The following is a 214,781-nucleotide window of genomic DNA, read 5'->3' as shown; positions in this document are numbered from 1 at the left end:
TAAGTAGTACAAGATTTGGAAGATGTAGCTTGGAAATGAGAATAATTTCTACATTTTGAATAATCGGACATACAGTAGTTACGAATCGTGATCAAATTCGCCAGATTTGTCTCAAACTGAGTTATTGCTTCGATTTATTGATAGTGCCGTATTTCTAACATTGAAACACCAAAGAATATTGAGGATATACGGTCAATGAAAAAATGTTTGTATCGTATGTCACTAAGCATTCGACATAATTCAGGGGTATTGATGAAAACACCCGCTTTAATTCGAAACAGCATATAGTTTGAATGCTTGTATTTCAACAATACAGATGTTCAAATATATGGTGATTTTGGATGACTCAAATGTTATATCTAATCTTGATCTGACGTATGGTACAAGCATTTTGTTTATTTAGTTCTTCCAAGAATTATGGTTCAGAAACAATTATGAATTCTGAGTCGGGCAGCCCACAACGTGAGATATTCACTTTGTCAATTCACAGACTACTAAGCCCACTTCGCACTATAAGTACTCAGGTCGTAATTTTTTTTATTTCCCAAATAGATTATTTAAGAAGTTTGTAGAGGAATTAGTTTCGACAACGAAAGGCAAAGAGCCCATATGACATTGAAAAAGATCCGAACTCGATGACATCCCCACTACATGGATCAATAACAGATGGTAACTCGAGACTTTTGTTATTTCTAGTCTCAGAGCTTAGCCGACATCTAATATAGAGGGAATCACCCCTTCGAATAGTGACCATCCTTAACACCAAAGCAAAAAAAGTGATATTTTCGCTTGATCCAAATGTGACTAATATAGGTGGCTATCTACCAAACCAAACTGATAAACCGGGGGCACCAGTATAGTATCCGTCAAAAGATCGCCACGCAAGTCATGAAAAGCTAACAGAAAGCGGAGTATTTGTGTCTTCTTGATCTCGAGTGAGAGAAGGCAAACAAACACCAGAAGAAAGAACAAAGGGGAGTATAAACCTGCAAAAGAGACTAGATCTTTAGGATACCTCAGAGGTCTGATGCCCTCCACGTTTAAAGAAGATATATATCTATAAAGGGTAAAAATGCATCAAAAATGAAATATTTTGCTAAAATATTTTACAATACTTGCTAGACAATTTCAAAGTTCTACTGGTAGTGTATTTTTTCCTTTTTAAATTTTATTGCTATTTGTGTATTTTCATGCCATTAAAATAGAATGTCAAATGGACAAAACTGAGTAATTTATCTTTTTATATTCTGACGAAATTTGTTCTAACTTGGCGCGGACTGAATGGCCCAGTGGTAGAATGCTATGAACTGAAAGTGATAGTTCGCAAATTCGTATCCGACAGCAGGCAAGTTGCCTAAAAATAGTTTTGTTATTGATTTACTTTGTTATTTCTCGTTTGTTCTAGAATGTTCTTATAATTGCAGTATCTTTCTAAATCTGGAAGATTCGAGTCATTTCGTCTTGTGGTCAAAAACACATGTAAGGTTTAGTTCCTTGAATAAAGTTTCGAGTTAAGATTAACGAGTATTATCTTTGACGTTACTTAACACATGGTTTACCAACGCTAACATATCTACGCGACAATATAATAATGGTGTCGTAGGAGCTTCTCACGAGTGTGTACTGTGTAATGAAAAGTAAAGCCTGAATGATTGATTGATTGATTGAGTTTTATGGCGCAAGAAAGTAAAGCCTGAAAAGACAGCTAGCCGTGCATTGCTTTTCAGGCTTTTGAGAGATTCTTCTTTAAACAACAAGAGAAATTTTATTTAAAAGTTTCATAATTTTGAAGAAGATTCTTGAATTATCACTGAACATGAAGGTATTATCACTATTATTATGTGAAGTTAAACCTCTTTTTTTTCTTATTTTTTACATTATGCACAGATTAGTGATTCATACTTCTCATTCAATTAAAATACTTTATTTCTTTCATAAAAAGTACAAAAATATCTATTTTGATCATGTACAAACAAAATAAAAATAACAGTCTCTTAATACATAATCTCACTATCTTCAAAAGATAACGTTTGACGCAGAGTTTTTAATACTGCAGATAAGGCACACTGTGAATACCAGGACACCAAGCTGTAAAGAAAACATCAAAAAATTAAACAGGTGAATTCAGCAGCAAATATTGCAGACTACGCACGCTGTCAAAACCAGGACACCAAGCTGCAAAGGAAAATATCAAAAAATTAAACAGTTTAATTCGACGGCAAGCAAGAATGAATCAAAGAATTCCATTAAGCAATGATTCAGAAGGGCCATTAAGAGAGATTCAGAAGGGCTTAGACAAAATATGAAAGATAGGTTAGCAATTTACATAACGGAAAACGAGGTCTCAAATGCAATGAAAATACAATAGAGAATTCTTGGCTAATAAATGAAGTAAACGGAAATGACACATCAGAAAAAGTGCACAACGCAGCAATAAGGGAACATGATTATCCTTATTCTCGGTAATGCGATCGATATTTGAAAAAAAAGTCGTTAGTATCAAAAATAAAATACTAACGACTAAACATGTTTTGTCCCATTTTTTTATACTATTTCACAACTTCAATACCTGAATAAAATAATTACAAATTTCAAATCCAACATATATATTACGGTTAATGTAATTAATAGGTTATTATTAATAACAACCGGTAAAAATGAGTAATCGATTTTTCACATTTTGACCGGTAATTATTAATAATAACCAGTCAATGCAAAAAATCGCTTAATAACATCGGTTATTAATAATTACCAATTATTAATAACTGATTCATTTCACTGACCATAACATATTTTTATATATTACTGTGGAAAAACTCTCTCCTTGCCCTCTTTATCAATCATTCCATTTTATTCTTTTCCCCTTCCCCAATACCACCTAGTTCAGAACATTCGGTCATTGCTTCATTTGCGACTACATCACTAGTAACCTTTCTTAGAAAGTCATCAAGACTACCGGCTGTTTGAAATGTTTCATTCCATTGATAAATGGTCTCGATTCCTGGAGGATTAACAAAAAAAGCCGATTTGGTTTCATGGAATCGCAGTTTTTTTTTTCTCATTTTTGTTACAAATTCTTTGATTCTTTTCTTACCTTTGTAAATTCATTGTATTCATTATTCGACGATTAAAAGAAGGATCTAAGAGCATGGCCATACAGTGTTAAGATCTTACTTACTGACGTTTTATAATCAGGGAAAGGCATTATATTCACCTTCTACATGTAAGAGTGAAAGATTAAATTATGGGATTTGAAACACGGGTTGTGTATCTCACACTGACTAAAGTTAGACTCCACTGGCGACCAATTTGTTTACCCAGAATTGATTGAATGAACTCTTACTATTAATATGAAGTGCATTTTTTTTTAAAAAAAAGTTTTACTTAGTTATTTTATAAGTCAGTAAACGAAAAACATGAATTTAATTGAATAAATTAAAACAAATTATAATGTTTGCTACTTAAAAGGTGCATATACTACAAAATAAAAGCGGAGATTAAAATCCTACTTCAGATTTAATGTTAAAAAAGAAATACTTTCTTAAACTTACCATTGATAAAAGCACGCGATTGAATGTTTTGATGGATGCATTAAGATTTCATAACTTTACAAATTGTGTATCATCTTAAAATATTATTAAAAGTAAGGAAAACATTGTACCGAAATGATATTATAAAATATTTTTTTTGAGTTTTAAGACGGTTCATTAGTTTAGTTATATCAACGTCCCGTTTTAAAAGCAACACTAGGGATATTTTGGGACGGACCTCGTCATTTTGAACCCCAGTCAGATGACGAAGACGACAACTGAACTGATTTCCTCTCTCAAAACTTCCAAACCACACCACACCAGTGGGAGGACGTTTGGCCCAGACGTATTTAACGTGCACCAGTTCTTCGGTGGAATTGGGTCTCGAATCTGAAATCCTCTGCTTCCGAAACCGAGTCTTCACCAGCAAGCCATCGCGGACCTTTAAGATGGTGCAAGAATTATTTTTGTCAGATGATATCTTGATAGATATGGTCATTAATTTCCTTAAACGAGTGAGTCATAGCAATTTCTCATTCGGAAATGGTTGAGCATATTTTCCAAGTTCGATTAGGCTTTATTTGAAGCCTAGTTTTTGATTTCTTTTGCATCTGATTTTCACTGTGCGAATAAAGTTTTTGTTGAGTTCTATTCTGTACATTTCAAATAATACTTTAAGGGTCCACTAATTAACAAAACATTAAACTAAATGTAGTTGTAAAAAAAAGTCCAATGAAGCAGTCTGAAACATTCGTATAGTGATTTGTTTCTATTTGATTGTTGCCATTCGACAATAAATAATAAGGGCGATTTTTGTGTCACGTACGTAAGAGTTATAATGTAATTCATTTCAGTTTTTTATAAAATGAAATAATTTTTGAAATGTTTTTGAATTTTAGCAAAAATATATTCTTTATTACTTTTATCTTTAAAAAATCAACATAAATGATTAATCTTTCAATTTTAAGAATTTTTCAATCGAACGAATGGTTTTACGACATTACTCAGAAGTTCCAAAAATCCAACTGATAAGAAAAGGCTAAAATAGTGTCTGCTTGAAAAGATTTCCTAGACAAGATGAGTTTATCTAAACTATAAATTAGAAACAGAAATAACTTCTAAATAAATTGCAACACATTTCTGCAATGACATGGCATAAAACTGTTTAACATTTCATATTTTTCTTTTAATATACTTCCCAAACCGTCATATTCAATTACAGTTCATATTTTAAATTTAATGATATTTATATGCTGGAAACTGTTCAAATATTATGATATTCATGCTACAAAAAACGTTCAAAATTCTCTGCATCACAGACCTCTGAACCTAGAATTACTAAATCTGACGCGTAGTTACTTCTTAAGTACTAGATACTGAAAAATAAAGGACTTTTCAAAATTCTGATTGGATTTTTTAATAAAAATTAGCAGAAATATTAACCTTATTCTCGGTAAATATGATATATATTATTTCACAAAATCTATTGTTACACCATTTTAAGCCAAAAATTGCTTATTCAGCGATATAATTTTATTTCTTACATTTTTTCTTTAATTTTAATGCATTAAAAATATTTTTAGTATATTTTATAACACCATGTTTAATTGCTTTAGTCTCTGAATTCATTTTCAAACACGTTACGGTTAAATTACATTTTTCTTTGTTTTAATGTACATTTTCGCTGTTATATAATTAAGAACAATACTTAAATATAAAAAAAAAGATATAGCTATTATCTGACGATTTGGCGGACCATCTTTGATTTTTCATAAGCAAGACTTGCATTTGCTGAGACGCAGAATGTATGAAATGTGGAGTGGCCACAGAGAAATAGCACGATTGTAGTAAATACAGTTACTTAAATCCCCCCCCCACTTCTTATTGTGGAGCATTATTGGTGAAGGAAGGAAATTAATCAAATCTTGTAAACTTTGGTTCACGTCCATCTTCTAACTCCTTCTGATACGTGCACCCCCCATAGTACTTGATATGATCCTCTGGATGGGGGGGGGGGCTCAACATCGTGTGTGAACATCGATACATATGCAAGTAGATGTTAATAATTATACAAAAGAGGAAGGTTAATCAATTATTGAGATATTGATTAAATATAAATGACATTAGAAAGTATGAATATGGAAAGATAAATTTAATTTTAAAATTTGCATGTATGATTTCATCTCAATTTACTCAGTAATAAATTTGTTTTCAGGTTTTCATCTCAAACTTCACTTCTTTTGCAGCTGTTTGATTGGAATTGGGCATCATTTGATCGAACTCGAGAAAATTTTAAATAATCTTATTTTACCAAATAAAATTATATGCCCAAAATTATTCTCATGGCTGATTCAAAGAAAAGGTTCCATTTCAAACATCTCTTTAAAAATAATATTCAATATCAATCTTTCCTTAGTTTTAGCATTGCATAATCTTTTTCTATAAATACAATTAATAATGCATTGTTCTGTACAAGAGTTAATGTTACTTTGGTAAATATCAGAATAGATCCTCCATTTTTAGGAATTCAATGTTCTGATATTATATTCGAAGTTTTAATGTTGTAGCATTTAATTGAAATCCGAAATGAATTGCTGTGTATAGTGGGATGTATTTTAATGTGAAAAAATATTTGTTTAATGTTTCTTTGAGAAGAGTGTGGCTTTTCTAAAATCAACATAAGTAATCGAATTTTTAAATGTGTAACAAGCACAATACTATCAATATTGACTTCATAAATATGGTTATATAGTGTTCATTTGATCTCAATATATAGTCACATATAAACTTTTTAAGATTCTCTTTTTTTAACCCTGCTTTGTATATTTTTTACCTCTGAAAATATCTCACTTTGAAAATATTAACCAATAAATTCCTTATCCATGTTCTCTGCAATATTAAAAATTAACAGTCGAAAGTTCGTAATACTCAAAAATAATTTCAGTTAAAAGTTGTAAGTTAATTTAAACTCATTTGCATTTCTATTATATAGTAAATTGCAAAAATGACTCAAAAATTTGGAATCACGATTATTTATTTTTTTTAAATCCAAGAATATTATCTCATAATACCCGTATTTCGATGGCATGCAGAAAAAATGTGAAAAAAAGAATGTTTGAATACCTTGCGTTAGAAAGGCTGCTGATATTCATTAACGTAATTATATAGAAGCCATGTAGGTGGAATATCTGAATTGTAGGAGGATTGTTACTGTTTATTTTTGTGTTGTCTCGTTTCAGAATATCGCTTTGTAATATAGTTGATTACATAATATTCTGAAAAACTTTTATATTCAACAGTTTTTTTTTTCGTATTCACTTACTTGTAACAATAAAACAGCTACTGCTACCCCACCAACGAGGGCAGCTTTGCCTTTTAAGAAATCAATAACGGCAGCATAGCATCCCTGAAAACAGATGAAAATTAATTAACAAGAAAAGTATTATGAAAACAAAATAGTAATATTATATTATATATATATATATATATATATAAACTTTTATAATCATTACTTAATGAAATAATGAAAAAGAGAGGTCAGTATTTTTTTTACTTCATTTTCTGCAGAGAAATCGATATTTGAATTGGTTTTAAATTATTTTCGAAGGAGTCTATGAAAAACCATATTTTAAATACTACTAGACAAAAATCACAAGACATCAATTGTTTTAATTGAATTTCTGACTTCAAATTTCAATGAAATTATAATTTTGTGATTAATTAAAATTTCTTACAAAAAATAAAAGACAACAATCTATATTCTTCCCTATTTCCACTATGAGATATCTGTGTATCAAATCGCACTTGTAATTCAATATAAGGATTTTCTTATTATAAATATTGAAACCCGGTGGCGTACCAGGTCCGCGGTTCGATCCTCGGGCTGGGCGAGATCGATTCCGCCTTTCATGCTTTCAGTGAGTCTATAAACTCGGGACCAAGCATGCTTGAGAACTAAACACTGGGGGGTCCACGTTAAGCTGGCCACCTAACCCGGACATACGCCATGCACCCCAGGGCCCTCGGTCAAGAAAGCAGATATGAGCACTGTAGGCCTTGGCCCACATGGGCTGTCGTGTCACTGAGTTTAGTTTATTAAAAATATTCTCTTAAGGATTTTATTCCATATTACTAGGAAACTATAGGATCATTCAATGATATGAATAATTTTCGTTAATTAATAATTTTCGTTTTAACTAATTTACCACCAAATTGTTTTCACATTATTTTATGTCCCCAGGTCATGTCATATTCTTTCATATATTTGTGTGTGTGTGTGTGTGTGTGTGTGTGTGTGTGTGTGTGTGTGTGTGTGTGTGTGTGTGTGTGTGTGTGTGTGTGTGTGTGTGTGTGTGTGTGTGTGTGTGTGTGTGTGTGTAAATTCACTATCAAATACATCTACTTGAATGCAAATAAAGTTTAATGAAACAAATCCAATAATTCAGAATTAAGTTCTGAACATATACAAACGCATTGTCATTACAAGTGCTTAAAATTTCAAAATTCTAGTATAAGAGGCTCCCAAACAGTGGATATCTAATCAATCTTTGGTTGGTCACGAGAGAATCTTAAATGAATATTATCTAGCCAAAATTTGAAAAAATGTGTTGCAAATTGTGGCTTAAATTGTGGCAAGCTCAATGCTTTCACCAAGCTATGTGGTAGTAACAGAAAAAAAAAATTTAGCTCAACACGCAAATAAGCGACTCGTTTTGAATGACAAGAAACAAAGAAAATGTTTTTACAATCTGCTGATAACATATAAAAAGAATCCTATTTTGTACCCTACACATCAGTTGGATCACCAGTTGTTCCAATATGTGACTTAAGATTATACACAATACTTCAGACCAAGCCCATCAAATCAGAAATTTTTTCTCTGTGAAATTTGAATTCAGCTTTCATACGCGCTCATTTCAAAGTGGTACATTTTTGTTCGCGTAAGTATTTATTATATTTTGCAACGAAAGATTTTTCCCTTTACAAAATGCTTTTTTGGACCTATAAAACGTCTTTCTGAATGACAGCGCGCTCTGTACTTCTTCAAAATGCAATTGAGTGAGAATGAAGTGAATCGCGAAGGATTCGTATTCTAAAAAGTGGCTCAGAAAGTTTAAAAGTGTGGGAATCGCTGCTCTAGTATATCAGGGAGTAAGCTGGAGGAAAAAAGGTTAGGAGAGGTCTCCTTAAAACTTTCTAATAAAGATGTCATCCCCTTCCCCAACCCTCACAACTCACTGTGGACCTTGGGTAAGGCAAGGAATGCCTTACAAGGCATTGGCGTACAATAGTTACGAAAAATTAATCTTTGGCTTGAATTTAGCATTTTTACAAAATCTATCGTATTCTTCTGACATGAAGTTAATGGTATGCGAAAGCAAATTTTTACGTTAGACCCGCTTTCTTCAACCGATTGTGACAAAAACTTGATACAGAATTACAATTGAAATCGCAAAACCACATACCAAATTTGATACATTTAATTCATGGCGTTATTGAGTTACCGCGTTTACGTGTTTCTTAAAGAACAGTTCGACAGAGTATAAACCATTTATTCGATTTGGCTGAAAATTTGACAGGTATCTGCAATGTAAATGTTAAATCAGTGTACTGAATTTTATTTACCTAGCTCTCTTCCTTTTGTTGTAAATGTGTTAACTTATTTTCGAACACTCAGACAGACAGAGCTTAAAAATGAATAGCAATCAACACATTTGATGTAAAGACTATGTACCAAATTTCGTTAGTCTGGCTCAAAGCGTTCTTGAGTTATCTTTGTCACAGACAGACAACAGTTAAAACAATTTAAGCTAAATGAAAGTGTTTTTAAAAAAAATCATACCTTTGAGTAGGGAGTTGCGGAACCTTTGGGCGTGCATGAGCCCGGGATTGGCTTAGGATGCAAAGGATCAAGACTGTAATCTCCGGGTCCATCAACACCGCAACACGCAAGCTGTTTCCATTGTTAGGTAAATAAGTAACAAAATAAAATTAGTATATGAAAATAAAGAGAATTAAGTATGAATAAATAAAATTAACAAACGAACTGATAACTCAAATAACTAGCAGGAATGGTCACACCAAAAAGTCTCATATATTCCCAAATAAGGATGCCTCATTCCGCATGAGAATTTTGAGCTCTCAACAAGGCAGTGAAAGCTATTTGCAAGCAAAAAGGCAGAGTGCTCAGAATTTTTTTCTTCAGAGTTCCATACATGAGAGTTTCGCACTTCATAGCATAGCGTTTAAAATTTACTATACATTACAATGAATATATTTGTTACTGATTTTAATGAATAGAGAGCTATAGAAATTTTGGAATTCGTTCAGCTTAAGACTGAAAACATTGGCATCAAGATTATTGTATAAAATATAATGGAAACTCTTTTGCATAATTAATATACTGGGATTCTAAACCGTGGCAATATTAAATTGTAGCATATGAATTTTATAAAAGATGCTTATTAGTATTTTTAATTATATTTATTTATACTGCTATTTTATTCTTCACTTTTATTGTATGATCCATTTTATAATTATATATATATATTCGTTTCTCTTATTCTTTTATTGTTGTCATTATTATTTTATTACTTCAAATTATTTTGTTAAAATTTTCATTATTATTTACATTTTTTGTTCTTAAACCTTGCTATTTCTTTTAAGTTTCGTGCTTTTTATATTTTATAAATACTGTTACAACTGTATATTTCATAATTTCTAAATCCTCCGATATTTCATGCAACTTATTTAATTGTGTTTTATAGCTACTTTTAGAAGTTATACGATATATCGAGGATGAAATCCGCTGCAATATCTGCACGATTTGTTTGTAAACTATCCGCTTGGACTGTGCAAATTTCTCTATCTTGGATAGCAATGAAATTCGAGTATGTACTTTAGATGCTTGTTTCCTACAGATTGGATCTAACATTTTGCAAAAAAAGATCCTTACAATTTTGGTAGCAAAATCACTCACCAAATTTTGTTTATAAAGCCGTTGCGCTCTTGAGTCATCGGGATTACATGCATGCGAATATACTGACAGAGAGATGACCAATCCTTCAACAGATTTTGTTCAAAATCTGATGCATTTTGAACATTTATTATTTAAAGCATAAATGCTAAAATTGGGTAAGAAATTTAATCTGTCTGGCTATTTTTAATTGGCGTCGTTATTTTGAGTTTGGACAGACAAATTTATTTTACATCAATTTCATTCAACATTTGACAGAAATCTACAAATTTGGTGTAACAACCACATGCTAAATTTAATTGATCTTATTTAAAGCATAAAGCATTATGTTCACAGGCAGCATTACTTTTTTTTGGACCCGAGGAGATCTAAAATGTGGAAATTCATCCACTTTAAAATGAAATAAAATGGCAAGTCTTTTTTTTTTAATTCGATTCTTTTCATTCCCAATTTTTAATTAAGAATTGCCGATTTCTAAGAGAATTTTGTCCTGGAGTCATTAAAATGTTTTACAAAATTTATTTAGAAAAAGAGTTTTTAATTTAACACTTATATTCTATTTTACTGTGGTCATTTATATAATATTATTGTCACATCTCATAAACAAGAGCGTATGTGGAGAAACATTAAGATGTCATTGGCTTTAAAAACATGAAAGACACACACAAAAAAATCAGTTTAAAACGTATGAGTTTACTGTGCATTAAATCCGAAGTTAGATGCATCATAATTATTAGTTTAAAGGTTCAAAATCCAATTGAAATAAAAAAAACATTTTTGTAAATACCAATACTTAAATATAATCAAAAATGCGCTAAGGGCTGTAAATAGATAAACATATTGAATAAAAAAAAATTTTTACCCTAGATTGAATTAAATCAATGAAAAGTTGTTTGTTTTTATCTTCAGTTATGTGCTGTAGAGCATCTTTGGCTTTCAGTTTGATGTCTTCTTGCATCTGGAAAAGAGAATAAAATATGCTTAAAAATAAAATGAAAAGACAAAAATAAACCAAGTTTTATTGATATCTTCTGAATGAAGTGTTTGCAGAAATAAAATAAATATAAATGGAATTTTAAATTTATCTCTAGTTCTTAAATTTATCACTCATTTTTTAAATTTAACTCTGATATGCGGAAGATTTGATTACCTTAATGAATGGTAGATAGCGCATGGAATTCATTTATATTGGATAAGCAAACTTTTGTAAGTAATGTCACTTGAATTTTTATTTCAAAATTTTCAATTCCAAATCGTGGAAAAAATTATACAGATCAACACACTCTATTAAAGATAATAAAAAAGTGCTTATGGTACTCAAAAAAGATTGAAGTCATAGTTCAGTTTAGTTATAGTAACGTCCTGTTGCAAAGCAACACTAGGGCTATTTTGGGACGGACCTCGTCATTTTGAAACGTGGTCAGATAACGAGGACGACACCTGAGCTGAAATTAATCTATCTGTAGAGAATTATTATTATTATTATAAAATCTTTCATTTTTCAATTCTTTGATGGGAATTCAGGTCATTTAATGCTTTGGTTTTTATTTTTTAACACGGCTTGTTGAAAGAGATCGTTTTAATGGTAGCCCATTGTCCACTCTGCGATAGATCTGCCTGAACAAGGTACCTTATTAACACAAAGTATCCAATAGCATTACTGTCAATTTCATTCAAATTCAAACATTACTATCAGATTCAAGTGATACTTTCCGCTAAAATTAATGTCTGCTAATGGGTTTTAGAATCTGGTTTCTTTGTCGCAACTCAAATAATTACAAACACATGCAGTATCAACGAAGAAAACCGGGAGGGTGATGAGATTTTCTTGATAGAATGAGAGTGTCCAGCTTTGTTTGTAGTTTTCGAAGAGGGTGACAGCAGAGTGTAAGATTTGAGAGTGGATTGTGGGAAATTTTTTTCTATTACTATCACAATAGTATTTTCCAGGCATTTGAAGAAAATGAATGATGAGTGAAGAGATGAAATGAATTTCTACAATTTCTAGGGAATAGGTTCCATGCTCTCATATTTCATGAGAGGAAACAAAAGGCAGCAGGAGTCACGGAAAGGGCGTCGAAGAATTCTCAAGTCTCTTGAGACACAATGGCATATATTTGATAGAGAGGGAACTGAAGGTAGAAAAAAAAAATTATCAGCTGTAAAATGTGTTATGATCAGAGTATGCCATTTCAGCTATGCGTTTTTTAAGGTGAAAAAAAAACATTTTTTTTTTTAAATTTAGTGGCCTTTGGAGGATTAAAACTTGTTTTTCATGGTGTTGTTTAAAATATAAAGATGTTGCATCAACAATTTCTCAATGATATTTAAAATTTTCTTTTTAAAAAAAAATATTCTATATAATACCAAATACGAAGCCACAAATGCCCTATAAATATAAAATGCTTAAATTTCAACAGTATTTTCGCGGCATTCTGAGTTTTAAAAAACAATATCGTAAAGACATCCTGAAATACAAATACTTTATTCCAACAAAGTTTAAGAATCGTTTCTGAGAAAAAGTAAAGTTGTAATTAAAAGATGAAATTTATTAAATAACATTAAATGTGCGTTTTTGTTTTAAAAAAACTGGGTATACTTACATTTTGACTAGCGACAGATGTCCATACAAGCGCTATTACAGCGATTTCCAGAATTATGATAATGATCATAATGATAGAAAACTGAAATCAAAATAGAGCACTTTGAAACAAAGTATGATCAAATACATATTCATATGAAAATTAAAAATAATATTCTGGTCATAAAAATATAAAGTAGAAAATGAAAAAAAAAATATTTAAATGATGTGTCTACAGCTGTTTCACAAATATTAGCTACTCCTATGTAAAAATAAATGAGGCTGGTCTTCAAAATTTGCGTAAATGTAAACTAATTCACATTAGTTGATTAGTGAATCGAATTCATTTCATTGAATACTTGAATGGAAATGAAGAATTCAATGTAAATAAATGATGGCAATTGATTTTAAATTTGATGAAAAATATAAATTTTAATTATAAAGAGATTGTTTTGCATGAAATTTCTTAATGACTATCTAGTTACCTAACTTTCAAAAAGGTAACTAAATAGGCATAGATCCAAACTCACATAAAATTTTCAATGTAATTCGGAGTAACAAAATATTGAGAAACCTCTGCTTACAATATTTATTTATACATTTCAACACTAAAAGAATGAATTAGAAATATACTAAAAGTATATTAGTAATTAAACAATTTTTATATTTATTATAATTTTTATTGCCACTTGAAAATGAATTTGCTTTGCGTAAATTTCCTTTTTTATTTTAAATTCTGTCGCTAGATGGCAGCACGTCCTGAATTTAAGAATCCTAAAGTTATTGTAGGTTAGTTTGAAAACAACAGTAGCAGGAATTCAAATGAAAACAATAAAAGGAAAGTTGAAGAGCATATGACTGATTCGTCACTTTAAATACTACGTCACTATAAATAAAAATTGCATATTTTCCAACATAATTCTCACTTCATACTTGTTTGTGTTGTGACATTTGAATAAAATGAGTCTTCAGATTCTTGATAATAACGAATGACTTAGACATTATGAAATCCGTAATCTTTACTTCAAGAAACTTTTAATCTCAAACCATTCATTCATTCACCAATCAATAAAAAATATTACTTTTTATTGAATTAATATATTGAATGATATAGCAGTGACTTGGCGAAATGGTGTCACTGCTGCAGCACTTTTTTTTTCTCTCATATAATTAATGAAATTCTGTATTTAAAAACACATAATAAGCGAAAGGAATTGTCTTATCCATATAATTATTTTTTTCTGCCATATTGTATCAAAAAGTAAACTTTTTTTTAAAATAAAAATACAATCAAATCGGTTATGTGAATTTCCTGTCAGCTGTTAAATATATTGAATTTTAGAAATTATGCTAATTTTTATTAACTGCCAAAAAAACGGCATTTCTTTTTAAAGTCAGCTTTCTTCCAGAAAATTTAACAATCTGTGAAAGATAATTTACAAAGATTAATGTTAGAAAATAATACATACTAATTTCTAATCAATCTACACTCTAAAAATAATTTTCTAATCATTCGAACTCCGGCTACATTGTTACTTCAGACTTGCGCGGGAATTGATTTTTCTGCAGCATCACAACGCCGAGTCGACAAATTCCTTTATAAAGTTACATAAGCTTAGAATATTTTCTCATGGTCACCCCTTCCTACTCTCTATCTTCCCGTTAGCTTTCGTCATGGCGTGCACATCACGACAAAAAAAATGGATTATTATATTGAAAAAAATGACGAGAATAAAAAATGTTAAAAAACTCAAGACTGCTTCTTCAAATTATGTTATATTATATATATATATAATCCTTTAAGCATTCAGCTTTTATATTCTAAATTTCAATTTCCTAAAATCTCTAAATTAGGTGATCGATTTTTTCTTTTTTTTCGTGTATAGTCACCAGCAAAGAAATCCAGCAAAGAGCTTTCATAACTGCCTAAATCAGAGAGAGAAATTTTGGATTTATTATCTGATGCGATGTTAGAGTTATCTTCTATTATTTGTCACTCATTGTTAATAATTCTAATTTTATTTTTAACTACAGATTCAAAAAAAACACTACTTGTGGCATGCAAATACTTTTTTTTATAACAGAAAAGAAATAAAACCTATCTAGGAACATTTTATTGCAATTCTACCCGTATTGACTACGGGAGTCATCTGTTAGATATATTGCAAACTAAAAAGAAAAAAAAAACGAACAAAGTTATTACATCATAGAAGTTAAATAATTTCTTTTTAATTTTTGTCCATTTCCTTTTGTTAGTTTCCTTCAATCATAACATATTTTATAATGTATATTTTAGTTTACTTATTGTCTTTTGCCTTTTTAACACTGCCAAACAAAAGATCTGTTATCTTAGAGTTGTTTAAGCAAGGAAAACGACAGTATGAAGTCGTTCATTTGTTTAATGTGCCTCGGCAAACAGTGTCTGATACAATCTATCGTTTCAAAGATGATGGCAATGATTGTTAAAGTCCATGAAGTGAAAAAAAACCTATGGTGAATACTTTTAATAGACGTAAGATTATCAAAAAGCGAGTTCAATAAAATTCGAGAGTTTCCATGAGAAAAATCGTTCGTGAATTGGGAATAAGAGACCGATCAGTGTAACAAGTGGCAAAAACAAAGCTTGAACTGAAGCCTTACAAGTTCCAAAAAGATTAGCTTCTTACTGAATAAAAGACAGTCATGCGGGTCAAAAAATGTCGAAAACTTTTGAAACGGGCCGCATGGCAGCGCTGTGAGAGATTCTTTTTCATTAATGAGTACTATCGGATCTAGTCTATAGACGCTCCAAGCACTTCAGCAATTGTTGAACATCGAAAAAAATTCGAAGTCGGTCATGGGCTGGGGCAGAATTTGCGCAAGGGCAAAACACCTCTGTTTTTGTGGATGAGGGAGTTAAAATAAATCAAAAAGTATATCAGCGAGACATTCTAGTAGCTGTTGTATTTCCGTGGGCCAAAATGCACTTCGGTAATGAAAAGTAGGAGTTTCAACAAGATTCCGCACCACCTCACAAGACTAAAAAGACAGAAGGGTGGTGCAAGGCGCATTTTCCGGACGTGATATCATCTGGAGAGTGGGCACAATACTCGCCGAATCTCAATCCTATGATTACAGTTTATGATCCATTTTGGTGTCTAGGGCTTTCCTTAAACGACATAGAAGTTTGGACTCTCTAAAGCAATGGCTTCGGAAAGATTAAAAGTAGAAGACTTGCGGCCCATTGCTGAAAATTTCAATAAGCATTTGCGCCCCTGCATCACTGTAAAAGGTGGCCACTTTGCAAAAAATTAAAATTTATTAGTAAAAGTCTACTATTATTATTATTTGCTATATTTTGTTAATTTGTTTATTTTTAGTCAAATTATATAAAAAATTATTTTGTTCGGGGTTTTCTGCCGAAACCTGTATTTAAGTTATTGCATTTTTATCGCTTCTATAGGTTTCTAAAAATACAGATGGACAGACGGTCATCTCCTTGATGGATTTGGCTCAGGTATCTACATCATATGTGTTAAATTTGTGTAACGAATTTTACCTATCTAGATCTCTTCATTTTGTATTTAAAATGTGACTTATATTCGAACAACTGGACAGACTTCCTCTCAACATATTTTGCGCAAGCTGAAAATGGTTTTGAGTTATCTTTGCCTCAGACAGAGACATATTTAATGCCAAAATTATGTTTTCTGAAATCCAAGATCCCTGAAACATATAGATTCGTCCAAATCGCTTCTAATTTTTCGACTTTACTATACTTTCTTTATACTTAGCATAGGAGAAAGTAAAAAACATATTCCGAGCGGCATTCAGGCAAACCAGGTAAGTACCACGTCTAACAACTGAAGGCATTCTGGAATGCATTAAATATGAACCCTTTTCCTCTCCAAGAATATAACCGAGATTTTGCATACCTACAGCCCTTTGTTTACTCTGAGCTGCGCACATACACTTAGAAATTGCAATTCTGATTTCTATTCTTAAATAATGAGAATTTTCTGCGATTTTTTTTTGGTGCTTTAATTGGATTTAAGTTTATATGTGCCCATAAAAATGATCTTATTTAATAGGATTTGCATTCTATTATTACATTATAAAAAAAGTTACCACAAAGAAGGAGTTTTATATAGCAATTTAAATACGATTATTTAAGAATGGAATTTAAATAGATAAAATTTTATCATATTATTGTTAAAAATTGAATATTTAGAAGTATGTATGAATTCGTCATAAGTAAAAATTTCATTAAATATGTTTCATATTGTTTCGCTTCTTTTTGTACTAATTTCTAATGGAATCCATTTAAGCTCAAAAAACGAACATATATGGTTCATCGCTCATTTAAAGACAGAATCCATTGCCCAGATTTTCATTTCCTTTCTTTGCGGTTTGAAATTATTTTATACTTTTGCTATTTTCTTTGGTATTAATATTTCAAACTTTTGTATTAGAATTTTATAAAAGAGTGAGTTTTCATTAATTTTTTTGTCTAGTTAAGTTAATACCATCTTATATTTATAGTAACATCCTTTAAATTTATAAATACTTTTATATTATGTTTTTAATTAAAATATATCGATGTTTTTTACTTTCTCGTATGCAAAGTATAGAGAAAATATTATAATTTTCAAAAAATTCAAACTCGAGATTTTTTTACGAGTTTCCATATTTTAAACTTCCCCGAGATCGGAAAACAAATTTTTAGAAGATATTGATCCGTTTGTGGCAGTAACTAAAAAAAAAATGCTTTCAGCTAGACTGGTGAAATTTAGTATATGGTCTTAATACTAAATTTGAATATTTCTAATAAATTTTGAGCAAAATATTCAGAGGCTGTCTGCCCTACTGCTCGAATGTAAATGAGCATGATAACTATAGAACAAAGAGAACTAGATGAATGAAATGCGACGCAAAAATTTACTATTTATAGTGCTGAGATCTACAAAAGTTTGAGCCAAATCCAGCAATGGGCTGATAGTACCTTCAGATGCATGTAACTTAAAAACTCAACAACTTAAATGTATCAAATTTTACATGTGATTTTGCGACTGCAATTGTTACCCTGTACCAAATTTTGGTTTCATTCGGTTGGGAAAAACGCATCTAAAGCATCATTCGGTCTTCAGATACTGCTAATCGCATGTCAGGGATTAATCGCCAAGAAACTCGCCAAGGATCATACGATAGATTCAGCAAAAATATTATAGATTAATATTTCGTGACTATTGTGCACCAATGCTATGCATGACGCTCTCTGCCTTACTTAAAGTCCTCAATTTTGATGTTCGAAAGCTTTGGAAAGACCAAAGATGCGAGAAAGTTTTGCAGAGACCGAAATATGCGAGAAAGCTTTGTAGAGATCACTCTTGCTGGTTAATTTATAATATGTTTGTTATTTAAAGTTATTGATCTTTAACTATACTGGATGAATTACTAGCTCCAACAAAACGCATTGCGGTTATCTATTGTTTATAGCTATAGAACTATATAGGGCGATTCAGAATTCTGCCAACTAAGTGCTGTGAAAATAGAAAAGTACAAAATATACTAGAGTTGCTTGAAAATTCATAACTGGAAAAATCCCTCAGAATGATCCACGCTATATGAAGAAGCAGAAATTACAAGCTAGTAACAGGTTAAAGTAAATTTTTAGTGGAGGGGGGGGGTAGTTTAGTATAGTTTAGTTACATTATTGTCCCGTTTTAAAGCGACACTAGGACTATTGTGGGACGGACCTCGTCATTTTGAACCGCTGACAGATGACGAGTACTACACCTGAGCTGTCCCCCTCTCTCCAAACTTCCACACCACACCAACTCAAGGACGCTTGGTCCTGACGAATTTAGTATGCACCAGACCCTCTTGCACGATAGTTCTTCGGTGGAATCAGGTATCGAACTGAAACTCTTTCTGAAGCCGAGATCTTATCAACAGGCCACCGCAGCATTTTAATGGGGGGAGACAGTTATCTGCGTTAATCCATTGCTGAAAGAATGAATGGTCAGTATTCCAAAATTGTAAATTAATGAGTAAATGTTTAGTCATTTTTGACTGATATTCTTAAAGGAAAATTCGAAGAACATCAGACTGCCGAGAAGCTTCAAATATATATTTCCATCTCGCATCATTGGTAGCAACATTCTTCGGATTGGAAATCGGACACCTGTTCCATCATCCTGAATCTTCAAAATGATTAAATCAAAAAGTAACCATATTTGCACATAAAGTTTGAAATAAATCATTATGTTTTTAGAACTTGATTTCTTTTTATGGTTAGTCGAAGCTGAATAAAAAGGAAACCCGGATCTCGTTTCGTATTTTTAATTTAACGCTACCTCTATTCCTCTATACATTACCGATAATCGGACCATGTATCTAAATCAGATGACTCCTTTCTTTGCTATCTCTTAACTACAGTAGAAAAAAAGATAATTTAATTAGGTACTGATTCAGTACAATTAGATAAATATGATCCACATGGCAATGAACGTCTTCATTGCAAACTGACATTAATTCTCGCATCAATTTTATAATCAAAAATACGAATCAGGAGCTCCACTGCTTCGATGCAAAAACTTACGATAACGAGCATCCAGATTTTGGACGCAATGGCTCCCCAGCAGCCGCAGAAGCCGATGACCATGACGACCACTCCGACGATGATGAGGATGGTGGTGGCTGTATCGAACTGCTTGATGTCCAGATTCTCCTGGATTTTGTAGAAGTCTTTGTCTACTTTCAGCCAGATGCCCACAGCTGTGATACCGGCTCCGAGGAGCTGAAAAAAAAATACAGGGAAACTTCTAAGAATAATGTTTAAAAGAATAGGAGAAGAATAAATTATATTCGGAATATAAATTAGTATCTTGTTAATCATTTGTTGTTGTTGTTGTTTCTTATGGCACTTGCCACTGACAAGCCCGCTGTTACGAAGACAGCGATTTAAGCCTGAGGGGAACGTCTCTTATTTTTTATAGCAGCGCCAACTAGGGCCAAGAGTACGACTTTGCTACTCACGCATCACTCATTCGCTTGCACAACCCCTTTTTACAGGAGGGCACATTCACACATCTCACAGATAGAACAACAGAAGAACAACCTTGCCCAAACCGGGACTCGAACTCGGGACGCCCAGATCACGGGGAAGACGCGCTACCCCTATGCCAGGACGCCGGCTAATCATTTGCTTAACACGTTAAACACCATGTCGATATTGATTTTCTTTTCCGTTTGGCCCCGTGGTCTCCAATGATGTTCTAACTCTTTAGATTCATATTACACACAAGATGTTTACCGTGTTTCAATGAAATCTATTAAAATGTTACGATAGGCCAGGATAGCCTGGATGGTAGGGCATTGGATTCGTATCCCTTGGGTTGCGAGTTCGAACCCCGTCGGCCGAAGATTCTCCGCGTGTGTGGTGGATGACGCACGTATAAATCTGTCTTGGTCACAAAGCGCTCCATGTCGAGAGTAATACCACTGGTGGTACTGGATCAGGGGTGATCGTTCTCTGATTCAGGTCTAAATGACGATCTGTGGATGAGTGAATGAAATGCGTGAATGAAGTCCGTCCCGTAAAAAGGGTTGTGACGTGTGTGTAGTTAAGTCGTTCTCTTGGCCCTAGATGGCGCTACAGAAAAAACAAGAGACGTACTCTAGGCTTAAACCACAAATGACTTCTTAAACTCAGTGGGCTTGTCTAGACAAGAGCCATTAGAAACAACAACAAAATGTTATAAGAAAAATTTAAGCGCACTTATTAATTTATTAATAAAATGTATTTTTTTGGTTTTATATCGTATTTTATAGTGTTAATCACCGGTGACTGTCGCAGTCTCTGATGCAAATTTAACGTCTATCACGTGACCTGAAAGGAAAATTCAATGCCCATCACCGATGGTTGACGTGTTAAGCACTGTTGTGGTTACCGTAGGGTTACTGTAACTTTTAGTCTGTCACTGAATAGTGATGGTTTCTGTATAATTCACCCATTTTAAATAGTTTTTAATCGTTTCATAATCAATAATTATCATTATACTTTTAATTTGATAAAGGCGATTTGATTAAAGAAATTTTAATTAAGTATTACTCGTTTTTAATTTTAATAAGGAATTTAAATTTCCTCCATTATTAAGTACTCGTACATGAAGAGAAAGTACAGTGACAATAAAAAAAAAATTGAATTCGAGATTTTAAAAAATTCTCACGTTTCAGACTTCTTAGTCCTTAACACCTTAATTAAGAAATATGTGAGAAAATTTTTCTCCTGATGATTTCCGCTGTGTTCCTGAAAGTCAATCATGAGGATTTAGATAGATTTTCGTATTCACATAAATACAACAGAAAAACATAATGTCTTAAAGAATTAAATGAAATTTCTTCAGTCTTGTTACTGAAACTGTGCGTCCGCGTCAAATTTGAGTTTCAATCAATTGAAAAGACATCTAAAACACAAATTCTTTACTATACTACGAAGCATAAAATTCTCAGATGCATGATACTAAAAATAAAAATCTGAGCACTTGTGATGTTAACTGTCTTACCCAAGTTATATTAGTTTAGTTACCCGAATTTATGTGAGGGGATAAAAATCTTTATTAGAAACTATGCAACAAAGTTTCGGAGTGATCACTTTTGCTGGCTTTTTTCCCAACTTTTTCAAGTTTATTTCTTAAAAATTGTTATTTAATTTCAAAAGGTGTATATAATCACAAAAAAATTTGTACCACTCCTTTTTATTACAATTATTTATTTATCACAAGAAATTTAGGTGTTCATCTATAAGTATGCATATTTTCATATAAGATTATTAATGGAACGAAAAATTACATTTAAAAATTTCTTAAAATTCAATCCATATTCTGCTAAATCAATTCATAAAACTATCTGCAGTTTTGATTTCTCAGCGTATGAAAAATATTTCCAACTTTAGCTTTCTTTGTGTGTAGATACCATTTTTTTTATATATTCTATTTTGATAGTAATTTAATAATTGAACATGATAATATATCATATAGACATCGGAGTTTCAAAGGATTTTTTTTCGACTTTAAAAAATAAAATAAAGCACCTTTTGATACCTTGATATAAAACTACATAACTGAAAAGAAGTTTAATCGAATTTTTGATAAAAATCTTTGATTATTGAAAATTTAGGGCTATTAATGCAAATTGTTTTATAGAAATAATTTTAAAGTTTTTAAAGATAGTATATTACTTTACTATGTGAAAACAATAATTATTTTAAAATGAATCCTTTTTCAAAAAAAAAAATATATCTTTATTGCACTATGCTATATTATATTTCTTATTTTATACGATGCAATGAAGCAAACTTAGTAAATTATATTAACGTCCCGTTTTAAAGCAACGTTAGGGCTATTTTGGAATGGACCTCGTCATTTTGAACCGCGGTCAGAAGACTAGGAAGACACCAGAGCTGACATCCCCCCTCTCCAAACTTCCACACCACACCAGAGGGAGGACGTCCGGTCCCGACTGATTTAACGTGCACCAGACCCGCTTATATGGCGGTTCTTCAGTGGAATCGGGTCTCGAGCCTGAGACCCTCCGGTCTTACCACCAGATCGCCGCCGCAATCAAGCAGGCATTTAATTCAAAAAATTTCCATGCTGTTTTCTTGCGAGTATTAGATATAACATTTTACATAGAATTATGTTCATTTAATGTTTCTTCTCTGATGCAATGATAAATAAGTAAGTTAGATTTTTTTTAAAATAGAATTATAGCATCTGTATAGAAAGGGGGGATAGCTTCTATACGATCCTTAAATTAACTCCGAACAATTTTTCTACTAAAGATTCATCCATTGTGAATTGTTTCAAAGTCATTTTACAGGTATCGCAGCCAAATATTCCAAGGAACTGATCTTTGCTCTCAGTGTTTTTTCTTTTTTTCATTAACTCTTTTGCCAATATCATATTAATCTAGTTTTGGAGCTGGAAACCCTCCTTTATCGGAACAATCCCTTATTGTTTCAGATTTCACTTGATTTGATTTTTCTAAGATAATAAACTGTCACCTGAAGTACATTTATCTTCCTTTACATATTTCCTGCTGTGATGCTTTGAAGTGCATTTTGAAATAAACATTTTCTGCAGCATTTGATTATTATTATTTTTTTTTTATAATTCCCCAACATTCCTCCGGTTGTAATTTGCTCGTAATAATTCAGTAGGAGGAAAAAACACTTTCATACTTGGTAAAAATTTCTTACGAACAGGTAGAATATTCCTCCGCGAAGGAAAAAAAAATTCGTTTTTTCTTTTTCACATATCTTTATCATTTTACTAGTGACCTTTGGCAAACAGCCGATCCGTCAGGGATATTGGTTACGTAGCGAATTGAGATGCGCGAGGATAGAACCTGGGACCTTGTGGTTCGCAGCCCAGTAACATGCCCACGATACAAAAGCAATGGCTCGGGTAGCGTAGCTGTTAACTGGCTTATAAGCTTTCACCACAGTAACATTTAATTTCTTTTAAATCGCTTAGATATAAGTTCATGGAAGAGAATAAGGCTATATTATCTTAATTGTCTTACACATATTTCGTTCACTGAGTACATGATTCTTTCTATCAATACATCTGATTGATTCATTGCTTTGAAATACTTCAAGAAATTATGCAATATCGAAAAAAATAAATAAATGTTCAAAAAATTTTAATTTTTTATTTTGTTTTTATATAATAGGATTAAGCATTTTTGCCCTTGGGCATTCAATAACTCATAAATGAACCTATAATCTCCATTTGAAAAGTGAAGAGAATAATATTTTAAATATTATTTTACGGTGATTCATTCTGTTTATTACGGATTGATAATTAAAAATAATTTTTAAATAGAGGTTTTGACAGAGAAATTGATTCTGTTTCTATAAAATATGCAATGGGATCTCGTTTAATGAAAACAATTCATTCCCCAATATTACTCGCTAAACGAAACAATTTTTTTCATAGGAATCCGAACAATGCGTTCCATTCTGAAAAAAATACTCAAGCAAATGTAAAATACTGTAATTTATTATTTATAATGCGCGCTTATTATAAATAAATTATCTGAAGACATTTGTCTTTCGCTACGCTTCAAACGCTTTCTACGCTTCTAATTGCTGCTTTGCCAGGGCGATATTTCTCAATATAAGATGGAAATAATTTTCCATGCTCTCAGAGTTTTCCTTACTTCACTGGAAAGTTGGTGTTCTGCTGAGTTTTATTTCTTTCTTCCCTGACCAGTTCTTTTAACCAACCAGCTCATCGATGTTTCTGCTATCCTCCTCTAGCCGCAAATCTTGGTCAGAGACAAAATCTCGTCTATTAACCCTTTCTAGGGCAGGGGAAATATGCTTCCCACAAAATTTATCAATCTTTGTATGAAATTATGTAGGTTTGCATCAGTTATGACAAATTTCTTAGAAAGACAGAAACTTAGATGCTTCAATTCTTTATCTTACACAAAATGATGTGTCTGGATTTGTTTCTTAATTATTAATTAACCAAATTAATTAAGGAATCAAATTAAATATATCTAATTGTTGCAGCTTCACGCCGATAGATGGGTATCTCTCGAGTACAAAGTTCCTGTTAATTCCTTTTTGTATCAGAACGGAGAGTGTAAGAACGATTCTGTGAGCGAGACGAGGTATCCAACTGTGAGAGGTGTCCTAATCTGTAATAGTCTGCATGAAGTGGCACAAAAAACGTGTCCGAAAATAAAATGGTGTTCACCAGAAAGAAATGAGTAATTATTTGTAGAGAATTACACTAATAATCTAAATGAATTCCTTTTCTTATTCTAATTTCAAGCCTAAAAATATTTTAACATAATATGACTAGAAAAAAATGGCCTTTACAGGGTTAAGGTTCTACGGTCATTTTATTCAAACTCCTCGGAGTCTCGTTTGGTCATATAGCCAAAACTTCTATGTAGATAAGTGCACGATAAATCCGTCGGGGCCAAACGTCCTCCCGCTGGTGTGGTGCAGAAATTTGAAGAGGGAGGTGCCAGCTCATGTGTCGTCTTCGTCATCTGATCGCAGCTCACAATTACGAGGTCCGTCGTAAAATAGCACTAGTGTTGCTTTAAAACAGAAAGTTAATATAACTAAATCTAAACTTCTATGTAGATAACACAGCAAACAAGGATGCAACACTAAGAATACAGGCCAATGCTGCATGTGACGTTACGGTATCACTTCGTCCTTCATTCTGCGAAATATCGCTCGTCAAAGGAGTATTTTTTTTTTTCTTTATGCCAACACTCGTTGTGCTCATTAAGCGATGTTTGGCTGTATCTCTCTTTCTGACCACCGCAGAATTTATCTATTCTCGCCTTGCTTCATTTATAAGAAGCACAGTCATCATACAATAGATCGCATACATTGTGGAAGGTATCATCCGCCCTTTCTTTCAGAAACTTTACAGTACAGTAGGAAAAAAAATGTATGTTTCAGAACTATGCAAAAGGGAATAATCCTTTACAAAATTAAAAACAAAAAAATTAAATCTTGGAAATAGAGTCAACACTATATTACTCAACAGAATATGCTCAATTGTTATGAGAATGTTAAGAGCATTACGAACAAGCTTAACAAACCACCTTCGCAGACAGAATAATTCATGAAGAAGACAATGCGCATTCATATTTCTCAAAAAGGAATGGTATTTCATAAAATAAAAATATTTTTGTCCGATGCATACTAAGTGTCGATAACCAAAGTGAAAGAAGCCACAATTCTCGCCACTGAGTTAGGCAATATATTTTATAAATATTGAATGATAATTATTTGACAAATACAGATAACTAGTAAATGGCAACCAAAACCTTTTTTTCTTTTTAACCTAATTTGAGCTTCAAAGAAAGCAAGTTTCGTATTCCTGTGAAAACTTTTCTCTGTTTAGCAAAAATTGCGTATTGTTGGGAAGTTTTTATATAAATCAATGGCAACTATTTAGGGCCGCTGTGCTTAGATGGTCACAAAGAAGTCGATTAAAACCAGCGGCAGTGGTTCCCAAAAATTTCTCGCAAATTCTCCAATAAAAGTGGTATACCCGAGAAAGTTTTGCATGGAATTGGCTTACAATATTTGCAAAATATTAATCTTCGGCGTGAATTTAACTTTTTTACTGAATAAATAATGTAAACCTTGGCGAGGGTTTTTTTTTTTTTTTTTGGTGTGCAGTTAATTGCATCAAAAAAAATCGAATTTGGGTTTTTTTCAGATTTTTCCGAACTAAAAGAAAGAAAAACCTGAGACAGAACTACAATTTAGTCACAAAAACAAATTTGATATATTTAATACGATATCAAATATTTGATATGTATATGATATTTGATTTTGATACGTTCATTACATTTTTGAATTATCACGTTGCTTGTTTCAGAAAGAGCAAATTGAGAGACATTCAACCCCATGTTGGATTTGGTTCGAACCTGGATGGGTAATTACAACATAAATGTTAAACGTGTGTCCCTAATTTTATCCACTGGAAATGCAGCATTTTTGCTTAAAATAAATATTATTTGTACAAACACAGATCCCGCACAATCACTAGTCATAATGAACCATAACATCCGTATAAGTTATTTTGTTAACTAAAATAAAAAAAAAACTTAACAAAAATGGATCATGAACATGTTAGTTAAAAAATTGCTAAACTGATCAGTCTGATTCAAGAACGGAGCTCATAATGCTTATTATTTAATGCCTCAAAATTCTTAAATCCACCATGTTCTCAAAAGTCTTATTATAAAAGAAGGAAATTCATTCTGTGGTCACAATATATTTATAGATTTAATCTTATCAATATTCTTAAGATTGGTATGAATAAATTTATAAAAGTGTTTATTCAAAAATAATAAAACAATTTTTAGTTAATGTCTCAAAAAGAACTATTTTCTGCTTTTTCGTCTTTAATTAATAATTCGCTATTGCATATATTACAGACTTAATAAATCAAATGGACTATCTGGTGGCATCACTCATGCGGAATCAAGGCATAATTATATTAATCATTTAGTTGATAAATAAATTCTGAAAATATAGAAATAGAATGTTATTGCGAAAAATATATGGATAAGAAATTTTAAAACTATGTGGAAACAGAAAAAAAAAATGAAAAAAAAATTACAAAATTACTTAGTTACTAGTAGTAACAAGTCAAATTCAATGAAAAATATCTAAAATTGACCTCAAAAATATTAAGCGACTGCGGATTTAAAAAATTATACTCTTTTGAAATTTTTACATCATTAATATCATACGATCCATTGATTCTACTAAAGTTCTAAGAATCTAAGAGAATAACATGTTCAGTTACATTAATGTCTCGTTTTAAAGCAAAAATAGGGATATTTTGGAATGGATCTGGATGTATTTTGAACCGCTTTCAGATGACGCGGACGACACCTGAACAGAACTATAAAGAATAGCTTTAAAATAATTAAAACGAAATCGGAAATAGCTAATTAAATAAACAGTCTCTTTACAACAACTATAACTAGCGGGAGAAGTCTCCAAAAAAACTTTTTCACATAAACCTCAAACCCACAAAGAACGCTTTTCATTCCACTGACGTACAAAAATGACGAAATATTAATCTTTCGCATGAATTCAACCTTTTCACGGAAACTACAGTTTGATGCTTGACGGGTTTTTTGGCGATTAATCACAGGCATAAAGTTAATAGTATCCGAAAAACGATTTTGTGTTTTAGATGCACTTTTTCTTACCGATTGAAAGAAAGTTTTTCACACACAGAGCTACCGCTTTAGTTACAAAATTATACATCAAAATTTCATATATTTAAGTATTGGCTTTTTGAGTAGTCGAGTTGAAACTGAAAGTACCGACTGATAGACGGTCTACCATTAGTTGGATTTCACTCAAATTTTGTTAGTTTTCACACTATAAATGTTAAATTTGAGCACCAAATTTCATCCATCTAGCTCTCATCATTTTGTAATTGTCGTGTTTACTTATATTACAGCCGAGCAGATAGACTTTCTCTGATCGGAATTTGCTCAATATTTGATAGACAACTACATTTTCAGTGTAAAACCATATACCAAATTTCATCCGCCTAACTGAAAGAGTTTATGAGTTTTTGTTTTTTTTTATCACAGACAGACATAATGCCAAAAATGTGTTTTTCGAACATAGAGAGGTCTGAATGGTAGACATTTGTCAAAAACTCCAGTTAGAATTCTTTGACGGTTACAGCACTTTTTCCATATTTTGTATATGAAAAAATGAAAATATATTATGTGTGAATTGTTAAATTAATCTTTCTAACAATAATTTTTCGTCATTGATACTATAAGGATATTTGATGCTATTTATCTTTATTAAGTTTACATTAATTTAATTATATATTATGTTTTTGGAGCGTCTTGCTAATTCATTTACAAATTTTTAATTACATACTTAATTGTTAAATACTTATTATATATAAGGGGGAAAACCAGGATAGTGTTTGCGTCTTTCTGGTCAACAACCCATGAACAACCTTGAAATAAACAAACGAAGTGGCTAAAACATCCGCTCGACTACATCAGCGAAAAGCACATGGCCAGCGGAGGATTCATTTTGCAATGCCGTGTGAATGGTAATTTTCTTGGAATGAGTAAGGCTGCATATTCATTTCAAGGTCATTTCCAGCTTAAATCCAGAGCTCTTCACAGTGAAACCGTTTCCCATTTGCATGAAACATTTGCTTCCCCATTCTTTAGGGATTCGTCATTTTATTTCGAGAGCCCTGACGAAACATTTATCTAGAATAATGTTAGTAAAGGCAAACAAATAATCCATATCGCTTGCGTAAGATAAGCAGTAAAAATCGTGAAAAGAAATAAAACAAAATGTCATTTATTGCTTTGAAGTTACTACATGCGAAAATGAATCATTTTTTCAAAGAAATTAATCCCTAATTTTTATTAACAATTTTTTTTTTATCACCATGATCAAATATCCTGCTTTAGATCACGATTCGTAAGTAAATAAAAAAAAAGGCAATGTAGGCGAAGATGATACCTCTTCAAAAATTTAATAGCTTATAAATACATTTTAGTTTTCTGGGAGCTGGACTCATTTGGCTTGTTTGCACTTTTATTAGAAAACTGGATATTTAATTATATTCTTTCCGAAAACCCACCATAAAAAATTCATCAAAAATATATCAGTTCTGTTGCAGTTTCGTACTTATCCTGTTAGTTTAGATTCGAACAGACGGGAAAACTTCCTGTGAATGGAGTTATCTCAAAATCGGATGGAAATCTATCATTTTGTGTGAATAACTTATACCAAATTTCATCCGCCTAGCTTTTGAGTTATCTTTGTCACAAACATATTGCTAAAGTGTTATCTGATCTCAGGGAGGTGCAAAACTTGGAGATTCACTCAAATCTCGAGTTCGAACTCTTTGCCGACTCAATTCTATAAACTTCGTATACGAGAAAAGTAAATAAACATGCTTGCAATGGTATCTTCGTATCTGTGTGCCTAAGGAACAAGCGACAGCAATGGGACATGGGAACTCAAAAAAGTAGAGTTTAGTTTAGTTACATTAGTAGAGTTTAGTATAATTATGTTAACGTCCCATTTTTAAAGCAACGCTAGGGCTATTTTGGGACGGACTTCGTCATTTTGAACTGCGGTCAGATAACAAAGACGACATCTGAGCTGGTGCCTCCTTTCTCCAAACATCCACGCCACACCAGCGGCAGGGCGTTTGGCACCGACGGATTTAACGTGAACGAGGTTCGCTTACACGAAGGTTCTTCGGCGGAATCGGGTCTCGAAGCTGACACACTTCGTTTCCGAAGCCAAGACCTTACCATCAGACCACCGCAGCCCTCACCAAAGTAGAGAGCAAGATGCCTTAAATTTGACATGCTGTCTGTTCAATAAAAATGACATATATTAAATTTCTCCGTAAACCTATAAAAAAAGTTCTTGTCTTAAAAACCATCAAATTTTTATTTATCTCACTAAAGAAATAATTATAAAAATCACCTTATTAAAAATTACTTCAACGTACCCGTTCCCATTAATTTTAAGATTCGTCTAATAAAAAGGTTTAGTGGTTTTTAATAATGTACAAATTATAATATCATGAATTAAAAATAATTTAAAACTTGTTCAAAGAAAAAAAAATAGCATAACAATCAGATTGAGACAATTGAATACATAGCTTTTTTTTATCGTAACAATGTTTACAGGCTTGCATTCTATATGCAAATTGCACCGAGTGACGTACATGATTAAAAAATTAGATTTTCAAAAACCTATTAAAATTGACACATAGTTACTGCTTGGATAGTAAACATTCACTAAGGTAGGCTTTCCAAACGTTTTAATTAGCTTTATTTAAGGATAAATCAGCATTTTTATGTTTTCGTCTATAGTTTTGGTACATACTTTTGTCAAAAATGATTTTTACTCACCTTTAAAATAATAAAAAAATTATTTTCCCCAGTTTTTTTTCCATGCTGTGTTTTCATCCAATTTGAATAAATTTATGAAAAATTTCTTTGACTCCTCCGTATACAGTGGCAAATCTGTTCACGCATCGAATTGTTGAATTTTTAATTTTAAACCAGCAATTAAATAAAAGCATAAAATAATTTAAAATTAAAAAAACTCTTAAAAACGCTTCAAAATCTCAAATCTTATATTATTATATGAATTAAAATAATAATAAATATCCCAAATAGGATATGTCCTTTAATTAGGAAGTGAATTCGTAGGTCAAAGGAATTAAGGACTACACATCCGCCATTCATCGACATTAAACCTATTTCTGCATTTCTTTTCATAGCTTTAAATTAGGACCGATTTGTTAAAAATAAAGTAAAAATATACGAATCAAGCCTTTGTTGTTATGTTTCGGACTAGAAGATCGACTCCCCATGTCATTTTTTTAATTTTCAAAATCGTACAAAATTTGTGTTTTTGAACCATACATTTCGAAATTAAATCGTAAAAGTATTTATAGTTAAAAAGAATATTTAGGAAAAGCAATTTCGAGTCTCTTGAACTTTTGTCGATGCCAATTCAAAATGTACTGTGAACATGTGAAAAATTGGGAAACAATAAAAGTAGCATCCTATTATCGAAAAAACCAAAGAAATATGAAAAAAAAAATCGAAGTAAAAAAACGTTCCGGTCATTCTCACATTTCATTTTCTAAGAAAATTCTGAGAATTGAATCTGAATGAGACAAATTTTTTTGTACTTTTTCTGAATGATTTTTACATCAGACACTGAGAAATGTTGATTAAGTAATCGTGAGAAAAACACTTTTACTAAGATCTATTTAAATTAATTTTAAAATAGTAATGATTTGTGTATGTTCAGTAGTAGTCAGAAGATCAGAAAAGCAATCTTTCAATTTTAAACTAAAATATGACTTCATGAATCCGTTTATTATCATTACTCACGTGTGTAGATAAAAATGTAGCCTCTTATTTACTTAGGAAAATATTTTAATGTTTTTGTTTAGTACCATATTTGCTTCAACAATTAATATTGCTTATGCATTTTATTAAATACACTATTGAATAGAAAACATTATAAACAACGAATTAATAGCAAAACATGTCAATAATCATACATAATAATAGAAATTCTTATCAAAACAATAAAGTATCCCTTTAGCTATTGTTTTAAAACCTCCGCATTTTATAAATGCAACAATAATATTTCTGTTATCAGAAAAGTTTATAAAAGATTACAGATCTTCGTCGTCATTTTCTGCGCGGGTTCGCAAAAGCTACTATTAGTCATGGAATGCACAATGGGCATAATTGAAAAACAAATGGGACGATAAATCTTGCAACAATTAGAGAAAAATTTACAAGCTCTCCGAACAAAGAAGTTGGAATCGATTCTGGAAGTCTGCTTGAAAAGCTCGAAATGAATAGCATCCTTTGTTCTCGATTCAATAGAAAATTGCATTGAATATATAAACCGATTATATTTCAAAAACTGTTTCATACATCACATCCACGGTTTTTTTCCTAATTTCTTGTGAAAGAAATTCATGCAGAGAAAATATTATAATCTTCACAAAATTCGACTTCAGTATTCTGAATGAAAGATTTGGATGAAATTCAACATTTTAGTTCTGTCCGATTTCGGTTTGGTTTAGTTATATTAATGTCCTTTTTTGAAGCAAATATTATATCTATGTCCTGTTATTTTGGGATGAACCTCGTCATTTTGAACCACGGTCAGATGACGAGGACGATACCTGAGCTGGCACCGCCCTCTCCAAACTTCCACACCACACCAGATTAAGGACATTTGGCCCTGACGGATTTAACGTGCATCAGACCAGCTTAAAAGACGGTTCGGTGGAATAGGGTGTCGTACCTGAAGCCCTCCGGTTCCAAAGCCGAGACCTTATCACCAGGCTAACGCTGCCTTAGTCCGATGGATGAAATTTGGCATGTGATATTTACACATAGCTCTGTATGGCGTTTCAGACCCAATATTTCAAATATAATTTCTGCCTATTTAAGCGATATAGACTAGGATACTAAACAAAGAAAAATTATGTTCAAATAATAATAACAATTGTATTTCTGGCTACAATTGTTTTTATCTACTCCATATATATGCAAGAGTAGGCAAAACGCAACTTTACTTCATATAATTTTTATATATAATCCTTAAAGAAGGTTTGTAAATAATAGCTCATTTAAGTATTTCGGATAAGTGACTGTTTTAGTTCCACATTTGACGACATTAAATAAAAAATACTGGGATACAGAAGCATATATTTACTACCTGGAAGCAACTGACAGATTTAATAAAACAGAGAAATAAGTTCAAATTTCGGCAAAAAAATAGAATTAAATATTTAATTCTGTTTCGAAAAATAGAATTAATTATTTTTATTCAAACTAACTTTGAAAAATGGTTCCAAAATCAAAGAAAAATGAAATTGACTTTACTGAGATACTATTTCTAAAATTTTAAGATGGTATTAAAATTTATTCTCTATTTCTTAGTTATGGAAGGAAAACTCAGAATCTTTTTTACCCCTTTTACATCCATTTTAGAAGTGCGTATGAACTTTTTAATGGCGCAGGTCATTTTTCCAGGTGCTAAGAAACATGCGTGCCAAAATTGTTCGAATCGGCCGAAGGGTATGGAACTGCATAAGATTTAAACGAACATGCATTCAGTTTTATGCAGAGAGATTTGACATGTTCGAAATATTTAACATGGAAGGAAATATGGTACTCAATTTTAATTAGTGTATCTATTTTTCCTCAAGACTTCATATTAGAGGTTCTTAATTTTTATCTTTATTTACATGCAGATGCCCTTTCTAATTGAGCCAGTAAAAATATTAAATACATATAATTGTCCGAATTTTATGATATTAAAAGTACTTTAAGCAATTGAGGAAACCAAGGATAATAGAGTACCGCAATTAAACGGACTAGATAATTTTTTTTTAATCTTCAGACATTAAAAAAATCTTTAATATTGAAACTAAGTTGAACTAGAGGGAATGGTCTCCTAAAACTCGTTCATATATTTTTAATAAAGTTTTTATATCCACCACAATGCATAAAATTAAGGACCTTGGTCAAATCCAAAAACATCACAAATGCTCCGATTTAAGATTATTAATTTTTTTAGAGGATTTTTTCGAATGATTGAAACAAAATTTGGACATGGAATTAAATTTTAATAAAAAATCGCATCTTAAATTTTATTTATTTAAATTATTACATTTTTCATTTATCGTATTTGCATACATACGAATACACAGACCGACGAACAGACAACCCTTTGAAGGATTTGATTCAAAATTTTATATTGAATTACACTTTTGATGCTAAACGTATATACCAAATTTCATCCGTCAACCTTATTTGGTTGTATTGATTTTGAGTTCACTTATACTCGGACAGCAGGACAGACACTTTCTGAGAATGCATTTCGTTCAAAATTTGAAAGAAATCTGCAAGTTTAGTGTGAAGACCACATTCGTAATTCCATCCGGAAACAAGCCTACATTCAATAATTTGCAATTAAGTTATTATAATTTAATTATTATGTTATTGTTATTTATTTATTTATTTATTTAAAATTATTGTTATATTAATTTTTTTTTAAAATTATGGTGTTCATAGAAGGCGTAATTTCAAGAATATGCTTTTCAGGCTCAACTCTGAAAAAGATTTTGATGAAGAAGGCTATTATAAGTTAGGTCTCATAAAATATTTCATTGAAAATTTTAACGAGTATTAAGGTTGGAGAACCGGTTGGTCGCCAAAGGCGGCTAGTTCAAAATATAATGCTGAAATATATTAATGTAATTGGTTCAACTGTCATTGTTACTTGTATTGAAAATACTCGATTTATGAAATTATAATTTAAATTCATCAAAATAAAAGAAATTAAAAAGTAATCTAAATTTTTTATGTGGACCAAATATAAAGACAAAACTAATTTAGAAAATATCTTTAAAACAAATGGAGTATTGCTGAATCTTAAATAGTATAAATCTTAAATATGATGAATCATCGTCACTTATTTCAACAATTTAAGTTCTAATAATTGTATTGAAGCAAATTTGAAAATTTTAAGTTTGGGTTAGTTTTATTGTAAAACAGATATTATAAAATGGAAGGCATGGATAAAAATGGAAGGCAGATGTAGTTACAACAAAGTATGTGAAACCAAAAGAAATACATCTGCCTAAAAAGTGAAAGTTGAGATATGCCAAAAATTTTAAATTCGAGACCTAAGATTCTTAAATAAACTAAAAAATAAATTAAAATTGAATTGATAAACATTTTTTGACTGTTTTGAAAGCAAGACTATCAAATGGGTTCGGATTTAAATATTTCATTTAGAATCATATTTTCCGTTCGAATGTTGCCATTGTTAACAATCTTTACAAGTTCCAGTGTTTCCATTTAAATTAGTGTAAATAAAAAATAAATATTTGCTAATTGCACTAAACTATTTAATATTACAGGCATAGACATTGTTAAATTAAGAAAATGCTATTTAAATTTCATTTAAATATTTGTAGGCTTCACTGTGAAGGTTTGTTATATATTCAGATAAATCGAAATTGTATAAATTATATTTATAGATATAATATTGCCGAAATAGCATCTCAAAAAAAAAGAAAAAAATGGTCATAATGTGTGTGAAATTAATCCAAATTCTGGAAAATAGCAAAAAAGACACAAAAGTAAATGATATTTCAAGAGGACATTCTTGATAAGTTTATAAGATTTTATATGCATCCATATATTCAAAAAAATGTCACTTTGGAATTAACATTTTTTTTATTTTGAATTTATAGCCATTTGCTAAAAATACAAAATAAAAAATGTCAGTTTTTCAATTGTTTCATTAATACATTTCTTATTACTTTAAATTTTTATATAAATATTCTCAATAATATTGTTAACAACATTTAGTACGAAATAAATTCAATTGAAAGAGAAAAAATAATATTTTAGAGCAAATGTTTTGATACTTAATTTTGGAGTTAACAATTTTTAGACAGAAAATAAACCATTTGAATTATTTATCATCCACATTATCAAAAGGCAGTATTTACAAATATTCAAATGAGTTTAAATTCTTTTTGTAGATGCACTTTTTGTTATATCGGTATCTCCACTATTAGAATAATTCTCATTCAGCTTAGCACCGTTTTCCCCCTTCGAGGTTGACAGCTGATGTGCTTCGTTGCATCCAAATTGCAAGTAGAAGCAAGGAGGTGGCGCAATGCTTCGCCAGTTAAGTAGCCCACTGAGAAACATAAATAGGACATTGCTACAAAGCAGGTGCCGTCGAACATTACCGTCGTTTAATTTTTATTCTTACATTCTCTCTATAAATCCAATAAAAATTGATTTTTTTTCATCTGTAGGTATATAATGGAAGGTGTATGTACACTTCGCGTTACTTACCCATATCAACAGGTGGGTGATAATCATAGAATTCTTGAGGCACGTCATTGAGGCTGCTGTGTTTTCAGGTTTGTAAACAAACTCTGGCCTAGGTGGGAATGAAATTAACTTCTTTCTTTTCTTCACGCTTGCGTACTCAGGCGGTGGTTGCGTTTCGACGTTGTCGACGCCGTAATCTCGCTTCGGCGGTACTGGAGGGTTATCATCAGTGGCGCTTGATTCGCCACTGCCGTTTTTGTTCGGAGATGATTCGTTATCTTTCGATAATTTCTGCCTCATCTCAATATCTGTGACATTATCGTCCTTATGCTCCATTGTCTACTGAGTGAAAGATATTTTTTCGATCGTGCGTTTGGTGGCTCACGATAAACCAAAGATTAAAAAAAGAAAAGGCTAAAAATTTTCGATAAGACACAAAATGTTAAATCAAATATAAAGGTAAAATCGATAGCACTAGCAGCAACTATAACTGTAGGAAGTTTATTAGGGGTGTAAAGTTCGTGCATGTTTATCAGCGGGTTGCCCAGGTAACGTTGATAAACATATTTGTGTTGGTAGACTTGACAAGCGAATTTCTACAAGAAATGTGCTGATAATGCTGCCTTAACCGCTCTCGCTTTTTGAAAAGTTTAAATTTGCTAGCTTATTGGCCAACTCTATTTGCATTTACTCATTTTTTTACGTTTAGAAAATGTTTATCTTCTTTTTCTCCCTAAAATATTGCGGACAAAATACGAATGGGATTCTGATTACATTTTTGATTGTGTTTGTTGAATTCGAAGGAATAGGAAACCAACTATTGAAGATATGAGTATGAAATAAATTGTGAAAATTCAATGTGTTCATAAAACTTATTTGAAATTTAGAATAGTTTTAAATTTGTAAATATTGAGTAAGAAGAGAATCAATAAAAACAGGATTTAAAAGTTTGATATTTATAGTTTTTCCCCCATTTTTTAGAAATTTTATTTTTGCAAATGTAATTCAAATGTTGCTCATCCTTTTTAATCATTGCTATTTCAGGATTCTATTAAAAGAGAAAGTGCAAAACCAATTTGCTGAAATTTTTTATACTATCTAATTCCTGTGTGCTTGTCTTTTTTATTTTTTTTTAATGTGCACATTTGTTATCAAAATCATCGGGAGTTGTCTACCTAAAACTTACTCTCTAATAAAGATGTTAAGGAATGGCATTGGCATACAATAGTTATGAAATATTAACGTGAATTTGGCGTGAATTTAGCATTTTTATTGAATACACGAGTGTTCTTTGGCAAGGTGTTTTGGCGGTTAATCACTGGAATGAGGTTAATAGGATTCGGATTCTAATTTAGGCGCGATTTCACAACCGATTGAAGCCAAAATTTGATACAGAACTATACTCTAGTTAAAAATTCATGCACCAAATTTGATATATTTAAGACACTTGCCTTTTTGGGTGATCTCTTTTATATTTTTCTGAAAGTACAGGTCCAGGTATGGTCGGTTTCATGTTGGATTTGTCACAAAATTTGAGTGTCTTATCCGCGTACCGAAATTTATCCATTTAGATCGCTTCGATTTGTAGTTATCGTGTTAACGTATATTCAGACAATCAGACAAGCAGACCTCCTTTGAACGGAGTTTCTTCAGAATGTGATAGAAATCTACAAATTTGATGTAAAGACCATGTACCAAATTTCATCTCTCTAGCTCAAAGCTTTTTTTAGTTATCTTTGTTAAAGACAGACAGGCAGACGGACAAACAGATATAACACCAAAAATGTATTTTTCGAACTTCGGGTGGTGGAGATCATTAAAATCTTGAATTTGAATCTTTTTGGTGATTACAATACTTTCTCTGTACTTCATACAAGAAAAAGTATAAATGATGCAAGAGGCTGCCATTATCTTTCCTTTTTTTTTTCTTTCAAAAGAAATGTTTATGACTTGGCCGATCAACACGAAAGACAAAGATTTTTTTTTTTATATATACATACTTTGGAATAAAATAATCTTAAAAGTGTCTCTTTAACTTGAATCATGTTTGATGGTGTTCCTTTCTTTCCTACTTGTTTATTTTATTTTTATTTTCTCATTGTTTCTCTATTATTTTAGATGAAAGATTTACAAGGATTTTTCAACTTTTGCCAACTGGAATTCATGACAAACGATGTTTTGATGAACAGTCTGCGTTCCAAATAAAACATTTTAACAGAAACAAAGGCAGATTCAGATATTTTGTTGACCTAGGAGTATTGTTTCAAAAATGTCGCAATTTACAGATAACATTCATTCTTTTAGGGGCAAATGAACCCTTTCACATATATTTATTCTAATTCACAATCGAATTACAGAATTTTTTTATTTTAAATCTGCTGTTAAGCGAAAGTCTTAAGTAATTTAAAATGCAAAAATTACTTAAAAGAGCTTCAACATTTCAAATCTCCTCATATTGTTATAGGAATTAAAATAATAATAAATGTTCCAAATAGAATGTGGCATCTAATTAGAAAGTTCAGTAAATTGAGAAAGTTCTATAAATTAAAAGAGGTTGATTTAAAATAGCGAATGAAAATGGCTTCTTTGAAAATCTCTTTCAACCATTATGCATTCATTTATCTCAACAAAAAATAAAGATGAAAGTGTGTGAGTCCGTCTGTGTGTATTTGGGATTCTATAGACGAGACCGTTTTACTTTAGAAATACTAAACTTGGCACATATATGTATTTGTAAGAGTGGAACATGTGTACTTTGGGACGAATTTTTTTTTAAAATGAAATAATAATTTTAATTTATTAAAAAAATAAGCGATTTTTCTTGATTATTCAGGAAATGTTACTGCAAAAAATTTGGTCATCTTAAAACTCAAAAAATTATATTTTCAATAATATCAATTTCTACGCTGTATAATTTTCTTTTCATTTTTAACCAAATTTTAACAAAATATTTTAAGCACTATATTACCTTGTTAAAGTGAAACTGAAATCAATTTAATACTGATACTAATATTTTATTCAGAATTTTTTTTTCCATTGTTGATGATCAAGATTTGAAGATTCGACTTGTTTTCTTTGTTTGAATAGGTTACAGTGTAAGCCATATTTTTAATAAAATCTTTAAAATGTTATGGTATTTACAAATAAGCTTTCAAAATAAAGCAATGAAAATTTTTAAAAGTGTATCTATTTTTAAATGCCGCTGCCGTTTCACGTGATTTAATTGAAAATATAATAATGTAAATAGAATATTTGGGAAATGCATATCATACGTAACAGAACGTTAAAAAACATTTTGCTACTTTAGTTATAAAGACCAAGTTACACAAAATATTTAATTGAAATTTTTGGAAATCACTATTCCTGGTGAATTAATGAGTCACTACAGGCGGCTAGTTTCGAACAAAATATAATAACTTTTTTTATTTTTTAACAGGCGTTACTTGCAGAGAAAATTTGATGCGCACACCATCAGACTTATCTTCATATTCAAACAAGTACATTGTTGACTTCTGCCAATCTCAATTTTTAATACATATTTTGTGTAGTAAGGCTTTAAGTATTTTATGTTTTCCCGAAACTTTGTGACATCCCCTGATAATAAAAGAGAAATAAATTTTCTCCACCCCTAGTATAAGATTTTTTTTAGTTAAAAACAAGTGACGGAGGAGTGCGGGAAGCTGACGTTCGGAAACGGAATGAAGAACGATAGCTGACCTCTGGGAACCAATGACAAAAGAGGGCGCCTAAAATTGAAAGTGTCATTTATTTAAGCTGTAAATAACTAAGTGTACATAGAAAATATTATTTTAATCAAGAGAATGTTAATAAAAGAAGATCTATATAAACCCGTAAAATCATTGACTAGAATAGATTTAAATATCAACATCTCCAAAGTGTTACAACCTATAGCTATTAAAAATTATTTTTACGAAAAAAATGAAAATTCGCTAGAAATAAAAATGATGGATAATGAACTGATTATTAAAACATATTTAAATTATTCAATCAACTAACCGAGATGCACATGCACGTCATTCAAATCGGACAGGACACCAACAGTCCCTGTAGCGCAGTGGATAGCGCGTTGGACTTCTAAACCAAAGGTCCCGGGTTCGAATCCCGGCAGGGATGATGGATGTGGGCTCTTTCTAAAACTCATTCCTTGTACCTTAGTTTACTTTTCAGCAGTAGATAAATAGGGGAGATTTATAGTGGCGTGGTTGCGGGAACTCCATAAGTGAGTGTCGTTATTCTTTGAAGAATATCTACGCCAGAGCTTGCTCAGTCTTTTCAAATGGGGATCCCTATTTCATTAGGAAAAACTCCTTGAGTTTTCAAAATTTATCATAAGAGTTTAAACCAGCAGGAGTGGCCTCTCCAGACTCCCGTATACAAGGCCTTGGTATAGACCTTGAGTAAAGATGTACTCAGATTTTCATTTTCAAGGTCCTGCAAAAATATGCGCTTCTTAGAACAATAAAGGAAGTTAAGTATGCCTTTTGAATACTTTTTTTTTGAAAAATACGAATCTGCATTCTACATGATAGAACTATGTACCAAGCTTAGTCAATCTAGCTACTACCAAAATCTACCGTACTAATCTACCTACTAGTCAAAATACTACCGTATTCATTTACCATGCTGCAGACAGACTTCCTCTGAATGGATTTCATTCAAAATTTGATAGAAATTATAAACTTTCATCAAAGATCATATATAAAATTTCATTTTAGCTTAAGGTTTTTTTAGTTATTGTTGTTGACAGATAGATAGAGCGACAGACAGAAAGATAAAATTCCAAAAAAAGTTCCAGTTTTTCAAACTCATAATGTCGAAACTAAGTTTCATCAAAATCTGAAGTCAGGATTTTTTGAATACTTCCTCTCAATATACTTTATATGCCAGAAAGTGGAAAAGAAACACGGACTAATAATAAATAATTCCATTTCATTATTATTTCATAAATAACTTTATTTATTTTTCTATTTTAATTATCTTTGCAAATTCTATTTTTTAAATAAAAATTATGTTAAAAATGATAGTTTAGTAACAATCTCATTGAAGCAATTTTATTTCAATAATGTTTTAAATCAAACAAAATAATTATGCTAAAGTATTTTTATTTTAAAAAAACATAGAGTGATAAATGTAAAAGAAGAAAGTTCAGTAAAAACTTAGTGAGATTCATTTTAATTAGTATTTTTATGTTCCTATTGACAAGGAGAACTCGAAATTTAAGGAACCCTACTGTACGCTATAACATTAAGCGCTGTGTTTCTTTAAGAATATCTTTAGAGATATAGAAATTTTCAAAGAAAAGATGAATTTATAAATTATATATATTTATTTACAGTTTTCCAATATCTATTATTCAATCACCAATAAATTCTGATTGATTCAAATATAATAAAGTTACTCTTGTTTCAACATCAAAATTTTCCTTTGTCAATGTTTTTGATGAAATTGTCTTTCTAATTTATACAATGAATTATTTCTGAGAGTAATTTTAAGTTAAAAATAAAGAAAAAAAACCTTTTTAACTCCTATCCTTATATACTTTTTAGCAATTGGTTGTAAAAAGATCGTTTTTCCTTTATCCTATATATGTAATTTTATCTCTCTTTCCTAGATTTATTGCTTTATGCCTTCTATGTTTGATAGATATGGCGGAAAAAAAATTCTTACTTTTCTTTTACAACAACAAGTTTGAACAAACTTATGACATTATCAGCACCGGTATAAAACGGTAATCTAGTATAATACATTGACTCATTTAAACATTAATTAACGTAAATATTTCTTATATTCTTTACATAATAAACCAGCAATTATTTTGCAATTACAATACAATAACATTTATAGATAAATAAATCAATCAAAGGATAAATTCTGCTTTGGCATATTCAGATCCTTATTTGGTTACATACTCACTCAATCTCTATTCTAAGCCTCTCTCAGTTTTTTTAGCATGAAACAAAAAATGGACATGAAAATGAAAGAAATATTTAGAGAAAATTATAAAAATCGAAATGGAAATTTTATAATACACGATTCCAATACATTTCTAATAGTTTTTTCGTAGACGATTATTTGAAATCCTAAACTTTCTCATTCCTAACATCAATTGAATCCAGGCACTTCACTCAAAAGTAATAGGAATCTGGTCTTAAGGCACAATGCTAAGAATAGGAATGAATTCTGCGCATGTGCAAGTTCTTGACACTTTAAATTTCTATTAAATGTATAGATATTTTGAAAAAAATTTATTTCCTATGCTTAAGATTTGAAAAAATTCATTGTAACTGTTAAACTAGTAGGAAAAAATACAAGAAAAATACATAAAAGCCATTCCTTGCTTTCGAATCTCAAACTGAAGTCCTGCAAAAAGCTTCAAAACAACCTGTCGTTCATTCCCTCATGACAAACATATATCCACCGAGAAAGGGATCTAAGATTCTTAATATTATTAACCATTCATTATTTCAAAAACAATAGGAATCTGGTCCAAAAGCACAGTGCTAAGAATACGAATGAATTCTGCGCATGTGCAAGATATTGATACTTAATTAAATACTTCTATTAAAGGCAGATATTCTGAAGAAAATATTTTATTTTTGATGCACAAGAATTGCAAAATTAATTGAAACTGTTAAATTAGTACGGAGAATAGCATTAAAAAAATAGAAAAAAGATATATTAAAAGTTCATTGCTTTAGTGACTCGAACTGAAGTCGAGCAAATATTTGCGAAATAACCTAGCGATTAATCCATCAGGTCACACTTACATCCAACCAAAGCGAAGTAAGATTCTTAATATGGTTAACTATTCAAAGTTCCAAAAATAATGGGAATCTAAGATTAGGAAAGATATCTTCGCATATGCAAGATCATGACACTTAAAATTTCTGTTAAATTTGTAGATATTTTGAAGAAAGAATTTTATTTTTGCTGCATAAGATATAGAAAAATGAATTGTAACTGTTGATCTACTACGGAGATTAATATTAAAAATAAAAAAAAGAAAAGAAAAACATATAAAAACATTCCTCGCTTTCTAGACTCGAAATTCAGCAAGAAAATGCAAAACAACCTATCCCTATCCTTCAATCCATCAGGCCACACTTACAACCACTGCGAGAGGGGTCAAAGATCCTTAATATTCTTAACCTTTCATAGTTTCAGAAATTAAGGGAGTCTGGTCTATAAGCAGAATGCTAAGAACAGAAATGAATTCTGCGCATGTGCAAGGTCTTGACACTAAAAATTTCTATTAAATGTATAGATATTTTGAAGAAAAATTTTATTTTTGATGCATCAGAGTTGGAAAAACTTATTGTAATTGTTGAACTAGTACGGAAATTAATATTCAAAATGAAAAAAATTAAAGAAAAATATGTAAATCGATTCCTCACTTTCGAGACACGAATTAAAGTCCAGCAGAAAGCAGCGAAATAACCTGCCGTTCGATCATTCAAACAACACTTGCTTCACCGCCACAGAGGTCTAAGTTTCATATTATTTTTAATAATTCATAGCTTCAAATATAATGGAAATCTGGTTCAAAAAAACAATGATAGTATTAGGAATAAATTCTGCACATGTATAAGGTCTTGACATTTAAAATTATTATTATTAAATTTAACACCTTAAGATTAATTATTATTAAATGCTAAGGTGTTTTGAAGAAAAATTTTATTTTTAATGTATAAAATATGGTAAAATTCATTCAAATTCTTTTCTGGAAAATGTTATTGAAAATAAACAAAGAAGAAGAAGAAAATAAATAAAACTCTCCGTTGCTTTCGAGACTCGAACTGAAGTCGAGCAAAAAACTACAAAACAATTTAACGTGAAATCCACCATGCCAAATATTCATCTGCTGCAAGAGGGTCTAAGAATTTTATTATTTTTAATTCACTGCACATGCAATAATGGGAATCTCGTCGAAAAGCACAATGCTGAAATTAAGAAAGAATTCGGCGTATGCGCAATATATTCTAAATTAAAATTATCAAATTTGTAGATATTTTGAAGAAAGAATTTTATTTATGATTCATAAGATTTGGAAAATTCACTGATGGGATCCAACTAGTATGGAAAATAATATTCAAATTAAAAAAAAATAAAAGAAAACATATTAAAACTCATCTACCATTTCAAAATCAAATTGAAGTCAATGAATTAGCTGCGAAACAACTTACCTTTCAATCCATCAGGCCACACTCACATATACCGCCAGAGGTGTCTAAGATTCTAAATATTATTTACCATTCATAATTCCAAGAATGATGAGAATCTGGTCTAAAAGCACTATGCTAAGAATAGGAATCAATTCTGCGCATGTGCGAGGTCCGAACACCTAAAATTTCTATTAAATTCATAGGTATTGTGAAATGTTTTTTTTATTTTTGATGCATAAGAGAAGGAAAAACTCATTGTAACTGTTGAACTAGTATAGAGAATATTAATAAAAATAAAAAAAGAGGAAAAATATATGAAACACTATTTCGCGTCCCAGATTCGAACTGAAGTCCATCAAAACTCTCATGAAGAACCTATCGTTCAACCAATCAGACCAAATTACATCTGCCAACAGAGGAGTCTAAGATTCCATATATTATTAGCCATTCATAGTTTTTAAAAATAATGAGAATCTGATCTAAAAGCACAATGCTGAGACTAGGAATGTGTTCTGCGCATATGCGAGGTCCCGAGATCTGAATTTTTTTTTTAATGTATAGATATTTTGAAGAAAAATTTTATTTTTGATGCATAAGAGTTGAAAAAACTTATTGTAACTGTTGAACTAGAGTGGAGAATATTAATAAAAATTTAAAAAAATGAAGAAAAATATATAAAACACTCCTTCGCTTCCCAGATTCGAACTGAAGTCCATCAAAAATCTCCCAAACAACCTTTCATTCAACCCATTAGGACAAACTTACATTTATCACCAGAGGGATCTAAGATTCTAAATATTATTAACCATTCAAAGTTCCAAAAATAATTAGAATCTTGTCTAAAAGCACAATGCTAAGAATAGAAATGAATTCTGCGCATGTGCGAAGTCCGGACACCTAAAATTTCTCTTAAATTTTTTGATATTGTAAAGAAAAAATTTATTTTTGATGCATAAGAGTTGGAAAAACTTATTGTAACTTTTTAATTAATTATATGGAGAATAATATTTAAATTTAAAAGAATTAGAAGAAAAATGCATAAGACACTTTCTCACTTTCGAGACTCGATGGGTTCGAGCCTATCGTTCAATCCATCAAGCCAAACTTGCATTCACCGATAGAGGAGTCTGAGATTCTTAATATTATTCTCCTTTCATGGTTTCAAAAATAATAAGAATCTGGTAAGAAAGCATAATTCTAAGAATAGGAATGAATTCTGAGCATGTGCAATTTTCCAGCACTAAAAACTTCTTTGAAATTTATAGATATTTTGTGGAAGTCGTGCTTGGGCAAACTTCATCTCAAGGTCCGTTTAGGAATTTAATTTATATATTGAACAGACTATAAATTTGAATTTAAAAGTATCCAGAGTTTTCTAAAGGAAATTTAAATTTTGAATTGCCTCTAATAGATTATCTTTTTTCTAAATATTAATTAGAACATTCTAACAATGCTAGTTTATTTATAAATTCAAGTTTTTATTATTATGAATTTTTTGATCCTGTCTTTGGCCTCGTAATCCTTTATTTCACAGCTTGGAAACTACTGAGTTTTAGGTTGCTTTTTTTAGTACAATGTACATTTAGAAAATTAAAAGCGAAACGATCATACACATTTTGAAATCGATAGTAAAAATCAACATTCATAAATATGGCCTGCCTTTGGCAACCAGGTTGCTCGCCCAAATTATTGACTTCTTAGGCTCTTAAATAATTAATACGAAATTCATTAAAAATATTTATCCTTTTATTTAATGAGTTTGAAAAAAGTGAATTCAAATTAATTAATTTACTGCAAATTAAAAAGTGTGTACATTTACAAAATAATAGCAGGGGTAAAAATCTTACTGCAGAATTCACGATAGCTACAAAAACACGAGATTGAATGAGTTTGAGATTTTGATGGATGGGTTTAAATTCCACCATAATATAAAAAAGTTGTTGTCATAGATCGTGTATCTAATTGAATTTAAGAAATATTATTAAAATTAGTAAGTGGAATTGGTTTTATTAGAAAGAAATTATTTGAGATAAGATAATAAAAAGACTATTTTTGTAAGATAATAATTTGGGAAAAAAAATTAACATCAAATTTCATAATCAAATATTTAACAGTGATTATCCATCCGACGGCAGTTAAGCCTACTTTTGTACCCAATTAAACTTGTTTAAAGCCTGGCTGTTGATTTCGTTTATGCCTTCTTTCCTCTGACTCAATACACTTTTTGGTGACACGGCGATTCCTCTCCAGAAAATTTCTGATAATATTTTGTAGCTCTATTCGAAGCATTCAATTCATTAATCATAGCTGTAGAAACATTCAATGAAGCAGTTTTAAGTTCATACCATGCATTGTTTAGAATTAAATGTTGCCATTCGAAATTAAGAACGATTTCTGAGTCACATACGTTAGCTTTATATATATATATATATATATATATATATATATATATATACACAGAGAGAGTGAGAAATTTTTATGCATACCCATAATCATTTCAGAATTAATTTCGGCTATTAAGTTTAGCTTTATATTATTATTTATTAAATTTTTAGCCGACGTAAACGTGACATTGTAAAGTGACAGCGTAAGGAATGCAAAATAAAATCATAGTAAATATTCAAAACAAAAAGCATTCTTTAAAACACTTATTGATTTACGATGTTGAAAGAAGTAATTAAGATTAAGACAAAGATTAAACGATTGACAATAATTAAAAGCATTACTAAAGACAAAAATTTTGCTTATTTATTGTATATAGTGACACCTTGAAGTGGATGTGCTTGTGAGTATGTGCGACTGATTGAACAAATGTATTTATAACTTGAAGCCTCAACTACTACCTGCTTCTGCCTAAAAACGCAGAGTATGAAAGAAATCTTTTACACATATTTATTGTGGTTTTGATGAAAAGCTTGATAGCGTTTGAAAAAAATAACAGTTTTTTAAATAACAGTGGGGAAAAAAACGGGACTACGTATTTCTTTTCTTTTAGATAAGCAGTTACGAAAAGAATTTGGTTTGGAATATTAAGAAGACTTTTGAATAGTCATTATTGCCATAGATATTTTCTTCCCATTTTTAATGTTCCGATATTAATTGCTGATTTAAATCTCGTCATGCCTAAAAATCAAAACACGATTTTAGAAAGATTTTGAACCAACTAAAAATCAAATGCTTTAAAAGCTAAGGAGGGTTGGTGTGAAATCTATCTGAATAAGAATAATAATTATAAAAACTCTGACTATCAAAATTGAAGGTGGCTGTTACCACTAGTTATAACTAGACTGATGCCTGCTAGTTAATTGTGGAATGAAAAACTTTCAACTTCCGCTAACAATCATTACTCAGAAAAACGTTTTCCAGTAAAGAGACAATAATTTTTTTAACTACATGCCATATCCCTCGGAGGGGGGGGGGCACCTCGTAATAGAGGATGAGAAGCCGCTGGTAAGGTTGTTGGTTCTTACCAATCCCGAGGGTATACGAAAGGGTAGGGGTGGTTACCTCCAATCGATGGCGGGGCGTACTTCCTTAGGGAAGGGCTGTGCAGTGGTCGGTGATGCCCTTTAGGACTCGACTACAGTTCCCTACTACAGTCATTCAAGTTTTTCCGCGTGCTTTTGGGCGGTTCGGAGTAGTCAGTCTGTGATTAACTACATGCCATAGGTGAACTGTTGGTTTAGTCCATAGTGGTTAACGACTATAAAGATGAAAATGGCATCTTTGGCGATTTTCCTGGCAATGAATCGATGGTTAAAATAAATAGGTCATCCTTGACAGTTTGGTTTTGGGGATTAAATACTAGCATGCGGTTAATACGCTAGTACTATTTTTTGAGGGAAAAAAAAGCCTTCGAAAATGAACAAAAGTTTTTATCAAAATAAATAAGTAAATATTTCAGTTTAGTTAGATTTGATATTAATAATTAAAATTTAATGTATATGTGATATTTAACGCAAGAGAAATGTTAAGATTCAGCACAAAATATTAATCATTTTGATATACAGATTTTTTCATATCTGAAATTTAAATCTTGCGGTGAGATGATTCAATTCAAATAAATTAATAAATGAAGTAAATGAATAAACGTTTTCGGATGTTTATAACTTTATCAGCCGGATAAGTGAAATTTATATTAAAAAGCATCCTAAAATAATTGTGAAAATAACTTTTTGTTGGAAATGTTTTTGTTTTTTTAATTTGTCATTATTTTCATTTTAGTTTTTTAACAATTATTCGGCAAATATTAAGTTTCATATTCCAAAAAACAATAGAAACACCTAACATTGTTTGTAGGAATAACTGCCAAATATATAAGAAAAATGAAATTTATTACATTTAAATGACTATTACTTAAAATTGCCCATAAATTTAAAGCATTTAAAAAGAGAGAAAGATAAACTAAATTCAATTGATGTATATATATTTTTATTTCAAACAAGAAGTAAATAACAAAATAAATTCCTTTTCAATGACATACATCATTTTGCCTAAAAGTTCAAACTCTGTAAATACTTGCATGTTAACTATAATGAATGAAGACCTTTCACATATATAGGATTTTAAAACATTTAAAGATATTATATGCTTATAACGCAATGAATATAAAATTATCAATAGATAAATTTATTTGAAGAACATGATGTATTTCATAACTCAATGTTTTATAAAGTTTGTTAGTAAAAGTATAGCATTTTATTAAAATAAGCAAAAAAACATTCTTGTTTAAAAATCTGTTTATATGCAAAATCGGTATTTGATAAAATATAAAAACTTCATTAAAAGTATTATTAATTTTTAAATAGAAACATAGATGCATGTAGAGAGCATATATATGTATATCACGTTAATTATTTTATACATTTTTAATAAATTTATTAGGAAATAAGACATTAATTATCTCAAGCACAAAAGAAAGTTCTTACACAGAAATTTATTTCATAACTAAAAAATGAAAAACGGTTTTCTCTAAAAACATTTGTTTAACTAAAATATAACTCTCAAACAGTTACACACTCTTTCGTCTCAGCGTGACTTCTTTGAAAAGCGGGTCATATATCTAATCACTGAAATTCGTCTTTTCTTGAAATGCTACGTCTTAGATGAAATAACGCGATTCTGCTTCCAAGCTTTTGATGAGGCATCCTGAAGCCAAGAGAGCAAGGAGCTGAATGAGAAGAATCGGCAAAGCTATGCCTCCCACAATACCAGCTTTGCTACGAAGATATGCCAACATTTTTGAAGAACAGCCCTGCAAAGTAAAAGAATAATAATTACGTTAAATATTTATTTATACAAAATTATTTATTTACAAACTTGTTCTTTTTATTATTTATTTAAACAAAAAGAATCCTTTAATAAAGAGAAGACATTATAGAAGAAAAAAGTTACAAAATAAATTTATTTTGTTTTAGCTTATAAAGGAATGCTTAAGGTAGAATGCTGGAAATTTTAACAGAATATGGATCATATTTGTATATATTTCACAGCCATCATTAAAAATGCTGGGTTTTGATTCATTAGCGCGTTGTATTTGTAAAGCGAAAAATTTTAGTTTTTAAAATGAGTAAACTGGTATTCTTTTAATACTTCCGCAATGAAGACATCCAATAAATACAACTACGAGAGTTTTGTGTTTTATTTGTATTTTGTGAAATCGTATTTATTTTGTATTTTATTTGTATTTTGTGAAATCGTATTTATTTTGTATTTTATTTGTATTTTGTAAAATCGTATTTATTTTGTATTTTATTTGTATTTTGTGAAATCGTATTTAATTTGTATTTTGTGAAATCGTATTTATTTTGTATTTTATTTGTATTTTGTGAAATCGTATTTATTTTGTATTTTATTTGCATTTTGTGAAATCGTATTTATTTTGTATTTTATTTGCATTTTGTGAAATCGTATTTATTTTGCATTTTATTTGTATTTTGTGAAATCGTATTTATTTTGTATTTTATTTGCATTTTGTGAAATCGTATTTATTTTGCATTTTATTTGTATTTTGTGAAATCGTATTTAATTTGTATTTTGTGAAATCGTATCTATTTTGTATTTTATTTGCATTTTGTGAAATCGTATTTCCAACGAATTCTTGTAATCAACTGATACACACGAATAGGAACAATCACCAAAAACGAGAGGATATATTATGGTAATTTCAAAAGGAATAGTTTCAATGAAGAGATTAACAGAAAATGTTAAGCGCAATTAAACAATAAGTATTTTGCTCTGAAGATATTAGAAAGAAAAAAAACTTATGGAATTAAGTTTTAACATTTTAGTTTGCAAAAATGAAAAAAAAAAAAAAATGTTAGGAGTTTCGGCAATTGAGTAATAAAATAATTTACTTTCATTTCCAAATCTATATTATCTTCCATACTATTATTGACTATATGTATACCATTAATTTGAATTAATCATTTGACTTGACATCTAGATATACAGTTATTTAATAGGGAATCGAATTTGACTTTGTCTGATAACCATAGCTCATGTATAATTGCAATAGCTGAGTAGAGTATAAATAATTGTTCTTAATATGCGTCATCAATACTATTTCTAGTAATAATTTTTGTGCTCGCATTCGTATCATAGTGGTTGTCAATAGTGGAGATATAATATAATGGTGTAGTCTAATATGGAAAATAGATTCATCTTCTAATAAAAGTTTTTAAAATAATACTTCTTACCAAAATTATTCTTCTGTTAGTTTCATCTATTTCAATAACCATTGTAAACTAATAATCCTTGCGTTCTACCTACCTATCACAGCCGATGGTTTTGCGCTTAGCATGCAAAAATATTTTTTATATTTGCATCATTTATCATATAAAGCAGACGCACCGTGTAACTAAAAAAAGTCACAGAGTAATTAATACGCACGAGCTGCCTTTGGCGACCACTCGCTTCACCGGAAATATTAATTGTGTTTAATTTAAAACAAATTTCTTCAGCATAACTTTATTTAATGATTCCCACAATAAAAAAATTTGAAGAATGAAATTACTATTGACTTTAAAATTGACTTTATTTATTTTATCATGTTGCCACTATTTAGTCAATTCATTTTTAATTACCTGCTGTCTTTTGCGGTGATGTCGCTTTCTAATTCCACATGCAAACTGTGTACAAAATATTTAAATATATTAAAAAACAAAAAATAAGGAAAGATGGCGCTAGATGCACTTATATATTTTAATTCCATTGATCGACAAAAGATAGATTTGTTAATGCGGACAGTATTCACTACTATTTTTTTTTACGAATCCACAAATTGTTATGTTTTGTTCCATATAATTTGCCATCTAATGCTCTAATCTTCCATTCTCATCTCCAATTATTTCGATTCAAAATGTGTTATTCTAAGAAAATTTTGTTGGCCTTTGCTATAGCAAAATTTCATAACAAAAATATAGAGTAATAATTATCTCTCAATGACAAAAGCTTTGCACGTTCATTTCACAAACTATTTCCATTAAAAGAATCAGGAATGAAATACTGTTTGGAATCGGTAATAGTGCTTTCTTGAAACATTGATATCATCGCTGAAGCAAGAGATTTACAGATATTTTAATGAATGCCAAATACCACCATCTTAGCCTCAAACTTAGCAACTATTTGGCAACGTTGGCGACAAAAATGAAAATTCCCGAAAATACAAGAATTATAGCGATATTTACATTAGACGTCGAAATATTAAGATCCTTCTAAAAATTATATACGTTGCCACTCAAACTATATAATAGGAGGCGCCAATTATTTGTTTGGAATGTTGATTGTGGTTTGAGATCTCTATCTTTCTGCTTTGAGCCTTATTGCTGCATTCGAATCAGCGATTGTTTTTTTTGTGTGTGTGTGTGTGCTTGCTTTTTGAGTTTCTATGAGTGCTTTTCTTTCGTAAAAGCTTCAGGTGTATTTCTGAAAAATGTAATCCATACACTTTTCATTGTTCAGTGTCATAGATTTCTTTTTTCTCAAAACACTAGATAATTTTCATAACAACATAATAAAATAAAATATCTATTCTTTATTTTTAATTAGCTAGGTAACATATCTTAAAATATCCACATTGTTTCTTCAGATTATTGCCGTTTTCCTGATTGTGACAATGACATTGGTGTGAATAATATGGAAGATTGAACAGTTTCGCAGTCATGATGCGCAGAATCTATCTCAGTGCTGTCTTTCCTCATAGAGTATTTGTAGAAGTTGCAAATAATGGTGCATCTGCTTCTACTAATAATATAGATGAATGCGCATGTTTGTGAATTCGTGTTTTGGTGCTAGATATTTTATCTGCATTTCCAAATACGACATAAATGTGGTAATATGCAATTTTGAGTGATTAAATTTTTTTAATTAATTAAAAATTAAGTGAAATTTCCATCATACCTTCAGCAATATTATGGCAGAAAAGTGAATTTTACATTATTTCACAATGTAAAAAATTGTCTTTGGAATATTTTGGCGATTTTCTTAAAATATTTCTTTTTCTAATTTTCACAATTGATTAAATTATCACTATGAAATTCAAACCGATTTCATTATTTTATCAAATACTTAATCGCGTTATTTTCTCCAATGGTGATTGCTAAAGAAGAAGGATTTATCTAACATCTGTGTCATTTGCAGAACGGATAAAAAAGTAAGGCTATAATATCGCGAAAATTAGAAGATATTTACGTTTTAAGTAGAGCTATGACATCATGGGACTGGTTTCCATTAGAAAGGTCCATGTACACAATGAACAGAACATATGTAAGGCAATTAAAATAACATGGCTTTAATGTCTGCTAATTTTACGGAATCATGGGCAAACATGGTTATATTTAAAAGATTTAAATGAAATTACATAGAACCAATATTCCCAGGTGGTCGTCAAAGACGACTAATTTTAAGAATGGGAAATATTTAATAATACTTACTGCAGGGAAAACATTTCCAGTATTTTCGTCTTTACACGAATTGGGGAGATAATCTCCTTTGTAGTCCAACTGGCTTGTAGAGCCGCAGCATTCCAGCTAAATGAAGCAAGAAAATGTCATTTTGTATTTTAAAAAAAAAAACCCAAATAAACAGACTGTTTAGAATCTCTTTAAAATATCGTTAGCCCTATTTAGTGCATGTAAAATTTATGAATGCTATCTCATTAAATTCCTTGCAAAAGGTATACAATTTTTTACTGCTTTTTTACGGCCTCTTTACACTATTTTTTACTTTTCTGTTTGAATTGCAATATTTAGATGGAATATTGTCCTCGAGAATATACAATAAGCAAAATTTTACAATTCTAATATACTCGGAAATGGATTCAGAATTCCCTAGAAAATATCTTGCAAAAATGAAATGTCTAGATGAAAGTGTATAAAAGCAAAGAAATAAAGAATAAGCAAGCACCATCTATATAAATTAAACTCATGATTACACAATTTCAGGTACTAGTTATTTCCTAAGTAATTTATAAATAAATTAACAAATTAAGAAATCTTCCGTCCTGGGATTGCTATACATACATGACTCTGAACGAAATCCACGAATTTTCTGGAAGAATCATCGGCGTATCTTGCATCTATTTGCTCCTGGATTTGTTTTTCCAATTCCTTCGTGATCTAATAAGATAAAAACATACGATAATATCTTTGTGGCAAACAACAACAGAAAAAATACACAAAACATCAAGAAGAAAAATGTGTGAAAAAAATTCAGCAAAAAGAATCATAAAAAATCAATATGCGAGTAACATAAAATAAGAAAAGGATCACGCAAAAATCATATCAGGCCGAGCTGGTATTGCATGTAAGCAAGTATATCAGACATTATTTGCGCAGTGTGGTATTTAGGTTGGCTACATTTTTTACCTTCGAAAGTATCGTAATTGGTGACGTTTATCTAAAATGATTTCAAGAGCTGTATCTTTGAGAAAAAGAGCAGTTTTTTTTTTTTCCAGCAAGATCAAATTATTAGTGATAGTTATTTTGAAATGACGATTAGAATACTATTAAACATATAGTTAATTTAATTTAATTTAGTTACATTAACCTCCTGTTTTAAAGCAACACTGGGGCTATTTTGGGACGGACCTCGTAATTCTGAACCGTTACCGACAAAAACGACACCTGCGCTGGCGCCCCCTCTCCAAACATCCATACCATACCAGGGGGAGGACGTTTGAGTCTGACGGATTTAAAGCGCACCAGACCCGCTTAGACGACAGTGGAATCTGGGCTCGAACCTGAAACTCTCCAATTCCCAAGCAATGACCTTACTGCCAGTCCTCCGAGGCCAAATATATACTTAAAGTGATGGGATATAAATAGAACCTTATTCAGTCTTAATCAAATCCAAACGGACATCAAACCAGGTAATCACAAAGCATCTCCACCTGATACCTCAGTGTAATTGTACTTCAAATCAACCAACCAAACAGTCGATTGACTTCTTTGCTTTTAAACATTCTGGATCATCACATAATAGCGTAATCTCCTCAAGGAAATCTACTTTGATCCATCCATTCGTCAGCAGGTCCTCCAACTCCATTGCCAAAATATTTAAAGCAAAAAGATGTGGCGAGTAAAAAGTTTTTTTTTTTGTTTGTTTTTGTATTGGGTTGATGAAAAGTTCCTAACAAGTTTCAAGGAACTACCCACAGAAATGATTGTTGTAATTGGAATTCGAAAATAATAAAAAAAAATTAGGATTAATACGAAATTATAATTATTGATATGATTAATACGAAATATAAACAGTAAGAGAGATAAATTAAAATTGCAGTTGTAGCTCTTTGTCAAACTTTGGTTTTAACTGACTGAAAAAAAGACGTCTTAAATGCATCCTCGGTTTTCCTCTTCATACCATGAAGCACAAATCTCGTATGTGGGTGAAAATAAAACTCTGAGCACTCTTGGCACTCAAAGCCTGGGCCAAGGCTCATAATTTTAAGCTGTGAAGGGAAAGGTATAATAATATTATTAGAGAATATGGGAGTAAGTTTCGGGAAGAAAAATCCAATTTTTGATTTGTCGATTATTTTTCTAATGATTTTTTTTTTCAGTCAAAGACTCGAAAAAAACTTTTGTTTCGCTTCTTGTTTGTTTTGAAATATTCTATAATTTGTATGAACAATGTATTCATAGTTTCTGCACATTATGGTGGTACATACTTTGATTGCTTATATTTTTTTAAAAGATTTACAGGAATTTACACATTTATGAATGATGCATATTTACCGTTTTACTGTAAGGAGCACTCCACATGATGACTAAAGCTGCCAGTTGAACAAGGAAAACAATGGCAAACACAGCCATGTACTGAAAAAAGAAATTGTGCAACAAATAAATGATATGAAAACATTGAAATGTAGCTTATTATTTGCCTTTCGTGTTATTGATATTGATTCATTTGGTAATTATTTGATATTTACTGTGGAACATACCAAGAATTACTGGCTGTACAATCTATTCAATTTCTAACCTAATTTCTTTTAATTAATGATCCATCTTGATTTCTCTTTTTATGTAAAGATAGTACAAAACAGATAATGGAATTTATCCATTGTTGGATTGCAGAAAAATATACTTCAGATTACTTCAAATAATCATTTAATAGAAAAACTTTTTTTCTACTGTAGCAGAGAAGCAGTGAAAGAAATTTTCTGTAAAAAAAATACATTGTATATACATACTCTAATTGCGGAATGATTTCAGATGGAATTATTTGATTCTCATTTCTTAAAACATATTGTTTAGTTTAAGTTGATTTAAACTTATAACTTCATATATATGTATTACCGTTTTCCTACTACGTTAGTATCATCGCTAGGAAGAGAAATTTACATGAATTCTCAAAGCGTGTATTGCCACGACTCTTGCTTGATAATCGAACCATCTATTTAATGACCCGTTCTATCTCCTAAATATAGAAGAGAAGCCGTCATCCAATTAGATAAAAGTTTCCATACTATTAGATAATAGATGTGGGTCACAGATGAGCCGCGCAGCATTCAACATGTTAATGGACGCTGCATGGATGCCATATCAATGAACCAGTGATCCTAGCGATAATTAGCAACTTGATGATGAGTGAAATGAATTTAGTAACAAAAATGGAAGTTTTGAAAATTGCAAGAATTCTGACTTCATCTGCATTAGTGGTGAAATCAAACCAATAGTTGATGCATGAAAGCTGGGTCTTTAATTCGTCTTATTATTTTAAATATGCAGATATCAAACATCACTGAAAAAATTAAAATTTGTCAAAAGTAGAGTGTTGAATCTGTCTAAGTGAAACTGAAAGGTTATTGACACACTATTGACTTCAACAGCACAAAAAAAGAGAGATTTTAACGCAACATTTATAACCAGCGACAACCACAGTAAAAACTCCATGCAGTGTTTTTAACGTTCCGACGGTCTATAAAGACAAGAGAAAAGAATTAAATGAATTCATTGTCAAATGTCATGTAAATCCATGCTTACTTTATAGCATAATCGTCATGAACAATCAGGAATTTGTCACCTCAATGGACCATTTTTCATACCATTTTCGAAAAATGCTACTGCCATTGGTGGGACTCCTTATTAATTTGGAATCATTACTTTTACATTACAGCTAGTTCTTTGGGAAGAAATGAAAATAACTCGGCTTTAAGTTACTTTCTCTTTGAAGGAGGATAAGCGCGCAAGACAACAGAAAATCTGGTTGTTCGAAAGAAATAGAAGTTGCTGGAATAATAGGCAACGTATCGAAAGTTATCCGACCAATATATCAAAATTGCGAAGGAAAGTGAATACTTGAGCATTTCTGTTTCATATTCTTTCCTTAAAAGGAAATTCTAAGAACTTCCAGACTATTGAAGAATTTCGAAGGAGCATTAAGGCCCACCTCACACCACTGGCGGTACTTTGAAGAGGATATATGAAACTTGGTGCACCGATATGACAAATGCCTGAATCTTCACAGCGGTAATGTTGAAAAATAACCATAACCGTACATGACGTTTAGTAATAAATTCTTATTCTCTTCCCTGGTCATTTTTTATGGTTCATTTGACAAGGGGAGGGCATGGGTTTAAAAACTGAATTCGGAAGGAAATTTAGTATAACTGTATACTCTTAGGATATTTCTTTATTAAAATATCAAAGAGCAATAACCAATAAGTTCCGAGAAAAAGAGTCTTAAAACTTTTTGCATAGCTGATATACTAGTAACGTGTCTCCGCGCTCAGCAGCCCACAGGTATGGCTGTCATGACTGTTGGCTGGAAGACCAGCGTTCGATCCTCAGCACGCAGTTTTTCTTTATTTCCTTTTAATTTCCCCCAAAATTATTTAAATTAAATAAAAAAATTAAATAATTTTAATTAATTATATATAAAATATAATTAATATATAAAATATAATTAATATATAAAGGAAAATCAACACTTTCACGATCACGACTCAAGCCTAGAATTCGTACCAACTTTCTAATTTCATGTGCCTTTTTTGTTATCAATTACAGTAGAAAAAAGGATCAACTAATTAAGAAGTAGGCGTGAATCACAAGCAATTCACGTGGCAACGTGTTAAGGAAGTACTTACAGTGATGAGCAGCCATCGTCTCTCAGTGGCTGCACCGAAGCACCCCAGAAAGCCGACGACGAACACGATGAAGGAGGCGATGATGAACATGACACACACAGCTTCGAAGTTGTCTACTCTCAGGGTGTTCTCGTACTGCCAGAACTCCGGGTCCGCTCGGATCCAGATGGAGATGGACAGCAGGACGAGGCCCAGCAGCTGCGAATAGAATTTTTTTTTAAAAAATCAATAACTTGTCGCATTTTAAATTTCTTTTACGGAAATGAATTAAAAAAATTAAATAATTTCGGCAATTATTGATTACAGGAACCATGAAACTAAGCGCGAAGAGAGCAAAAAGTGCCACTTTTTCGGGGCGACGATGAATACGACGATAATTTTGCACTGCTTTGTTCTCTTATTGTTTGAAGCACTTGCTATTTGTAAATTTTGCAAACAGCTGTCTTAGCTGAAGAAAATATTTCAAAATACAAAACTGATACATAATTCAATTCACATTAGAAAAGATTCATCGTTCAGTTTTGATCAATAATGTTCATGCCACAGTTCATTTGCAAAACCACTATTATCTCGGCATTAAAAAAAATGTTATTCTTTTTTTATATTGCTTCCTGTATCAGTTCAGAGATACACTGCGTAAGTTTTTTTTTTCAGTTGTTAATTAAATAATTTCTTTACGAAATATAGTTAATTTTAAATAAGATAATAATTCGATTGCAAATACATCACAAAAAAAATCAATGCATTTCTTAAAAGTATTGAATGCGTCAATAAATTATTTTTCTTTCCAAAGAATAACTATATAGTCTTGCAAAGTCACGGTAGATTAAAATTATGCACTGGATGCATCTGTAAAACTCGGCTCGAAATTTTAATGCAATAAAAAGGCCATAAAGTATAGGTGGCGCCTTTGTTGCATGTCGTTTTCTGAACGCTTGTATTGCATTTTAATGTGTTGAATTACAAATAAATTGTTCGTTTGTTTCTTATGGCACTTGCCACTGACAAGCCCGCTGTTACGAAGACAGCGATTTAAACCTGAGGGGGAACGTCTCTTATTTTTTATAGCAGCGCCAACTAGGGCCAAGAGTACGACTTTGCCACTCACGCATCATTCATTCGCTTGCACAACCCCTTTTTACAGGAGGGCACATTCACACATCTCACAGATAGAACAACAGAAGAACAACCATGCCCAAACCGGGACTCGAACCCGGGACGCCCAGATCACGGGGAAGACGCGCTACCCCTATGCCAGGACGCCGGCACAAATAAATAAAGCATTTATTACATCTGAAAATTATGATGTAAGAAAAAAAAATATGCTTCATAGTAAAGAATTTATTATTTCATATTATATATCTATATATATTTACTATTTTATTTTTTAAATGTAACATTTCCAAACTAATATTATTCACATTAATATAATTTCAGCAAAATAAAAAAATAAGAACGTTAGGTTTTCTCAAGACATGGTTTAATTTCTTGAAAACTTTTTATGCATGAGTTTAGTAACTTCCAATAATTATAAATAGTTTTGTTTTGTTTTCAGAATAAAAGTGTTTGGAATTACAAACAGCAAATCGAAAGCAAAATATTTCTACATAATTTTTCGTTGAAGAATTTAGTCTTCTTTATATATGTACAGGACATTCTGATAAAAAAAGAACTTGAGATATCTGATTTGATAACCGTAATGTGTAACTAAAGCATCAATATTCACAATTTTTTTTAAGGAAAAAAAAATCCCAAATATTAAAATAGGATTAATGAAAATAGATTCAGAATTTCGAATCTCATAGTATGAAAAGTCAATATTCATTTTTTTTTTTCGAAATTGTTCTTTAGAAATATTTGCTTAAATTAAAATTAGGATAGGTGTACCTCAATGATATGGCCGTTGGAAGGAGATAGGAAAAATCTAACATTGTTTTCAAATGTATGAAATTTTAGATTGGTTAGAGTTATGAATATTAGTCCTTGATGTAAACGTTAGCTTATCCTTCAAAGTAGGAGAAACTAATTATATTATAAAATCATATTCTTATCTTTTAAACTACAATTAACATGTTTGTGGCATTGATTTGAGTAAAAAAATTTCCAGATTCTTTTTTTTTTTCTTCTTTTTTTTTCAGTTTACTAAAATGCAGCAAAAAGTGATGCGCGATGTGTTCGATGTTTCTAAATTTTTATGATTTTAAAGTTTTAGGTCTTCAGAAATAAACGAGTGAAAAATTTCACAAAAGAAATGTAATATTTTCAACTCATTTCTACTTTTTCAGATATTTCGTATAATAATCCAAATTTTACTGAATTTCCCTGAGATTGAAAAACACATTTTTAGAAAATGTCTACTTGTCTGTCTATAACTCATAAACGATTTCGGATTGCTGGGTGTAATCTGGAAAACGCTTTTTACATTAAATGTGTAGATTTCTATTAAATTTTAAGCAAAATCCATTCAGAGGAAGTCTGTCTATCCGGCTGTTAGAATATAAGTTAACGCGAGAACTAATCAATGAGGAGAACTATATGGATAAAATTCGGTACACAAATTTAACATTTATAGTGTAGAAACTATACAAGTTTGAGTCAAATCCAATACGGGGTTGACCATCTATCTGCCTGTATATTCAGAAGCATGCAAAAGCAATAACTCATAAATGCAAAGACTTGGATATATCAAATATGGTATGTGATTCTGAGACTAAAATTGTAGCTCTGTGTCAGATTTTTGTTTCAATCTGTTGGGGCACCGATGTCAGGGATTAGTCGCCAAAAATCACGCGATAGGATCACCAAAAATGCTAAATCCTCGCCAAAGATTACTATTTCCTAATTATGGTAGACCAATGCCATACAATGCGCTCTCTCCCTTCTTGTACGAGAAATTTGTGGAGGACCACACCCGCGGGTGAAATGAAACATATGGAATAAAAATGAAACATATGGCAAAAGTAAAAAATTAAATTTCGAGAAAGCTTTAATCTCCAAGTTTCGGATCACTTTGAGTCGTAAAATGAAACAATTTCAATCTTCGTTGTCATTTGTGTAAACATTTTTTATATTTAATAATACATATTTTTTTTTCTTTTCAATTTTATTGGCTCATGAAACATGTTTCAGGAGAAAATATGGTGTTCATCTCAACAGAAATTCAATGCGCAAATGCTGAAACGAATAGCCTTAGATTAGGTTAAAAATCCGGGTTTTAGTTTAGTTAGTTTAGTTTAGTTATATGAACGTTCCATTTTAAAGCAATGCCAAGGCTATTTTGAGACGGACTTCGTCATCTTGAACCACGATTAAATGATGAGTTCGACACCTGAGCTGGCACCCCCTTCTCAAAACTTCCGCTCCACACCCGCTGGAGGACGGAAATTCCTGATTTAGAATAAAAACTGTGTGAAACCATGAATTAGGACAAATAGGGCATTGAAATGTTGTTAAAATTGATTTTCTTTCACTTTTTAACGTTTGTAATCAAAAATAATTTTTAAAAGTTTCTTGACTTGAAGGTTTTATTTATATTTTCTAAATAATATGAATTGAATTCCTTTTTAACTGTCATTACTTAATGCCTTTTTTTTATTTTGTATAATTTTACTAAAAGAAAGAAATGTATATATTAAAGCATTCCCCCCCCCCATTCAAAACAGCGTTAAAAATGAGAAGGATTTTAAGAGGCCTGATTTAAAAAAACTGCACTCAAACTATTTTAGTCCTTTGTACTTTCTTCCTCATTTTTACGTGCCTATCACCAAGTGTCTTTCTTGGAAATGAATCATATCTGGAAATATTCGTGTTTGTCTATTCCTGATAAAGAGAACTTGAAACGCGTGCTTATCGCAGGCAAAATGAGGTGCAAAAGATTACAGCGTCCTCATCTGTTTCTGATTCGATGGTTTCGTTAGGTTTCAGAAGTATTGGTTCCAAATGTGAAACATATCTTATCTGTTTCTTTTTCGAAAATGGCAACTTCCTTTATGCCTTTCATTATAATGTCCATACTACTGTCTGGATTTTTAAAAAATACAGAATTATTGAGGAATATTTGATATTATAGTAACAAATTTTTAGTATATTTATAATAAATTATTACTTAAAAGAAATAGTTTTAAAGTCATGCTTTTATCTGTGGACTAAAAAGTGGAATTTACTTTATTTTAATTATTTTCTACATTTTAACCGTTCAATTTATTATTCATTATTATATAAAATATGAATTATAAAAAAAAAATTTTCCGCTTTGATAAAACCACGTGTATGGAATCAAAAAAATATGATTAAACTAAATGATCAGTTGATAATTAAGTCACAAAAACACCAAAATATTGCATTGTCACAGAGAATACGCACGTGCGAAGTTTCAGAATTTAAGTACATAAGAAAGTGAAGTTGACCAAACAATAGAATACAGAATATCATCTTTAAAAGAATAAAAGAAACAAAATTAAATAAAACAGTAAACATAAATCTTTATACAATAATATGACTTTTCCATATTCCGCACATATTTAAAATAGTGTGAATTCCAAAAAATTCCGTTTTGAGATTCTAAAGAAATCAAGATTTTAAGGCCTCATAGGACACGAAGAAAATATTTTTAGAATGTATCCACTGGATTTTGGCCTTATATTATACGCATATTTATTTATTGTATTTATTTATCTGTGAGTTTTCATTTCATCTATGGAAAACATTAAATATGTTTGAAAACGTTAAATTTATAATGTAAATTATTGTGAATGAAATTAAAAGATGGTAAAGTGGAAAGGTCAAAATGGCATTCAAACTGGCATCTCATAACATTTTTTTTAATGATAGTTCAAAATTTAAAAGCAGTAGTAAAATAAAAAGTAAGAAAGGTCGTCTTCATTGGAAAAGAAAATTTTGGATACTTTGAGGAAATATTTGTCGATTTCATTTTGGAAAATTGGGCTATGATTTATGACAGTTCCGTTATAAGTTATATCCTACTCTGAATATCAAATGGAAATATCTTTCTCTCGATTCAAACTTATCTAATGAAATTTTAACCAGCAGAACTACACTTCTCTCAATTGAAATTTCTCTATAGAAATTTCAAGTAGTTAAAACTCTGTGTTCAAACTTATATATAGAAATTTTAACCAAGGATATTATTTTTCTCTCAATTCGAAACTTGTCTATAGATATTTTAAGCCACCGAAGTACTCTTCTCTCGACTCAAATGTCATCTGATTATTTTCTTTATTAAATAAATGAAAAGAAACAATTTAAAGGATCATCGTAATAAATAACATTTTATTAGAATTTAAAAAAATAAATGTGATAGTAAAAATCTCTTTTTCTTTATCATTAGCAGTATTTATTAATTATTTTTTATTACTTGCATTCTTTTTATTAATGATATTTTTCGATCATAAAGAAGGATTTTTTTTTTGCATACATAGTTCTTAAATATTTCTTTACATAGATAAACAAACATAATTTAAATAATCTTCTTAATAAAACGCATTGCATTAAATATTTTTAAACAAAATGATAAACAAAATTCTCTTTGTTCATCTTTGACCATTATTATTATTTTTCAATTGTTGATCATTTTTCCCTTACAGCGGAATATTTTTGTAGCTAAAATGGATATCGGCAGGAAAAGTCTTTAAAAATCATTTGGAAAGATTTCAGACTTTTATTCTTACCAATCTGTTTATTTTATTTACTTTATTATATATTTTATTTAATGGCAAAATATATTTTGAAAAACAACTAAATTTCAAGAGCTGATATCACTGAAAAACAAATTCAATTTATGTTTTTTGATTCTTGATCTAATAAATTGAATTGAGAGAAAATGATAAAATGAAGCATTATAAACTTGCAAATAAACTATACGTATTTTACAGCCACACCCTATATTCTTTAAACATACTTTTCTACCGCACCAAATGAATCCCCCTTCAAAGCCGTTTCTCCAGTGAAAAAAAGCCATCAAAATTTCAAGAAGAATGAAAGCCTCTTTTCTCTGAAGAGTTTAATTAGCCTTCAAGGATCATTGAGAAAACTTTAATTTTTATATTTTATTTGCTGCAACGTTACTTTATGCTTTGAAAGAGTGACTCGTTTATAGTAAGAGAGGCATTCGTTTATTTGATTCTTTTTATTTAATTTTAAAAGTAAAAGAATTACTGTATTGAAATTCTATCTTTCTCTATTCTTGGTAATAATTTATATAAATTTTATTCAAGCGATATTTGAGAACAAAATTTTATAATAGCCATCATCATTGAAAAGGTTTCAACTAACTTTATTTATTAATATTTGTATTTATTATTATATTTATTATATGTTATTATATATTATTATAGTATATTATATATTATTATATTATATTATATATTATTCATATTTATGATTTTATTTTCATTTATATTTAAACTGTGCTTTTTTATTTATATATATATATATATATATATATATATATATATATATATATATATATATATATATATATATATATATATATATATATATATATATATATATATATATATATATTTAGTGATGCAATCGTTTTTCATAATAAAATTTGACTATCTGAAATTCAAGATTAAATTTTCTCATAAGTGCGCATGATATTTTTAATTAGATGATTTATCTCTAGGTTTTTAAGTTAAAAATTGTTAATTTAGACGGTATAATCCACCATTTCTAATAGTTTTAGCACAGTTTTGAATTTTTAAAAGTAAGTAAGTGTAATTACAATTTTAATAAAATCCCCTTAAAATTGCGATGAATGTTAAATCGTTTTAGGTGTGGAATTCCTTGTAAATAAGGAGACAGTATTTAATTCATATATAACTATAGAATTTATTTATTTTTTGTTAGAAAATACGCTTTCAATTTCTTAAGAAAGAAATTCTCATTAAGTGAAAAAAAAATCTAGATAACATTATTTTTTGGAGGTTGATTATATAAGCAGTGTAAGTAGTGCAGTTCTTTCTAATCTTAGCAAAGGTATATTCATATATTTTTCGGGAAATTTAAAAACCGCCACTAAGTTGGTAAGAAGAAACCCTTTCCTTGGAAACAGTGTTCCTTTATCAAAATTATTTTTATTTGTAAAATGTTATAATAGAAAAAGAGAATAAACTATTCTTTGAAAGGTTTCATAATGGTTCGATTGTTTTCAGTAAAGCTCCTTTTTAAAATGGATAGAGGTGAGCTTTTTCTTTTTTGATTTAGTTATTTTTTTAACAACCTCAGCATTCAATTTTATCTAATAATTTTTCAGTCTCATAAATGAGTTGTTATAATATTAAAGTGAATTTTTATTAATATGTAAAAGTGGAGAAAGGGGGAAGGATCTGAGAAACAGACTTTTGTTCTGCAGTAATTACGAATGAGCTGTCACTGATTTCAAGTTTTTCCTAGAGATCAATGATTTAAATACTTCATTCATTTTGCTTATTAGAAATTAAATTTAAATTAAAAAAAGCAGAATCAAAGTGTAAATTTATATTGTTACATCTAAAATTATTACGTCAAAAAACGTATTTAAAATTATAATGGCATAAAAATACCTTTCCTTTCGTACTCGGCCCGCATTTCCATGTTTATTATTGGAAATTTATTTCAAAAATAAGTGTTATAATGCTTTAAGTTGTCAACCTGTTAGTTGAAATGTCTCATACTTCCAGAGAAAGTGTCTATTACTTCATAAATATTTTTTCAATACTTTAAAATTAATCAGATGTACGCATTAATACATAATTATTTATTTCTTATCTTTCAACCGTTATAAATAAAATTATTTGTATAAAATTATTTATTATAAAATACTATTTGAGGAAATATCTTTTCAATATTTTTTCCAATCGTTTAGATTGTCTCTTAGATTGGCGGTATATTAGGACACCAAACTGTTAGAAATGCACGTTAAATAACCTGTAAAAGATTTAAAGATGAAAGGCCTAGATTATAATAAAAACCTGTTTTAATTATTAATTACCTGTTTTAATTAATTTATCAGAAAACGAAGTTTCGATGAATGAGCGTTTATCCTATTTTGTTGCAATTAATTGATCTCGTAATATTATGGTCAATTCATTACAATAATCTATATCTAAACTATTAATAATAATGATGAATGTGTGAATCAGTGTGTATATGAAAGAGTCAATTGATTAAAATAATCTATATTTACTAACACTGAAGATGAATGTGTGTGTGTGTGTGTGTGTGTGGCACTGTACAAACCAGACTGTCTGTCCTGTAGCTACCATATTTGGCACATATATGAACTTTAAAGGGCGGAAATGTGTTCCTCGAAGCGTTGTTTTTTTTAAATTTTTAATAAAAAATTAAGCTACATTTTGGATTTTTCCTGCAATAACTTCCGAAAATAATACAATCATACGTATCTTAAGATTCAAAAAATTATATTTTCAATTATACCAGGTTTTACTACATAATTTTTCTTTCTATTCATAATTAATTTTTTTAAATATTTTAAATGGGTTTTGTAGCCGTATATTTCATTGTTGAAGTGAAATTCAAACCGTTTGCAGATTTTTTACAAATATTTCCTATTGGATTTTTTTCCATGTTAAGCTAATAAGCCATGTTTTTTTTTTAACAAATAAAGTTTAATTTCAAAATGGTGAGACATTTTTTAAAGTTTTAAATTTTTAATTTTTTAGTTAAAAATTTTTATAATTTTTTTAAATATTGCTTTTTTTTTCTGTGATATAATTGAATGCATAAAGATGTAGACAGCAATTAAGTAGATATGAGATTACGAATATAAGTGTTTTTAAAATTATATATATATATATATCCCAGCGAATCAATTAGTCGCCAAGGCGGCTAGTGTATAATAGAGTAAACATCGGAGTTGATATGTATATGTTTTCTTCATTTTCATTCATTCATTCATTGAACTGTTATACAATAAATGCGAACTAAGAGCTAAATAGCTGCTATTTTCTTCACGTTTTATTCCATTGCCCTATAAAAAAATTATGGTAAACTAAATATCAGCGTTTTCTTTCAGTGCACAGATAAATTTAGCTCTTTAATGACTCTGTGTATCAATCACATACAAGAAGAAAATGCAAACAGACTATACCAAACACTGAACAAGATAAAGAAGCTTTTCTTACCGCCAAAAACAGGTTAAACCCTAGAAGCAAATACTTCAGGTGATGGGATTTAATGAGGGGATCGCTTTGTCCCGCGATCATTTCCGGGTAAGAGGCATCCTTGGTCTTTACGGGGATCTTCTGCAACTCCATCTCCTCACCTTCGGGGGTCTTCAACCTCTTCTTCTCAGCCTCGGCTTCAGTCTCATCCTCAGAGGCTGGGTTTTCTGGGTCGTCCTTGGATCCGTAACCCATATCCAAACAGTTTAATTTCTTTACTTTAGAAAAAAATTTACAATGTCCACGCTCTGCCCAATCTTAATATCCGTTGACTTCCGTTAAAGAGCCGGTAAACGTTTGATGTTGGTTCTGCTGCCGCTAGAAAGGAAAAGGCTCAGAGTTCATCTGCAGATACGGTGTAAGGCGTCGCCCTCCTCTCTCTGTCGATGCCAGGTAGAGGTGGAAAATACATTTTTTAGCCGTCTTATCAGAGCTGATGATAAGCGAATAAGGTAAAAACACTTGTTTCGAGAGTTCTTCCGTTAAACTTTATTCTTTGTGGGAATTACTCACTGAGTGCATGCTTGCTCAGGTCTTCAATATTCGGATATGACACCACAATGGAGGAATTTAATGGTGTCTCTTCCGTTCAAATATAAGTTTTTATATCCGGAATTAGATATGCAGCTTTGTTAGAATTAATCATTACTATTGGCTGCTATGATTATCGGTTGGTCTTAAGATTTACGAGATTCTTGTAAAATAAAAGTTTTTCTTTTATTGAAATATTATCTGCCTTTGACAACCAGCCAGATAGCCGGAATTATTTGTTAAACAAAATTTCAGTTGAATCTTTTGTGAAAAAAGATTAAACTCAGTAAATATTTTTTCTCAGTAAAATATTTTTAATGCTTAAAAATTAGAAATTTTCTAATATTTTAGAAGCTTTATACATTTATATGTTGTTGTTTATCCTCCTTGGATTGAACTCCAATTCAAACCAAGTCCAAAAGATAGAGGAGAGAGGGGTGCAGTAGCTTCTGAGGGTAAGGACCCCTGAGCACCCAAGGGCAGAAGTCTGATTTTAGCTCATGTGAAGATGGCACTCACACACTCGCTTTTTACAGGAGGGCTCATTCACACACCTCACAGATAAAACACAGGTTAGAGAACAACCATGCTCGAACCAGGACGCCGTTTCATAAATTTATGCTTAGCTTAGCTTAGTTATATTAACGTCCCGTTGTAAAGCAACACTAGGGCCATTTTGGGGCGGACCTCGTAATTTTGAACCGCGGTCAGATGGCGAGGACGACACCTGAGCTGGCACCGCCCTCTCCATACTTCTGCACCACACCAGATTAAGGACGTTTGGACCAGACGGATATAACATGCATCACACCAGCTTACAAGACGGTTCTTCGGTGGAATCGGGTCTCGAACCTGAAACGCTACGGCTCACAAGCCGAGACCTTACCACCAGGCCACCACGGCCCCTTATAAATTTATATTCATTATATTATACAACATCTCTATTTTTTACTATTTTTTCGAAAATATGCAGTTTAAATATGAAAAGGAAGTGATTAAATCTAAACTAATCTAATAGTATGAGTACGGAATCGAAGCACCTTCGTCGAAAATATGGGGACATAAAAAACCATGGAAATGGTCTCCTCAAACTTTCTCGCATAGTTTAATATAGTTGAATTTTGTGTTTTTAGAGTTGTTTTCTTCTCAACCGATTGAAACCAAAATTCGAAGAAAACAACAAAATCACATATCAAAATTGATACATTTAAGCCATTGCATTTTTTTTTATATAGTTTTACCGCTTTTATGTTTCGGAAAATACAGACAAATAAATGATCAACCCCTTGTTATTTGGATCAAAAATTTTCAAGCTTATGCAATGAAATTTTAAATTTATATACCGAATTTTATCCATCTAACTCTCTTCGTTTTGTATTTATCGTGTTAACTTATATTCGAACAGTCAGGAAGATAGACTTCCTCTGAGCAGAGTTTACTTAAAATTTGATAGAAATCTACAAATTTAATGAAATGAGGATATACCGAATTTCATCATGTTCCCTTTTTATGTTATCTTTGTCACAGATAGTCGGATCGATAAAAGGACAGACTGACGTTCTCCAAGAATGAGTTTTTCGAACTCAGGTGATCTAAAACGTGGAGATACATCAAATTCTCAAGTGTATTTTTTTTGTTTGTTTGTTTGTTGATTACAATAATTTCTTAGCACTTTGCATATGAGAAAGTAAAAAGCCTTCAGCATTGAAGTTTTGTATGTACTATAAAATATTTTTTTATAATTTGCATAACATATCAGAGGATAATTCAATATAAAATTTTCCGAAATCGAAAAAATCAGCGTACTTCTATAAAAAAAGCAAAAGGTCAAATAATATAAATGTTTTTTTTTAAAATATGACAATTTTTTTAAATGCATCATTACTTACTTCTGAAATTAAACGTTAGCTATCATTGCGACCGCATTCCAAAATTTCTTTAAAAGCATGCTTAACCAAAATCCTATTGAATGCTGAATAATAACCCGAATCTTCATAACTAAATCGTTACTAAGAAGAAGCACGATGAAATCTTAATAGCAACAATTAAACGATTTAGTTTTTATTATCAACAATGAAAATAACTTGCCGAATTATTTTCAATGAATGATCCAAGATCTGCCTTTCCCTTGCATATTACCATTACATATAAAACTGAGACACATAATACATAAGAATTGAAACTAAAAATCGGTAGCTGCACATAATTCTGAGTGTTGGGTCAAAACCTACCCCCCTCCCAATCTTCCGGGATGGGGGAAATAATTTTTTTCTATTAATTCTTTCCTTTAAGACACCCATTGATACCTTACCCCGACGGAGACATTGATCCAAATCAGATATGTACAAAAACCATATTAGAAATACAAAAAATAAAAAAGGCATGCAAATGGAATTTATTTTACTTACTAATTATTACAATACTTATTAAATACTTACACACTTATAAAATATTTATACTTTTTTAAATACATATACAATCAATTCAATTAAGGAATATTTCATTCTTCATACAATTCAGTTTAGAAATATAAAATGACATTTAAAATAAAATAAAAAATACATAAATTATAAATGAAAACAATTCTATATTCCATTACAAAAACTTAGCAATATTTTTTAAAAATTACATTTTATTTTACATGGATTTATCAAGCAGCTGAACTGGACATTTAATATTACCTGATTCAGTTTTTAATGCCACAGTTCTTACCTTTCCATTGCATCCATCGTGGGATTGAGTTGCTCTTCTAAGTCTCCACATCTGCCTACATCGATTGTCATCACTTACCAAAACTGCATCATTTATATTAAATCCACTTGTTTCATTCACTGGTTTCACACAATTAGAACATTTAAGATGAAGGAGATATTCTCCCTTCCATCTTTTCCAAATCTGATTTCAAGATTTAAAAAAAAAAAAAAAAAAAAAAAAAAAACTTTGAAAGCTAAACCTTTTGAATACTTGACATATCTATCTCATTATCGCCGACCTGGCGAAGAAACAGAAAGGTTAATCTTTCTTCCAAACATATAACTTGGAGTCAGAGAAAATGGTGAATCAGGATCATTAAGTATATAAGTAAGAGATAGTGAATTAATTATAGATTCAATATTAGTAAGCATAGTTTGTAATTCTTCAAAGCTCACTAATAACTTATCTAAAACTTTTCTTAAAAGTGCTTCAGTTATATGAACCATATGAACGTGAGTATTTGTTTTAGCGCTCCATAAGTCAGATCGCTTGGCCTACAACTATCAAATTTGGTACATATACGTCTTAGAGGGTAGGATTATGCCCACCGGAGAGATTTTTTTGAAATATTAATTATAATTTTAATAAAGCAAATATTACGCTGAATTTTACTCGAAAAATTACTTTCAAAAATATCAAAGTATAAGAATAAATTTTACACTGTATCAAAATTTAAAAAAAAAAATTCTTTTTAATGATGCCAATTTAATAGTAGTGGGAATTTTCGCAATTTTTGAAACAATATTTTTTGCCAAATTTTCAACAATAGATTATAATGTAGTCCTGAAACTCTAAGCATTCATATTACTTATCATGATTTAATTGTGTGATTTTCCACCGTTGTTGAAAGCTAAGTAAGAAAGTTTCTGTTTAATATCTACTCAATTTGCAAGATAAAAAAAAAAAAAAAGGCGAAATTTAGAAGACAAATGTTTACATTTTTAACAAAACTTAACGTTATGGGGAATACCTCCATTAGTGCACAGAGTAAGTAAGACTTTTTAAGTAAAACAATTAAAATAGCGTGGTTGGCGGGAAAATGGACATGAATCTATATTTGACTGATTTATTTCAAAATAAATACAAGCAATATTACTGACAAACATCTGGTCGGTCGAGGTGACTAGTTCAACATCCTAATTCCATGAAATACCTTATCTCCAAAAGCAATTCTGAATCTCAGAATCAGCTAGAATAGAATAGAGTTTTTTCAGATCAAGATTTGCACCTTTAAAAGTCAAAACTTTGCCCGAATTCACAGAATGACAAACATGATGTACTAATAATACTAAGGATCTACTATGATTGAATAATGTGGTCAACTAATAACAACTTCAACAGATATAATCTACATAGATATCAGTTATCATCTTTGCTGTCAACCATATTTTGTTGTTGTGATTATTTTTCGGTGGGGGGGGGGGTAACTTTAATTTTAGTGAATTGTCCTAATTCCTGTTTTTAACTAAATCATCCACTTAATTTAAATTTATTCAACAGAAAGAATATGTTAGATGTATTTTTCCTGAATGTAATCTGTAATAAATATTTTCTTAAAAATCATATGCTAGTTTTTGAAAATTACAGAAAACAATATATTTCAACGAAAACTATTATTGCAAAACCGCTGTTAGCCTTTTACGACTACTGGATGAAAATAATGTCTAACAGTAAATAGGATCTGACGACAATAAGAAAAACACTTATCTAACTGAAATAGAAATTCCCATTCCGGTTCAGATTTTTAAAAATTTAAATCTTGCATTTCATTTGCCATACCAAAATCGCATGTCATTTAGTTTAACCTAATAATTTAAAAACGGGGAAAATTTGGAAAAATGGATGCTGTTTTTTTAGATGACACGAATATGGCAAAAGGAAATGTGAAAAAAAATGTGGATTAATTGGATTAATATGCTACTTAATTTGTTTTGTTTGGTTATATTAATGTCCCGTTTTAAAGCGACAATATGTTACTTAAATATCTATGTAATTAAACAGGTGGTTATCAAATGAATGGAAGTCCTGTGAGTAAAAGCGAAATTTAAGAATGCAGTTTGTAAGAATTAAAAGATAATACTAGAATATAAAATTAATCCTTAATATAAATCTTAATATAAAATTATTATTAATATACAATTATATTTCATGGTAGTATAAAGTAACTCTAACAAAGTTGTATACGTCTTGAATTTTTTTCAAAAGCCTATATTTCGCATCTTACAGACTTCCAAAGAGGCCAAAAAGTTGAGTTCGACTAGCTGGAACAACTGTGACCGAACCCCTAGTTGGATTTGGCTTAAAATTGATAGCGTCGACAGTACAGATGATAAATCTGTGCTTCGAATTTTATCTATCTAGCTCTCTTCGTTATCGTGTTAACTTTTATTCGAACAGCAGGACAGACAGATTTTTTCTGAATAAATTGTGCACAAAATTCTCCGAGACAAATCTAAAAATTTGGTATAAAGACCATATACCAAATCTCATCTTATAGTATTTTTGAGTTATTTGTGTTACATACAGGCAGATATTTTCAAAAAGTGCGTTTTTTCACCTCAGGGAGGTGTAAAAATGGGGATTCGGGAAAACATCCGAGTTCGAATTTTTTTACAATTACAATGTTTTCGCTATATTTTGAATACGAGAAAGTAAAAAGGCAGGATGAAATATTAGTAGCAACAACGAAAAACTTTGAAGTTTTTGAAGTTTCACTTCAAAAATTTCATAAATAAAATGCTTAAAATATTTTTAAATAATTAAGTAAAATTTTTAAAAAATACTATGACAAAAAGGGCATTGTTAAAAAGATAGTCTTTTTTTTTTTAATTTTAAGAAGACATTGATAAGTTATAGCAGAAAAGCGACAAAATTTCGTCTTAATTTTAATTAATTAATATTCTAATCTAAACACTTCTTAAAATTTCAAAAAAAAAAAAAATGCCATGAATGAAATTTCCAAAGTATATATTCTCTAGGCAAAACTGTCTGACCTTGTCGAGCGTGAACGTTTTCATCTTTATAAATGGCAGATATTTATATTATTTACAATTATTATTTTATGAAATTAAATTATTATTAACAATATTTTTTATTATTTAGTGTTTATTATTTCCTAATTTATTCATTCATAATTCATTATAAATATTATAGAAATTGATTATTTCTTATATTTACTATTAAATGGGTATAATTTCTCTGAAAGCAAAATTTTCAGTACATCAATCGATAACTCAATATTAAAATCTGAAAATATTAAATTATTGTATTGAAATCAAGATTTTATTAATGTAAAAATTTCAGAACACTGACACATCAAGAAATTAGTGAAAAATCAATTACGAAATTGCATTTTTACAAACATGAAACAATCCAAGTTAAATAAAAGTATTTTCACCATTAGATTCTGATTTTAGAATTTATTAAATACATAATATTAGAAAAAAACATATACTATGTCAAGTTTTTTTTTTATTTCATTAAAAGACAAATTTCTTTCTATTTTTCAAAACTCACATATACTATGTCAGATATTTTATTTCCTTTAAAGACAAATTTCTTTCTATTGATAATGACGCACAATTTTTTTTAAGTCCATACATTTTTACTATATTTTTTAGTTGAGTACACTTCATTCTAAAAGGCTATCATTCATTTCAAATGACAGATATTAAAACTCAAGATATTTATCTGAAAAGTTAAATTTAACCAACAAAGCAGATAAAAGGAAAAGAAGTGTTAATCTATACTTTCACAATCGGTACAATTCAAGAGATAATGAGACATTTTAAAATGAGACATAAAAAAAAATTTAAAAAAAAACGAATTTAAGTATTTTATAGCCAAGATCTTAACATTATTTTCTAAAATTGTGATAATATGAAAGAAGAACATTTTTTAAACTATTTCGGGACATCTCCATTATTTTTTCTTTTTATAACGCCACAAACGATCGCGGAATAAAACTAATATCGATACTATAAAAAAAGAATATGAAAAATTTGTAAATCACAAACAAATTTAAAATTAAATGTTCAGATTTTTAATTAATAAATGATGATCTTTAAAATTCAATGCACGAACACAGTGCAATGCAAATCATTTTTCTCATGGTCTTTAAACTATTGCATTAGTAGTAACCATTGTCGTTCGTTGCTTTTCAAATATACGGTCAGACAGTACTTTCGATGTATAGCCAAACTTAATTAATAATGTTAATAACTATAAAAATTAATACAGTTAATGATTAAAATATTATTACCTCAGAATTATCCTATCAGAAGATGTGAGCCAGATTATTGCGAAAATACTCCACGGCATATCATTAGCGAAATATAAATATTCTAATTCAATTATTGTGAATTAGATAAATTATATGCAATCATATGATATATACAATATCAGAGCTAAATTCCGATGCAATGTAATTCTTGAAAGGCAAAACTGAATCTATTTCTTTGATTTGATTTTGAAAATCCCATCTCTCCAAAAATCGATGAATCTAATAAAGGTGAATTTTTGTTTTATACGCATTTTTTTCCAACAGGATGAGACCAAAATTAGACATGGAGCTATAACTGCAATCACACACCGAATTTAATTTATTCAAGTCATTGTGTTCATCGCGCTTAAATAGTTCTGAAAGTACAGCTGACAGACGGTCACTCCTCACTGAACTTGGTTCAAACAAAATTTGATAGGTTGTCTACACTATATATGATAAATCTGTGTATCGAAATTTCTCCATCGGTCTCTTTTGTAGTTATTGTCTTAATTTATATTCGAACATCCGGACAGACAGACTTCCCCGGAATGGATTTTACTCAAAATTTGATAGAAATCTACAACTATGGCGTATACCAAATTTCACCCATCTAGCTTAAGGATTCTCTTTAGTTATCTTTGTCTCAAGCACATGGACAGACAAATATAACTCCCAAAATGAGTTTTTCGAACTTCTGGAGGTAAAAAATGTGAGGATTCCTCAAAGCCTCGATCTCATAGTTTTCCACTATTCCAATACTTTCTCTGTGCTTCGTGCGCGAAAAAGTAAAAATATTACGTTTTCAAGTATTAAGAATTTCATAAATGCAGCAACGATCAGAAAGCATCCGATCCAAAGAAAGTTTTTTTTTAAACAAATATTGAATAAACCATTGCTTCAGAATGAATCTTTATGAAACAAAGATTTAATTTTAATTAAATATATATATATAAAAATGCTCCTTTTTTACAAAAATTTTCATTCTATTGTTGAATTTTACATTTTTATATTGAAAAGAAAATGTTTCCCGAGAAAACTGGAGAATGATTTCATCACACGTCAAATTGAAAAAAAGGCAAATGTTTCCTACATCATAAATATTCCACGACATATGCTCTTAGCGTTATTAAATCTGGCTTTCTGCTGCTATGCTCACTAACCGGAAAATGGCGCACGAGCTGGCTAATTCGTAGCATGAAAACGCTCCCCTTTTGGAATGCTGATGTTAATGGTTCTCAGTTGCCAAACTATTTGAATTCAGCATTCATTCTCATTAAGAGGTTGTGAGGAAAATGCATTTTCCAAATACAGCGGCATAGTACCACACAACTGCAGGATATCGATCTAATATAAAGCCTTCGCCCACTTATTGCATTTCTTAAGGATGAAGGCATCTTATTAGACAACAATATTTTATACAATATTCTTGTATTTATAAAATAATAATATATATAATTATTTTATAAATACAAGAATAATTTTATATGCGTATGAAATTTAATATGCGTATTTAAATATGCATATGAAAACGTAATATTTATGCGTGTGACATACATGAGTATAACTAAATCGAAAATTGCTCGATGGAAGCAAACAAGAAATGAAGTTGTTTGTTCATGTTGTTCAAAATTGTAAATTTGTTCAAACATAAAAACAAGTGAAGAGAGAGAAAAATTTATGGCAGAGATAAAGTTCTGTGTTGACTAAATTATAACTGTACAATATTCAATTTTTCAGAAAGTAATCCATGAAAAAACTTGTGAAACAATATTTGCTTTTGCACGTTTTACAATTTTGTGTTGTTTGAGTAACGAGAAAGTAAAATGACAAAAGTTAAAGAGGGCGTCATTGTTAAAAAATTCTTTTTAATTTTATATCCTTTCCATGTACTTAAAAGGAAGTCAAGGGAAACAAGAAAGTGAGTAAGCCATCTAACACTGAAATTTTATTTGATTATCATCGATGATACATTGTGCGGAAGTGATGAACAACTGTACATTACAGAGTCGCAAGCTTCGGACTTACACAGAGAGGCTCTATCTCCCAAATGCAGTTAACTCCATTCAAATCAAAGGCAGTGATTAGGAACACATAAAATATGAATAATGCGTAAGAAATCATTTAATATAATTATCAACTTTATATTCCATTTGCATAAAAAAATAATAATTACACATAAAGAGCTGTAAAACATAAATAAGTATCAACGCAAAAGAATGAGAATATATATTAGCAGTCCAGATTTCCGAGTCTATATTGAATTGATTCCTTAAAACCGATCCATTAAATGAATTTTAGGGAAATCCTATAAGCCTAGTTAGTGAAACTTTAGAATTAGCATCGTTATTACTGAAACATTGGAAAATTTCGAGAATTATCTGAAATACCCTTAGAAAAAGAACAGCCATCACTCTGTCGAAGTTTATTGAAAGTCATGGAAATTCATTTCTATCATAATTTTTAATATCAAACACTTCATGCAAATGTACAGAAAGAAATTTTCATTTCCCATGTTTTTCGTACTTGCATCAAATCTGCGTTCTCATTTCACGATTAAGTCCTTGACATCAGAATTTCCTGATCGTCCAATTTAGAATACTTATTGTTATTCAAATTCCAACGATAATATAAGGATTCGAGATATTGAAACATGCCTAAGTGATTTTTTTGCATTTTAAATTCCTTAATACTTTCACTCAATTGTCGATTTAAAATTAAAAATTGGGTCATTCGATGACGAGTTAGACTCGTCATTGTATGCGAAGGGGTTGATTATGTTTTATCGCTCTTTAAAGATAATGCAATAATTTTTTTAATACATTGCATTACTGATTGGGAATAATAACAATAATTAATGAACAAAACATTACATTTAAATTGATTTTTACCATATAATATTAAAAGAAGAGGGAAAATATCACGATTTGCTTATTGCTGATAATTGTATTTTATTAAGAGCTGATTCATTTGTTAACTTTTCTATTCGGTGACTATATAATTTATATATTAATGGATGAGTGTATTTTGCCAAATGCATAAAATATATTTCAGTAGTATGCAAATGTTATACTTTTAAGGAAAAACAAATAAAGTATACATAGATAATTCATATTAAATATCTGTTTATAATGATAAATCAAATCCAAACACAATAATCAAATTACATGATTCATATTTTTAAAAACATTAGGTATAGTAAATGGTACTACACATATATTTTTTTAGTTGACTTTTTAATGTAATCATTGCAGAAATGCACTTCTTTTATTGTAGCTAATAAAAAAGATTAATTCAAATTGCTGACACAGAGAAAAATATTTATATTTAAAAATCATTGATATATTTGAAAAGATTTAATTTCAAACATCAACAATGGTTATTCAGTTGTATAACAGCAAAAGCATTTTTTTATCGATTGACGAAAACTTTAAAAAAAATAATTCTAGTACTTGCAAAAACAAATAATACCGCCAATGATCCGAGCACTCATGGGTATATTCAATTTGAATTGTCATGATTATAATTCAAATATATCTAAATAGGGCAAAGAAAAATTCGTTCTCTACCATAAAATCCCCAAAAGTGAAAAAAAAAAAAAAAATGTCTTCCAACAATTACCCATAGAAAATGTACAAAAACCAATTTACATTTCGTACGGTTTATGCTAATATATAAACATTGCAAATTAAAAACATGTAAATATATAAATACAAATTTACCATTATTTTTTTACATGTAGGTAAATGTTTATGATAAACTCTTAAACATTTCACTTGATGTATCCACATTCATTTCAAAAGCCTATTTACCTATGCTGCTGTTAAAGTACAAGTGAGATATAGTAATATTTAATTTTTAAATATACATAAGGCAAGATTATTTATATAAAAAGAAATAAAATACAAATTCAACTTCCAGTCTTATATATAACAGAAGAAATAACTCTCTCATTTCAGTGACAGTTTCTACTTTGCTTATTCTAAGTAATATCTATTCAGATGCATAATATTTTTCATGTAATTTGTACTGATTTACGTACTGATATGATAAAAATAAAAGTAAATAGATTAAAATGACAGTTATCTAATTAAATATTATTTAACACAAAAATAAAAAGCTGAGTAATTAAATTAGATATACTTTGTTTGAAAATCTGAATTTCAAGTAATAACTAAATATGATTATTACATTTAATAAAGAAAAAAATATTAAATGAATTAATAAATAATAAATTTTTTAAAAGAATAGTATTCTTCTCATAGAAACAATTAATAAAAAAAAAAAAGGTAAGCATTACTAAGAAAAAAAATTATTTTTAAAGAAACTGCATTTTGTAAAAAAATAAATTACATATTTTAAATTGCAAATATCTCATTTGCATTTCTTTCATTCTGAATGAATAATATAAATTATTTTTTCACAAATGAGTTTTAAATTGACTAAAAAATTATTTCTAAATAAACTGCATTTTTCAAAAAAGTATTATGCTTTTAAATGCAAATACGTCCATTCCATTTTGCGTGAATAATGTAAATTTTTTTTCATCAATCAATTCAATTATTTGACTAAAAAATTTGCTAAGATAGCATTTTATCACATGATGTAAAAAGTTTATCAATTATATACACAGTAAACAGGAAATTTCTTCTTAAAAAATTGCAAATTAAAACTTTTATATGCAATCGATTTTCTTTTAAATTCGAGATATATCAAGATTATAAACATAAAATGTTCAAAATTTTCTAGAGCTTAGCTAAACATCACAGTCAGCAAATGAGCCTTCATTCTAAAAGCCTATCATTGGTCTATATAAATTGTTATCAAAATTAAGTACATGACAAATAATGGAAGAAGAAAATCTTTTATGACATAAACTAAATATTATAAATAACATTAATTAAATGATAAAAAATAAGCCAAGATAAAACAATGCATAGCTAAAGAAAAAGCTTACAAATATCAAAATATCAATTTAATGTAATAAACATACATTAAAAACAATTTTAAATAAATTAAAATACATCTTTTTTATTATTCTTATATGTTAAGTTTCCTTTGAATAATACATTTTTCAAAATAGTGAGATACATTATGTACAAAAGCTATTACTGAACTTTCTCATGTATATTTACGAATGAAAAAGCATACCTTTTATAAAAGTGGGAAATGTATTTTTGAAATGGATATTAATTCTTTATCAAACACATCAGTTGGCAATTAATACCAGAAATATAAATACATTTAAATGAAAATTTATATAATTATATTTATAACAATGAATTACAAATAAGAATTTATATAAAAAAAATTTGCACAAAATAAACTTACTGATATAGAGATATAAACGCTATTGTTTATATTACAGTACATTTTATGCATTTAAAAGGTTAAGAAATTTGAACATACTTCTGATAAATTATTGATAAGTAAAATTTCACAGAAAATATTATATGAAAATGTAAAACATATTAAGTTACAGAAATTTTGATAAAAAAAAAAGTAAAAATGGGGGCTTTGTTTTTTATTTCATTTTCTTTGGCTTTAGATTGGAAATTGATTATTTCTTATTACATTAAATAAAAAAAATGATCTATAATACTAATGCATAACAGAAAAGAAAAGAACCTTTTATTGATAATGTTTTAATGTTATGCTATTAAAAATTATGTATCAATGCAAAAGACAATATGTCAAGTAGAAAATATCAAGAAGATACAGTAATTACACAAACTGCTAATGATAACACATAGTTAGATATAATAATAAAATCACACAAATAAAAATTCTGGGAAAACACTGATACAGATATACAGAGAACCAGGAAGTCTACCTCTTCAAATAATTCAATTTCCCAGGCTAATTTAATATAAGTAAATTAATGTTCCTTTTTAAAGCTAATGGAAGGACATTGGGGCAAACTTCATAATAATGAGCTGTGGTCAGATAACATCTAAAGCACCAATCTCTTTTAAACTTGCATACCAATCGAAAAAGATCATGCTTGATTTTAAGAGCAAAAGCTCTTAAACCTTCCGTGGAAAAATGATTTAACCCTATGGTCCTGAAATCAAACTGCTAATAGACAATAGCAGACATGGAAATTTTTTTTTTCAAATAAAATATTTTTAATTTTTAAAAATTTCTGTATCAATCAAATTTAGTAGACAAACATCAATTGGCAATTGTGCTAAATTATGAAGTCCATTTCCAGTGGATCCTTTGCTTGTTTAAAAAGAGGACTTTATTTAACAGATTTATTCAATGCAACTAGATATAAAATATATATTGTAATCAACAAATCAAGTGTTTCAAAACTGGAATTACACAAGATATTTGAAATTCAGTATGAATACAAAGTCTTGACCCAGTTATAAAAATGAATCGTACAAAACCCATTATATTTGAACATAGTGGGGGATTTCCAACGAAGCAGACGCCCAAGGTTGCAACCAAGTCGATTATAATAATTATTTTTCTAGTTTCCTAATCAATAAGTTAGTAAAAAAACACAAAATTCGGTGACTGACAAAATTTTAAGATAATATTACTACTTAATCAAGTATAATTGATTTAGATTTCCTATATGGTTCATTACATTGGTTTAGTTATTAGAATATTTATAAACATTAAACCTCTGTTTCAATTATATTGGGTACAAACATAATTCATGTCAAACAGTCTGGAACTGTTATAAAGACATAGATTTTCACAAAATAAAGAAAGAGTAATCTAAAATAAAACACTGATACATTAAAAGTGCATTGAAAGGTGAAATTGAATTGACAGCTTATTAAAAGAAGGACCTCATAATCCCAGTAGCATGCTAGTACTGAGCAATATTGTAAGACATTGATCAATAACCACAATATTGTGGAATATTGATTAATATCATATAATATCGCACAATATTGTGCAACAGGCTGGGCTGCCTGGTAATGTGCAAAACTATCTAAATCCATCACTGATTTAAACATATGCTTCTTTTTGTAAATTAAGAATTAATTAAATTTGCAATTAAATCAATTACATTAGCACATTTCAACATGTGCTCTCCTGTTAGCCCCCAAAATGTCAAGTTGCTATTCTAATTTTGCCCATTGTTTGTATAGCATCTGTTATGTAACACTAGACATAGCATCTAGTGTCCTTCAAAATGCTTGATTATCCCGAAATGTTGGGTCAAGCAGCCATTCATAACATGGTCTGAACTCTCCTTCCCTGAACATAAAGGGCACATTTCCCTTGTGTTTATATATTCACAAAAAAGTACTGCGCTTTTCATCTCCATTCCGTTTTGCTAAAAATAAATTTTCATTCATTTTCAGGTAGAACAATATCGTGCAATATTCTATAATATTATTCAATGTTAAACAATATTATACAATATTGCGTATATTGTTTTATATCATAAAATATTGTACAATATATGTGTACTACTAGGGGTATGTATGAATTAGCTATGCCACTTGTTCAATAATTTTTTTTTTTTAAATGAAGAACAGGGCTATGAATTGAGTTAAACTTTTGTAACACCATCTTCAACGGTTATTTCATTCAATAAGATTTTACAATCAGTACAATATTTTATGATCACTTTGCCCTCCATAATTAGCAATTTATTACCAAGACATTCAAATATTTAAACAATACAACATTGTCAAATTATGTTTCTTGATAACACGACTTCCTGGTTCTCTTTACAAATGCCCCTTTCCCAACAGTCAAACGCATACAAATATATATATTATATATACATAAAACACTAAGAAAAAGATCAATGATTTTTAACATGTCTGGTCTTTACAAAATGAGATAATCCAAGTTTGCAAAGAATGAAAAAACTGCAAACTGGCGAGGCATGCGCATAGGATGGCTTCCAGGCTCCGATGAATAGGATAATAGAAGCAACAACAACTTTTTAGACTCGATGAAGAATATTCGTAAGCACGGTCAGGAGAAACAGAAGTGGGAGGGAGGCCGCCGTGTACATCACTGCACCCGCATTGCATAGGTTGTAGTTGCAAGTACACCTCTTGGCGGAAAAGGCCTTGTTCTCTTCACTGACACAGTTCCCCGTCATTTCGTCTTCCGGCTGCAAGCAGCTTCGACGGAGTTGCTCAATCACTCCTGAAAACAAGGAGAAAGCCATCAATAATCGAATATAGTACACCCCGGCTGATGAACTAAAGGAGAAGACCGTTTTGGTAAACCCTTAATTGGGAAAGTGAAAATTTAGTACATAACTGGGGAGGTGCGGTCTACGAAATCGTATTTCCTTTACACTCAAATTAAATTTTCTAATGAAAGTATTAGTATGAAAATCAGCCAATACATTCTGCAGGTTTTTTATATAGGTTTATATATATATATATAGGTTTATAGGTTATATAGGTTTATATATATATATATATATATATATATATATATATATATATATATATATATATATATATATATATATATATATATATATAGGTTTTAGAATTTCTCAAAATATATTATTGATGAAAAAAGTAATTGCGTAAGAACATACATTTCTTTTCAAATTACATGTTACTATGAACAATATTCTTGTGAAAACATATTACTTTTTAAATCATATTTATTTTTCCAGTACACAAAGTTATATAAAAAAAAACAATATAATGGAAAATTCAACAATTATACGAAGAAAAAAAATTAACAATAGGTAGAATTGACTTTTTTTTTTTTTTTTTTTTTTAAATCGGCATTATTTCTATGCAAAAACTTGTGAACATTCGAAGCACGACTTTTCAGGACATTTTAAACATACAGGTTAAGTACTACAATAAAAATCAGCCAGTCAATTCTGTAGATATTTCTCTTGGTATATTAATATATTTTAGAAATTTTTCAAAATATATTGCTATAAAAAGTAACATACATATCAGAATCAATCTAATGCGAACTTTCATCGAAAATGTCTTCGGTACAATTATCCTCATCACTTTCTGCTTCATTTAAAAGTCTGAAGCTCTGCTTCATAACGAAGATCACTAAGTTGGATGATATTTCGAGGACCGAGTTTTAGAGTCATCTGCTAAGCCTCGTATAATACTGGAACACTAAAAGAGAGGCGGTCTCACAGACATCGTGCAAAGAAATAGCTGAAATATTTTTAAAAGCATCCGCTGGAAGTGGTTGAAGAAGTGCACGTGCATTGAAAGTCACGAAACAAGAAGCTACAAGATGAATCCATTCGACTGAGCTAGAAATAGAATGACCGAAAGTCCATTCTTATCGGTCTGAGATACCGCATCTCCCCAGTTAAGGGTCAACCCTTTCACATACAATGATGAGTCTGACTCGCGCATCAAATTACTGAGTTTTTTAATTTTAAATCTGAAACTAAGTAAAAGTATTAAGTAATTTAAAATGCAAAAAATCACTTAAAGACGATTCAGTATAAGTCAAAAAATTCGAACTTCAGATTTTGTCGGACCTCTCCATCTCTTACACCACCCCGAATTCCAAAGGCACGTTTTTGGAATTGTATCAGTCTCTCGGTGAGTGCAGCAACTGAAAAATGCTTTGAGCTGGATGGAAGACATTGGATATGTGGTTACAAAAAGCAAATTAGTAGATTTTTTTCCATTAAATTTTATACGAAATCCATTTACAGGAAATTTGTCTCTCCAGGTGCAGCTGAACACGTTAACTTCAAAACGTAAAAAATTAAGAAGATAAACATTTTTACATAGATATCGCATCTAAAATGTTGATGCCTTTAAAATTTGAACCAAATCGTTTTATCGTTAATGCTTTATTTATCATTATAAACCGAAAGATTGCTATTCATCCAAGCGAATACGTTTTGCATAAAGCAATTTAAAAATTATTTTAGTAAAAATTAAATCATTTAAAAGATTCAAAATATTTGTGAAAAAGGGTAATAATAAGAATATAAGATAATGGAAATTGCCACAACAGGAATAGAAACAGACAAAAAGATAAATGAAAGCGATAAAAGATAGCATGCGATGATTCTGAGAGAAAATCTTCTACTCACCATTTCTGTCCATATGGACGTACGTTTGGCAGCCATTATCACATTCGGAAATGGCTATGGCGTTTCCCTCGAAGAATTCATCGTTGCACATCACAGTCCGATTCGGAGCGTCTTTGGGAGACCAACTGCATGTGTAACATTTCACAGCAAAGGCTGAAAACACAAATATATAATATGAAATAAACTCTTTTTTTAATAACTTTAAAATACAAAAAATATCAATTAAAAAAGAAATAAAAGGTCATTCTTCTTTACAACCGGCGATAGCGTTCCCCCAAAAAACTTTTTCGCATACTCTGTGATGAAAGTGTATTACTGAGAACGCTTTGCATGGTACTGGTGTACAATAGTTAAGAAATATTAAGTTTTTGACCATTTTTATTGAATCTATCGAGTGAATCTTTCGGCGATTAATGTCTGGCATGCGGTTGATAGGATCCGATAATAGAATTCATGATTTAGACGTATTTTTTCCAAAACAAAAATCTGACACAACTACACTGGTAGTCCAAAAATCATATACCAAATTTGATAAATAAGTCATTGCGTTTACATGTTTCTGAAAGTAGAGTCTGTCAGACATTCAACCCCTTGTCGTATTTGATAGATTATAAATATGTGCACCGAATTTTATTCATCTAGCTCTCTGTTTTGTAGTTATCGTGTTTACTTAGATTCGAACAGTCGGACGGACAGATTTGCACAATCTTTGATAGAAATCTACAAATTCGGTTTAAAGAGCGTATACCAAATTTCATCCGTCTAGTTCAAGCGTTTTTGAGTAATTTATGTCACAGAAACAATGCTAAAATATGTTTCACGAGCTCAGGGAGATGTAAAACGTTGAGGTTCTTTCGAATCTCGAGTTAGAATTTTTTGACTATTACAATATTTTCTCTATCCTTCGTGTACGACGAAGTAAAAAGACTCCTTTCTTTTTTTTTTCAGCAATATATTATTGTTAAAATGAACAATTCAGTTTTTGTGAAAAGAAATATTTAATAGGCTTTAAAGAATGGGTATAGACAAGAAAATAATGTGTTTACCGGCACGAGTAACCAGAAAAATCTTTCGTTCTTTCTTCGGTTAAGATTTCTTACAGTTTCAAATAAATTATTGACTAAGTCGCTAATATCTTAATGCATTGAAGCTTTAATGCTCGTTCGAATATTTTAAGCTTTCTTCACTAAAATCTTGTCTTATGTACCTGCTAATAAAATATATATATTTTTTTTAAAGAGAAAGTATTTTTTTTTTCTTTTTAAATTTAAATTATGCATAAAGGGCTCAATCACAATTAATCAGATGATAAAATTCACTTGAATAATGCTGTACCTTATCTTCTATATGAATTCCCTTCCAACCCAACCCACCCCCACCTCAATCATCATGTATAGTAACTACCGCTTAATGTGATCACATCGAGACTTATAATGTATGATAACATTAGCTTATTGATACCTACATGGAAATTTTCTCGAGAGCTAAAAGCCAAAATAAAATCATTTGGCTTGTCTCAACAGCACATCACTGGTATAAGAGCAGTCGTGAAGGAGGCTCCCTGACTCTCGATTGTAGTAGGCAGGATCAGACTATTCTTACGCACTTTCTCAATGGGCACTTTAGAACTATGTAATAATCTGAGGGTTTTCGAAGCGCTTTGAAGTCTACCCAAGTGTTTTAGGGAAGAAGCTTCAGTTGATCACATTCTTATTTGCCTGGGCCTCTCCAAGCAGGATCTAATTTGGCAATTCATTGTTAGTACCGGATTTCCTCAGGGTGAACCGTTTCATAATCTTGATATAGCTCTGCCATTCTTGGGGATGTGCAACAACACTTATTGATAACAATAACCGAATTGGATAAAGTCAATTATATTTTTATCATATCAAGAGATAAAAATACTTACTTCAGGTCAGGGCATAAATTATATTTTTAAAAAATACCCCTTAAAAATCTATTAATTTTTTTAAAGGTTCACTTAAAAATTGTAATGTAAACTCCTTTTAAAATTTGCTGTCGGAAATATCAACTTTTATTGCTCAAAAACAGCTCACGATTTTTCAAAATTTTACAAAAATGCTATACATTTTCAACTGGCTTTGCGACACTCAACTGATTACTTTTCTATAAATTTCCATACCACTTGAAAATTTCAATTTTGTCTTTAACATTTAAATCGGCATATTTTTAAAAAATTTCATTTTACTTTCATAATTTAATCGCAGGGTTTTAGTTGTCTAATAGATTTAAAGTTAGATCTGACGTGGTATAAGCAATTCCATGGAATACAATCATTATGAAAACGAAAGATGGGTAAATTGTTAATTCAAAACTGTTAACTTTAAACGATGCAGTGATTACACTAAACGTGCACAAATGAATATATAGGATTGGAAGCATAGGTTTTTGATAATATAAAGAGAACGATAAAGTCAATGATAACATTAACAGCGATCACATTCTGCACATCTACTGTGTATTACCAAAGTGGCATTGATAAGTTGATTACTGATTTATTTTAATAAAGAATGGTTATTGCGAAAATCAGGATATACTCATCTTGGAGAATAAAACCGATTACTTAGAAAAACTTACCACATAGTTAAAATAAAAAATAATAATAAAAAAAATTAGAGAAGATTCTCCCTTCTTACAGTTCCGTTCGAAATATTTATGCTGTCGTATTTCTACTTTATATTCCAGATACACAACTAGGAATAATGGGTCTATAATATGGGTCATTGTTTCATAAAATAGGGATACATTTAATAACAAATATCATCTGTTCAACTTTGTTACAATTCGGACGAAATGGTGCTGCCATCTACATTTCAAACAGATAAACATAATCCAATAAAGCATTATTATTATTATTATTATTTTATTGTTCAACATTTAAAATCGGCATTAAAACCTCAATAATATTTTCCACTACTTAATGAATTGCCCAAATTAAGTATTTTTAGTATTTTGACTACCTCTTTAGTTTGGGTTATCTTTTTAAACACACACAGGACAAGCATTCCACTATCTAACATTTAACATTCCAATAACCGAAACATTTAACATTTTCAAATCACTAGTTCATCATCAACCTTTAAAAAAAAAAAAAATCAAGAAGAGAAATATGAGCTACTTACTTGCAGGTAAAAACGCAGCAATCAAAGTTAATAAAAGCATAACGATGTTCCTAAACTTTAGAGCATTTGTCTAAAATTCAGCAAAGGATTTCTGAAAGAGAAAAAAACAAAACAAATATAAAAACCTCTTGTAAACTATAACACAGAGACATTTAAATAAAAACTCATAAATTACATGATTCCATGCTAAGATTAGTAAATATTTATTTTTATTTCGAAACAGGATTTAACTTTTCTCTCCACCTCCCCACCCTCTTTTTTAATAACTTAAAGCAACAACAATATTTTTGAAGAAATTAGACAATTAATATTGACAGTGTTAAAAGTCTTAATTTGAATTCCCCAAGTATGTGTGTTAAATAAAATGATCTCACGACATAAAAAACAACGTAATCCAGCTTTTTTCAAGGGGGGGGGGGATCGATACAACTTTTCTTATATCACAATTAAGATTTCTCCCAATTAAAGCCGATTTTAAAATTTCAAAGAAATCAATTTAGCAAATCCTTCTATACGCATTTCAAATGATATTGGATGCATTTCGGAGATAAGTCAACAGATAGATAAAATATCGATATAAATTTGGGATAATAGCTTTTAATATACTGTCAGCATCTGTTGAGACTACCGAAACCGTTTACAAGTCCAGTAATTAAGCATATGATTTTTAATAGCTTATTTCCCATCAAATTGATCGAATGAAAACGATGATGGAAGTTGCCCTCATTTTAATCATGCTATTTCAGAGTTATTAATACCGTTGTTCCTCAAAAAAGCAAACAATGGCCTTCATCAAAATTCTTGTAAAATATTTTAAGAATAACAAAGTCAATTTTTGAAAATCCTCGAGTGAGATTTACTATGCTCAAAAGAAAAATAGTCAAGCTCAGACGACGTAGAAATTGCGTCCCACAATACAGAATAAGACAAAATTCGATGGTAAGAGGTAAAGTCTATTCAACATTAAAGCGACAAATCTCGGGTAAAATATATTTGAATTACGGAAAAGAATTTTACTTTAAAAAAAATTCAATTCTGTTGCCAGTGCCATTGATAAAATAACCCAGATGAATTCTGAAAAATTAACATTACATGCTTTAAAATAATTTAAATAGCTTTAAAAAAATTTTTTAAACCATTCTAGTATAAAGTACTTATAGGATAACATTAATTTATCAAATGCTATATTTTATCAGCATAATGGAACATGTTAACGATTTTCAGCACGTAATATAAAAATTAATTTTTCTTGCATTAGTTTTTCTGAATGACTGGAAAATTCAGTACAAAATTAGAAATAACAATATTTTTAAGACAGGTATTTATGATTATTCCTGTCGAAAAAAAAGATGTTTTGATATCGTACGCCTATGACACAATGAACATTTAACACTCCACTGGCGACCGTAGGAGACATTGGATTGCAGGCATATCTTAGGCTCCTGTTGAAAAAAAAGATGTTTTGGTATCGTACGCCTATGACACAATGAACATTTAACACTCCACTGGCGACCGTAGGAGACATTGGATTGCAGGCATATCTTAGGCTTAATGCACATGTAATGCCGATCTTCATTCAAATAAACAGATCTTTCCTAAAAATGCAATTACTCATTTTGCTTGTAAATCAAAAGAACTGCATTGTCTTTTTAAGAAATTTAGGCGACGAAAGCGATCAGCACAGCATTATGGCATCTACTCAGTTTTGAAATAGCAGGGAATAGTTAATAATTAAAGTATGAGGTTTAAACAATTCAAAATATTGCGAAATGAATAATAGCGAAACAAACATTTCTTAAAACTAAACACTGAAACAAAAGTTTCGACAAGTTAAGTCAACAACCTCTCTTCACACTAGCTGTATTATTACTTCACATACATTCTCCCTTTATACAAACAAACTCAAAAAGAACAACGTTTCCCAGCAAGTGTTCTAAAGTACTGACAAAAACCACGTGTTCTATTGACTTAATACGAGAGAGGGCCAATGGCGAGCGCCACTAGGACTGGGTCACTCGAGTTACCATGGCAACGGACAAGCGTCGCGACGGTCGGTCACCGCTCCCGTGATCTTAACTGCCGGATAATTTGCCGTCGATTCAGGAAAGACAGCATTTTTAGCCATCGATATATGAAAAAAAAAGATGTCTCCATCTAGACAAGACGGCGGGCCCAAAAAGGGGCACTCTATCACCCCCAGACTTTTTCCTTCCCTTTCTGTTTTTGCAGTATATTTAAGTTAGCAAATTTGATCGGCAATCGAGGCTTGAAGCCGAAAATAGGAAAGAGGAGAGAAATTACTGGATAAGAGGGAAACGAAAGTATTGATGCGACAGGAATGGTCTGGTTTATTTTCTTCCCTGGCAGATAATGAATGCTGGATGTAAAAATTTATGGTTGTGAAGATATTAAAAGCTTAGGAGGAAATGGGGTCATTTCTGGGCTATCAGACCGACCAGGACCTAAAATTTTTAATAATGTTCAATCAGCAGTACTAAAAATATCTTAGAAATTTAAAATATTTTATATAAAGTAATTTTACGATAATAAATTTATATAAGAAAATACAATATAAGATAATTTTATATTTGTCGATCAATTATGTATTCTTTTTTTTTCTGTCAGTTAACTTGTTAAGTAAAAAATGTAATTTGACCGTCACTGGACGTCAGGATATAATTATTAAATGGGAAAAAGTAATCAATTGCCTAGGGGTTCGCACCTTTAAATGACCCCAAGACACACAAAAGTTTTCTTTCTTTCATTTTTTGCAGTATTTTTAGAATACTATAAATTTCCATTTTATTTGATTTACAAGGAGTATGCACTTTACATATTGTAATTAAAATAAATTTTTACATTTCTAAATATCCTTAGTAGTTTTTTAAATGATTTTTTTACATTTCCTGCAGATCAGAGCGATGTATGTATTATTTACACACGGTAATTCACATTGAATGGAACAAAAAAAAATAGTATAGTACGAATTTTGTAGTTTATTCATTTAACCGATACAAATTTATTTTAGAACAACAATTATACAAGACTTACTTATATGGCAACAGCAAAAAAAAAAAAAATGCTTCTAGTAATAAAAATTCGTGCAGCGCACTTGGACTTTTCTCACGTGAAGAAAAATTGACTCCATTTTTTCATGTTGATAATGAATTATAGTTATCTTCAATCTCTCTAAGCTCTTGGTCAGCTGAATTGAAGGAAGTCCCGCACAGTAGTGCTTTGTGCATTGTATATACAGAAGAAAAACGAGTATGCATTTTGGACGCTTTTTTGTTGGCTGATTTGCACCAAAATTAAAACATAAGTTGAAACAAAATTAATTCCTGTCAATATTATATCATATGTATATGTTACAGTGAATGTAATAAAATGACAATACTCAAAATCACCCATGAACTATCAAATTTACAGGTTAGTTTATGAAATGTAACTCGTATTGAGAAATGTAACAAATATCCATAACTTCACCAAAATTCGTTCAATTTGCGCAGTTGCATGGCTTCTGCCATGGCGTATTTTGTATTTTTCATTACCTTTTGCGACATATATTATATAACTTATGCTGTTATGACTTACTTCTAATTAATAATAACGGAATTTTTTAGTGTTATTTAAAAATATTCATTTTTTAGAATGAAGAACTCGTCACTCCACAAAATAATCCGAATTTAACATATTCCTCATTACAAAATGGGGATTTATAAACTAACCCGTAAATCTGATAAATACTCAATATTTTTTCACGATTACCAATTTTAATGATTATTATGAATAAATACCGATAATTATTCATAATTATCGGATAAATCATATTTACCGTAATATCCGATTAACGAGAAAGTAAAAAAAAATAATAAAAAAGTTTTCAATCTAGTTTTCATTAAATTAAATTATAAGAAAAAATAAATATTGTTGCCAAATGCGGACGGTTCTGTTATTCTTCACTGTGTAGGCTTTTAATAATTAGTGACCTTATCAGTAATCGCATAAAAGATAATAATTCACCCAAGTAATTAACACACCTTAATAAAATTATTCCAGATCATGAATTCGACATGCTGAAAGGGACCTTTCCCCAACGCAAAGATAAACACCGAGTAATACACCGCATAGAGTAATAGAAAACATCCAAATAAAAAATAATGACATGCCACATTTCATGGGCGCTAACTCATAAACGCTTGATTAAGTGCAAGTTATTACTGCAATTTTCTTCAACATCAAAAGCACCGTTATTATAACAAAACATAACGAAAAGCAGCCGCGCCCATACATTCAACACCGTCCTCAGTCCGTTGACATCCCTCCCCTACAAGAACTTATTACTTAGCGGGCGGAAAAGGCTTATTTTACATCCGTTTCCCATCCCCCGAAGAGAGGGGTGCTGGGCCCCAGGCATAATTGCTTCAGAGGTATAATTAATATCGTCAAATATGAGCGGTATCTGTTGGTCCAGTGAGTTTATTAAGTTTAAGGAGGGGGGGGGGGGGTACCAAGTGAGATGCGAAATTAGGTGGAAGATGATTTGGGGGTGCGGTGTGAAATGGGGGTTGAGACAGTCAACCGTTGAATCATATTTCAAACACGGGAACATTAATCGTTGCGTTGTCTTGCAATATGAAAGGCCATTCGTTTGGCATTTAGTAGTGGGTCAGAGAAGCGACTAGATTTGAAACCAAGTTGGTTTGCCACGAAGTTGGAACTAGAGATTTTGACAAATCACCACGTTTCAGATTTCCGATGAATTCGATTGGTTTTCGAAAAACATAATTTTGGCACTATGCCTTTCAGTCCATCTGCGGCAAAGATAACTCAAAAGCATTTTGAGCTAGACACCAGAAATTTGGTAAATAGGCCTTTACATCAAATTTGTAGATTTCTATAAAATTTTGAGCAAAATCTATTCAGAAGTCTGTCTGTCCGAATGTTCGAATATAAGTTAACATGAATATAATTACAAAATAAAGAGAGATAAATGAATAAAATTCGGCCCCAAGATTAGATTTAACATCTTATTGTAGACATCACCTATCAAATTTTGAGCCAAATCTAACAAAGGGTTGACCGTTTATCCGTCAGTATTTACAGAAACATATGAAGCCGATAATTCGAAAACGTAATGACTTTGGTATGTGATTTTAAGACTACAATTAAAATATTTTTTTGTCAAATTTTGATTTTAATCGGTTGGAAAAAACAGGTTTAACACAAATTTATATCTATTAGAGTATTCGAGAAAGTTTTGAAGAGACTACTACTATCGCTGGTTTGATTCGAATTATAACAAAGCAACCTTTTTTTAATAAACATATTCCCGATTTCTAATACTTAGTAAATTGATCTGTAAGAAATTCTTAGAAATTCGTTTCAGATCACACCATATAAACATCTCAAGATTTCTTTGGATGCATTTCACAAATCGTTTCATGAATAAAGTTCAGACTCCATGCCGCACGCTATGAATAATTTTTAGAGATGCCTCAGGAATTGAAAGTCTCTTATGTACTCCAATTCAGATTCGGTGAGCTTTCGCTTCTGTGCATTTTAGTGGAAATGCAAAATATTTTCGTTTTCTTACATTTGTGAAATATCTAAAAGTTATCTGCCTAAGGAAAAAAGAGCTTAGTCTATGTAAGAATATTGCGCTGAGATCGCCTTTCTAATAAAAGGTATTATAAAGATTTACATTCCTTCACTGAATTCCACCTTCTTAATTTTGCTCATTTTGAAAGAGATATGTTTTCTAATACTCTAATTTAATTTTGGAGCCTTCTTTTTCTTTTGACACTAAGAATTCACAAGTTGTATATCGATGTTCATCCACGGATTTTCTTCATTTTCCAATTCAGGGGAATTACTTTCCGCTAATTCCATAATAATAATAATAATAATAAAGGAATATATATTGTTGCGAATTTTATAAATTGGAAATCGTCAAATTTTGGAATTTTCCAAGAGCTTTACTGCAATCGCAGAAAAAGAGTCGCTGTTGTCCTTTCATTGAGCAAATGAGGCATACGATCAGCCACGATGAATCTGAGCGGATTTGCCACGTAGTCTGTTCCCTGGTCTACGAGTGATTTACTGCGTTGCTGCTGTAATCTATAGAAGACTGGATTGCTTTTGTTTCATAAAATGTAAATACTTTTACAAATCTGTAATAATGCTTCCCAGCATGGTTAGTTCAGTAACTGGAAAGACCGTTTTAAGCACAGTTCTTCGGCATCCGATGCTGATCGGATGCCGAATCAGTAATCTCAGGGCTTGGCGCCAAAATAGATAATAGTGGAATCTTTCAAAATTTTGGCGATATAGCCGAGATATGCTTGGTTGTTCCAGTACCTTCCCTGCCCGACTCCGGGAACTATGAAAGGTCGACAGTCTAAGTTGAAAACAATCATAGAAAGAACCATCGAGAGGTTTAGAGTCGCAAAGCGAGTCAGCGGTGAATTAGTTGGATCCATCCAGCGAAGCGCAGATGTTGAGTGAAGCTCAAGCGATTGCTGAATTGAGCTGTGTGCTGAGTCCTTGCTGTTTTTTGTAGTAGCAGCATCGAGTCGTGTGTGGAGTAGCCAGTCGTGTAGTAGTGAATCGGCAGCTGGATGCAGCAAAAGCGAGAAGACAGTGGAGAATTGCAGGCGTTTGAAGAGACCGTAGAGTGTAGCTACGTAGATTTCTTCCTCCTACTAAATTCTGTCTGGCCGCTTTGTGTGTTGTGGTTGTTATTACTACCAATTATTTCTCGTGGACTATTGCTGTGTACGTCTCGGCTGTGCATTTGTTGTCTGCGTATTCTTGTCTTCGTGTTAATACAAGTCGTCGTTCGTTATTAAAGGACTGTTTCTTCATCGACTAACAAATCGAAAGAACCCCGAGTTCCATAACAATACTGTCATTTGACTAAAATTTCTGTTTTTGTTGTTTTAATTAAAGTCCATTCAATGCGATCCATTATAATATCCATCTTGAAATAAATTAGATTTTAGATCTGAACCAGATTGAATTTCAGATCAATTCTGCAATACATGTAAAATTTCTTTTTCTTATGATATCATGAAAGAAAATGCAGGTGGAACAAAAGAGGAAATCAAATAGAAATGAAAATGAACACTAATCATTCTAACGAAGCAGATATTTTCGAAAACCAAAATAGTCGCTGATGACTAACAAATGATTTTTACCATTTCATTTATACTATTTCCCAAAAAAATCATATTAAAATGCCAGTACAATGAAAAATAATAAACATATAATTTTAACATAGAATAGAAAACCTATCACGATATTTGTTCAGCGATCAAAATGGCAGTACGCACGATACTGATGAGCAAAAATAAATAACTTTTATTCTACATATCCTTTTATAAGGAAAAGCCAATTTATAAGAAAAAATCAAGCAAGAAATCGAATAACAAACAAACTAAAAAATACGAATGTTTGAAAATCATTTACGGATAAAATGATCGCTCCCGTTTTTCTGGAGTTAAGAAAAACTGAGAAAATCAGACAATGCAACATTTTTATTGAATAATACGTAATTATTTAATTAATAACAAATAATTCTAATGAATAAATTGATAATAATAACTCAAAAATTTAACAATTTCAAAAATATTCAATAATTAAATAATTTTAAGAAACAAACAATATGCAGCACTTTGAATGGAACAATTATGTAACAAAATTTCAAAAAACACACACACAACCTACATGTAATAATACTGCCAAATTATTTAAAATAAATTTAAAAAAAATTTATACAGCAAAGAAAGCCTTGGGTTTTAAATCTTAATTACTGTTCAAATTAATTAAGGACATTAAAATGATTCAATTAGAGTCATCGAGGGCAGAAAATATTTTTTAGCTTCGATTACTTTGAATGTACCAAAATAAATTCGAATTATGCACGATGTTTTAATACCATTTTAATGGGAAATTCTAGGGTTCCCGTATCCTAGATCTGCTGACAAGTTCTCATTAGCCAAATTAAAAGTAAAATAAGATCTGATTTTCGTGCGTTTGAAAGAGAATCACACAAAGTAACGCGCTATAAAAACAGACCAGTTACTATTATTACTTTCTTTTCCTTCTTTTTATTTCTCGTATACGAAATATATACAAAAAAAAGGCACTATAATTGTCAAAAAAATTTGAATACGAGATTTTAACGAATTTCCATGTTTTAGTTCTCCTCAAGTCCGAAAAGTGCATTTTTGGAACTATGTCGGTTCGTTAGTGGCATAATAACTCAAAAACACTTTGAGCTAAACGGATGAAATTTTATTATTATACGAAATCCGTAAATTGGTGTCAAATTTTGAAGAGAATTCATTCGGAGATGATCCATCCGAATATAACTACAAAATGAAGAAAAAAGTTGACTAGCTAGAAGGAAGCTAGAAGGAAAAAAGTTGACACTCAGTTGTCAAAAGTTGACTCTTTAATGTCTAAAACGTAGATATGTATCAAATTTGGAACAGAATTCATCATGGGACCAACAGTCTGTCTTCCACAAGAACGTTAAAGCGGCTGCTCAAAAACGCAATGATTTAAATACATGAAATTTGGTATGGGATTTTGGAAGTACAACTCTGAAAACTAATTTGGTCTTAATTGGTCGTAAAAAAGCATTCAAAACACACATTCAGTTTTCTGGAACATTTGTATTTACCGTATCCCAGCAACTGACTCCCAAATATCACATTCGCTGTAGCTATAACCTGTTATTATAACTAGTATTCTAGTCTATTAACTACCTTGTTTTCAGCTTATGCACTTGTGTTAATAATGCATAAGCACATTTATTAGAGAACAAATGAGAGAATTTCAGAAGGCCACACCCATTGTTTTCAATGTGATATAATAAATTTAAACTTGGCAAGATAATTTTGATCGATTTTAATAGGAATGCATGATTGCAACTGTTTTTACCACGGCTTCGGTCTCGTGTATAAAATAGCACAAAATCTAAGATAGTACAGTCTCCTTGGATATTTCTGCAAATAAGAAAATTCTATTTGTAAATAAAAAGTATATGTCAATAATTATTTAAAAATGCTTCACTTAGATTAGATCAATCGAAATATATTTATATTAACAAAAAAGGTGAATGAGCGTGTTTGTGTGTTGGCATTTTACAGGCCGGACCATTTGACTTACAGCTATCAAATTTAGAACATGTATACCCTGGAAATCAGAAATGCATACATCAGAGCAACCTTTATGAAATTTTAATTAGAATTTTAATTCATTAAAAATTAAACCGAATTTTGGCGTTTATCTGAGATAACTTCCAAAAGTGTTAACAAAAAAGGTCAACTTTAAATCGTTACTAGAATTATAAAGAAAATATCTTCTTCAGGATACCAATTTAATAGTCGTGCAAATATTTGTTGAATTTTGACAATATTTATATTATATATATATCTGATTTCTATAATAAATTATATTGTTGCTCTGAAGCTCAAACAGTTCTCATTGTCTCATTAAATACTTAATCATGCGATTTTTTTTCCAGTGTTTAAAACGAATAAGATCTCTGCTTAATATCTGGGTTTCAGTTTAAGTGAAGTTTAGTTATATCAACATCCTGTTTTAAAGCAACACTAGGGCTATTTTGGGACGGACTTCGCAATTTTGAACCGCGGTCAGATGACGAGGACGTCACCTGAGCTGAAATTCCCTCTCTCCACACTTCCACACCACACCAACGGGAGGACGTTTGGCCCTCACAGATTTAACGTGCGCCAGACCCGCTCACATGGCAGTTCTTCGGTGAAATCGGGTCTCGAATCCGAAACATTCCAGTTTAATATTTGGGTATTTTACAAGACATAAAAAAATGAAACTACAATATCGTGAAATTTAACTCATTTTGATATTTGCGTTTTTAATAATGCCATGATAACGTGAGACTGGTTTCATTAGAAAGGCTAATATACACAATAAATAGAACATACCTGAGAGATAATTAGAATAACACGGCTTTAATGCCTGATATTTTGCCGGAATCAAGGACATGAAGTTATATCAATACGATTTAAAGAAAATTAAATATAGCCAATACTCTCAGCGAACTAGCAGGTTCACCAAAGGTGAACTGTTTTAAATAAAAAGGAAGGTCTACTCTATTGCGACTAAAACCGAGAGAGTTATGAAAATTTGAATAACATTATCTTATAAATACGGGAGATTTCTTCTCAAAGCAGATACGCCAATCAGTATCTAGAATCCCCCCCCCCAAGATTGATTTGGCGTAAGATGATGAATATGATGATTTTTGCTCTAAAATTCTAATATTCAAGACTTTATAATTCGGTCAGATTTGATTGCAGAACATGGAAATTTTTTCTTATGTGAAAACAGGAATACAAAAGATATGTCGCAGAATATCATTCCTTAAGGCCAAAAGACTTTCATAAAATTTAGACTTCATAATTTTTGAAGTATGTTTAATGACCGAAACAAAATAAAATTTTATTATTTACGTCATTTAAATCTTTTAAAAGTAAAACTAAAAGCTGATTTTTTTAATTTTATTTATTTATTTATTTTTGATGAATCAGAGAAGTTTTTATCGAATAATTCTTTCAGATATTGTATAAATTACGAAAATTATTCTGTATAGCACATGAGACTTAAAAAGGTACGATTTCGTTTTTTATACTCATAATTTTTTTAAAAACTTCCTTGATTTCAGCAAAAAATGTTTTTGTATTAATTGAAGTTTAATTTGTTCTATTTTATTTTAAAGCCCAAATTTAACGGGAATTGAAAGAAAATTAGAGATACACAGTAAAATAAACAGAACGGCTTCTATAATAGTATGACTATCAAAATTGCTTGCTAAAAAAGCTATTAAGATACATAAAATATCTAGTTGGAAAATTTTAGAGAACATGAATCCCGGCGAACCTGTTGATAACCAAAAAAAGCGGTCAGTTTAGAATACGAACGAAAAAGGCTTGAATTCCATTCGAAAAGATATTAAATACTACATAATTCAACACGATTCGTGTTTTTTAAAAAATGCATTAAGACATAATTTCATATCACTGAAAGGTCATTAGTTATCATTTATAAAATCGAAATAAAAATACGAAATATATTGCATTTTCACAATAGATTTGTGAACTGAAAAAAAAATTATATCACTTAACACTGAATGCGAAAGTTCGAAATATAATGTGAAAATCAATGAACTCAGTCGAGTTTCCGACCAGAAGTTAAGATGACATTTTCGTAATAAAAATGTTCCACAAGAAAGTCCTGCTGGGGGAAGGTGGAGTAAGAGGTGTTAGAAACGCATTACGACAAAATATTTCGACAAATGTGAGGAAACTTTTAAAACCGAGGCGATGCTAATGATACGGAAAATACAAAAGCTGGCAGGGAAAATTCCGGGCTAGCTTCCCCCCCCCCCTTTAACTCCATCATTGAAAGCGGGAAATATCTTCGGTGAAAAAAAATTCAATAAAAATATTAAAAAATGGAAGCCTTTGCTTGAATAGCAGATTTTTTTTAAACTCCTAAGAATGAACGATTTCTTTGCAAATGCGTACAAAATGAAAACTAACGATCCATTAGGATTGAAACATGAGGCGATTTTAATCTTCTTATTAATATCTTCTACAGGAAAAAAGGCTTGAAAAGATTAAACTGTCAAAATATGCGGGAGATACATTTTTTAAAAAAAAGGAATTCAAGAAAGGAAAAGGTATAGTGCAGACTGATAAGCGAAAATAAATCCCCACTTATTTTATTTTCAAATTTTAAGATAATTATAAATGCCTGCCAATTTATTAAAAAAAAAGAGAGAGCGAGACGCTTTCGCCTTTTATTTGTTACCAAATGATTACAAATTAATAACGATAAATTTCAATTCTAAACTGAGATAGTGAAGTAAAATATGCATTCACTAAACTGAAATAAGATTTAATTTTACAATTCTGCTCTCAATTATTTTGGGGGAATGAAGAAAATGAATATAAAAAGAAAAACAAGTGTATGTATAAAGCAATAAACAACTGCAACAGAAAGAACGAATTAAGGAACAAGATAATTATAGCAGCATAACTTTCACCTACAAAAAAACCCTATTTAACACATTCGCATTTGTAGTTGCTGCATTAAAAAGTGCATTTATTTTTTAAATGCATTTTCTTAAATACATTATGGTTCTAAAATAATATAAAACAAATTCCAGTGGATACTTTCGATTACACCGTAATAAAAATAAAAAATTAAAAGAAGGGGGAAGGGTTAAACAATAAGTAAAAATTTCTTTTCATATAATTTTGTATATAAACTTTCTTTTTTTTTCTCATAATGTTGCATCAAAACTTTTCCAAAGAACTTCGTAGCAATTCAAAAACTGTAGAAACACGTCCTTTTCTTCCCAAAATATAGATTTCAATAGCATTTTGATAGAATATAAATTTTAATTACAAAACAAAAAACATATGTATTTTTTTTTTCCAAATCGACTCAATTAAACAAAATGAAAGGCTTACAGTAAAGTTATAAAACATTATAAAAAAACTAAATCTTTCTACAATTATTACTAATCTAATAAAGTTTCAATTAACTTTTAAATTACATGATTTTCTATTTCATCAAATCAGTTAATAACAAAGCAAATAGGAAAGAAAAAATAAACAAATAAAGCGCCTCTCAGCCGAATTCTGTTATTAGCAATTTTATGGTTAATAATGGCAGCTCCGAAATCCTTAAAAAGTTTGAAACCAACCGCTTCGGACCAAATCTAAAAAAAAATTCTGAACAAAAAAAGACACCTCTTAAGTAGGATTGACGAAATCCGTTGCTTTGGAAGAGAATTCAAAATCCTTACGAGATTGAAGTGGGTCGAGGGATTTTAATTTTGTTTCCAATTTAGCCAAGAAAAGGTTATATTCTTTTTTTTTTTTTTTTTTTTTCATTGGTACATGGAATTTTATAAAGAAAAGCCTCCTTCCCCTCAGATAATGATTCGATTTTCTGAAATCTCTTCTTCTTTTCTTTTTTTTCTCTCTCCTTTTATAAGAATTATATTTCCGCAAAAGTGTCCAGAAGCAGCTTAAAAAAAGAAGTTGAACACACTATATTTCAAATTAAAGAATTATTACCAATTTCTAAACTGTGTTATTTTTTCTATTAAACTAGTGGATTATTTCATTTCAAATAAGTCAAAATTTAAATGTAAACGATTTATTAAAGAACACTTCTATAGCTACATTACTTATTAATGTATTTTTGCATGATGAAATGAAATGACTCAAGGGGTCAAGTTTGTTCGAACTGACAAATGAATTGCTCACGCTAATTAACATAGTTCGAATCTTGAAAATTTCCCATTACATAAACCAAGATTTTCTAACAATTGAACATAGCAGGAGTTCTTAAGTAATTATATCAAAATTTATTGAAAAATGTGCAATAGTTCTTGAAATATACATAATTTTGTTAGTTGAAAACAGGGCCCCCCCACCCCCCAAAAAAAACACCTTTTGGAGACTCTATATCTCATTCACGGAAATTTCGGAAATGTAACCAAATGCAAATCAGATTTATCTTTAATATGAGCATGATTTTTGAAATCTTAAAAAGTTTTTCATATTTATTTAAATAAGGTATTTCCATTATTTGTAAAATCAATTTTTCATTCAACTATTTTAGTTGATCCCGCCTTGAGAAATTCAAAGCCATCTTAGTTTTTGAGAATAAAATACGTTGTTTAACTCATTAAAATAAATCGCTGATTGGTGAGATGCGAATATCGCAAAGAAATTTTAGCTAATGAAATGAATGATGTTCATTAAAAGGGGGGAATTTTATTTTCGGAAATAAAATTATTAAGAAATTTATTAAGTTTCATATTTATTTTATTACAATAAAAATATTACACAAATGATTTTTACCTAGATCAGTCATTACCTAGTCATGAATATTTTAATTTTTCATTAAATAATATTAACATATGTTAAATATTTAACTTTCCTAATAGCACTATAATAATAAAATCAATTGCAATGTTAAAGACCTGTTTGAGAGTAATATTAATATAAATCTCACTAAATTAATATTGTAATGGAACTTGTTATGCCTTGCAGCAGAATGAATAGCTCAATGGTAGAATGCTATGAACTGAAAGCGACATTTCGCAAGTTCGTATTTGATTGCAGGCAAGTTGCCTAAAAATTGTCTTGTTATTGAATTACATTCTGTTATTTCTCGTTTGTTCTGCAATGTTATTATGATTTCTGTATCTTTCTAAATCTTTGAAGATTCGAGTCATTTCGTCTTGTGGATAAAAACAGATATAAGGTTTAGTTCCTTGAATAAGATCTCGAGTTAAGACCAGCTAGTGTTATCCTTGACTTTAGTTAACACACGGTTTATTTACCTTCACTTCATCGGTGCGACATTATATTACTTCTACATTTAATAGTAACAATATTTTTAATAAACGTTTTTTACTTGTCCATATACCAAAAACAAATGGTAAAGAACTCTAATCTTCAAAAAGAAACAGGCTCTTAGATTTCACGAATTCTCACATCGTAGAAGACAGGGGGGAAATTCAGGCTCAGATTTTGCTCAGGCTTTCGGGCTTAGATTTTAAAGCCGAATATATATATATATATATAATTTAAAAGAAAAAAGCACACTAATTCAAAAAATAAAGCCAATAAGATAGATGAAATTTGTTATATGATCTTCATATTAAAATCATTCATTTGAATCACACTTTGATCAAAATCCGAATATAAAACACTGTTTCTTTCCGTATTCTGAGAAATCCGTGTATCTACTGTTCGTTTCAGTATTCTGACCACTCTTCGACGATTCTATCTCATTAAGGGGAAAGACACGGAAGGAGGAGCGTATTTCCTGGAATTCTTCGTCATTCTTTGACCTTGATTTTAGCCCTATTAGATACTTTTTTTTCCTTTTTTTCCACGTATATGTGAATACCGTGTCGTTTTTGACAGTATTATTTTAATTCGGCCTGCGAGTAATCCGAGTTCATTTTATTGTTAAACTAGCCGCCTTTGGCGACCAGCCGGTTCGCCAATCTTAATGTTCGTTGAAATTTTAATAATTAAATATTTTATGCAATTCCTACTTTAATAGATTCTTCATCAAAATATTTTAAAACTTCTAATTTTGATTGTCATATAATTCACTCATAATATTATAAAGGCCTTCAGTCATAATGTAATATGTATCTCTCAAATTTTCTGTTAGCTTCCGTAGAATTTATGCTTTAAATGAAAGCGGAAAGGATTAATCTGCAATTAATATAATAATATTTTTTACTGAAACAAAGCATTTTTTTTAATAATATGATTACTGATATTAGAGTCACTGAGCGTTTAAACTTAATAGGCACTAAAGAATATCTTTCTTAATTTATGTAATATCTCAAGAATTTGTCCACAAAATTTTCTCATATTCATCATGAGCAGATAGATTAATTAACAATGTTTAATTTTAAATGCATCAAACACTAAAAAAATAAACAGAATCGTTTGAAATAATCGGTCGAAAAATATTAAGCTTAGCCTCATTAGAGTGGGTAAAAAAACTGAAGCCTTACTCATTTGGCGGTGGGGAAAATTAAGATTTTTTTGGCGGAGAAGTTAGTTTTTCATTAATAATTAAAATTCTAATTAAAAATTCATAAAAAGGGACCACCTCCAAGGTATACATGTACCAAATTTGGTAGCTGTAGGTCAAACGGTCTTGGCCTGTAGAGAGCCAACACACACACACATTGAGCTTTATATAAGTATAAATGTAAACATCCCCTCCTTTCGTTTTTCCTCTTACCCTATTTTGACGAATTAAACCCACCCTAATTTATGCGCAAAAGCGCGGACTGTTTTAGAATCCGTTGTTAAACAATATCTAAATCTAAGCGAACACGATGAACAAAAAAGTTAGATATATAATATTTTGCAAGGCTTAATCATCAGACTTGTTTATCTGTGCAAATTTTGAAATTCCAGCTTTATCAGATGATAGTGTCTCTCAACCGTCCGTTTTTTAAGTACGGAAACACGATTTCTCGTAAACGCAAAAAGCTAGAAAAGTGAAATTCGGTGTGAAGTTTTGGCATCTAAACTGTTTTTCTTCATTGAATTTTGGGGCAGTACATGGAAAAATTATCGAGTTTAGAATAGTATGTTGACTGAATGTTTTTGATAGACTATATAATATTTTTAAATCTCTTTTTTAACATGTTGATAATTGTAGGTTGAAGTTGTCTTGATAATTGTAGGAGTTGATTATTTTATTTTTAAAAAACCTTTAAAATGTAGCAAAAATTTCAGTTTTATGAAATTTTAAAGTCCTTGCGGCACCTCACCTACTCCCAATATTTTTCATGTTTACAATTTATTTTATCTACAACAAAAGGCAACTTTACCGCGTTATTACAAATTAAAAATGAAAAATTGATTTTTTTCGTTCCACCCTAATATACATTCACTAGCACAATCCTCAAAATCTTACAACCATTATTTAGCATTAATCCTTTCTCACTAAATTTATCCATATAAGCAATTACCGGACGTTGCTTTACTCTCTGAATCTACACAATATATTCCTCTGATTCATTCTTAGCACTAATTTTATCGCCAATCTAAATGACTGATGTCGGATTCCAGAGGACCATTGCAGTTTTGGCTCACTTATTTGTATTTGCGATTACGTTGGCGTTAACGAGATTATGCCAGTAAGTCAGTCCATTCAGTTACGATTCGCCGATTATGATTTTGGAGCACAAATTATCGCTACGGGCGACCTTATTGATTTTAGAAACCTCCGAAAGACCGAATTTGGCGTGCGGACAGCCATTAGCACGCTTGTCGATCTCGCTGGAACGATTGGTGGACGCCAAAATGGTTCGAAGGGGTATAATTGCATCTGCATGCAGGTGTAGCATTTCTGCTGTTAATATATAATGGAAGGGAAAGCAGGTGTTTGAGACACGTTTAGAATTAGTTCCCGATCGAAATATCTGTTAATTGGCACCACTGGGTAAGGGAAGGGGAAGAAAACTGGATTTGTGTTACTTTCGGAAATAGACTTTTTTTAAGTGTACTTGAACTGGTGAATATTAAATTTTATTACACTTTCGTTACATTTTAGCAGGCTGTAGACTTACCTACTGTCAATTATCACAAATTACAGCGAATAGAATTTTAATTAATTGATTATTGATAATTAAATCGAATATATTTTTAAATTTAGCTTTGTTATTTGAAAGACATAATTTTAAATGAATCCGTCTAATATAAATTACTATGGGTACAAATTTAAAAGTGTATGTGCAACGAAATAAAATCGGAAGTGAAAATCCTATTTCGGAATTAATGTGCAAAAAAGCCTCACTTTTTAAAATATTAATTGGTACATTGGTAAAAGCATGCGATTGAGTGTTTTCGTAGAAACTCTGAATTTCGTAGCATCTTGATGATATTTAACGATAGAATATACGCGATATTTAAGCACAGAAGGTATGACATAGATGAAGGCTGCTGATATGCTCCTTTGTATGGGTGTCCAAATACTTATTGGTAGATAGTGTATATATAAACGCTAACACACGTGATTCAAAAATCGAGCTTATTACTTATTATCGAATGGCAACAGTCAAATGTAAATAAACCATTACATGCATGTTTCAGACAACTTCATTGAACGTTTTCACAAATAAATTCTTTTGGTGATTAATGAAGCTGCGAAATATTTTTAGAAATGCCTTGAGGAAGGCTCACCAAAAACGCCATACTTTCAAAGAAAAGAAACTATGAAAGAAATTAAGAAATAAGATCTGAAAGAAGATTTAAACAGGAGCGAAAATAAGCATTACCAGTATCAGATGGGTAATTGCTATAACTTACTTATGGAAATTGATAAAATGAACATACCTTCCAAAAGTATAATGTCAAAAAAATGGTTTCTTTATATCATCTTAAAAAAAATTATCTTCTTAATAATATGAGTGCCCTTTTTGTATGTTGTTTTCTTTATTTTTATTGATTTTTTTTTAATTTAATACATAATTTGTAACAATTTTCAGTGTTATGAAATTCAAACCCATTTATCAAGACACTGAATCGCGCGTTTTTGCCCATGCTAAAGTTAAAATTAATAAAATGCTGCCTTTGGACATTAATTCCGAAGTAGGATTTTCACTTCCGCTTATATTTCATAAAATGTAAACTTCTCAATTTACAGCAAACTAACTCAATTGAATTCATGAATTTCAGTCGTATTAAATAGCAAGGTGAAATTGTATGCGTGTGTGTGTGACAACAACAAGCCTAAAGGTCAATTTGCTTAAACAAGCTGGTCAACGAACGTGGCTACTAACAGAAAAACGCATTTTCGAAATTTTCCGTCTCTATATCACTTATTTGATGATAAAACTCATATTGAGAAAAATACTAAATAAAATAGTATTAATGCGTAAGGGCTGAACGAAAGATTTGCCAAGACCGGGAAAAGATATTTCAGTAATGAAAATTTAACATTTTACACCATAAAAAAAAATGCAAAGTTTTTATGTTCTGGTTTTACAGTGAAAGCAAAGCATATTTCTTTTTCAGTAACAAATAGCAACTCTAATTAGAGGGTAAAAAGTACCTTTTTGAAGACTACACAAGAGAAGACGGAGGAAAAAAAGAAGAAAAACAAAAGGGAAATTAAAGAGATGGAATTTTACCGCAAAAGAGACGATGATAAGGCAAGAAAGAGAGAGACTCGAGCAGCGGGAAAAGAAGCAGCACATAGATTCGATTCATGGCGATTCTTAATTAGATCCAAGCGAAATATCAAATAAGGCACAGCCGACAAAAGAGCAGCTTCCTTCCCCTTTTATGTGTTTGCTCAGAAGACAGAAGTTCGCGAAGCTTTATGGCACTGGAAATTGTCTGAACTCGAAGCTGTAAAGAGAGGGCTCCGCTCATTTTCTTGGAAGAGCATTTGGCGAAAGTGATAGCGCGGATCTTCGCACAGACAGTTTCCTTCAACCGCTTTCTTTGAGATTCGGAGTTTGCGAGAGTCGAAATGGAATGAATTCCAAAAATTGTGTTTTACTTTAAACAAAAATACGGAGGATAATTCAAAACAAAGGGAGTGGGGAAAAAAACCCAGTGTAAACATCACTTACTTCAAAATACTCATCTTACAGTAATATGAATGGTTGAAGAAAATTGTTAATTTAATTTATCTTATGATTTTAATATAACACATATTTTCTTGAATGCGTCAATAGTTGGAAGATATTTAGATTCTAAAGCCTAAAAAAGTATACTACTTTACTAAAGCATTTTGCCGTTAGAAATATGTTACAAAGAAAAGAGTTATATTTGAAGATGTGCACATTAACAAAGATGATTCCTTGCTGAATGACAACATCCAAATAGGTAAAAGTAGTAAGCTTAATAAAACCCATTGTAAGAAGAATACGTATCCCGTTGAGCTTTGACATCAGAACATTGGTGAATGTTCATACATGTTCTGCTGGCATGTATGAACATGACATCAGAACATAGTTGAATGTTTCATACAAAGATTGTACTTATCAACTATAACAAGATTTGGATCATATACCCAGAGACTAAAAATTAGCTTCATCGCAAAGCAAAGAAATTACTTTCTTAGTTTCTTGAAGGCAAAGTCCAATAAAGAACAGTATAAAACCGGACTCGTTTACTTTATCAGGGGTGTTTGTGGGACCCCAAAAAATCCCCTGAAATTTTTACGGACTTACTACCGGCATTTTGGAGTTTCGAGAAGGGGGGGGGAGAGAAATGAAAAATTACAATTATGAAATATTGAATGACCTAATTATAAAAGTTCAATGAATTACTTTTTTTGCAAAATTAATAACCATAAATTTTCAAACATATAAACTACTACATTTTATGCAAATATTTTAAATTACCTGAATTAATTCTTTAAAAAAATTTTCTAATTTCTGCTGCTTTTTTTTATTTTCTGATGTTTGTGGGCTTGTCTTTCTTTTGTGGTGAACTTCATAATTGCAGGAAGATTGACTTTTATTTTCCTCATTTACAGTTGAAGAAATTTCCTCGAGAACTGCACATGCAGAGGTAGAAGCAGTTTGCTTTTCTGCTAATGTAGAAGGTTTTTCAGAGACTTTTATAGGTGACTCATCTGAAATACATGTTTTTAAGTCCTCTTGATATGTTTTCCAACTTCTGTTCATATTCAGTAAGAGATCTTTGTGAATTGGATTAGTCATTGGATTTTTTGAGCCATATTTTTCACATGAGGTTTCTTTAGAAGCCATTAAATCATATTTAATAGTCTGCACTGCATCTAGGGAATCAATCTTAAGAGAGGTTCTATAGTCAGTGACAAGTGTATCCATTAAGTTGAATGCACTTTCCACTAATGGGCCATGGAAGCAGCTAAGGCAGGCTTTGACCAATTTAGCCAATGTAGGATACTTATAATCATTTGTGAAATCATCTTTTAAATTAAAAACTTTAGACCAATATTTATCAATTGTACACTTGACTTGATTTCCACTTTCATCAGATGTGTAGAGCATTTCTTTGGTGATATCAATATCACTCTGGTATAACCTTATTTCAGCTTCTACTTTTGACTTTTCATTATCACTAAAAATATGGGACATAAAAGATGATAATTTTTCAAAAGCTAATATTGTACTGGTTTTACCTCTTAGCTCTGAATCTAATGCTGTAAAACTAATTAGATATGAATTTTTAAGGGGTAATTTCTGTTTCATATGCTGAAATTTCAAAGTGAAATTCTCTTGCGTACATAAATAAAAAAAATATTTCAATAAGAGAAACGAAAAATTTACACGTGCATCAATAAATGAAACGAAAATTTTACACAGCGGAGAAAAAAAAGTTGCGAAGCGATCAATGACAAATAGCTAATACGGCGAAAAATCCCCCTTCTCTACTTATTGGCGCCACGCCAGGAGAGATAAGACCTTTGAACCCAGAGTCACGTGATCGCACATCTGGTCGCGAAGTCTCTCCCTTTTTTTCTGCCGCGCCTACTTGCCGAAAAGAATCCAGAAGAGAATATCCGAGAAACGGGGGAATGAGTCATAACTCGCAATAAGGAAAGAACAAAAAAGAAGTTTTTTCCCCCTTTTCACGCATTATCACTGCCTTTGGAGAATGAAAGGAAAAGTTTTCACCACACACGCTGACCTTGCGTTTTCTGCTTTCAAAGCAAACAAAATCGCCCAGATCAAAATAAATAATTCATTATTATTCCTACTTCCTTTTGAACGACGATCCCCGGAATTTCCGGGTATCGAAGTTCAAAATCCCCGGAATTCCGGGGTTTCCCCGGAGCACAAACACCCCTGCTTTATAAATCTTTCTGAGAAAGAAATTTAAAAATTGCATCAGAAATGAAATTTTTAAAAAATTATATTAATGCTACTGGCTCTTTTTTTTTTTCTGTGGGTCTATTTGAAGAAGGAATGGGGGGGGGGGGGGGGTAGAGCATTTTAAACGCTTCTAATTAAAGCAAATACATCGCAAACATTCTCATTTATTCCGCTGGAAATGATTATTCTTCGACTTTCAAATACTGCGCATAATTCTATTTAATTAACGCTCAAACGAGGTTCTTTCATTCTCACAAGACCCGTGCATCCCGCCAATGGGTTCTGAACTCGTCACAGTTGAAAAATGACATCTTTGAATGCATATCTTGAAAAGTAATAAATAATCTTTTATTCCATTACAGATATATTTTTTAGCGTGTTCATATGACAAAGTTCAATAGGATAAAACTTTTACCTATAGAAGATTCGGATGATGTCATGCAAATATATATATATATATAAGCATATTTTTAGATATAGCTCTTTTAGTAAAACATTACGAAAATTTCTTGTCATACTACCGATTGAAATAATTTCAGCTGTTTCATCCGTAGTTTCTGAAGGTACAGCTGTTTCCAATTCGGAGTATTTCGTAATACTCAAAACTGCTTCATAACATAATACATATATATATTATATTATGATATATTCATAATATACTACATATATGTATTATATTATGTACAATAATATAGTACGTTGGTAATACTACTGATTGAAATAATTTCAGTTGTTCTTCTGGAGGTACAACTGCTTCCAGTTCGGAGTATTTCGTAATTTGCTTTATGTCATTCTTTCTAATGGCAAAACTTATGCGAAATATTCTTGTAAAATTATACTTTTTTGAAAAGAGGAAAAACAAATTGATGTGAAATCATAATGTAAACAGTTTGCAGTATGAATAAGATGTGACTTAATGTCAATATTCTCCGTCGAATGTCAGCACTTCAATTGTTATTTGGTGCCGATTAAAAATTTTTAATAAATATCATTATTTCTCACTTTTATCGATGAATGTCGACTTCTGAAAGCACTGATTGTGAACGTTGAATAAAAAATGTTTTTTGCTATATTAAGTAAAACTGCTTTATTATTAAAACATATCATATTACGATATACAAAACAGGAGAACATTTAATTAGCTGGACATATAATTAAACTACTGAGCCTAAAGCGAAAAGTACATTTCAAATGATTAAAAAAAACAATAATAAACTCACACAAAAATGATTTGATTCATGCGAAACAATCTTAGTTATCGAAAGAAACTCAAAACTATTATGTTCGCTTCTCTGGCTGTGTCTTCTGATTTCACCTCGCTCCACAAAACATCTGTGCTTATTGAAGCGATGAAATTTGAATTTATAATTTTTATTTTAGCGAAATTGGATTCCCCAAAACTTTCTCGCATATTGTCTAATAAAGGTGAATTTATGCTTTAGACGCCATTTTTTCCCAACCCATTGAAACTAAAATTTGACGCAGTGACACAATTGTAGTCACAAAGTCACATACCAAATTTGATGTATTTAAGTCACGGCGTTTTCGATTTATCGCCCTTAAATGTTTCTGAAAGTACAGACCTACAGACATTCTGTCCCTTATTAAAATTAGCTCAAAATTTCTGATGGGCATCAAATTTTCATTTAACATTTCAGATTAATTAACATTTAACATTTTCATTTCATTCAAAATTTCGGATTTAACATCTACATTACAAATGTTAAATCTGATTATAAATTCATAATTCATGACATTTTATCCACCAGTTCTCTTCGCTTTGTAGTTATCGTATTAACTTATATTCGAACAACCAGACAGAGAGACTTCCTCTGAACAAATTTTGTTCAAAATCTGTCTGAAATCTACACATTTAGTGCAAAAATCATATTCCAAATTTGAGCCATCTAGTTCAAAGCGCTTTTGAGTTATCTTCGTCACAGCCAAACAGGCGGACATTTTCCAAATATGTGGTTTTCAAAATCATGGAGGTCTTGAACGTAGAGATGCATTCAAATCTCCAATTCGAATTTTTTGAGAATACTTTATATTTTATGTACGATACATTAAAAATGTAACCTAATATTCGGTATGTCACCGAATTATTCAATGTATCTCGACGTAAATCGAAGAATATTAGCTTTCAGAATAACAACATCACTCTACAAAAACGTTTGGTCGCACTTTAATTTTCAAACGCATCATAAAATACGTTTCCTCATTTCTCATTTAACAGCGCACACTGCAATTATGCCAGTGTTCCTATTACCCTTCATCGTATGCATCCACTTGAAAGTATTCCAGTGAAAACTACAAAGCATTCCGCGCCATTTAACTGCCATTAGCCATCTAATTATTATCCAACGATTAGGACATCTCTCATTATGAAATCTTTCTCTCGGATTTAATTAGTCGCCCTAATGCATCACTATCATTTCCAGAGGCCCATTTAGAAGACATTATAGGGCGAACAATCTTAGTCGAAGAATCATGATAAGAAAGTCCAGCAAAACTCCTGGTACCACTTTGATTTAATGTCAGATTTTTCAAGACTCGTTATATTTTTTTAAAGACATTCATTAAGGAAATGAAAAAAGGTTTTAAAAGTTCGGTAGAAAACGACCCATTCATTTTCGTTCAGGAGTGATTTAGAGTAGTTTTTCGACAATATTTCCTCTCCTTATTCTTGGTAAATTCAGGAATGTAAATATGATGTAAAATCGTTTTTTTATTAAATTAATTTTTTTTTTTTTTACTTCTTTTGACTTGTTTCAAATTTGTAAAGATCGTATTTTGTAAATGATTTTTCGCACACTGGCGAATTCTTGCTGGTAATACATTACTTTAATACTACAGAACTTATTTATCAGTTAATTGAGTTAATTACCTGCATTTTCCCGGTTTTTTAGACGACTTTTAAATTTTCCGTGTTTTCCCTGTTTTTTCAGGTGGTGTAGCAACCCTGATTATATTATATACACCATGTTATATATTACTAAGTTAATAATATATATATTATTACTAAGTTAATAATATATATATTAATACTAAGTTAATAATATATATATTAATACTAAGTTAATAATATAGATACTTAAAAAATTCTCAGAAACCCTTTTTTTAATTTATTTTTCTGAAAAATATGAGTCGTGCTTATTTTATTTCTTACAGACATGTATTGCAAATTAGTTGCAGTAAGAATTGATTTATTTTAACTTATTTTCAACGTGATGGTAACACATTGATGAAAACCGATTTTTTTTTCATGCATGCGTAACGTGACCGTGTATGTCAAAATTTACTTTTAAAAATGATTAAAAGTAGAAACTTAATTTATATATTTTAAAAAAATACCATTGAAAAGATAATTTTGTGGACTTAAAAACGATGTAGAAACCATTTTTGTACTGAAATATTTTCAAAGGTTATAGCAAAAAAAAAAAAAAAAAAAAAAAAGGTTTATTTTTAATTATTTAACATTCTAATTCATTTACACGGCATATTTCTATCTATTTCAAAACCCACAGTGCACAATCCCCCTCTCCAAAGTATAAATGGGCTCTAGGTAAAACAGTCTAGTCTGTAGAGTGCCAACAGACATACACACGCACGCACAAGCATATCGTTATTATAAGTAAAGATAAAATATTTAATTCTATTAAAGGGGAAAATAAAGAAACTTTAGCAAAAATTTTAAAAATACGTTTCTCCTTTCAAATAATTATTTTAAAAGTTGAAAAATTCGAAGAAAGCATTCCACTTTATCATGGCTATTTCTCCGGTTGTTTACTTTTAAACAATGACTAGATCTACAAAAATAGGGTCCGGCTATGAAACGCCCACCCCCGACACATCTATTTTATTAAAATTTCAATGGTCGAAGGTGAAATGAAGTCACTGATGAAAATAATGGGTGACAGAAAACATAAGAATGGCACGACCCACGTGCGACGAAGAGAGTTATGCGGAAGTTCTCGGATCGGAAAACGTCAGCATCATTTCCTAGTTAAAATAAAAAGCATTGTCAGCAGGCAATAATCTGGTCGCAATGACTGCTATTCACGGAAACGGTTCGACAATTGTTAGTGAAGTCACGTTTCTAACACGTCACGCTTAATAGTTTAATGTCATCCGGCAGAAACACTTAAAACTGGTTAAGAAACAATAAATGTGAAAACTAGTTGTGAAAACATGGGTATTTCTAAGCGATGATAATGTATGCTCCTGAAGTTCCAGGGCCCACACATTTTTGAACGCTATAGAAGCATGCTTAGCAAGCAATAGGATGCATATGTGCACATTTTTCATTTGCATTCGGTATTATATTTACATAAAGTTTTCTTAAATATTACTATACATTTTATACATGAATTTATTATATAAGATTTTTTGCATTTTAACTTATTTAGTTCACAGACTTGAATAATGCTTTGGTGAAGCATATTTCCCTTGTGCAATAGTATTCGGCACGATTTGCAGCAGTATCTTATTTTAAGACATTAAGGACGGCTCACGAATTTTCTCGTGTTTCGCGTTCCATCTGTTACGGACCGCTCACGAGTTTTCTCGTGTTGCGCGTCCCGTCTGTTGTCGCTAGATAAATAACCAAGTTATGATGATTTTAGAAAGTACAAGTTGGCCCAAAAACGTGCTGTCCCAAGTGTATGTCTTACAGATTTCTTTGCGGTCCTTAGTGTGTTAAATATTTGCCTCTGATTGATTATGCATCGATTCAACCGAGAAAACGTGAAAACGAGATATCTCGTGTCCCGGTCGCAATGTTCGGCTTGCTAAAAACGAGAAATCTCGTGGCCCGTACACAATGTGTTAATAGATATGTTTCAAAACAATCTCCGAGTCCTTCCAATATAACAACCATAACACAATTATTTTAAAAGCATTACAAAAATACTACAAACTTCTAAACAATACTGACAATTATTGATGATTTCATAAATAAAAGCAAAAGTAATTATTTTAAAAAAGAAATATGGATTAACATTGCTAATAAAGTCCCTCAAATCTGTGAAGATTTTAGCTACATTTAATCAGTTATTTTGCTAAAGTTTATTAATCTTATTAATAAAAAATTATCACAGATAGAAAGGAAAAAGAAATAAAAATTCTGTAGCATGGTGAATGAATAACTACACAAGTGCTATAATGAAATTATTAAGTACACAGAGAAAAAAATTTAGGACAGCATTTATACTGCTTTTACTGCCTTTTTTTTTTTTTTTTTTTTTTTTTTTAAGGCTTATACAATAGAATGAAACAATTTCAATGTTAAAGTGAAATTAACTATTTGATTATCGCGCTCGCACAACAGACGTGTATCATATTATAGTATTTTTCAAACTAATTAGTCGAATAAAATTACTCATGAATATTATATTTCGACATAAAAATTATATGCACTGCACGAACAACTCAAGTATTAAATAGATTCCCAATTAAATTATCAAGACAACGTATTCCCAAAACAGAAGGCATCATTTTATCGAACAATAGGAGAAAAAAAAATTAAGGAGAAACTGAATATATATATGAAAAGTCTACCTGATGATACCGTGTGAAAAGAGTAACAACAAAAACAATGTCCCTCAGTCGGGCTGGTACGGCGTCTGTTGGGTGTGTGGGTGGAATATTAGAAGAGCCATCCATTACCAAACATGCAATAAGTGGGCGTTGCGAACTATGCGCGATTCGAGATTATTTAGTTGCCCTGTTGCAATGCGTATTTACTTAGTGGAAACGATCAAGATGAGTCCTTTGCCATTTTTCGCCGCAAAAGACGGACAAAATATGTGTGTTTCATACAATTGTAAAGTATGGAAAATCTACAAGCAGCTGTAGGTTTTTATTTTGTCAGAAATAAAGGAAATAATCGGTATCGTTCCGAATAAATTTGCATTGGCCGCAATTCTATTTCACAAGCACCCACTCGATGATAGAATTCCTTCGTTGATATGGATGCCTGCAAAATAGGGTCCCTCTCCATCGGTCGCAATGACTTCTTTGTAGAACTGTATTTATTCCCTTTTTAATAACGTTAAAGAGGGAAGTAAAGATTTTGCAATCCCATGAACTGTTGGAATAAAACCACTGCTCTCATTTCCGAAATAACTTAAGACAGACAGAGCATCTTTTTCTACATCAAAATCCCCGTTTAAAAAGAGCATCTAAAATTTCATTCTATCTTTAAAATATCAAAGTCTTTAACTGTTTTGCTTCTTTAAAAAAATCCAATTAGATGGCATTTTCCGTGTGCTGTCTAACAAATTCGATTTAGAATCCAGAAAATACCTGAGAGCAGTTGTCATTAAAGGTTGTTGAAATTTGTAATTTTAGTATCGAATGATAGCATCCTTAAATGTGATCACTTCAATTTATAATTTTGAGAAACAATAATTAAATGATGCAAAGGCACGACGGTTAAGGGGACCTAATATAACATTTTTAACACATAAATTCCTTTTGCAGTTTAGGTTAAAACGCGAAATCTTAGAAATCTCACTAGCCAGTCGAATTCAATGCCGGCAGAATCTCCGAGCAACGATTTACAACGGAGGGGATATTGGAGACCGAAGACAGCCATCTCCGGCTTTATCTGATCGCATGGGTTGGGGCCGGATATACTTCAGCGCAGTGGACAATTTCCATCAATTGGAGCTGTCACATCAATCGTTTGACTCTGCTGATACGAAGGGTGACGCCATCCATTCAGGCGGTGGGGAAACACTTCTCGATCATATCCGAGATTTACCAGAAATGGGAAAAGTTTGAGGGGCTTGGAGATGTAAGTAGCAAGATGGATGATTGTTCTAGCTCAAGAAATATCTACTTTAACCATTTGTATAACTAGACATTCTAAATTACAGTATGCGGGGAAAATACATAATGTCAAAGTAATAATATCCACTCCATCTCAAGTAAGCGCATTTGTATATAATCGATGAATATGAGAGAATAAAATTTTATATGACAGTGATCGATATTATATGTAATAAAACTTCATATTAAAACGAGATTTACTTAAATTCATGCAGCATTTTTTTTTAAAAATTAACATGCTACAGGCGTAAAAATATATATTACATATATTACCAACCACTTTTTCATTTGTTATTTTGAATTGCTTAATTTATTTTAAATTGAAATATGTATCCATAGTTGATACGTCACCTAATTCTGCTGATAATAGATTACTATTCTTAAGAATGCTGATGCCCATTTTTCATTTCACCCCTATTTTGGACTTCTGGCGCATGCGCAAAAAAGAGGAAAGTTTCCATATCAGAGAACAGAGAGCTAATAATAAAGAGATTAAAAAAATGTGTCTGTGCGTGTGTTGGCGCTCGACAGGCAGACTGTCTGACCTAGAACTATCAAATTCGGTACAAGTATATTTTTGTGGGCGGAAATATTAAACCTAGAGATCTCTTTTGCGTTTTGCGATGCAATTATTTTCATGATTTCAGCAACAATGCCATGAAAATCACTTTCTGATAAATGCTTTAATCAATTTGTCTCTTCTTTTTTATGCATGCATAAATGTTTCATCGCGCTCTTCTAAAAATGGGAACTAATTACAAGAAAGGCATAACACTACAGCTAGAAACTTTAGAAAACATAACACTTTCTCATTTGGTGACAAATCATTAAGCTGGCACCAAATGTTCACTTCAATATAAAGGGATGTAGCATTATGCTATTAATAACAGCTAGTATTAATTTGAAACATGTAAATAACATTTCAATACAAAATTCAAAGGGCACATTACCTAAAAATGGATCAAAATATTAATTTTTATTTATCTTATTGCACTTAATTTTCAACTCATTATTTTATTTTTACCTTACTTTACTTTCATTATTCAGTTTATATTTCAGAAATTATTTAAATTTTTATATATAACAAATGAAAGACATACGCAAATAAAAAAATTCAAAGCATCTTTTTTTTTTTTCATATTAAATTTCTTACAGCTATGTATCATTATTACAATATATTCGAACCATGTTTTAAAAACACTAATGTATCTGCAAATCCATGTGCAATTGTATGCGATATATATATTTTATAAAAATTACAAATACAATTTGTAATTATTATAAAAAGGCTAAAATATTCATATATGAACAAGATTATAGAAAATTTTGATAAGTCTTTCAAATATTTAAATGTCAACTTAAGGGTAATTCAAAGTTGTTGTTGTTTTATTTTTTTTCAATACGATTTTATTTGAATGGCAAATACAACATTATCTAAATACGCTTAACAATGCTTAAAACATAAAAATAAATAAAGCGTTTGGAATGCAATGTGTCCCCTTAAACAAATATTTAGAAAATCTCACAGCAATTTTCTACTTTCAAACTTATTTCAAAAGCTGAACAAGTCCTTGTAAAATTTAAATCGGTTCAAAGGAGAGGTTTCGAATTCCTCAGCAGCAAAGAAACCAAACTGTGTACTACTTTTGCCACGCAAAGAAAAACGGCAAGGGATGAGTAAATTCAATCCTTTAGTTCCCAAGAAAGGAAATTTTGGAAATGAAAAGAATGAAAATGCGAGAAGAGAGAGAAGAAACCCTAGAAATTTCATTCCGTTTTCCATTTGGTATAGAAGAACCCATTTATGCGGCTTCCTGTGGAAAAGAAACTGACGTTTTTATTTTTGTGCGGTAATTCGACCGGCAGCGAAGGAGATGGGGAAAAAAGTCTGCCCGTAATACCTTTAAATCTCAAGAAGAGAACTGCACAAATAAACATGCACTCTTCCCAAAAATTCTTCCGTGGATCGAAGAGGCAAAAACGAAACGATTTACTCAACTTTTATCTTAAATCTATTGTTAACTTCCTGGAAAGTCTAAGGAAAGAGGAATCCTGGGATGCTTTATTTTATAATTTTTTCTTCAATGTTCTAATCTTGCATTTTCTATTTGTTTCTTTCTTTTAAAGGTCCAATGATGAATAGAAGATGTGAAGATGTTTGACAGGTGAAATCCTTCACGATGCCATTGATTTGAAAATATGCAAACTTTTATGATAATTTATTCTTTATAGGAATCTGGAAACAAATGAACTTGAATTTATTAATTTTTTATTTACTTTGTTACCTTACTTTGTTTGAAAATTACCAATTATGGATTTCTAAGAGCAATTTATTCACATAGAAATGTTTTTTTTTTTTTTTTTTTTCAGGCTGAACCTTTCATATAAAACGTATCCCAACTTTTTACAAAGCTTATTTTATTATCATTACTACTTTTTATCAGAGTCTGAAAAAGAATGAAGCTAAGTTTGGCAATTTATCTTCTACAGCATGTGGTGAATAGCTTATAAACCAGTTAACAACTACGATACCCGAACAATTGATTTTGTATCATGGTCATGTTTTATTGGACTGCGAACCACAAGGTCCCAGGTTCTATCCTCCGCACATACCAATTCGCCACATTGTTGACCTTCGTATAGCTGTTGTGGCGCTATCTATCAGCAACCAAAGTCGTCAGACTCACTTGACGCAGCAACCCACACACGCTCGCCGTAACGCTTGGCGTTACTCAAATGGGTACAGGCGCATTAGAATCAACAGCTATTACATCATCACTCAACGGTCATATCGTTCGTCTCACCTCCGACTCACTGGAGGGAGAGTTTGTAGTGAATAGCTTATAAGCCAATTAACAACTACGCTGCAAGAGCAATTGCTTTTGTGTCATGGTCATGTTACTGGACTGCGAACCACAAGGTCCCAGGTTCTATCCCCGCTCAATTCAATCCGCTACAAGCGTAAGGATAAGTTTGAATTTAAATCTAATAATCTTTTATCAACACTTTATTGTTGATGATGTGTCCACGAAAAATCAATGTCCGTGAATTTCAATAGCAATTTATTCCAACCGATTGCTTTAGATGGATCCACATTAGATGATTTAAAATGGATAACAGCGGGATGTAATTTCTAAGGAATCAGTCACACGATCATATAATTATTAAGATGATGATGTATTTGGAACATAAAACCTAAAACAAAAAGTTCATTTTTATAAAAGAAGGAGAGAAAATAAACAATTTTATTCCGTTTGGAGAGGTGGATCGTGGAAACAATTAAGAATGTTGATATATTTAAGTCATGTGACTTCCGTTTTTGTATCAATGTTTCCAATATATAATTGGAATAAATATTAAAACCATTCAAAGGGTCTCGGCTTCAGAACGGAGGCTTGACGGATTTGGTTCTAAATATGATACGTATCTGCATTGCGTTAAATATGTATAACAAATTTTATCCAGTTAGCTCTTTTTGTTTTGTAGTCATCCTATTCATACATATTCGGACTGCAGTGGCCTAGTGTTAAGGTATCGGCTTCGTAACCGGCGGGTTTGAGATTCGAGACCCGATTCCACCGAGGAACCAACGTGTAAGTGGGTCCGGTGCACGTTAAAACATCAGGGTCAAACGCGAGAGAGGAGGTCAGCTCATATGTCGTTCTCGTCATCTGACCGCGGTTAAAAATTTTGAGGTCAGTCCCAAAATAGCCCTAGGGTTGCTTTAAAGCGGGACGTTAATATAACTAAACTTAAAAACTTCAATAGCTATCTCCGTGATATGTATTTTAATACAACCGTATTGATTCGTCTCTGAAAATTCTTTCGCTAAGCAATGATCAACGAAAAAGGGTGGGGAAAAAGAAACGAGTTATTTAACTTTCACTTTAAGTCTATTTTTAACTTCCTTGGAATTCTTGAGATCTGATCAGGGCGTTCCCTGTTTCTTTCTAACTTTCTAAGGTCTTTTCGCTTCGATGATATATGGATGAAATGATGATATTTGACAGCCGAAATCCTTTGCGATGCCATCGTCTAGAGATTTTCCCACTTTTTCGAGACGCACACATTTTAGAAAAGAATGGAACTGTTTTTGATATTTTATCTCTGAGAACTGGAATTAAAAGAAGTTTGCTTTCGTGTTTTAAAAATATATTTTTGATTGGGTACCACTCTTTGAACCAGCAGATTATTAACACCACCTTCTTTATTAAATATAATAATTAAATGTAAAAGTTTGTCTAGTATTAACATCAACATTATTCAATGAATTAAAATACAACAAGTAGGCAAAATCCTATGAGAAAAAAGTTCTAAATATAAAAATTCAAAATATTACCTTTATATTGAGTTGAAAAAAAATCCTTTCGTGTTTTTTTTTTTTTTTTTTTTTTTTTCGTTTTGTTTCTTTAATAGATGGCAGTAGTGCAGTTTCTGAAATATTTGACACATTTGCAATAGTAGTAGTTGTTACTTCATTAATAGCTGACAGTTTAATCCGTCGGGGCCAAACGTTCTTCCGCTGGTGTGGTGTGAAAGTTTGGAGAGGGAGGATGCCAGCTCAAGTGTCGTCCTCGCCATCTGACAGCGGTTCAAAATGACGAGGTCCGTCCAAAAATAGCCTTAATGTTGCTTTAAAAAGGGACGTTAATATCACTAAACTAAACCAGATTGATGATGACAAAATAAAGACATTGATCCAATCACGCCCACGTTACACGACACGAGAGATAGCAGAGCCATTGATGATCAATACAAAAGTGTTCTTGTCTACCTAAAGAAACTTGGATACGTAAGAGTGATCTAGCCGGCGTCCTGGCATAGGGGTAGCGCTTCTTCTCCATGACCTGAGCATCCTGAGTTCGAGTCCCGGTTTTGGCCTGGTTGTTCTTCCGTTGTTCTATATGTGAGATGTGTGAATATTCCCTGCTGTAAAAAAGGGTTGTGCAAACGAATGAGTGATGTGTGAGTAGCAAAGTCGTACTCTTGGCCCTAGTTGGCGCTACTGTAAAAACAAGAGACGCTCCCCCATCGGTTTAAAATCGCTATCTTCGTAACAGCGTTCTTGTCCATGGCAAAATAAGAAACAACACAAACAGAAAGATCTGTATTTGACTACACATGAACTCGGAAGTTAATTTGCCGGCAAGAATTAACATCTGCGATATGCTCATGGAAGCTGAAGAGAACGAAATTTTTTTTCAAAAGAATGATAATTGATGGTGAGAAGTGGACTGTTTAAAACACTGTGGTGCGAAAAGGTTTTGGTCCTGAGGTGATGATTCGCCGTCAACTATTTCAAAAAGCAGAACTTCATTAGATGAAGGTTATGCTCTCAGTTAGGTGGGATCGAAAGGCTGTGGCATGTTTTGAGGTTGAGTTTTGAGCAATCAGTTCGGATCTGTACAGTGACTATGAACGAAGCTGTCATTCAGAAATGTTGGGAGTTCGTCAATCGTAAATGAGAAATGTTCCATCACGACAACGCGAGACCACACACATTTTTGGCGACCAGTTAAAAATTATTGGAACTTGGATGGGATGTGCTGCTCGAACCAGCATACTTGCCTGACCTTGCGCCGTCAGACTTCCACACTTCGAAACTCCTTGCTTGGAATAACGTTAAATTCAGACGCGGCTGTAAATCAGTACAAGCACGAATTAGTTTACTTTCATTATATTAACGTCCAGCTTTATAGATCCGTATTTTGAAAGGACCTGGTAATTTTGAAGCACTATCAGATGACAGGACAACACTTGAGCTTACACCCCCCTCTTCAAATATCCGCATCACACCAACGGGAGAACATTTGGCCCCTACAGATTTAGAATGCATCAGGCCCGCTTATATAGCGGTTCTTCAGTGAGACCGGATCTCGAACTTGAATTGAAGGGGGGGGGGCTCCCTCGTTTAAATCTTTGTTTGACGATGAATCGCGAAAAAATTTTCAGGATTCATCATTTCTTCCGATTATTGTTCCTTCAGTTTTCTATTTTAATGTTATAATTGATAATTTCTAGTTTGATTCAGACACATAATTTTGAACACTTACACTAAACGATATATAAGAAGGAGAAAAACACGGATTTCAAATTTCTAGGAATGCGCTATACCACTCAAATCCGAAACAAAAATTCATATCAAAGATTCATTAAATTCCAATCTCTCAAAGTCGGTGATGGACATCTTGATTAATAACGTATGAAGCAATACTCCCCGACTCATTATCAACGCCAAACAGTCCGGAGGGGAAAGAGGGAAGACCTTGCAGACACTAACAGAGAAAAACTCATTATACCGCCCCGATCCCTGAACATCATCCAATAAAAAAAAAGAACCGAAACACTAAAAACATACCCCACCCTCCAGTTCATTCACACATCAATTTGCCCCTCGTACGTCCACCAAACAAAACAAAAAAAGCTCCATGAAGGATTTTTCCCCCACTACAGCCAGAACGAATGACAGCAAAATTTATATGCACCCCACTTAGCTTAAGAGTCGAATCCCTTGAAATATAAGATACCGGAATAGGAGAATCGCTCGGCAAAGAGATAAAAATGTCCACGTGATGAGTCAGATGCAGGAGGTTATGCCACTGTTGTTTCTTTTCTTTAGAAACTGCTTTTAGAGGAATTTCAGAACTCTGACGCAATCCATCCCCCCGGTTGCGGCTTGAGGTGGAAAATCTCGATTTCAGTCGTGAGGTACAAAAAAATAATAATGAGGTGCAGCAGAGGTTTTGTTGGGAAGAGAGTGACGTCTGGCTATCTGATTGCGCAGTGGATCGATCACGTTTCATGACTTAGTGGGTAGGGTTAACAAGCAGAGTGCATTAGTCATGTTTGGTCAGGTCAAATAATGACAAGAGCATGGGGAGTTTCCTTTCAGATCTTTTTAACTTATTGTGAGGTTTATAGACTAATAAGCAATTAAAAATAAAATCGCTTGGAAAAGATATCAGATGTATCAATCATTTCCAAGATAACGAAAATACTTATCTGAAGTGCGTTGTCTTAATTCCCTAGAATTTTACGAATCATATTTGTGGATTAATCCATATTTCGGTGCGTTAATTTTTCTTCGCCACAATTTTGCTTGCTCGGAAATAACACTCGTTGCTGAAGACAAACAATGAGTTCCTGTCTCATTCTGAAAAGCAATCGAATGGCGTTTCAGTGAAGGCGGTTTTTCGTCGAATGCTACAATTCACTCACTATTGTGCGGTTTTCAAATTGTTATATTGATGCGATCGCGCGCCTCGGTCTACGACTTGTTGTCTCGGCTTGAAAAGGAGATCTGGCTTCGTCTCGGTTTGGTTCTGACTTTTAAATATCATTAAAAGAAAATGAAATAAGTAAAACTTGATACTTTTAAAATTCTTCAAAGAATAGGATATAGTATAATAATATAAGATAAAAACAGTAAAAAGCTTTATACAAAAGTTTAAATTAACTAAAAATCAGATTATATATATATATTCGCCTAATAAATCATTTACAACGACCAGACAGTACAACGGGCAAATGGTGAACAAAAGGTAATTTTCAACATTTTATTTAAATTTTGTTTGGAAATGTGCGTTTTCCAGAAAGTAATTAAATCGCAGAAACCACCCCAGTTTCTAAAGAATTCATCGTTTTCGTATTCAATTACTTTATGCCAGTGGTTCTTAACCTTTTTAAGCCGCGACCCAAATTTGAGAAATATTTGAGAAAAAGTCATAATTTTTTCATTGCTTTATTTTAGATCGTATTTTTAAAAACTCTTCAATCCTACGATGATAATTTTTTTTAACTTACAAATTTTTTATTTATTTTTTTAATAATAAAGATAAACAAAAGTACTTTTCGATCCACGGAAAATTTAATTAATAATCAAGTGTTTTTAATAATTTTTATTGACCAAATTAAAATATATTTATAACTTTTTGAAAATAATTGACATTTTAACTTATTCCTAAAAAAAAAAAGAAATATCAAAACATATGTTAAGTCTTTTAAATTTTAAATGCAAGTCATACAGTTTTAATGAGAACCTTGTGCTTGAATACATTTTGAAAGATCTTCAAACCTCGGTTGAATGCTTGTCAAGGAGCACCTTATATCTATTTCAGGATTTAACTTGTTCCGGTAATTGTTTTTGATTACACACAGAGCCGAAAAACCAGCCTCACACATATATGTTGTTGAAAAGAGCAATAATACTTTTAGGGCTTCTTTAACAATTATTGGCTTTTCGGTTTTTAATTTTAACCAGAAAGCAAATCAAGATTCAGTGTTTTTGTAGAAATTGTATCGAAGTGCTTGGTCACTTTGTATTTCTATTAATTGTTCTTGAAAGTGATAAATATTAACAAATTCCTCATGCAAATCACTTACATCAAAATGAAATGGCATTCGAACCCAATTATATTTGAAAACATTGTCTGCAGGGAAATATCGATCAAAGTCTGCTATTAGTTTTTCTAAATGATTAATAATAATTTTCTGTATTTCAAAATCTGTCATATCAATATTATTGTCTTCAACAAGTAAATTAAGATATTTGGCGCGCTTCTCTTGTACGCCTTCGCCAGCTTTGCTCCCTTTAGTTCTCACCGTTATTATCATCACACGTACTTTTTTTGCTCTCGCTTTTTAATCAGTTGATATTTTTTGATCTTGTTAATCACATTCATTTTCGATTGTTGATATTTATTCAAGTCGTCATTTCTAAAATGTCTGAAATTTGGTGTATTACTAACTTTTTTGGTTCGACTCAGCGCGACCCAAGAACTATGCTTCGCGACCCAATTTTGGGTCGTGACCCATAGGCAGGGGTGTTTGTGGGACCCCAAAAAATCCCCTGAAACTTTTACGGACTTACTACCGACATTTTGGAGTTTCGAGAAGGGGGGGAGAAATGAAAAATTACGATTATGAAGTATTGAATGACCTAATTATAAAAGTTCAATTAATTACTTTTTTTTGCAAAATTAATAACCATTAATTTTTCAAAATTAAGACCTTTGAACCCAGGTCACGTGATCGCACATCTGGTCGAACGAAGTCTCTCCCTTTTTTTTCTACCGCGCCTACTTGCCGAAAAGAATCCAGAAGAGAATGTCCGAGAACCGGGAGAATGAGTCATAACTCGCAATAAGGAAAGAACAAAAAAGAAGTTTTTTCCCCCTTTTCACGCATTATCACTGCCTTTGGAGAAAGAAAAGAAAAGTTTTCACCACACACACTGACCTTGCGTTTTCTGCTTTCAAAGCAAACAAAATTACCCAGATCAAAATAAATAATTCATTATTATTCCTACTTCCTTTTGAACGACGATCCCCGGAATTTCCGGGTATCAAAGTTCAAAATCCCCGGAATTCCGGGGTTTCCCCGGAGCACAAACACCCCTGCATAGGTTAAGAACCGCTGCTTTATGCAATACTACTAAAAAGAAAATTTCCTAATCCGCAATTTAATGAAAGATAAGATTTGCAGCTTTTGTTTAACTGTCAGCAGTACAATTTCAGATTACCAAAATTTTCAGACGTTTCCTTTATTATGAATCTAGCAAATGGTTTCAAGTCAATGGAAACAGCTGAGAAAATCCAAAATATGAGAGCAGTGACTTCAAGATAATAAATCTCATTTTTACTGCACTTGAAAACTAAGTTTTATTTTTAAAAAGGCATTTTATTCGATAGTACTTTAAAAAACAATTGATACTTAAATCTGGAAGAACAACACTGCGATTCTACGACATTTGAAATTCAAAAAAGGGGGAAAGGAAGGGTTGATAAGAGTTAAAATCTCTTTAGAATAAATCTTATTTTATTTTTTATTTTTTTCCAAAAAATTTCAACCACTCAAACACACAAAGCATTTTCTCCCTTATGTGCTACTTACAAAGCCTCAATTCCTTTCGCAGCTCTCATACTCCAAGCAAACGATAATTTCCACCACTTCACGCATGGCCCCCACAAAATTACAGAACGAAACAAAACAATGAAGGGAGGGCGCAGAAGGGGGGAGGAAAGGACGATTTATTGTTCTTTCGCTGCTGGCTATTATCTCGACCACTTGTAGAAGTAAGAGCGACCTCGATCATCTTTTTAACCTCCCCGTTGCCATAGCAACCGAATCTAGAAATCGCTCTCGCCGGCCATGTATTATGCATTATTTAAATTGGACCCAGTTGCAGAAGATGATGAAAACTACCACTCCCACCCCCCATTCCTTTTCCAGAAACTGAAATAAATTACCTAAGAGGCGGTTAAGATAAAGCGAATTTCGGATTTCGTTTTGGTGACCTGAAGCGGTGAAGTTATTCTCATTTGTAACGAAATAGCGTTGAAAAGGAACAGCACTGAATCACAGAATTACTAGTGTAAACCCCCCCCCCCCTGATTCTCAGACCTACCCTTTCTCTTCACCACCCCTAGTCGGAATTCGGGATCGCTAGAACAGAACTGGAAAATACCGTAACACCATCACTCATTGTAGCGGTTCCCGAGGAATTTAATAGATAGCCAGGTTTCATCTCTACAAAGGGAAAGGAATTTTCTTCCCTTTTTACGCCAGATGAAAAATATTCGGCGATTAAATTAAAAGGGCGAAGTGTCCAAAGCACAATTTATAATAGAAAAAAAATCGCTACAAAGCAAAACAATTATTGTTGTTTTTAAATGGAACTAGAAAGACAATAAATACAGGTTTTTATCGACTAATATATTGTTAATACGAAGAAAACAAATATCATATTTACCAACTGGTATCGGAAAACCAAATTATATTACAAAGTAGAAGTACTGGTGGTAAAAACAAGTAATATTACATAGTGGAATTACTGGTAATAAAAACAAGTAATATTATAAAGGCAAATTAAGTACAATAATATTACGAATTCACCAAAATATGCATAATTTAAAAAAGAAAGAAAAGAAAAAGAAACAGTGCTACTAAACTCTCAGACATTCAACTCCCAACCCCATCTCTAAATTGTGATTTAGATTTTTGTTCAGTGCCTGAAACGGAATACTCAGCGAGGTGTAGAGGAGACTGTTTAACCATGTGAATATATTTACAATACTTCTATGTATGCAACAACGAATTTCAGAAAACAAGCATTTTGAATAATTACTTTCTCCTTCACGAGTATAGAGAAAGTATTGTAATGTGACAACTGTCTGAGACAAAGATAACTCAAAGACCTTTGAATTAGACTACTGAAATTTGGTATATGGTCTTCATACAACATTCAATCAAATTTTGAGCATAATCTATTCATAAGAAGTTTGAGTAGATCCGGCTGTTCCAATGAAAGTTTACACGATAACTACGAAACGAAGAAAACTGAACGGATAAAATTCAGTACACAGATTTAACAACTATATCGTAGACACCTATTGGTTTTTGTATCACATCCAACAAGGAGTTGAATGTCAGTCGGTGTTTGTTAAAACATAATTTTAGCAGATGTGTGGCCGAAAAGATGGAAGTTTTGGAATTTTAGCTTCCATTTATTTCATCCCAGAAGGCTTAATTTGTACAAGAAATAAACGATGGTAAAAGAAGCGTCAGTCTACATCGTGACACAACAACAAAAGAGAGCGACATTTCTCCTTCAGTGATTTTACTACGAGATTTTGTCAAACATTTCTTTGACACATGTATTTTAGGGATGGGAATCTTGGGTATCTTTAAAAGAAGTAATATTGCAAGCATTAGAGATTTTTAAGCCTTCACTCAGTGCATGACAAAATGCTGAAATCGTCAAATTTCTTGCGGGCGTGTTAAAAAATAATTAAATAAAAAGTGGAAATTGGATCAGGAAATAAGAGAACATTTTAGAATGAGGTTATTAAGGGCTAAACTATGATAAAAATTAGGAAATTAATTAGATTTAGATTAGATTAAGAAAAATCATCACACATATATATAAATATAAAACGTTAATGTAGGTGCCACAGAAATTGCGCTTATTACATATTGTCGAAAAGCAGCAGTCAAATGTAAAGAAACCATCATACGAATTTCAGGTTGTTTCGTTTTTAAAGCTGTATTAAATCCAACGCTTCGTGTAGCTAATTAATGAAGCTGCAAAACATTAGAAATATTCTGGAGAGGGTTCGCCGTATCACCAAAAAAGAACATTAAGTCAGAAGAAAGAAGATATAAAAGAAGTCAAAAAATATCCACCAAAGAAAGTTTAACTGAACGCAAAAACAGACTTAACCATTGCCAGATGGGTGATCGTTATGGCTTGCCTACAGAAATCGCTGTTCATGCCTTCCAAAACAATCATCTTACAAAAATAGTCTTTGTATTACTCAATAAATTATCTTTTTAATGATAGTATTTCCGTACAATTTTCCCCTTTAATTTTAATAATACTTTAAAATCAGTTTAATATACTATATGTAACGATGATTACTACATATAAAATCTTTTATGTAACGAATAATATGGTGGAAGGAACAACTGCGAGCCAAAAGGGATTCGCTTACTTTAAAAATATTAATAGCATCTAACGTTCATCAAATTAGATAGTTGAACTGCATCTGATACGCAATTCAATCAAATTAAAAACGACAAAATTCCTTACCCGTATGTATGAAACGAAATAAAATTGAAGGGCAGTCTCGAATATTGATGCAGCATTTTATAAAGTTAAATAAAATTCAAATGTCCTCCTTTTCCATCTTATTTTTAGCTAAGTAGAAACTACTTTAAATGAACAACTAAAAGTATTTTTTTTTTTTTCCGTTAGCAGACGAAAAAGTTAAAATTAAATTGTGGAAGATATAGCGTCTTTTTAAGTAAACCACGACTCTGGAAGTTGAAGACTCTTATTATGATCGCACAGCAATTGGAAATTCAATTTAATCTAGCAGTTGAAACGGGGAAGAACCGTTACTATGGTAACAAACAATCATAAAGGATTTCTACATTACTTTCGCCATTTCACATGTAAGTTTCCAGTTGAGTGAAAATAATTACGAATCTTAGAAGAAGTAATGATCCTCTTCCAGCAGAACATTTTAACAAACTTTAAAAAGTGACGCTTAAAACTGTTACGTTTCTGAAATATTCTTCCATTAAAATTAAAAATGTTTCCTTCAGAACTATCATCATTTATAACTAAAAAATGATACAAAAAGAAGTTATTTATTTAATTATACACAAAATTCGTGTTTCTGTTGGACTGAAAATATTATGGACTTTGTATTATATAATTTATTACACACAATTAACTAAATACAAAACTAAATGCGTTTTATTAATCTTTTCAGTTACAGGACTTATAAAAAATGGAATACTAAAATAGAGGCTTTACTCCTTTTTTTATATGCTAGTGTCCTGAAACTGCATGTGTTTTCGATAACATCATATTATGTTAATATTTTTAGAAACTAATTATCAGTCAATGGATTAATTTAATTAAATTTTGATTTCAAAACAATGACACTACCTGCAGTTAGTTTTTAAAAATTGATTTCAAGATTTCACAATACTTATAATAAAGAATTATAAATTAAATACTAAAAAGTAGAAAATAAATGAAATAAATTTCATTTATTAACACTTTAAGAACAGTATACTTTTAAAAACTATATTTATTATTAACTTATTCTTGTTACTTACAAATTTAATATAAAAAGATAATTCAAATCGAAAAAGAAAAAATGAGTTGTAATGTTACGTAAAAAAAAAAAATAAACAAGTAACCTATAACCTTGCATTGTAGCCAAAATACAAAGTTCTATAAGCTTTTGGAACAAAGAGTATATTTTAAGTTTAGAATGCATCTAATCAAAGCATCATAATGCATCTCATCCCCTTTTCTCCTATTTTCCAGTTCCATAACAATTTTTCGGAAGTCATTTTATCCTGCTAAAACTGCAATGAAAGCATCTTCCCACAGGAAAAATGTGTCACATATGACTTCGCATCCCTCACTCCCTCCAATTTCCTTCCGTTAGCTTTCCCTCCCCACGATAGCCAATTAAAACAAATGTTTTTTCACAGGATTACGAACCATTAACTTTGGGAGGAGGGGTGGAAGGTGCTGAAGAGAAACACACCCGATGACATAATCCTTGTCGATGATAATTAAGGATGCCATCCGGGAATGTAAATTTTCTGAAGGGGGAAAAAAAGAATTCAAGCAAAGATTTATTAAAAAGTTTTTTAATTTTGGCACTATCTTAATGATAACAACTACGGTTTTCTTTGTTATTTTAAGAGATTTTATGAATCTTTAAATGTTATAATCCGGCAAAAGAAATGATAAATATTTCATGCTTTCATTTAATTAAAAGACAGAAGCTAAGAACACAAAGTGATGAAGTGGAAGTATCTGAGGATTTTGATAAATCATCTGCATCTGCAAAGGTTTCCCATAATAATTTTTCGTGCGGTTCATACAAAGAAGGAGGGGTGCGTACAAAACAATACATTCTTAACAGTAACAAGAAAACAATACATTCTTAAAAAGTAAAATATACATTAAATACAACCCAAGAAATTAGACTAGAAGACTTTTTTAAGAAGATATAAAAATAGTTTTGTAATATATTTTAAAAGTTTAATTTTATTATTTTGCCTACAAAGAATAGTTTTAAGTATATATTTTGCTTCGTATTCAACCGATAAGTTTTTAATAGGTGATTAAAACTTTAATATGTGTTTTCTAAAATAACTATACATTTATATTTAATTTTAATCTTTTATTTATTTATTGATTTTGCAGTAGAATTAATGGAAAGTTATATACAGAATTTTAAAATCTCCGATTCCAAAAATGAAAGCATTAAAATTAATTTTCGAAAATGACTCATTAGTTTTTAATTATTGCATTCAGAATAGATGGTAGCCATTTCCTCTCCTCTAAAAATTTTCATTGCCGCAATAACTTTTGTATTACATCAAATTCCATCAATTTATCTGTTAGACGTATTCTACAAGAATTTATTTTAATAAAAATTACTCCATTTTAAAATTATTACATATTTTAGTAAAAATTATACCATTTTAATAATATTCTATTGGGATTTATTTTAGTGAAAATGACTCACTTTTAACAAAAGTTTTAACAAAAATTGAATGTTTCCGCCAAAAATCAAGATTTGATCCTATTTTCAAATATGACCATTTTTATTTTGCTATTCTAGTTTGACAATATTGATAAAATTCTAAGATTTCTCAACCCGTCTCCAATATTATATATTTGGCATTCCAGATCAGTGATCATCGTGTGACAGACTTTTAGATCATAAGCAGAAAATAAAAAAGATGACTGGTTTCATTTCAATAATAATATGCCATGCATGAATCATCTTCTGTATCATTTTCATCGCTATTCTAGTCCGGAAAGTAATCAATACTTCTGGTTCGTCCCCTTCTGGGGTTTTGACTATTCCGCTCACGTAGTTCCACACCTGCCTCAGTGGCAAAGCGGTCAAGGACTTATTTCCACGCCACTCCAAACGATTCTCGAGCCTCTCTCTATCATGAGAAAGATTAATTTGCCGCTCGCTTTCAGTGAGTGAAAAGAGGAACAACTTCCTGAATCCGGTTATTATCAGAAGAATTTTGCTCGGGTTTCAGTTTGCTAAGATTAAGTGAATGAATGCAAAACATGCTACGTTTCAACACAGATGAAATGCAACAAAACGGTAATTGCATTTACAAAATCACATAGAAAATATAATATATTGAAGACGTAGTGTTTCATAGTGTTTGTGAATTACATCCTTACAAGATTACATGCAAAAGTACAGATTCATACGAGTTCAAACCCTCGTTGGATTTGGCCCAAAATTTGATAGATGTCTACTACTATAAATATTAAATTTTTGTACCGAAATTTATATATTTAACTCTTTTTATTTTGTATTTAACTTGTATCGGAAAAGATAAATTCCTCTGAAAATATCTCGCTCAAAATCTGATGGAAGTTTGGTGTAAATATCGCAAACAAATATAACAAAATATCGCAAATAATTATAACAAATTTCATCCGTTTGGCTCGAAGCATTGTTGAGCTATCTTTCTCACATACAGACATAATGCCAAAAAATGTGTTTTTTTGAACTCGAGAAGGTTTGAGGCGCCAAAATGTCGAGTTCGATTTTATATATATATATATATATATATATATATATATATATATATATATATATATATATATATATATATATATATATATATATATATATATATATATATATATATATATATATATATACTTTTTATACAAAAAAGTAAAAAACAAACAACTCGTTGAATAATAATAAATATACAGATTTACCATTACCGTTGTAGATCTGTAAAATATTTTGGACCCAATTCATCAAATCCCCAATCAAAGGGTTGATTGCCTATCGGTCAGTAAATCAGAGAGTATCTGAACGCGATAACTCGAAAACGTAACGATTTTGATAAATGAAATTTGATATGATATCTTGTCGCCAACACTGCAGATCTAAGTGAAAATCTGAGCTCCATTCAAACAATGAAAAAGAAAAAAAAATTGAAAATCCACATTCATTTATCTACAATATGAAATACAAAATGTGCCATATTGTGTTAGAATACGAGAAAACAGAGAAAAGTATATTGCAATCCGCTCTTATTTTATTTTTTTATATGATTTGTTAATAATTTTTTTAAACTCAAATAAACAGGTAAACAGTTTATGTCATTAACAATTTTTCGGAAAGAATTCGTGACTTTCCCAAGAAGTTGACCTGAGTGCGGCTAGAACTAATGTACTCAAACCAAAATATTATGAGAAAAAGACAGCAGTCACAAGAAGACAAAACTGAAAACAAATGACAAAAAAAGAATTACGAGGGGAAAAAAACCACATTTGTCAAAATAAAGAATTTAGAGCTTTCCTTCAATTTAAAACTTTTTACTCACTTCACTCGATATCAGGCGTTACCACCTTTTTTGGTTGTGTTGTCCACTTATTAAACAAAAAAAAAAGTAAGAAAGAAAATTAAAGCTTAAAATAAAAGAATTAAGATATAGTTTATAAAGCAAATATAGTTATTTTACTTAGTGGACACAATCAAAGAAAACTCAAAATCATGAAATTACAATTCAAAAACCTCAATGAGATTTTTTACTTTGTTCGTCACCAACGAGAGAGTTAATATCTGAAATAAAAACACAACAATTTCAGCTTCAAGTCACTTTACGAATTCAGTTTGTTTCCGTACTTACGTTAAATAAATAAATAAAAATTAAAGTTGAGAAACCACGTTCTCTATTTTAATTTTTCAGATAACTGAACGAGAACCCTATGAAATGACTCAGCACAAATTTCGTCATTGTTGTATATTGTTGCCAAAAAAAAAAATTCCAAAATGGGATCAAAGACGATATTCTAAAAAAAATTTGGAGTCTGGTCATAAATAGTTCAATTAAAGGGTGTTTTTCATTTGATGGTACTTTTATTTTCTTGATGTAGTGTTTTTCAAAAGGAGCACATTTAGATTTGTCTTCAGGACATTAATTAAAGTCAGTTAAATTCTATAAAGCCAGGTATGAATAGTGCTACAATTATCTGGAGTTCAACCACAGTGCTAATGTTCTCGTTTCTTTTTTTTTTTTTTTAGATGTAAATTTACAACTACATAATTTTTTTACTAGATCTTTCCTATTCAAAACTATCAATAAGAAGAAAAAAAATTTTAATGAAAAATCAAAAACGCATCTTTTTTAAAAGTGACTGAAGAAAAAAAGCTTAAAATTCTTCCTACATGTTTATTTTAAGTAATTTATAAGTAACGGAAGAAAGTGGATTTATATTTCTGATTTTTATCCTAGACATAAGGGCTGAGAAAAAACTTCATCAAAAATTTGGCAGTAAGAGAAGAAGCAAAGCACGATTTGAACCTGGAATCGTAACAACTGATAAAAATGTCTTCTTTAGTCACACATATGTTGTAATTACTGTTTCTGCAAGACGCATGAAAGCAATTCACTTCCTCCTTAGCGGCAACAAGCTCAAATGCTCACTACTGTTTCAGTAGTGAATGAAAAGACATCTCCCGGCGTAGCTAAATTCGCTTTTGATTAAACGGGACCTCATTCGAGTCTTTAAATGAAGATGAACGTCCGGCATTTATCAAAGACAATTTGATTAGTTTCGCTTCATTCTGTCGCCGATTGAAAGAAAGGGGAAAAAAACCAAATGAAAATAACAGTAAGAAAATAACAGCTTAAACAATACAATAATTACCAGCAGAAGCCACCGTCCCTCTCTCATGCAATTTTCGCAATTTGGACAAAGCCGTGAATTCTATGAATGTTCCGTTTTCCTTTTCTCATATGCGAAGTATAGAGAACGTATTATCATTGTCTGAAAATTCGAATTCGAGATGTCGAATCTTTAAGTTTTAGATCTCTTTGAGTTCGAAAAATGTCTGTCTATGACAAAAATAACTCAAAAAAAGATTTGAGTTGAATGGATGAAATTTGGCATACGTTCTTTACATCAATTCAGTTACGTCAATTTGTAGATATTTATCAAATTTTAAACAAAATCTATTCAGAGGAAGTTTATCAGTTCAGCTGTTCGAATACAGCTTACATGAAAACTACAGAATGAAGAAAGCTAAACGGTTCTTTAAGAGAACGTTAAAAACGTTCTCTTCACGTTTTTCTGTTCCAAACTTTATTAAAAACCGGCGCAATCCTTTCTGAGACTTAGAAAGAAAATTCTAATCTATACGAACATTCGAACATTTACTAGCAGTCAAATGTAAAACTACAATGATGTGGTAAGTCATTCCAGGGGAAACAATAGGCAGTAAAGGTATGAGAAAAATAAAATAAAATAAAATCCATTATTTATACGTATTTTTCGACATATAAAACCCAATAACAATATACTTTATACTTGAAAAACAACATGAACATAACCAAAATATAAAACAATAATAAACTGTATGAAGCATTTAAACATCTGTGTAAGGAAAGACATTAAACTATAAAATTTCAAAAACAATCATGAGAAGAAAATAAGTAGTTGAAAACAACAGACGGTTACAGAAGATAATAAATTCGAATTAGAAATAAAAAAAATATATAAAGTTAATTGAATAAACAGAAAAAAATTATTTGGGAAGAATGAAATAAATGTAACTGACATTCCACGGGAAAAAAAAAAAAACAATTCCACGAGAAAAACATCACATGTACATTATCTTTGATTTACAAACATTTCAAAAATCATTTTAGCTAGTTAGCAGGAAGCAAAGCATTCACTGCAGTTAATATCTCTAATTGATAACAAGCAATCAATTAATTATTATTGAAATTGTGAAAAAATAATAAGCGAAAAACACAAATTAGTAATGAAATTCGTATATGTAAAACATTTAAAAAATGGCACATTACATAATAATTAAGTTATTTTTCCTAGCGCATATTGAGTATAGGCTGCAGATTAATTACTGTATCTAAAGAACATCATTTCCAACTTTTATTATTTATAGATTCTTATTAATTTACAATTTTAACGTCAGTCTATTTTATCACAGGAAATTAAAAATTGAAACAATCAATCGCAAATTAAACAAAATAATAAATAGAAGGCATAAAGACATATATTTACATTCTAGGGTATTGGATATTCTAAGGTATTGCAAACACTCTAGGATATTTAGAATTATTATCATGAATTTCATCTTATTAAAAATAAATATATAATATTTTGGTTGTAGACAAAAATCAATTATTTTTTTTAAAAAAACGAAAAATTAGCATTATTAATTTAGAAGCTCAAAAAGATATGCATTTTTTTATAAGAAAATCCTATAACGGTTGTCACATCCAAACATTTTATTACAAGGTTTTTAACAATTAAAAATTATATATATGAAGAATTTTGTAGGAAATTTTTATCGAATCACACTCAATATTATAAAAATAAAGAGATATTATATAGATAATAAGATGAAACATTTGTCCATCGGCAACAATTCGTTTCGATATAAACGTGAAAATAAATTAGCGACAAAATCAGCGAACCATTCATTCATCGAAAGTATTGCAAAAGAAATAAAAGTAGTCATAACTTTTACAAGAAAGAAAAGTGCCAAGAAAGATATATGTGTAATTCTAGTTTGGCCATGCGTATCCTCTGCGAGAACTTAAAATGTATTCCACACAAAAATAAATTGCATCTACCACAACGTGCCGGATAGAAAAAGGGCGAGTTTTTCCTGTCCCTTCCCCCCCCCCTTATTCCCCAACGCATCGGCCGCAGTGGCATGCATGTTAAAATTCCATTTGATACGCTACGATAGAAATCAACACAATTTAATGCAGAGGAAAAACGGAAAACTTGAAAATATCGAGTTGCTTAAAATGATCTGCAGCACAGGACCTTCATTGGAAGAAAACTATGACTTATTTGTAATACAGAAAATTAAATACCATTCTATTTTTAAAATTAATTCCATTTTCAAAAATTCGATGTGATTCCACTTTTCCGTATACTTCTATGCATGACTGTTTCGTACTGTAAAAATATTAAATTCTTTTTATTGCGTACGTGAATGTTTTGTTTTTTTTTATCTCCACTCTAAAAAGAAAAGTTTAAAAAATTCTAACAGAACGTAAAGGATTATTAAAAAGAAATATAAATGAATTTCAGTGAAATTGTTGTTCAACCATGAATTCATTTTTGTGCAAGTGACGATTGCTTGCAATACAAAAATTGAAATAACTGTAAATTATATCAATAAATAATTATTACTTTTTCTATAAATTATTTAGTTTTCTCATTCCTTGTGATCCTTTTATAGAATTTAAACTTCAAAAAACATCCGTGAATTTCTTTATATTCCAGTTATTTACAACCAAATTCATCCGGTAACCTCCCTCGTGTATGAGGAAATCTGCGTTTGTTTACTTCGAGAGCAACGAGTTTGATCCCGTCATTTTATCCATTTTCGTTTAGTTAGTGAATAGAAGAAATGTAATGTACTTATTAAACCTGATATGATTTTTAATACTCCTCACTTAATATGTGATTAATTTGCTCCAATTTTCCATTGTTCTTGCATGAATCCTGAGAGATTTCATAAATCTAGCAAAGGCGAAATAAGCACGGCCACTAATGGTCATAATAACTGCATATTGTTATTTCTACAAAATTCCAAAGAACTTTCTGCTTAAAATTCTTATTCTATCCTTGTGCGTGTGTGCGTGCGCGTGTATGTGTGTGTAGTACATAATAATGCCCAAAGTAGTACATAATGCATAAGAAGAGTAGTACATAATAATGCCTAAAGAACTAGTTTTCGAAAAATACGAAAACAAAATCTGACGTCACATCCGGTGCAACACATTTTATTTGACACATCAACAGCGCTATTTTCAAACTACAAAGGCAGATGTTCAAAGGGCCCGCCATGCATATCGAAGCGGGCTTGAGTGCGCCGTGGAATGGGTATAGCCTCTCTGACCGTTAGAGCCTGTGCACAGTACTCCTAGTGGAATTAAACTCACTGGTTAGAGCGCTGGTGCTTATCTCGGGTGTTTCTTCTACCTGCCACAATATTGCATCCTCCTGTGATAGCGTCAGGGTATATGTGGTCTTCCAACATGATGACTGGCTGTCGGGCAGACGCTTTCTGTATTTTGCAGTCGTCATCTGGCCGCGGTTCAAAATTGCTAGGTATGTCCCGAAATTGCCCTAGTGTTGCTTAAGAATGGGACGTTAATATAACTAACACTAAAAACTGAATTTTGCAGTCTGTTGTCCAGATTGCGGATGACTTAGGTATCAGGAGGACGGCGTGACGGATATCAGTGCCTTATGACCTTAACAGTTCATAAGGCATTTCCATTACATTGGTCATAGATCGAATACATGCCGCAATAATCACGAACGGGTCGATGTTTTTTTATACAGTGCGAATAATACATGAGCTGCAAGATGCATCATTTTAAATACGAGTTAAATGACGGTTTCGCGTCATTCCACGGCGCTCACATGCATAACTTGCTATGCGCGTCAAACATTTTGAGCATCATCGTCTGGAAAGATATGCAAATAGTGCAGTTGATGTATCCACCACAGTGTTTTTCCCTTGCACCGGATTCACATCATACTTTGTTTTTCATATTTTTCTGTGTAGTGTGTGTATTATACACACACCGCTAACGTACGTGTCACAGAAATCGGTCTTATTACTTATTATTCTCTCATAAATGGAAACAAACCATCATACGACAATGAATTCAACGACTCGCTCAACTAATTAACAGAACAACAGAATATTATTAGAAACACTCTGAAAAGGATTTATTATTTCATCAAGAAGTGCATTCAGCCAAAAGAAAGAAGATGTAAAAGAAATCAAGAAATAAATGTCAAAGTTTATTCAGCGCAAAAAAGGCTAAATCGTCGCCAAATGGATAATCACTATCATCTGCATTAAAACATTAATGTCCATATCTTCCAAAATAATTATCTTGCAAAAATGGTCATTGTATTAACTTACGACTTAATTAATTGCTTTTTTAATCATTGCATTTTCCTTTCAGTACAATTTTTACCCTTAATTTTAATAATGTTTTTAATATTAAAGTTGCATTTATACTCTTCTATCAAAACATGACGTGCTTTTGCCAATCTTTAATTCTATAGCAGGATTTTCACTTTCGCTCTTATTTTCTTAATATATACACCTTTTAATTTGCAGTAAATTGATTCAAATGAATTCATGTTTTTAGTATTATGGATAAATAATTGCCGTTATCAGAAGGTTATTAATTGTCATTAGTCTAATCGCTAAAATTTAATCTTCAGGAATAAAAACACCAAGGATTCATTCAGATAAAAATCCATTTTTTTATGCACACCTCGCATCTTACACAGTTCAAGTACACGCTCATCAAACAGGAAATCCGTTAGACTTCCGCTCTCGCCTGGCGACTGAATTGTTTGCGCATGCTCAAAGGTAAGAAGCCGCATGGAGGACTCGGCTTCACCACAATAGTATTAAATAACAATAAAGTTAAAAAAAAATGCATTCTTCGTTAATCATTTAATCGTCTAAAAAGCGAATAATGTGGACAAATAAACTGGTAGCCAAAGACGGCTAGTAACTTATGTTCTAAATGATATGGACAGCAGATGTCTCCCTTCCTCACGAGCCGCGGCAACCTGGTGGGAAGATCTCAGCCTCGGAATGAGACGGTTTCAGGTTTCAGACCCGGTTCCACCGAAGAACCGTAGTGTAAGCGGGTCTGGTGCAAGTTAAATCCGTTTGGAGCCAAATATCCTCCCGCTGGTGTGGTGCGGAAGTTTGATGAGTAAGGGTGTCGTCCTTATCATCTGACCGTTTTTCAAAATGACGAGGTCCGTCCAAAAATAGCCCTTGTGTTGCTTTAAAACGGGGCGCTAATATAACTTACCCCCCTCCACACACACACACACAAAAACCCTCCCTGCTATGTTGAAAAATAAAAGAAAACACTTTTTTAATTCAAGAGCAGCATTTCTTCCTGCAGATATATTTAGCCTAAAATTCAAAAATGTCAACCATGAAAGAATAAAAATGCCAATTTTATGCTGGCCTGGTGGTAAGGTCTCGGCTTCGGAACCGGAGGGTTTCAGGTTTGTGATCCGATTCCACCGAAGAACCGTCGTGTAAGGGGGTCTGTTGCACGTTAAATCCGTCATGGCCAAACGTCCTCCCGCTGGTGTGGTGTGGTGTGGAGAGGGGGGTGCCAGCTCAGGTGTCGTCCTCGTCATCTGACCGTGGTTCAAAATTTTAAGAGGTCGGTCCCAAAATAGCCCTAGTGTTGCTTCAAAGTGGGACGTTAATATAACCAAACCAAAAAAACAAGCCAATTTTATGCGTCTAATTAGATACATTTTTCAACTGCAGACAGACCAACGAAATTTCATAAATGAATAATTATGACACCCCCCCTCTTCTATTTTATTTAAAACTAAATAAATTCTTCACACATTTTTAATTGAAGTGTCTACACTTCAGATGATAATTCATGAATCTGAACAAAAACAATTTCTACAGATTTTTAGTTTAACAAGTTTAATAATTTATTCTTATAGAGAAAATATCTAGAGCAACTTGCACTACCTATTAGATCAGCTTATGTGGAAATTCCACACTTATACGATTCCACTTCTAATCTGAACAGTTTTACGAGTTATTAATCTAGGAAGGCATAAAAAGAAGAAGAAGAAAAGAGCTATGATTATCTCACCTTAAATGCTCTGCGAGATACCATAAAGCTTAAATGGGAAATTACTATTTCTTAGGAGAGAAGATATTACCTACTCATATTTTTTCCATTTATTAAGATTCATGACTGTCATTAACTTGCTCGACTCAACTGATGGCTTCAGAGAGTAACGATCGTGTTTGCCCAAGGGGAAATGGATCTAAAAAAGAATGCCAATTGCTGGAGTATCTTGAAGAGATTCGTTTTAAGATCAGGAAAATGACACGTTCTCAATGATGAGAATTTGAGGTGATATTTTAGCAGAGTCGTCTTTAAGGGACTGCTGGCTTATAAATAGCAATTTGATGTAAAATTTCAATTTAAAACTGTGTTTTTACTTTTTCGTACGCAAACTATAGAAAAAAAATATTGTAATCATCAAAAATGTTCAAATTATCAAATCAAAAATCATTAAAATCAATCGAAATTTTGATGAATCCCCGCGTTTTAGACCTCCCTAAGTTCTAAAAACATATTTTTGGAATGTGTCTATCTGTGACTAAGATAACTCAAAAACATTTTGAGCCAAATGGACGAAATTTGATATATGGTCTTCACACCAAATTTGTAGATTTTTATCAAATTTTGGACAAAATCTTTCAAAGGATGTCTGTCTGTCCAGCTGTTCGAATATAATATGATAACTACAAAACGAAGTGAGCTAGATGGATAAAATTCAATACATAGATTTAACACCTATATTATAGACTCGTATCAAATTTTGAAAGAAATCCAACACGTGGTTGAACGTTTGTCGATCCGTAAAGCAAATAAAAGCGGTAGCTCAAAACGCAATGAATTGAATTTATCAAATCTGGGATGTGATTTTGTGATTACAAGAGCCTCAGCTCTTACTGAAATGATGCAGGATGAGTCGGTCATCCTGCATCATTTCAGAAGAAACCTGACGAGTAGCAGGTGGCTGCGAGTTACAGATGCATGGAATGATTCAATCCGTTGGCAGTAGCTTCGCATCTTCTGTACTTCTTTCAGAAAACAACGTCAATGTATTTTTTTCATAAATAGATATTTTTTCAATGATATAATGCCTTTCCACTGTTCAGTCTTCAAAGGAAATTATGATAATGGTCCAAATGTGTCCATGTTGAAATTTCCCGAGGACGAAAAGTTAAAAGCACAGAGGACTCAGGCACCTTCGTAAGGATTTCAAGCCAAGCAAAAGCTCAAGAGTAAGTACAGCTACTCAGTAACTTTATCAAAAGATAATATTCAGATAATTTTCAATTTGAATTTATATTTGAATGTATAAATACTCTATATTTTTAGCTTTCAATAATGAATAGTGTTATTAGAACAGTTTGAATTGCTTCTTTCGTTTTCTCTTTGTTTCTAATCTGAAGTCTTCCAGCGGCAAAACCATTTTTCAGCTTAAATTATAGAATTTGTTTTTAATTTATTAATGGATTGAAAGATTCATTCGATAATAATCTTGCATATCGTCACATAACTATAGATAAACATGCCTAGCAACAATAAATGTCTTCCTAAAGTATAATTTTAATTAATCTTCAATATTTCTTTTTGTTACAACTTAATTTTATATATTTAACAATGAAAATTTTAATCTGTTTTAATATTGATTTAAATTTTAATTAATCTTCAACTCACTGTCCTATTATTTTAACTGCAGTTATTAGTACATATCACCAAATAGTAAATATATGTACAAACATGATAAATGCAACATCTGAATTCATAAATTTTGAAAACAAAGACATAATAAGAAATATGGAGCATTTTCATGAATAAAGTGGTTCTATTCTGAAATCTCCTCTTACATATCCAAGACTGAAACCTCATGTTATCCCAGTTTATGTTTAAGATTATCTCCAGCCTGCTGTAAATGAGATTAGAAGCTGCAGCTGTTAGAAAAGCTATCGTTGTAAGCAAAAGCAGCTATGATAAAAAAAAAAAAAAAGTGAACTGTAAATCAATTTTAGAGCTCATCGACTGCCTTAAATATCAAAATTTGAATCCATTTTGATCCATAATTGAAAAAAAAGAAAAAAAAATAATTATTGGTAATATTTTTGATGAAATTCCAGATATAATGAATTCTTTAATTGTAAAATCAGATTTGAAGTGTGAAGTTTATTTTAAAAAAACAAGCATTGGAAAATTAGATAAGTATAAATTTCCTTCAGTTATTACTAATATTGTTACGAATTTCTCCTCACCGCCGGGTTCGCTTGATAGTAGGTGTATGGTATGAGAACACAATCAGCAGGCCTCAGTAGGAAACGACGTTTATTTACACGAATACAGGAGTACACAAAGACGACGAAGACACAGATGACAAACATTTACAGCTGAGACGAACACAGGACAGCACACAGAAGCAGACAGTAGCCCACAAGTAGTAATCGATCATAGCACACAAAGCGGCCAGACAGAATTCAGCAGGAGAGGGGATCCTCGGAGCTTCGCTCTACGGTCTCTCCAAGGGCTGAACTTCCCGCTGTCTCTTCTCGCCTTAGCTGCCGATTCACTACTTCTCACAACTGGCTACTACACAACACGACGCTGCTTCCACTGTAGAAAACAGGTCTCGGCACGCAGCAATAGCGCCATACAACGCTGGCAATCCGCCGTTGCTTCGCTATCCTCTCGAAAACTCGTAACTTGTCGGCGACTCCGACTACAGTTCACGACGACGACACTCACAGTTGAGAGTGCCGGCCTTTTATAGCTCCCTGAAGGCGGGACTAGAAGCTTCTAGACCAATCAGGCGTATCTCGGTTGCTAATGGACAAATCGACAAAATTTCGAGTATTATCCATTTTGTTGTTAAATTCGTTGCCAAGTCGCCAAGTTTGGTTCCAAGCTCTGGGACTACTGGCTCGGCATCAAGCAGCATCCAATACAGATGACTGTAAATCAGTCTTTCCGGTGATAGAACCAACCATGCTGGGAAGCAGCATCACAGCTTTGTAACAATATAAATGAATTATGTGAAGTACTTCATAACTGCAATTTATTTATTATTTATATAATGTATTTTTGCATAGTTTGTTGTAAAGTATATATAATATAGTTAATCAGCAATGCTGTGCACATCTTGCAATATAATATGTATGTTTGATATTACACATTTCTAACTTACTTCACTAATAATTTTATTGACATAGTTGGAATTCATTCAAAAAGTTAGAAAGCCCTGACTTACTTTTATCATGTAAAAATCTTTTTTAATAAATTGACTTAAATTGTCTTATTCATAATCTTTTTCTATAAAATTTATGAGAAATTGTAATTATTGCACTCCAGAATTTCTTTAAATTAGTTTTGCATCTTGTCAGAGCTTACATACTTCATGGAAAAATATTTTAAATAAAATGATTTAAACTATCTTATACTTGACAATTTCTCTTAAGATTTATGAGAGAAATTGTATAGATATTGCACTCCAGAATATCTTTTTATTTGAATTTTTCTTCTTGTGAGAGCTTGTATACTTCTTGTAAAAATGCTTTTAAATAAAATGGTTCAAACTTTCTTATTCATGACTATATCTTTTAAAATTTATGAGAGAAATTATATAGATATTGCACTCCAGAATTTAATATAATTGCTAGAATAAAATTTTAAAAATCAGATTTGAATATTAAGAATTATTATAAAAATCAAAACGCTTTGTATTTATTTAAACCAATATTTTATAATAGCCAAACGATGTGCTTACTATAGAGAAAGCATTAAAATGCATTACTCTCCCCGTTCGGCTGTTGAGATCGTCAGACTTCTCTGGATGACTCATTCCAGCCGTCTGGAGGCTTTGTACTTTAGGAGGTATTGCTACAAGGGCAGTTCAGTGTCTAACGTTTGTTTCAATCGGTTGGAAAAAACGCGTGTAACACAAAGATTTGATTTGGGGATACTGTTACCAGCATGCAGGGAGTTAAATCGCAATATATATATATATATATATATATATATATATATATATATATATATATATATATATATATATATATATATATATATATATATATATATATATATATATATACTGGCCAAGGATTATAAAACATTCAGTAAAAATACTAAATTCACACCAAAAATTTATATTTTGTATCTCCTGTTTGCCAAGCAAGGCGTTCTCTTCCTTACCAAGCCCACATTTTTTCGCAGGTGTGTGAAATAACACCTTCATTAGAGTGTGCGAGAAAGTTTTGAGGAGACCACTCTCGCTAGTTATTTATTGCAATCAAATCCATACCCCGTTATTCAAATTAAATGTACTGCCAAATTTAACTTTTATATTACTGCGTTGCGTGAGGTCTATCACGCGCAATTTGTAAACATTGTGAATAATAAGAACTGAAATTCTGCACCGAAGTTCTGAAATTTTGATGTGCAGTGAGTTGGCTGAGTTCTTTAACTCGATGGTTTTTAATCAACGGGCATAATAATTATGCACAAATAATTATTCAATAAATTTGAAAGTGACATTTTAATTTCAAAGCAATACGTTAACTTATTTGTCCTTAGAATCAGCTGAATAATGGGAAGGGGTCGCGATTTAACAGGTAATTTAAAAAAATACATAACATGGATGCCGACCTAGGCACCATTCTCGTCATCTGAACGCGGCTCAAAGTTACGAAGTTCGTCCCAAAATACCCTAGTGTTGCTTTCAAACAGGACGTTCATATAACTAAACTAAACTGAAGTGAAGGAGGATGTGTCATGAAGTTAAAGTGCGTATCAAGAAATCGTTGCATAAGCAGATTGTACACAGAACAGGAAAAATAAGTTGATCTGGCAGTTTCAATCGATTAAACGATTATGTGAAATGTAATAAGTTAGCATCCGTCTTAGGTTTATCCCAGATTTTAATTTATAATTTTTCATTGTACATTAACTTTTTTTTTAACAACTTACGTGTCAAATTAAAAGTTTTAATTTCTTTTCAAGTTCAAATGGTGCTATCACTTCTATCATGTTCCATTATGCTGAATGCAAGATTTACTTTTAAAAATATAACTTAATAAAGGAAATTGCATAGTAATTTGAAATATCTTATTCTAATCATTCAAATACAAGAACATATTCCAATAATCAAATATATGAATTGACTCATTTCAAATACAAGATCTAACATATACCAACCAAGTAAACACAGGAAGAAAGTAACTAAACTCGTCAATATCTAAAGCTATACTTTCAAACCCAACTAACTACCCAATTTTATTTAAGTTCTTTCACATACTAAAATCTATTTATTCGTAACATTATTTCAACTCATTTCTGCCCGAACTTAATTAATTCGCAAGCAGCCCACGTGTGCAACAAGTTGTTTTCCCGAATGGGATTTGCCTCCGAACCTCCCCGAAGAGAAAAATCGATTTTCATGCGGGGGCAGCGAAAAGCTCTTCTAAGAATCGCGAATTCTGCGGAGTTCCTGCCATTGGATAGTCTCTCCGGATCCTCTTCAGTACATAAATAACATCTGGAGCAGCAGCAAAGAAAGTGTTTCGCTGGAATACCGGAGGAATTTCTGTTTGAAGGCAACTGAAGATATTCAGAAACAAAATGCATCCCATTTGACTAGAGATCATCTCGTGTTTATGCATCCTATGATTTAGTATTTCGGAACGCTCCATTGTTTAAATTCAGCCAGAGTCTCAGTTTTGTGAGAGGCGAAGAATTTCTCACTGAATCATCAGAATCAAAGTTTATCAATAGTTAGAGCAAATATATCCATCTATTACATAAAACATATACAAAGGTTGGTTTTTTTTTGTTTTTTTTTTTTTTTTTTCCCTTTTTTATATCGAGACACAGAAAAGTATTGTAACCAGTAAAAAAATTGAAGACACCATTTTGGCAAAACTCCCGAGTTTTAGACCTCCATACGTTTGAAAAACACATTTTTGACATTATGTTTGTCTATGACAAATATACAAAAACAAATTTGTGAATCTAAAAAAGGGCCTGTTCTGTAGTTAGAAGCAAAATGAAAAATAAAAATTTCTATATGCTATTAAATATTTTATAAAATTCTATTTTATAAAGTATTCTTTTGAAGCTAGCACGAGACAATATATCAAATTGCTTCAACATTTAACAAAACTCATCAAATGAAGAATCGTATTCAATGAACTACTTTAGCAAAGTTTTTTAAAAGCTGCATTTACAAATTTTAAACCGAAGCAAAGAAAGACTTTTTGTTTTTTATTATTACGGCGTTAACAGCTTTAAAATAAAATAATGGGACTCGACGATTCCAAGAAGCAATGATATGATTTTGAATTTCATTACAATAAAAATCATTGTTACAAATCATACCAAAATTTATTTTTTCAAAAACTACTAAAACTAAGGGGGGAAATGCATTCATTAAAACAAATTTGGTGAAATTAAAAAGTTATTTATTTAGCTTTTAAAACGGTGTAAAATTAATTTTTGTACCATGATGCTTTGATATTACGACAACAATACTTTAAAATTATTTATTTTTATTTTTTAAATGAAACTTTTAAGAAAAATTTTGAAATTTTCGTTCTTAGTAGGTCTCTAATACCCAAGATATAAATTTCCAAATTTCATGCTCCTAACTTCAATGGTTTATGCTACGCATTGCCCTGACAATCAGGACAGAATTTAAAAGTAAAGAGAAATTTTACTGGGGGGGGGGGATTTTATAAGAGTTGTAAAAAGAAAAAGGAAAAAGATCTTTGTAAAATAATAGAATCTATACCCTAAAAAATAAAAATTTTTAATTTTTTTTATTATTATTTCTTTAAAAAATTTATGTTTTTAAGGGTTTAAAGAGTTTTTTTTTTTGTTTGTTTGTTTGTTTATTTGTTTCGTTTTTCTTAGTAAAAACTAACATTTGACGAAATGTAATTCGACAAATAATAACTTCCAAATTAATGGGGTCATTTAAAAAACAGATCACAACCATTGGAAACTTACGGCTTCAAGTTAAAATTTCATCGTACCAAAATTTATGCAATCGACTCACTTAATTACACACTGCAATTAATTCAATTCAGTATTGTAGTTAAAACCCCTCTTTTAAATCGCTCAAGGGATTGCTCCAACACAAAATATTGATGAGAATGACGATCGAATGTGTAGCATATTAAAGAGGTTTCGCTGCAAGTACTTTTACAGCAGCCTCTAATCATTTTCGATATATATTTTTAGCGCACCAAATTCATTCTGATGTATTTTTCTTTTCCATTAATAGGACCAATCTGGGTATTCTTCTTTAATCTAACATAAAAGGTTGAACATACACTCACCAGGCATAATTTAACAACGTCTCAAAAACTCTTTTTTAATGTTTGAGAAATTAAAAAAAAAAAACGTAAACATAAGTCGTGTGCCATTAATAAAGAATAATCAGAGTACAACTATTCTACTCATTTGGGAAGTGAAACGAAAGAATTGCTACGTCAGAAATGTTCATAAGAGCTTTAAAAGACGATATAAGGACAGAAGGAAAAAATCGATACTCTTTGCACTCGGGAAAAATAATTAGATACAATAATTATTCGCCAAAGAGGACGACTTTTTTATTGCTCCGAAAAATATATATATTTAATTATTTTAAGTTGAACGTCTCCGAAAAATTAATGTACAGCTACTTACCTCACTGCAGATATTTTAAATAAATGAAATAAATAAATAAAATGTCCAAACGATGCATCTTCTCGATTAATGCCTGAAAAGAGACATTTATGTCTAAAGGATTACAGATAAAGCGTTGCAAAAGAAACTAATAAATCTGCAAAACAAAAGGAACGAGAACAATTTTTAAAATAAATCAAATATGGCAGGTATAACCATCCTTGACAGACTTCTATTTTCTCATTCAAATCGAGAAATTCATCAGCAGTGGATAATGCTCCACTTCTACTCAAGAAATATATTCCACGCCCTTTCTAAAAGAGAAGCGCCCTTTTTGAAGTGCGCGGCGCCCTAGTTCCAAAAAGAGAGTTAATTGATTAAAGGACGACGCCCTGTCACAACACTGTCGAGAACGAAAAACCTAAGCATTTACAAACTGACGAGGGTCAAGCATTTACAAACTCACACTTCCCAGAGGTAACTTCATTGATTCAGGCACTTCAAATGTGCGTGAGCTTAGCCGACGCATTCTATTTTGATAAATGGATAGTTTAATTTTTTTCCCTTCACTTTTTCAAATGGGTTTATAATATTTTTTATCTTTTTTATTCAGAGAAAAATACATAATCATAAAGAACAGGAATATATAACGGGAATTCCAATATGAATAAGTGACAAATCACTTATTAATATATATCTGCGCCCCTAAAATAAAATATTTTTATTGGCGCCTCTCAAAATCTAAAAGTTGTAACTATACTTATTTTGTATTGAATTTTCTCTATTGCTTAGTATCATTTTTTAAACACCCTTTTAAAATTTTTGACCCAGCAATTCTTTAGTTTCAATGAGTGGAAATCTTGTCTAAGATTATAATTTTTCTTTCTAATAGCTAATAAGAACAAAATGTATGTGTGTGTGTGTGTGTGTGTGTGTGTGTGTACTTATAACTTAGCTTAATTTAAATTTTAATTAATTTCCTATTTTTATCTCATATTATCGCATGTTACTTTATTCTAAAATATTCACTTATTTCCTATGTTCCTTTATTATTTAATTATTTCTAACACGTACTCTAAAGAGTTGAAAATCATTGATATTTCTCACGCCTCGAGCGTAGGGATAAAATCTCTTACACCAAGCATACATTTCAAAGATATCTAACAAAGATTCCCTTTCCTGAATCGGCACGACTCAAAGAAATTCCAATCAGAATTTTTCAGTAAAGTCAGAAAAAAAGAAAAAAAAAAATGTCATTTTATTCTTGTGTTCTGGACTGATCAGACATGTTCCGCTTTTCGTCCCCAAGTACAAATTATGCTACAATGGATAAGTCGACAGGATAATACCCTATTGATAATTCAAAACATTCTAAAATAAAATTATATATTAGCATAATAATTTTATCATAAAGAAAAATCCTTTGCTTTTATAAATAATGAATTTCTCTACCATGAAAGCACTGGGGGAGGGTCTCCTCGAAACTTACTCGCTTACTCACCAATAAAGGTCTTATCCCACTTCCTTCCATATAAAATGTGGACCCTGGGTAAGGCCGCGATGCCTCGTAGAGAACTGGCAAACAATAGTTAAGAAATATAGATCTATGATGGATTTGTGATACATACGAATGTGTGTTTTTAGCACCTTTTATCCCACCGACTGAAATACGAAACTTCAGTTAAGTCCCATACCGAATTAATTTCAGTCACTGCGCATTTACATGGATGCGAAAATATAGATAGACAGATGGTCAAACCTTAGACAAAATTCATTTTAAAATTTGATGTCAAATTTTATTTATCTAGCTCTTTACATTTTGTAGTCATCGAGATCACTTGTATTCAAAAAGCCAGATAAATAGGCTTCCTCTAATGGATTTCGTTCAAAATTTGATAGAAATCAGTAATCATCATACGAACACCACATATCAAATTTCATCCGTCTAGCTCAAATTGTTTTTATGCTCACAGATAGACAGACAGGCTTAATGCCAAAAATATGTTTTCCGATTTCAGAAAAGTTCGGCAAAATCTCAAGTTCGATTTTTTTTTAATTACAATATTTTTTCTATATTTAGTGTAAGGGACAATTAAAAAAGAGAAAAAAGAAAAATCACATCATACGAACAATTCATTTTTGAATGAATAAATATAAAATCGCATACTTTGTATCCAAAACTACATATTAGTAACATTTCCTTAAACAACATATAACTCTCAAAATTATAGTAACCCGTTTTTCTCTAGAAGATTTTATGTTTCATAAGATATAAACAGTTAACCTTCCGACAGAAATCTACATACGACACAGAGTATTATTTCTTTCATAGAAAGTGACTTAAACCACATTTAAAACAGAATTAAAATTTCCAAGATAATATTTTTCAGATGGTTTTGTTTTTTATAAAACTAAAACGATAATTTAGCAGTAAAATAGATATTAGAATAATATGTATATTATTTTACTTTAACTACAATTTCTGTCAATTTTTTTAGTTAAATGTGATGCAGAATTATAATATTCTCAGAACGGCAACGCTAAAAATATTTTTCCTCAAAATGAGAAATTACTTTCTTTTTAATGTATTCCAAAGGGAAATTTGTAGGAAGATAAGAGAGGAAGATTATTCTGCTGTGAGGTGCTGCAGAAATCAGAATGTTTTAATTATATTTTTCGATTTATTTTTGAAAGGAATCCTGAATTCATTAATATGCAATTTGAATGCATGCAATTTCATTCCATATTCGATATCGATTCAAGAAAACAAATGCTGCGGATAAAAACGAAAAGAAAAAAAAAAAAGGGCATTATGCCAGAAATGGGAAATGAATGCCGTCAAACTGATTTATTCTTGCCATCACGTTGTAAGGCAGGTGTAGAAATTATGGAAATGAATACTAAAATGGCAACAGAACGTACCAGCGAATACAAATGATTATAACGAATTTAAAGATGGCGACGGTTTGAGCGGGTATTGCTATATGAATGAATCCTTGATCTTCAAATATATGCAAGAATAAATTTCAATTAAAAATATAAATAAAAAATTGATCTGATGAATATTTAATTTAATCTAATATATATTAATCTGACATGTTTTAATTTTAAAAGGATTGATTTTTCGAAAAATTGTTTTAATTTATTTTATAAACGAATATTAAACACTTTGAGACAGAAAAAAAAAAAAGATAACTTCATCTGTCCCTTTATGGTATTTCATTGTTACCAAATTTTAGGGAATTAAATTTTTATATGCTTTTCTTATATGGGAAAATGAATTTCAATAAAAAGTAAAGTAATTGAAATTTGGAAATATATATGAAAAGGTCTCGATTTCCTAAAGAATGTTTGGCTTTATGAGATAAAAAGGTAAATCTGATTTGCTTCTTCTAGACTTTTACTGAACTTTTTCTTTATATACTTCGTAAACAAAAATAAGAGAAATACACTTCAATTCTTACAAGCGAAAGTAACCAGCGACAGTAGTCTCCCAAAACTTTCTCGCATACTGTCTTATAAAGGTGTTACACCAGTGAATGCTTTGTATGACATTTATGTACAATGTTTACAAAATATTAATATGTGGTGTGGATTCAGCAATTTTATTGAAATTAGGGTGTGATTTTCGGTGAATTTTTTAATGACTAACCCCTGGCACGCGGTTAATAGTATCCAAAAAACAAATTTGTGTTTTACCTAACGGATTGAATCAACATTAGACACTGAACTACAACTATAGTCACAAAATCCCATACCAAATTTAATACATTAAAGTCATCATGCTTTTGAGTTGTTGCGTTTACATGCTTCTGAAAGTAGAGACTGGCAGACATTCAGCTCTTAGTTGGATTTAGCACATGTCTACGCCATAGATACTAAATCTGTGTACAGAATCTTATTTAACTTCATAATTATCTTAACTTCTATTCGAACAGCCGAGCAAACTTCCTATGAAAGGATTTTGCTCAAAATTTGATGGAAATCGAATTTGATGTGAAGACCATATATCAAATTGCATCCGTTTTAGTCCAAAGTTCTTTTCGTTTTTTAATTATATTTGTCACAGATAGATAAGACAGTGTGGCGAATTGAATTGAGCGAGGATAGAATCTGGGATCTTGTGGTTCGCAGCTGAGTAACATGACCACAATACAAAAGCAATTGCCCGTGTATCGTAGCTGTTAACTGGCTTATAAGCTTTCACCACAACAGACATAATGCCAAAAATATGTTTTTCGAACTCAGAGAGGCCCAAAAAGGGGAGATTAATTCTTCTGAATGAATTTCATTCAAAATTTAAAACCTGCAGTCTTGGTGTAAAGATCATATACTAATTTCATACATCAAGCTCAAACGCTTTTGAGTTATCAAATTCACAAAATGACAAACATAATTCTAAAAAAATTTTTTTTTTTTTTTTTTTTTTTTTTTTTTTTGGATTCAGGGAGGTATGTAATGAGGAGATAAGTTAAAATCTCTAATTCGAATTTTTGATTATTACAATGTGTGTTTTTTTTTAATACTTAGTATAAAAGAAAGTAAAAAACGGTTACTAAACAAATACAAATCACTACATCAAATTAAAACACATCCTTGATTTAATCAAAAGATAATTAACCCCATTATAAAATGAAAGGAAATATCTGACCTGTCTAGAGAGACTTTACATTTCCAAAAATATTTCTCCTTATCAACCCAACCTAACAGGTCAACAGTTATTTGAACCGTTGTTGCCAATTCCCACTAAGTAATCTTTTATTTACGCAGCTGCACTGTCTATCGAAAGTTCATCCCAACTCCTAGAACATGAAGTCGATTTTCAAGAGGGAAAAACACGAGCTGTGGAAGCCATAAGCATTAAGTTTTTTTATTATTATTATTTCCTTCGTGTGTCTATAGAAACGAGAGAGCGATAATTTCAATAAAAAAATTTAAGAACTTCCAACAAAGTAAGCAACCAAGGAAATAAAATTCAACAAAAGCAATCTATCGATTTGCTATATTACAGCCAAGAGCTTTCAGAGTTACCAAAAGGCGAGCCTCCTCTCAGCAACGATACTAAAATTTAAAAAGAAAGAAAAGTACAAAAATAAAAGAAAAAGAAGAAACGGTCCCCTTCTCAAGGAAAGCCCTTTCTGCGATAAAAATGCCTATATTTATATCCCACAGTAAAATAAATACTTTACTAGGGACCCCCCACTCAGCTCTGAAGCTTTCAAAGTTTCTTTTGTATGGCAACACACTTACATGAGAGTGCACAACCATTGCCAACTAAATAAACACACCACTTCGTATCGTTTATCCCTAAAGCGGTTAAAAAAATTGGTAGGGAAAGATTCTTTCCGGCAAGAGCACGACTCCCCCCACTTTTACGTGGAGCACCCCTTTCCGGCTTAAGGGAAAGAGGGAGGGACTTCCGGTCCCACAACACACGTGGTATGATTAAATGCACTTTAGAATGATGGATGTTGCTAGCTGCGACAAATAAAAATTAATTAACCATGTAAAAAATAATTTAATAATTTATTTTATTTTATTTTACTTTAATGAAAATAATTTTGTTTATATATTACAATTATATACAGCTGTATTATACAAAAGAGAAACCAAAAATTACTTAATACAAAATTAAATAATAAACGAAAGCAAATAACGAAAGACATTAAAATAATTAAGGTAAGAAAACATATATGTAATAATACAAATTAGAAATAAACATGAAAAGGCTCAAATAATTTCTTAACAAGTTTAATGTTTAAATCTCAAGAAAGTATATTAATAATTATAACTGTTAAAAATATTAACAATTAAAGTTACAATGCAGATAACAAAACTTACAAAAATGACAAATACGGGCTTTAAAAACAAAACATATTTTGTCTAATAAAATATCGTCGTTTTTGTAATAATGCATTGATTACTTTAACACTGCCACAGTTTCTTAATTAAGACATGAAAATCAGTAATAATTCTTATATAAACAAACTTGACATGTCCATATAGGAAAGAAATTGAATGAATATAAATATACAAAATTTAAAATTGTGAAATGAGAAAAATAATATTGCTTCATACAAATAAAAACGAAATTAAAAAGAAATTCCATTTAAAAAAAAATTAAATTATTTAATACGGATATACAAAATAATTTTTCGAAGCAGATTTTTTTTATCCCGTATTTAAAAAAAAAAAAAAATATTAAATCTCATCTAATAGAAATAATATGTTCCCAGAATTCTGAGCGTCAAATTTAAAACTTTATCTTTTGTATCAATATTTCATAAAAATATCTTTCATTCCAGCAAAATTCGACATATGCATAACTGAATGCTACCTAAAAATAATAAAATGTTAACTATCAGACCTCATTAAACATTACAGTTACAGTGAACAATCGAAGTTATTTTCTTAATGAAATAATATATAAGTATACAGAAAACAATAGAATGCCAAAATTTTTCCATGTTTGAAACTACATCTGGAAATTTATAATACAGAGACGAAAAAGATTAAAATATGAACAATCATATACATAATATTAACTATTTGTTTCAGAGATGAAAATAAATTATTCAGTAAAACAAAGAAAACTTTGCTTCTTTTCATTTTATAAACCAGCCTTCTAAAATTAAATTGTTCATAAAATCATCTTTCAAAATACAACTCGGCGAGCTCTCTTTTCTTAATTAATGTCAAGAGAAAAAGAAATCACTGCCAATAATTATTTTTTTCTTGTTAAAAAATACATCATGAATTCATATTAGAGTTTTTTTTTTTAATTTGAGTTTTAAAAACTTTTTTAATAATCTGGCTTCATTTTTTTTTTTTTAAGATATATAAGTTTTACGCCGAGACTAAGAAATATAAATTTCAAACCACATGTCTCATTCAAAATGTAAATCTGGTGCATATGCAAAAAACACATGTTAACATAATTAATACAAGACATATCAAAAAATATCATTCATCATATTTCCATCCGTGTTTACGATTTTCAAAATTTTGGTCATTCGTTCACCACACACCTGTATAGCGAGCGTTCCGTAACCATAACGACAGACAGAGTATAGCATGCGACCAAAGAAACGCCTACGAGTTTCTTAAAATAGCAAAAATCAGACAACGATATAATCCTCAGAAAAACTTACCCTTCGATTAGGAATGATGAAACGTTCAGATCAGCTGACCTTTCCTACTGTTCCCACAAACAATAATTGAAGAAATAAATCGTATTCCTGGAACTATATCCTGCGAATACAAACAAGCAAACGATACTTGGAAAATCGGCTGGTGATGTTCCTGAAAAGAATGATATTCAGGAATGGCGAGAGGAGTCGTTGTCAAACGCACGTTCTACCGCCCACGGTGCCGGGAGCTATGTATGTTGGGTTCTTCCAGCTTTATGGCCGTTTTCGCGCCACTCAAGATCGAGCGTGCAGTTCGGTTCGGTCAGAAAACCACGTGACACAGCAATGGAAGGATCCATTCTGCTGTTATGGCGGGAAAAGAGGGGGTGCATTCGTTCGCTTTGCGGTGAATGTTCGTTTTGCAATTCACGCGAACAATTTCTATTACAATCAAGTGATAAAATTTTGATTTGAGTAGCAATATTTTATATCCCTTTTTAGAAATATTTAAACGATATTTTTCTGATTAGACAAATTATTTGCAGGTAATATTTCCGATGCAGTTTGTACGAAATATCGGTTAATTAAACACGATTAATAAAATTCTGATTCAAATATTAATATGTGAACTATTATTTTTTTTAATAAATAGGCATTTCCTAACAATAGCAGTTCGTTTACTGAGACTGATTGTTTTTAAATTCGAACGAAAATATATACGTATATTAAGCGGAGATAATAAAACTGAATTCGAGCAGTAGTACTTCTTAACCGTTTTATTATTTTTTAGAATGATAATTGACCTAAAACTTAAAAGAGTTTTCTGGATTAATAACTGTCTTAAATGGAAATCAAAATTGGTCTTGCAGCGAAAATTAAATAGTATTCATGATAATAATTTAATAAATAATTTGTCATTTAAAAAAAACACCTTCATTTCTCTTTGGAAATTATGTAACGTAGCAATCCATTCTGCAGTAATAGCGAACAGACAAGAAAATTTTTCGCGCTTAGACAGAATTTTCAGTTTACAATTCCTATGAAATTTCTTCTAACTGAAAAATGCTGATTCTAACTCGGTCTGCAATATAATAAATTATTATTTTTTAACATTCTTTTTAACTTAAAAGCAAGCAGAGCTAAGAACTAGAAGTTAAAATGTAAATTGCATCCTAGAGTTAAAGTAGAAAGCGGATTTTAAAAATATTTTTAAAAAAAAATTGTAAAGTTACATTTATAAGCTGTTTATATAAATATTTACTCCCTGAGTTTATAGAATACAAAATGGAATTTTCAGGTTGAATGAAATTAGTTTCCAGATTTTTTTAAGAATGTTATAGCATTTTCAGATTTTTTCTGACTGCATTTACAATGTCACTCTTCTTTGGAATCAGCGATGTCTTGGGGTGGGTGAATCTGTAAATTTAAGATTTCTTTAAGACAAGAAGGCCGGCATTAATTTGCAAAATGATTCATTTTTACTTTCTCTTATGCGAAGTATACCAACAGAAAAGTACTGTAATCGTCAAAAACTTCAAACTCATGATTTTGTTAGATGTCTCTAAGCCCGAAAAGCATATTTTTATTATGTCTGTCTTTGTCAAAGATAACTCAAAAACGCACTGAAGGCAAATGAAATTTGGTACTTAGTCTTTGTACCAAGTTACAAAATTTTTATTAAATTTTGAACGAAATCCATTCAGTGAACCTCTCTCTGTCTGCTCGATTATTTGAATATAAGTGAACATAGTAAATTCAAAACAAAGAGAGCTAAACGAATGAATATTCATATTTAACGCATGAAATTTAAAGCCAAACCTATCAGAGTATTGTCAGTCTAAAAATCTGTAGTTAAAGCTGTTAGTTGTGTTAGAATCTGTTATTGTTATAAGTTAAAATTCAGTAAAGTTAAAATTCAGTGACTTAAATATATGCTATTTGGTATATGATTTTGTGATTACAATTATAGTTCTATGACGAATTTTCCTTTGTTTAAAGACGCTTTGAAGACAAATGGCCAAAATATACATTCAGTTTTCTGGAACTTGTGTATTAACCACATTCCATTGATTAATCGCTGAAATAAAGGGGGTTAAAAACAACTAGAGATAACACGCTTGTTAATTCTGTCATAACTATAGTTTGCAATCTCTTATTATTTATATTGTACATGTACACTTATTAGAAAGAATACAAAAAAAATTTAGAGACCACTCGCTTGTTCTTTATAACATTAAAATGTCTCAAGGTATTTTTATTTATTTATATTTTAAATAGGAGTTTCACTCGTTAATTTTAGATTTTTTTTTCTAAATTACTGATTGTACAATTTAATATAATTTCTTTTTTTCAAAGTCCATATTTTAAGTTGTAATACTTGAGACAGCTTACATTTGTTTCAATATCAGTAAGTAATCTATAAAAAATGTACATCATAAATCTATAAAAAACACATTAATTAACAAAGTAATACAATTTAAAATAATTTTTAAAAATTCTCAATAATTATTTCAAGAACTGGAAAATATAAACCACGGAATGTTGCGAAATCTATCTTATTTGATGATATTCATAAAGCAACTGGTAATAAAACCGAAACTTATTATTTAAATTAATTTTAAAATAAATGACAGACTGAATATATTAATCGACCGATATGGTTATATTTTAGAAAAAAATCTAGGAAATATTGAATAATAACTCAAAAACTACTATTTAAATAATCTGAATTTATAAAGAAAAATTGTTTGAATTTTTATGATTCATTAAAACGCTAAATAAGTTCGTTTTGAAAACTATTGTTATTAAGTGCTATGATCGTTTCAGAAAGGTTAGCACTCCTCATTTCATTCTTTTACTAGGAAAAATATGAATAAATAAATACATAAATAATGTTCGGGTTTTTTTCTAAAAAGTCTGTACGGATTATGAACGGATATCGGTGGAATAGCTTATTCATAGTCAATGGGGGGAGGGAAACCGTTTCTTTCTCTCTAACTCTCTTTTTCTTTCTTGTTTCAAGTATTGAGTGTTATTTACAGTGATTGTCAATGATTGTAGTTTTACATAATTATTAAAAATATGTTTGCTCAGAGTGTGTGTTTTTTTTTTTTTTTTTCAAATTTTAATAGCAATTTTTTCTTCCATTATTTATGGAACACATTAAATGTTTTAAATGTTAATTAATGAGTATGCCTTATTTTTAAAAAATATTTTCTATTAAAATATATTAACTTAAATTAAAGTGTTGATAGAAAAATCAAGGAACTAGAGGGGGGAAAATCGCATTAAAGAACGAATTAGAGGTGTTGATGTCTATGGCGCCAGAGCTTTCGCAAATAATTCTAAATGCAGTCGTGCCATTCTGAATCTATTATGTGGTTCTATTATGTGGTTTTAATTATCTATGATCTAACATCTAAAATCTATTTTCTAACTCTCAAGAATATCATTAAACACAGAATAACATTAACAGATATTAAAAATCTGAATAAAGAATTTAAAAAAACGTAACAAAATTCTAGAAAGACTGCGCATGCGCCGGTTTCCATGGCAACCACAGTTGGAAAGGGAAAAGGGCGTCTCTAAGACCGAACACAAGGCATGAAGTTACATATAACTGAAATTCATAATACTCAAACTTACAGCGCTCATTTCTCCATTTAGCAAACATTTTAATGTTCCTGTAACTTGAATCCCCATTTTTCTTTATTTGCTTCTCATGCAATTTTGTAATCTATCCGCGAGTCTTCTATTCGAAGTAACATCAACCTATCCTCATTGTAATCAAATAGAGCTTTCGAAATGCAATAAGTTATAAATTAAAACAAAAAATTCACCTTATTTTTTCCCCCTGCTTTTTCTTTTTACTGCCTCTCCATTGAAAAATAAATGTTCAAAATATCATGCTAATTGCAAACCATAAAAAAAGAAATCATTTGTACTTTTTTATCAATGATTCATTAGCAACTGCTAGTTATTTTCCCCCTCTACTAAACAGTGTAAAAATCCTGATTCAAGCAATAAATGAAAATTATTTAAGAATTGCTTTTAATTACAAAAGTGATTTATTAGTACAATTTTTTTTAATTTAAATATCTTTCTTTCCCTCATTTTCCCCACCTTTCCTTAAATGCGCCGAAAAATGCAGTGAAAATATATAGAAAAAAAAGAAAAAGTAACAGAAAAGAATTGTTGTGCTCAGTTTAACTCTTGATTTTTGCTTCTAAAAAGAACATTATGGTTGGGAGGGGGGCATAAGCAAATCGATATTATGCAACCCTAATTATGAAAAGAATAAGAATATTGAAGAAAATGCTCCCTTTTGTTTAAAAAGAAATTAGTTCTAGAACTTTTATTATTAGTAGTTCGCTTATAAAAAATTATTTCTTAATTTTAGCTTATAAAAGGAATATTATGCCCGAAACAAAAATAATTTATAAGTATACATCTTTAAAGGGATGGAAATATTTAGGAAAATGACTCATTTTATTCGAATAGGAATAAATTTCTAATGCTTTTCTTATCGGTGATTTACGCGCTAACTTTCACTGGAATATGGAGTTTTATTTTGTAGGAAAATTTAAATAACAGTATTATATTAATAAATCTTTTTAAAAATTGTAATAGAAAAGAAAAAGATTTGTGTGTGTGTGTGTGTGTGTGTGAATTATTGAAACACAGTGGATTTTCGTACAATGCGGATGATGTTTAAAACGAAGTCGCATTTTATGGTTACAGTATCGTCTTTCTGAATTTATGCAAATCCCGCAGCATCTTTTAACTGTAACTGCGCAGATTCAAAATGAATTTTTATTATTATTTTCAATTATTATTATTAGTGTCATTAGCTTATCCACGAAAAAAAGGGAGGGGGGAGAGTGGGAATGGCCTTTCCAAAACCTTCTGGCAACTCCTTAATAAACGTGTTAGTGTGAGCTTTGAGAAAGACCGCGAATCTCACGAATACTCAAATTTTTATTTTTCGAGAAAGCACAACAGCGGTTTATGCTTCGCAGTGTAATACAGAAAAACCGAGTATACGTTTTAAACACATTTTTTTAAAAATTAAAATAAAAATGATGACGAGATGCAGATTGCGAATTGCAGATGACGAGAACGACACCTGAGTTGGCATCTTCCTCTCCAAACTTCCACACTAACGGGAGAGCGTTTGGCCCCAACGGATTCAGCGTGCACCAGACCCACTTAGACTACGGTTCTTCGGCGGAATCGAATCTCGAACCTGAAAACCTCCGATTCCGAGACTTTACCACCAGGCTACCGCGGCTCTAAAGTCTTGGTCAAACAGTCTGACTTGTAAAGCGGAAACGCACATTCATTTTTCTTATTTGTTAACAAAAAAATTTTTAAAAATTTAAAAAATCATTTGGAAAAAAGGGTTATCTTTTAATTCATTACTAAAGGTGTTTTTAAAAAATTGTTTTTATTACTTCAGTTTATAATAAACACTAAGTATCACTCCACCGACTTTTCTAACAAGAACTTTTAAAAACAAGACGCTTTTTCAGCAAAGCATGGAGCAATCCGAAGGGACAGGTTTTGATAACGATGTTAATCCTCAGTTAACTTGTATATCATCTGCATTTCCGTTCATTCCTCCAGTGTAATTACAGGTTTGGGGGTCTTTCGCGACGGCCATTGCGAAAAGAGACTGAATGAAATAAATAACATTTTAAAATTCGTTCTATTTATGCTGTGAGGATAATATTTTTGGTGTATTTTTTTCGAACACAATCGAGCCTCTTCCCTTCACGGTCTGTGCTTCCGAGAACAGTTGGGCGGTTTGATTGTTTTCATTTTCGCGTACTCAGTCGATGCATCACTTAATGTATAACATTTGGGAGCCGTTTAGATGCTTGTTTGCCGTTTTCCATTGTTATATCGGACTCATAAATTCAAGCTTTTTTTTAAAAATCGTTTAGGTCGTTTCAATGAATGCGATTCAAAGCGGGGAAGGAGGCAGTAAAACCAATTCGTGTCATATCACCGGGACTTGAGTATCCAGGCAAGGCAGATAACTATCAAAGAGCCTGGTCATTTCGGAATGTGCAGAAAACTCAAACTTTTTTGCAGCATATTCAGGGCTTTAAAATTTCAAACTCACATTTAATTTTTAATGATTTATTACTATCATGATTCCAATATATATAAATTATAATTAAGGTTCTATTGAAATGTTAGAACATAATTCTTACGATTTTTTTCGATGCTTATTTGTTGCTTATATGTTTGTTTTTCTATGATTTTTCCAAGTTAGGAGCGATCTAAAAAGGTTAAATTTCTTTCGATATTTAACATTATTATTAAAAATATATAAAGATCGAATTTCCGAAATAAATTCAGTGTTTTTCTCTTTGTTAATTTAGAAAATAACCAGCGGGAGTAGCCTTTCCCAAAATTTTCTCACATACTCTCTAATGAAGGCTTCCCCCCCCCCCACCGCATTAAATTGGGATTTTGGATATGACGACAATATCTTCCCTGGCAATGACGATCAGTAATTTCGAAATATAGAGTTTTGTCTTGAATCTATTTTTCTTTAATCTATCGTGCAATCCTCGGGGGATTTTTTGTTTTTGTTTTTTTGCTGTTAATCACTAAAATGTAGTTAATACACAAGCACCCGAAAATCAAATTTGTATTGCTGTTTTCCCAAGCAATTTTTGACGTACAACTATCATTGCAGTCATAAGATCGTATACCAAATTTCATTTAGTTAAATCATCGCGTTTTTGATTTCTTGCGAAAGTACTGACAGACATATGATCAACCATTTAACCGATTTTGCTCACAAATTGACAAAAATCTGCATTTTAGATGTTAAATGCAGATCGATCTAGATCGATGCTGTTTTATCCGTCCGGCTCTTTACATTTTGTAGTTATGGAACTCGGTTGAACTCGGGGGGCCGGTGCCGGACAGGCACTCCTCTTCAGGAAGTATTTCGCTCAAAAGTTGAGAGAAATATACAAATTTGGTATAAAGCCCATATACAAATTTCGTCTGTATATCTCAAGGCTCTTTTGAATTATCTTGTTTGTAGACTGACTAATCTAATTAAAAAAAAATATCAAAATCTCGAGTATGATTTCACTTTTTTTTTTCTTTAAATACTTAGAACGAGAAAAAAATAAAATATATTAAACTTAATAGATTTTGTTTTTCAAAACTTCCAGTTTTCTATAAAACATTAAGGTGGAAAAAAGAAAGACACAAAAATCTATTTGGTTTGGCTTAAAGTCAGTGCAGCAGAGTAGCAATTTAATCCTGAAAATCGATAACAAAGAAGCCTCAAAGAGGGGGGAAAAGCAAGGCCGAAGAGTTTTTTGCCGAGGTAATTTGTCACCACTCTTTAAGAGAAACAGTTTAATAAACTCCTCCTCTGCTGTCTGATTTCGTCTGTAATTCGAGAAAGGCTGGATAGAGAGGCGTTACGTAATTCACTGTGAATAAAACACGATCGAATATTTACAGAATAGGTATTAAGTATTTTTTTGGTTTTGATATTATCGCTTACTTTGCTTCTAAATCTATACATGTTACCGACAAAGTATGAAATTTAGTTATTTTCACTGATGGATTTCCAACTAGGTAAGCTAAGCGGATGCATAGAACTGCTGCTCTGTGCGTAGGAGGTGGGTGAGGAGGTAGCTTAGATAAGTCTTTCGACTTGATATTATTAGCCCCTTTTTTGGGGGGGGGGACAGGGAGATAAAACTTTCAGAAAAAAAACATTTTAGAAAAAAATAATGAAACAAACGTGAAATTTTTTCACAGATTGCAAAATATACATTGCTAAATATTTTTTATGTTAATGTATTCCTCAACGCAGTTGAATAATATAGTGTTAAATTAGATTATAAATGAAATATTCATTTTAAGCAACCGGTTATGTGGTCACAAATCTAACTTTGTATGAAGTTTGAAAAAACAACAAACTTATACTAACTTATAGCTTATAGTTACCGATTTTTTGTGACACAATTATTCAAGATCACATAATGACCGTTCCACTTTTTTTAACAATCAATTTATATACAGCAGGAGGATGGACGATAACGCTATACTTGCTTCGTTATATTCTTCTCCGAGATTGGTCTAGAATATAACTGCAAGTACCCCTGCCCCTGCTCTTCATGTAAACAAATCTCCTTAATCTTTCCTAACCGGCATTCATAGAGGGGCTGGAGTCCATTCCCAATAGCAAAGGCTGTTGAATATTGGGAAGTGTGGAATATCCAACCTTTAAGAGAATATTCCACGTGGACTTGAAATGATGAATATTATACAATATCTAAAGGTTCATTCCAAATGGCACACAGAAAAGAATATTAGAAAGTACAGGGAAACCAGATTTTGTGCATTCCAAATGTCGTGGAGTGTTGGATATTGAAAAATGTAGGATATCCAACCTTTCCACATCTATTGCAAAAGGTAAAGTGACGGATATTGAAAAGTGGGAAAACTGCAACCATTCAGCTTCCATTCCAACTGAATCTAACTGATGAATGTAAGGAAGTCTCTTTCATTTCCTCTCGACGATGGAAGTTCTGATTTGTTTGACATGTTCATGAGTGACCGGCTTAAGAAATCCGGGACAAAATGGTGAGAAATGAGATTGTTCATTCAGTAGGACTTTGATATTTTATTTTGACATTTAAGCAATGATATTATATTATTAATAGAACTGCAGTATAAAACAAACATGCGTAAGAAGGTATAATTTTTTCCATTAAAAAAATTTAATATGCAGTTATTTTAATAAAAATCGAGATCATTCACAGTATTTCCTTCGTATCGTGGGCAAATTATTGTCAAAGCTGATCACATTATAGTGCCGTTAAAAATGTAACTGTCCGGTAATTTTATCTCCCATACATGTAGCATCAGGTTCTATCATCTGTTGCACCATAAATTCATTTTCTTATTTGATATTTAAATTGAACAAATAACAAGCAAAATCTTTTCTGTTTAGTTTTCAGCAAGAGAAGAAAATGATGCAGTTAAATATTTAATAAGACATTAAAAACTATTTGAATTTAATTGAAATAACAGGCATTATTGCTGAAAAATATACCAAAAAATGATATTTTTAAGATTTTCCGAATAAAATTGGCTGATAAATATATTGATAGCATCAAATAAGGAATTTTTAGAATGGTGTAAAAATCTTGTGTAATTTTTTAGTGAAATTTGAAAAAAAAAATCCTTTGTGGTACACTTGTCCATCCTTTGAAGTATATCTGTGTAAAATCTTCTAACTCTAAATCTGATGGTATGGCTGTCAAGCACAAAAGATTAAAAAAAAAAAAAAAAAAAAAAACTTTTTTTTTCTGTCTCTCTTTTAATCAGGTCAACAAGACTAAATCCGGAACTTCTGGTTATTTTGCTTCTTCTCCTGGTCTTCTTGTGACATTGCAGATTGAAATGTCAAAATAATTTAACTATTAATTTATTACTGTTATAAGATTTCGCCAACAATTATAGATTAAATTTTAAAGATTTTTATTGAATAACTATCAGAAAAATGCATACTCAACAAATAAAACGGCTGTATTGTAAGCAAACAATAAGAAAAGTAAGTAAGTTTAGCATAATAAGAAAGAATTTTTCTGAAATTTTAATTAGAATGTTAGTTAACTAAAAATTAAGTGAAATTTTAACGTTTTTCATCGGTAACATCTGAAAATATTTCAATACAGAAACGATTTAACATCATCTTAAAATTCTAAAAATTATCTTTTCAATGTTGCAAACTATTTTGTAGTATAATTTTTTTTTCTATCTTTAAACAATTTTCCAAAAATATATTAAGTGCATATTACAACAAAATATTTCATTAAAATCTTTTTTATTGTTGTTAGTAAAATTTTGCCCTGACTTTTCCCATAGTTGATGAACGAGGTATGAAAATTCGTCTTATTTTTCCATTTTAAGTGGGTTTCAATATAAGGTTGCTTCTTGCAGAATTTTTGAAATTTCGTTTTACTTACAATTGAGGTTTTACTTCAAGTAATATTTACAAAAGCTCGTTTATGCTGAAACACTGCTGCTTTTTCCTGTGACGTAATTGAATTTATAAGGATTAGAGAAAAAATCAGGGAGAGTCATAATATTATTCTAAAATAGTATATGTCCATTAAAATGTGATTTTCGAACACATTTTGCTCGCGAAAGCATTGCACAAAATATTTCATTGAAATTTATATCAATCATTGATTCCGCAAATGGTCGGCCCAAGCGGCTGGGAAAAAAAAATGAAAATGAAGATGCGAAAAAATGTCTGGATGTAAGAGTGAGTGAAAACAAATCTGACACGAAACGTCTGATTGTCTGGAAAGTTACTACAGAAATCATTACTTAATAGCAAACCTGGATATTTTCCAGAAATTTTTTTCTTGCTCCAGGTCAAATTGCATCATGCAAATACGGGGAAACGACCCCAACACTTAGTTAAGAGTTAATTTATCGATATGCTGAAAAGCGAAAATCGGAATTAATGGTAGTGCCTTGCTGTGTAGATCAACATTTTGTGAAGTGGCTGTTTCGCGATTCATTCATTGCACGTTAAAAGAAGAGGAAAATGTTTGGCTGCCGTCCAAGAAATCTGCATGCGGAACCATTTAGTTGCAGATAGGATAAGAATTTATTAATGTAAAGACATTTGGTAGATTTCAGATTTAACGCGGTGATTACGAGGATCAGTGGCAGATTTCCGTTGGTCAATGGCAGATTTCCAGATTTTTTTAAATATCAAAAGTCTGCTTAATCCTAAATTGTCGAGTGTTGCTTACAAGCAAAATATCCAATATTATCTTCTAAAACATAGTGCAAATAAAATTAAAGCTCTAATGAATGTTGTTGACTTTTTACTAACTTCATTTCTTTATAACTCCCTATAAGCCGAAGGAAAAATGCAAAACAAAGGGGGGAGGGAATCGGTATTTTTTTTTTTTTTTAGGGTACTGAGTGCCTTTATTTTTCTTAATCTGGCTATTAGAACAATAAATTTTTTATTTGTAATCAATATACTTGCAGCTTTCCTGAGCACAGCGGCCCTAGGCAGCCACCTAGTCAGAAATTTAACACTAGCTCTTGGCAGATCGATATTATCCGTGACCCTCATGGGGGGGGGGGTCACGTTTTATCCCATTTTGTTCTGTTTATCACTTTAATGATGGCTTAAGCAAACAAACAATTTATCATATGTCCCTGATTTTGGTTTCGTATAATGAATTACTGACAAATTAAAAGTATTTGGGAAAACGTTTTTGTTGTATTTCTTTTTCTCTTTTTTGTAGAATTCTATATATGAATCAAAATAAAAGGTTTAAAGTCTACATTTTTATTACTTGTCTATAACTATAACAATAGAATTGCCACTAAATTTACTTATTGTCAACTAATGCCATTGAAACTTGTGCTTATTATTATAATTAAAATCTATTTTCCCAAACTATGCTTTTAAGCGGTTGCGCTTTATTTAAAAAAATGACTGTTAGACCAATCATGGTATGCAAGATCTTTTAAATTAATGCGTTAACATAATAATCGGGTAACGTTCCTTCTCGCTTATTGCATTTTAGTGTAAATGCAATAATACATTCTGCGGCGTTAAATCTGATAAATCAAAAAGTTTCTTCTGAGCTTAAATTCGTGATGTTTGTATTTCGAATTTAAGGAATCGCTGAAAGGTGAAAAGTTGCTGCTCACATCATACCGTTACAATCGACATTTTACGGCAATAAGTTACGATGCATCGGGAGGTCAATAACACGTTAAAAATAGGAGCCCTTTCACACGATTCTTTTTTTCTTCCTGTCGAATAATAGAAAAGCGTTACTCAGAGGAAACATCCTCGGTATTTGATCGAAACAGCTTTCAGGTTCTCACACATTTGATGATCTGCTTTTGCAGTTAGAAAGCTAACTTGAAAGAATTGAACGGAAGCAGAAAATGCAGCTGGGCGGTTGTTCGAGCTTTATTTTTTAAGCTATGTTCCAAATATTAAGTTTGTTTCTATTTTCAGCAAAAGTCCTATTTAAGTCTTATCATTTTTCCTTTTCTATTGCTCAACAAAATATAATATTACTTCGCTTGTACGTTTCCGTCTAAAATATTTTCTCACTGTTAAGAAAACTTTTTATTGGGTCTCTAGATTACTACAACACTTTTATCTATGCATATGGTTTACCTCGATTTACATTGCAATTCGTCTCGTTTCTTGAAACATGCCAAAGACTAATACTGCATTTAAAAATTTAGAAAAGCCCTTTTATTGCGGTTTAGTTTAGTTACATTAACGTCCCGTCTTTTAAAGCAACACTAGGGCTATTTTGGGATGGACCCCGTAATTTTAAACCGCGATCAGATAACGAGGACAACATCTGAGTTGAGCCTCCCTTCCCTCTTCAAACTTCCACGCAACACCAGCGGGAGGACGTTTGGCCCCGACGGATGTAGCGTGCACCAGATCCGCTTATACGACGGCTCATCGGTGGAATTGGGACGAAGTATAAAGCCTCCGGTTCTAAAGCTGAGATCTTACCACCTGCCCACCGCGGTCCACCCCTTTTGTTGAGGATTTAAGGATAGGCTATCATATTTTAACTAAGTTATAAAAGAACAAATTATTTTGTAAAAAAATGCATTTGTTTTCTGAAATAAAATCTCTAACCAGTTATAAAATAATTAAATATAATTATTTATCTGAAGTACAACCGTATAGTTTCGTAACTAATAATATATACCATGATCAGGAAACACTAAAAGAATATATATTTGCAGATCGAAAAAAGTTTATCATCATAAAGTTTAAACACTTATGAAGAACTATAAAAACGTCCGCATCTATTTAAAGCAGATTTAAATCTATTCCATGGAACCATGGGTTATCCAAATACCTAAAGAGACAATTTTGCAAAAATTTTGTCAATCGTAAAATTAGAGGAGTCTTGAATAATAACAGGGGAAGGCGTCAACTTTATATTTCTTACAAATTCAGTAAACTTTGAATCCCACAATAAAGCATTTGATATATATGATGTTGTGAAATTGCAACCTGCCGACCCTTGTTGCATTTATTGTTAAAGTTCCGCTGGCAGTTTCTCTTACATGTCAGTGGTAATAAGACTTCATTTATCAGAAAATTTTTCTGAGGGAAAAAATTTCATCGAAAATTTGAAAATATTTTCAATTACTGGGTCAATTGAAGAAATTCTGGCCATAGTATCCGCGATTTCCTTGTCTCTCACTCTTGTAAAGGTACAACATAAAAAATAGAATATTTAGAAATCGGATTCAAAATCGACATACTAGCCTCATCGTTCACTTTAGTTCTCTTGGAATTAAATTTTATTAATCCAGTTTTCTTCGTTTTTGTAATTATCGTTTCAATATATATTCTATGTCCGGACAGACAGACTTCCTTTGAACGGAATTACCTCAAAATAGAAATTTGCAAGTTTGGCGTAAAGACCATGTACCAAGTTTCGTTCATCTAGCTCAAAGCGTTTTTGAGTTATCTTTGTCTCAAGCAGACAGATGGACAGAGAGACATAACTCCAAAAGTGCATTTTTCGAACTAGAAAAGTCTAAAACAGGGTTCAAAATTTTGAGTTCTTTGAAAATTTTGAATTTTTTTATGTGTATGATATTTTCTTTATATCTCGTATACGAAAAAGTAAAAGATCGAGGGGGGACACCCTTCCGATGATTTTTCTACTTATATGCTTTCAATACATTTATTTCAATTGATTATTACAATTGCAATTATAATAATTGATTTCATACATTTATTACAGAAAATCGGATGAACCTATTTTGCGTATATATCAGATATTAGTTTAGAGAAAATGTCACGATGTATAGAACGAAATAAACCTGCAAAACCATTTATGTAGTAAATCAGCAGATTAGATAGGGGTTCACAATTTTGCTCTCGTCCAAGAAAGACAAGAATGATTAATGGGGATATTATTAGAGTGATATTAAACATGGTATCTCAGGAAAAGAATGACAAAGAAGCAAGTAGTCGGAAACACTTGAAGGTGCAATTTGTTCCCCTCGCTGTTGTAGGTCTGCACGGAATCACCCATTCAGGAAGTGGTTGCAGGATTATAAATAATCAGCTGGCCGAAAATGACGCCCTTTTAGCAAAGATAGGTCTTTATTGATTCTGTCTTTTCTAGAAGCCAAGTGAGCCAGGTAAGAAATTTTATGCCGGGGCTTCACATTTCTTCATTAGGTTTTGGCGGATTTTCTATTCAAGTCTAAGCAATAAATAAATGTTTCGGATTATTTTTGACATGGTATTTCTGCAAAAGATTAGATTGGATTAGCAGATTCCGTATATTTCCATGAAATATTTTATTTTTAAGCACTCTCTACGATCCTATTTTACCCTTCCCGAACAATCCCTGTGCATAAAGTGCATAAAGGTATTTTTTAAAAAAAGGTTAGCTTAACGAAATAGTAAAGCAACGCGAATTAATTTAATATTATAAATTTAAAAAAATAATGGTATACAAAATAATCAAAAGTCAAAATAAATTCTGATAATATTAAATTAATTCGCGTTGCTTTACTATTTCCTTTTTAACCTTTTCCTTTTAACCTTTTTTTAAAAAAACCTTTATTCACTTTATGCACGGGGATCGTTCAGGAAGGGTAAAATATGATCGTAGTGAGTGCTTAAAAATAAAATGTTTCATGGAAATGTACGAATCTGCTAATCCAATCTAATCTTTTGTCTACGAAGTATAGAGAAAATAATATAAAATTCAGAAAATTGGAACTCGAGGTTTTGACAAATCTTTAAATTTTAAGTATCCCTGAGTTATTGAGAAAAAAAAACAATTAAGAAAATTGCCTGCCCATTTGCTGTGAAGACAACTCAAAAATACTTTGAATTAGCCGGATGTCAATTGATTATCCTAAATTACATCTCCATATGAAACGCAGTAATTTTCTTTAAGAAATAAATTAACTTACCATTACTGCCACAGTATTTCTTGTCACGATTATTTTAGAATTATACTTTACTGTAAGCTAAATTAACATTTAGTTTATTGGAATGCGGCTTATTTTTATCTCTTTCGGTTTATTTTCATTCTTCTTTCTAATCAGTAAAAACATTATTATTTTTAATTTTTTTATTTATTTACTTATTTATTTATTTTGCAGAAATTAACTGAAGTATTTATACCACTTTCTTTCTTTCGCCATAGAATATCCTCGAACTTGGAATCTCAGTTGAATGGATATACGTGGGAAGATTTATTCAGAAGGAAAAAAATTACTTACATACGGTATATAAAAAAATGACTTTATACAATACAATGGTGATAAAGGGAGTGTTCGGTGGGGAGTATGAGATGAGGAATTTATGGCACTGGAGAATGAGCAATATATCGAAATATATGTAGTTTAAAGTGTAAAATTGGAAACTACTTGTCGGCCCTTTGGTTAACAAAGATAAAAGAAAAGGCTAAAATTGTGGCATTGTAATTTTTTCTGCAATATTTTGAGAAAACGCGGTTGTATCTGAACTGCAGAATTTTGCCGAGTTACATTTCTTTTCGATTATTTTGAGAAAACACAATTGCATCGCAATTTCACTAAGATGAAATTTATCATGAGTGGGTTAAGAATAATTTCACCATATAATTCTAAATTCATGAATGTAGAAAACATTTCAGAGCCAAGTTAGCCTGGTTGGTAGGGAGTTAGATTCGCACCCAAGGGTTGCGAGTTCAAACTCCGCCAACTGAAGACTCTCCATGCATAGAGTGATCGGTGCACATACAAATTTGTCGTAGCCATTAAGTCCTCCAAGGCAAGACAGTACCATTGGGGGAACTGGGTCGTATTCTGTTTCAGATTTAAATTACGATCTGTGAATGGAATGTATGAGTGAAGTCCGCCCCGTTAAAAGGGCTGTGATGCAGGAGTAGCTGAGACGTACTCCTGACCCTAGATGGGCTACTGAAGGAACAGACGCTAAAACTCGGCTTAAAATCGCTGACTTGGTCAGTGGGCTTGTCCATGACAATTTTGCGCCAAAAACAACAACAACAATAAACGTTTATACGCAATAAGACAGAGATGGAGTTGATTCGTTGATACATCAACAATTCCCATAAAGAAATAATATAATACCTAATTATTCCTTATACAAAGAATTGTTCAAAATGAACATATACATAGAAAAATGAAAAGAATATTAATTAAAAATATCTACAAAATGATTATTTGAAATATTTTTGAAAGGAAATAAAAAGGAAGAAAAACTGACCTTGGTCTTGCGAATGAAAACCTAAGGCTATCTGGCCGCCCTGTGCTATCAAGACGGTCAGTTAAGATTGCGAATTACTAGCATATATGTTTGTGGTCTGTTTTCTTTAAATTGGCTTGCTGTTGCGCTTTTAAATCTTAATGAATGAATATCCTGAAGGTATTCTACCATCATACAAAATCTCACTCCAAACTCAATTTTCCAACCCGTGCAGCTCCCTTCCCCTTGTGAGATCAAAGGCGAACAAATCTCAATCTAGAGCAAAACCATTGGCATGGTGTTTTCCAAAATATTGTAGCATCGAAATTTTCCGTAATATTTTTGCTAAAACAGAGAATTAATATTACACTGTTTGAATTAGTTCTCAACTGCATAACTACATTTCATATAGAATTTCAAATTTTTACTAAGCCCTGCAGATTTCAGTTTATTTTCTTCCCATTATTAAATCATAAAGTAGTATTACGTTTAATAACTGTTGTTTGATCGTTTTCACTAAAGATTAATTTTAGGATATCGATTTGTAAAGAATTATCGTTCGGTATGGGTTTCGGTAAGTTTTATTTTTAGATCCAAGTAGCAAGTATTGCCTTTTTTCATTTTGGACCCTGCTTTACATAAGGAATAATTAGACATCACATTATTTCTTTATGAGAATTACTGAAGCATGAAAGAATCAACTCCATTTCTGTCCTGTTGCCATTGAAATGGTTTCTACACAACTGGATATCTATTATATGGTGAAATAATTCTTAAACCACTCTTGATAAATTTTATCGTATTAAAACTGAGATGCATTTGGATTTTCTTAAAACACTGAAGAAAAAGTTATAATGCGGCGAATTTCTACAGTTCAACTACAAATATCTGTTCACCTCAATATATACAATTGCATGCTTACTACAAGCTATTGTTGCATATTACAATTTAATATACCAATGCATGAAGTTGAACGTGCATTGCCGTTGAGATGCCATGCGTTTTCATAAAACATTCCAGGAATAGGATGCAGGGCGCGGTGCCTTGGTGGTAAGGTCTCTGCCTCGGAAACGGAGTGTTTCAGGTTCGTGACTCGATTCCACCTAAGAACCGTCGTATAAGCGAGTCTGGCGCACTTTAAATCCTTCGGGGCTAAACTTCCTGCCGATGGAGGAATGCGGACGTTTGGAAAGAGGGGGTGTCAGCTCAAGTGTCGCCCTCGTCATCTGACGGCGGTTCAAAATTATGAGATCCTTTCCAAAATAGTCCAAGTGCTGCTTTAAAACGGGACATTAATGTAACTAAAACTTAAAAAAAAAATCCAGCAATGAGATGCAAATGCGTGTTAAAATGCAAAGGATGTAAAATGTTACAGAATAAACTGCACGATTGAGGTGGCGCTGTGTTTTCCCAAAACATTACAAAAAAATGCAAACAAATGCAGTATTCAGTACTGCATTTGCTGTGAAAATGATTGCAATTGGGTTGATTTTAGGTAACAAATTACACTCGGATAATACAGCCAGTTACCAATAACAAATTTAAGTTCATAAATTAATTGTTGATTCCTAATTGATAGTTATGTGCGCTCGTTGCTTAGTGTATATTAAATTGAGTTGATTTATTTTTCAAAGGTGTGAAATAATATTTTGGTTCCATTCACTTTTGTCCGGTATTTTCTCCAAAAGCGTTTTTCAGAAAAAAAGAAGTAAGTACAAAGCTTAATCATTTTTTTATTCGGGTTCAAAGTATGCGTTATATTCCCCTCTAGTTTAAATTTACATTTGCAGAGGTCATTTTAAAATCTTTTGAATAACAGAACTTATTAAATTCGTTTCACATTTTGGTTATTTTTGAAATTTTTGAAATATAATCAAAACACTCTGATTGACTGTTGCAGAAATGATTTCTGTATCAATGGATTTAGAATTAATTATGCGACGACATCATTTCTAATCTCACTCGGGAAAAATTCCATCTTGTACTTTCCAGTAAAGGGTCGAAGTTCTCCAGGAGAGGTTGTGTTGAGGTCTTTAATAAAGGATTCCGAGCATTTTGTTCTTTATCGATCGCAGAACTGTGACAGTGACAGATTGCGATCTTTGCCACTTGTGCTCCTCCTCAGAGCTGAACTCCGAATCGGATTTTTTTTTTTTTTTTTTTTTTACATCTCTTTTACTGCAGACACTGAAAGAGTATTTATGTTTCTCTATTAATTGTTGCTTAATTTATCATCGACAATCTAAAAGATTAAAATCTTTTAAATTGAAATTCTAAATTGATAAAATACATTTATTGAATTAAAAGTTCTTTTCATTTTCTTATATCCGAAAAAAAAAGTTAGTAATCTTGACAATATTTTTCCTCGTCTCTTTGATGATATTTTCGATACTTGAGGCATCCCTTGATTTGAATTTTTTAAAAAAAGGCTTATCTATATTTTTACTCATGAACACTTCGACATATAAACCCAGCAAATCATATAATAAATAATATCTGGATATGATTCTTTGTCCAAAACTTTCAAACATGTATACATTTTAGATCAAAGCTATTGAATCTTTTTTTAAAAGACTTTTAGAATTTCTTCACAATATTACGAAGCTACGCGCATACACACACATGGACAGCTGTTATTCATAATGTTTTTTTCTACTTTCTCATAGCATAAAATGGATGAAATAGGATTTCATCAACAGAATTGCAAGTTTACATTACTTGAGTTTTATATTCAAGCCATATAAAGATTGACTTTTTGTCAGTCTTTCTGTTCCAATACATTTTTTCAAGAACGCTATTATTCAAAATCACATCAAACTATATAAATGAAATTTGGTTTGTAGTCTTGAAACCAAAGTTGTAAATCTGTATAAAATTTCCTGTGTCATTTCATCCATGTAGCCTGTTGTCTTTATATTGATTATAAAGAGACCTAATTCCTGAAACGATGTCTTTGAACTAAGGGAGATCTAAAACGTGGAGACTCTCCAAAACCTTGAGGTGAAATTTTTCGAAGGTTTCTAGACCTTTTCTTTCTATATTTAATTTACTAGAAAATAATAAATAAATAAAAGTGTAAGAGAAATGCATGAAAACGGGCTCTAGCAATTTTAAAAAAATTAATAGACAAAAAAATAATACAATACATTACACTTACAATTACACAACAATAATTCTACATTTAGCCAATATTTAAATTTGCAGCTTAACATAATTAATTCTCGAGGTGGGTAGGTTTACATGCTCACAGTCTTGCAGCTAGCGTCGCACTGCCGTATTTCGGATGGCATGGAGGTTGGGGTTTGGTTGGTGCACTGGAATTACTTGACAGTGTTACAAAATGTAATAATTAAATAAATAAAGTAATAAACAAATCTGAATAAAAGTAATAAAAAATATAAAACAAATAAATTTTAAATTGCACCCAAATTGTACGGTCATTCAACGGTAGAATGAAGATACTGAGTGAAATGATGCTTACAAAGCAATTATATTTCCCTTTCATTGGAAATAGCGTCCTATTGTCACAGAAGCCATAGGAAAAGTTATTCCCTAGGAAAAAGGGCAAACACCGCTCCCTGGAAGCAAATACTACAATCCTCTTTTCTCTCTGAAGCCTCGCAAAGAAGCGTGAGTGAGATGCATCCCGGAGCTAATCTGATTAGAGTTCCTCTGGTGTGAAGGGGAGGGGGTATTTTAATCCTCAGAAACACCCCCTCACATTCCTTCCCTTTCTACCACACTGCAGAAACACCAAATCACTTCTCGATATAGAACAGAAGTAAATTGGAAAGTTGGTTTGACATGTAATGACCTTTGCAAATTCTGGTGCCGCTATAATTCTCGTTCGAAATTACTAATGAGATTCTTGAATCTATATTTAGAGTAAAAATGTTGCCACTTTTATCTTTTTGTGTATATCGCACCATTCAAATTTTATGGCAATATTAATACTTTATTTAGTTTTGCGGAATCTTTTTGTGAATTTCTTTTTATAAATTCGATAAATCTATTTTAATAAAATATGCTATTGGATGGATGCAATTAATATGGCTGTCTTCCTGCCATATTAATCACATTCATTTAGTCTTGCCATCTTATCACAGCAAAATGAAGTATAATTTAAAATAATAGTTTTACAATAAGCATAGCATTACTTCAGGTTGGCTATAGTTGTAGGGTGGCGAAATGAAATAGTGACCAGATTATTAAGATTGAAGAAGAGATTTATTTTGCTATATCTCTCGAAAACAGAGGATATTCACTCTCTATTTTGAAAGGTATAATTAGAGGTGTCAAGCGATAATTAGGAACATATCTAGGAGTCGTAGGTATTCATATTAAAAAAAATAGGCAAAATCGTACTAGTGATTGTGGTTCTTTGATTCTACCAACTATTTTAAATGCATAGATAGTATAATAATTACATTGCTATATAAAATGAACAGGAAATTTGACTATTCGTCCTAGTAAAAGAAATACTTCTAATTGTTAAAAAAAGGAATAAAGCATTTCGCCAAGGAGCAGCATTTGCTTCAATCTTCCTATGCAGCGTACATGTAATGCAAACTAAGACAATTTGGATTTCCTCTGGCTTGATTTTCTAATGTTATCAGAGATTTTTCAACATTTTAAAACCCTTCTCTATTAACACTATCATCTTAAGTTGACCCATTTACGCTCATTTATTCATTTTTCAACACATAATGCAATAGTTGATGGTTCAAAAAGTTCTCACATGAACACAAATTCATCATGGGAATGAAATCCCTTATTTAAGTAGAATAGACGAACACAGAACTCCAACACCACCGGTGAATAGAGATATGACACATCAACATGTCTGTCAGAAGGTAGCTGTGTTGACATATACGCTGCAATTGAAATACAATGAGCTTTATGAGTTTAAAGAAAACATTCTGTATGTTTCCTAATAGTGGAATCTTAAGGAGCGAATATAACGTCAGGAAAACAAGTATGATTTAGTGTAAAGAGTTTGAACTAAGCAGAACAGATATGCGAGATAACCAACAGTGAGGGCAGAAAAGCCCGTTCAGCCCAAATGACATTGCCGTGTCGAAAGTCTCGACTCGAGTCAATCATCATATTCATGAGAGGAAGGATTGCACACTATTTCAACATTTCCATTGTCAATGTATTGGGCAATAAAAATGTACAAAACAATTGGTCAACCGGAAGGCGTGTTCTCGCTGTGTACTACGGCAATTCTGAGTCGACAGTAAAGCAGCGTGAATGGATCGTCTCTTCGGCATTTAATGCGATATCAGGCCGAGGGTGTTATCGTATCGTTACAGAGGACGAAGCCTGGGAACGTCGTCGAAGATGAAGAAAATATTTTGCAGCCGATGCCGAAATTCAACCCGCCGGCGTGGTCTCCCCAAAACTTTCTCGCATACTTTCTAATAAAGGTTTTATGCCAAAGAACGCCTCGCATGATATTGGCTTATAATAATAACGAAATATTAACCTTTGGCGTGAATTTAGTATTTTAACAGAATCTGCCAAGTGATCCTTGTCTAATTTTTTTAGGCGATGAATCCCTAACATGCGGTTAATAGTATCCAAAAATCGAATTTGTGTTAGACGCGTTTTTTCCCAACAGATTGAAACAAAAATTTGACACAGAATGACACTTATAGTTATAAAATCACATATCAAATTTCATATATTTAAGTCTTTGCGTTTTGTATTAGCGCATTTACATGCTTCTGAAAGTAACCCCTGGTCAACCCCTTGTTGCATTTGGCTCAAAGTTTGATACGTGTCTACACTGCAGATGTTAAGTCTGTGTACTAAATGTTATCCATTTAGCTCTCTTCGTTACCGTTTTAACTACATTCGAACTGCAGGATAGACAAACTTCATCTGAATGGATTTTGCTCAATATTTGATAGAAATCTACGAATTCGGTGTAATGACCATATACCAAATTTCCTCTAAATCAAACAGTTTTTCAATAATCTTTGTTACAGACAAAGGTAAGACAGACAGACAGAAAGACTTTTAAAAAATATATATATACAGTACACTCCCGATTATCCGCGGAATTGGGTGGCACGGCCGTCGCGGATAACAAAAATCGCGGATAATCCGAAAAAAGCTAAAAACGGGTATAGCAAAAAAGAAAACAGTCATTCCAACTTTGAAAAATAGTTTTATGTACAATAAAACGTAAAATAAACAGCAGGAAATGTTTAACTAACGCTTGATATTTTAGTTTATCACTCAAAACTAACCTAAAATGCATTTTGTTAATGAAAACAGAAAAGTGCTTTGTATTTACGAGAGGCGTCAAGGATACACAGAAAAATTAATACATATGTACTGTTTTAATACTGTAATGTATTATGTAATTACAATAGCATAACTGTAAAACTGCACCTTTTTGAAAAAATCAGTCAAAAAAAAAAAAAAAAACTTTTTGTGCTGTAGGCGCGGATAATCCGAATCGCGGATAACCCGCCCGCGGATAATCGGGAGTCTACTGTATTTAAAACTCAGGGAGTTCTAAAACGTAGAGATTCGTCAAAATCTCGAGTTCAAATCTCTTGATGCTTACAATACTTTCTCTGCTTCGTATACGAGTAAGTAAAAATCAGTCGTTAATGAACTTCGACGCTGATTTAGAATGATTGTTGTACCGACAGAAAAATGTTTCACTTTTGTTCAATCATTTGTCAGCGGCACTGATTGTTCAACAGCCACAGCCATGGTGACTATGTCTCAAAAGTAATATGTACAAATGTATTTCTAGCTTTTTCAAATTTGTTTTTGTGAATAAACTATTTCCTCTATTGGGCATGTTCATTTGCATTTTGAGCCTTTAACATAAGTGTAAATAATTTTTGTAAGAATGCAGTCTACATTACGTTTATTTACGTTAATGCTTTATTTATTTCAAAAGTGTCAGTATTCACACTGTAATGTGAACGTAAGTTAATGTTTTGCTTATTTCAAAAGTGTGAGTATTCACTTTGAACTGTGAACATAATTTAATGTTTTGTTTATTTCAAAAGTGTGTATTCATATGGTAATCTGAACACAATTCTTATATTTTTTCAATTAAAAAAGTTTTTATGAAATTCATCTTTAAAATTGCAAGACATTTTTATTATTAGAATTCTTTTACTGAAATATTTTTTTAAATCGTATAGCACAGTATATGACCATTTAAAGTACTACTTTATACTAAGTGAAATGAATAAGAAGAAAGGATTTAAATAGACATAGGAAATACGATAAAGAGCAAACTTTGGGGAAAAAAAAGCACTTTGAGTGATTTGGATGAAGCAAGAGAAGTCTTCATGTTTTAGCTTCAACAGTCTTATAGTTTGTTCCTACTGTATTCTTTATACCTTAGCTTTTTAATCGTTCTGTTTCTCCCTTAATAAAAACATACAGATTGATACAGTTAGGTGACGGAGTTTCAGCAACAAAGGCTGTTATTCTCAGACTGGACATAAGAAAGCACATCTGTTTACCATACGCACAACTAAAACATCATCGCTTTGTCAAGAGTATCGATATCCTTTCAAAGAAAATAATCCGAAAAACAAGCCATCTTTGCCTTTGAAGCATTAAAATATTGATGTATTGTAAAAAAACACACACATTTCCAAAAATTCAAACACTTTGATGGATATCTCGCATTCCCTACTTCCACGTGCGAAATTCACCTCCGATGCCTTTGTTAAAAAGTTTTCTAATGCATTCTATTCTTTTAATTTCGGCTTTTTATCGAAAGAATGCCGAGGGAAGTATTCTCTCGCTTCAAGCAGAGTTATGGATTCGATCAACGCACAAGCTATTATTTTAATGGAATTCGAAATGGAAGAGGCATGCTGGGTGAAAAATTTAAAAGTATTTCCTTGTTTACTAGCTCGATTGTAATCGATTCATTTTTTTTTCTTAGCTTGGATATGATGTATCAGGAAACATTAGTTTATTTCGTAGATATTTTCAGAAGCTGAGAATAAAAAAATTTCGTTTTATTTGAAATATTGGTACATTATAAACGTTCAACCTTAGGAATTTTATTTATTTATTTATTTTTACTTGTAAGAAAATATAAAATATGTGATTGGTATTAGCAGGTGGGACTCATGTGTTGTATCGATGGAACAGTGAAAACTATATTAATTTAAATACGGCGCCTTTTCGGCATCGCTTAAATTTCGCCTTTTCTAACTAAGTTTAATTGTTGGAAATAGTTTAATTATTAGAAAATAAAAATAATAATTACACATTTAACTTGATGGAGGTATAGTGTAACAAAGAAATTGCAATCGAGCAATTACTAATTTTTTTATTGCAATTTATAACTACGCTTTAAAATATATGTATTCGATTATGTTTATTACATTCCTTTCTCTTATTTCTAAAGATTTACTCAATTGTGGCTAAACAATAAAAAATTCATAGATATAAAATATTGAAATAAATGTGTATGTAAGCATACTGCTTAATTATTCTACTTAATTGCTTATTATAATTATGGAATTAAAATTTCATGGAAGTAAAAGGCTAAAATAAATACATTTGTAAGAGAACTATTTAATTATTCTATTTAAATTAATTTTTATTTACATAATAAAAATCCATGGAAGTAAAATAAAAAAAATATATATGTAAGAATACTATACAATTATTTATTTACAAATATATCATCATAGTTTAATATTTGTAATTAATTTTTTTGTCGTTAATTATTTTCCGTTTTCTTTATTTATAATCAAATTTTAGGCTCAAGAAGAAATTTCTGGAACGCATTTAAGCTCATCAGCTAATGACTTTTAAGGGAATAAAGTGCTGCATTTTTAAAAGTTGTCGTTGTTATTTATGGAACTTGCCACGGACAAGCCCGTGGTTCGAAGACAGCCGATTTAAGCCTAAGGGGGAGCGTCTCTTATTTTTATTGTAGATCCAAGTAGGGCCAAAAGTACGACTTACCTCACACACGTTCCTTTTTACGGGGCGGACTTCATTCTCGCATTTCATCCACAGATCGTAATTTAGACCTCAATCAGAGAACGATCACCCCTGATCCAGTACCCCCAGTGGTATTACTCCCGACATGGAGGACTTTGTGACCACGACAGAATTATACGCGCGTCAGTCACCAAGCACCCCGGTCACCAGGCTATCCCGGCCTATTTTTTAAAGTACTTTTTTTTTCTTTCTCGAGCGCGAAATGTGCAAGGACAAAGTATTGTAATCGTCCTCGAATCAGAAAAACACATTTTCGGAATTATGCTATCTGTCTGTGAACACGATAACACAAAAAAGCTTTGAGACAGAAGAATGAAATTTGGTGCACGGACTTAAAAACAAACTTGCATACTTTGATCAAATTCGAATGAAATTATTCAGAGGATGTCCATCCGTCATGCTGTTCTGGTGCAAAGAACACGATTTCTACAAAACATAAAGAGCTAGATGGATAAAATTTAACACACGGGTATTGCATCTAATTTGCATATCTATATCGAATAGCGAACTAAATACATGAAAGGATTGAAACGCTTGAACGAAAGTTGGATATGTACTTTTGGAGCATGTAAACAATAATTCATAAGAATTTTCATTCATGAAATTCGATTGACAGTTATTACATCAAAGGTGTAGATTTTATCAAATTTTGAACAAAATCTGTCAGATAATGGACTATCTATTCATTTGTAATTTCGCATGCATGTAAGTGGAATAACTAAAAAAAAAGTGAAAATTTAAATAAATACAATTCAGTAAGTAAACTTACCGAAGTTATTATTGAATGTCAAATTTTTGTTTCAATATATCGGGAAAAAGAACCCAAAATACATTTTCTGGCGTTTGTGTAGAAGCCATGTTATAAAATCGATTGAAAAGTCTGCACCGGAAGAAAAAATAAACAAACTTACAAGAAACGGATTAATAACGGGGTGTTAAAATCTTAGCACTTTTTTATGAGGGACACAAGTATTAGAAAATCCACTGTATATTTTGGATCCCCTCTTTTTCTACCGATTGATATCAATATATGAAGCAGAGCCAGGATATCTTAATAACAAAATCACATGACGAATTTCATTTATTTAAATTATTACACTTTTGAATCATCCCATTTATAGACTTCTGACAAATTTCAATGCCTTCACCAGTTTGCTTCCAAATTTTATCAGCATCTATGCTTAAGACGGTGAATCTACGCATCAGTTTCATCCATTTGGCTGTCTTCGTTTTATAGTCATCTTGTTAACTTGTATTCGGACAGCCGGACAGACAGATTTCCTCCGAATGGATTTCCTTTAAAATGTAATGGAAATATAAATATCCAGTGTAAAGGTCTTATATCAAATTTTATTGACCTAGCTCTAATCATGTTTGAGTTACCTTATTCACAGACAGACAGACAGAAACAATTCTAATAATGCGTTTTTCGGAGAGGTCTCAAACGTAAAGATTCGTCAAAATCTCGAATTCGAATATTTTTATCGATTCCAATGCTTTCCCTATGGGTACTTTGTGTACGAGGAAGTAGGCAGCGCATGCACAGAAAGGGACTGATTTATGTTTCCATAATTTCATAAGATAGATTCAGGCATTCCATGCTTGGTTATAAATTGCAGTTTTGGCTCCCCTGAATTTTTTTTTCACTGCTCATCGAATTAAAATGATGGATAATTACACAAAGAAACATGGTAGAATAAAAATACGGTCAACATAACTCAATTTGGAAAACTATGGAAAAAAAGATAGCAAATAAAATGAAACACACACACACACAACCTCGCATCAGAAAGAACAAAGAGCAAAAAATGACGGAATTAATCTATGATAAGTGATTAATTTTTTCAAATGAAAAAAAAAACCCGCCAAATTCTACAAAAACATATGCAGTAAGAAACAAAACAAAACAAACACTGCATAGGCATGTTGTTGTTTGGTTCGGGACCTATTGGCTGTCTTATAAATGGCGGAATGTAACCCCGGCATTACGTTTAAAGCTAATTTTTCCTCTTGGATGCTATGGCACTGGCAACACTGTGCGGGTGCTGCTAGTTTAAAAGTACAAGTTATTTAAAATATTGCATGTTACTTTATTGCTAACTGAGCCTATTACCTATTTCTTATCTTAAACTAATCGCCTTAGGCAATCAGCTGGTTCGCCAGGAATTCTGATTATATTTGTTTTCAGATAAATCGTTTAGAAAGAACTTTATATCCATGATTCCGTAGACACTTATCAAATTTCGAGTCAAATCCAACAAGGCATTTACCGTCTCACGATAACTTACGAAACTCAATGACTCAAGTTTGTTATGCGATTTTGTGACTACAAGTGTGCGTCAAAAGTTTGTTCTAATCGGTTGGGAAATACGCGCCTAAAACACAAATTCGATTATTTTCTGACATTATTAAATTCAGCCAAGATTCAACGCTAAAAAATATTACCAAGGGTCACACGATGGATTCAAAAACATTGATAAATTTACGCGAAAGGTTAATATTTCGTAACTATTAATTTCCTCAATGCCACGCAAGGCAGTCTCTGGGATAACACCTTTATCAGAGAGTATGCGAGAGAGTTTCGGAGAGACCACTCCCACTGCTTTGTTGTTGCATTTTGTCTGAATTTCTTGTTGCACTGATTTAAGGGAATCTCGATAACAAAAATTGCCGAAATTTCAGTTCTAAATAAAGGGGATTTTTTCGTAAGTAAAACTGTCTGCTCTGATCTGATGGAAAATTCAGAACATATATAACGAAGGATTTCTTATATTATTAAGCAATAGAAAATATTTGTTTCCTAGTTTGTTTTTTAATGACAGATCGATTATGCGATAACTTTCAAGTTCAAAACCACAAATCAATACGCTCTGAAAATATAATTCTGAGTAAAATCACACTAAAATTATCAAAATATATAACAATAACTAGCCGCCTTTGGCGACCAGCCGGTTCGCCCATCTTAATGTTCGTTAAAATTTTAATAATTAAATATTTTATGCAATTCCTACTTTAATAACTTCTTCATCAAAATATTTTAAAACTTCAAATTTTGATAGTTATATAATTCACTCATAATATTATAAAGGCCTTCAGTCATAACGTGATATGTATCTCTCTCATTTTCTGTTAGTTCCCGTAGAATTTATACTATTGGAAAGGATTAATCTGCAATTAATATAATAATATTTTTTACTGAAACAAAGTATTTTTTTGTAATATGATTACTGAAAAGAGTCACTGAGCGTTTAAACTTTATGGGCACTAAAGAATATCTTTCCTAATTTATGTAATATTTCAAGAATTTGTCAACAAAATATTCTCAGATTCATCATGACCAGAACGATTCATTAACAATGTTTAATTTTAAATGCATCAAACATTAAGAAAATAAATAGAATCGTTTAAAATAATCGGTTGAAAACAGGTTAAAAAAAACTACTTAAAAAACGATGTACTTAAAACTATAAGTGTATACAAAAAATATATAACTAACTTAAATACAATTTAATTACAAAAACATGCAACGAACCTAAAACTAATTTAAATCGAGTCCGCTTCCGTTGAAATGTAAACAATCATAATACAATGCGCATGCGTGAATTTTCAACGCCAGTTGCGGAACGCAAATGTGTGATTTTTTCTACGCCAGTTGGGGTAACGCTATGCAGATTAGAAATTTTTAATTTCCTTTATTCTGTTTTATTTTAATTCAAAAGTGCTTAAGAATGAATCTGAAAGATCGATTCATTAACAATGTTTAATTTTAAATGCATCAAACATTAAGAAAATAAATAGAATCGTTTCAAATAATCAGCCGAAAAATCTTAAGCCTAGCCTCATGACTGTTGGGAAAAAAAATTGAAGCCGTACTCATTTGGCGATTTGAAGATTTTTTTTGGCGGGAAAGTTAGTTTTTAATTAATAATTAAAATTCTAATTAAAAATTCAAAAAAAGGGCTATCCTATCTTTTAAGTTAGATCAAACTGCACACGGTGTGCAAATTTGATTAAAATCGGTTAAGTAGTTTAGGAGTCCATCGCGGACAAACAACGTGACACGTAATTTATATATATTAAGATTACAATAAAAATATCGTTACTTAAATATGCTGATAACAAGAATTTCAAAAAACTGATGAATATGGTGTAACTTGGAAATCTAAAAAAAAACATATGATATTTCTTATGATAATTAGTCTCTAAAAATTAAAACTAAAAATATGTTTACAAGATGCATAATGCTTGTAAATATACTTGTATGAAATTTCATACGATTGCAATGAATAGAATCCCTTCTATGCAAACCAAAATTTGAAGAAAGCATGTTTCAAGTAAAAAAGAAGCAAAAGACAAAAACAAACTCTATCTTTTTATAATAGGATAAAGACCTTTAACCTGTTACATTCGTTGTCAAAGGACAATTTATTAAATGTCGATTTTTCAAACCTATACAAATTGTGCATTTCTATAATCAGTGAAATGCTCTCTATTTTATTAGACTTAAAAAGTTAGTTTTTTTTAAGCCTACAAATACTCTCAATTCCTTTAAAACATTTTTAAATTCTAAAATCTTTTTTACAGGTAACATTTTTAAATAAACAAATTCTATTTACAAGAATTAACTTTTAAAGACTTTTATCTTTCTCTTTTCTGGAAAGGCAGAAATGCCATTGTTTTGTGCAAATTGGAATAAGTTATTTCCAGTTGTACTTCTCGAGCTGTGTTTTGATGGCAAAGTCTTGGCTTAAAGTATCAAAGACTTTGAGCTCTACACTTGACCCCAAGGGAACAGGTGTTGCAGTGATCTCTCTATAATCCTGCGTTTCGCCATTCCGGGCTTATAGAGACATCGTTCGTTCCTGAAGTTCTTTTTGAGGCAGCAAGTAAGCTCTAATAATAATAGAGTAAGCGCTGTTTGTATTTTGAATTATATTTTGTAGTATTTGCTGTACATTTCTGTAAAATATATTTTGTATAATAAATATGTAGTCTTTTCTATTAAAATGCGTTTTTTCTCCACGAAATGCCACTAGTGTGTCGCTTTCGTTAATCTTGCATTTTACTAGTCTAAATATGCCAAAATGCTGAGACGTTCACCATCTGACTAAGATTTAAAAATCGAAAATTCGCCCGAATCGTTTTTTAGAAATATTATTCTGTCAAATCTGTAATCTTCCATGTAACAGGGGAAAGAAAATTGTTTTCACAAATATAGAAGGTTGTTTACAAATGTTTCAAGAGACACCTGGAACATGCAGTGATCTGGAATCATATCTAAATTTAAGTGGATTATCATTTGGAAACACGATCCCCGATATCCAGTTACAACAAGAGTTTGGTCAACATTAAGTTTGTTACTGTTTGTTAGACTTACTTGTATTGTTATGATGAGGAAATTTAGAGGTTGTGTTGTTCGATCAGAGGTCGTCTTCGTCATTTGTTGGTCCACAACAGAATCAGTTCATGTTCATGCGACATCACAGCACAATGTAATATTCCCCATTAATAAAGATGAAAGTGTGTGTGAGTATTGACGATCTACGGACCAAATAGTTGAGCTACCAAATTTGGCACATGCATACTTTGAAGGATGAGAATATGCTCTTCGGAGCGATTTGTTTGAAACTGTAATTAAAATTTTAATTCATGAAAAATTAAATGAAATTGTGACTTTTTTCTTGTTATAATTTTCGAAAACATTATTGCACAAAAAAGGAAGTTTACACTATTTCAAATTTTTAAAAACTGTCTCTTTTAATGATACTAATTTTTCGTGAATTTTTTACATTTTTAAATAATACTTTTAATTTGTTACATTTTCAGCATTAGAGTACATTGTTATCTTGAAATTCAAACCATTTTCATCTATACTACTATTATAAATGCGAAAGTTTGGATGGATGGATGGATGTTTGTTAGTCAATCACACCAGAACGGCTGAACAGAATTGGATGAAATTTAGCTGAGAGATAGATTATAGTCTGGAATAGGACATAGGCTACTATTTATTCCGTTTAATTCAGTGGTTAATTGTTTATTAAGTAAAAACTAACTTTCCCGCCAAAAATCGCCAAATGAGTAAAGTTTCAGTTCCCCCCCCCACCAATGAGATTAGGCTTAACATGATTTTGACTATTATTTCAAACGATTCTGTTTATTTTCTTAGTGTTTGAAGCATTTAAAATTAAACATTGTTAATGAATCGATCTTTCGGGTTCATTCTGAAGTACTTTTGAATTAAAATAAAACAGAATAAAGGAAATTAAAAATTTATCATCTATATTGCGTTACCCCAACTGGCGTAGAAAATTCATGCATTTGTGTTGCCCCAATTGGCGTTGAAAATTCACGCATGCGCAGGAGTAACAAAAGATAAAGACATTGATGCTATAAATTCCAAACTATTTCCACGCGTACAAAGTCGCTGGTAAAAGCTAGTTGTTCATAAATATTTAATCGCGTGGTTTTCTTCCGTTGTTGAAAGATAAAGAGGGATTCTTGTTCAATATCTATGCAGTTTGCAAGATAAATAAAAAAGTGAAGTTACAATACTGCGAAATTTAGAAGATAGATGAACCGAATATTTATGTTTTTAATGGGGCTATGATGGGATTGTTTCCAGTTGAAAAGTCCATGTACACAATGAACGTAGAGTATATACGGCAATTAAATCACCCGCCTTTGTGCTGGCCATATAGTTTTAAAGATAAATCATTAATGTTAGAAATTATAATTCTGCCGTAAGAATTCCAGCGATTGTGGAATGAAACATTAGAAAAACAATTACAGAACTGGATTTTTTTTTCTTGAATCTATTTGAATATATGGATTAATAAATATTTTCATATTTAATAAAGATAATTTCAATAATATGTAGACACATTTTGAATACACACACTTCACAGCAAAATGTATCTCACAATCGTATAAAACTTAATTCGAATTTTATTTTTCTTCTGCCATTAAAATGATTTTTTGAAACAATGTTCCTTTAAAGGATAATATGTAATAAAGTTATTTTCCTGAAGTTTGAAGCATTCCTGAAAATAATCTTCAGAGTATAAAAAACCGATGTTAAAAATAACAAGAAGGGGGAATTATTCAATTTAATGGGCTTCTTAAATCTGAGGCAGGAACTTTGTTAGCTCAACTCCTCATATACTGATCCGGAAATCGTCGATGGAGTGAAATCGATTTTCGAGATGACGTTCTGCGGATGACATCTCAGAGAAGCGAAGAATGAAAGAAAATCCATTCCATTATCTCTTTATTGTTACAACTTACGAACAGAGTTTCTTGCTCTTTATCATCGGCGAAATGATGTCAATTAAAGGAGCTAAATAAAGTAGAACTAAGGAAATTTCTCTTGGGATGTAAATATCTATTATTTCGTCAGCGTATTCTGAAATCTAAGGAATGAAAAAATATTAGCACATTTAAAGCTCATAGAATTAAAACTAATTTTGTATCTATCACAATTAAAATAAATCCAGAAATTTTACTGTGAGACTAATAAAGGAGTATACTTTAAATTCTTTACCAAACGATGATGATGTTTGTCTATTTCTTTGAAAAACAAATATTACTCTGAATATGCAAATCATTTTCTTGCATTGTTAGTGTCTTCACTGGAAAAAGAGATATATAGGATTTCTAAATGGAAAATTTATCGACCCTTTATTTTGGAGATGAATTGGACTACAAAAATTAAGTTTCTGGAACATACAAGAATTATGGATTTATCCCTACCGGGAACAGAGAATCATATATTATTCTGGAAAATTCTGTCTGACACCACATCTTGTTGAAAGGTAATGAAAGCAAGAAACTTACATGAGAATTAATTACATCTTTGGAATGTGGATTACATTAAGAGCTAATGACGTTGAGCGCTGTTATTATATTATGATTCAATTAAAAATTTGAAATCGCCAAGCTTTTTTGAATTTCTATAAATGCTGCTCTTTGTTTACACCTCAGCTGTGTTTTTTGTTACTGTAATGTAGATTTTATCTCAGAATAAAGCGCCACTTCCTGTTATTCTAATTATTTTACGAAATTCACCATACAGTCACCGGACGATTTCTGTTACAAAGTTAATATAACTAAACTAAAAAACTAATTCCAGTAAACAGTAGGACACATACAAAAAATCGCTATTAAATAACTGCAGCAGCAAATGCTCTAGCTTAATTCTACTGACTGACTAACTCTCGTCTGTGAGCTTTTATTTACTTTTTTGGCATCAAATGTTCTAGAAAAACATCATAAATCCTCTAGTCATCGATATATTGCCGATATTTCATCAATTTTTGCTGTTGTCTCCAAAGCAGTCGCTAAATTGCCAGCAATTCTATCGAAAAGGCCGTTGACCGAGGATCCGTTCAGAATCCGCTTTAGAATAGGGTTCGGCAGAAAAACCCGGACAAGCAAATTTTAATATAACTTGATTAAAAATTAATAAATTAACAAAATATAACAAATAATAATAAGAGAAGACCTTTACTGATAAATAAATTTAATTGGTTTCAAAGTGGCTGGCTTTTGCAGTGATGCAGAGGCGCAAACGCTTATTGAAATTTTCAGCAATAGAAATCTAAAATCAAGTCTTCTTCCTTTAATCTATCTCATTCCAGAAGAAGCCATTGCCTTAGAGTGTCCAAACTTTTATGTCGTTTAGTGCAAGCTCTAGACTCCAAAATGGACCTACGCTTTAATCATGGGATTGTGATTCGGCGAGTATTGTGCCCATTCTCCAGATGATATCAAGTCCAGAAAATGTTCCTTCCACCACTCTTCTGTATTTTTAGCCTTGTGAGCAGCTGCAGAGTCTTGTTGAAACTCAAACTTTACATTGTCGAAGTGCATTTTGGCCCACGGAAATATAACAGCTTCTAGAATGTCCCACTGGTACACTTTTTGAATTCTTTTAGCTCCCTCATCCACACAAACCAGAGATGTTTTGCAGCTTTCACAAATTTCGCTTCAGCCCATGACCGATTTTGGATGTTCGCGATGTTCACCAATTGCTGAAGGACTTGATGCGTCTACAGACCAGATCCTATAATTCTAGGAGTTACGAACTTTTGACTTCTCATTAGTAAAAAGGAATGTCTCTCAGTTCTGACATGCGGCCCGTTTCAAAAGTTTTCGGCATCTTTGGAGCCGCACGAATTTGTTTCCTTCAGTGAGAAGCTGAACTTTCTGAACCTTGTAAGGCTTCAGTTCAAGCTCTGATTTTGCCATTCGTTGCTGTAATCGATCCCTTATTTCCAGTTCACGAGCGATCTTTTTCATGGGAACCTTCGAATTTCATTGAACTCGCCTTTTGATAGCCTACGGCTACTGAAAGTGTGCACCATACGTTTTAATTCACTTCCTGGACTTTGACCATCATTGCCAAGCTCTTTGAAAGGATAGATTGCCTCAGACACTGTTTGCCGAGAAATTATGCAACCGTTAAAAAAAAATTGAATTCGAGATTTTAACGATTCTCTACGCTTTAGATCTCCTTGAGTTCGAAAAAAAAAAAACATTTTTTTTTTTAAATTTATTTCTCTCTGTGATGAATATAACTCAAAAAGGCTTTGAGCTAGAAGTATGAAATTTGGTTTATGGATTTTACACCAAATTTGTAAATTCTATGAAATTTTATGACAGTCTATCTGGCTGTCCGAATATAAGCTAATACGATGATTAAAAAACGAAGTAAGCTAGATGGATAAAACTGATATACAGATTTAATAGTCAAAGTACAGACACTAATAAAATTTGGCCTCAAATTCGTAAAGGTATTGACCATCTCTGTGTCTACTTTCACAAGTATCCTTATTCGATTATTCAAAGAAACACAACGACTTAAATGTATGAAATGCGATATGTGATTTTGTTTCTAAAATCCTGGGTCTGTTACTAATTTTGATTTCAGTTGTTCGGGGAAAAGGTATTCAAAATACAACTTGATTTTCACCATCATTGATTCATCTCAGAAGATCGCAAGCTTACTTCAGTGAAAGCGCTAGATTCACGCTAATGATCGATCCTTTGCAACTATTGATTGCTGATTGCTAGTGCCATGCGGTCAGTACGGAAGTATTGGTTTTCCTCATGATACTGCAAAGCACACAATTCTTATGTGTGATATTCAAAATAAAAATCTTTGTAATAATGGCCTTTACGGCCTTATCGAATGTCCACAATTTTAAACAGGGAGGCGAGGATGCAACGCCTTCATTAGAGAATATGCGAGGGAGTTTTGTTGAAACAACTCCCTTTTATTTTTATTTGCTTTTCGCATCCTTTTCAGTGCTTTCGGCTGCAATGTCCTGTCATATTTTCATTAGACGCTTATCAGTTATAACAAATTCATACACATCCCATAACTTCATGCTTTCGCATTCGGAAATTCTTGTGTTTGTTGGGTTTTCGATTCAGGAACATTTCGGGCAACTCAAGTTTAGTAAAATTGGACCAAATTAAGTGACAAAGTTACGCATTTCTTTCCATTTTTGAGTTATCGTATTTATAGGTTGACAAACAAATGCAGAAATGAGTCTCAGACTAAGTGAACTCTGAAATGCGTAGATTAATCAAAATGTCGGGAATGAGCTTAAAAAAATTATTGGAAATTAAACTTCGGCAGTTAGATTTTGTGCTTTATTTAGTTTCTACCTTAAAAATAAAAAATAAATTAATATTATTTTTCAAAGCCTAAATAAATTCTTATCTTTTTTTAATAATAATAAAATGCAGAATAATAATTTTTTCTCAATAAATTGTTTCCTCCTCTCCCAATAATTTCCTTTTATAAACAACCCTTTCAGCCTTTGGAGACCAATTAGTTAGTCAAAATTATTGGTTACATAAAATTTCAGTAAAATCTTAATTTTATTTAACTTAGTTATTATAATTTCTTCTGTCATATATTTTAAATTTCAGATTTTGATATAGTATTATTTTAGAAGCCTCAGATAGTTATGCTTACTGTGCCATGCTCCTTCTTGATTTATTGCTACTTCCTTTAAAACTTGAATTTTAATTTTAACAAAAAATGACTAAACTTCAAATAATAAATTTACAGCGAAATAATACCATTTATACGATACATTATCAGAAAACAAAAATAATCATTTCAGATTTTATTTATTTTGAATAAACAAATGACTGATTGTTGGATTGATGTAGGAATTTAAAATAAGCACAGCCATAAAAAAAAAGAAATTTTGAAAATGACTTGTTGAAAGAACCGATTATTGTGAATTCTAAATTTGGATATATTCAAATCCTCCGAGATTATTCAAAAGCTACTATATTCATAATCGAAAATTTTGCTTGTGCTGCCATCTATTTTCAGATATAATAACTAATTTTATCCTTTTAAACATTTTATGAATGTTTCAATGTTTAAACGTCTATGAAAAACATAACAACCTGTGCTGGTCATCTAGGGGGTGCGACGGATGCTAAGGACCGGGGCTCCGCGATTGAGGGGCCCCAAAGTTTATTACTTAAAATTAAATTTAATAATTAAAAATACTTTTTTTCGTTGACATTCTTTTATTAGTTAAAATTAAAAAGACATCTGCCTAATTACTATTATTCGGCATACTGACAATGAATGAGATTAATGGGTTTATTGGTATCAAGGGATTAAAAAGAAACAAAAAAAAGTGAAACTTTATAGTAACATGGAAATTTATTTATTTGCATTATAATTAAAAATATCTTTTAAAAATTAGTTTATTGAAAAAAGAACAAAAATTAATTAAAATAAACAATTTTAATATGAACGCCATAATTTTTTCCGCTAAGGAGAAGTTCCGTTTAGTTATATTAAGGTCCCATTTTAAAGCAACACTAGGGCTATTTTGGAATGGACTTCGTAATTTGAATCACGGTCAGAGGACGAGGACGACACTTGAACTGACACCCCCTCTCCAAACTTCCACACCGCATCAGCGGGAGGACGTTCGACTCCGACGGATTTAATGTGCGCCAGACCCGTTTATGCAATGATTCTTAGATGAAATCGTGTCTCGAACCTGAAGCCTACCGGTTCAGAAGCGGAGACCTTACCACCAAGCCACCGCGGCCAGGGAGCTGTCAACGTTATACTGAAAATGAATATTATAACTAAAACTTAGACGTTTTAATAAACGAAATTGTTTTCTTTACACACTGCCCACCGTATTACGCATGATGTATAAAAATCAATTATGTATATCTTATTCCAACATTTAGATTTTCTTTTACACATTTAAAAAAAAAATATTTTCACATTTGGATGAATTTCTGTGCATCATCCAAGCTGTATTTTAATATCTATGATAGGAAATTTATCAGCGGCAATTCATTTAAAATATCACTTTTAATTTTAAAAGGACTTGAAAATAAGTCGTACATCTGTTTATAAAACTGGGCATTCTTTGCAGCAGCGGAATTCTCATATTAACCGGACGGAAAATTAATTAATTCACATAATTAAATTAATTATGTTAATATCAAATCATGTCATGGAAAAATATTAAATATATGGCAGTAATTATGGCTTTATATCCATTTAAGGGATATCACATATGGAATTTATTTGCAGTATTGAATGCCTGTAGAAACCTTATTAAAAAATATTTTGCTGTGGAAGTCTGATTGTGAAAGAAATTTTATTTATGCACAATGAGATAAGCAGTTCATTGTTTCCAGCAATGGTCATAATCAGTCATGGTTCAGGAGAGTTTCATTTCCATTACTGATATAGTTATAAATCTGCCATCTGACCCATTGTAGACCATTCTCACTCAAGCACGTTGATCAGGAGCTTTCCACATATTGTTGGTAAAATGAACGGACATTAAAGAACCCCAGAGTTAGGGAAACAACCAAAAACCACAAGTGAGGAGAAAGAGGGTTCCAGACTGAAGGCACGCATGGGTCTCTTTGTGAACTCTATGCTTGTGATCAGTAAATCCCTCAACAACAATTGGGAGAAGTGGGGTGGGGGGGCTTTTCCTGGAACGTTCGTCAGTATGTAAATGACTTGTGCAAATTCTTGTTTCTTAGCTTTAATTGGACAGATGATATCGATTGTCACTTTCTATCGTGATCCAGGACCTGTAATCGAAATATCACCAATAAAATCATATCAAGGATTTGAATCATTTATATCCATTTAAGGGATATCACATATGGAATTTATTTGCAGCATTGAATGTCTGTAGAAACCTCACTAAGAAAAAAATAAATAAATATTTTGCAGTGGAAGTCTGAGTGTGAAAGAAAGTTTATTTATGGACAATGAGATAAGTCAATGCCTTTGCAATGGTCATTATGAGTCAACTGCCTTTGAAAAGCATTGATCATTGGCATTTGTGACTTTTTGAAATTGCTTACATAATAACAGTTTGTAAAATATTCGTCATACCTAATTTCAATACAGTTGCAATCATTTTTTTTTTTTTTTTACTTTTGAATTTAAATAAAAAAAAAATTTTGAGATTTCCAAAACTCCATGAAATTTTTATTACTGATTTTGCATATAAACAGAAAGATGAAAAAAAATCATATTCAAACCGGATAATTCGAAAGCAAAATAGAAAATTTGTGTAATCAAAAATTCGTGAGTTTAATTATTATTCAGCAAAGACTAATGTATCTCTTAACTGTAACTGCACCATATTATAGGACTTGAAATTTTAAAAATAAATAATGGTGGTTATTAATGAACTTTTTAATTTAAACTCAATTATTCTATGAAGAAGTGATTCTTTGATAAATATTGGGATTGTATTGTCAGTATTTAAGAAGTGGATTATTTACAGATTTAAAAGACTGTGTATTCTCGAAGATTTGAATATGGCAACAAATAACGTTGAAAAGTGAGTATAATAATTTGAATTTGGTTTGTAAAATCTGTAATAATTGAGAAATTTGATACAGTAGTGAAATTTATTATGCTTCCTAATAAAAATAGTATTCTGAGGAAGCTTTCGTTAATTTTAAGAATTATTTTGAGGCATAACTGTCTAGGTATATTAATTTCTTTTGTTATATCTTGAAATTTAATGATTTTTACTTTCTTGTGGGTTTATCAGCCTTGCTTATCCTTTTATTTTTCAATTTCTTATAAACTTGCTTTTTTAAAAATATGTAATGTATGTAAATTCAATTTTAGAGACAAGACATGCCTGGAGAAATTGATGGGAAAAATGACAGATGCCCATTTTCCTTACTGTCAGGAAGTTGGAAAATATGAAAAGTTAGCAAAGATTGGACAAGGAACATTTGGGTAAAGTTGCAGAAACTTGATAATAATATAGTATTTTGCAGAATTTCTGAATAGAGATAGTTTTTACATACTGTTAACTGATTGATTTTAAGAACAAAGCCCAATTTATTATTCTGAGAATGTGTTTCTAAACTTTAACATTATTTTTCAAGTTTAAATTCAAAAATTCCTTGCAATTAGTTATTAAATTCATGCTATAGAAAAGAAATTGTTTGCAAGTGGAACAAGGAAAGATTTTAAGAATATTTCCCTTACTGTGGACAGTCTCCAAGTAATAAACAAAGGGAGCGATAGCTCACCAATGTTCGGTTACCCATTCGTTTTTGTTCTCTGCCAATGTTATGTTCCATTGATATGTTAGGTATAAAGTGCTTCTTGTTTTTTCAATAATTCGTAATTTTTTTTACCCTTACTGTACTGGTTTTGTGTTTCTGCTTTGGCATAAAATTCCATTTAATAATATTATTGCAAAAGAATATTATTAAAAATGAATAATAAAAGTTCAGTTGTATGCTAATTAGTAAATTAATTATTTATATAATTAAAAGTACTTTTTAAAAAATAAATTACACCTACACTAATAATTATTTTGTTCAAATATATTTATTTTTTTAATGATATCAATAACTTTTTTAAATATCTTTTACTGATTAGTTTATTTGCATTCTATTTTTTAAGTTATATTGAATCATGATTTATTGTATTATTTTCAAATTTTTTTTGTAACAATTAATATTTTCTTTTACTTCTCAGTTCACGTTAAAAGTAAAGTACTTCAGAAATCAAAAAAGAAAATGCAAAACTACAGAAATAGGTTTATATTATCTCTGTTCTAGTTATACCTACGAAATCTTCATGTTTCCTTTGTTCATTATATTATTATTTTTATGCATTTCTTTTCAAAAGTTAGGCTGAAATGGTATTAATGAATGATAATGCTAATGCTAAGTGCACAAAAATTTCCATTTAGTGTGATCGCAACATCGTTTATCGTTATTATTTTTGAAATAAAGAATTGAACAATCTCTCGTTTGTAACAGAAGATTGACATCCATGGAATTCTTTGCCCTGCTTCCAAGAAAACATCTGAACTTGGACTCATTTCATAAACCTAACTTTCATAATTTTTCATTAAAAAGTAAAGTTTAATTTTAAAAAATTGTATTTAACTTTAAATAAAATTTAATTTCTGTATTTTATTCCATACAACTTTTTTCTAATTGTTTAATACAGGGAAGTCTTCAAAGCTCGTCATCGTGAAACAAGAAAAGTAGTTGCTCTGAAAAAGGTTCTGATGGAAAATGAGAAAGAAGGGGTATGATGAATTTCTTATGATTGAAAAATATTTTTTTTTTAATGTATTACATAATCACCTGAGTATTTTTATAAATTCCTATTTTTAAGTGAAGAACCTATAAAAAAATTCATGCTCCATGATTCAAAAATGATCTTATTAACTGTCGTAGTGAATGTTGAAAGCTGGAAATGTTGTTTCATAAACAAGGATTTTATAAAGAGTCAGTTGCATATGTATAAAACATAGCTTATTTAATATAAAATTATTTTCTGCATATACCAATAACTTGGAATAAATAGTAAATCCTGAAGTTGTTGTTAATATTGAATTAGTGATGTATTATAATCATTAAATGCAATAATTTAAAAATATTACTCTTTTTTTTAATTCTTTTTATCTTGCCAATACATAAATTTCTTACTACAATGTTGGCTTTATGAATTACTTTTAATTTTGCTCATCTTCTCATATAGCTATTAAGATGATTAAGTATCTTGTTGAGTTTTTAATCATATTGTCAGTATATGAAGAGGATTGCTTTTTTATTCATTTGGAGAAGCAGTTATGCTATATTATTTGGCCTGTTATTACCTTTTTGCATCCTGATGCTTTTGAATCAATCTCGTATGATCATAATTGGTTACTTGAATCTGGGTAGACATTACTTTAGTGGTCCTACCTTTCTTCATTCAAGAATAATTTCAATGTGTAAATATATAGATAGGTTTTAACTTGTACATTAGTTAACTGAATTATATTTATAAAGTAAAGCTTTTGTAAAACATAGACTTCCAAAATTTAATGCAGTCAGGTTTTTCAAAAGTTGTTTCTGTATTTTTAATATATAAGAGATTAATTGATTATGAATTAAAAAAAAACTGAGCTATTGCAGGTTGAAGATTTTTTGACTATGTATGAATAGTAAAATGATCTCAAATGCTCTGAATTAGGTTTCTATTTGTGAAATAAGGTTTACAAGTATAGGTTCTTAAAACTAGTTTTAGTTGATAGAAGAAATTTAATTGGGTATATTGTCTACTTTAAATATCTCATTATCAATAAATATATTTGTATATAGAAATATGCAAGAGCATGTTTATTTACAAGTGTAAGTTACTATCTAATGAAGTTTAAATTACTATTTAGTTTATTAAAGGGTCAATAAAATAAATTTGTGCAGTTTTAAAAAGGTTTTCTTTTATTATACTTAAATGTACACTTTGTGTTGATTTTTTTTTTTTTTTAATGTGGAGTTATTTTAGTGTGATAAATTCTAAAAATACTGCTTTAAAACAATGGAATTTCCAATTAACCACAATTATTGATATTAACTTTTAAGAATTATTTGTAAATATTTTTCAGTAAAAACTTTTTCTCCTTGTTTTAGTTTCCTATTACAGCTTTAAGGGAGATAAAAATTCTTCAACTTCTAAAGCATGAAAATGTTGTCAACTTAATTGAAATATGTCGAACAAAAGGTATATTTACTATTCATTGTGCAGATTTAAATTAATATCATTAGCTTAATGTAATTGCTCTAATTTTGTGTAATTTTGGATTGGTAGAATAGGATCCTAATATCTATTTGTTAAATGACAACCAATGACTTGATTTTTGATAAAACAATCGTATCTATCTTTTATTTCAGTTTAATATAATGTAGACATTTTTCATGCAACTATTGCCTTATTTATAATTTCTCCTCAATATTTTACAGCAACTTCTTTCAATCGCTGCAAGTCAACATTTTATCTTGTTTTTGACTTTTGCGAGCATGATCTGGCTGGCCTGTTGAGCAATGTCAATGTAAAATTCACCCTTGGAGAAATTAAAATGGTTATGAAACAACTTCTTAATGGTTTATATTTTATACACAGCAACAAAATCCTTCATAGGTAAGTTTTTATAAAAAGAAGTAATTTCTTACGAAAATAAAGGTATTAAGAATTATTTTGCTCCCAAAATATTAATAATTTTGAAAAATTATTTAGTTTTTTATAATTCAATTTAAAGATTTAACTTTACATAGTTTTAAATGTGTGTGAATTTCTCATTGTGTTTATAATGAGACTGTTCATATATATTTTAATAAAACTAGCCAATGCACTTCACATCTTGCTTTGTGAATATTATTTTAGGGTTACCAGTACCGGGAAAAACCAGAAAAACAACAACTTTAATGGGCAATTTAAAAATCGTCCATAAAACATGCATAATGCAAGGATTTTTGAAATTTTCCTTTAGAATTGGAAAAGTGCAGGAAGGTTTATAGTTATTTTCATCTTAAATGCCAACTTCTTTAAATGTTGTAAAATAAAAGATTATTGCCATGGCTATAAAAATTAACTACACCATTCTTCTAATCTCACCACTTTTCTATTCCTTTTTTGTACATACCTTGGTTCAATTTTCATGAATTCAAATAATGACAATATCTACTAGAATACTAATGGAGCTATTGAAATTGAACAAAGGTACTTTTTAGCAGAATGTTTTATTTTTGTAAATACAAAAAACATATTTTAATGTATGCTCAAAACTTTTGCAATTATAAAAGCTGTATCTTGTTGAAATCAAAAGTTATTGAAAAACAATATAATATTATGCTAAAAGCAAATTGTTCATTTGCTTCTTTATTCCAAATCAGAAATTTTCTGGGCTTGTTCAGAAAATGCAAAGATCAAAGCAGTCGTTACCTGAAAAAATTGTAAAATAATACAACGAACAGCTTGATTCATTTAATGAAGTTCATTTAGATGATTTCTATTGTAATATTTTGAGGCTAAAAAAAAATCCTTGATTTTTTTTTTTTTTTTTTGCAAGTCATGAAAATAATTATTGTATTGTCGCATGGTAATGCGATTCTGAAAAGTCGCTTTAGTATCAGCAAGGTTACGTTTGTCGCAAATGAAAAAATTCTTTAATTAATCTAAGAGCTGTGTATGATACATAAACTTTTATGGAAGACTAACATATTCCAATATTAAGAGATTTGCTACTGTATACAAAATTAATACATGTGAAGTATTATGAAACTTTAAAAAAATATTAAAAATTTCAAAGGGGAGAAAAAAAAGAGAGAATCCAATAAATGTAAAACTTTGGAAATTAAATTTGCCATAAATAATACGAAACCATTCATGAAAATTCTGTAGAAATTGATACTCAAATGTATGAATTTGTAAAGAAAAAAAAAAAAAAAGCATGGTAATGTTTTTTGTTCAGTAATCTTTAAATTGCTTGTATCATGATAGCAAGGATGTTATATTATTTTATTTCATCGGAGTACTAATCTTGAATGGCTTTAAATTAGCGAGCATGAGCTGTATCATTTTTTAAAATGTATGTAATGTGATAATGTATGTGTTTAAAATGTATTAGCGATTGTTTTTTTATTGTTTCTTAAAACACTTCAAAAATGTTTTTTAAGAATAATTTAGACTAATTTGATTTCATAGCTAAAAAAAAAATCAGTAACTTTTATAATCAGTAACTGAATTAACATTCTTAAATATTTATTCTGTATTTTGGATTAATTTTTATTATACTGTATTCTTCATAGTATTCACAAAAATGTAATACATTTTGTAACCTTAAAAAAAAAAGATGTTTTATTATATTTAAAACTTATAATATTTTGTGTTAACGGTCTTATTCTATAATAATATTCTGTAGGTTTCCATAAAGAGGAGCCTACTGCACTTTTTTCACATTTTTTTTATGGAGTAAACTTACTTGCACCATTATCATTAAATTGAATGCTCATATTCTTTCATAAAAATAAGGAAGAGACTAAATTTATTTTAAAATTCTAAAAATAAAAGCTGTAGTAAGAATCTTGTACAATTCACAACTGCATTTAAATTTAAAATTATATCAAATTTGCCCACTTTCATGTATCTGATTGTCTGCTGTTATTTGTTCTACATATAGGAAATAAAAAGCAAAATTAATTTGCTTTTATGTGGTAATTTTTTTTTTTTTTAATATAATCATTTAAGTTTTTTAAGACCTTCAACAGCAATGTATTGCTAAGTTAAAAATTTTGAATAAATGACATTTTTAATTTGAAATTTAGTGCAAGTGTGAAATTTTTGTTTGAAGCTAATTTTAATTAAATAAAACTCATATGTGTTAAATATATATTCACAATATTGCTACTTCTGAATATGTTTTAAAAAAAGTTATAATCAATATTAATCTTCTCAGAATAAAACATTTCATCTTTATTATATGCATTTTATGTTTTATCCTTTTTAAATACACTAATCAATGAAAACTAAGAAAATGATTTGAATAAAAACATAATTGTATGTCAAGTAAATCTTTTATGTTTAATGCATTATGTTAAATCTTAAATTACAAAAACAATTTTAAATTTATATTCTTAAATAAAAGTAATTTCGTATAAGAGGAAAGTGTCAGCTTTTAATTTTTCATTTTATATACTTTTAATTGGATTTTTAAATTATTTTTTTTAATCTTGAAAGATTTAAAATCCTATATATCAGGCTAATTATAAGATGCATATGTGTAATAGTTTTTTTTTTTTATGTTCGCTAATTAAGACTCATTTTGGATACACAGATACTCACCAAATCCAAATAATAATGGCTCAGAATATGCTGTTTAATGCATAAATTGATAGATACTGACAGTTAATCAAGCACTGACTTGCAACTGATAGTAGATACACCTACTCATTAACCCATTAGCTAGACATTTAGGGTAAAGAAAAATCAATAGAAAAAATCTCGAGTCTAACATTTTTTTAAGCTTTCTTTTTTTACCTTAGGTATCTCCTTGCCATTTTGAAGGGGGGGGGAGGGGAATTCACTAAGGTTTCTTGGGTTTTATGCTAGGAGTGTTAAAGAAATCTTTTTAATTTTATCAGAGTATATTAGGTCAAGAAATTGCATTAAATTGTTATAAGCTCTTGAGTTATTAAAAAAAAAAAAGAAGAAGAATTGCGTTTATTTAATTGCATAACATTTTGTAAATTTACATTAATAAATTCTAGATTATTGAAAATAAAAATTCTGTTTTTTATTTTTAAACTGTATGATACAACTATTGTCTTCATAATTTTTCTTTCTTTTAAATTCAAAGATCCTTCCTACATTCCTGTTAGATCCTATTTCCATTAATGCATTTATGTACTTATTTTTCTTTTACAGGGATATGAAAGCTGCCAACATCCTTATTACTAAAACAGGGACACTTAAAATTGCTGATTTTGGTTTGGCTAGAGCATTCAGTGCTATCAAGAGTGCTGATAAACCAAATAGGTACACAAACAGAGTTGTCACTTTGTGGTATAGACCTCCAGAGCTTCTCTTGGGGGAAAGAAATTATGGACCTCCTGTTGATATGTGGGGTGGTGGTTGCATCATGGCTGAAATGTGGACTAGAAGCCCAATTATGCAGGTACGCTAATTGATAATTTATATATTTGCTCATTTTTATTTTCATTTACTATATTTTATCTCTTTAGAAGCAGGAGAAAGAAATTCAGGCTAAAAGGTTTCAGAAATTTTATTGTCTTCAATTTAATTAATGAAAATTTTTAATTCCCATTCAAACTAAAAAAGGTCAGATCATAAATTTGTTGATCAAAACGGTGGTATATTTTGTACTGCATTTTATCTGACTTGAAATTGAGATATTTTGCTGAATAGTTGACATGCTTAAATTTTCATTTGCCTTTAACATGAAATTTTCGGCATATCATTTTAATAAAGCATCTGATACGCAAAAAAGTTAATTTTAACTATTAATTGTTTTCTGCTTTTTTTTAATCATTATTTCATTGGCAGGTAGTTAAATATTTGCTATTTTTCATTTCTAAGGTACAGAACTTTAAGAAAAGCATTTGAAAGGATATTAAATTAGGTCTATCAACTGCTGTATGATCTCTTGTTAATGGTAGCTAATCCTCCAACAATATTAAGTAACTGTACTTTTGAAGTAACTGTTTTTGATGGTATAAACAGTTGCTAACTCTAATGAATGTAGACAACTCTGTTCCACTCTCGTGATGCCACCAATGAAAAGCAACTGAACATGTAGTAGGATAGGAAAATGGCAAAGATGAGATTCTTAAATGAAGACAAACATAGACTTGCACAATTATGTGAAAGAAAATCAATTTGATTGTAGATATTTTCTAAGCAGTTTTCATCTATGACAGCACATAATTTTAAGAACTTTCATTGTATACTCATTGAATTTTTTTAAATTGATGACCATCTAATTAATCGCCAGACATTATAAGTTGTCATTGCACTGAGAATTGCGTAGCTTTTATATGGTAGTATTTATAGTAATTTTAAAGCATTGCTTAATTTATTTTTCTGAAATAAAAAATTTCAAGTATATGTTTAAATTTTAAATGTTCTTTAAAATGATGAGCTACTTACTTATGGTAGAAGGATAAACACAATCAGTGGACTTCACATGCCACAATTTCTATTATAAACATCTGGAAATATCAACAGGAGATATTTAGAATTGTATATTAAATTATCTAATAAAATCTGAATCTGTTATTCAGCATCTGTGAGGTACTCATTGTTCATAAAAACAAATGTTTGATAAGTTTTGTATTTTAAAATTTTATTTTACTTAGTTTGAAGAGTTAGATTGAGTTTGCAGAATGTTAAGTGAAAGAGCGATAAAAATTCTATTTTATGTATATTTTCTTTTTAACTGAATTCATAAGATGGAAAGTAAAAGAATATCTTGCTTTAAAAAAAAATAATAATTGTTTGTGTTAAAATAATAAGTAGAAAAAGTATAGTCTTTTTAAAAATTTATTTTTGCAGTTCCAATGATCAAATGTGTGGTGTTTAATAGTGTGAAAAGCATTTTGCTTCTAAAAGCATTAAAATATTTGCAATATTTATGAATTATCTATGTCTTCAATGAAGAGGCTTGAGAAATCGTAGGGATGAAATATTACCAAAATCTTCAGATAATTATTGAAGATAATTTATCAAACAAAAATAATATTAACGGAATAAACAAATAAATATATTAATGGAAATAATATTAATAGAATAGTAATTCCATCATTAAAATATTGTTTATTTTAGTTGTGCCTCTTCCACCCCTGCACAATTTGTTGTATGTTGATCTCTCATTTTTTCACTTCAGGGTAATACAGAGCAGCATCAACTAACATTGATCAGCCAGCTTTGTGGCTCCATTACTCCTGAGACATTTCCAGGTTGTGAAAAGTTAGATTTGTGGACCAAATTGGACCTTCCCAAAGGGCAGAAGCGTAAAGTTAAAGATAGGTTAAAGGTAAGATTAACCAACCATTAAGAATTTGTTTTAGTTTAGAAACTATATGTAATTAAGATGCATTTTAAAATTCTAAAAAATTTTTTACAAATTTTAAGTAAATTTCAAAGATATAAGATGTATGCAAGTGTCTGAAAGCTAAGCATAATTACTAAAAAGCAAAATACTATCAAATTTCGGTGAATTTGTTCTAATAAATTTGTAGAATATCAACTGTTGATGGTGAACTTTGTTTCTGTACAAATCATTTTTAGACAATCATGGTTTCAAAGCATTGGAAATGTTAACTGAAAACAATAGCAAGAGTTGCAACCATTTACCAGAATCAAAATCTAGTGATAACTGCACAATATTAGAGGGATAGTTGTGCCAGAGAAAGGAGTTTAGTGCTCATAGCTGCTAGAGGATTTGAGTTTCCCAAAACTATGTTTACAAGAGACTCAGTCTTGTTGCTCTCTGTACAGGTGACCAGCAATTAGCATACTCCTCTGCATAAACATGCTTATTTAAACCTTACTTTAGGTTATGAGTGCTGGAGTTTTAGACGGAGGACCAATGTGATGTTTAAGGATGAATAGTATTTTAATAGGAATACTGATTCTCATTGACTAAAAATATGGCAAGAACATGGAACTTGTTTCTCCCTGTAGAAGCATCGCAGAAAGAACATAATTTTTTTTTGTCAAGGTATGGGCAAGCATCATGCTGAATGATTAATCAGACCTTCATACCTTTGAGATGGAGATTGTGATTGCTAAAATTTACAGAGATGAATGATATGCAAGATTAGCTTGGGAGACAATTTATCACCTTTCCACACCCACCCAGCTAGCTCCATTCCAGAACTGAAAAGAACTCTTCATGATATTTGAAACTCTTTTGGGCCAAGTATGGGAAATTGTTGTGCCATAAGCCTGGCTATTGGAGATGATCCCACACCTTATTAAACTGAGGCATGATCTTTTTTTTATTTCATTTATTTTTTTCACTAAAATTTGAACTTTTTTTATGACTAGTTTTCTTTCAAAATATTTTTTTTGCATAATAGAAAAGAAATGCTTATTACCCTTCTTTCACCTAGTTTTCTTGTATTTGTAGCAGTTTTAAAGTCACATCACTTTTCCTGTCATTTCAATTTAGATTTTCTTCATTTTTGACATAATTGCCAATTATGCTTGACTTTTAAACACCTAGACTTTTGAAATTCATATAGATTCAAAAGTCTTGAATTATTATTTTTCCATTGTCATTTTATGTCAAGTAATGTTAATGAAATTTTGAGAAAGCAATTTTATTTTACCGTTTGGCATGTTGTAGCTTTTAAATTCGTTATATTGAATTTTTGACTATTGAATTTGAAATTTTTCTTGTAGATGCTTTAGTGAAATTAAATGATTTTACAATACTATGACAAAAATAGTTGTCCCATTTCAGACAAAATATTAATGTTTATGATGTCAATAAAAAGATACAGTCGAAAGGAATAGCAGATTTTCCTCAATAAATTCAAAGGCACAAAATTGTTGTGGAAGTTCACATACTGTAATAACCATGCACCTTGTATCCATTTCAGTTTTGTTAACAAAGATCCATTTTGTTTATTGCATATAGTTAGAATGGGGGAATACTGCTGTGTGCACCCTGTTGAATTTACAGGACCAGAAATGAAAGTAAAGCTGAATGAGTTAAGGCAAAACTGCTTAATCAGAGACTGAATTCTTATTCATTGTATATACTGATATCCATTAATCTGCCATCAATTAGGATTTTAATTTACTAATAATCAACATCCAGCTTTCTGTTATGGAAAGAAAGCTTGAACATAATAAGAGCTTTTATCAGGATTCACGGTGTCTTTAAAAGTCCTTGAAAACAACTTCTTTTTTATGGTTCTTTTATACGGGCCTTAAAAGTAGTTTTTATATTTACTTGTTGTTATATTTTTCTTCTGATGGGGGGAAAAAATCATTTTACATACTAGATCTACCCGATTATGGGCTGTATTTTCTTTACAATGTTGGATCTTTCAACGTGCAACATATTTAATGAATCTGAAGGTCAGTGAAAACGGTTTTATCTCTGTTTAGGGACATACTTATAGAATGGCAAAATATATCCTTTTTGTTTACTTGAATCTTCTTTCAACTCCTTTTGCTTGTTTGAATAAGGGGAAAATTCCTTTTGTTTTTAAAAATAATTTTATGTATTTATGTTATGCTTTTAACAGTAATTTCAATTCATACTTCCTTTTCTGTACAATGATTACTTGTTTGTAGAGCATATGTTAGTTAATTTTCAACATCATTGTGATTTGGTTTTGCCTTGAAAATTTTGCCAACAGCAAAAGAGTATGGATATGAGAATGTTACAATCATCAATTCCCACCCCCCTTTGTAGTTTGGTGAAAGGGAAAGCAACAGTAATTAACAAGTGGTGTTTAGGCAAAACCAGCAATCAGAAATAATACTTTTATGGTATTAATTGTGTCTACCGTGTTTTGATTTAAAAAAAAAATGAGCTTTGAAGTATGTAGAAAGGTATCATAGGAGTAATAGTTTTCTCACAATAATTACTTCTAAAAATTATAGGAATTTGTTGTAAGGCAATATCAGGTTTGTACTGAGAAAGGTTCCTAAATAATAAAATTGCCTAAAAGTTTTCCTGTGAACCAACAAATCATTCTTTACTTAATTTCATTGAATATTGTTTTATGTATTCAGAGTGTTTTATTTAATTGTCTGGTCTGATCTTAATGTGTATATCTAATCTTTGATGATGCATTCAATAAATCTTTACAAATAAAGCAAACAAACTTACACAATTATTTTTGAATTACAACTTGGTTGAAAATAAAGATTTATGAGACTTTCGCATGAAACTTTTTTGGCATTGTTCAATTTCTTATTCCTGTTGAATTGTTTGAAATTCTGTATCATAATGTGTTGATTGTAAATTATTGTTGCCTATAAATTAATATCTTTATTTTATTTCTAGGCTTATGTGAAAGATCCACATGCTTTAGATTTACTTGATAAGTTATTGACCATTGATCCTGCAAAACGAATTGATAGTGATACAGCTCTGAATCATGACTTCTTTTGGACTGATCCACTTCCATGTGAATTAACAAAAATGCTTCAACCTCATACTCAGTCTATGTTTGAATATCTGTATTCAAGGAAGAAAGATAATGTCAAACATCATGGTGCAGGCCCATCTCGAGCACACCCTACTGCCAATGATGGGCAATACCATGACAGAGTTTTCTAAATGAAGTCTTACCTTTCATGGTAATACAAAGACAAACTGAAATATATTTGTGAAGAACTGAAAGACAAAACCTTTCAGGTTACTTGAACACAGAGTATTACATGGACAAAAAAATATGCGACATGTATAAATATATATATGCTTAAATATCTGCTTTTTACTGAACTTTTTGTAATTATAAATAAAAAACCTGATTAAATATTGAGGATATGTTATTTTATTTAATGCATATTAAAAAAAATGTATTTTAAAAATTAAAATAGCAATTTTTTAGAAATATGATGGAAAGGTACTCTTTTTATTTTTTTATTGAAAATAATTTGATTCTGACTATCAACTGATAAGTAGGACAATTACATATTGTTTTAAAATGTGAACATTTCTTCCAATGATAGTTTAAATTCATTAATATTGTATATAGAATGCTTAATAGCCCTATATATATGAGTGTGTGTGTTATTCAATTTCCAATTTTTATGCATTTTAGAGTTTTACAAAATTTTGTCACGAACCATTGCATTCTAATATTTCTAAATGCAAAAAAGTTTTGAGAGGAATTCTTTGATATATAATATTTTATTTCAGAAAATGATTTCTTTGAATCTACAAAAGAGAACAAAATCATCTGAATTAATTTTGGATTAAAATGTTAGTTGAAAAGTGACAATTAAATTAGTTTTAAATTGCTCTTATTATTCTAAGATACATTTAAGGCAAAGATTGTCAAATTATTAAGACTGTATTAGTTATAAGAATGACTAGAATCTTGAAAACTACTGAAAAACAATTGAAATTATATATCCATGGACAAATAGAGTATTATGCTAATAGTAAACCTAAATTTTTACAAATTTTTAGAGTAAACCTAAAATTTTAACAATCATTTAATCGATTTTATATCTATTTTGAACACCAAGTTCAAATCAGTTTTATCATTTATGAACAAAGATGTGGAATTATATCATCTTTTGCATGTTAATTTCTGTAATAATAATCTGGTTTTATAAAACACACTACGAGTCTGGAATTGATAAAAACAAATATAATCAATGAAAATAAACATAAAGATGAGATTTGGATGCCTTGAGTACCATTATTTTTCTTTACTACATAAATGTCCAAGTTGTCTTCTGTAATCATGGTGCTGTAATTACTGTTTAAATTGTTAGAGATGGGCATATATTTCCTTTTGCAAATATGCCTTAAAAAGCATTAAAAAACTATATAATTTTGAGTAAAGGAGGTAATAGTGAAAAAATTGTAAGATTAATTTTATATATTTTCTCTCTGTTCTATTTGTGAAGTTAAATATTCTTAGTATCCTAATATTTTTATCAAAAAGTTACTCTTCTGTGACTAAAACTAATTGAGCTTTGAATTTCATAACTTTAAGCTAGTCAGTAGCGAGCTGATATCTTGTGGTGATTGATCAATCATTTTCTTACTCACCATTGAAATGTTCTAAAATATTGAAAACTCATAAGTGGTCTTCAAACTAAAACTGTGCATTTCTATTTTTTTTGGATCCAAAAAAATCAGAAGGATAGCTTTCCAAATTGCATACAATCTTCTTAAACATAATATATGTCGTGTTGTGCCACTATATGCATCAGGCAGGAGGGAGGGAGTCACTTGTGTTGTCAGCATTCCAGCTTGTCTTGATTTCTCATTGTGAAGGTAGTAAAATTCTTATAACCATGGTATCAACCTTCTTCAAAGTCTGTAAGAAGCAACATCTTTATTATAGATATACGAGAAAACCTAGGGGAGACCACTCGTATTTTCTTAGCGTAGTAACTTCCAGAAAGCCACATGTAGCCAGGAAGTTAGAAAGAAAAAAAATCCATGTATAGTTGTTTTAGATTGCTGCATTTGGTGAACTTAACTAAGCTATTACTATGCTAATGCAAAAGTGTCAAAACATACGTATCAATCAAATGAAAATTGAATTTTATATTTATGTAGATATTAAAGTAGTCCATCCCCCCCCACCACCACCATGTTCCTTTTAAAAAGCATAGCAATATAAGGGTGTTAAATGGTTTTAAATATTGTGTGAAATATCATTACATTTTGATAAATCTATTTCTGGATTCACATCAAAATTAGCTAACAGTAGAACAACATATTGAAAATGAATAGATTTTTTTTCTAATATTCAAATTAAATGTGACATTGGATGAATAGTTCAGCTTTGAAGAGTGCTTTATGATGCAATATGTTTGGATAAAGAACTAAATTTCGAACTCCAATGTACATTGGTATTTTACCGTAGGAATACATTGTGCCTTTTTAAACTTTCGTCTTCGAAGTCGCAATGGTATGAGTGAATGAAGAGAGTTATTAGGCTGGTTACACATATCGCTGCGGATATTTTGCCGTTACCTTTCTCAGAAATCGAAGGTTTACATATACGGCGGTAAAATTTCCGTCGTCATCTTAAGAGTTGGCGTAATTTCATCAACAAACAAATTTACTTACATCGTGTTATTTAAACTATTTACTGCTTAAGTGTGATTTGAAATGAACTGAGTGCAGATTCTATCTTTACTGTTATTTTGCCTTCGAAGAAAGAGGAAAAAAATCAATTTATTTGGATTTATTCAATTGATGTAAAAAGAGAGGAGTTAGGAGCTTTTTATGTGTTATTTGAAAATTTGAGGCAAAAGAAATTGACATTGAAATTCAATTACTTCAGAATTCCAAAGACTTCCTTTGGTGGATTACATGGGCTGCTAAAATATATCAGCACAAAAATACCAAAATTAGTAATTCCATTCAGCTTGTAGAAATGCTGGCAATAAGTTGGAATATCAAACTGCATTGAATGAAATAAAGGTTTTACTTACAATTATTTTCATACATTGTTTTTATGAAGTTTTGAAGGTAAGTTTGTTTATTGATGCAATTCCATAAAAACATACAAATATGAACAGAACCTTAGATACGTTTTATACTCATAAATATACAGTTAGAAATTAATATACATTTAATATTAATATAGTATATTAATTATATAATTAATATTACCATTCAGTTGTGCTAATGGCATTGCCGACAATAAATATCATTTTATTTTGTGCTTGCCAGTCACAGAAAGTCCAAGAATTTCCATACTTTTTTGTTGTTGATGCAGTCTTTGGGCTGCATGAAAATTTGCTAAGGCCATATGCTGGAATATATTTGACAGTCGAAAAGAAAATATTCAACAATTGATTTGTCGAGAAGAAAGTACACAGAATGCGCTTTTGATATTCTCGGCAGTAAATGGAGAATATTTCATCGACCATTTAATGTTCAATCACAATTTGCTAATGATATTATTAAAGCCTGTATTATTCTTCATAATTATGTTAGGGAGAGAGATGGATACAGGATTGAGAATACAGTGTCAATTATAGGATTGGAAGATATTCAAGGAGAGAATATTCCAAGAGGAGGAGGCTACAAAGCATAATATGAGAAACATTCTATGTAGATATTTTGGTTCAAATGCAAGCATGGTTTCCTGGCATATATCTACAATATAAAAATATTCTGATCGCTATGATATTAGTGACAGATAACTGTAAAATATGCCGCTTTCTTATTTGAAACAAGTATTGCAAGAAAAAAAAGTTTATCTACACGATATTTTTATTTACTTGTAAAATATTTTTTATTTGTTAGAAATAAGTTAAAAGCATTATAAAACTTTTGTGAGAAAAGTAATATTGTTACTAATTTTCCAATAATGTTTATATTTTTACAAAAAAAAAAAGTTTGTTAATAATATCCAGCTCAGAAATTGAACAGAATTGATAATTAAATCCAGAAACAATAGTGCAATGTAAATAAAATTATCTAGAACTAGAGAGTGTTACTACTGTCATTTGTAAACTATCAAAAAAAAAAAAAAATTTTTTTTATGACTCCATCTTTTTCCTAGTAATTTTTATGATTCCATCTTTTCTTTCTTTTCTAGTGCTAAAATTAATTCTAATCTTTATTCATTTACTATTCGATTTTCAAAATCTAAAGTTGAAAAAATGAACAATGCGTTCCTTCGGTAGATAACAATATATTGTCGACTTTGAATTCTATTCGTTGAATTCAAAAATATTGTTTCATATCCACAATCATTACTTGTTTCAGCAAATGACAAAAAACATTCAATCTAAACGTGTGATCGTTCAGATTGAAACTTTTTACATAAGTAGTATATCTTAACCCACTACATTGACTTATCAAGAAGTTTTAAAGAAATTCTAGCAGGATTTTGGGAGAAAAAAAAAAAAAAAAAAAAAAAAAAAGGTTAATTTGGTCTTGTATGCGAGATCTGTCGAAAAATATGCTTTCTTTTGTCTTTTTCATCTTAAGTAGGATTAGGCTAACGCCTGTCATTTTCATATAAATATTTTTTAATCTATCAAGCTATTATATGGTTTGAAAGGATTCTTTTAATAATGAAAACTTTAACGAAAAGGCCACTTACGATCACAATACCACGAGAAATGCATTTTCCTTTGTCTTTCAATGTAAGATTCCGTCCAAAACAATAAGAAATTGAATAAATTATATTTTACCTATAGGAATAAAAATTTAGTCCTAAGCAAAAGTTGAATTCATCATCCTTTAATACATTTTTGTTTGTTGTTACTTCAGGATTATAACTTCTACGGAGAAAGTTCCCAAAATATTTCATTTCACACTGTCAGAAACAAAACACAAACAAACAAACAAAAAAACCGACAGATAATATTATACAAGTAAAAATAATTTTTAAGAGAAGCATTCAGCTTATATTTTTCAAGTTTTTTAAAATTGTTTCTAATTCCTTTTATCAATTTTCAAGTCATCTTTAAAGCATCATAGAAAATGCTACCAAGAATTGCTATGGGTGACCCCGATAGTATTGTTAAAATACTCCTGCAATTAATTTTTCTGTTTCATTTTATCCCAAAGTTGCTTATTACTTGAGAATGAATGATCTAAAATGTAAGATTGGAAATTGATAAAAAAGTTTTTATGATAAGTTCAGTAATTAGTTTTTCATAATCTAATAACATTTTTTCATGCCGTTTCTTACTGTTGATTTTGAAAAGTAAAAAAAAAAAAAAAAAATATTATAGCTTGAAAAAAATATCACCCTGCTAAATATAACAATGGAATATATCACGCTGCTGAATATAAGAGTAAATCGAGGCATACCATTCTACAAGTAGTTTTTCATTGTTAAATAATATTTTATGTATTCGTTTTTCAGCTGATCTTCAATGTCATCAATTAAATGTTTTTAAGCAGTTTTTAATCTCTTTTTTATTTGGCCTTTAAAATAATTAATAAATCATTATATTAAAAGTAGGTAAAAGAATTGAAAAATATCTTTTTCAGCAAGTATTTTTTCATGGTCAAATGGTTTTTTTAACATTTTGTTTTTCCTCCTTTTTTCACTGGAGATAAAAAGATTATAACTTGAAAATGTAATGGATATATTACATTCAAAAAGCAAGGATATATTGAAATGTATAATTCAACAAGTATTTGTTTACGATTAAATAATATTTTACATTTTATGCATATTTTTTCAGTTGGTCTTCAAAAAGATTATTGCTTAAAAATGAAACAGCAAATCATCGTGTTCAAATTAAAGAATAAGAAACGAAAAATATCATCCAACAAGTATTTTTTCAAGGTCAAAAAATTGTCTTATTTTTCATTTCTTACTTTCAATTGATTTTCAAAAGAATTAAGCATTTTACTGAAAAAGAAAATTTGAAAAATACCATTGAGTAAACCTGGATTATTTTTTATTTATAAAATTTATAATACTTTCTTTCTAATTTTATAATTTGTATCTTTTTTTCTTCAGTCTGTCTTGAAAAAGCATGATTTTTCACTTAAAAATTGAGACTTAATGAAAGTACACTGTAAAAGGTAAAACTATTTTTATTAGGAAATTAATTGAATATATTTTTTATAATTTTTGACATTAAACTTTTGCATAATTAATAATTTTAAAATATTGCATTATTCATTGTATATATGAAATAAATTTCTCGGAAGAAGGAGAAGATCTTCAATATATTTAATTATTTTTAAGTCGTGCACTCCGATATATCCATTACTTGCTCTTGGAAATTCTGCAGTGTTTTAATTCTGTTTATTTGTAAATTTAAGGGGGGTTATGAACATTACATAATACTATATTAGCCAGAATGTGGAACTTAGTAGTTCGCATTGCTACAAGTAAGAATACAAATTAACATAATTTAGTAATAGCTTTCTTTGATCTCTTATAATAATTTTTGTTTTTATTATTTCCTTATTCAATAACTTCTGTAGCCAAAATTTGCTATTTGTTTGGAAAATGAAGCTTACTAGATCAAGTGTTTAAAAGTAACCTTAAAAATCCATCATCAGCAAATAATTTTTCTTTATATCTTAAAATGTATCTGTGTGATTTTCTTTATCGATCTTACCATCGTTTATTATAGAAAATCAACATGATATATATACCAGAATACTGGAAATGAATATAGACTTACATTTGCCAGCGAATGTTTATGGTCTTTTAAATGAGCACTTGTTAGTTCATCAGTGATTTTTAAAATATTGTATTATGTGTAGGAAAGAAAAAGTCTCAGACCTTTGTTGCATTTTAATGGTTCATCTTTGATAAGAAAAAAAAAAAAAAAAAAAAAAACTTTTTATATTGCTGTTGGTGTATATTTTCATAATAAAACAATAAAAGCATGTGCAGATTAAAGCATGTATCCATTCTATTAAAATCATTAGAAGTACAATAAAATCATATAATTATCTGTATAAATGGTTCTAAATAAAAATTCATGTTTGAAATAAGGATTGTTTTTAAATATATTTTTTTTATGTGGTTGTTTAGTAATAATAAAACTTTCAAGCTAAAATTATTACTACATCCAGTTGTGCTGCTGTGAGAATTCCGTGACGAACAGCTTTTTGTTTAAACATGTCTGTATCGAAAAAAATTAGAAGCATCGCAGAAGTACTGTAAGATTACTCTTTTCTTATCGATTTTCTACATATAATGATTATTTAAATTATTTTTATGAAATTTTAGTATTGCTGTCATAAATGTAGGCAATAGTAGGTACTATTAACATGCATTCAAGTAATACATTCTAATGTACTATATTTTGTACTTTGTATTCTAATGTACTATACTGTTATATGCTTTATACTAGTATTCTAATGTACTATTTCTTTGTACTATACTAGTATAGTGCATAGAATGCACTATATCAGTATAGTACATTCTATGTACTATTTGTACATTCTAATGTACTATACTTTGTACTACATAGTAATTTGTACTATACTTAGTTTGTGCATTCTAATACTTAGTATTATTAATATGAACATTTTTAATATGCATTCTTACAAAATGTTACATTTAAAATTTCTTTTACTATAATAATAAGTTTTTATAAAAACTTTTATATCAAAAATAACTTTTATATTAGAAATAATTGACAGGAAATTTGATTATAGTACTTAATTTTATTAGTGATATTTAATTTTGTTGATTAGCTAATCTCATTAATATTTAATAATTTAATTACATTTAAATTTTAGTATGGAGCCTTACTCTATAAAAAAAGTGTGAATGAAGTAGAGTTGACTACTTCTTGGAGCAACTAAAGAAAAGAGTCATTATTCCTGTGCTGCAAACCAGTTAAATTGAGCTGAGACAGATTTAAAAACTTTTATGGAATATTATTGCCACATCATTTGAAATATTTATATAACATTTCTTGAAACAGGAAATGGTTATTGTTCTAAGAAATAAATTTTTTTCCTTTTTGTGGACTCTTATTTATACTTCAAGATAGTAAAAATAACAGGATTGAGTCTCAGTTCACTGTAATGATGTAGTTATTGAAATTTCCTCTTTGAAAAAAACAAATTCAATTCATTTTATTAATTTCAGTTTCGTGACCCGATTCCCCCGAAAAATCGGTTTAGAAATTGCTATGAAATTCTTATCTGTATTATAGAAAGAAATACATGGCATGGATAAAGAATCACTAACAGATAGCATTATTTGTTGTACTGTAGATTATTGCGAAACTTTATTTTCAGGTGTTTACACTCTATTCCATATATTTTTCATTGGGATATAATGAAATGGATATTTATATTTTCTCTAGATAACTTTTTAAATGTGAGGTATTAAATATTTGAATTACTTTCATGCTTTCCTAATAATATTCTAGTTTTGAACATAATATTAAAACTAAACAAATTGTATTTTATGAAAATATTTTTAAAACATTATGAGCAATTTAAAGTCTAGAAAAGATTAATCATA

At 30.7% G+C, this 214,781-nt stretch overlaps 4 protein-coding genes and 1 non-coding gene across 7 annotated transcripts; 2 read left to right on the top strand and 3 right to left on the bottom strand.

The window, feature by feature from the left end:
- Positions 1-1,908: 1,908 nt before the first annotated feature.
- On the bottom strand, positions 1,909-36,498 carry LOC129972462 (tetraspanin-9-like). 2 transcript variants are annotated; one of them, XM_056086605.1, is made up of 7 exons: positions 36,065-36,497; positions 19,668-19,865; positions 13,110-13,190; positions 11,369-11,464; positions 9,373-9,483; positions 6,853-6,936; positions 1,909-2,088 (listed from the first exon to the last, which is right to left on the bottom strand). In XM_056086605.1, the coding sequence occupies exons 1-7, from the start codon at positions 36,377-36,379 to the stop codon at positions 2,017-2,019; spliced, it is 957 nt and encodes a 318-aa protein (XP_055942580.1). In that variant the 5' UTR covers positions 36,380-36,497; the 3' UTR covers positions 1,909-2,016. The 2 variants fall into 2 exon arrangements, with proteins under 2 accessions (XP_055942580.1, XP_055942581.1); XM_056086606.1 differs by having other exon boundaries at positions 2,038-2,175; positions 36,065-36,498.
- A 3,606-nt stretch (positions 36,499-40,104) lies between these two features.
- Trnar-ucu (transfer RNA arginine (anticodon UCU)) lies at positions 40,105-40,177 on the top strand. The gene has a single exon. It is a non-coding gene; the product is annotated as a tRNA-Arg (tRNA).
- Positions 40,178-48,635: 8,458 nt separating this feature from the next.
- On the bottom strand, positions 48,636-67,371 carry LOC129972858 (CD151 antigen-like). Its single transcript, XM_056087157.1, has 6 exons — positions 66,961-67,371; positions 57,812-58,009; positions 55,461-55,541; positions 53,748-53,843; positions 53,160-53,255; positions 48,636-49,480 (listed from the first exon to the last, which is right to left on the bottom strand). The coding sequence occupies exons 1-6, from the start codon at positions 67,192-67,194 to the stop codon at positions 49,328-49,330; spliced, it is 858 nt and encodes a 285-aa protein (XP_055943132.1). The 5' UTR covers positions 67,195-67,371; the 3' UTR covers positions 48,636-49,327.
- A 12,670-nt stretch (positions 67,372-80,041) lies between these two features.
- LOC129972761 (uncharacterized) lies at positions 80,042-155,281 on the bottom strand. 2 transcript variants are annotated; one of them, XM_056087012.1, is made up of 4 exons: positions 155,009-155,281; positions 87,722-87,812; positions 84,579-84,731; positions 80,042-82,675 (listed from the first exon to the last, which is right to left on the bottom strand). In XM_056087012.1, exons 2-4 carry the CDS (start codon positions 87,759-87,761, stop codon positions 82,467-82,469), a joined length of 402 nt encoding a protein of 133 aa, XP_055942987.1. In that variant the 5' UTR covers positions 87,762-87,812; positions 155,009-155,281; the 3' UTR covers positions 80,042-82,466. The 2 variants fall into 2 exon arrangements, with proteins under 2 accessions (XP_055942987.1, XP_055942988.1); XM_056087013.1 differs by lacking the exon at positions 155,009-155,281 and adding an exon at positions 114,714-114,785.
- A 38,687-nt stretch (positions 155,282-193,968) lies between these two features.
- Positions 193,969-206,648, top strand: LOC129972638 (cyclin-dependent kinase 9-like). The gene is made up of 8 exons (XM_056086848.1): positions 193,969-194,167; positions 194,464-194,577; positions 195,811-195,892; positions 197,262-197,352; positions 197,592-197,769; positions 201,052-201,301; positions 203,030-203,179; positions 206,174-206,648. The coding sequence occupies exons 1-8, from the start codon at positions 194,145-194,147 to the stop codon at positions 206,447-206,449; spliced, it is 1,164 nt and encodes a 387-aa protein (XP_055942823.1). The 5' UTR covers positions 193,969-194,144; the 3' UTR covers positions 206,450-206,648.
- Positions 206,649-214,781: the final 8,133 nt, after the last annotated feature.

This window comes from Argiope bruennichi, chromosome 6 (genome assembly GCF_947563725.1).
Source record: "Argiope bruennichi chromosome 6, qqArgBrue1.1, whole genome shotgun sequence".
Lineage (NCBI taxonomy): Eukaryota > Metazoa > Arthropoda > Arachnida > Araneae > Araneidae > Argiope > Argiope bruennichi.
Note: the sequence above shows the minus strand (reverse complement) of the source record. Positions and strands in the feature narration are given on the sequence as shown.

Coding starts and splice junctions, on each gene's coding strand:
- LOC129972462 (XM_056086605.1), bottom strand. CDS start 36,379: ATGGAGCATAAGGACGATAATGTCACAGATATTGAGATGAGGCAGAAA. Junction 13,191..19,667: donor AAATCTGGATGCTCGTTATC/GTAAGTTTTTGC, acceptor TTTTGATTTCAG/TTTTCTATCATTATGATCAT. Junction 6,937..9,372: donor CCGCAACTCCCTACTCAAAG/GTATGATTTTTT, acceptor ATCTGTTTTCAG/GGATGCTATGCTGCCGTTAT.
- LOC129972858 (XM_056087157.1), bottom strand. CDS start 67,194: ATGGGTTACGGATCCAAGGACGACCCAGAAAACCCAGCCTCTGAGGAT. Junction 58,010..66,960: donor GGTTTAACCTGTTTTTGGCG/GTAAGAAAAGCT, acceptor TTCTATTCGCAG/CTGCTGGGCCTCGTCCTGCT. Junction 55,542..57,811: donor GACGATGGCTGCTCATCACT/GTAAGTACTTCC, acceptor TTCTTTTTTCAG/TACATGGCTGTGTTTGCCAT.
- LOC129972761 (XM_056087012.1), bottom strand. CDS start 87,761: ATGCTTTTATTAACTTTGATTGCTGCGTTTTTACCTGCAA. Junction 84,732..87,721: donor TGCTGCGTTTTTACCTGCAA/GTAAGTAGCTCA, acceptor TTGTGTTTTCAG/CCTTTGCTGTGAAATGTTAC. Junction 82,676..84,578: donor CGTCCATATGGACAGAAATG/GTGAGTAGAAGA, acceptor CCTTGTTTTCAG/GAGTGATTGAGCAACTCCGT.
- LOC129972638 (XM_056086848.1), top strand. CDS start 194,145: ATGGCAACAAATAACGTTGAAAA. Junction 194,578..195,810: donor ATTGGACAAGGAACATTTGG/GTAAAGTTGCAG, acceptor TGTTTAATACAG/GGAAGTCTTCAAAGCTCGTC. Junction 201,302..203,029: donor CTAGAAGCCCAATTATGCAG/GTACGCTAATTG, acceptor TTTTCACTTCAG/GGTAATACAGAGCAGCATCA.